The sequence below is a fragment of the Alligator mississippiensis genome, chromosome 1, assembly GCF_030867095.1.
Source record: "Alligator mississippiensis isolate rAllMis1 chromosome 1, rAllMis1, whole genome shotgun sequence".
Classification (NCBI taxonomy): Eukaryota; Metazoa; Chordata; order Crocodylia; family Alligatoridae; genus Alligator; species Alligator mississippiensis.
Genome location: NC_081824.1, coordinates 416,557,721 through 416,771,329, shown reverse-complemented (window position 1 = coordinate 416,771,329; position 213,609 = coordinate 416,557,721). Strand labels below are relative to the sequence as shown.

At 43.6% G+C, this 213,609-nt stretch overlaps 6 protein-coding genes across 21 annotated transcripts; 4 read left to right on the top strand and 2 right to left on the bottom strand.

The window, feature by feature from the left end:
• Positions 1-11,066: 11,066 nt before the first annotated feature.
• VPS36 (vacuolar protein sorting 36 homolog) lies at positions 11,067-34,725 on the bottom strand. 2 transcript variants are annotated; one of them, XM_006259873.4, is made up of 14 exons: positions 34,583-34,725; positions 34,349-34,417; positions 32,210-32,280; positions 28,975-29,089; positions 27,164-27,253; positions 22,812-22,898; positions 20,144-20,176; positions 19,956-20,033; positions 18,981-19,115; positions 17,100-17,165; positions 16,413-16,477; positions 15,291-15,375; positions 12,164-12,240; positions 11,067-12,078 (listed from the first exon to the last, which is right to left on the bottom strand). In XM_006259873.4, exons 1-14 carry the CDS (start codon positions 34,676-34,678, stop codon positions 11,982-11,984), a joined length of 1,164 nt encoding a protein of 387 aa, XP_006259935.1. In that variant the 5' UTR covers positions 34,679-34,725; the 3' UTR covers positions 11,067-11,981. The 2 variants fall into 2 exon arrangements, with proteins under 2 accessions (XP_006259935.1, XP_019346943.1); XM_019491398.2 differs by lacking the exons at positions 34,349-34,417; positions 34,583-34,725 and adding an exon at positions 30,747-30,939.
• A 165-nt stretch (positions 34,726-34,890) lies between these two features.
• On the top strand, positions 34,891-51,957 carry CKAP2 (cytoskeleton associated protein 2). Of its 2 annotated transcripts, none has more exons than XM_006259872.4 (9): positions 34,891-34,999; positions 37,519-37,606; positions 40,092-40,167; positions 43,247-44,103; positions 45,708-45,927; positions 46,521-46,688; positions 47,680-47,752; positions 49,635-50,010; positions 50,957-51,957. In XM_006259872.4, exons 1-9 carry the CDS (start codon positions 34,933-34,935, stop codon positions 51,165-51,167), a joined length of 2,136 nt encoding a protein of 711 aa, XP_006259934.1. In that variant the 5' UTR covers positions 34,891-34,932; the 3' UTR covers positions 51,168-51,957. The 2 variants fall into 2 exon arrangements, with proteins under 2 accessions (XP_006259934.1, XP_006259933.1); XM_006259871.4 differs by having other exon boundaries at positions 40,089-40,167.
• A 2,721-nt stretch (positions 51,958-54,678) lies between these two features.
• Positions 54,679-75,735, top strand: NEK3 (NIMA related kinase 3). 7 transcript variants are annotated; one of them, XM_019491392.2, is made up of 17 exons: positions 54,679-54,812; positions 55,170-55,226; positions 56,546-56,774; positions 57,586-57,679; positions 57,867-57,964; positions 61,382-61,465; positions 63,488-63,555; positions 63,669-63,755; positions 67,740-67,794; positions 68,759-68,959; positions 69,276-69,369; positions 70,257-70,294; positions 71,273-71,366; positions 71,790-71,933; positions 73,604-73,738; positions 74,340-74,466; positions 75,370-75,735. In XM_019491392.2, the coding sequence occupies exons 3-17, from the start codon at positions 56,658-56,660 to the stop codon at positions 75,434-75,436; spliced, it is 1,503 nt and encodes a 500-aa protein (XP_019346937.1). In that variant the 5' UTR covers positions 54,679-54,812; positions 55,170-55,226; positions 56,546-56,657; the 3' UTR covers positions 75,437-75,735. The 7 variants fall into 7 exon arrangements, with proteins under 7 accessions (XP_019346937.1, XP_019346939.1, XP_019346940.1 ...); XM_019491394.2 differs by lacking the exon at positions 55,170-55,226; XM_019491395.2 differs by lacking the exon at positions 54,679-54,812 and having other exon boundaries at positions 54,954-55,226; positions 70,260-70,294.
• Positions 75,736-75,824: 89 nt separating this feature from the next.
• On the top strand, positions 75,825-124,602 carry NEK5 (NIMA related kinase 5). 5 transcript variants are annotated; one of them, XM_019491387.1, is made up of 24 exons: positions 75,825-76,454; positions 78,077-78,217; positions 80,124-80,220; positions 83,200-83,297; positions 84,974-85,057; positions 85,156-85,226; positions 87,410-87,496; positions 88,608-88,662; positions 90,487-90,687; positions 90,783-90,864; positions 92,995-93,131; positions 94,628-94,824; positions 96,433-96,499; positions 96,814-96,933; positions 100,162-100,245; positions 100,350-100,454; positions 103,749-103,829; positions 105,204-105,269; positions 106,857-106,980; positions 113,769-113,900; positions 115,282-115,422; positions 119,556-119,688; positions 120,484-120,740; positions 124,515-124,602. In XM_019491387.1, exons 2-23 carry the CDS (start codon positions 78,101-78,103, stop codon positions 120,695-120,697), a joined length of 2,493 nt encoding a protein of 830 aa, XP_019346932.1. In that variant the 5' UTR covers positions 75,825-76,454; positions 78,077-78,100; the 3' UTR covers positions 120,698-120,740; positions 124,515-124,602. The 5 variants fall into 5 exon arrangements, with proteins under 5 accessions (XP_019346932.1, XP_006259931.1, XP_019346929.1 ...); XM_006259869.3 differs by having other exon boundaries at positions 94,625-94,824; positions 119,574-119,688; XM_019491384.1 differs by having other exon boundaries at positions 94,625-94,824.
• ALG11 (ALG11 alpha-1,2-mannosyltransferase) lies at positions 124,391-129,116 on the bottom strand. 2 transcript variants are annotated; one of them, XM_019491390.2, is made up of 4 exons: positions 129,031-129,116; positions 127,818-128,051; positions 126,089-127,020; positions 124,391-124,687 (listed from the first exon to the last, which is right to left on the bottom strand). In XM_019491390.2, the coding sequence occupies exons 1-4, from the start codon at positions 129,099-129,101 to the stop codon at positions 124,416-124,418; spliced, it is 1,509 nt and encodes a 502-aa protein (XP_019346935.1). In that variant the 5' UTR covers positions 129,102-129,116; the 3' UTR covers positions 124,391-124,415. The 2 variants fall into 2 exon arrangements, with proteins under 2 accessions (XP_019346935.1, XP_014460302.1); XM_014604816.3 differs by having other exon boundaries at positions 129,012-129,096.
• A 142-nt stretch (positions 129,117-129,258) lies between these two features.
• Positions 129,259-199,233, top strand: ATP7B (ATPase copper transporting beta). Of its 3 annotated transcripts, XM_019491399.2 has the most exons (22): positions 145,423-145,935; positions 157,286-158,510; positions 161,624-161,893; positions 162,798-162,961; positions 165,328-165,489; positions 168,591-168,667; positions 170,288-170,456; positions 172,287-172,520; positions 172,733-172,824; positions 172,972-173,099; positions 176,548-176,702; positions 176,900-177,034; positions 177,696-177,890; positions 177,996-178,178; positions 181,531-181,729; positions 184,515-184,661; positions 184,981-185,123; positions 185,822-186,025; positions 186,140-186,257; positions 192,498-192,600; positions 194,059-194,351; positions 198,763-199,233. In XM_019491399.2, exons 1-21 carry the CDS (start codon positions 145,693-145,695, stop codon positions 194,321-194,323), a joined length of 4,611 nt encoding a protein of 1,536 aa, XP_019346944.1. In that variant the 5' UTR covers positions 145,423-145,692; the 3' UTR covers positions 194,324-194,351; positions 198,763-199,233. The 3 variants fall into 3 exon arrangements, with proteins under 3 accessions (XP_006259943.1, XP_019346944.1, XP_059588709.1); XM_006259881.4 differs by lacking the exons at positions 145,423-145,935; positions 198,763-199,233 and adding an exon at positions 129,259-129,334 and having other exon boundaries at positions 194,059-198,638; XM_059732726.1 differs by lacking the exon at positions 198,763-199,233 and having other exon boundaries at positions 145,426-145,935; positions 157,286-157,436; positions 194,059-198,638.
• The last annotated feature ends 14,376 nt before the right edge of the window (positions 199,234-213,609 follow it).

The window sequence follows — 213,609 nt, the reverse complement described above, 5'->3', positions numbered from 1 at the left end:
AACCTCGTCCTCGAGGAAGGCTGCTGAAGATTAAAAATGCCTTTCGTCCTTAATTATGCAGTGAATGGATGACATATAGATACATATATATATGTGTGCGTGTGTGTGTGAAAGATCTACCCCACCTTCAGCTTTACACACACACCTTCCCTTTATATAAGGTGCAAATCTAACCTGCCTTCAACGCAGGTATATATCTGATGAGCTTTATCTCAGGAAAGCTGGTGATATACATAATAGACTAACCAAAATAGGTATAAGGTGCAAACCCTGCCTTTAACTTACAGATACAATGCTTCCATGTGTGCTTGAATCTATCAACGTCTGTTATTTATAAAGCATCATCTTGCTTTCAGAAATACACACACGCCTAAATCTGTCTGTCCCTACTGCTTTATTCCTGCTGATTGGCTGACAAACAGCCAATCAGAGCGTGAAGAAGCATTCTGACAGAAGGCAGCCTGTCACCCTGACGGTGGGGACACAGGAGATGGAGCCAGGGGTGAGCCTCCTCCCCCAGTAGGGCCCAGACCCACTCCTCCCTCACCCCCAATCCCCCACATCGACCCTGAGCCTGCTCCTAGCATCCCTGCACCTCTGCCTGGTAGGCCCAGGCCCATGACACAGCATCCCAGCTTCTCCCCACCCTTGGGCCCAGTCCTCCCGAACATCAGGCCCCGGCCACTCCTCCCTTCCCCCAGCTGAGGCTGCTGAGGCGGGGAGTGGGCCCAGACCCCAAGCAGCAGGTGGGAAGGGGGAGCGGGCCCGGATGGGGGCAGGGGGAGCAGCCTGGGCCCCCCCAGGTCATTCTTGACAGGCAATTGGCTAGTATATATCTATATATATTTCTAAAAGCAAGATGATGCTTTATAAATAACACATTGATAGATTTAAGCACACACTGAGGCATTGTATCTATAAATTGAAGGAAGGGTACATTTGCACCTTACAGACTTAACCAAAGTAGGTATAATACATTATCACAAGCTTTCCTTAGATGAAGCTCAGTAGATACTGTGAAAGGATGTGTTGAAAGCCTGGCATATAAGGAGAGAAAAATTAGAATACAAAAGACAAAGGAGGGGAAGAAAAGGGAAGTGGGGCTGGGAGAAGCAAGCAAACAAGCAATAAACCCATAGGAACAAAGGAGTCACAAAAGCTAATCTAGGTAATGGGATAAGAATCCTTAGTCCCTGCTTCAACCATATTTAACACATCCAGTCTGTGCATGATTTCTTGTTTGACAATTTCCCATTCAAACTAGTATTTAAACAGTTGTTGTCTAAGAACAGGCACGCTCAGGTCAGTGATGGAGTGTCCAGGGAGGTTCGTCTTCTGCCACAGACTTGCCTGCCTTTGTACAGTTGGTGTCAGAGCAGAGTTCATTCATTCTGTCATGTGATCACCCAGTCTGTCCAAGGTAGACAGTGGAGGGGCACTGTAAGCAGGTAATAGCTTATATAACATTTCTGGAGTTGCAAGTGAATGAACCTTGAATATTATAATAGTTACAATATATGTATATAAAGGCAACTGCTAAGCTACTTCCCTTATTGTAGAGTTTAGATGTAAATTAGAAGATGTAAATGTACTGCCTGCAATATGAATAAGCTATTAAGTACAGGTATATAGCACGCACACACTACTCAGGTGCCTCAACATTTATTTAAATCTATCAATGTCTGTTATATTTATAATGCATCATCTTGCTTATAATTTTAAATATGCTGGGAGGTGTGGCATAAAAAGCATTAGTGGAATTTGTTTTGCCCACCGTTCATATTGATTTTGTGGGAGTTGTGGTCTAGTGCCTTTGAAAAAAAAAACATTGCTTATTTAGGCATAGAAATACAGGCTTATGTCATCTGAGTGGACCAGGAAGATAAAGCATCTAAAAACAGTGAGTATCCCTTGCCACACCCAAATACTGAAAAAAGCAATACATTGCAGTTAGCAAACTATCCAGCAATACCTCTGGGTCCCCCACACACTGTTTTTGTAAAACCCACTCTTTTGATCAACTTGCTTTAAAAATCTTTTCCATATGCTAGTGTTGGTCCATGATGTTTTAAGCTTCAAAGGCAGACTGCCATTTGGAGTGCTGTCAAAAACATTCAGGAAAGCTAGATAAACATGTGCATTGTAACTTGGACAATTTTCTGGAAAGCAAAAAATAAAGTGTTATGATATTAGCTAAGCAAACCTAGATACATCATTCCAATTTAAATAATCCAGCATAGACATTCCTACTAACATTAATTCCTTTTTCTGTCTGAAACCAATAGGTATGCTATTTCTTTGTGTAGTCATGACCTCTCACTTTTGGGTATTTGTAAGAGATTTTTCTTTGTTTGTACTTTCTTGGTGGGGGTGGGGAGGTTGGAGAGGGCAGGAAGGGTATGTTTTGTGTGTGTGTCTAGTTCAGAACAACAGAGTTTGAACAAGACCACAGTTGGCTCAGTTTCACCACTAAAAAGGCAAAGCACATCAAGAGGCAGCTATGCAAGCTGTTCCACCCTTCTGCAGAGAACAGTCATCTCCGGTGATGTGCCTCAACCCTATCCTCAAAGGATTAGAAGATAACATAGCCTTCTATGCCAGGGCAGGCCTTGGCCTGTCTGATTAGCCTGGCAACAAAAATCCCAATTAGAGGCAACAGTGTGGGTGACTAATGTGGTCATATGTGCTGTAGGAAATGGACTCAGGCCACTTGTGGATTTCATATTAGATCACATCAAGTGTCAGAACTGATATGACATCACAGCACAGCCATTTGTGTGAAAGAGATAATAAATCACATCCCACTAACCTTTTTAATAAGGAGTTTGTAAAATAATGTTATTAAAGGACTGAGACATTCACAGGCAGTAGCATAACTAGGGGTGGATGAGACAGGCACCAGTCTCAGGTTCCAATTTAGGAGGGGCATCAAAAACGCTCTTGCAGCAACAGCAAGGTGCACGGACACTGCATTACTGCTGTAAGAGCAACAGCTAAAGCAGGCAGACAATGCTGCAGTTGTGGCAGCAGAAACAGCAGCAGCTGGGGACTGAACTTTTTGAATCCCTGGCCTAGGTAAGACTCCTGTAGCATACCCCCCTGCAACCGTATCCCTTTAGCGCAGGGCACAAACCGTGATTGTTAAGCCTCTTACAGCAGAATACTCTCCTGGGAACAAAAGTCCTGAAATCAAAGCTCTGTGGAGTTCCTAATGTTGAACTCAATCTCACTTGTGCCACCTACATTTAACATCTGAAATATTTGATATTTTACCCAGGCTTTTTACCTTCTCTGGGTAAAAGAGATAGTAAGACCTGGCTGTTTATTTTACTATTAATATAATATTTTGCACTTCTGTAGTGCCTTTGATCCAAAGCTCCAAAAGTATTTAATGAACAGTAAGAAATTTATCCCCTGAGATTAGGCTCAAGTTACAGAATCAAAGGCAGGGCCAAGAATAGGATCCAGATCACCTAACTCCCAGAGCTATTTTCACATTTCCTCCAAAACAGTCCCTCCCCTTTATCATTCACCTTCCCAAAAAGGATTCAATCCAAAAGTCTGTGGTGATGACTGTGATTACATTTGTAAGGCACTTAGATAATGGAGTAATGGCCACAAGATAAAATTCAAGGTGAGATGATAAAAAATGTTGATTAAATTAGCATATAACAAGCATGCTATTACGCTGTGAACTGTCATCTAATTTTTCTAACATGCTATCCAAATTTCCACAAGAACATTGTTTTTTCATAGGAATATTTTACCAGAGCTGATCTCTCATCTGGTTAGCAGCAGATAAATTGTCTAGTTCCTTTCCATTAAGGCTGGTTTCCTGGGAGAGTATTAAACTAATAACATAAGGGGCTGGTGAAAAGAGAGAACAAATGAGCACTCATTTAGCACAAACTCATGATGCTCAGAACAAAATGAACCAAGACATCAAAGGACGTGAGGAAAAGAAACTCTTAACCACCTATACACCAATGCTACTAGCCTGCATCATAAACAATGGATTGATGCTCAAATTGAGCAATTCTAATTTGACCTGTATAGTATTTCTGAAACCTGGTAGGATGATTCACATGACTGGAGTGTTAAAATCAATGATTCTAAGCTATTAAGGAAAAAACAAAAATCAAGAAAGGAGGGCACTCCATGTAAAACATGGCATCACTCGCTTCTGGGTCACTGCCAGCTTAAAAAAATGATCCTGAATGCTTGTAATCAGTCTGCAACAGACAAAGCACAAGAGGGGTTGCTACAGACCACGAAATCCTACTGGAGAAGAGCATGACTAGCTCCTGAATCACTTATCTATTCTGTATTGGGGAAAAAAAATGCTGCAGTATGATGGGGCACATCAGTCTTAGTGACATATGCTGGAAATCTCATGCTGGCAGCATTAAAACATCCTTAAACTTCCTATGTATTAGAGAATATAATTTCCTAATTTAAAGTGTTGTATCTAATGTAGGGGGAATCTACATTAGATCTCAGCTTGAGCAATGAAGATAAATTAATCACAGAATTAAAGTGAGTGACCATGACTATATTACATTTGTTATGTGTGGACAGAATAAAGTCCAAAACAGTGGAAATGTCTACACATGTGCTTTAATGCACAGTAGCTGATTTTACTACACATTAAAGTGTCATGTCAAAAACCATGCTAATATGCTAATACACAGTAAGAACAGGCTACTAACACATTAAGTATAATTAAAAAAGCATATGCTTTAGCTAGTGCACATTAGGGCAGCCTAACGTACATTTATTTAGTATCTCACAGTAGAGGTACCAAGTTTAATGTGCAGTAGCAAAAGTACATTAATGAATGTGTAGATACACCCAGTAATATGTATACTTGGGCCCACAACCTATTTTATCCCTAGGTATCTAATTGCTATTTAGCAGTCTACAAGTAGATGTGCAAGTGGCAATGAGTGCCACTTAACATAGATTTTAGATCCTGTTTCCAGCTGCATGACTTGACATGTACTTTTGAGCATGTTTATAATCTCCGTGGCAATCCTGTTTTGCCTGGGACACTTACATTTTGTGTACACTGCTGGGGAAGGAGGGAGAACTTTTAACCCAATAATTTAGGGATTAGGGCACTTGCCCATGAAGCGGGAAAACCAGAGGGGGTTTGAACCTGGAAATCTCACTTCCCTGTACCATACTCTTAACTGCCAGGCCATGTGTTAGGCAGGGGCGAAAGCATCTTCCACTACTTCTGTTCTAACTGGTCTACTGGACAGCCAAGAGGGGAAAATGTTGGGCCAGAAGAAGCCTGGACACGTAGTTTAGTGAGCTTGCTCAGCACTGCACTCAGTGAAGGGTGCCCTTAGGTCTGGCTCCTACCCCTTCCCCAACACTGTTTCTGTATTTTGCATTAAATAGTCACTGGATAAAATTAATAGACACTTTATAAAATGGATAGTTTCAGTGACTTGCACTTTGTTACAACCCAGCTTTGCCTGGGAAGCACAGAACTCTAAACGTCTATACTGAATCTGTTCTGACCATGTTTAGAAGGAAAGGCCTGTAGTACAGGAGGAAATAGGGTCTAAAGTGCCATTTGCAAACCTATTGTTAGCTAAATAGCAGTTAAACCCCTACAAGTCTAATGGGATTGGGCGCTGGTGCTACAGTTCCACAGACATGAAAACAATTATGAACCTCCTCAGATGAGAAAAAATATTATCAGAAATAATGTGAACGATAATTTAAAATTATTTAAAGAACATTTGAAACATCCTGAGAAAACAGGCTGCACTGGCTAAGATATCAGCATGACTAAAAGTGGAAGTGAAGCTATAGAAATGAACTATTGTATATTAATACATGATACATACAATAGAAGAAAGGTAAAAATGAGAATAATGAACAAATTAAAAACTAGGAATTTTGGAACATTAATAAGGGAAGCAAAACAACACACAAAAAAATCTATGGCTAGAAGAGTTAAAGAGTTTTAGAATTTTCTAAGAATATTTGGAACAAGAAGCATCCTAACAATAGTATTGGTCTTACTAGATGGAAGCACCACAACTACAATAATAATGCAAAAAAGGCTCATAATAAATATTTCTGTTTTGTTTTGGGGGGAAATGTCAGACATACTCATATTTCAGGATGATGATAAAACTCTTATCATTCCAATAGTAAGTCAGATAACATTAAACAGTAGCTATTGAAGTTATTAATTTTTAACTCAGTACAGTATGTCCAGATAACTTGTAACCAAGAGTTTTTAATGGTGAATTTCAATACATCTTGAAAAGCTGAAGAAGCTTCAGAAGACTGAAATAAGCTGATATTGTGCCAGTGTTTAAAAAACAGTAAAGAGCACAATGATTTGGAAGGGAGTTATATAATTATAACAAAACTGTGGGCTCATGGAAAAAAGATTCTGGCAAACTTATGTGGTAACTCGATCTTGGATGAGATTACAAGTTTCCCTGATAAAAGTAACATGTTGATGTGGTATATTTAGATTCCTATAAAACGCTTGATTTAGTGCAGCACAATATTTGGATAAAGAAGCTAGACCAATATACAATTAAAAACTGGTCTAATATGCATTTTTAAACAGGAAATCTTCATCTAGTAGGTGCATCGTAAGGATCAGCTCTTGGCCTCATGCTATTTATTTTTTCATCAACAACCTGGAAGAAACTATTCAAGTTTGCAGACAACAGAAAGATTGGAGGAAAAGATAATGATTGGAGGGGGATGGGTCACAGTGATCTTGATCACTTGGCATACAAGGCATGAACAAACCTTAAGTATTTTAATACAGTCAAATATAAAGTTACATTGTTTGAATATATTTATAATACAAGGAATTCTATCCTGGATGGCTGCGATACTTGGAAGGACTTGGGAGATCCTGGTGGGCGGTTAGTTGAACCTGAACTTCCAATGTGATCCTGTGGCCAAAAAACCTAATGCAATCCTTGTATGGATCAACAGGGAGATCAAGTCAGAAGCAGAGATATATTACCTTTGTATCTGGCACTTATTCAGCCATTACTGGAATACTGTGTCCATTCCTGATGCTCACAGTTCAGTTATACCGATTGATTGAAAAATGTCTGTAGAAAAGCCACAGGAATAACTAGAAGACTGGAAAGCACACCTTTTAGTGGGGGATCCCAGATTTCTATCCATTTAGTTTGAAAGAAAAGATTAGATGAGTCTGTTGATCTCTCGATTATGCCTATATGAGGAGCAAAAAATTAAGTGCTAGATCGATCAGTCCATTAAATTCTAACAAGATCTAATGATTTAAATTGAAGGTAGGCACATTCAGACTGCAGGTAAGGCATAACATTTTTAACAGGCAGGGTAATTAACTTCTGGAACAACTTACCAGGGTTGAAGTGATTTCCCATCACTAGCAAATTTTAAATCAAGCTCAGATGTTTTTCCTAAAAGACACACACTAATTCAAACAATTAATTCAGGGAAGTCCTGTGACCTATGTTATGCAGGAGGTCAGACTACAATGTGATCACAATAGTCCGTTTTGGTCTTGTAATCTATGATTCTATAAATAGGTTAGAGTCCCTTATGAAAGTCAGCGATTATTTTTATCTTGGGTTTTCCCAAAGAATTATGGGGGAAAAAAATTGGACTGTAGGAAGATCAAAATTAATAAGTTTGCAAGAATTGTTCCTAGCAAAATTAGGGCAAGATTCAAGAAGCCAAACTATATTTTAAAGCTATTACATCATTAATTACAACAAACAACAGGTCTGATCCTAATGCAGTCAATGGGAATTTTGCCATAAAGCTGTTAGAGAATACACCTTTGCAAATTAAGGACCTAGATCTGGAGTTCTTCTCCCTTAGGCAGAATTCCAAATTAAGCCAGCATGAGTTTTGCCTGAATGAGAATTTCAGATACTGACCCTAAAAAAAATGCATTCAATGAAGGAAAAATATCAAATTTTGTTATATTTTGTCAACAGTAAGGAGACAACTAATTGCTATACATATCAAAGTAGCGAAATAAGGTACAGCGGCATGGATATGTGTGGTGAATGGTGATTTTTTAATGTGATCATTAGAATCCATTTGGTTTCTATAGGATATATTAAATGTGACTATTTTACCACACTTTGGGTATATAACCCCTGCACACTTGCCCTCTAAAGAATATCTAGTCCAATCCCCTACAATGACACAAGATCAAACATATCTAAGTTACCGACTTTAAGAATTGTATACTATAGAAAATCATCTTGAGAGCAATAACCCCAGAATGCTGTATAATAGCATGGCTGTAGTGTAACTGAGTGGGGACCAGGGTAGCAGCCTTGGGTGCTGCCTATGTGAGGGGGTGCAAAAATAGTCACCACTGCAGCTGTGGCTGACTATTGTTGCAATGGGGGAACAATGGCCAGGCAAGAGTCTGCAGGCTGTACAACCCTTCATGGGTTGTATCTAGCCTGTGGGCTGTAAGTTAGACAGTTGTGTTCTAAATGAAACTATTCAGTTAATTCAAGTTGACAAAAATGGTAGTTTTTGGTACATAAAGTACTACTCAAATAAATATGCCCAATTTTAATTGAAAGCCTACCGGTCAACTGGAAGCAGACTGTCAATTCTTGGTATCTAATCCCATCTTCAGTGAATTCAGTAGCAAAATTTCAACTTAATTTCATAATGGGTACAGAATTAAACTTCTGGATAGAGCAGTCTTAAACATTTTTTAAAAGCTTATTGTCAGGGAATTTGTAGATGATCATTTACATCTTACCACCAACTGTTATGAAAGAGATATTTCCAAAGACACTGGAAAACATCCAAAAAACCTTTGTGCTGAATGTTAAAGTCAGTGGAAACCATGTCAACCCAGAGAATAAAAAAGTGTATAGCTCTGCAGTACCATACACTTCTCTTTGAAGGTGGAAAAAGGTTACATCACTAAGACAATAGGTCTAACAATAACAAAAAAAATGAGGTAGGTATTAGAAAGAGAGGACACCTCACAGGCAGAGATTTAGTGGGACTGTTATAAATGTGAGCCACTGGAAAAATCAGACATATTCCTGTATCAAAGTTCTAATAAGGAGATGCCACACATAGCTAAAAAGATAAAAGGACTGTATTATTGCAGAAGCCTTTTATATTAAGTTGATATGCTCTACAACAGGGGTCAGTCATATATGGTCTGTGAAGCCACTAGATCTGGCCTGAGGAGCTTTGCCCATACTGTGGCCAGGCAGCAGGAGTGGGGGTATCTTGCTAGAGGGTCTTGCTCTTCCACTCAGGGTCAGTCCAATTAGTCATATCTGGAGTCTGGAATGAATTTTACCCCATGGTCAGATTATTGTGGACTGTGGAGATTTTTGCCTCTAGTGGGGGCATGGCCCTTTTCCTGGGATCCCTCAAGTATATTTTAACAACCTTTGGAGCAGTAGGATGTTGGTTGCTGTAGTCTCCCCTGTGTTATCTGTGGCACATTAGGGTGTTAGGTCTTGTTTTGTGACTGGCTTGACTGTAGTTTTGCTACATTAGATAATAGATTTGTATAGAATGGTCTGTTTAGGGATAATCCTGCCACAGGAGGTTGGATTACATAACCTCTAGGGACTCTTACTTTGCTTCTATGGTGTTTGATAGTTTGCCCCCACCAGACTGCCAGACCTATGGCTTAAAATCCCTTCAAAGGATACTAGGGGGGAGGGGAAATCAAGTTAAGATCAATTTATTTTTTTTGCTGGCAATGATTTTCTAATACAGATATTTAAGTTCCAAAGCAGTGACATAATTTAACTCTCAGATGTTTCTCCCATTGAAAGGGAAAGGTCCTGGGGAAAGGCCAAAGAAGCACCATAAGGCCAAAGCTAATCTTTATGCTGTGTTGTTATTGCTCAACTGAAACAAATGGAGGGTTCTACCCAAGTTTCTCAGTGTAAAGGAACACAAGGCAGAAATTTACACTTGACATTACCATGTTTTTCCAGAGGGAAACTTGCTGCTTTATGGAGAAGGCTTCATCCTACCAAACTAGTGAATCCTCTTTGACATGTCTGGATACCAAGGAACACGCTAGTAAAGTATGCATTCAAAGGCCCTTTTTGTCCAACTTTCAGTCTCTCAAATCTTCTTGAAGGGACATGGTTTGGAGTAAATTGTGCTAATCTGCACTATGGGTTTTTTTGGAGAAGGTGGGCAGACCAAGAACAAAGTGGAGTTCAACTGGCTTCTTCGCTACCAATAGGTCAGGATCACCATAAAGCCCTGGTAGAGAAGGTACCAGAGAGCTGAGACGAAGGAGGAGAATTCCATGACTCTCTCCAGTATACTCCTGCCCCTGCCAGATCCATTACTTAGGACTCTACTCTACTTAAGGAAATGCAAGGGAAAACAGTGCCCAAAGGCAGCTATGAGTGAAAGCTAATTTTTGAGACGCAGAAGACAACAAATTTATATCAACTGTACATGGGGAAAACAGACAAGTAAACAGTAATAATTTATAAGTTAACCAAAAAACATGACCATGTTTATCTCCAAGTGGTGAGTTCAGTAACTTCAAACCTTTAACTCTATCCAAACAATTGTAGCATTTCTGAAAGTATTCAAACAATTACGAAAAATCTCTCCTTTCTTTTTGTAACCACCAAATAGGTCATGGGGAAATGTCAAAAGCTTACTTAAGTCCTGTGAAACTCTTCCAAGTTTTGTAACTAGTGTAGAATTCCACTAGAGCTACAGAAAGTTGGAACTGTATACATGCATAACATGAAAAACTGATATGCAAAAGTGTGTGCTTGCAGAGGCACAAATAGTAGCATCACAGCACACTCCCCTGCATGTGTGCTTTGTTGCGGGACACTATCTTGCTTTGGATAAGCTGCACATGCCCAGCTCCGGGTGTGCTGGAGCAGTTGGGGTACAAATGGAAGAGCAAACAGTGCATGTCCACATGTGGGGACACGACCCCTGACTACTGAAAACCATGAGAGAGTTTTGGTTCTGCATCAAATTCCATAACCTGAACACATGCAAGTTAACTAACTGGTTCTCCAAGACAGACACAGGATGGATGTATCTAAGGAATTACATTTTATTAAAGTGAAAAACAGTTAATGATCCCACCGAACAGGATGAAATGATGGGCAAACCAACTACCCTCAACCTGTCTAAAGGAGTGGGTGGGAAGTCACAAAAGCAGCAACATAATGAACATAATGAAATGAAGGGGGAAGGACAAAAAAAAGGGAAGGGAAGAAATCTGCCCTCACCGTGGTTCTGGGTCAGTATATTTGGCATAATTTGTAACATAGTATACACCATGTTTTCTAGATTTTCAGATCATAGGTTAGTTGTTCTTAACCCAGGTTATTTATAAGTATAAAGAACTCTGGGATTCTTAATCCCAAATTTAGGATACTCGCTAAAAATGTTTTTTTACAGTCTTCAGGACAAGGGATCATCGGTATTTGTTTTGTATAACTTAGGATGTACCAGCATCACATTCCTCGTTTCTATGGATATGTGTATCTAACATGAAATCATAGAGACACAATATGTGCTGAAGTTGGAGTGTATACGGAAGAAGCTCACTTTTTCTGAATTTTGAGAACACGTAGGCAGTAAATCAAATGTTCTCCGTGTTCTGTATCTGCCTTTGCAAACAGACCACAGAGGATATTTCCTTCCTTTTCTTGAAATGGAAAATCAAGTCACATATCAAGTAAAGTATGTATGACAGCTAGCCAATTTGAGACAGTAACATGATTCTGACTCTGGGGCTCCTGTTACCTTCTGGAGGGTCCTTCTTCATTCCTACAGGATCACTCAGCATTTGAAATACCTGAGGACTGTTCTACATCACAATATGCACCATTGTCAGTTTGATTAATAAAACAAAATCTTAAAATCAGGAATATCTGAAGAGCTTTATCCCTCTGATCTCTTGTGTTTAGCAATTACATGATAAATAGGCATGAACTACAAAATCATTCGCTTTGTGTCATAAATAGATTTGGATAGAATCGCAAGCCTTCCACTGAATCGTCTCTGCAAAGATGTCCCATCTTTTCAGCTAGAAGCAGCCTGGAGAAAAGAAAGAATGTTTGTAATATCAGTTAAGGAAAACATGATGATCAAAAAGGTATTACAAATTACCAATATTATTTACCTCTCTTTGGCCAAAAGAACAGACATTCCCACCAGCTTAGCAAATTCTTCAGCTGTGAGAGAACCCTTTTCAGATACCTATCAAGGAGAAATTTAAAGCATTAAGATTGTATTGATGTTTTCCTCTCTACTACTGAATGAAACAATTTCCCAATTCCTTTATTACTTTTAACCCTGTGAACTGGAAGTGGGCTAAATTGGTAACAAAATCCTAATGAAGACTAAGTGTATCTGCATCTTCTGTTAAAAAAATAAGCAGTTTCTTTCCGTTATATCAATTAGTGCCCTGAAAAATTGCTGAATATGAAAAAGAACAAGAGTTACTAGAACAAATGACATTACAAAGCATTTTTTTCCAGACTCTCTGAAAAGATATCTTAGGAGAAGTGGGTGGGTAAGTTAATACAGCCCAGAGACAGCAACACAGATGTGCAATCAGTATTTACATTGCACAATCATAGTAAGCAATTTTGTAAACAATGACATTTAGGAAAAGAAATAAAAGGCAGCAGAGTTGGAGGGTTCATCAATTTAGAAATTGTAGTCGCTCACAAAGAAAGTAGAAAATTGGAGCAGATTAATTTAAATAGCTCACTCCCAATACCAACTTCTGAAAACTACCATTCTTCCTTAAGTCTCAGGATTTAAGTATAAGAGAAGCCATGGTTTCTTGCTAATAAATTGTTCTGTTCTTTCTCCATTTTTGCAGATCCAAGCAGTTTTCTGTACATAAACAATGTGTCTTCTCCTGGCACCCACATAAAATTTGCAGGGTCTTCTGTAGTATCCTCAACAATTTCCAATTTTGTTGTAGCCTTCTCAGGGCAAACTGGACCTCAAATCTAGGTTTTATAAAAGCAAACTGCCAAAAGTCAGTGTTACGAGTACTTTGCATAACTTAACATGAACTATGTATTATTATGACTTTCCTTCTCTAAATGTTAGCCTAATCTGAACTGACTTAAACATCCATGTATTTTTGCCTTTCTACCTCACCTGCCACTCAAAACATTTAACTTCTCTGATACCTCAGATTGAATTCCTTTCCTTTCCCTCAAACATTCTCTGTTACTATATCTTACTGTACACTGGGAGGTTACATTAAAGCAACAGCAAGCAACATTTTTAGGCAGGGTGCCAAAAACACCTACCACCTTGACTTGTAAGATGTTGGAGTGCCAGGGGTGGATGGTGAGGAAGCCACAACGGACCACATCCTTATTGTGACAGTGCAGCCCTGGCCCCTTCCCCACCGTCCACCCCAAGGCACATGCCAAGCCAAATGCCTTCACGTGTCACATTCTACCCCTGCATTCGAGTGTGCTCCCGGCTACATGTTTTATCTCATCTTTTGCTTTCCCTCTTATTTCTAATTATTTCTCCACCCACTCCTCACGTTTGTTCCCTTGGTATCTTTCTACTTTTATTCAGATCTTCTCCAATGCTGCTACTTATGTCTGGGACATCATTTATCTGGATACACTAATATCCAGGTTTATTAATTCAAACCTCATGTGTAAAAAGATATTTGTTTATGAATCCAAAGCCTAGTTTTATGTTAAAAATATGACCAATCCATCATCTGATCAGCCTGTGTATTATATGGCTAACCTTATTTATAATGTGCCTGCTTAAAATGGAAGTTTCTGGACAAGCAGTCCATTTTGTATAACACAGAACAATTTTACTAATGCAACAAACAAACAATGAAATCAACTAAAAATCAGCTAGGAACAACAGTAAAACTGACTAGGCAATTTTCAAGAAATGAATTAAAAATAAAAAATATTTTAGTCTAAATTCTTACTTGTATTATGACATTTCTTTTAAAATTTTGCAAATTTTGACCCCCAAATCCTTTTAGTCAAGTAATGTGGTTCTGCAGGTTTGCCTTAATACATTTGGAGGAGTCCAATTCCAAGTTTCAAGTATAATTAATGCATCTGGTAGCACTAAATGTCCTTATTTGACAGAATTTCCTTCTTTTATATAGACTGACTTGTATATGCTTGCTTTGTGAAAAACAATAGTGTGAGCCATGCCCAAAACATGAAGGGAAAAAACCTCCACTACAGACGATATGGTAATTAAGTATGAAAACAGCATACGTGACAAATTACACAACTCGTACCACCACTTTCTGACTAATCCAGATTACTTCTATGAACTACCTTTTAAGATGGACAGTTTCTTCACAAACTGGATATAAAATATACATTGCACATACAGGGCACATCCAGATGAGTGTGCACATGTGGTTTGTGGTGCTGTAGACCTGTCTGCGTTGCTGCAAACCATACACATCACACATGCAGGCATTCGCAGAACTAATTTGCAGGATGGTGGGCTTTTTTGATACCAGGAGATCCTGGTGTCAAAAGAACCTGCACCAGAAAAAAGTGGGGTAGTGCACATGGTAGCAGTGTGCGTTGTCCAAAACTGAAGCCAGGCCAGCCAGAACCAGGCTCTGGCTGCTGGCCAGGCTTTGTGCATCCAGATCACTGCCACTCGAACCCCAGAATGCCCCCAGGTAAGGTGCCCAGGTGCTAGCCCCAGCCTCTCCTACCCCATCTGGAGCATTTCTCCCTGAGCTAACCGTGCAGGGGCGTGTTGTGGCAAAAAGGTGCAACATGAATTTGTGCCGCTGCTGCTCCCCACCGCCCGTGGCAACCACATGCCCCTGACTATGGAAACATGGTAACAATGGGCTGTTATCATACCAAACCAAAACAAATAATCTATACCTACATTTAAAATCTCCTTTCAAATTTTAAAACACATGGTTCACAGTCAGAAATGCAATTTTGCTAATTTATGGGAACCAATACAAATAAGATGTTCCTACTATGCAAACAGTTTGGAGAAAGATTTAAGGTAATGAAGTTTGAAAAGTCTTCTAAAAAGACTTGCTCCTTAGGCAGTGACCAGTGATGAAAATTAATATCTGCATAGCACAATGGAGATGAAAAGTGCTATAAACTATAGAAGTATTATTGTTACATGATCTTGCCAGCACACAATTCTGTACTTCAAAAGCTCAAAAGGAAATCCTGAACCTAAAGTTTTACACCTAATGTGCCTAAGTTTCCCTAGCAGACAGATTAGTGAAGGAAATGAGGGTCACATACTGTTTCTAAAGCAGAAGCAACCATTTCCTCTTCATTGTGAGACTGGAGTTCAATTACCATCACACCACTGTCAAACACACAAAGTCTGAAATCAAAACAGAAAGACAACGCAGCTAAAAATGTGTGTATTAGTGACCTGTAGTATCTTCCTAAATTAATTAAATAAAATCATAAGAATACTTGATGTAACAGGTAACTGAACAGAGTAAAGAGATATGTTAATGTTCCACCAAAGTTTATGTTTCAGTTTGCAAATATCAAATGTAGTCAATTGGTAAAAGAAAAATAGCAACTTAAAACATATTTTAAATTTGAAATGATCATATAATTTAGCTTTCATTAAATGTGAGCGGACCCTGCTCAGACTATATAATGACAGTGGAGTTATGCAAGTTTTGGTGCAATTAAACACCTCTTCAGAGAAACCCAATGAAATTACTTCTGTTAGGCTACAGGGACAGCATCTATGGAGAGGAAATACGGTCCAGTGGTGAGGATGCTAGACTGAGACAAAGGACCTACACCAGGGTTGGGCAAAATGCAGCCCGCCAGGCCATTCTATCTGGCCTTCAGGGCCCCTAAAAAATTTAGAAAATTAATATTTATCTGCCCCTGGCTGCCTGTCATACAGCCCTCGATGGCCTGCCAAAACTCAGTAAGCAGCCCTCTGCCCGAAATAATTGCCTGCCCCTGACCTACACCCAACTCCCTGATCCTCTCCTCTGCACACTCTTTGTGTAACATGTACTAATAGTTTAAACCAAGTTGCTTAAATGCACTTAAGGTTCCTGAATGCCTGAGGGCATCTGGGCCAAAGTTTTTCTGTCTCAGTTCCTCATCTGGACAACGTACGTATCTACACTTACAGTGAAAAAGGATCAATAAAAATTGAAGAGTGGAACACACTCAAAAACTAGAGCAGTGAGGACAACAGAAGTAGGGGCAATCATCACTTTCTACCTATCAAACTTAAATTATACTAAACGAAATGCAGATATAGGTATACATTTTGCATCAATATAGATTTTGAAGGACTGCCATTTAAAACTAGCTAATTTTGTTCAAAGTACTCCAGGATTCATGACCAGTTTTTTATAGAAATAGCTTGAAGACAAATCTTACCTTATGGGTAATTTCAATGACACTAACATCTTACACGCATTTACTAAATCTTCAGGTGAAAGCAACTATTTAAAAAACAAAACAAAACCACAACATATTTACTCATTTTTTATAAGGTATATACTTTTGCATGCATTAAGAAACAAAATGAACAACTCTAAATACAAAAATAGTAGCATGTGCAGGTATGTAGTGGAAGACTGTTTTTGGATTGTTTTCTTCATGTCATTCCTTATTTTTTCTAAGCCTTTTAACTCCCTTTTCCATTCTCTCATAATTTTTCTTTATATTCTCTCTCATTGTGGCTTCTGTCTTAAAATACTTTATTTGATTAATATTTTCTCATTTCTTTTAGGATTTAAAAATCTGTCCCTGTAGTGTTCTTTTGTGTGAGGACAGACTCCCCCTTTTCAGATGTTTTGTTTTCTCATGCTGGCTTTCTTTTCTTGGCATTATAACAGTGCCGCTTCAGCATGACATACGATGGAGGAGGGTAAGAGTAAACAATGGAGGGGAGGGAAAAGGGAAGGAAGAACACACCTCAATGTTTTTCATTACAAGACTGGCAAAACATTCTTCATTTTATATCATTGGGGGAGAGTCTGATTTATCTGACACTTCTTCTTTGAAGTAGTTTAGCAGGCAGAGTTTGTCAGAAAAAAAAATATCAGTGAATCAGTTCCTTACCTCCAATCCTCGAGCACGATTTACAAGACAGTAAACCTCTGTAAGTGACATGATTCCCCCTCGTTCCTGTGTAAACATGAGACTGCTAAGTGAGGTATTATTTATCTAGAACAAGAGTGTCAAAGATATGGCCTGCAGGATGGATCTGGGTCCTGGAACCCTACAATTCAGACTGAAGGTCTCAGACCGACTCTGTATACCACATACAGAGCATACCAGCCCTGGCCCCGCTCACTACATGTGGTGCATAAAGCTATTCTGGCAAATGCTACATGCAGCATGCAGGGCTGGACCCACTGCTGCAGGCACTGCATGCAGCACAGGAGGCTGGTCCAGGCTGTGCGCTGCATGCAGTGCCCAGCTGGGCTAACCCTGTATGCTAGGTTTGGAGCTGGTCCAGATCAGGTCCATAGATCAGCCCCATGCATCAGAGTCAGTACACAGGGCTGGGCTCGCATGGGTGCTACATGCAGCATGTGCCCTATGAGACCTCTAAGTGAGGTATGTATTATTTATCTAAAACAGGAGTGTCAAAGATATGGCCTGCAGGATGGGTCCATGTATGAGCTGTGAACAAACAGGGGCTGGTGCATGCTGCACACTGTGCTGGTTTGGGGCTCTCAATGCATGAGGTACCCATGCTAACTCTGGTGTGTGGGGCTGGTTGGTGGCTTGAATTGGCTTGCAGACTGGCCATGGGTTGCACCTGATTTAAAACATACAGCACGCTATCTTGCATATGCTTGAACAGTTGAAAGCACTAATTGTTATATGACAGATCAAGAAGGGAATTTATATTATATACTTGAATCAAAAAGCTCCACAGACAAGACCAAGTACTCTGAAATTATAGGTCAGTGTTCAAATTGTCTCTCTCTAATACTTTCCAAATCCCAAACATCAGCTCTAAAATTCAAGGACTGCAAATTATTTCAAGGTTTAAAAACATGTTAGGCTAAGAGAACAGTGTCATTATACTAAATCCATGAACCAATTAAATCAAGTTTTAACTTTAACGGAAGGTGAAAATCTAACAGGTGGTATGCAAGTTCTCTCTCTCACTCCCTGCCCTCCCCCCCCGAACTCCCCGAATGCATATGCCTGTTTTCAGATAGTCAAGGCAGTTTATATTTCTACAGTAAGCTCAACCCAAATTTTGTAGCAAGGACTATGGGTTCTATGTAAATGCAGCGGAAGGTCTGCAGCAGCTTTAGATAAATTAAAAGGGGAAGCTTTATTGATTATAAAAAATTATAATAAAATCTGTATAGTAGCCTGTGTTGAGACAGAGACATATTTAATACTAATAGTCTAATAGTTGTTTTTAGGGATTAGAGTCAATATCCCAAGGCTCATAACTAAGGATCCTTGTCACTAAGCACATGTAACCACAACAAGCAACAGGGCCTCTTGCCCCTCTGTATTGAAGAAGACAACCCTTAACTGATTTATATGCTCTTCACATTTTCAAAATTGGTATCACAACCATAAGTTATAAAGAAGGATTAGGGGTCCCCTCCAAAATAAGAGCTTAAATTGATGACAAAGCATGAACACTGCAACTGCAAAATATACAGGGGCCTACAAGCAGGAAACAACTGCTGAGTGCAAATTTTGAAGAAGTGCTCCACACAGTACCTCCTTTTTAGGATGAGAAATCATCATCACAAATTAACTCTTTGTAATACTTTAAGTACTCAGCCCTTTAAGAGAACCAGCATTAAGAAGAGGCAAAGAGATGCCTCCTCTAAAATAATAGTATGACCTTTCATTTTTTGAAATGTGAAACCTTAGGAGGCACATTGTCAAGGTCCACAATCACGGAAACACATTTGCATTGAATATCGTCAATATGCACAGAAAAAACAACAGGTGCTTTACCTCTAATGGTGCTTGTAGGATTCCAGCTAGTTGTTTTGCCAGTTGCATATGGTAATGTGTACCAGATCCATAGGTTTCCCTGGTGACTGGATTAGCTATACCCATGCTCAATAAATAGGATTTAAACCTGATAGTCTAAACGAAAAGAAAAACAAGTTACATCAGTAACTGGCCAGTTCTGTTTTTTTTTTTTTACTTAAACCTTTATTCCTATAATGAATTTTGGTGTGCTACTGAGAGACTAGAAAATAAACAAACAGCAATTATTAGGAACAATATATAATTTATCAAAATGGAGGCAAGCTCAAACCCTGAACTTTTTAACAATTTACAGGGGACTTATTAATCAGAAAGGAAAAGAAGAAAATGGTCACCATCCTCTACATAATGGAGTCAACCGCTCTAGCTGTTTTTAAACCAAACAAGGGAAAAAGGATAGACATCAAGGGTGCTTGCAGATGTAAAAAAAAAAAAAATATATTTTTTTAAATGGTGCTTTACTTGAAACTTGGTGCGTTCGTGCACCAAGCCCCACACATGCCCAGAAGAGGCAGCGTATTACTTCAACCTGGCTTGCCTCACATCAGTGTAGATTGGGCACTTCAGTGGGGCTTTTTTGGTGCTTTTCTCTTTTAGCTAAAGTGGCAAAAAGCCCCACTGGAGCATCTGATCTATACAGACACTGCAGAGCTGGACTGAAGTAACATGTTGCTTCTTCTGGTAAAGCACTTTTTATGGTTTGTTTTTTTAGCTTCTGCAAGCAGCCAAATCTCTGTAATCACTTCAGATGACTAGTTACATCTGAAGCAAAGGCCTCTGACTAGAGTCTTTTCTCTCTAATGCCTTGAAACCATTTCATTAAGTAAAAAGAAACAACTGCATATTAATAAAATGTTCCTTATTTGTATTACAGCTACTACCACAGTACGCCTTTAGTTGATATTTCTATTAATTCCAGAAAGAAAGCTCACTTACCTCATCTTCTGTGATGTCACCTTGTTTTTCTTTAATTTTGTTAGCTATTGACTTGGATAATTCCACCATTTCCTTGGCCTATCAAGATATACAAGCAAATATATAAACTTTTGGCAGTGTGCATTCGGAGAATCTGGTTAAAAGTTAGAAAACTCATAAATTCAGAAACATAAATAATACATCCATACCTTTTCCATTAGTTTACTGAGGTCTTCAAAAGCCTGAAATGGAACATGGACATTGTAAAGTTGTCTGTCTAAAGAAATAAAGTGCTCTAACGACTGAAGAATTTTCCCAATTCTTTTCCCAATTTTCCCAGAATGTCCAAGAGTTTTGACATACATCATATCACATAATATTTCAAACTATACATCATTAATAATAATTATTTATGTAATAATACATACAATTATGTTATACAATTATGATCCACATGACAGAGTTACTTTTCCTTCCCAGGGATCACAAGGTCAAAATTAGAAAGGAACAAAATATTCAAGAAAATATTAAGTTTCTATGATTTTCTGCAAGGAGGGAATTTACTACATTTATACTTGATACTGATGTACAAATGCATAATGGAGAAAAGCTAATTATTAGTTAAATTATGATATTACGAAAAAAGTCTCAGTTAAACCTAGGTTAAACTCAGGTCCAACAAGTGAGTTATTAGATAAAAGGCACCCTCTGATAAAATATGTAATTGCTGGACCTAATAAGACAAATGATGTAATAAAGCAAATGGAAAATTACAGTATTTCTATGAAATATCAGATTTCCACTGCAATGAGTATTTGTGGAATTTTTGATAAAAAACAAATGTTTGTATTTCTGTTTGTTGTTTTTTTAAACACTATGAATTTTTAAAAGGAAAAGTTATTTTAACCAACTTTGGAAGTCACAAATAAATACAGCATTCAAGCTCTAAAGACCACAAATCAGACATAAGAGAAAAATGAAATTATTTCATTTAAAGGAAATTATACCAATAAAAACAATAAACTACTATTACCAAGACAGAGACATTTATAGTTCCATGTCTCTTTTTTATAAGTACTTTTTCACCGATTTGCTAATTTGCCAAATTCAGTAATTTACAATACATCCCCCAGTCACTAGTTTGAATTAGGGACGTTCTAATGTATTTTAATATTGTATCAAATAAAAAGTCTTCTACTCAGGATTTTAGCAATCTCAGTAACATTCATGGAAATATCACACATCGGAAAAACCCTGGATTTAGCTAATACATGGTAAGTTGTGTATTAATTCCTCCTCTGACCAATTCAGTCAGGGTTAGCCTGAAAACAAAGGGGAATGTGCACACACCTAACAGGAACTTCCTCAGATAAACAAAAGGCTAAAGAACTGGATTCTTATCAGCAGTGAACAGCAGATGCAGGAAACCTTTTTCTGGAACCCAGGGCGCCATTTTTAAAGCAAATCATTTATAACATTTAAAGCTGGAGGAAGTCAGGATTTCACAAATCCTGCTTCTTCTGTGCTCATACCACACACACAAAAGGACTTCTTTTAATCCTTGTCGAAGTCACAGAGGAAAAAATAACCAGACAATATCTTTTGAACCACACACACACACAACTTCATTCATTACATTGTACATAAAAGAAAAAACATCTTTAATGTTTGCAATAACTGAAGGATCACACTATTCACGAAGTAGGTAAAATTTCTGGTAAATTAGATCTGAAAGATTTCTTTTTATTCTGATATACTGTGAGGATCACAGATGTTTCCTATTCAGGAATTATTCAGTAATGAGTTAATTTGTGACAAGTTTTTACGCTTAAAGAGTAAACTTTATTACTTAGACAGATCAAGTTTATTTTCTCTTTTAAGACAGTCTTCTGCTTGGGATATCCATTAGTTGTTTTATTGAAATGACTTCTGGTACAGAAAGAAGAGTGCAGAGGAGGGAAGATCAACATTCTATTGCTCATTACACATCATTCTTATCTTGGCCAAACAGTTTGCAGAGATTTCTATACAATCTTATTATTCTTGTGTGTGTTATTGTACATATTGCCGTAATCATAAAATAGATGCATTTAAAAACTGAAAAATGAATTAGACATAAATGTGCTGTACATTTACTGTACTATATTCTTTGAACGTAGAAAAAAAATCTTAGACCAAGGGATCTTCTAAATCACTGATTCTCAACCAAAGTGTTGCAGCACCCTGGAGTGCCTTAAGATCATTTCAAGGGCACCACACAATGTTAGCACTGTTAGGTGTGCAAACATAATTCACATAATAAATTCAGAGGTTAGGAATTTATAGTGTTAAAAGGACTGTGATTGGGTGTGGTCTTTGAATTATTTGCAATAGAAAAACTGCTCTTATTTTTCTGTACTCAAAAATGAGTAAAAAATAAGAGCTGACATTTTTGAGGGGTGCCTTGAGTCTAAAAAGGTTGAGAATGACTGTTCCAAATAAACATCTAATCCTCAACTGAACTTTAATTAATTAGCCCTTCTTTGAGAGAACAAATATTATTCTGGTTCCTTTCTGCAAAACACTGTTTGTTCTGGTTCTCTCAATGAAAGGCCACTGAACTCTGCCTTTCAACTCTATTGAAATTCATTTTATAAGCACCCAAAAACATTTGACTCCTAAGAATGTCTTTCTTGAAAGAGATTAAGTTAAATATTCTTAATTACCTTGGATAAGCCTGTTAAATAGAGTACATAACTGTAAAGGATGCCCCTGTAATTAGTGCAGATTTAAAAACCTCTATATAATGAAATATTCACAGCTGCATCCAGAATAAAGTATGAATGAATGAAAACAGTTCTGACAGGTGGCTGGCCTTGAAACTTGAGTAGTATTTACCTCAGAAATATTTTTGTCAGTCTCTTTTCTCTTTTCTTCTAATTTTCTTTCAATGCCTACAATTCCTACAGCTCTTATTCTTCCTGCCTGCAAAAGAAAAGTTTAAAGAATCAGAGGGGAAATATTAAATTACCCACCTCACTATGTAACTGTTTATATTTACAGTGGAGGAAAACCTCCCACAAAAGAACTAATCAAATGTAAAGATTGCCAGTGTTACACATTATACTGTTTCCCAAATGACATTCCTGGAGTCAAGGTCATAGTTTATCACTGAACAATGAAAGCATAGCGTGTATAATAGATGTACTATACGAAGGACACTATCTTAAGTTTTATTTAAATTGTTAATATAATTACAGTACATAACCTCTGTCATTCAATACAGAGGCAACTCAATGGCAGCTCAACTCTGGGATAGGGCCAGAGAGTCACAGGACAGCAACAGATGATGCAAAAGGGAAACAAAGATTGCAAACATGTTGAAGGATGTAAGCGCAATTCAGAAGGATCTCAACAAATTGGAAAGTTGGGTGAGAGCTAATAGGATGAAGTTCAGTGCGGACAGAGACAAGGTGGTGCACCTCAGGAGGAATAATTAAAAACATAAATATAAAATAGGTGACACTTGGCTGCATGGCAGCACTATGGAAAAGAAACTGGGAGTTTTGGTGGATCACAGACTCAATACGAGGCTGCTGCATGATACAGCCGCACAAAATGCATTAATAGAGACATTAGGGCTAAGGACAGAAATTATGCATAAACCGGTATAAGTGATTGGAAACTGGTGCAACTCTGTAACACACCAGAAGTTCAGCACATGTAAACCACTTTCTAAATGGCTTAAATGAATTTAAGATAAGCCTGGATGGATATAGGATCAGACTTAACTGATTCAGGTTAAATCGGTGATTGAACTTTTGTCTCAGATTACCAGATTCAAGTTAATTCACAGTCCACCAGCATCCCAGGATGCTTGGCACCTCTCCTGCATGTTAATGATTTGAGAATTGAGAGCTTCTTGAGCAAATCTGCAGAGGACACAACACTGGGAATGACTGAGAACATATTGAAGGACAAGAGGAAAATGAGAAGGATCTTGACAGACTGGAAAGCTGTGATGGAGCTATCTGGATGAAGTGCAATGGGAACAAATGCAAGGTGCTACACTTCAGGAAGAATAATCAAAAATACAAAATGGGTGACACTTGGCTGAATTGTAGTATTATGGAGAAGGATCTGGTAGTCTTGGTAGATCACAGACTCCATATGAACCTGCAGCGCAATTCAACTGCACAAAAGACAAATTAAGTTTTGGGACGTATCCACAGAAACTTTAGATTCAAGATACTGCAAGTGATAATGCATCTCTACTCTGCATTGGTTAGGCCTCACCTAGGACACGTTCCTCAACCTGTGGTTCATGACCCAAAAGTGGGTCACAAGAATATATGAAAGGGTCATAAACAAACTTTAAAAAGTATATTCTTTTAAAGGAGAAAAATGTGGGAAACCATGGGTTTCCCCTTGCACAGTGCCAGAGTTCCAGCCTGCAAGGGGCTGCTTGCGGGTGGATAAGCACAATCAGGCAGGGGGCGCCACATGCATGTGGCAGCCATGCAGCATGGAGAGCAGCTCCTACAGCTCTTTACAGGTAAGTCTATATGGGGTGGGATGGGCACAGTCAATGCAACTGGGGGTGCAGGGGGAGACACATGCGCCCCCCCAGATTTGTGCACCCACAGTGGGCACAGGGCTGCAGTCTGGCTCCAGACCAGCACAAGCAGGAGCTACCTTCGCAGCCCAGCAGGCAGGACCCTGCATGAGAACAGAGCAAAGCAGTGAGACTCACTGCTGGGACCCCTGCGCCAGCCATGCTGCCAGCAACAGAAGTAATGGACCGGGGAAAGGAGAGAGAGAGAGTGTGTGTGTGTGTGTGTGTGTGTGTGTGTGTGTGTGTGGGGGGGGGGGGGGGTGGTAGCTGTGCTACCCTCACCTCCTCCCTCTGCTCACCCTCTACCCTCTCGCCATGGCCCAGCTGTTGCCACCAGTCCCTTCAGGCCACAGCTCTACCCAGAGGGGATGTGTGGTAGCAGGCAGTGCAGGTAGTCTGAGGGGAGCAGCAGCCAGGCTATGGCAGCAGGACAGAGCAGAGCGCAGTGTGCAAGCAGCTGGCACTGGGAGAAGGTAAGGGCAATACAGCTCCCCCATCTGTTACTCCTTGTGCTACTGGCAGCAGTCTCGCTGTCCTGTTCTGCCCTCCCACACTGGGTCCTGCCTACTAGGCTGCAGAGGTGACTCCTGCCCATGCCAGTCCTGCCAGGTTGCAGCCCTATGCCTGCTGTGGGTGCACAAATATGGGAGGGCATGCACCCCACACACCCATCCCTTGCACAACATGCTGCAGGGCTGGGGCCTAGGGGTGGGGGGCACTGGGTCAGGAGTGAGGGACACCAGCACAGCTAAGGGGCTGTTTTCTACTTAAACTATTTACTGGGTAAAAACTGGCCAATGTTTACAAATGGGTCCTGGTACAAAGAAGGTTGAGAACCACTTATCTAGAATACTTAGTGCAGTTTTGTGCTCCACATTTTAAAAAGGAGGTGGAAAAGTTAGAGGGAGTTCAGAGGTGGGTGACAAAAGTGATAAAGCGTTTGGAAAGCAAGTCATACAAGGAGAGGTTGAAGGAAACAGGTATGTCTAATTTGCAAAAAAGGAGGTTAAGAAGGGGCACAAGAGCAATCTTCAAATACCTGAAGGACTGTTCAATATACAGCCTGGCAGCTTGAAAGCAGTGTCTGTCTGGTATATGTGTTGTGGTGGAAGGAGTGGGGGGGAGGGAAGAGGCATGGGGGGGGAGGCAGATCGAGGCCTGTGAGGGAGGGAGGGAGGGAGTGGGGCTGGGGCAGGTGCCACCCTGCTGGAGCAGAGTGCGGGGCACAGCCATGAGCAGCTTGTTCAGGGGGTGCAGCTTCTGACACTGCATGCACCCCAGGAGGGCATGAGGGGCATGTGCTCCCAGATCTGTACATGGGGTGAGGGCGGGCTAAGGCTGGGGTGGCACTAGGCTCTTCCCAGTGGGAGCCTGGGCCAGGCTGCACTTGGATCAGCGCTAGGAAAGGGACTATGGGTGGGGCTGCAGCCACCCCAAAGTTTGCCATAGCTCCCCCAAGTCCCTCCCAGCACTACCGCTGCCAGTCCCGAGTGCAGCCCAGTCCAGCGCCCCCCCCACCAGGAAGAGCTCAGCACAGCCTTAGCTGTCTGCTGGGGGGGGCATAACTCTCTTCCTTGGATCTCTTAAGGGTATTTTAACAACCTTTGCAGCAGAAGGATGGTGGCCACCACAGTCTGCCTCCTTTACCTGTTGCAGAATAAAGAGTCTTGTGGTCAGGTCAGGGCAACTGTGTAGTTTTGCTAATAGGTTAGTCAATGTATTTGTATAGGATGCTTTGAAAAGGGATTAACCTGCCTCAGGCAGGGGATTAATTTAAATTACTTTGGAAGTTCATTCCAGCCTATTTTTCTATGATTCTAACTGAGATGAGAAGATTCCCTGCTAGTTTAGATGAAACAGGGACAGAGGTGAAGACAACAGACAGAGAGATACAGCAACAAGGAAAGCAGCTTGGGGGTATCTCAATCTGATTACATTTAGTTTGGGGAAGATTTCAAACGTATGTAGCTGGATATGCAACCAATTTGCAAATTACATCATTTTAGCAATGCATGTGTTTATAAATACAAGCCACTCACATGTAGAGGTGATATTTATTTGGAAAATAGAAAGTTTTATATTCCCAGATAGATCAAGAATGGAGGTAAGTAATTTAACAGGAACACATCTTGAAGAAATTTCCAATAGTAGAAATATTCCACTTAACACGTAGATACCCACGCACTTGACATGTTGCAAACAACTCTACAGCAATGTTAAGAGTGTGTCTAAATGAAAGGAGTATACAGTTAAGGCTGAAACTCAATCCTTTCTTCTCAGTATGTATTTTGTACTGTTGAAGACTGTATACAGAATGGGTGATTATTTTGTTACGTGTTGGAATAATTAGGTACAATTAAGTGCTCAAAAATGGCCCAAACCAAATACTGTAGTAAGTTTTACACCATTAGGAAAGTACTTCCTTACACAGGGTAAAGAGAAGGTTCCCAGTTGTGTCTGAATATGCTTGGACACAGCGAAAGGGGCTCAGACCTGAACAAACGGGAAATGCATAAACGGTGGGGTGGAGGAAGGACAACTTGATGCAGGAGGTGGTTATGCGAGGAGCTTTGAACCAACTCGTTCAGTTAAAAGAATCAGTATGCAGAAAGAAGATCAGTAAGGTAGCAAATACCTGTGCACCCTTGTTAATTTGGAGGCTCTGAGAAACTGGCATGTTCTCCCATCTCCGTTGTGTAATTTCTTCTGATAAGCGCCTATAGAACTGCACATTTAAAAAAACAGAATAAGGTCACCCTATGCCATTTAGATTGTGTATTATTAACATCTCATTGATCAGAGAAACAAATTTCCCCAAAGACGAAACACTATTGTGCTTGCATATTCATATTGCACTTTATATTCATTTTGCAGATCAAACAAACGTATGCATTATAAAAAGAGTTATAATAGTTACCAGGTAAGCTTGCCTGACTATTATTTCTGTCTACAAGTGTCTTGAGATTTGTAACTCTTCAAGACATAACAAGATTGCAGTTTTTCAGGTTCCATCTCAGATTATAAGTATTTTTTTAAAGAAGAAACTTCTTGATACAGCTGCCACAAGATTATATCAATTCTATGCAATCTGTATAACAAAGCTTAAATTCCATTCATTTATTTTGGATTAATATTAGTTGGTAGTGATAGTGCATCGTTTTTCAATATGCATGAAACCTCTCAGGTTTTTATAAAACAGAATGATCAGCAGACCAACTCAGAGACCCGTCAGGGATAATGCAGCTGTCACTCTCCATACTTCCACATTCCCGTTGTATGGAGACTTGTTGCAGACACATTTTAGTAGAGGTAGCTTGAGTGGTGGCAGTAATAACCCCCATGACTCTCTGAGCTGCCATAGCAGCTGAGGCAGCTGTGGGGGTTAATACTGCTGCTGCTCGCTCCACTGCCAGAGGTGAGTCCAGCTCCAACCCATGAGGAGCCCCACGGTCTGGATCCAGTTCAGTGGGCCAAACAAGTTTGAGACTCCTAATCTGCAATAGTGGTGACCAAACCGTGGGTCACAGGCATGTTGCCTGCAAGACCATATACTGCTGCTCATGGTACTGGAAATTTTGCTTTCTACAGATACAGGTTTCTTCAGGTTGGCAAGGAAAGCAATGTATAAGATTGCTTGTAGTGACCTACTTGCTCAGTACTATTGACCATGAGCCAATAAGGTTGGGGACTACTTCTGTTCTGTAGGTCAGAATCTCTTAGTAAGCATCTATATTGCAGAATTCTCTTTCCATACATACTCTAGAGTTAAGCTGTGGCATTGTTTTAGTTTCCCTTTTAACACTGTGTTTGAGGAACAGATGCCAATTTTTGCATTTGTGGGGATGTTTTCCCACTGAAGCACAGTTTACCTAGGATACATTGCTCAAGTAAGAATTACGGACTTAAATTAGATTTCCTTAGAGTGTTTTGGACTATCAACCATATTACTTAATCAACATGTATGTAGGATACATTTTTTTCTAGATCTGAAACAATAAAAAGGAAATTGCTTAGAGGTTAAATGGCTGCTTAAAAAGAAGTTGCTTGCTCTTATGTTTCCTATTTATAAAACAGGAAAGTACAAAAGTCACTGACCAAAAGCTTCATTTATTTTGTTAAATAGTCCAAAGATATCTTAAAACAACCAAGCTATTTTCTAAACTACTGTAATATCTAATTAGAAATCTAAAATGAGGCCTAAGATACTTTGAAATAATAACATAAATGTTACTGTAAATTATATTTTCCAATGTTTGGGACAGTATTTCTACAGTATTCATGCGTCTATGGAAACCTGATAATAAGCCTTATTCATAACACAAGATGACAAAGTGAAAAAGCTCACAGCCCAAAAACAAATACTGGAATATGAATAGTATCAACAGTACAGGGTGAGCAGAAACATTTGTCTCCCTTTTCACTTGAGTGCTCTGTATGTAAATTTACCTCAATCTGACCATGTTCTTTGAAGGAAAGTTTGATGTAGGAATATATACTGCTCTGGAATGGACCAAGATCTTTGTTTGAAGAAGTTGGGTGCAGATGAACCACAATTTTGGCACTAAAGAAAGATATAGGGAGAAAAATGGGAGGAAGAAAAGGTTTTCACCTATATTTATAAAAGTATATTTCTTAAACATGCAAGTCAGATTTAAGAATTTAACCTAGTTCTGTATTAACTACCCCATCAAAAATTTAGGCTTTAATAGTATTTTATTAATAGATTGATAAGAACAGAATACTTTATATCTTTACATTTAAAAAGGTAACAGTAGCCCCTAAAATATGAAAGGCTTCACTAATGCTAATACATACATGCTTATCAACTTTTAGAAAGGAAATGTGACTTACAGTTTAAGAGTTATAAGAACAAGAACTTCTGAAAACGACTACAAGCTGCACACTAACTGTCAGGTGATGCATTTGATCAAGGTGCTGACCTGCAACCTAAGTCCCAAAGGCTTTGTAGCGACTCCTAACAGCTGCCAAAACACACGAACTTTGTCATGTGAAAACAAAAAGGTCTCAATGTCATATTTAACCTCTCTCACCTGTGTATGTCATTGAAGAACACTATGTGAATCCATCCAAAACCAACACTCTAAGTGAACATGGATGGAAACAACATAGTATGGTATGATACTGAACAGTAAAACAACTCCTGAAAAAACATTGTTTTTGCAAATATAACAGCTGAATCTCATTTTATTATATTAAATCTATTATTCCTGTCCTGTTTTACAAACACATACACTTTTCCATGTTAGATCTCCCAAAGCTGCTTTATGCTTGTAACAATTGGTATATAGTCTCCCAAGTGGCTGAAGGTACACAAATCTGAAATTCAGGCCACAGATGGAAGCAGAGGTAGATCAGACATACTTCTTCATAAAAGCTTTCTCTTCTCATGGTAATGTCTGTATTGTTTCATAATACTCTAATTATCTTCAAAGTGAGACAGCTTTCATGAGCCTCCTGTAAGGCCTGTTAATGGTTTCCCCAAGCAGTTAGTTGGTATTGGGGTAAGCTACATCAGTTGCCATCTAAGTATGGTTCTTACCCCCAACCAGTTTTAAACACTAAAGCTGCAAATAAAGGTTGCCTTTCTGTCACCATAAACATTTTTATGGAGGCAAATAGATGTCGATGCCCCTGGTCACGCCACAAAAGCCCAAAGTTGTGGCCATGACAATTTGTAGTAATAGCTCGTGCTACCTTTTTAAAGAGGACATATGTTTGTTTGTGGCATGAAAGTCCAGGCAGCCTGGGGCTTCATTTATTCCTCGGGCTTCAGGGGCTTGACTGCATGACAACAGCCTTGGATGCCTGGTCTCACCCTCTGACATGTCCTAGAGGCTTTCCTCTATGTGTTTGCAGGCATGCACCCTAGGAATCTCCTGCAGGATCAGGCCCATCCACTCCTGCAGACACACTCCAGAAATTCCCTTGCAGACATGGAGCAGAAACCTCAGTGGGTTCTCCCCCTTGCAGATATCAGGCACAGCAGCACAAAATGCCCTGTAGGGGATTCCCATCATGCATCAGTTTTATGCTGCCACACTCCAGATTACGGTATAGTCTGCAAGCACAGAGGGTGAGACTTATGGGAACCCCTCACTCCACATGTACAGATGTGTGCTAAGGATGTAAATATTGTTGCAAAAAATCTGTTTAACCTCCTCTACATATTTGTTAAATGGTTAACCAATAACACATACCTAGTCCTGGCTGGGGGGTGCATAGCCCTGGGCCGGCACCTGCCCTGTCCCACCCGACTGGGTGGGGACATGGCTGCTGCTGGGAGTTGCTCCCTGGTGCCTTTGACAGGGTGGGGAGCCCATGTGAAGCTGCAGATAGTAGCAGCAGGCAGGTGGCAAGGTGCTTTCCCAGGCCACTGTTGCCACTGGTGCACTGGGAGGGAAGGAGCAGGCAATTCAGGTTAGGGACAAGTTTAAAATTTAAGTAACCTGCCCTGTTATCTCCCTCCAGCCAGCTTCCTGGCACCACCTGTGAACAAGCAACTAATTTCTTAAGTGACAAGTTACTGTGCTGGCTGTTTTCCTCTAACCTCATAGGCTATAGGTACTAGTCTCCCCATAACCCATACTCATGTCCTCTCCCTCTCCTCACTCCTTCCTCTGTCCCTCTTGCTTATCTTGTTGCCTTCCTATTCCTGAGGCACCATGCTGCTTCCCTTGCCTGCCAGGCTGTGCTCCATGCAAAACGTTAACTGCTAATGCTGGTATACATATACTTATCGTTTAAACATTTTAACCTTTCACATCCCTAATGTGCGCCCTGGATTCTCTCAGCTGCCATGTGCTGCTATGTATTGCCATTCCCCAAGTCACGGTGCATCACCCAGGGCCACTGTCCTGTGGGGTTAGGCCCCTGCAGCCCCACAAGCGGAAGGGTCCCTACACTGCAGGACAACAGCCCTGGGTGACACCATGAAGTGGATCAAATGTGCCAGGCAGACAAGGTTCCTTGGGTGAACTTGGTATCTTTTATTAGACCAACCCAAACAGTTGGAGAATAGTTATTAAGCAAGCTTTTGAGTCAAAAACCCTTCGTCAGGCTAAGGAAGTTTCAGCAGTTGGTGTGTGCTCTTCCTGGATGGAACGAAAAGTAAGTTTCCTTAGCCTGACAAAGGGTTTTTGAACTCGAAAGCTTGCTTAATAACTATTCTCCAACTATTTGGGTTGGTCTAATAAAAGATAGCAAATTCACCCAAGGAACCTTGTCTGCCTATGTCCTTAGACCAACACGACTACAACCTACAACCCTGCTCAAACGTGCCAGGACACTTCACTTCGTAAACATCAGCTCATAGCCTAAGGCTAGTTTTCAAATTCACATTTGAGATCATTACAGTGGCGTCACTGATAAATCAAACACATACAAATGCTTGTTACAAAATGCCAGGCTGAAACACGCATGCATTGACTGCAGTGCTTACATAGCCACTGACTTTTATTTGTTACACACACACAAATTTAATGATTCTCCTGTCCACTTGACCCGTGTATCTTAAAAAGTGAATGGATAATCATATGGCCTTTGAATCAGGACATCTAGGTCAGATTCCTGGCTCTATCACAGACTTCTTGTGTTATTAGACACGTATGTAATATGATTTGCCTAAGACTGCTAAATGTGAGAAACATATATGACATCTTACCTTTTTCCTATTCCAGCTGCCTGCTCTTCAATGAAGATAATTTGAGAAAGAGGAATAGCAATGCAGTATTCCTAAAATAATCAACACAATATAAGAAACAGAAATTACAGCTGTTTTGGAGAAGCTTCAAACAATGTATTTTTTTCTTTCAATTAACTAACAAAGTGTTAGCACTGATCTTTTTGGGGCAGGTTCTGCCATAAGCCAGTTCATATATACATACGATTATGGTTACAATAGAAAATTAACTTCCGAAGGGAAGTTATGCAGAAAACGAAAATGAAGTTGCATGAGTTAAACAAGCAGGCAAAGATAGAACAATATTCTTAACTTAGCCACTTGGGGCTAAATTAAAAAGTCTCCAATTTTAGGCACTTAAATCCAAAGTTTGGGTCCTCAACACTGTCACTCAGCTCCAACTTACTGCTGGATTTGCCTAGAAGTCTATAGGTACCTAAGCTTTTGACTGTGAAGGGCCTTAGGTCTGTTGCTGAGCCTAAAAGAAACATCTTGATGGTCCTATGCAGTTTGGCACTTATGTCTACAATGGGGATTTAGGCACCTTTATGCCTACTGAAAGGAATGGTTTAGGTGCCTAATTCCCTTTCAAATTCTGTCCATAGCTAATGTTTAAGCCCTGTGGGGGACTAACAAATTAGATATTCCATTGTCTAGCTTCCCTTCAGGGCCCAATTACTAGGAATTCTCTATGCAGACTAATTGACAAATAGGGCCTGATTCTAATTAGATTAGGTCCTATACAGAACACACCCAATGAAGGAGGTGGTAACGCCATTAGCAGTGTCACCCTTTGTACAGGCATTTGTGGATTACAGCAAGTCTGGCCAACCTGTGGCACATGTGCCACAAATGGCATCAGCAGCCTCTGTGTTACATGCATCAGACTGGGGAGGAGACAGGCAGCATAGCAGCAGATAGGGCAGGGAGCATAAAGCAGAGCAGATCAAATGAGTGGGGAAAATCAGAGCAGCACACGGAAAGTAGGTGGGGTTAATTTGTGGCACACCTGCCAGAAAGGTGGGTTAGAGCACTTAGTCAATGTGGGAGCTTCCCTCCTTTGCTGGAGGGAATTTAAATATCTTTTCCCACAATCCTTCCTGGAACTAGAGCACGGGTGGGCGACTGTTTGGGCTGGAGGGCCGCTTAACAAATTGTGGCGAGCTGTTGAGGGCTGGGGATGGAAGATACCAATGATCTTATCTGGCCTGCCAGCTACCACTGAAAGACTGAGGGAGGGCTGCACCCCATGCCACTCCATTCTGCTGCAGCCATGGCTGAGCTAGGTGGTACAGCACACAGACTCCTCTTTCTCCTCCCTGCCCCTGCATTCATCCTTCCTCAACCTGGCTTCCTGTTGGCACCGTGCAGTCCTGGCACGGAAGGCACCAACAGCCAAGCCAGCATGGGACAGGGCGCAATGCAGTACGCTGAGCGGCTGTCCTGCCTGCCTACTATGAGGAACCATTTCCACTGCACCACACCAAGGAAGTTGGGGGAAACCACATTTGATCTAAATATGCATCATAGTGAACGATGCAAAAATAAGACAGGAGAGTGCTTGACGTCACCATAGGTGTCAGCAACTTTTATAGAGCAGAATCTGACCTTTGAATGACTATTGTGTCCCTATGTCACACTGGCATTTGTGTTTTCCCTTCACATGCTCCTTGACCAGCTTCCCTCCCCTGAGCTGTTTAATCCAGTGTCTTTGACAGCTAGTTCCAGTCTGTGCTGTCTGTGTGGGTGGCTCAGGAGGCAGCGGTTCAGGTGTCTGTTGACGCCTTGTGCAGCGTCAGGGTCGGCTGCGCTGTTCTGTTAGGAGGCCAGACACTGGTTTTGTATGGACACTGGATTTCGTATGTACCAGAGACTAGGATAGGGGTGATGCTGCCTCAGGCCGGGGGCTGGACCAGGTGACCCCAGCAGGCCCCTTTCAGCCCAGCTGGTCCGCGGTTCTTGAACAGACGAGGCCGCTTGTAACATCCAAACTGTCTCCGACAGGATGGCAGGCCCCACTTTGGTTTTTCGTCCCTGGCAGATCCACTGGGGTCCCCTCCATGCTGGCCCTGCAGAAGCGCTGGGGAACCCGAGGCAGGTGGCAACAGGCGAACTACTTACGTGGTTCTTCTGATCCCGCCAGAGCAGGCGGTGTGTGCTCAGCAGCAGCGCCCCGGCCTCCAGCTTCACCTAGACCGCAACATCAGGGGGAGGCTTACGGCACGTGCCCCGAGCCGCCGACCGCGCGAGGGCCGGTCTTGGGGGACGACCCCAGCACGACCCAGGGCGGGGGGGGGAGGGGCAGGGCCCGCGGGGCCGGGCAGGGAGCAGCGAGGCCGGGGCCCCTGCCCTCACCTTCTCGTCGCCGTCGTAGAGGCGCACGCCGCGCTGCTGGAGCACCAGGCTCTCGCCGATCTCCAGCAGCCCGCTGCTCCACGCGAACCGGTCCATGGCACCGCCTCCACTCAGCCCGCCGCCATCTTGAGCCCCGCCCCCCCGCGCAAGAGGCCAGACCCGACTCAACCCCATCCCCTCACGCCCGGCGGCGCCGCTGCAGCAAGCCTTCTTCTCTCAGCCCCGCCTCCCCCCCCGGGCGGCTCGCCCATTGGCCAGTTCAAGTCCGCGGCCGGGCCAATCAGGGAGGTGGCGGCGCGGGCGTGATTCGAACGGCAGAGCTGCCCGCTCCTCGCATAAAGCGCGTGGCCATGAGCGCGCGGGCGCCGCCGCCGGTCCCGCTCCCCGCTAGCCGCCGCCACCAGCCGGGGTACAGAGGTAACGGCCGCCCCGATCCCCCCCCACCCCTGTCCCCGTGCACCTGGCTCTGAAGGGAGTCCTCGTCTACGCTGTGTGGACAATGCTAAGCGTCGGCATTGGACCCCAACGTTAGGTATCATCTTGGAAAAATAGCCGGGTGGGGGTGAGGTGAGTTGAGGTGGGGACAACAAACGAGCCTCAAAATCTCAGAGTCCCTTCATTATTGCCTTTTAAATCATGCTTTCAATAGCGAGCCAATTCATCCCTTCCAACCAAGATGATTTTGTTCGTTTAGATTGAGTAGTGTTTTAGCCAATTCTGCAATATCTTAAGCATGTAACTTTTAGCACAGCTTCGTATTGAAATCGGTGGCACCGTGGATTCACGTGAGCGTATGTATGTATGTATCTGCTGAAATATTTGCAGGGCAAGTGCTTTCAGTTCTAGCATTTTGTTTGGTGCCTCTAGCACAGGGGTGGGGAGTTACCTTGGCTGGAGGGCTGCTTAACAGCTTTGGTGGGCTGCCGGGGCTGGGAGGGTACACCTTCTGTCAAACTGTTAAGCCCTGCCCCCTGGTTGCTGTCTTGGGATCAGGAGTCCTACCCTTGACTCCTGTCCTTTGCCAGTGGAAGTGCTTCCTCTTGACCTGTGTACCCGCTTGAACCAAAACAGTTGGTGTTGTTTTCTGCCGGTCTTCCACTGCCTGGGCACAGGTCCTCTGGGCTACTCACTCACAGGAAGTCTCCCTTAACTCCCTCACTACATCTTGATCTCAAAAAAAAAAAAGGGGGGGGGGGGTGGTAGGGAGGATCCTGTGATGGTACAGCCTACTGTGAGCAGTTCCCAGTCAATGGTGTTTCCTTGGGTTCCGCCCTCCCCTACACCCAATCCACTTGCCAACCAGATCTTGATGGCTCCAGATGTATCAGTTCTCAGCAAGGTGTAGCCAGGGTCTTTCTTTGCCTTTTTGTTTTCAGTTACCCCTCCTTTAGGATAGTGATGCTATAATAACTTATTTTGATATCCTTATTATAATTTGATTGTTCGGTCCAATACATCTATAGCATGATGTAGATCACCTGATTCCCTAAGTTCAGCCACTGGCCCAAAATATAGATATAGCAATTCATGAATAGAAAGAATAAGTAATGATTCCAAACTTAAATAATGATTAATTCATCACATTAATCTTCACTCACATCGATTGCCTAGCATCAATTAAGCAAGAAGGTTAGTAAGTGGCATGGGAGTGGGGAGGAATGGCTCCCATTTGGAGTGATCCAAGACATTTCTTCCCTCCTTTTCCTCTGTGATGCTGTTGTTCCTGGGTCCGTCTTGCCAAAAAAAAATGTTCCAGGCTTCTCCCATTCCTTAGTACTGGAGCTTGGAAGAGGAGAAAGGGGGGGATAGTGAGGGAGTTGAGGAGGGAGTGGCACCAAGACCTGTAGTAGGATTCAGGAGGAAGCAGCTTGCCCCTCCTTTCAGGGGGCTGGAGGGCATGGGGGTGGGGGCAAGTAGGCAGGGGAGGGCTCCCAGATGCAGAGCTAGTGCCCCTCAGCCCCACTGGTGGGGCAGGTGTCCCTGATCAAGGGCGGGCAGCATGGAGTAGGGCATAAACCTCCCCCTCCTCATCTCTAGGGGTGGGGGCTGTACTTGAGATGGAACCCCAGGGGACCTGCTTGCCCTGCACCCATGCACACATCTCCCTGCCCCTTCCTCCCTCCCATTGCTGCACAGAGCATCAACATTTCTTGTTCTCCCCCAGCTATGGTGAGGGGGCAGGTGCGGGATGACAGCGTGGTAGGGTGGGCATGAGGGCAGGAGCAGGAGGCTCCTCGAGGGGGGCTGGTAGGTGGTGGCACCAGGTGGTGGAGAGCAGGAAGCCTCTGTGGCAGAACAATGTAGGGGCTGGGACTGCTGCACGAGTCTACACGTGGCAGCACAGGAAACAGGAGCCCTCCTGCAGCTGTGAGTGTTTGTGCCATGGCATTGCTGGCATGGCACCAAATAAAGCCCTTTGCATGTTGCAGAACTTCATTTAAGCAAGTCATTCTCTATGCTTCTTATGTTAACTATACATCTATGCAGCTCCACCAGTGCAAAGTAGAAGTGTTAATATGGCCTTTACCATTGTATTTCAGATTTGGTGTTGTCATAACTCCCTTGTGTGCTCTCCATACAAATTCCTCAATCCCTGCTGTCAAAAGCAACTGCATCCATGCCACAGCAGCAGTAAAAGATCTGAAAAATCTCAGGCAGGTGAAGGGCACGCAATCCCGATCTCTCTTCCTTGCTAAGAAGGCCCCGGGATTTCTTTTGCTTAGTGGTTAATTTAGCAAAAGCACTTGTGGAATATTGTAAAAGCAATACTGAATGTATGCAATGCATTTCATGCAACACTAAATGGAAAATGTTCAGTGTTGATATCAAGACTCCTGTGTATATTATTAACAAGATAATTTCTTGAATTTCTAGTGTCAGAGGCATTATTATATTCATTCATCTTTTCATTTCATTTGTTTTCTTTCATCTTTTAGAGCAAAGACGACAAAAGGTTGAAGAATACCTGTCAAGAAGAAAGACTTTTTCTGGCTTGTTCACACAGCAGAAGCAAACGCACAACAGGTTAAGATGACTATTTATAATTGTATCAGGGTGGCATCCTCAGGGGTGGGAGGCCCCCCAAAAAGTCCCTTTTTTCCCTGCTTGCTCTGAGAACAGTCTCCCCTTTGCTTACCTGCCACACCATCATGTCTCTTACGATTATAAAAGGGACCTGGTCTTGTTCTAATGACCACTTGGTGGCTGTGGTCCTTTCCCTCATGGGCTAATTGCATCCTTTCGTATGTCTGCTGCACCACGTCCCATGCCTTGTAGATGGCATCATCGTTAATGTTTTGCTGCATGTCTATACTCCTCTTCTGGTCCCTCAGCCAGCCTCTCTCTGGGCTGCCAGGCTCTTTGGTCTCTTCATTTGTCACCTTGCTGGGCTACTGGACCCTTCTGGTCCCAGTACACTATTCCCAGCCCCTTGCTAGACAGCTGGACCCTCTGGTCCTTCCCATGCTTTTATTTCAGGGTGCGCTCTCCTAGCCTTTCTCCATCAAGGGGTAATTTGCAAGGCAGAGGGGGCTGGGGTTTTAGGGTGCTCCAGACTCGCCTTTCCTTGGGGTTTGGCCCTGGTGGCACTTTCTACGGGCTGCTCTGCCACAAGCAATTGCACCATCATGACCCCAAACCCCAGTAGGGTGCAGTTTTTTGTCATACCCAGGACGAGCTTTGGCCCTGATCTCACTGGCTGTCATGCAGCTCCCTTCTGCACTCAACTCTCACTTTCTTCCAGGCTACCTCTGGCCCTGGCTCTCCGGGCTCCCTGGTCTCAGTACTGTCTTGGACCCTCCTTTACCTCTGGTCCTGTCCCAGCCATCCTTATTCTGGGCCTCAGTTTCTCCAACCCCTTTCTCTCTGGCTGTGGCCACACCTGTACCTTCAGTCTCCTAGGTCTCTTCCATCTCGGGCCAGTTGAGAACTCCAGGCCCTCTCTGGCTGCAGTAGTCTCCCACTGCAGCTGCCTCTGCTCTTCGGCTTCTCTGGGCCCTGGTCCTGCCAGCAGGCCAGTGAGATTCTCTGGTTCGCTCTCTCCACCACCTTCTCTTCTGGGCCCTCCTACTCTTCAGATAGCCCTGGCTTGACCAGGGGCTGGGTGAGTGGAGACAAGTGGGGAGCCCCAGGGGGTTTGAGGTTGCAGTGCAGCCCAGCGGCTGCAGGCTGCTGGCATTGGCCATTCCTGGGGCCACTGCAGCAGGGGCTAGGGCGAGTTCGGGCAAGCTGCACTGCGCCCCATGCCCCATGGGGCTCCGCTTGTTCCCACTTACCCCAGCTCTTGCTGCAGTGGCCCTGGGAACGGCTGACAGTGGCTGTGGAGGAAACTGTCAGTGGGTGGAGGGTGTGGGGGCTGTGGCTCTTGCTGCTACGTGCACCCCGGGAAGGCTGGGGGCCTCTTCCTGGGGGGTGCCCCCAGATCTGTGTGCTGGAAGAGAGCAGGCTGCCGCCCACCCCGAGCACCAGGAGAAACCCTGTGCCCCTGCCAGCCCCAACCTACAACAGCAGCCTGTTCCCGCCTGCAGATCCGGGGGCACACAGCCCGTGGGAAGAGCCTGGCACAGTCTCCCAGCCTGCAGCCCTTCTGAGGTGTGCATAGCAGCAAGAGCGGTGGCCCACACCCACTGACAGTTCTCCCCCACTTTGCTCCTTGCTGTAGCCCTGGGAGCAGCCAACACCACTTGCCTGCAGCCCTTGGGCTGTGCTGCATCCCGTCCCTTCCCTAGCCCTAGCCTCACTCCTTCCCTCCCTCCCTCGCTGCTATAGGAACGTATTTGTTACCTTGTAAACTGGGTTCCCCTTATGCAAATTTGATTTATGCGCAGTTTTCTGGGAACGCATGTACTGCATAAATCAAGGGTAACTTGTAGTAGTGCTCATATTGAGCTTAACGGTTCTATTTGTACTTCTTCAGTTAATTTATGCCATGGTTTTTGTGGGGTTCATTTGTGGGATCTCTTGCCTATCAGTATAGGTTGAGCATATGACTGAGACCTAACACTTAGACTACAGTCATCCTTCATCCTTCATAATTGCTGTGGTAAAGTCCCATGACCTGATGTCTCACTAATGTAAAAATAGTGACAGTAACTAGTACAGTCATGACAATATTTGACGCATCAAATGCTGCTCCATCTTTTGTTTGCTAAAACCTTATTCAGATAAATGCTGGTTGAAGGAAGAGAAGGTGTGGTGGGTCAATAAGATCCTCTTCTATCTGAAAATACCATGTGTAAATGCTCTAACTTGGGAACATTCAGTTGTGTTGTCAAATGGAACCGTTGCCACTTACCTTGTACTCAGTGGCTTGAAAGATTTCTTTCTGATTTTATAATTTCAAATTGAAATGGTTTATGTTGTGGCTAAGTTTCTAGTAGTGCTGCCTTGTTAATTTAAAATTTTTAGTTTTATGATATAGGGAAGCCACCAAAATGTACCTGTAGTATATCTGATGCAATACTCCTTTGAGTAACTCTTAACCCCTTGTTTCCATCTATCTTAAAAGCAGCAACAGAACTGGGAAAGTAGCTTGTGATGAACTGCAAGAAAAAGTAAAGAGCTTAAAATCTGCAAAGCAAAAAATGGTGAGTAGTTTTGGTTTTTTTCTGTTTGTGTCCTTCCCCCACCCCCTCACCCTTTCCCTCCCCATTTTAAACTGATAATTAAATCCCAATCAAACTTGTTTGGAATTTGTAGCTGCAAAACTCAGACACTTGTTGTATTTAACAGGTAATATTTTGTTTCACAATGTCTATATTAAAAAAAAAAAAAGAAAAAAAAGCTTCCTTAGATATGAAGAAAGCGTTAACATTACTACTGCTGTCCAGTTACTTTAGTGCTTTAGGGCCTTGCAAAACTCTCTTTGAAGATGTGTGTATCCGATGCGATTAAAAAAGTGTCCTGAACTAAGAGGTGGGAAGAATGAATTAATGGAGAAAACTTAATTTTTTTTAAGCATGAGGACTGTAGTTCAAACTGTAGAATAGTTTTTATTATGAGTATGGGAAGACAGGGTGCTATAACTGGAAAATTTCGACTAACCTTTTCAACACTTGGCCTCTGACTAGTTGCTTTCTCTGTTCTTCTAAGTGTTTCTATTTCTTTAATAATTTATTAAGGAAGTTGAAAGGTCTTCAATTTGACTGACTACAGCAGGCTTGTCCAACATATGGCCTGTGGGCTGCCATGCAGGCTGCCATGCGGCCTGCCAAGCCATTTTCGCTGGCCCGAGGTCCCTCGCTTGGGACAGGTGAGGAGTCCTGGTGCCTGCTCTGTGCTCCACAGTGGTGGCGGGGCAGCAGCAAGGCGAGGCAGGCAGGGCTGGCCCGCGGGCCCCAGCCGGCAGTGAGGGGAGGGGAGCTGCTTACCCCCGCGGGGCCGGGCTCATCATGTGAGCTGGGTCCCGCCGCCGCTGCCCCGAGGGCTGCACAGTGCGGGGCTGCCCCAGCCACGCCTGATTGGACTTCTTCTCTGGCTCTGCCTCTTGCCCCCAGCGCACAGCCGGGGGAGCTGCAGCATGGCCCGCGCCCTGCCCGCACGCATGGTGGATGGAGGCACCAGGTGAGGCCCTGTGCGGGGCATGCAGTTGCCGGAGCCAGGCTGGGCGGGAGGCAGGAGGAGCCCAGCCCAGAGGCGCTCTATGTCCAGCCACCTCCTTGGCAGTTTAGGTCGTGCTAATGTAGCCTGCATGGCTGAGGATGGGGGTCTGCATGCTGCTGGAGCAGCTCGTGCAGTGAGGGGGTCCTAGGGGCCACCTCACAGCATGCAGCCTGTGCAACACATGCTGGTGTCATCTGGGGCCCACAGCCTCACCAGATCTGAACAGCCCTGGATTGGCTTATCCTTGAGATCTCTTCCACGTCTCTGCAGTATATGCCTACAATTTCTATTTAATTTTAAGACACCGCCCCCCTAATCTCAGGACTATCTGGGCCCCTGTCTCTTCCTTGGGTATTACTTGTGCTCGTTGCCTCAAGTTCCAATTATTGAAGAGGTGATGGAATTTTTTCCTTTTATCAGTTGTTTTAGTCTTAAACTGATAGGGGGATAAGCATGAGATGGGTCTTAGACAGCTACTGTGTCTAAAGGACATGGTTAATTTTAAGTTCTAAAATTTACTTTTAAAATCTCATTTTAAAACCTAATTCAGCATAAAAAGAAACATTTAAAATGCTTTAGATCCTTTGCAAACCAAAAAGGTCTTGAGCAGTAGTGTGCAATCCTATAAGGCTGCTGCTTGTGATACTTTTCTATCTCAAAAGAAGGTGTGTCAGGGTCCTAAAAACAGTGTCTCTTTAGTTGAAGTGACATTTATAGGAATTAATTTTACAAAAACCATTTTTCTAGTATTCCACACAATCTGCTCTTACTCTTAACAATCCTCCAACTAGAAATATATTAGTTAGCAGTCACCTTTTACCATTTCACTACTTCGATCTTCCAACTTTCCATAAATCATAAAGCGTGCACAGTGCTAAATTGGTTGCTGTAGGGAAGAATGCCTCGTCCATTTGGAGGAGAATGTCTGTCAGACTAAATGAAATTAAACATTCAAAGCTGCATATTCCCTAGAATGCACAGGGAATCTCCCACTAATGTCTGTAGGCTTGTATAGAGATCTAGAGGAGTATGCAGTAATGAAACTTGGTATAGAGTGAAAGTTTTTATTGCATTTGGTAAGGAAAAACTGCTCTGTGTTTCTCTCTGGTCTTCCCTCCCAGCTTCTGCCTTTTGGGGGTTTGCTTTTACAATGTTAACTGTTCTGTGACTGACTGTTTTAGCTCTTGGATTGGTGACTGTTGGCACTGAAATGGGGTGGGTTTTTTTGCACTTTAGGATTGAACTCCCCTCCCTTATCCTATGAGAACTCAAATATGAGTTATCATTTAATTAATTTCAGGTTCCTGGTAGCCTCAAGCAGAAGACATTTTATATTCATGTATGCTTAGTTCAGATTTAAAACTCCATCTGTTGCAGTCATAATGGCTAGAAATATTACCGGAAGGTTAGTTTATGCACAAGTCTGCTCTAGTAGCTCTATGCTGGCCTCTTCTAAACTGGATCCAGGGCTGCTTTAATTCTTAAGTGTTTAGGTGAGGATTTTGCATGTTTTTTTTGCATGTTCTACAAGGAGGATTTTCTTGGGTATGATTTAGGGACCTACCAAATTTATGATTCATGATTTTTGTAGAAACTGACTTGGGTCCCTACAAAAAAGCATGGGAACCATAAAAAAACAAGGAAACGGGGGAAGGGAGCTGCAAATAGAGGTGGGAAGCCCTGGCATCCTGAAGCATGGTAGGGAGGGGGTACCATTTTCATGGCAGAGCATAGCTGGGGCCCCCAGAAATCCCGTCATCTGTCAATCTCTGAGGGGGGGGTGAGATTTCCAAGGCCTCTTGGTCAATCAGTGGGGAAGGGGTGCTGTGTTCTGCTGCAGAAATGGTGCTGGATGTTGTCCCATGACCATGAAATATGAAGGTAGCCTCCCTCAATTAGGTAGGTCCCAAGGTATCTCCACTTTCTTTTTGGAGACCATTTGCAGTGTTTCTTTCTTTTTCCTTCCCACCACAGGCTCTGCATTTCCTTTTAGTGACTTGTATGATGTATGTTGCATGGCATTAGTGTATTTTTGATTTCTTCATGTAAATATTTCTATTTCAGGAAAATAAAGAAAATGCTGAGAGCTCTCCAGGGAACCAATCAAGCAGAACTTTGGAAAAAAGCACGGCATCTTTAAATGACATAGATGTGAAGGCTACTACTGTATTAACAGAATCTAGTGCAAGGGCAAACTGCAGTTCTGAAGATCTTAGTCCAGCTGTTAATACTTCCAAAAATGAAGCTGTTGAAACCCAAACCCAACTGATGTCATTTAGCCAATCCTTCCTGCACAAAAGAAGCATCAAAGAGAAGAAACTGATTGCGGAAAAGCAGATCTCTAATGCCAGCCTTCCAAAGAAACCTGTGCTTGGTTCCTATCGTGGCAAGATTATCCCATCCAAGATAAACTCCTTCTGGAAAACACAAGATGATACAGATGGAAGGAGTTCTTCAGCAAACAAAAAGCCTGTGGTTGTCTCCCAACTAAAAGTGAGACCATCACTTCCAAGCAGTAGTAGTGCAGTCATGAAAACTGTCAAAGCAACAAACTCAGCTAGTGCAGTGAAGTTGAAAGGTACTACCCCCTTCCAGACCAGGCCACCTGCAAAGGCTTCTATTAGCCATTCACAGTCCACCCAGAACAAGGAAAAACCAACATCTAGTAGTGTGGTAGGAAGTACTGTGACTGTCCAAAGAAAGCCTAGTAGAAGTGTGACACTGCCATTAAAGACAGCTTTTCCAAGTGCTAAAACTCTTTTTGTGGCTGGGGCAAAGAAAACTGAAGCTTCATCCAAAGATGTAAGATCAGGTGCTTCAGCCAAATCTGTTTCTTTGACTTGTGGTGCCAGTTCCACTCAAGATAAAAAAGCTGTTGGCAACAAACTTATTCTGCCAAAGGAGTCAGCTGAAGACAGAAGGTAATGTAATTAATAAAAGATTAAGGTTTCTCTGATTGCAATAGGCAGGTCTAAAGAGATTTGAATGGCAGTGTCTGTTGTTGTAGGTGCACTATCACACATCTTCACATTTTGATCACTTGGAATCTACTTTCTTTCAAATACTACACTGAAAGCTAAGAAGTTGATGCAGTTGATTTTGAATTCAGCTCTTTTGGCCATCAGCTTGTCCTGCTTTGGGACTATAAATGGGTAGTTCTTCCTGCAACATCACAAAGGCATGTAGTATCAGTGTGTCTTTAAGCTCTTTTGGGTGGCGGTGATCTTGCTAAGCATGGCACTGATGTGTATTTAATCAAATTACATGTGTGTGTAAAATAATAGTTTAGTGTAAGATGTATATAGAAGTGAAAGTAACATTTGTAATAAACTAAGTATTTTAAGATGGGAGTGATATGGGGTCAACAGCATGGCTAAATTCACTAGTGGAATAGTATCTTTCAGTTCTAAGTGAAAGACTTTTTTTTTTTACTTAGATAATTGGTGGTAGGCCTTACTGGATAATTGTTTGTGTGGTAGCCTACGTGCAGTGGGTTGGTATTCTTGATGCTGTATCTAGTGGACATTGCCAGTTTGGAATATAGATAGTCCCAGCATAAAAACAGTTGAAGTGGCTATCATTCAGATTTGACATGGCTCTGGAAGTTCTTTCCAGATACTGCCAATGTATCCTGCTGTAGGGAGCATCTGTTGCTGTTACCTGTACTTTGCCTGTTCTGAGGCTTGGGGGATTCAGTATTCAGACTGTCTAGTACAGGAGATGTCAACCCAGGGTATGCTTACCCCCAGGGTTACTTGGAAAGGGGCTAGGGGGTGCAGGCAGGCAGGGATGGACGGAACGCTGCCACCCACAACCCTATGCCACTGCTTCGCAGGAGCAGGGCTGCGGGGAAGGGGGAGGGCAGCAGCTCCCCTTTGCAGGTGGCACTGGCCAGCTGGATGCAGGGAGATGGGGGGTAGAACTTGTATGCAGTGGTGGCTGCTGCTGCCATCCAGCACCCTGTGCCGCTGCTGCCACTGCATGCAAATCCTCCCCCCTTGCCTCTCCTGCTCCGTGTCCAGCCACTGCCACCCCTTCCCCTAGTCCGCTAGAAATGTACCCAGAAGGGGTATGCTCCTTAAAAAGGGTTGAAAACCCCTAGTCTAATATTTATGACAAGTACTAAACACCACACTTTTTTCTCTAAACCTTCAAGGCCCCTCCAGTAATTTAGAAGTAGTTCCTTTGCACTATACAGAAAAAGAGGCTGCTTGGTGGTGTTCTTGTGTTTTTGGTTTTTTCTGTCTCTTTTCAGTCTTATGCTTCTGCTGGGACAGACAAGATGGGCATGTATTGGGTTACTCAAACTCTCTAGCAGCTGAAGTAGTGTCCAGGGATTCAAAGTTCCTATCTATGCTTATGGGGTGGTTCTAGATGTACATCTTGAGGATTAGTGAAGGTGAACAAAGGGTCCTATAAAGATTCTTTTCTTGTCTATCCCCAAAGTATTCCTTTGTGTAAACTACTTTGACTGGCCCTAATTTTTGTGTTTATTAAGTGCTACTCTAATTTTACTTCAATGCAGAATTCGTCTAGCTGAATGGAGGGCATCCAAAGGAAAAGCATTTAAGAAGCCACTTCCTACTGCTGTGCCAATTACCAAACCTGAGGACAGCACATTACACACAACCCCCCAAAAACCTGTTGAATCTTTTTGGACTACAATAGAAGAGGAGGACGAGGAAGGAATAATCAGTGAAAAAGTCACCAAGACTCTTGCAGAGTGTCTCCATTCAACAGAACAGGTACCAATTCTGTGACATGAAGTTCCTAATTCTTCAGACCATTAGAGCCTGGGGATCTGATTGATTTAAAGGGAAATCCAATACCTTGAGGATTCATGTGATCCAGTTCTACATAACCATCCACTGAATTATGAAGCAAAGCTTGCACTAAAATTTCATGACCTCTTTTTACACAAAGTTCATGTCGGGAGGAAGGAATTAAATATGTAGTCACTTCATTGCTTTGTTAGCTTACTTTTTGCTAAAAAAATGCCTATAACCTTTATGGACTGATAGTTATATTCTGCCAAAGGATTTTCCTACAGTGATTCTGTAGGAGATGGATAGGATTCAACTAATAAAGAAGAGTAACTCAATTTATATTTCGGCGTATAGACAAAAGCTTAATTTGTTGGAACTTGTTACGTGTCTTAAGATGTTAATCTTAATACACTACCAAAGTTTAACAGTATAAATATATTTATCAGCTTTATCAGGATCACTCTTGAAAAACATAAGCAAACAGGTTTTCTGGAACAAATATATTCCTGTTTTTTTGGAGAATGGGTTCATTTGAGACTAAATCTTCTTTGCTATTTTATGTTCCCTGTTAGGGGTGTCCACGGGATAAAATACATGCCACTCTGGAGAATCTAATTCAGTGTGTTCCAAAGGCAAAAAAAATTGCTAAGTATTGGGTGTGTCAGATGCGTCTTGAACAGACGGGTCCCATTGAGAAGATCATTGCTGTTTACGAGGAGGCTATTTTGGCAGGAGCGGAGGTGAGGAACATAATTTTGTGGTGTTGTAGAAATGGGTGAAAAGGAAAGATGAACTTCAAATTTACTTGGAGCAGAGCTTCCATATATTAATGCTAGTTGACTTTAGCAGAGAGGTAATCCAATCACACTGACTTGACCTGAGCTCCTGATTTTTGCATTTGCTAGTCTGCATGTGCACTGCAACTTTAGTAAATACTCAAATACTGCTCTTAAGAGGGGAGGGAAATGAATGCATGTCACTGACGTAATGTTCAGCCTAGGGGAAATTTCTGACAAACTAGTAACAAAGTCCTATTTCTTGATGCTTTTTAGTCTCCCCTCCTGCTCCCCCCTGACACAAATTGCATAGCTTTTGATGTTACTCAGAGTTGTCTATCACAAATCATTGATTTTTTTTGTTTTATATTAACAAAAAATTACCTTTTTAGAACACAACTTCAGAATGCAAAAATTTAGGTTGCAGTAGCAATAATTATGCTATTACATTGTATAGGATACATCAAAAGCAATAGAACAGTTAATGGTGGTTCAAGCCTCATTTGTAGTATACAGGAGTAAAACTTCATTTTGTGCTATTATGGGATCATCTCTATACACTACAAAACATATACATCAGGACAAAAATATTTTTTTAAATAACATTAAAATAGGCTATCGTAAATGTTTATTTTTTGTGCATAATTTGTTTTCTTCTGGTTCCAAAATGGCAAATCCCCTTCCTAAAAGGGAGTACTTCCGGAGGCAAGGGGCAGGACTTCCAATCCCAAGGTGGTGAACAGGGGACAGGGCACCTGCTAAAGGACAGGGCTACTCTTGCGGCCCTCCACAGCTCAAAAACAATTGTTAAATGGCCCTCCAGTCAAAATAATTGCCTGCCCCTCATTTACAATATATTGGGAGTCTGCAGTGTGTTTAAATGGAACTATACTAATGCATTTCTGTTCCTTGTTGGAATTTGCTCTCTGGAGTTAACAGAAGCAATTTTTCCCAGCCTAAACAGGAGTTACGGAGTACAGTAGCAGATATTATGAAGAATTCTGAGAGTCTTTCCAAGTCAGAGCCTGGTAAGTTTGGTTCCCTTACCACCCCCCAATTCATCTTAAAATACTTGTCTTAAAAAAATTACCCTGCATTATTCAAGCAAAAGTTGCATTCATCAGTCATATGTCAAGAAAACTTGTTTTGGCAATCAATTTTAATGCCTAAACCCCATCTCAACTGCTAGCATTTTACAAAGACTGACAAGTAACACCTGTCAGTTCTTCTCACCTTTTATTCTGCAGTAACTATCAGTATTGTCTGACCTCTTTAGCACCTAATGTTTTAATAAGGTTAAAGGCTAAAGTCAGTTCTTTGGGTTATAGATACTCAAGGGTGCAAAAGTAGCAGCAACCATCTTGGAGTCGCTGTTGAGAAAATACCTTTGATCTACTATACGAATTATCTACTCTTCATAAAATATTGAGTGCCTAGAATACAAGATACCACACTGAGGGCCTTGTTACACCTTATGCTGTGAGCTGAACAAATGTTGATTGGCTTTATTGCTAGTTTGGAGTAGTCATATCCTTTAGTCTAGACCTCCCTGCTCACCAGGCCTAATGGCAAGTCACAGCTATGCAGGGACAGCTGCCTGCTGGGAGCAGCCCGGGCTTCTGGCTGGCAGCAGCTACCCAGAGGCTGCAGCCAGGAGGCTCCAAACAGCTGTGCCGGGCTCTGGTGCGTGCACTCGCGTGTCGGAATGGTCAGTGGGGGAAGAACCAGAGGCAGTGCAGCTCTGGTCTCTCCCCTGCTCCTGGCACGGAGCTAGTGACTGGGTTCTGGAGCCCAGCGCAGCTGTTTGCAGCCAGCCTGGGCTCTGGGCAGCTGCAGCAAGCAGCAGGCAGGCTGCAAACAGCTGTGCCGGGCTTCACAGCTCCGGCATCAGCTCCATGCTGGTGGCGACTGCACGGGCACCTCGGGGTGGGCTGCGCTGCCCCACTGTCCACTGAGGTGCATGCATAGTCACCACCGGCATGGAGCTGATGCCGGAGCTGTGAAGCCCAGCGCAGCTGTTTGCAGCCTGCCCACTGCTTGCTGCCACTGCCCAGAGCCCAGGCTAGCTGCAAACAGCTGCACCGGGCTCTGGAACCCTGCTATAACCTCCATGCCGGGAGCAGGGGAGAGACTGGGGCTGTGCTCTCAGACCCCTTCCCCACCGTCTGCTCCGAAGCGCAGGTGCACACACTGGTACGGAGCTGATGCCGGAGCCCAGCACAGCTGTTTGGAGCCTCCTGGCTGCAGCTGGCCCCAGCTCTGGGTAGCTGCTGCCAGCCAGGAGCAAGGGCTGCTCCCAGCAGTCAGGTGGGACGCTGCAAGCCCTGCTGGGAGCAGCCCAGGCTCCATCGCTGGCAGCAGCTGCCCAGAGCCGGGGCTGGCCATGGCATGCCAAGCAAAATGGCCTCATGTGCCATGCTCGTGTGCCAGGGGTTGCTGACCCCTGGCCTAGAGGCTCCAAATTCTGCAGGTGGCCATGGCCCAAGCACCTGATAGTCCAGTGGGCCAGATAAAGATATGGCCCACACTGACATTCTGACACCCCTGTTCTACGATATATGAAATTGAGCAGTTAGAATTGTAGTCACTTTTGAAAAATGTAGGCCATCGCTGTCTGAGGAGACTTGGCATGCTTGTAGGCAAGTGCTCTTTGCGGGATGGATTACAGTGAAACTACATCAGTGAAACAATTCAATTAATTTGGTTTCCTTGGCCATGCTGTTAGAAGCTTTAGGATTTCAAAGACTAGCTTTAGAAGGGCTTATTTATGGGTCCAACTGCCATACTCTTGATTTCTAACGCCACCTCCCCACCCCTTCCCACCATACTGCACACTACTGCTGTTGTTTACTGGATCTTTAGTTGTGATTTAATCATGACCTGCATTTTTATTCTGATACACTTTTTCAGAGATGTGTGTGAAGGAGGAAGCTGATTTAAATGATGATAGAGATGAAATTAACAATGAAGCTAACTCTTCTATTGGGAAGGTAGAGGAGACCTTCCAAATGCTCAACCTGAATGATGAAGAAAAGCCAGAAATGACAAATGAAGTGAAAAAAGAAGAAAAAATTGTTTTGGTTTCAGAGATGAATGGAGAATACTCATCTAAAGAAGATAAACACAGTAATAAAGAAAAAAGAAAGAAAACAGTAAAATATAAAGATGACCAGGATAATAATGATGCAGTAACGGTGCTGCCATCAGAATCTAGGACTCCAGACAAGGAAAATGAAGCATCTTATGTAATTAAATACAGTGTGTCAACTACTCCACACTTAGAGAGGTAAGATGATTTATGGTAAGTTTGGGACATGAATGTGGCATGTTTATGCTCTCTCCAGCAACCTCAGGATCTTCATGAAACTTGCAAGCAGTTATCTGGTCTTAGCTGCTTGTACAAGGCGGTGTTACAGCATCCTTCTCCCGTGTGTTGGAGAGCATATAATAGACTGTTCTATCAATTGGCTAATGGGTAACCTGAGATGGAAATAGATGATGCACCTGTAACCAGTGTAGATTTACTGCAGACTTTTCCCAGAATTAACTTGCCCTGAACTAGAGGCATTTATACCAGTACAGCTATTAAGAAAGCTGGGGAGAACCTTGGGAAGAAGCAACATGGGTGGCTTTTTTTTCCTGGCCTAGCTACTTTTTCTCTGAGTGAGTTAGCCTAGTCTGTCCTTGGACAAAATGAATTTGGAGCATAAGTCTATGGAAGCATGTGTAAAACTGTCAGTTGGGGGAGGAAGTGGAGGAATGCTTTCTTTCCTTCTGTTGGGAGGATTGGATTATGTAAAGTGGGGAACATTGCTTTCTATTTCAGTTAGTTTGGGGACTTTCAGTTGGATAGTGCCATGCAGCAGCAGTTTTAACACTGAACAGATGTGTCTACATGTTGCCATATGACAACATGGCTACAGCACTGTGCTTTCTTTTGGAAGCTGTATAGTCCAGTGCAATAACTGCCTGTACTGCACCATGCATGCAGCGGACAGTTAGATTTTGCCACTATGTTGTCATAGCAACACGCTACAATGAGGGAGTGTGCTGCTACGGTGATGTAGCTGCTGATCACATGTAGACTCACATGACTGCTACATCACTCTAGCATGACAAAACATGTCGCTACAGAAACGTGGGGCAATGTGTAGATGTTCCCAATATGTCTCAAAACGCATCTCTGACAATGCTTGCTTTTTTGTGTGTGTGTTCTGTTTCTTAACACTTAGAGAGAAGAGAAAGATGCAGTGTGCAGCAACTGGCTCTGCGGTTAAAGATCTAAGATTCCTGACTCCTGTGCGGCGTTCTCGACGCCTTCAGGAAATGAGCAAGATAAATATGTTTAAGGATCATGATCCCATGGTTTCTTCACTTGAACAGCTGAAAGAATTGGGATCCCAAAGCAATGCCTTTATCTTCAGAAAAAACAGTGCACTATAATCTACTCCGGGAATAGTAAAAGTAGCAATAACTTTACAAAGAAGGCACTTGCCCTCTTTAAGAGAAGCTTTGACTCCTTGCTCATTTGTGTAGCTGATGTAATATGAAATTTGCAAAGCTGGTTTAATTATCTAAAGGCTGTAGTCAAGCTTTTAAACTAATAATGTGTGTATACTCTCTCAAGCTGTTGTGGTTTAAAAAAAAGGTTTGGTCTGTTTTGGTATTGTAAATTATTCAGGTCTTGTTTAAACACAGTATGGAACTACAAATTAAGGAATAGGTTAACATACTCAGTTATCTCCCTTGTTCCTATAATGAGTTGTTAGCACTACCCATTGCTTTACATTGGTGAATCCCCATAAGACAAGTGTGTTGCATGCAATTTTAGATTATTCAATTTTTTAAAAGTGTTCCTGTATAAAGATGAAATATCTGAATATCTAAAAGATGGTCAATAGGGAAGTCAAGTCAACCTGTCTGTTTTGTGTTGGGCTTTTTTGTTTTGTGGCTTTCGTGTATGTTGTGGCATTTTGTTTCTGTGTGGGTTTGTCTTTTTTGGTTTTTAGTATTTGTTTTCAAAGAAAAACAAACTTTCTACAAGTGGTACTAATGGAAGCTTTTCTATTTTAAGAAGCTGACATAGCAAGGGACTTTTAATTCCATTGTCTAGGAAACTACTTAAGGCCTCAATGTTTTGTGCTTTACACTAATTTTCTGTATTTAATGTTTTAATATAGACTTGTATTAATCTGTTCCATGGTAGAGGTTTCTATTAAACTGATCAATTTGAGTTACAGTTGCTTTATTTGTATTATTTATAGGTTAAAGTTTGGTAGTTATTAGTAGTTATGACTATCCAATTTCCAAAATTAGAAATTTGGAAAGAGTGGATTTCTCTTTTTAATAGCTGATTCCAGGAAGTTATCAGTAAATGGGGAATTATCAACATCTTTCAAGTTCCAGGCAGATTTTGTATAACATCTGTCACTTCATCATAATAGTCATAGAATAATAGAAAACCAGGGCTGGAAGGGACCTCAGGAGATCATCTAGTCCAGCGGTTGTCAATTGGGGGTATGCATACCCTTGTGGGTACTTGGGAAGGCCCTAGGGCAGGGGTGGGCAATTATTTTGGGCAGTGGGCCACTTACTGAGTTTTGGCAAGCTATTGAGGGCCGCATGACAGGCAGCCAGGGGCAGATAAATATTAATTTTCTAAATTTGTTTAGGGGCCCCTGTGGGCCGGATAGAATGGCCTGGCAGGCCACATTTTGCTCACCCCTGTAGGGGGTACACACGGGCAGGTGGGGACATAGTGCTGGCACCCCACCCTACCCCATGCCACCATCTCTGGGGCGGGGGGTGCGCAGGCCAAGGCAGTGGTGCCCTTCTGTGGACCCCACAGGCACCAGCCAGACATGGAGGTGGGAAGCGGAAGCTTGCATGTGGTGGCTGCCACCACCCCATGCTGTTGTTGCTCTGTGTGCAGCTGCTGTCTGGCTTGGTCATCTGTACAACTTTTTCATACATTAAAAAATTGCAACAAAAACGCATAAAGAAGCAGTACTCCTGTGAAAAAAAGGAAATCTAAAACTGTCCAGTCTTTCTTATACTCTAATACATCTGTCCTAAATTCAAATTTTGTCAGAATACCTGTTGGAAGGCAGAATAAGTCCTCTTTCCACCGCCACCCTAAACTTTGAGGCAAAAGGACCACTGCTGACACACTAACATATTTTGTTAGAGATCTGTAAACGTGAAGACCTTTTGCCAGTATAAGCTGTCTCCAGTAGGCTTGTCTGCCAATTTATTCTTGCTAGGATAGGTAAGGCCTAAAAGCGGGGTCTCAAGCACTTGAGTTGAGGACAGCTAGCTTTAGTTCAAAAGCTATTTGAAGCTTAGCCATAGATTTCATGACAGGAAAGGAAGTCAAGCCTTGCTGTTCCTCCACTTCATAAAGTTCTTTGCAACAGAAGAGCTCCAAGGCCACGTCCACATGAGCGTGGATGTTTGTTTCCATGGGCACAAGAAGCAGTGGTACATCTTGTGCTGCTGTTACTTTGTCCCAGGGGATCACCTGTGCCATGTGTGCTCTGGTGTGCAGCAGGTTACCCTGGGGGAGGTAGGGGAAGCTGGGGCTAGCAACTGTGCTGGCCCCAGCAGCCTATCCTGGGGGGGGGCCTAGTGGCCAGGAAAGCTGCAGCCACTGCATTCCTGCAGCTGGGAGCCTGCCAGTAGCCAGAGCATATCTCCAGCAGGCCAGGTTCCAGTTTTGGGCAGTGTGTGCTGCCCCACTTCTTTTCTGTGCAGATTTGTTTTTGACCCCCCCCAACCCCAGCTCTGCAAGATAGCAGGGAGAGGGCCTGAATGCGGTGTGTGGCATTGTAGATGCAGCTGCAGCACCATGTGCCATATAGCCATGCTCATCTGGATGTGGCCCAAGGTTGCAACAGATCAAAATACTTTTAACATTTGAAATCCCTGGGTTTATCTTGTGAATCACATTTGCACATTTAAGTGCTAATATATTGTGGCCCCCTGTTGCATCCTTCAAAGGATTTCAAGGTGCTGCGATGCCCTGGCTGCAAATCCCTGAAAGATGCGATGGGAGTCTGACAGTAACCTTGCTTTGATGAGAATTTCTTGGGAAGCCTCTCGCCTATACCATCTCATCAAAGATGATGTGAATTACTGTTGCCAAAACAGCTAGTTTTGTTCCCCTGGAGGCTTGTTCAATTACCCTCAAGGAGAGAGTCACACACACAGGCTGGGTCCATTTAGGTTTATTGTTTGCAAACAGTTTGACCGGGGAGCAGAGAGCTCAAATCAGGGCCAAGGATGAGTCCGGCCTGGAATTACATTTTTATAGCTTACATTCAACAGAGTCTTGACGTAGTATAAGTTTATTGGCTTCAGTACCAGTTCCTAATTGTGATGTCTTATCTTGTAGGCTGTACTTAACTAGTTATTGGTTAATGTGACTTATCAGGGTTAGTACATGCGCACTCAAAAGTAGAATTGCAGCATGTTCAGAAGAGAAGAGCAGTTTCAACAAAGTTAGTTAAACTTTAGTAACTTCCTATTTTAACGTAACCTTGAGGCACTGGACAGAGATGATTTCAAAATGCAAGGCAAGCAGTAAGAACCACAGGTCATAAGATGGTCATAAGACACTTCTATCATATGGTTGCTGCTCAAGCATTACTGCAAAATTATGGGGGCTAACGTCTTTTTACTACATTACCTGGAATAAGTTAAGACAGTATCTCTGGGCTTGTTGCTTCACATGTTAAATACAAACGAATGTCTACAATGGCAACAATGCCACCATGCACCTCCAGCAGCGAGACTGAGCAAAGGGCTGACTGAACCAGCCCTGTGTCCCCGCGGGGCTTTTCTCCTGCGCTGCCCGCAGCTGGAAACGGGAGACGGCGGGAGTTGCGTTCAGGTCCTTACCGCCTTCCGCTGGATGCAAGGGGAGGGCCAGGGAGGTAACTCCGCTCCGTGCAGCAGTCCAGGAAGTGGAAAGGAAACCCATATTAATACCTCCCGCAGCTTCCAGGATCCCCCTTGTCCTGACCCAGTATCTTGGGGGAAGCCCAACAGCTCTAGCTTCCTTAACAGCTACGGAGCAGCGCAACCCAGGTCTGAAGCTCACAATGCCTTGGAGCCCCCCAGGGAGCTTGAAAAACGGCGAGGGCGGGAAAGGCTTGCCTCCCGCGCAGCTTCCGCGCGCGGCCCGGGAACGCCAACCGCAGAGACTGCCGCGCCCGCCCGCCCGGCCCGGGGAGGGGCCTGGAGCGGCGCGCGGAAGCCGCGGGTGCGGGTGCGGTGCCTGTTGGGGGGCTCCCGCCGCGGCACCGGGCTGGCGGGACTGGGGGGTGTCTGAGCCGCGCTGGTTGCTGAGCCGATGCCCTGGGTCATTGACCTGGCCCCACCCCCACATCAGATGCGTTTGTAAGCTTTTCCATGCACTTAGAGAAGCAAAACCCTTGGTTTTAGTCCTCCAGGCAGTTCAAAGAAGGCTCATCGTTCTACTGAGGCTGAAGAAATATCCAGGTAATAGCAGAAAGCAAGAAGGGATCACTGAGCCAGCATCCATTCTGCTTATTGTTTTATTACTAAATGTTTTCACTGCATCGCAGGTGTGCACAGTACACAATTGTAAGAAGACGGCTTAATGTTTCAATAAAGCTGTAACAAAGGAGTAACAGCTGCAGCTGCAAAGTGAACAAATGCAAATCTTAGGGTTTTAAAACATTTTATTTTACATTGCAAAACTGTGGCTGAGTGATATAATTCCTTCTCTTCCCTCCTTTTCTTTTAAATGAGAATAACACATTATGTCTTATAACTTGGGAAGAGACACAGGTCAGTTATGTTTAACCCAGCAGTATACAAGTGTTGCAGATAAGAACCCAAAAGATTGTCTTCTGAAGTTTGCCGGGTACTATTCGGTTCTGCTCTCATGCTGACTTTATTTTCTCAAAATATGAAGAGAATTAATGAAATAGCTCCTTCAGTGCCTCTTACTGAAATTGTGGCATCAGTTGTGATGTTTTGAACTTTTCCTGCTAGATGTAAACTGGCTTGTGAAATCTGTTTTATCCCATTTTGTAATAATTTTTTTCAATATTTATCACACAGCATATGCCTTGGCTTGGGAAAGGTGTTTTTTATTTTAAAACTATTATTACAACTACTAATTATTCTTTGGGCAAGTATAAACTATATCTTTTAGGCCACTCAGTTAACTTGTCAAGCCCTTATTTTTTTTCTTCACAGGATGATATAAATACATTTTGGGAATTCAGTTGGCTGTTCTGTGTACATGTATACAAACTGATATGTACATACTCTGCAATTGAGTTAAGATTGTTCAAACTTTTACTTTGAACTACGTATCAATGAAGTATTGGGGCCATCCTAAGTGAATTCCAATACCTCTTTTGTAGCACACCACACCATCAGGTTTTTATGAAATAATTTACCAAAACACTGCTACTGTGCTTGAAAAATATGGTTGTTTTTCATATCCCTCTGCCTGTAAACCTAGCTGCTTAGGATTCAACTACAGTATTCAGCTACAGTAGAGATAGAGGAAGATGATGGTGAGTAGCAGGAAACTGTAAAATGGCACAGATCCATTACAGTGTGATGTTCGTTTTCAAAAGGATTTTGAGAGTTCTGGCTACAAGATAAGATGCTGTAAATGTACAACCACACAGTGAGTGGTAGCACTCACTGAAAATATATTCAATTAAATCATGTTAACATTGAACAAAATAAAATTTGGGATAATGCTGAACAGTTAGAGCTGCCATTATATATTTATTTATTGCCCATTTATTGTTACTTTGTCATTTCCTCTCATACAGGTAGCACTAAACAAAAGCAATGCTTCTGAAACCAAGTTCACAATAAGGTTTGGAAGAAATCCTTGTGAAATACAACATTTAAAGAAATATATGAGATCCGGGAATACAAAATATGGATGAATACACTGTGTTGAAAGTACTTGGAGAGGGATCCTTTGGGAGAGCTCTTTTAGTCTGTGATAAAACCAGCAGCCAGAAGTATGCAATGAAGGAAATAAGACTTCCCAAGGTAAGGATTATATGCTCATTCCGTTTCTGTTATCTAAAGTTATGAAAAACTCACCATACCCTCCAATGTGGGCAGGGAAAGTCTGTTCTTGAAATAGAAACATTTCAGAATTTAGAACCCACTCTTCAGTGACTCCATTGGGTGTTGAGATGTCTGAGCACTTTCAAATCTAACCCTTAATAAGTACTCTGGGATCTTACTGGTAATCAGTGAAGACTTCTCATAGTGGCTCATACATTTTCTAATGTATGACACATAGGAGGACATACCAAGTGAAATCCTGGTTCCACTAAAGTCATTACCAAAGCTCCCATTGGCTTTACTGGTGTCGGTTTCAGCCGTAGCATTGAATTTAATGTAAAAGGAGCAAGGAGTCGAGTATTCCTGGTCTGTTGCTAGAACTTAATGATTTCAGACTGTTTGCTTTCCATTTAGCAAACAGCTCAAAACACATTTTTGCTGGAGGTCTTGGTTTCACCCAGATGGAAATTAGCTTTATACTGATACGTGATAATCCTTGGACAGAAAGTCCAAAAGTCATGAAGTGATGCATCCAAAGGGCCTAAGATTTTTTTCTAGTGAAACTATTATGGGTAGGTTATATGATTTTAGCTGCTTTTCACGTATTGATTTCACACAAGCAGTAGTCGGACTGTTCAGGTTTCTAAATACTTTTTTAAAAAACATGTCAAGAAAATAAAATGAAGTCCAGCACTTCAAACAAATCTGATTCCGAAAATAACATTGTATGTATGAAGATTTATTAGGGCAGTATTTGTAAAAACTGAACTTTTTAACAATGTGTTTTTAGTCTCCATCTGATGTAGAGAACTCTAGGAAGGAAGCTATTCTCTTGGCTAAAATGAAACACCCAAATATTGTTGCCTATAAGGAATCATTTGAAGGTAATGTATGTGTTTTCAAATAATTATCTGAAGTATTGATATGTGACCTATTACTTAGCTTGTAAACTCTTGGGAACCTGGACTTTGTTTTTATATCTGTAAAATATATAGCGCATTGTTACTACACAATTAATAAAAATATTTAACATGCTAATTACTAATTAATCTTAAATTTCCTAAAATTTAGCTGACGGACATCTGTATATTGTGATGGAATATTGTGATGATGGTGATCTAATGCAAAAGATTAAACACCAAAGAGGAAAACCGTTTCCTCAAGATACGGTAAGAAAGAACACAAGTTGAAAGCAGGCATACTAATTTTTATTGTGAATTTATGATAAGTCAAATTGTACATATTTCTTAAAAAGAGATTACCTGATTGCCAGGTACTCCAAGAGTGTTTTAAATGTGTTCAACCTTACTACTCTGTCAAGTATGCGAGGATAACATCTTTCTCTGGTACTGTTGTCCAAAATAAGTGTTTAAATATGGCTCTTGTTGATGATGAATCAACAATCAGTATTATGGCAAAGTCAATATTGGAGGAAGCAGTAGTGGTGATACAGCGTGACATCAAAGCACATAGAGTAGCTACAGGGGCAACACTATGTTTTTACGTGTATCTGTAGGTGTCTATAAATTTATCTACATAAACTGCAATATTTCCAAGGTTATGGTTATACAGAAATAATTCTGGACTATAATATTACACACACACACACACACACACACACTCTCTCACACACACACACACACACACACACACACACACTTATTTTTGTAGAGCCATTCCAAGTCTGAGTGGTACCACTCCAAGGTAGAGAATGGTTCTACTGAACTAATACTAGAATTACATGTGTGTGTATACTGGAATAAAACACATGCATTATCTCTCTGTAATCATTCCGTATAACCATAACCTTTGAATTAGTGCAGTTTATACAAATATACACATAAAAGAGTGTGTGTGTGTGTGTGTGCGTGTGCGTGCGTATCTATATCTGATTCCAGCATTATTTCTGAATAACCATTACTTAATGTAGGGCAGTGGCAATAACAAAAAAATAAGTTGGCAATAATGAGAATTGCTCTACTCTATTTACCAACAACATGCAGACTGTAAAAAAAAAAAAAAAAAAAAAAAAAAGGGAGTTTTCATGTTTCTGTTGTTGAGTATCTGAACACACCAGCAAGACTATAAGTTAAAGATATGAGGTTACATAGCAAATGAAGAATAACAAGTGAAGCATTTTGTAATACAAATGGGTACCTCTACAAGGCCAAATGCTATCATATCATGAAGTAATAAAATACAATAATGCACTATGAAACCTTTCATATATTCATCATCACTATAATAAAATATATTCCATGCCTCAAAGTAACCTTTCTATGATTATAAGATTACCTTACTGTGGCATTAATTTAAAACTCTGTAGTGTCAAGTTAGAGGCATAGAATCATAAAAGTAGGGTCAGAAGGGACCTTGTAGATCTTCAAGTCTGACCCCCCTGCCTGGGCAGGAGGAAAACTGGGCTCAAATGACCCCAGCCAGGTAGGCATCGAGCCGCTTCTTAAAGACCTCCAGGGTAGGAGCCAGCACCACTTCCCTTGGAAGTTGGTTCCAGATCCTAGCCGCCCTGACTGTGAAGTAGTTCTTACGGATGTCTAATCTAAACCTACTCTCCAACAACTTGTGGCTGTTATTCCTTGTTATCCCGGGGGGCGCTAGGGGAAACAAGGTCTCCCCCAAACCCTTCTGGTCCCCCCTAGTGAGTTTATAGACGGTCACAAGGTCCCTCCTCAGCCTTCTCTTGTGAAGGCTGAACAGGTTCAGGTCCCGTAGCCTCTCATTGTAGGGTCTGCCCTGCTGTCCCCAGATCATGTGGGTGGCCCTCCTCTGGACCCTCTCAATGTTGTGCACATCCCTCTTGAAGTGGGGTGTCCAGAACTGGACACAGTACTCCAGCTGTGGCCTGACCAGTGTTGCGTAGAGGGGGAGGATCACCTCCTTGGACCTACTTGAGATGCACCTGTGGATGCACGATAGGGTCTGGTTAGCCCTGCCGACCGTGACTTCGCATCGTCGGCCCACGTTCATCTTGGAGTCAACGATGACTCCAAGATCCCTTTCTGCCTCCGTGCTCTCAAGAAGGGAGTTTCCCATCTTATAAGTGTGCTGCTGGTTACTACTGCCCAAGTGCAACACCCTGCACTTGTCCGTATTGAAACACATCCTGTTTTTGTTAGCCCACCCTTGCAACCTATACAGGTCTTTCTGCAGTCTTTCCCTCCCTACTAGCGTGCCCACCTCACCCCAAATTTTGGTATCGGCAAATTTAAACAGGTTGCTTTTCACCCCATCGTCCAAATCACTGATAAAGAGATTGAACAGTGCGGGCCCAAGGACCGAGCCCTGGGGTACTCCGCTGCCCACTTCCCCCCAGGTCGAATATGACCCGTCCACCACCACCCTCTGAGTACAACCCTTCAGCCAATTAGTAATGCATCTGACCGTGTAGGCATCGATGCCACAGTCACCTAGTTTTTTAATGAGGATGGGGGCGGGAGACAGTGTCAAAGGCCTTGCTGAAGTCCAGAAAGACTACATCCATGGCGACACCTGCATCCAATGCTTTTGTGACCTGATTGTAAAAGGCAATCAGGTTGGTCTGACATGACCTGCCCCTAATGAAATCGTGCTGGTTGCCCTTGAGCATCATCCCTGATCATCTTTTTGGTTAAAACTGGACGCCAGAATGTTTATCCACAGTTGCTAGAATACCAGACTATTTCCCAGAAGTCTATTAAGTATATTGAAAAAGAACATTTATTCTTTTAAAAATAATGTAATATCTTGTTACAGTTTAAATATTCCAATTGACTTTGAAATCATAACTTATAGTGCACATAATTCGTTGAACAAAACAGTGTTCTCCACTGGCTATACACCTCATTTTATGCTAATAATGAGCATCTTACCTGACACATTAAAATGTCACATATATTAGCAGTTAAATCTTTATGCAGTGTAGTCCACAGTCACCTTAAATTTATGACTGGTTGACTTGGGAGGCTCTAGACCAGTGGTTCTCAGCCATTTCAGAGTCAGGGCACCCCTCCACAACCTTTTTGAATATGGCAGCATCTCCAGTTGAGAACTATTTTCCTCAACTTACCTCAGTTGTCTTCAGCTGGTGCTACTGCCTTGCACCTTTTGTGTACAGCCAGACAGGGAAGGGCTGTGACCTCCTGCATTAGGGCTCTCTGATAACCCTAAAGCAGGCAGGAAAGCTAGCTTGTGTTCCCCCTTCACTCTGCATGGTATTCCACAGAAACAGAAGCGAATGGGAGAGATAAAACTGTCCTGTGCGCCTCTATTTTCAATAGGAGCATCGGAGGAGGTAGACTGGGAAGGACTGCAATACAAGCCAGCTCTCCTGCCTGGTTTAAGGTTATCAGAGAATGCTAATGCAGGAGGAGCTTACATACATGCCACAGCCCTGTGTAAGGGGCATCATGGCACCCTCGAGGGGGTCAAGCAGCACCCCGAGGTGCCATCACACCCAAATTGCAAACTACTGCTGTAGATATTGTTAATACAATATGTTTGTTATTTGCTCTCTCTCTCCACTTTTTTATTCCATCATTAAAGTGTGCATAATACATATCATTTTACTCTTGTAACACTCCTTGCAGATCCTTGGCTGGTTTGTACAGTTGTGCCTGGGGGTGAAGCACATTCATGACAAATGTGTTCTGCACAGAGATATCAAGTCCAAGGTGACTGGAACATGTTTAATGGCTGATAATACAACTTACTAACAAGTCCTCTTCTACTTTGAAATAGCTTGTTCTCTGCATGTGCTGTGTTTCAGTGTAAAATCTCTCATGTAGCATGAAAAGTGTTGGGTCCCATAATTTTTTTGAAGTAAACTAACCTTGGAACAGCTGCAGGCTTAATATCTGTCATTTTGTTTCTGTTTCCAAATCCTCGATAAGAAATGTTTTGCCTAGTAGACAGTTTAGAATGGTAAGGGAAACCAGATGTTTAGTTCAGAATTCTCTTTAACCAGACAAATGATCTGTGTTTAGAATTATAAGGGGAATCATGAAAATAGAGAAGCCACAGATCTTGTGTTTCATTTTCTCTATTCCACTGTTTCCTGGAAGAAAGGTAGCAACTTGGATGGAGGTGGTATAGTAGTTTCAGTATAAGACCGGGATTCAGGAATTCTTGAACTCTAGTTTTGTTTCTACTAAGGCAGGGGCAGGCAATTATTTTGGGCGGAGAGCTGCTTACCCAGTTTTGGCAGGCTGTCAAGGGCCTCATGGGTAGCCCCGCCCCTTGACAGGTGCCCCGCCCTCTGGTCAGCATCTTGGGACTGATGTCCCAGGGCCAGCACTGGTGGGGTCCAGAGCTGGGCACAGGCCAGCAAGGGTCTGTGGAGCCGGGCTGGGCTGCACCAGCAGGGTGGGGGGTGAGCTGGCCTGGCTCCATAAAGCCCCTACCAGCTGGGACTCCACGCTCCTGCCACCCTGCTCTGGGCCCCACCGGCACTGGCCCCGGGAAACTGGTGCGGGCCCCGTGCTCCTGCTGGCTCCCTGCCCACTCACACCCAGTGCCCCCCAGCCCTGCAGTACAGGCGGGGGGCAGCACTTGGCCCCTCCCCCCCCCACTCACCAGCAGGTAAGAAGCTGGTGCTGAGCTTGGGGAGAAATGGCCCCTTGCCCACCCCATGGCCAGGGCTCGCTGCTGCAGCCACTCGCAGCCCACGCGGGGCTGTCTGGAGCAGGCACAGGCATCCTCATGCGGGCTGCAGGTGGCTGCAGCGCAGGGTGCTGGCCATGGGGCGGGCAAGGGGCCACTTTTCCCCGTGCTCAGCACTAGCTTGTAACCTACCCCACTGCCAGCCTGGCAGCAGGGCTAGGTTACAAGGTGGTGCTGAGGGGGCGGGGAGAAAGTAGCCCCCCCGGTGCCTCATGCTGCAGCCACTGGCAGCCAGCCTGGGGCTGCCTGTGCCTGCTCTGGACAGCCTTGCGCGGGCTGCGGGCGCCTGCAGCGTGGGGCACCAGCCATGGGGCAGGGGAGGGGCTGCTTTTATCCGTGCAGGGGAAGAGCCCAGGGAAAAGATAAGTGCTGGCGGGGGGAAGCGGCCCTGCCCTGCCCTATGCCTGGCGCCCCGCGCTGCAGGTACTTACAGCCCATGTGGGGCTGTCCGGAGCAGGCACAGGCAGCCCCAGGCCAGCCAGTGCCGTCCCCCCCCGGCGCTCCTTTCCTGCCTGGGGTGTCTGTCCGTGTCGTCCGTGCCCCCCACCCAGCTTCCCATGCTGGGCAGCCACATGCTCCCAGCCCAGAAACCCCTGCTGGGGGGGGGACAGGCAGGCAGGCAGGCGGGCCCACTGTTGTGAGAGCCTGCTGGGCTTCCCCTGGGTCCTACTGACCCTGGTTCCTGTTATTTTTGACAAGAACCAAGGGCAGAGAAATATTAATATTCTACATTTTTTTTAGGGGTCCCGCGGGCCATATTTTGCCCACCCCTGTACTAAGGAGTCTCTGGCTTCAGGAGAGTGACTTAACCTTTTAGTTTCCTCTCTAAACTATGCTTAAATCTTCTCTTGTAGTGGGATTGTTAGAAGTAATTGTTGGCAAAGTGATGAGAAGTAAAAGCCTCTAATAGCACTTCTAAAATAGTAGTTACTATGTTCTCTATATAGCATAAATGCAGAAACATTTGTTAGATATTTTTAAAGTAAATAAACTTACCTTTTCTTTCTTTCTTTTTTTTTTGCTTTGCAATATAGAATATCTTTCTTACTCAAAATGGCAAAGTAAAATTGGGAGATTTTGGATCTGCACGTCTTCTTAAAAAGTATGTGGACATTTCCCCTGGATTCAGGGAACTAAATTATTTTTTTCACTGTTGCTTAACTACTACAGAACCTATTTTTTCTATATCTTTCTTTTTTTTTTTTATTTGTCAAGCGCAACAGCATATGCCTGTACTTACGTGGGAACTCCTTATTATGTGCCTCCAGAAATATGGGAGAACATGCCGTACAACAACAAAAGGTATGCATGTAATTAGTTATTGAAAGATGAGGCATATTATTTAATTGCTGATATGCAGCCCAGCAGCTAGGAGAGCAGTGTCCGGCTGTTAAGTTTGTTGGGGGGGAAGGAGTGTGTGGGGGTGTATGGTGGGGTGCATATTGAGGCCCCCACGGTAAGGTTGTCAACTCTCTTTGAATTTATTCTGGGAGGTTTCATCATATGACGTAATGACATTAGTGACTTTACAACAGGAAGGCAAATGCACATTATGATTACATTTTAAAAACCCACTGGACTACTATATAAATCAGATTCAACATTTAATATTTATTTTAATGAATGCCCTATCATTTAGCTCCTGGAGATTTATATCTAATTCCTGGAGACTCCAGGGCAATCCTGGAGGGTTGGCAACCCTACCCCATGGTGAGGGAGGGAGTGGGGCTGGGGTGGGGGGTGGTGCTGCTCAGCTGGGCTGGGGTGCAAGACAGAGCGCTGAGCAGCTCATCTGGCGGGGTATGGAGAGAGGAGGGGAGTGTCACACCCACTGAGGGAGTCATGGGGAGCGTGGGCCCCCTGATCTGTGCATGGGGCAAGGGTGGGCTGCTGCTGTGTGCTGGGGCTAGGGGCAGTGCGGGGCTCTTCCCAGTGAGGGGGGGCTGGGCTGGGGCTGCACTCGAGGTGGGCAGCAGCAACACTTGGGGGCAGGGGGCTATGGGGTGGGCAACAGCTACCCCAGAATTTGCCATAGCTCCCCCAGCCCCCCTTCCAGCGCTGCTGCTGCCTGCCCCAAGCGCAGCCCCAGCCTGGCCCCACCCCTGGCTCCGCCCTCGCCTCACACACAGATCAGGGGCACATGTCCCCCGTGCCTCTCCCAGGGGGTGTATGCAGCGGTGGGAGCCCTGCCTTCCCCCTCCACTTGGCTCCATTCCACACCCTGCCCTGCCCTGCCCCAGCTGGGCAATGCCTGCCCCTGCCCAAGCCCCCTAGCTCCACTCCCTTGCTCACCTCGGGGGTCCTCTATGACCTACCCCCCCCATGCCCCTTCCCCACAACAGACTTACCAACTGGATGCTGCTCTCCACGCTGCCGGGCTGCTGAGGCTGTGCCCATGCATGCAGCATTTATCGGTGACGTTATCAGCCACATCAGACCAAAAAAAAGCTGATTGCCATTATTGTCAATTTTCCTTTTATCGGTGCCAATACAATATGGACCAATGTATTGGTGCACCTCTAGTGCTATAGGTTGGTTGGATGGCTGATATTGGAAGGGTTGATCTTAGTTTTTAAATGAAAAGGCCTAGGTTGTATGTTTGTTCAGTAATCTAAAGTGTATTTTTGCCAGTTCTGAAAGATCAAAAATTATGAGTCAGGTCTCAAAATCATGAGGGCTTTTTGTTTTTTCCCAATTCATAGATTCATAGATGCTAGGGTCGGAAGGGACCTCAATAGATCATTGAGTCTGACCCCCTGCATAGGCAGGAAAGAGTGCTGGGTCTAGATGACCCCAGCTAGATGCCTGTCTAACCTCCTCTTGAAGACCCCCAGGGTAGGGGAGAGCACCACCTCCCTTGGGAGCCCGTTCCAGACCTTGGCCACTCGAACTGTGAAGAAGTTCTTCATAATGTCTAGTCTAAATCTGCTCTCTGCTAGCTTGTGGCCATTATTTCTTGTAACCCTCGGGGGTGCCTTGGTGAATAAAACCTCACCAATTCCCTTTTGTGCCCCTATGATGAACTTATAGGCAGCCACAAGGTCGCCTCTCAACCTTCTCTTGCGGAGGCTGAAGAGGTCCAGGTGCCCCAGTCTCTCCTCATAGGGCTTGCCCTGAAAGCCCTTAACCATACGAGTGGCCCTTCTCTGGACCCTCTCCAGGTTATCCACATCTCTTTTGAAGTGCGGTGCCCAAAATTGAACGTAGTATTCCAACTGCTGTCTGACCAGCGCCCGATAGAGGGGAAGTATCAACTCCTTGGATCTGTTCGTCATGCATCTGCTGATGCACGATAAAGTGCCATTAGCTTTTCTGATGACTTCGTCACACTGACGACTCATGTTCATCTTGGAGTCCACTAGGACTCCAAGATCCCTTTCCGCTTCCGTGCCTCCAAGAAGGTCATTTCCTAGGCAGTAGGTGTGCTGGACATTTTTCCTCCCTAGGTGCAACACTTTGCATTTCTCCTTGTTGAATTGCATTCTGTTGTTTTCTGCCCATATGTCCAACCTGTCCAGGTCTGCTTGTAGTTGTTCCCTGTCCTCCAGCGTGTCTGCTTCTCCTCACAGTTTTGTGTCATCCACAAACTTAGACAGAGTACACTTCACTCCCTTGTCCAAGTCGCTGATGAAGACATTGAAGAGTATCGGTCCTAGGACCGAGCCCTGCGGGACCCCACTGCCCACATCCTTCCAGGTCGATACCAACCCATCCACCATGACTCTCTGGGTGCGACCCTCTAGCCAATTCGCCACCCACCGGACTGTGTAGTCATCCAAATCACAGCCTCTTAACTTGTTCACCAGTATGGGGTGGGATACCGTACTGAAGGCCTTCCTGAAGTCTAAGTATATGACGTCAACCCCTACTCCTGCGTCCAGGCGTTTTGTAACCTGGTCATAAAAAGAGACTAGATTAGTCAGGCATGATCTGCCTGCTACGAACCCATGCTGGTAAAATTGTAAACTCTATTTTTGATCTATCATTGATTGATTGATTGATTTTTACCTCCCCTTAGCTTAGCTTCATTGGGTGTGTATACATGTACTAAGTCAACTTAAAATACGGTGACTTAAGTTAAGCCATGAGCCCCAGGCGCTCCTGCCTGCTGCTGCTGCCACAGGGGAGCTGCTTACCATGTTGGGAAGTGTGTGGGGGGTTGCCATATACCACCCCCACATCCCCACCCCGCCAAACACAAGCTCCCCCTACACCCTGCCATACACATACCCTCACCCCCAGCTGCCCTCCACACACAATATACCAGAGAGATACTTTATTTTTGAGTTATTATGCAGTCCCCTCTATATATAATACACAAACGCATATTACAAAAAATATTTGTCATGATAAAATTAAAATGTGTTAGAGTACGTGTTTGACTTTTAGTGTGTGATTTTGTTTTTTTCTGGTTCCAAGATGGCAACCCCCTTCCCAAAAGGAGTATTTCTGGGGGTCAAGGGAAGGGACTTCTGGTGACAAAGGTCAGGGGTTAGGGAGCAGGGCTTCAAGTCCCAATATGGTGACCAAGGGGCAGGGCAGCTGTCCAGGGGCGGGGCTACCTATGGAGCCCTCAACAGCTCACCAAAACATGTTAAGTGGTCCTCCAGCCAAAATCATTGCCCACCCCGTGCTTGAGTTTCCTACGTTGTCTTCCAGACCAGGATCAGATAAGATAAGTAGGACCTACCTAAATCGCAGCAGGAGTGTATGGTAGCAGCTCCTTTAATTTTTCTCTTCTCGCCATGCACCACATGTACACAGGCACACAATTGGCAGAGGGGTCCCAGTGGCCTTAGTGCTGATTGGCCTCAAGGGCAAAACCATGGTTTTACATATGCTGCAATATTTGCCTCTGGGCTGATCAGCAATGAGCAGCAGGGCTGCTGGGGCCCCTAGCCAATCAGCAGCAGGAGGCAAAAACTGTGACATGCTTAAAAACTGCAGGTTTTGCCTTCTGGGCAATCGGCAGCAAACAGCTAGGTGACCAGGGCCCCTCAACAAATCAGCAGCTGCAGGGGAGGTGCGCATGACAAAAAGAGCAAGATTAAAGGAGCTGCTGTGCAGTGCACTTCCATTACGAGTTAGGTAGGTCCCTAAAGATAAGCAAGAGTCTTTAGTTTCCTCACCGAAGAGGCTGAATATGTAGCGTAATATCATATAGTCTGTAATGCTTTGTCTATTTTTATCATACATAAAATTTATTTATTCCCTTCATATGCATGATTAATTGAATTGGAATCTTTGAAATGTTTCTTGTTTTGACGTGTTTGTGTATTTTTGCAGTGATATCTGGTCCCTGGGATGTGTTCTATATGAGCTTTGTACTCTTAAACATCCAGTAAGTGGGGGTTTTTTCCCTGTTAAGGTTTTCTAATTTTGTTGTGTTTATATTAACTTCCAAGTACTGAATTCTCCATAACTTCCTAATGGGGTAGGAACTATCCTTTTTCCAGTTAAAATTAAACGCAAGCTGCACAAAGGCCATTGGGGGCTTGGGCCATTTCAGTGCTATCCTCTTCCTGGCCACACACATTGTCCCCATTCCGCCCCACATCTTGTTTTTTCTGTGAAGTTTTGGAATTTATCTAGCATTATGCATGTGCCTGGCTTGATTCTGTTTCACCTGGGTGTCTGCATAACCAGAAGGCAGCAAATAGATTCCAAACTGTGCATAAGAACAAGAAATTGCAGTTACGCATACATGCTACTTAAACATGTAAAGGTGAAATAGGTTTTAGTCATACCTGTTTACTGATTAGCAGATTTTATTTTCTTGGCTTGCTGCTTCTCTGAAATGGGTGAGGAAGAACCCTTGGAGATGATAGGAAACTTTGTCCCTACTGTTTCCTCATCACTAGTGGGTACTACTAGATTTAACATCTGCATGAATTATACATGGGAAAGTGACTCTTCCTAATGTTGGATTAGGTAATCTTTCTCGAGCAGCTTCCAAGTATTGGATCAGTACTTTTCAAATCTCTGTCAGCATCTACTCTCTTGAGAGAGGAGGATTTTGCAACCAAGTTTTATTTTCCTTTTAACAATTGCCATAAACAGGTCTCTTAAAAATATTATTGAGTGCTATTTATTTTGCAAAACCCAAAAAGAAGATTATTACATTCCATTGTTGTACACTCAGGAAACCTCTCACTTAGGCTGTTTAAACTAGCTAATTCAAGCTGAAGTAGATAATTACTAGAGGTAGTAATATATATTAATATTGTTCTTGTGTTAAATCAACTTGTAGTCCTCCCTTTCCCTCAAGTTGTCAAGATTTTAAAATTCATTTTTTCTAAATGTAGTTTCAAGCCAATAGCTGGAAGCATCTCATTCTTAAGATATGTAAAGGATCCTACAAACCACTTCCATCTCATTACTCCTACAAACTTCATTATTTAATAAAACAGATGTTTAAGAGAAATCCCAAGAACCGTCCTTCGGCCAGTACTATTCTTGCAAGAGGCTGCTTAGCCAAGTTCATTGAAACTTGTTTGCCAGCAGAGGTATAGTATACTTTTTATTTTATCACCAATTAGCGGAATTTAAAAATAGGGGCTAGATTCTAGAAGCTAATTCAGATACCTGTATTGCCATGTCATTATGTTATTGAAAAATGATGCCAGTACTATTATCTAGGACCTTAATCAAAGTGTTAAAAATACTTGTAGGCTTCTCAAAAAGGTGAATTTTGAGAATGTATTTGTAATAGAAATCATTCTTCCTGTTCATTTATTTTAAGAGTTTAATTTTATTTTGTTAACTATAACGTGAATTTATTTCTGTTTCTTAATTTATTTTAACATAAAATATGCATAGTAGATTGAATCTGCGTCCAATTTCCAGGTGACGGCTGGGATTCAACAAAGATTAAAGGAACCGAAGAGGCACAAAAGGGATCGAGGAGATACAAAAGGTAATTTTTCTAAACAAGATTTTAAATACTTTTAAAAATCTCTCAAAAGTGACTCTGAAATGCATTATTGTAAATCCTAATATTAAAGATGATGTTCACATTATACTGTCAAATCAAAATAAAAACTTGTAAATATGGCATTTTGAAGGAATTAGCGAGCTACTTAGTTTAGGTTTCTGGAGCTGAGTAGGTGTTTTGATTTTGGAGGTTACAATTTTACTCTTTACCATAAAGAGAACCAATATATCAAATATTCTTTAGTACACATCCTTTACTTGTTCTTTATCTAATGTCCTTTAGTACAAAGTAAGAATCACTTATTTTATTTGCAATCGGTACTCTCCTTTCTGTGATGAATTCAATGGCGATAGTATTACTCTCTTCTCTGAGACCGGAATTAAATGAAGTCCTTTTTGCTAGTTCATAACTTTGAGTGCTTGAATTGTCCCATTGGCTTCCTATCTCAGATCCTGACTTCTGAAATTCACAAAGGAGCTGCATATTTTTCTTTAAGGGTGAGACATTTTGGTTTTGGAGAAGCTAGTTAGTTTACCAGTCTTTCACTGTGAAAGAAGTTGGTTCATATACTGTGATTTTTTTTTTTTTTTCTTCCCTGTGAGCATTCACCTATCATTTAAATCTCTGGTTTAGTCTTAGGACAATTAACAATTATTTTCTTCCAAAGAGAGATTTGGGGGAATGGAAGAGCAGAAGTGTCCTGAATTGGGATTGAGATATATTGATAGAACTGGAAAGAAGCTTTCATAGAATTTTCTTTCAGAATTTCTGTTTCAGAGATGTTAGTGGCTGGCCCTCATGACCAGCAGTTTACACCAGATATTTGTAAAACATTTGGATTTAATTCTTGAATATGTCCATTAATTTAGCAGGTGCTAGAAGCAGTGGTGGAGCAAACAGTACGCGGGTAAGTACTCAAATACAAATATACATACAATTCTTGGGTTGTTTTTTTTTTTTAAAAGCTATACAAGATTCTTTTTGCAAGTTAGTTAGTGTATTGGCTAATAGCCATAGCCTACTAGATCAGCAGTCAGATGAATTGTAATGATGTTTACATAAAGATTTCACAGCCCTACCTGCTGTAGGTAAACTTGCAAAATTATCCTATACAATCTCAATTTTACACCCACATAGCTTGCAGAAGTGCTTGGAGGCTGATATATTGCATGGCTAGTTTTGGGCAGATACTGAGTTTTACTTTAGTCTTGGTGAACATCCCTTTAATTATTTTTTAAGTATGGAATAGTGGATAAAAATGCATGTTCCATTTGCTTCAAAACTAAATATTAATTTCACCCACAACCACATAAACAGTTTGGCATAGATATGGTCCTCATTGAAAATTCATGTCCATGCTTGATTTGGCATGAAGGTAGTTTAATTGAAATAAGTCAGAAGTGGCTGAAAACAACTTCTGAGTAAATTTTAGCAGTGTGCACCTCATTCCTAGTGACTGTATTTTTCAAAGTAGAAATGATACCTCTAGCCATTTCTTCTCCCTTAACAGAGCTGTCAATCTGGGAAATTTCCTATTCAGTGCACCTGTTTTCCTCCAAGCTTAGTGACTCATTTTTTGTTAAGTTACTGCTCTTTAAAACAAAATAGGCGCAAAGCATAAGTTGCCTCAAGTCATTAAACTTAAGTTTTCTGTTAGATATCAAGACAGTCTGTCATGAAAAAGCATATGCTGTGAAATTAATATAATAAATGCAGCACAGTTGCCTGTTTTGTGTGATTGTACAGTTACACTTTTAAATTTACAAATGTTAACTCTCTAATTTTTCAGAATGTAGCAAAATGAAAATAATTAAAAGATGTATGAATTACTGTTCTGTTTTAACAGCATAGGTAATGATTAATACTGTTCTTGAAACTTTTAAAGCAAAATGAAGATCAGTGGAGCCACTCAGATCTGAAGGACACTGCAAAGATTTTGAGTGGAAGAACACTGAAGGAAAGGGGCTCCAGCAAAGAGGGTAATATATGCACTATTCCAAGGCTTGTGAGTTCTCTTCTTTATTGTGTTCTTCTGTATATGCATCTATACATAGACATGTACATATCATTAACATATATATGCAAAGTACACAATACTTTGTATCTGAAGAAAAAGGCATCAGTGGATTTGCATTCAGTTTCTTAAAAATATGATCATTTTACTGATTAGTTGAGCCTAAAACCTCACCTACAACTTTCAAAAAGCAGTCTGTTGACAATATTCGATGTATCAAATGCTTGTTTTTACTACCACGTTGGAGTTACATCCACTTGGACTTTCTTGGGTCCAAATTTATTGGTGGTGTTCAGTCTCAGTATTGATGAAGTACTTTTTTGTTCACTATAATCATTTACATGAACAAGTTTATACTCCTATTTCTTTTTCATGGTGGTTTACACAGAAAAATACGAAGTCCTCACAAGAAATACTGATTTGCCATGTCCCCAGAGAAGACAATGGGAAAGAGGTGCACCCAGTGCAGTGGTAAATGTCTTAGGAAGTGCCTCCTTGCTTTCTTCTAGTTTTACAGCTGAGGAAGAGAAAAGTAAGATCAATTAAATGTATTTACAGTTTATTTGTGTATGTTTTCACACAACTATTATGTGCATTATTTCATGGTCTTGTTTAAAAAAACCAAAACCACATTGTTATAAAATGCCCACAGTTTGCAAAGGGTACCTAACAATGATGAAAACCACCATGCCACTAAGCATTAAATGTAGTAAGTGATGAAAAACTGAAAATGTGTGAGATAAACATCTCAGGCAGGTGTCAGCTGGGTTAGAGAGAGCCAGAAGTAAAAAAGCAGCATTGATATCAACAGCAGTTCTGGAATGATCACTGTCTCCATTTGACTGGGTGATTGTACTCCTACCACAGTTAAGGTGCAAGGCTAATCAGTTTTAATATACTCTACATTGGGCCAACCTTACAAGCACTTATAAGATTCAGCTTGGGCAAAATCTAATTGTCCATCATTTGAGTAGTATAGTCTAATGGGTGTGGATCGCATATGTACTTCAGCTTCCAAATTTACCAGTTAATTTGCAGGAGTAATTGACAAAGCCCTAAATGGTGTAAACTCTGGACATGTCAGACTCTTTGGGTGCATCTAGATGTGCAATTAACACATAGCAGTAAACTCCAGTACAGTTCATGCCAGAGTTTTTATTGCTGCCTGGTGCACCTGGGACTACAACACACTGAGCCAGGGTGGAGCAGCCACAGCTAAAAAGGGGACTGGGGGTCAGGTCCCCAGCTCAACATGCTGCAGAGGGGCTGGCTGAGGCACAAGGGTGCTACAGTGTGGGGCTAGCCCTGCACTGTAGCAGCTTCTTGCCTCAGCCAGGCCAGGTCATCTGCATGTGCGTTTCAGTGCATGCAACTACTCAGCTGTAGGTTTGTACTTGTGCTGGACAGTACTCCTACAATAGAATTAATTAATTTACTGCACCCTAATATAGGCGTATGTTAATATAGGCATACGTGTAGACAATGAAGATTTACTGTGGTGCTACTTAATTAGCTCCTCAGTAAAGCACACGTGTAGATGCACCCTTTGTCTTCAAAGTAACATCCTTCAGGAAAAACACTTCAGCTGAGTGAACGTTTTAGAACAGGCCCTTTTTTGTAAGAATATTTTGATTTAAACTTGCACATGCCATGATGAGGGATGTTACATATGTAAATATGAAAACTATCATTAATATTTATATTAAGAAATCAAGATTTTAACAGACAGAAAAGACTAAAAAGATTTCAGGTAAATAATATGCCAGAGTAGAGAAAAGGAAACTCTACATATTCTGAATATTGTGACATTTTCACAGTTGTTGTTTTGACACAGGAGCAAAATTTTCTCTTGCAGAATTGGCCAGGGGTTCTGTCCCTTGAGATTCACAGAGGCACAGGATATCCATTCAGTGAGTCTGGGCCCCCACGATAGGTCATGTCTTCTGACACCCTGTCAGCATCCAGAATCTGATGGTTTTTTGTACTCTCGCTCTTCTGTATTATCTATATCATCAGTCTCAATTCTAGTATGCTTAAGAACATTTTCTTGGGAAGAAGATCCACAGTCTCCATTCTGAAACCTCCTGACTTTCCATATTTCTCTGTTAGAATCTCTGTAATTCATGTGGATAATGGTATTTAATGTAAATAGTGTGTTTCAATTTATTAATGATTTGATTGTGATTTTTTTTTTTTAACTAGGTGGTTGTGTCATAAAATACAGTGAAAATAATCCACGTAAGCAGTGGATCAAAGAAACTCCTCAAACCTTGATGAACATTCTTGAGAATGCTGATATCAGCTTAGCATTTAAAACATACACAATCTATAAAGCAGGTAGGTCCTTAGTCTGTGGGCAACCTGACTTTTGCAAAATCAGATCTGTATTATTACCAGGTTTTAGAACATGATGACATTTACGTAGTTTATTTTCAACATCACAGAAGTCTTATTTTTAAAATATTATTAACATTTAGATTATTAAAAATAAATGAGAAATTTTCCCACAAAGCTGCAAGTATGTAGACTCAAAGCTTTCACCAACAGATTGATGTGTGGGTATGTGTACAACACTCTTACTTGAACACAGGTTCCTGAAGGAAGAAGAGATAAAAGAATATATTTCAATAGAGTTGTTTTTTATTTAGCTCAAACTTTAGATTATTTGCACAGAAAACTGATTCAAGATTCTGATCTATATTGCATTCTCCCTTCAAATGGGTTTGCTAGCTTTGCCTTCTCATTTAATTAAATATGTAATAACTTGTAATAAAAGTCTGCTAACTATTTGGAGTAGCATTTAAAACTTGAGTTGTAAGAGGAAAACTGGGAAGAAGGCGCTTCATTTTGGCTTTGAAACACTTCTTTAGTTTTCTGTTTTTGCCTTTATTCCTTAAACTAAACTATTTTTTTTCTTACATTTAATATGCCTTCAAAGCCTCAGGAGACTTACTGAAAGGTCCACTTTCTGATGAATCCAAAGTATCTGATGAAATAGATGGTGACCTTGAGGCCATTATCACAGATTCTGAAAGACTTGAACCTAGATCTGATGAAGAAGACACGTATGTTCACACACAGCTTGAAAAATATATCCGACTCTTGTGGTTTTGTTTGATTCTTTAACTTTATTGTTCTAAAATAACTTTTATCACAAAAAGACCAAGAAATTATTTTAGTTTGAGAGCATTTAAGTCCCTGAATCTAATTCAGTTAAATTCTGTTAAATCATAAAATCTCTAGTACCATGTTTATACAGGAGTTACTGTTTGCTGTTGGCAAATGTGTTTATGTGCTGACTTTCCATCTCATGTCCTGATCTTCCAGTCAAATCAAGAGTGATGGATCCTTACGCATGTGCAAATCCCCGCTGATGTAAAGGATTTGTTGCTGAGGGTCTGATTTGACTTGCAATAAGATTTTGTTTTTACAGCTGCTTTTTGAAAGAGAGTTGTCATATATTTGTTGCTCAGCTGTTCATTGTATTTTTGGCATATGGCCACAGCCTTATTCTGATTGAAATGGGCACAAGCATGCATCAACTAACTCTGAACATGGATACCTACTGCATTTGACAGAAGTTTGTTTTTCTTGTCAGGGACTCAATACATTCCACTTCAGTTTTTATTGTGTATGGTTTTTCTCTTGCATAGAGAATATTGTGCAAGTAGGTATTGCTATAATACGTTTGCAGACCAATTCATAGAGTGATAGCATGTGAAATAGGTTTGTAGTCAGTCGGATATGCTCCTTGTCTTTTTTTCTCTACCTAGTGAAACTTCTCACTTAAAGTTCCTTAATCTCAAAGGTGTAAGGAAGTATCTTTTATAATTGGGTTGTTTAAAAATATGTTTTGCAGTGGTCTGTAGAATAATTGTAGAAGAGAATATATAGTAAAATAGCATTTGATTGTCGTCTTTTAGCTCTGAAAATTGATTGTTGTTTTTTTTTTAATTTTTTTCCTTTAGGGACTTTGAAGAGGAGGAGGAGCCAGATTGGGTAGCAGAACTGAAAAAAATGGCCACAATACAGTGAATGGAAGATTGTATTATTACTGTGTACTTGAAGAAGATAACACTTAATCTAATCCCACCCCCTATTCAAAGAAGGACCATCCCCAACTATATTATCCCAGCCAAGACTTTGTCTAACTAGGGTTTTCAAAATCTCTAAGGAACACTTGTTAAGCAGATCTAATCCACTGTAGGTCTCTAGTTGTTTGATGTCAAAGCAGTGAGGGGGATGCATGTGTTTTCTATACAACCAGGGGAAGAGGTGTGCGTGTAATAAAATACCAAGCTGAGCCTGTGTTGCTCAGACATCTGACTTGTGAACATGTGCTCAACCCAAGACTGCTTCTGTGGGCCTGGGGAAAAGGCGGCACCATGGGAACGATGGGCAAGGCTTTTCTTTCTGAACGCAAGTTTAGATGTTACATACAAGTGATGTGGGCCTGGCCCATGGGTTGGATGAGTGGCACAGGCCCAGCCTGGATCAGACTTGCAGACCCCGCGGGCTGCCTATGCATGCAGTACCCACTCCAGCTGTCGTTTACTGTATACGTTAATATACGTTATGACAGTCTATGCTAATGACAGTGTTAAAATATCCCTGCTGTTCTCTGGCAGCAGCACCCCCCGAAGGAGACGGGGAGGTTCACACCATGGCTATGCTTAAGCGTCTCCAGTGTTGCCTACTCCTATCCTGAGCCCCATGTTAGTGGGATGGGGCATGTTTCCTCCAGAAGGAGCCCCGCGTCCTGGGCACTTGAGCTCCTGGTGCTGGGCTTTCCACCTGCCCTGGCCCCAGTGCGAGCATGATGGTGACATCCCCCCCACAAGGCACCTAGAGTGGGGGCAGAAGCGGGCAGGTGCGAGGAAGGGCTGGACTCGTGGACGGGTGTGGAGGCAGAGGAGCGGGGCCTGGCTGAGGGCGTGCCTACACGGGACAATACGGTAACGGCTGTGGTGGGCGGGGCCGGCCCAGGATCCGCCCCGGGCCCGGGACTCCTGCAGCGGCATCGGCACCCGGTACCGCAGGTACCGGCTCGCAGGTCTGCACCGCTCCCAGTCCCATGGGCCGGGGCCGGGCTCGCCTGGCGGGGCGGGGCGGGGCGGGGCGGGGCGGGGGGGCCCGGGCCTAGCGCGTCCCGTCCCCATGGCAGCGGGGAGGGAGGAGCCCGGGGGGCGGGGCGGCAGCGCCTGCACGGGCACCCCGTCGCTGTACACACGCACCCCTTAGCCCTGGTACTGCTGCATCCGGGGCCCCTACCAGCGTCCAGGCCCCGTCAGGGAAGAGGGCCCTGGCCCACAGCAAAGGCAGCCTACTCTGCCCAACTCCTGCGGAGCCTGGTCCTGCCCACATCCAGCCTCCCAACTATAGAGAGTTTGTGTTGGAAGGGACCTCAGGAGCTCATCTAGTCCAACCTCCTGCTCAGAGCAGGACTGTCCCCAGCTACCTCCTCCCAGCTAAGGCTGGTCTTAAAACCCTCCAAGGATGGAGACTGCGCCACCTCTCTGGGTAACCTGTTCCAATGTTTTGCTACCCTCCTAGTGAGAGTTTTTCCTCATATGTAACCTAAACTTCCCTCACTGACACTTGAGACAGTTTCTCCTTGTTCTGTTTTTTGCTACTGCTGAGAACACTCAAACTCCCGCAGGGGGCATAGAATAAGCACCTTGCTCCAGTCTTTTGCCTCTGGGCGCACTTGAATCAGGGTTTCAACCTTTCCTCTGCAAGCACAGCGCCCAGAACTGTGTTTGGCAATGGCAGCTGAGATTTGCAGGTATTCAGTCACTGTGGGGGCTGGGGTTTGGAGGGGGAAGCCCTTTCCCACTAACATGGGGTTCAGGCTGTGAGCGAGCAACACTGGAGCCCCTTAAGCATAGCCATAGTGTGAACCTCCCTGTCTGCTTCAGTGGCTGCTGCTGCCAGAGAACAGCGGGGAAACTTTAAATGCCATCGTTAACTGTCCTTAACATATACTGTCCTAACGTATACAGTAGTATTCTATCATTAACTCTGTTACTGCTCAGAGCTAGTAAGAAAAGAGAGGACCTGTTGTATTATTAAGATTTTACCTAGTTCACATCTTGAGATGTCACCTTTTAATCATTTTGAGGAAGCCTCTTACAACACCTGCTAGGTCTCTGGGGTCAGGGGGGAGATGCAGTAGGTTTTATTCTCCAGAAGTGGACTCGGCTGTCTGAAGTTTGAGATAAATTGGTGTAAGTCTGATTTTCAACCATAGTGCTTTCAGGGGTGCCTTGTAATGTTAGCACTGCTGGGTATACAAGCATGATTCAGAAAATAAATCTAGAGATTTTCAACTAGGAATCCAGTGTTAAAAGGATTCTGACTTGTTGTGGTCTTTGTGAGTTCTTTGCAACAGAAGAATTGCTTTATCATTTTTGTATAGCCAAAAATCAAGCAAAAACTAAACTGGCATTTTTCCAAGGGGTGCCTTGAGTCCTAAAAGGTTGAGAACAACTGGTTGAGCTAAATACATTATCCACCAACCCATATTTCTTGATTATGACAACATCTGTGATTATAAGTGCAAATCTTTGACTTCACCAATAGATGAGAAATTTCTGGGATATTTTCCGAGCCCTGATTACCTGTAAAACACTAATGTTGAGATTTTTTTTATTTTATTTTATTTTTGTATTTTAGACCCTGCTTTAAGAGAAAAGCATCATGGATAAATATGAAATCATTAAAATGATTGGGGAAGGAGCTTTTGGCAAAGTATTTTTGGCAAAAGGAAAATTTGATAACCAGAAGTGTGTTATCAAAGTGATCAGTTTAACAAAGGTAACAACAAAAATAATTGCTACTTATTGGTTTTGATTCTGTAAGTCTGTATTTAACTACAGTGTGAGCTTGGATTATTTTTTTCTGCTTTTTTACAATAACAAGTTGCTAAATAAGCAAATTCCTGTGAGGTAAGCCAGGACTTGAATTTAGCACCTCAGTTACTCCTTAGTAACTGCCCAATTGCACACTCTGATTCTATGGTAACTGGGAGGCAATTTACCGCTTAAATTAAATGTTGACCCTGGGAGATCTGGGTCAAAAAAACCCACACCAAAAAACAGGGCAGCACATGTGAAGACAGTGTGAGCCACCCAAAACCAGAGCCTGATCAGCCAGAGCCACATTATGGCTGCCAGACAGGCTTCTTGCCACGGCTGCAGCCCCTGGAGGCCCTGAGACCCTAAGTAAGGCTGCTGGGGCCAGCATAGTCGTTGGCCCCAGCCTCCTCTACCCCACCTGGGGTAACCTGCTGTGCACCAGAGCACATGTGGCACAGGCGTTTCCCGGGGACAAGTAGCAGCACAAAACGTGCCGCTGCTGCTTGTCCCTGGGGAAACAAACATCCGCGCTCATCTGGAGGCACGCTCAGAGTATTTTGGAAAGTGTACTTTTCAAGAAGCTGCTCAATACGCATATTAGTTACGAGAGCTGGTTAACCACGTTAGGCTGAAGTCAGGCAGAAGGTCGAGCTGTTTGGCACCTTTGCAGGCTAACATGATAACATATGATGTTATCTATAACTATATGTTATCATAGCAGCTGACAAGTATGTTGTTGCTTATGAAACCTCGTGCTTTTTCTGAACCATTTAGTTGCTGGGTACCACCCGGCCCTACCTTCTGCCTATTAATTTAGTGATTTTTCAAGCATGTTCACCTGCATAACTCAAGCTTGGCAAAGTTACAGTACAAGAATACATTTTCCATAGACCAGTTCTGAAAATCTGCGTACAACTTTCAGACTCAAAACTGAAGGATTTGCAAACTGAAAAATAACTGGTTCTATTTTAATGTATGCTCACAACAATAAAACATTTTATAGACTTTTGATGAACACATTACCAAGATATTGAAATGAATAAAATAGTTTGACCATCCTCAAGTGTCCAGAAATTACAAGCTGGGTGCCAAAAAATATTAGATTGGCTTTAAAATCATTAAGGTTTTTTACATAAACAGAATTTGGATTCCTTTTATTTGCTCTCAATTTGCATGCGCTGGTTACATTTTCAAGATTTTTCAACCGCTAGGACTATAAATTAATTTTTATCTGAGATTATCATGAAATAATTTGATTCTGGGACTCTGAGCTTAAAGAAATACACCTTGGGTGCTTGAATTTTAGAAATCCTGTCCCCACCAAAGCCAATGTTAATTTTGCCAGTGACTTCAGTGAGGCAGAGATTTATCTCCAAATATTGCAAAAGTTTGTAACATCATTAAAATGACTCTTTTCTTTTATATTTTGTTCTTTTGAAGTTAACCATGCCAAGAATGTAAGTCACATAAGCCCTGATCTTACAGACACTTAATGTGGGTAGGGCCTACTCTAACTTGACTTGTGTGAGTCATGAAGTTATCCTAACAGGAATATAAATGTATAAGAAGTGTAAATTTACACACCTGCTTAACTGTTTGTCAGATCAGAGGCTAAACTGTCATTTATTGTGTTTTAAGTAAAAAGGCCAATATATTTTCAATTATTTAGACTGAGCTTGTATTTTTCACTGGCTGTGTTACAGTTTTTAATATTGGGCAATATCCTTTAAATAATCTTTGATGCATTTAAATCCATTAATATGTATTTAATTTTTCTTCAGGTGGCTTGTATGATATCTCAATCACTACATATTGAGAGTATATAATAGGAAATTACCATTTTACTCTTTCTTAACTCACTTTAGATGCCTATGAAAGAAAAAGAAGCATCTCAGAAGGAAGTCATTCTTCTGGCCAAGATGAAGCACCCAAACATAGTAACATTCTACAGTTCTCTTCAAGGTTTTATTTTAGTTTTGGTATTTTATTTATGATTTTGGTATTTAAAATGAAATATTTATAAAACTCAACCTATATTCACTTATAAATTACATAAGACTAAAATATTAAAGTACTTGACTTACCTGAGAACCACTGATAAGTGAAAAATATACACCTTACGTGTTTACTACATAAAAATATCTTTCTGGACTGGATCAAGTAATTATGTATTAATTTTGTATCACCTGGATATTATACAGGTTTCCTTTGCTTTATGCTGTACATGTGTTCCTGGAAAACGACACATAACTGAAATTCACGTAAAAGGAGCCCACTTTACAATGTAACAAATAGGGATATGTTCCAAGACGTTGACTGTACTGACCCTCAGACCCATTTCTACCACTTTTACAAGACAGTTTTGGTACTCACCACCAGCAGACAGTACACATAGGGTACTATCATAGTGGGGATGGCAGCTACAGAAACATGTGTCACAGACAATGAGTGAGGAGCACAGATCCACATGGGCTATTATATTTTGGTGCACGTCACTCTCACAATGCACCGCACAAAGCAGCTGACTGCAGGCTTCTACCACACCGATCGCATAAGGGTGATTTTACTTCGCATATAACGAATTTTTGGCATGAAAGTGGCATTGCATAACAGCAAATTTGCACATACAGATCCCACATAAAGCGAGGGAAACCTGTATAGTGCCTTATTGACAAATTGAAAAGCCAGGTCCCGTTGTAGGGGGCTGTCAACCTCACTGAACTAGTGAAACAATGTAGTGAAACAACAAAAAGAAGCTGCAGAAAATGCATGTGCCAGACATCTTTTTCTTGTTCCCCTTTTTCATTTGACATGTAGATTGAGTGTGTGTTTTGTATTTTAAACCTGGAATGTTTGCTTGTTTGTTATGGTTTAGTTTTTGCCCTTGTCTATTTTTTTGAACTGTTGCCTGTTACCTCTTGTTTCTGTTTCGCTTTGCTTTGTCTGTTCTGCTGTTTCATACTACAGAGAAGTAAGGTTTGTTTGGTGATATATTTTATTGGACTAACTGGTAATGCAACTAAACAGGGGTGAACGGAGCACTAGCCCCAGGCATTGTCTTTGAGGGGGCAGGAGAGTTGCCTCCACACCCCAGGAATCTTTGCCATGGTAGGAATAGCCCTGTTCTGCCTGGCTGTAGGAGCCAGGCAGGTACAGCCCCTCACCCAGTAGTATATCTGTGGGGAAAGAGGAAGAGCAGAATGGTGCTCCCTTGGGGAGTCTTTGCCATGGCAGTCACAGTCCTGCACCCAGTAGCATATTGAGTGGGGTGGAGAAGGGGGAGTGAATAGGGCACTAGGGGCAATTCTTACGAAGCCCAAATAGTGAGGCTGCTGCAGCGAGCCTGTCCCCCAGGGGCAGCAGTCACAGCAGTAGCACCTGCTGCTTGAGTGTAGAGAGCAGGGACAGATAAGAACCTGTCTCCTACCCCATCCCCTTAGCCCTGCTCTCCAGTGCTCAGCAGAATTCCCCTCTCCTCTACCTACCCTGGGTGCTGAAGGAGCTTGCTGCACCCCTGGGACCAAATGTATAGTTGGGAGAGATGTTAGATGAGTTGGGAAAGATATAAGATGAGCATTTGGATGTAAATCATCCACACTTGAAGAAGGGTATTTTGTGCCTGAAAGTCTCAAACATCTCTCCCAGTTATACAGACAGTCCGGGAAAAGATATCACTAAAAAATCCTTGCTTCTTCCATATTCCCTTGGACCATCATGGCTCCAATGCCCCAGCCTCTCCATTGCAGAGTACTTAACGCATACATATATAATCTTATATATGATGATGGAACCTTGCTTATAATCAATCAGATGAGTAAATATTGCAGATTGATGTAGCTGGCAGTATGTTATCTTCAGGAGGATTTTTGGGTGGGTAGATGAAGAAGAGGAATTACTGGAGAGGGGTAAGTATCTGTGGTGTGTTTCTTTTCAAAGTAATATTTCATTGATGAATCAGAAGCATGAGACAATTTACTATCTCAAATACAACTTCTTCATCAGTTTGATAATACTATGGTTGTTCTCTTTTTCATAAAATCTGTGGTTTTTATAGAGCATGTCACAAAAAAATAACATGAGATGAATACCTAAGTAGGTATTCATTAAGGAATACAATAAAAAAAATTACGCAAGGCACAGATCCAAAGAGAACAACAGACTGAAAAAGAAAACTGTGATGCAGAGGAATTTAACATCTCAGATTTTTAACGGGACTGTATTTTGTACTGGTGATATCCTGATGGGCTAGTGAGTTCCACAGTGAAGTCCATGATCTGTTGGAGAGAAGGTTGTATTACAAAACCCAGCAGTTGTCAGCACTGTCTGCAGCCTGTACTTCAACATTAACTTGGATTTTTAAGATAGAAGTTTTGTTTCATTAAAAAGTGCAACAAATAATGACTAATATGCATTTAATAAAGAGGCACATGCATTTTTTAATTTAACTAATGCATCTGTCTTAGATGTCCTGAATCAACAACCTGCATTTTAAATTCTCAGAGCTTTTTTAATGCTTGCTCAGTGTCTTGCACTTTTAAAATACCCTCCAAGAGTACATTTTTTAAACAAAATGCTAAAGGGGAAGTGGAGTCCCTCTAAAGAGAAGGTTTTGTGGCTATGGCTGTGGGTGCCCGAAGACAGAATAGTTTATTATTTGAAACCAGTATAACCTTTATCTGAAACCTTTATCTGGTTCTGAAACATTGCACATGCTAGGATGGTGGGGACACTGATACAATATGTTTTCTCCACCATTGCTGAAGGAAAAATTCATTCTGACACTATGATGGGTAAGCATGATCATCTTGAGCAAGATAGAGGATCAGAAGCTAAGGTAATTTAGTCAAAATAGCATTAGCTGTAACAAAAATAGTTAGTTGCTGAATCCATAAATAACAGAGTAATTGTGGGAAAATAAAGAACTAGCATTTTTACTTGCAGAAAGGAGCAATCTGTATATCATCATGGAATATTGTGATGGAGGTGATCTAATGAACAGGATAAATCTGCAGCGTGGAGTGCTGTTTGATGAGGACCAGGTAAAGTGGGTTGCTTTTAGAGGAAAGGATTTGTACCATAAAATAAATAGTATGAAATACTACTTAATAGGAATATGTAGTAACTTGCTTTAAGTGTTACAGTCACAAGGTCCATGTAGATAAGGCTTTGTAATTGTTTTACAGAGGTCCTTAACAATGCTTAATGGCCTAAAAGTGAAATATTAACTGTACTTTGACCACTGATTTTTATTTCTTGTCCTGTTCTGGAGATTGAGTGCTTTCATACTACTAATTTTCAGTTAAGTTTTGGAGAAAAGATCTTTAGATTAGAAGCTGCATTTGAGCTGGAAGGTGAGAAGTAAACAGGATTGTGAATTGTTAAGCCAACACACAGAAACAATCCCAGGGTGCTGATAGCCTTCAGAGCCTGTATCAGCATAGATTAATTCAGTAAAATATATCCCTATTTTAATTGACAGAAACTCTCTAATATACTGGCATCTTGGACTTAAATACAGAAAACATGTGTTAGGTATTCAGACACTGGTCTCTGTTTTCGCAGATGCATTTGGAAACGTAGATATTTTATGATCTAAACTGTTGTTGCACTTATAAAACTGTATCTGCACAAAAACAGATCAAAGCTAAACTGGCTTGAAAATGTGATTCTCAATTCATCCTGAAAGTAATATTTAAATCGACCATATAAATCTCTTAACTTTTTTCCATTTAAATGGTAGAGAAAAAAGGAACCAGCTGCATGGGAAGCAGTTAGAAGCAACTTGATGGTTTAGTAACATAGGACTTTATGACCCTCTGGTTCAGACGTTTACTAGAGACACAAGGGAGAGAGTAAGATTTATACTAGAGGACAAATTCACAAATCAGAAAAATACAAACCAATAAAAATAAAAAAGTCCTGACAGCAAAAATAAAAATAGAACCAAGCTAACAAGAAACTTGAATATCAGAAGGAAGTAAAAGAAAGCAGAGACAGAAAAAGAGAAGCAGATTTACCAATTACATTTAATCCCAATAGTACATTTACATATCTTGAAATTTATATTTGAATGTAATGTTCATAAAAAGACCAATCAGAAAATCAGTTCTATTCAGAGAAGCCCTTAACCTCTGAAGAAGAATGTCTTGTAGTCAAAAGCTCGTCTAACTCTGTCCCAACTGTGCAGTTGGTCCAATAACATACATCACTCAGAGAAATCCTTGCCTGTTGCTTAACCCTTGGTTTATTTAAATGTATGCAGGTGCTAGCCTGCTTTCCTGAAGACAGATTTCTGAATTGCAGAATTTCATGGCCACCAGCTTCTCACAAAACTTCACAATGTCAGTGGGCCTTGAACATGTGCTTAAAATTAAGCATGTGCTTTACTAAATAGAGATTAATTTAAGCACATGCTGATCTGCATCTCTAAAATAGGGCCAAAAATTCATGTCAAAGGAAGTACAGATTTGTACTTAGTGTAAGCACATGCTTAACTGTTTCCTGGATCAGGGCCAGGTTGAAGGTGTAATAGCCCTTTTTTAAGTCAGGGATAGTGTGTGCAGTTGCTATGCAGTTTCCTTTTACAATTCTGTTATTTAACCACATTTCTGATCTTGATTTGTGTATATGCAGTGTATATTTTAGGTTTGACTTTTGTTTTTGTTTTATGTTTTTAATAGGACAATGTAACTGTGCATTTTATCTCTCACCCTAGATTCTGAGTTGGTTTGTGCAGGTCTCCTTAGGATTGAAGCATATTCATGACAGAAAGGTTTTACACCGAGATGTAAAAGCACAGGTAGGAGTTACAGTTTTTCATTTTATGCTTTCAAAAATGCATGCCTGTAAAACTCTTCCATGTTTCATTATAGCATATCATTTTTTCTTTGCTTGCAGAACATTTTTCTTAGCAATAATGGAATGATAGCAAAGCTTGGGGACTTTGGTATAGCAAGAATGCTGAACAAGTAAGCATTTCCTTCTATTTCATTTGGTTTTTGTGACTAAACCAATCCTGAAAAAGTCACCATTCCTGAAGATTAGGTGCTGATTGAAACTATGTTGTATTTAGTGAGCAAGTTCAGGGTACTGAGGGTGTGGCTATATTACTTCCATGACCCTCCCAGAAAGGTATGCTTTCAATAATGCTTTGTCCGTCTACTCTTGCTCATATACAGTATACACCTAACTCAGAAATGAGGCACGGGTTTTCTCAAGACCTCTGTTTCCCATGTGTTTGGGAGTGGCTGTGGAGGACACCCTGAATCAGCCTCCTTATTTTTCTAAATTTGGTGTGAATGGCAGTAAATGGGTGGGGTGTGCTTAAGAGTAGCTTTCTTCAGGAGTGCTAGGGGCATGGTATAGCCACACCCTCGGGTTCAGCACTACCTGGGGTAGCTCAAAGAAAGTCATAGACATTTCTGTCATTGACTTTAGTTGCAGTAGAAACAAACATTAAGACTTCACGTTGTTCCGTGGTGTATTTTATTTTCTTTGAAGTTTCTGTTAAAACAGGGGTGTTGAATTAATCTGGCCAATGGGCTCACAGACCCTAGACCCTCTCTTTCCACTCTTTTATGCTGGATCTATTGCCCATGGCACCTGCTTTGGCTTCTTCAGAAGCCATACAGCCTGCAGTGCCCACACTAACCAGACTGCACTACCCACAGCATCGATTCCAGCTGCTCCAGGATATCCAGGGGTCTAATTTTCTCCCTGCGCTTCAGGTTTGCAACCTAGGGAACATATTTTCATTCCCACATGTGCCTCTTGCCCCACCTCAAAGGGGTTTGAGGCGGGACAAGAGGCATGCATACACTCATCTGGATGCGCCCCATGAGATCATCGGGTCTAGCGCCCCGCCCCCCGTAGGCGGGAAGTTAGCTGGGATCAAGTGACTCCAGCAAGAAATAAATCCACCTGTTTTTTGAAGGAATCCAGAGTAGGTGCTTGTACCACCTCTGGGGAGAGCTTGTTCCAGACCCTGGATACACGCACCCTAAAGAACTTTTTCCTTATGTCTAGTCTAAATCGTCATTCCTGGAGTTTTTGGCTGTTAGACCTTGTTATCCCTTGGGGAACTCTGGTGAACAGCTGTTCGCCCAGGTCCTGATGTACCCCTCTTATGTAATTGTAGGCTGCCACCAAGTCCCCCCTGAGCCTTCTCTTCTCCAGACTGAAGAGTCCCAAGTCCCTCAGCCTCTCCTCGTATGGCCTTCCCTCTAGGCCTTGGATCATACACATGGCTCTCCTCTGGACTCTCTCAAGCTTCTCCACGTCCTTCCTGAAGTGGGGGGGAGGGGGGGGGGCAATACTGGATGCAGTAATCCAGCTGTGGTCTCACCAGGGCAGAGTAAAGCTGGAGGATGACTTCCCTGGTTTTGCTTGAGATACATATGTGTATATATATGAGATGTGTATATATCCTCTATGCCTCAGTTCTGTATCTGTAGAATGGGTCTACAGTAGGGGTCAGCAACCCAAAGCCTGTGAGCCAAATCAAGCCCATGCAGCCTTTTGATTCAGTTTGCAGAGTAATCGCTTTGGCAGCAGGGGGCTCTGCCTGCATTGTGCCACAGCCACATGCCAAGTACTCTGGACAAAGGGGTCTCCCTGCGCCATGTCACAATTGGGTGTCAGGGAGAAGCAGTGGAAGCAGCCAGATCCTAGTGCCTGCCTTCCTCACATCCAAACTGAGTAATTTGAGATCCATGCCAGAAAACATTGTTGATCCCAGATCTATAGTACGTCCCTTACCTTGTAGTGTGTTGTGAGAATACATGCACCACAGATTGTGTGGAGCTCAGATAGTATAGTAATAGAGGCTATATCAGAACATAAAATGGATAACAGGTGAATTCTAAGCTTTGTACAAATGCAGATGTTTTCTAGGCTATTTTAATAGCCCTTGTGGAGTAAAACACCATGGAAAATTACCTGGACATTGACATTTTAATACAGAGTGAGAGAGCTTTAATTTTGTCTCTAGGGGGTTTAAATTAATGCACTGAATCAGTATTAATTTATTTTACAGCAAAAATAATAGCCTCTGTGGGATCCTTTCCTGGTTATGATCTTTTCCCTCAGAACTAGTGCTACATTAAACTCTTCTATATAATGTATTCTTCTTTTGTTCACTATTTCCCATTAGCACCATGGAGCTTGCCTGTACCTGTGTAGGGACACCCTATTACCTATCTCCTGAGATCTGTGAGAATCGACCATATAACAATAAAACGTAAGACTTAAAAGATATTTTTGGTTCAATGTCATTCACTGCCCCAGTGAAATAAAAAAAGTTCAAAGATAGTGATGACTAACTTTTTAGGCACGAGTGCCACAACATAGCCTATCACCCTCCCTATATGTCACTCTGATCCCCTTCCCTTTCCTGATATACTGTTCTACTTTCTGCTTCTTGCTTTGTGTTCCCTGGCTGATCTGCTTTGATTGAAGAATTACATATTTTGGAGATGATATACCCAGAAAGTCTGCTCCTGATGGGTTCGTATGTAGGATTGTCTCCAGCCTAGATTGTGGCTACTTTTCAGGCTGCTCAGGTCCCTTGCTCCCAGTCACTTAAAAGCAGGCTGTCCTTCCATTATTCAGGGATATAAGGGAGACATTCCCTACTCATAGCATCATACTCTGGCAACATGACTGCCAGAAATGGCAAGGAGAGGCAGAAGTATAAGGTAATTGATATGTACAGGGATAGTTTTGGTGTGGAAAAGTACACTGAATAATGGGCTCAAGCTCTAGAATTGGACTATAACTCAGTCACCTTCTCCATATGGATCAGATTCAGTTAATTCTCTGCTGGTAAACCTGAGTCATTCAACTCTGACCAGAGTCTGCCTTCAGTGAAGAAAAAGGTCAGGAATGGATTTTACCATTACAAGCACAATTGAAACTGGAGGCAGTTATTTACATTTATGCATTCAGGCAGCATGTATGATAGGTGAAAAGATCCACTACAAAGTAATGGTATTTATTACACCTCTAAAATAACAATTTTCAAAACCTATTTTACTTTGAATTGTGAACTGTTTAGCTAGTTCATATTCTACTCATCTGGCACACTTGAAAGTTGTTAATACAATTTTGGCATGATTATAATTGTATAGTAATAATACAACTTAAACACCAAGAATGAGGGGCCTTGTTACATACCAGAAAACAGAAAAATAAAATCCAGTAGTTATTTTTGGCACAGTTAGACAAAACCACATTATTAACCTTTTAATAGGATATTGTCAGATAGTTGGAGTGGTGAAGTGAGGACACTACTTATTTGTATGAAAACATGACATGCTTTCCTCTGAAATTTGAATTACTTTCATCTACAGGGATATTTGGTCTCTTGGCTGTGTTCTCTATGAGTTGTGCACTTTAAAGCATCCTGTAAGTACATAATTAGTTAGACCATTAACTTGTTATTGAAAAAAGTATTAAACCAGGCAGAAAATAATTGCAATGCGAATATTTCCTAGATAGCTGTTGGAAACAGATATTTTGCAAGTTAAATGAGTATGCATTAGGTCCTAATGATTAGGATATACTCATCAGTTCTCTCACTTTAATTTCTCACACTTTGCCTGTTTCCTGCATGTTGAAATGAAGTCAAATACACTATATACACACATAATGTATTGTTCTTCCATGGAGCACTGCTACTTCAAATCCATATGTGGCTGTCACCTCTCCTCTCAAGTCAGATCTGTTCCAGAGCATTACATTTTAAAATTAATCTTTTAATTAAACCTCCTTCAGTTATAGGAATCAGCCATCAAACTAATGGAAGAACTGAAGCCAAGTTTCAAACTTAGGCGCTTAAGTGTGGATTTAGGTACTTCATTTTACTTACCCAGGTTTGAAAATCTTGACCTAAATTTACTGAAGATTTTGACGTTCAAAATTAGGTAGAGTCCTTGGAAACATTCAAGTAAATGTTGATTTAATTTGGAAGCAATTCAATGCCAGTAGAGTCTTAACCCAGTACATTTCAGAAAGGAACATTCCTGCGATTGGTTCTCAGCACAAAAGCTTTCTGTTGAATAGCGAGCAAAGCACAGGCTGGTCAGTGTGTCTATAAGTGGACCACTTAAACTCCCCCTCTGACTTAGCAAGGAGAAGAAAAAGATTGATGGAGGCTGACTTGAGGACACAGGAGTGCTACCAGAAAAAGTGCCAAATTTCCTGGACTGAGAAAGTACCTAATTAATATTGATAAAAAATAAATATGCGTGTGCTTCTGTTTCCCTGTTCAGTTTTCTTTCACTGCCTGTATGAACTCAAAGATTGGAATCAGTCGGGAGCCAGTGAGTAGCCTAGACAGGGGATAAAACAAGAACTAAGAGATAGGACAGTCTCAGATACACCTTCAAAGCAGCTAAGAAAACAGTGGTGTCTTTACAACAAAATGTTACTTTCAGGTTTGTTTTTTCTAGACTTAGTCTCTAAAAAATGAAAAGACTATACAAAGAGGAGAGGAAATGGTCATTTGTGGGAGGCTAACCCAAAAACTGAGCAAGGGGGCTGCAGCCAGCAGGCTATAATTTGGTTCCCAAGAGAGCAGCGGACACTAAGGCTAAGTAATCTCAACTAAGGGCTTGGGCAGAATGCCAAGTACAAGAATGTGTGTATATGTCATCTTGTTTTTTAAATCTACTGTGTAGAGGTGGTACATCTTTTAACAAAATGAATCACGAGTTGCTTTGAAGAGACTTATTCTGGGATACTGTACATCATTACTGATCATGGGATCTCTAACGATTTCTTGCCCAGTGGGCCTGTTGAAAAACATGGTTGATAACCAGGGGAATGTAAATCTATAAACAGACATTTCATTTGAGGTTTTGACTCGGATCAAAATAGGAGTGGCACAACCCTTACACACAGCCTTCCACCTTGCATTGCTGCTCCTCTGCTGGTAGATGGCTTGATAGACTTTGCCTTGGAAGGAAATACAATTAAGTTAAATAAGCCACACCCAGACTCAGCTCAAGAGTGGCTGGGTCACCTCTCCTTACCCTGTCCTAAAAATGAACCAAATGGATACATGACAGGAATGAGAGAAAGGACAGTTAAACCAGATACTTAGCTGTCTTTCTGCATCCCCATGTCATTCATCGTTGTTCTCAGCCATTTTAAATAGTCACAGTCCATTACTTCCCATACCAACTGCAGTAACTGTTATTGATTGATTGTTATATTTTGCTGCGTCAGTTTGAAGGCAACAACATACATCAGCTGGTGCTGAAGATCTGCCAAGGACGTTTTATTCCTGTCTCTCCAAAGTATTCGTATGACCTGAGGATCTTAATTTCTCAGCTCTTTAAAATATCTCCAATAGATCGACCATCTGTCAATTCAATATTAAAGAAGCCCTTCTTGGGGAAGCTCATTGTCAGATATTTACCCCCTGAGGTGAGATTCTGACTTGGTTCCATGTACTTTAGCATAATCTTATTAAATAAGATACAATAGAGGCAGTTACATCAGAAACCTTTTTTTGTTGATAGATAATACAAGAAGAATTCAGCCACACTGTTATACACAGAAAAAGACCTTTGGTAGCACAGCCGGTATCCAAGCTGGTACAGGGTAAGACTTGTTTAATGACAGTAATATACCCAGTCTTAGTCCTATCCTAAGATCCTTATGGGCAATATATACTAGATGGATTTAACTTTTCCAGGGGATGAGAACTCTACCAACAGAAGCATTCATCCTAATGAGGAAGACAGGCACTGAATGCACCACTGCTCTATTCATATATTCCACCAGGAAAGGCAACTTTCATTTAAGTCTGGGTCACCAAAGAAGTTTACTGCTGGAAGCAGCTGTAGGAATGTTCTAACCAGTCATTTATAGCTCAACCTGATAGAATTTACTAAGGAGCTAATATGATTGCCAGATAGAAGTAATTCAAGGTCATTAGTTTTCAAACATCCTTCTTTGACTCTGCTAAAGTACCCTTCATCTTAGCCTGCAAAATACGTGCAGTTGCAGCCTTCCGCCTTTCTGGAGTACAAACTGTTATTTGTCTTAAATTGCATCATGATTTCGGTATGTCAACTAATTAATTAGGGAGTACCAAACTTACCCCTTCCACCCTGCCCGCAAGAGAGTTGTTGTTGTTGTTAATAATAATAATAATAATAATAATTAGAATAAACTCCAGACCTTTAAATCAAGACATTAAGTGCACATGCCTGAACAGAGTTAGCAAAAAATCTTTGTTGCTGTAAAACTTGCCTTTTCTGATTTTATCTATTCCTGTTGCTATATCTAATATAAAAGAGTAAGATTGTCAGGGCAGGGATGGAGTAACGCTGTGTCAGATCAAGCTAACGTTCCTGCTCCCTGTACACTCAAAACAAAAATATAACTTAGCTGCTTTGGGGCCATGTCCATGGTTTGCCCAGTGCAGCTATATTACAGTTTTTGGCACTCAGTGCACACAAAGTACAAGCAGGCAAGGGTGCATTTTGATGGTAGTGCTTCCTAGGATGGTCCAGTGCAGTGTAGATGTGCCAATTGGTTCTTAGAGTACTGAGTATACTTTTGTGCCCTTAAAAATGCGCAGATAATAATCTCGTGTGTAATATAGGTCCAGGTTGGTCACAGATATTTTAGTAGTCTGTTATTTTAATAACCCACCCCACATGGAAACACATGTATGAGCTATGGTAGAGTCTGTCGATCCTGGATAGGCTTCATCAGCCATGTTCAAACACACAGATAAGGCAATCTTAGAAGACAATCATCCTCAACTGCAAGGGATTGCTAAGATTTTAATAATTAAATGTCACAGACATTTTAATAGTTAATTATTGAGGACTTTAATAGCCAACTACGTTGTGCAAATTAATATGGATTATTGGACTTGGTTTTGACACTCATAAATCAGCTGATGCACACACAGTCTTCAAAATTGAGATGTCAGTCTGCCATAACATCTGTGATACTGCTGAAACTGTTGAACAAGAGGAACTTGATCTCTTTCTGCTCTGTTGTTCTGTATATTTGAATTACTCCCCAAAGTTACGTATCGAAACACAGAAGCAATTTAAGCATTCTTGTGGAGGCAGATCTGGTTAGCTGTGATTTTTATGATTTTTTATGGGTAAAATTTTCAAAAGCTTCTAATTGAGTTAGGAGCCCAAGTTTCATTTTCAAATGGTGTATTATCCTTCATGTCTAAATCAGTTTTTCAGCTTTTTTTCTTAGAATTCAGAAAGAACTATTGTGAAATGCTGTTTAGTGCCTGAAGTACAAGACTGAGGGTCAGGTTTATAAAGGTATTTTCACAGCTAAAGGTACAGATAGGTACTGGGTGGGATGTATAACTTCCATTGAAATTTGGCATGAGACTCAGAACTTTTGAATTCTCTTCTTTGCTCTAACCCTGAATCACTGTGTGACCTTGGAAACACTTCTCTGTGCCACACTGCTTGTTTATGAATTGTGCCCAATAATAGCTTCCTCACACAGACATGATGAATCTGACATTAATTAATGTGTTCAAACAGCTTGTCATTAGAAAGGCACAATACTTTGGAAGTAGTGATGATTATTAAAGAGGAATGATATAAATGGGCATTATTAGCCTGTCTAGCCTGTGTCAGATATATGCACTTTAATGTAGTTTACAGTGATCACATAGTAAGCATTGTGGTAGTAACTGCCATAAAAATGAGAAGATCCACATATTTTTTATCATTAAATAAGCTCCTAAACTTCAAAAAGTGAGAGTTGAGGAGCACCTTTCTCCAAGATCCAAGGTGGCGGCACTTGCCAAGAAACAAGAATTATCACATCGAAATGAATGGAAACCTCCTTTGCGAGTTCAGCAGCCTCTTATCCAGGTACTGTGTCAATAAGATTCAGATCTCCACAACTTTTTGAGATCTTTATCACCATAGGAAGTCAGAATCTTCCTTTTAAAGACAGAGTTCTGGGTAACTAGTTTGGTATTTGGGAAGAGAGGCAAACAAATGTAGTCTGATCCCATTTAAAAGATGTTAGGCTTATTTCCACACAGCTATGTTGTTGTAAATCTAGAGCAAGTCCACTAATGCTAGTGCAATTGTTTCAGATTTACTTTGGCATAACTGAGATTAGAATTTGGTCCAAAGTATTTTAATGTACTAGCTTGGTGGTGTAACTTTAGCTTCCCAGTTCTCTAGGTAACCAAATGAGAAAATCAGCCTGAAAGGATTGAGGATACATCCACAATATCACACCAATTTCTTTGACAAATGAGATCTATGGGATTGCACGCTGAGGGACTTGTTTTTCACAATTCACAATCCTACTTTGAATTTGTTTTTTAGTTTTTTTTGACCCAATAAGCTTCTCTTTGTGTGGGTGATTTCACTTTTTAAATAATTTTTTGATCTATGTTCTCTATAACTCTTCTATCAGTGAGTGATAAAATGTACGATTTCTAGTGCTAACAGTTCCTGTGCAGCATTGCAGTGCCGTGTGTAGAAGAAATTAGCACTTTAAAATATTTATATGCTGTGACCTGGAATGTACAAGATGGAGATGAGTGGAGCTTTTTTCAGTGTTCCTAATTAGAAATACAAGGAGGTAAAACTTAGCACATTAACATTTAAGAGAATGATAACATACTCATTTTTCAATTAGTGTGGAGAATAAGTTTAAATATAGCATAGTTCTAGTATAGCATAGTGCAGTCTTCACTTCACCTACTTCCTAGCATACAGTAGTTACTTTAGACTATAGTAGATAGATGTTCCTTATTCTTCTGTTCTTTTCATGAGAAACAGAAAAGGCATATATGGTATAAAGCAGAAATAAAGAAATGTTTCTGCACAAAGTTAAATTTGAAGAATGAGAGACAATTTACTGCAGGCAGGAAATCAAAGAGATGGTGGTTTGAAATAGCAATGTTCACCAGAGAGCAGCAGCAAGAAGATGTGTGTTGCTCGAGTCTCTCTGATCCCTTTGCTCACACCTGTCTTAATAAGCCACCCCTGGAATTCCTTCAAGGCTCAAGCCTTCAGTGATGTGACTGGAATTTATCACAGTGGTTCTAGTGGATTTTGTTTGTTGCTTTCACACAAAGCAGTGTGAATTGCCTCTTAATTAAAAGAGGTGAAGTAATTGGAAGTGCTGCAATAGGCAGCATGAGCCTCTGGAAGCCAGAAAGCCTCTGACTTAGGTGATAAAACATTTGGGGAAATTGTTTTTAACAGCTATCATGGGACTTAGAATGAAGGGTAGGATGGGAACTTGCCTTATAAAATGTAACTAATATCCAGTTTATGATATGTTGGTTTAAGAATGAATCATTCATTACCTTTATAATTCATGCTGTTGTATATATTTTCAGCAGTGGAGCCCCAGATTTAAGATGGCTGAAAGGCCAGAAGGTGCCAGAGTACATGGACGTTATGGTCACTATTATGATAAACTTGACAACTTGCAGCAGGAAGCTTACGTACAAGATGACTTTTCTCACTTCAGCCAGAGAGTTGAAGCATATTATAAAGTAAAAGGACAAATTCCACCCCCTCTGCCCCCTCCTGAGTGGTAATTGTTTTTCTCTATTTAAATATGAAAGTATCACAAATAGCTTGATCCATCATCCTTTTCCATCATGTAGCAAGATTCATATGTAGAAGCACAGTCCCTCATACAATTTGATCACTTTCCTAGTCAGCTTATGATGTGGTTGTCATGTTATATGTGGCTCAACAAGAAAGAAAATGAAATGCCTATACTGAATACAGCCCTAGAGATACACTTTTGAATCTAATTTTATTAATGTTGAGATTTGTTCATTATAGGAACTTCTCCTAGACCTCTGTATAGCTCCTAGTCAAAATTCTGGGACTCAGTAAAACTCATTCTATCTTCACACATGCTCTAGAATGGCCAAGTGCTGTCTGTGTTCCTCTCCTAGCTCAGAAGGAACTACTACTGCAGTTTTCTAACCTGGAGAATGATGTAGGTAGGTTATAGAGAAATTTTCTCCTGCAGAGTTTATGCACTGGATTCAACATAAAGGACCCTTTCTCCTGCTCATTTATAAGCTTCAGAGTCTTTCTCCTGTGGTGATTATAAGCTCCACAATGGAGAGCTCTTCTCCTTTTTTCTGAAACTTTCAATACATTAGTTAAGGATGGAGGGGCTTTTATAAAATAGGCCAGGTTAAGAATGCTTTGGAGCACCAGGTTTACATAGTGCCTTGCTGGGAAGCTTCAGTTAAAGTAGGGTGGGTCAAAGTGTTTTGTGCAAGGATGGCATGGCTCAGGATGTCTTAATTAAGAGTGATGGATGGCTGAATCTAGAATTATTCAGTTAAGGCCAGACTCAATGTATGTCTGCACTGTAGATTGCAGTGTAGGGGGAATCCCCTAGCTAGATTTAAAATTAGCTATTGTAGGTTTTGGTGGCTGTGTGGCTGCAGATAGATGTCAGAGCAGCCTCCAAAGCCCGTGTAAAAATCAAGGTATAATATCCCTCATGGAGGTCCATGCTGTCGTGGCTGGGCTGCTTTTAGTTCCCAAACTAGTTCATTTAAAGTTGGCTTGAGTGTCTCCATATGACCGTGAAGTTTGCATTTTAGACTATCGTGAGTGTAGTTTCACTTACTGACCAACAGCAATAGATCAGATTTTTGAAGTCAAATAGTTATAGATCAGGGAACTTTGCTAACTGTTTTGCACTTAAAGAAAACTTCCAGGCTAATGCACAGTTAAGTTGGATATATAAAAAGTCAGGAAGCTAGGGGTTGAACATACAACCCTAATTCTGGCAATTCTTTCCCCCCCTGTGTGAAAGCATTACAAAATAATGTTATTTTAGTAACATTGCTCACAGGCTATTTCTCAAATGAAAAATGAAACTATGGCAGATTTTACAGACCCAGCAGAAGATTAGTATAATCAGAGAAGTGGAAAGGGTAGAGGAAAAATATAAACTATAAAGTATCTTTATACTTAATTGCTGCAGTGTTATTGTTCTAGAAATACATTCTTTTTATATTTCACATAATGTAGTGAGTTTAGTTAATAACGTCTGATAAAAGAAGAAAGATGTAGGTGAGTGGGTGGCTATAGGGGACTTCCATGTAAATTATTTTGTTGAAAGTTGTTAACACAGATACCAGAGATGAATGGCATGGTTTTTTGTCAGGGTTGGAGAATATCTTCAAAGACGGCTTGAAGCCCAACAGTACAAGATGAAAGTGGAAAAACAATTGGTAAGTAAATACTGGATCAGAGAATAACATTCATGTAATGGGAGTTGATGAAGCCCAAGAAAGTGAACCCAACCCTTTCTCATAGCAGAGTATAACCTTGGCAAGTAGAAAATCTGTTTCTGATGTTTTTGTTGATTTACTTTTTCCAAAGTTGCTCAGAAGGTTTTATTTTTTTATTGTTAAAAAAATCTGACAGCGTAGAATGTTTCTACTTATTTTTTAATTTTTTTTCAAGGTGAAAGAGTGAGGATGAATTGGGTGAACTTGCCAAATGGAAATTATTTTGCTCTGTGAATAATCTTGTACATTAATAGGGGCTGCAACCATCCTCTGCTGACATACATTACAACCAGATTCAGAAGCAGGAAAGGAAACAAGAATGCCTCAAAGACCATCAGCAGGACCTTGCTAGAAAAAACAAATTAAAGGAACAGGTAAAAGACATGCTGATCTTGGTTGGCCAGAGCTGTGTTGTTATACCAATTTGTAGTGGTATTTCTTTGTAAAAAGCCACATACATTCACATGCCCATAAGTATTAGCTAGATTTGTCTGCAGGTTATGTAGTACTGCTGCCAGGTTTGATAGGCTAGCAAGACAGAAAGATATGTAGGAGCTTGATCCTAATTCTCATGTCACTTCTATTGAACTAAGTGATGTCCAGGGATCCTGGTTTTCTCTGATTTAAAAAAATCCCCAATTTTCAGTTTAAAAAAAGTGGTTATTCACTACTAATATATGGTGTTTCATTTTAATCATAGAAAAATGTGGATTTGGGGTTACTTTTTTAAACCAAAAATTAGGGATGTTTTTAAGTCAGAAAAAACCAGGATCCCAGGTGATGTCACATCATTGTAAGAATAGTGGAAGAGAGAGTAGGTCCCCACTTTTACAAACCAAACTAGGTATTATTTTCTTATCTCTTAACTCAATTTTGCCCTGCCATGCAACATAGAGGCATGTCTACATGAGATGCTTCATCGCAAGTACTAAATAACTGCCTCCAAGGAGCTGTACTGCTCCCTTACATATAGTGCTTTATGTGAGGGAGCAGTACACCTCCTTGGAGGCCAGCATTGACTCCAAAGAAGAGCGACTTGAAACCCTCTGGGTTAAACTACAGCGGAAGGTGGGGCCTGGTGAGAGAGACTGTAGGTGTATATTACAAACCACCAAACCAGGGGGAGGAACTCGATCTGGTGTTTTCTCTAGAACTGGCAGAGGCTGTGCACGCACGGGACACGGTCATCATGAGTGACTTCAATTACCCAGACATCTCTTAGGAGAAACACTTGACTAAGTCGGATCGGTTGCATTGCTTCCTGACCTGTATCGAAGAGTTTTACCTGACTCGGGAAGTGCACAGGCCAACCATGCATGGGCCAACCACTAGACCAAGTGCTTGGTCCAGTGCTTTTTCAACATTTTTATCAGTGATTTGGACATGGGGGTGAAGAGCTCACTGCCAAGTTTGTGGAAGAGCTCATTGGCCTGCGTGCTACATTGCGGCTGTGCGTATGCACGGCATTTATCAGGCAAATTATTGGCCGCATCAGGCCAAGTTTCTTTATATTGGTGCTGATCTGATATCAGACCTCTAATTTTCCTCCTTTCTCCAGTTTCTAGTCCTCTGCCTCTGTTTCTCCCAATCTATTACCTCCCAGTCCAAGCCCCTAAATTCTTTCTTCTATCTTAGTCTCATTCCTTTCTTCTTCAGCTCCTTGTCCAAGTCTCCCCACAACCCCTCATGTCCTCATCTATTCTCAGTATTTCCCTCTTTGGTTTCGAGTCCTAGTTTCTTTCGGCTCTTATTCCACTTCCTTGCCCTACCAGTCAGAGCTGCCCCTAGAGTTTTCAGTGTCATTTGCCTTGTCCAATCAATTCCAGCATTCCATGATGAATCTCCACCCAACCTCTAGTCACAACTTCTTTCCTCCCCCAACTCCAGTCCCAGTCAACCAGATTCCTTGTCATACTTTATTTCTTTCTTTCTCCCAAGTCTGGCTCTTGTTCCTTCTGCCTTTGAATCATGTGCTTCCTCTTCCACACTGCCAGGGGAGCCATTGAGAGTCTAATAGTAGAGCCTGACCCACAGCTTTTAGTTCTAATCCTGGAGTATATCCAGCCTCATTTAGCTATGAGTAGCAGTTACAGAAAAAAATCTTGTTTTGCCTGTGTAACCCCATTGTATGTGGAGCACGCTTAATACGAATGGCATGTGTGCAGTCTGGTCAGCACAAGACCTGTGAAGGGCTGGGGCATGCTTCCTGTGCTCAGAAGCTTTGGAGCCTTTAGCTGTTAAACTCCACAAAGTCAACTGTCCAGGTGCAAAGTTAGACTTTGTGAAGCCAAACTTAAGTAGATTTCCATGATCAAAGCAAAGGGTATGTCTCTCACACAAGGGTTATTCCTTTTTCAGATTACAAGTCCTTACTCTGAAATGTTAATGTGGATTACCCTACTGTCTCTACCCTGTTACCATGCTCCTGCCTAATAGCCAGCCTGTTTCTACCCTTGGTTCTCCCATCCCAGCTTGAGCCTTTACATTATAAAGTTCTGGTGGCAGAGCCCTGTTGGCTAGATGTGAAAAGATGAATGCAGCTTTGCCAGTAGACGGCAGCTCTTGCTAACAGAGTTTCTGCCATGTGGGAAAGCTGGTGTGGCTCTGGTACCAGAAAAACTGTCAGCAAAGGACTCTTTACACAAGGGTTCTCCGTGGCTTTGGCTCTGTGACTGCAGTTAAAGCAGCGGCAGTCCCTGTAGAGCAGGTGTAGTCCTACAGCCAATGCCCAGCCAGTCCCTAGCTGTATTTTTGGATATGGCTGAACATGTTGTCTAAAACCTTGTAAACATTCTGCTGCAAACATCTGGCATGGAAAATTTCAGCCAAAATTTGATTAAGGCGGGTAGCATGCAACCTGTGGGTTCCCACCTGCCCATCATTTCCCCTTCCCATTTGCTCCTGTTGCAGTAGCTGGGAGGAGGCTGGAGTGCCAGAGCTGCACACTTGTCAAAGAAGGGAGATGGTTTGCACTACAGGTGGGTGGAGGGAGTGGGGCACATTGCTGCCTGTGCTGGGGCAGCCTGTGTGGGGCACACTGCTGGGAAAGGGGGAGCTGGGCTCTGTGCAGTCCGGGGTGGGGGTGTTGGGCAGCCCAGCTCCCTCTGTCTGCCTGCTGCGTGTGCAGCAGCCCTCTCCCTTGTGGCTGTGCATGGGAAGCTGGGCCGCTTGCACTGGGGGGAAGGTGGGGAGCCTGCCCACATGGCACACATGGCTGGGAGATGGGGTGGCGCTGTGTGCACAATGGGGTGGGATTGGTCCGTCCCCATGGTGCATGTGGTTGGAAGGGGGTTGAAGCCAGACTGCTTGCACTGTGTGGGGGTAATGCTGGACAGCCCACATGGTGGAGGAGTAGGAGGGGGTACCCACAGTGTGTGGCTCCTGGGTCTGTGGCATGTTGCCTCTGGCTGCCCAGAAGTTGGACTGCCTTGAAATAAGTTATAAGCAACTGAAAATAGGGTCTTGTAATGGAAAGTATCAGATAATCTTAATAATAGCTGGGGCTACCAGTCTGTTTATTAGTAGGCATATATTTGCATGTAATTAAAATTGTTTTGTCTAATAACAGAAATTCATATTCTAATTGAGGTGCTGTTTAACAGGAATACCTTCAGCAGTTGCAGAAAATTAGGCAACAATACCACAACGATGTAAAGGAACTTCAGTGTAGAGCAGGAGCCCCACAGGTAAGAAAACCCAGACACAGACAAAGTACTAGAAATGATCATTTGACATTAACATTCAATTTATGCAGTAACTAAAATGACTATTTTGCAAACATAACCATTAGGAGTATCAAAAAATACAAGACAAAACCTACCTTGTGAAAGAAGGTAAAGCTGGGAGCCAGTCTGATTCCAAAGAGACTCCTGCAAGAAGAGAAGAACCAGTCCAGGTACTAACAGTGAAGATGAACAGTGAATAAGGCATGTGTAAATAACTTAGATCTGATATTGATGCTTGTGCTATAGGTGAGAAACTCCCTGTGCTCTATTTATTTCAAAGGCTCCCTTTGTTTGGTCCTGGTTTGTTCCTATGATGTTGTCCTTCATGTATCTATGTTATGACATGATTTTGCTTTAGTCTGTTTAATTTTCTTGATTTACTGGTTAAACACAACAGATTGACTTTTATTAGTACATGTTTAGGATTGTGAATCCACAAAAGATGACAAAGCTGGTAGGGAAATACAAATCGCCCGAGCAAGGGACTAACATTAGAGGGATGGGGGTGAGGAGGGGAACGCAACTAGGTTACAGAAAATACAATGTTAGCCAACTAAGCCTGGGGTGAGGGAAGGGGGAGGGATGGGGTTTGCAACGCTGAGAGAGAAAGAAGATAGATACATACAAATCCGTTACAATGGTGCGCAACGGTGGAGGAAGTAGTTCGAAGAAAGTGTCTCAGTCCATGTAGAGTCTCATCGTGGGGGTCCTCTTCGGGTGCAGCGGGATTGTCCATTGCTGAAGAATCCTCTCGAAGTGAAGGTCCATCTGGTGCAGAGGGGGGGTTCAGGCGGTCCCCTCTGGGTCCGGTCTGGCGGTGGTTCATTTGGTGGGGTTGGAGTACTGGTGGTGGCCCGTGATGTGTTCCACATAGATGTCATGGGATCAACGGATGGTGTCAGACAACATGAGGCAGCGCATCAGCTTGGCGTAGCGGCGGGAGACGCGGCAGGCAGGCAGGATGCTCTAGTTGCTGGGGTCCCAGGCTCCGAACGTTCCCACGAGCATGTCAACCATCACGTCATAGCCACAGCCCCTCAGGATGTCAGCCAGCGGGGCATACTTCCTGCTTGTGAGCCCGGGCATCAGTGAAGGCTTGGTGCCAGTTCTCAAAGGGGATGGTTATGTCCACGATCACGACCTTCTTGGTCTCTTTGTTCATGATGATGATGTCGGGTCGTATCTGGCTCTCGCAGCCCGGGACAGTGCGGTTCATGGAGATCTCCCCCGCTGCGGCCGGGATGGCCCTCACCAGGCAGTCCTGGACAGCGTTGTGGCAGAGCTGCCAGGCTCTGATGTGCGGCTTGTAGCTGCACAGCATGTGGGGGAGGGTCTCTGTCGCGTAGCTGCACCATTGGCACCTCTTGTCCCGGTGGCCGAAGCGGACGACCCTGTTCAGAGGCAGGCAGTTTGAGGTGGGCGCGGTGGAGGAAACACCGGTCTGCGAAACACGTGAAGCTCCCACTGGGCATGCAGTGGTTGCTGGAGTCCCACTTCGAGGTGACGTTGAAGACCTTGCCCTGGTCGGGTTTGGTCCTCGGGTCACCAGCGTACTTGTTTCAGATGGCGTCCTTCAGGAACCTCTCCAGGAAGGTCCTTGTGGGGGGCGTCACGGTGACGTGGTCAGCATGCAGGGCTGGTTGCAGGGAAACTCCCAGCTTCCAGCTCTCCTTGGTCCAGGTCCAGGCGCAGCCGATGTGTTTCCCAAGGCGGCACGTGGCATTGTGGGCTTGGCTCCACAGCGAGGCAAAGTCCCCCCCGTCTGCTGAATTCGCTCTCCAGTGACCCAAATCTTTCACTTCACAGCTCCAGTGCTGTGGGGAACAAGATGTTTCATCCTTTTTGCCAGTGGTGTTCTACAGCAGCTAGCTTTTTTCCTGGAGATGAGGGTTGGGAAAAGGATTTGGACCACAGCAAAGATCCATGCATTGAAACAATGTTCAGAGTGAAACAGAATTAAAGTCAATTTGTTTAGCAGCATTTTAGCTTGCAAAGTGCAGCTCCAGTCATACAAAGCCTCCAATTTTAGGTGATTTGCTCTCTGAACAATCTATTTTAGTGTGTGTGTGTGTGTGTGTGTGTGTGTGTGTGTGTGTGAATGTATATGTTACACCCCAGGGAATTACGCAATTATGCGCTCATGTAGTTTTGCGCATAAAATGCATAACTGCACCTAATTTTGCATAATTTAACTCAGGTGAGCGTTAGCTTCCACCTTTGTGGGGCTTATGGCACTCCAGCTGGGAGGAGGCACTGGCAGTCATCCCACAAAAAGATATACAGGCTAACTCTTTTTTTAAATCAATCTCAATCTTTCTTGCTCTCGCTCTCTCTTTCTCTCTCAAGCAACCTGCTTGTCAGAGCTGTTGTTACCTAATAGGACATGGGTGGGCAAAATATAGCCCATGGGGCTATCCAATTCCAAGCCATGATTTTGTTCTAAGAGGTTTCCTCATTACGTTAGAGACAATGATGTATGTTGAAATACTGAAACCACATTGCAGCTGAGACCTGATTGAGTGCCTATTGGTATCAGTGGCAGACATTCCATTGACTTCAGCAGACTGTAGATCAGACCTGTGCTAAACAGCTGGAGGAAGGGGACCTGCATACCTCTTGACTGGATAGACTGCAGGATGGGAATATCATAGGCTCAGCCAGTTTAGTGGAAGGCAAGGTTAAAACAGCATGGAAACTTACTTTCTTATGACATTTAATAGGAAAGGCCTGATAACACAGTGCTTGACCTCAGTTGAGTTCACGAACATCCTCCATCCACCTGAGAAATTGTTCCCACTTTTAATATTTAAAAATATTAAACTGTTTAAATTGTAATGACCTTTCATTAGGGAGATGATGATGTGCCTTCATGCATGGGACTCCTTAAAATATTGCATTGTTTTCATTTTCTTTGTTTGTTTGGCAGTTATCTAATAAAGACCTATGTCCTGGTTCCTGACCCAGGTGTAATTGAATAACTGTGAAGTGCTTCCAAGAGACAAGCTATTATGGGGAGTGATTAGTCTTTCATCAGTTAAGAGGGTTACTAACTTCCAATTTTGTATCATCTTCTAATATTGGAGGTAAACACCCTGAAATCTGTTGCACGTGATTCTCTTGGAGACAAGTGGGGGTTTTTTTTGGTTTGTTGTGAGTAATCTAGCAAAATATTGTTAAAGCTTGGCAGTTTGAAATATCAGCCTTTTGCACTCTTTGGAAAGACTCCTAATTCATTTTGCCAAGTTAGCCAGCATTGTCACTTACTTTGCTGTTCAGTTCTAATTACTAGCGAAGCAATGAGTGGAATATTTCCACAGTGATGTGCTTGTAGGAAGTTAATGACCGTATTTTCTCTATAAGCCAGACATTTTATAGATACGTTATATCTAGTCTGGTTCTAAGGAGTGGTTGTATACTTATGCTTCTTGAATTTAGTATACAGTGTGTTGTTTTTTCTCATAAAGGACCTTGAACAGAACTTGAAACAAATCAGACTACAGAACTGGCAAGAGAGAAGAGTCCTGGAAAAGAAGCATAAAACAAAGGTAATTGAGGTCATTCCCTAACATTCTTTCCCTTGATCATTTTCCCCTGTTTGCTTCAAATGGTTCTATTACAAGGGTGGGCAATTATTTGGGCTGGAGGGCCACTTAGGGAGTGTTGGTGAGCTGTTGCAGGCTGAATCAGTACCCCTCTGCCTCCCCGGCCTGCAACAACTCATAAAAACTCCCTTAATGGCTCTCCATGGAGATGACCCAGGGTCTGGGTGAGCAGGGCACACACTGCTGGGCATATAGGATAGGGCTGTGGGCAGGTGGGGAGCAGTGTCTGGGAGTGGGATGGGCAGGGCTGGGGCTGGGATCACAGGACACTGACAGCATGGGGTGAAGTCCTGGGGCAGAGCCACAGTCTGTTCCCAGCATGCCCCTTCCTGCAGAACCGATGTCCATTATATGGACATGTGGGTAGTGGATCATGGCTCTACCCTAGCTCTGGCCCCACACTATCACTGCCCTGTGATCCTGCTCTGTGACCCTGGCCCTAGCTTCAGCCCCACCCACCTGCCCTGCTCCTGGATGCCACTCCCTGCCTATCTGTGGCCCCATCCCATCTGCCTGGCCAAGCGCATCATGCCCATGTGGGCTCAGGCCAGTCTCCGTAGAGACCCTGCCCACTCGCTCCACCCAATGCCCCTGGCAGTGGGTGCAGGATGGATGGGCCGGGGTGCCTGGGCAATGGGGCTGGATCCAGTGGCGACAGCAACACTGGCAGTGGTGGCTGGAAAGAAGTGGAGTCCAGCTGCTGTGCTACACCCAGGGGAAGCAGGACCAGCCACACATGCCACAGCCCAGGCTGCCCCCCATGTCTGGGCCAGATGGGGCTGAGGGACCCATTGTGGGCCAGATAAAATCACTTGGAGGGTCAAATCTGGCCTGTGGGCCACGTTTTGGCCACCCCCATCTTATTATGTCACAATAGCTCTGACAAGCAGGTTGCTTGATAGTGAACACCAAAGGTACTTTTATGGATTACTGGATAAGAGTTTCTTTGGGGTCATCAAGGAAAGGAACAGACTTACTCACAGGTTGAGAATACTCCTAAACTAGTGGTTCCCGAAGCGTGATCCAAATGCAGTCTGCAAGCCCCTTTTTGATGTGGTCAACTACTCAGGGTTGCACCTTGGAAATGTTCCTTGTGTGGTGAAACTTTGGAAACCACTGTCCTAAACAGTGATAACATCTGCTCTTAGGCCTTGTCTATACTAGGCTACTTCTGCTGTCAGTATTTCTGGTGACAGGCAGCAGCTGCTATAGGGAAGCAGCCAAAGTTTGTTTATGTTCACATACTTGCAGTCCCTTTTAAGGTACATATATTTTGATAAAGTATTTTAATGGAGTCTGTGAATATTCTTTTCTTAGGGAGGAGTAAAGTTTGAAATTAATTTAGATGCATGTGTTCCTGAGGAAGACACCATGCAAGAAGAGGTATGTTGTAGTTACTTTAAAATACTTTTGCTTCAGTAGACTGAAGACATGATAGCAGCTCCACGATTTAAGTTGTAGTTAGGCTTCTATTCCAGTCTCATTTCTTCTGTTGTTAGAATAAGTCCATTCTACCCGATACTGTATAATCTTTTACCAGAGTAAGATTCTTAGTGAGAAGTTTGATGGTAATGTACGATGCTTCCATGAGATAAGAAACAGTGAAAGTGGAAGTTATATCACTTCTGTAAAAGTTTTTTAGGAACATATCTAAACAGTGGATTTGTTTACAAACTACATATTTGTCTTGTAAATGACTTTAATAAAGGTATGTTTTAGAGTTAGTGGAAAATATTAATGGCTATTCCTGGAGTTATTACAATAGATATGAATCTGTGGTTGTTCCATGGACTTCAAAAGTGCACTGCATTTCTGAAAAATATTATATAAAAACTTTTCAGAAAAATTCCTGTCAGTTTACAAACTCAGTCCCTTTCATATTTATAAGCTCTGTAGAGAGAGACCCCCCCACAGGGTGTCAGTTATGTTCAGAGATTATAACTTCTGCAGAATCAAGGGGGAGCAGTGGGACCAAGAGCCCATCTAGTTAGACTGAATTTATAGAAGTGAACTGCACAAGCTCCAGGACTGTTCCTGATTGGTCTGTCATGATTCATTTTATTTTCACACTATGCACTGCCATGGCCCAGACTCCTGCAGGCTTTGTGAGCTTAACTGGAACAGAGAATCATTAGACCTGGTAAAAGAATGAAGCCTGTACAGCCTTGCAGAATTAGGGATGCACTCAGGACCATCTTACATAGCTTTGGTGGGGTCTCTACCAGAGCTACCATACATTTTGTGGTTCAGACAGCTCATGTTCACCAACCTAGGAGTTAAGCAATTTGGACAAGACATCCTACTGTTCCCTAGTTCAGCTACTTGCTACTTTTTTTCTAAAACTCTGGTATAAAAATGATCAGAATGCAAAAAAATGTTATATCCTTTTTTGTGGAGGGTTGAGCTGGCCTGTGAACAAATGTAGAGGAGGACAATAATCATTCTTCATCCTTTTCATGAAATACATTCAAGAAAAATAATAACTAAAAGATGGGCCCAATTAATTAATTACTGCATTACTCCAGTTTTCTACCTGAGTGGCTCCATTTTTATTACAATGAAAGCTCACCAGCACAAAAAAGGAATAAATCAGGTGCACTATGTTTGGAAGAAATTAGATGATCCTTTAGACAGCATAGGATTTTCATTTGTTAAAACCTGAACTTTTATAGCCATAAAGTCAAGATGTAGTTATGATCAATATCTATTAATTTAGGAGGTTACAGATATCTGTACTTTAAAAATCCTCAAATCTCAAAGGAAAACTCCTGTCCAAAACATTTCTCTTTATTTATTAGGGAGCCATCTACCAACTAGTCTTTTTACATGTCTGCAAAGCTTTATGAAAACCAATAACAAAGCTTGTTCTGCAACTCCTGCTGTAACATTTGTTACATTCTGAATGAGAAAAAAAATGGAAGTGATTAAATGTTGTTGTTCTGTTTCTTAGTAAATTCCATTTTGTTTTAGGAACCAGATAAACTTAATGAGACTCTAACTTTTGACGACAGTGAGAATCTTAAGGAGAAACTGGTGAATGTGTATGAAGATCACACAGACAGAGCTTTGGAAGAACTATGTTGTCAGGAAACAGGTATTTTATAGTGAAGGTTGGGTCAAGTGAATATCTTAATTTGAACATACAGGTTTCCCTTGCTTTATGCGGGTTCTGTATGTGCGAATTCACTCTTATGCAATGACCCTTTTATACCAATTTTTGTATATGCGAGGTAAATTCACTCTTATGCAATCTATGTGATGGAAGCCTGCAGTCAGTTGTGAGGTGCATTGTATGAGTGATGCACACCAAAATACAGTCTCCTGTGTGGATCTCACTCATTGCCCGAGACACATGTTTCTATCGTTGCCATCCTCATTATGATAGTGCCCTATGCTTGTGTGTACTGTCTGCTGCAGGTGAGTACCAAATTTGGCTTGTAAAAGTGGTAGAAATGGGCCTGGGGGTCAGTACAGTCAAGGTCTTGGAATGTATCCCTATTCATTACGTTGTAAAGTGGGTTCCCTTTCTGCAAATTCGAGTTATGCACCTTTTTCTAGGAACACATGTACAGCATAAAGTGAGGGAAACCTGTACTATGTTCAGTCAGTGACTGCTACCATTTCATAGATTTCATAGATATTAGGGCTGGAAGGGACCTTGGAAGATCATCGAGTCCAGCCCCCTGCCCAAGGGGCGGGAAGTCAGCTGGGGTCATAAGATCCCAGCAAGATAAGCATCCAAATTTCTCTTGAAGGTGTTCAATGGAGGTGCTTGAACCACCTCCGATGGCAGGCTATTTCAGACCTGGAGGGCTCAGACAGTAAAGAAATTCTTCCTTATGTCCAGCCTGAAATGGTCTTGCAGGAGTTTATAACTATTCGACCTTGTCATCCCTTGGGGCGCTCTGGTGAAAAATTGTTCCTCCAGATCCTGGTGAACATCCCTGATAAACTTACAGGTGGCCATCAGATCATCCTCGAGCCTGCACTTTTCCAGGCTAAAGAGCCCCATAGCTCTCAGCCTTTCGTCATAAGATCTGTTTTCCTGACCTTTGATCATGCGCGTGGCTCTTCTCTGGACTCTTTCAAGCTCCTCCACATCATTTTTGAATTGTGGAGCCCAAAACTGGATGCAGTACTCCAGTTGCAGCCTCACCAAGGCCGAGTACAATGAGAGAATGACATCCTGGGATGGGAGAATGATGTCCCGGGATTTGCTTGAGAAGCATCTGTGGATGCAAACCAGCGTTTTGCTCGATTTACTAGCTGCAGCATCACATTGAAGGCTCATGTTCATCTTGTGGTCAACCATGATCTCCCAAGTCCCTTTCATCCGTAGTGCAGTGTAGCACTGCCGAGCCTATAAGGATGCTTCAGGTTTTTCCTCCCAAGGTGGAGAACCTTGCATTTTACGGTGTTAAGCACCATCAGGTTCTCGGCCACCCGTTACCTGAGGCTGTCAAGGTTAGCCTGGATCGCTCTTCTGTCCTCAGATATGGATGCTTTACCCCAGAGTTTGGTATCGTTGGCGAACTTGGTCAGTCTGCTTCTGACTCCAGTGTCCATATCATTAATGAAGATGTTGAACAATATAGGTCCAAGGACGAGCCTTGGGGGACCCCACTGGTCACAAGGCACCATGATGATTGACTTCTGTCAACCATCGCTCTCTGGGTCCAGTCACGGACCCAATTCCCCAGCCAGTGGATTGTGGTGGACCCAAGGCCGCAGTTGGCCAGTTTTGCCAAGAGGTGATCATGGGATACTATGATCTTGGCAGATTGAAGGCTTTTTTAAAGTCAAGGTATATGACATCAATCTCCTCTCCCTTATCCAGGTGATAGGTTACCTGGTTGTAAAAGGAAATAAGATTGGTCAAGCAAGACCTACCTGCAACAAACCTGTGCTGGCTAGCCCTCAGGATGTTGCCGTTGGACAGTCTGTTAAGAATGGCCTCTTTAATAATTTTTTCTAAGACCTTGCCCAGGATAGAGGTCAGGCTGATGGGCTTGTAGTTTGCCGGATCCACTTTCCTCCCTTTCTTGAACCAGTTTATTTGATAGGATCCTGTTTTACAAGTTCTTGCTTCTGATTTCTGATACATCATAATTAACATTAGAATTGCACTAAAATCTATTTAGAAGGCAATTCAATTATTATTAATCTTTTTTTTTACTTTGTGTAGCAAGGGCCTAAGGTAACCCCTGTTACTTATATGGTGATATAAGCAACTAAGGGAGAGCTAAGAGCAGGTTCTGCAAAGTTGGAGAGAGCAGTTGCGGGGTTGTAGCAGAATTCCAGGATCCTGATAGTGATGATCAGGGATCCGGGTTTTCTGTTTCCCATGGAAAAGCAGAGAAAACCACGAATTTCCTATTTTTATCAGAGAAAACGCGGATTTTCCCTTTTAGAAGAGAAACCTGCGGATTTCCCCTGTTTGCAAAAAGCTCTGCAGGCTGGCAGAGTTCCAGCCTACAAGAGCTGTTTGTAAAAGGGGCGGGAAACCCTCAACCCTGCCTGGAGGGGAAGGGAGAGGGGAAAGGGCGGGGCCTGATGCTTGCATTTACCGAAAGCTGCTTCAGGCTCACACTTCTTGCTGGAGTTAAGTGGAGCTTGGGGGTTGCAGGGCATGGCTAGGGGGGAAGCTGGCTAGGGGCTGAGGGAGAGGGGAGGTTTGCAGCCAGCAGGGGGAGGGCGGTTGCAGCCTCCCTGGCTTCCTCAGCCAGCTTGGGCACTCTCTGGCAGAGAGGTGGGGTTTACAGCTGGCCAGGCACTCGGGCCGGGAGTGGGGAGACTGCAAGCCCCCCATCCCCCGGCTGGAGTGCCCAGCCAGCTGCAAACCCTGGGTCGCAAATGCTGCTCTCCCCACCCTGCTGCCCTCCTCCAGGCCCTTCGGAGAGCAGCGTGTGCAACTGGTGCGGCAGGGTTATGCATGAAAGCTGCCAGCCGCTGCAAGCTCCGCACTGCCCTGGCCATGCTTCCTCTGTGTGCATGGGGGCAGTGCAGGGTTGTAGTCCTCACTGCTGCCCCCGCCTGCAGAGGAAAGCAGCAGGGGAGGAGCCAGCTCCTGCTCTGGCTGTAGCAGCCGCTGCCTTCCACTGGGGGCAGGGGGCTGCGGACCTGGGTCCCTGGCCCCATAGCCATGGCAGCTGAGGGCCCCCTCCAGCAGGGTTGGGACGTAGGGGCAGTGGGTGGAGGGCAAGTGGCACAAGCAGGGCTGTGGGGGGCATTTAATCTTAATCATGGATTTGGGGATTTTTATCAGAGAATTTGTGATTTTTTTTTTATCATGGAAAACCAGGATCCCTGGTGATGACTACTTCTGTGCCTGGTATGAGAATTAAAAATGCTTGTGATGGGAAGGGAGCAGAGCCTAGAGCTCTTTGAGCTTCATTCCTGGGCTGGGGACACATTTTAGCCCTGGACACGGAAGGGAAACGAGTTCCCTGGGGAATGACCTAAAACTCTGCAGCTTAAGGTACCCAGGGGTTATAGTTTATATTAAATTGGTGGGATTTTGTTTGCATTTGTCACAAGGCATGGGAGTGGCTTATAGAGAGCATGGAGGCCACTTAGGGAGCCTGGCAGGGTGCTGGGTTTTATGGTGATACTAGCCAAATGCCTGTCAAGAATGACAGAGTGGGGGAGTGGGTGGGGATGGAGCCCCTTTGCCCCCCACATCTGGGCCCACTCCCCCCTTTCCTCCTGCCGCTTGGGGTCTGAGCCCATTCCCCCACTTCCCGCCACACAGGTGGAGGGAGGGGAGGAGCAGGCCCAGGCCCAATGTGGGGGAGGACTGGGCCTGAAGGTGGAGAGAAGCCAGGCCACAGCTGCAGGTGGTGGGGAGCAGCAGGCCCGGGCCAAAATCGGCAGTGGCAGGGGAACAGGAGGAGTGGGGGAGGGGGGATGGCGGAGCATTGGGCCTGGGCCCGATGTGGGGGAGGAGGCCTGCTCCTCAACTCCTCCAGTCGCTGCTGTGTTGGGCCACATCAGGCCAGGCCTGCTCCCCCCCACGGTGGCGGCAGTGGGGGAAGGGGAGGAGTAGGTCCAGTACCAATGTGGGGATGGACTGGGCCCAAGGCTGGGGAGAAGCCAGGCCGCTGTGACTGGGGGAGCAGTGGGCCCAGGCCGACTTGGTGGCAGTGGGGGGGAATGGGAGGAGTGGGCTTGGAGCTGATGCGAGGGAGGGGAGATGGGGAAGGAGTGGGACTGGGCCCAAGGGGGGAAGGAGGCTCGCTCCTCCCCTCCTCCAGATGCTGCTACATCAGGCCGGGCCTGCGGCTCCCTCCCACCACTGTGGCGGGCCTGCTTCTCCCCCGGCTTGGGCTCAGTTCCCCTCCTCTCCCGCCTTCTCTCCCCCACATAGACTCCCGCCACCGCTGGTTTGGCCTGGGCCTGCTGCTCTCCCTGCCACTGTGGCCCAGCTTCTCCCCACCCTCAGGCCCAGTCCTCCCTAGCACGGGGCCTGAGCCCACTCTCCCCTCCCCGCACCGCCGCTGCGGTGTGCCTGCTCCAGGCCATGCAGCTGGTGACAGTGGAAGGGAGGAGGGGCTAGTGACCTCACCCCCCTGACCCTGCTCCCCCCTATGCCACCACCACCACCTCCAAGAAACAAGGGGTGTGCTTCCACTCTTCCATCTGCTCTGTTGCCCCTGCCTCCAGGGAGCAGGGCGGGGGGGCGTTAAGGCCATTGGCCCCAACCCCTCCATCCTCTGTATCCTTGCCATCGTGGTGGCGCTCTACCATGCTGCCAGCTCCTGTTGGAATGCTTGTTCACACTCTGATTGGCTGTTTGTCAGCCAAATAAAGCATTACAGACAGACAGACTTAGGCTTTTATACTATTAGAATTAGCTCTGTAAAATCACAGGGTACCTAGCAAAGGGGCACTGAAGAGTTATGGACACTAGAGCTACCTAGAGAGGGCATTGTGTGCACTGTGTGAAATAGAGTGGACCTTGGGCAATTACACTTAAGGAAAGAGCTAGAACTGCTCCAGAGGGCACTCAGTAGGCGTGTCTACATGTGCAGTTAATTTGACCAAATGAATTCCAGAGCAGTTCATGAATTTATTGCTCCTGGGTGCTGCATTTACACATGCCCTAGCCAGCCCTATCAGTGTCTACACATGCGTTGCAGTGCACTAAATAACACTGCTGTAGAATAGTACTTGTGTGGACAAGTACTACCCTATGGCTGCATTTATTCATTTATTGTGGCTTAATAGGGCTGAATGTGTAGATGCTAAGACGTTACTGAGAAGGAAATTGGTCAGTAAACAGCTCGTGTAGATGTGCTCAATGAGTGATGGGCAGGGATCCTGGTTTTCTCTGATTTAAAAAAAAATCCCCAATTTTTTCAGTTTAAAAAAAGTAACCCCAAATCCACATTTTTCCATGATCAAAATGAAACACCACTATCTATATGGATATCTATATATAGTGGTGTTTCATTTTAATGAAATGAAACACTACTAATGATGTTATCCGACACCTTACAAACTGGCATGGCTCTATTAACCAGCATGCCAGTTTGTAAGGTAAAAGTGAAACCGGAAGCACCCACTGTGGCACTTCCAGTTTTGCAGAGCCTCCGCGGCCTGGGGCAAAGCAGCCTGCATGGGGCCCTCCTCCCTGGCCCCTGGCACACTGATGCAGTGGGTGGGGTGGCGGCGCACCGGATGTGGTGTTTTATTTTAATCAAGGAAAATGTGGATTTTGGGTTACTTTTTTTAAGCCGAAAATTGGGGATTTTTTTTATCAGAGAAAACCAGGATCCCTGGCGATGGGGTAGCCTGCCTGGGATAGGCAGAGTGTGAGCAAGCACATCTGCTGTATAGAGCAGGGGGTAGGCAAGCATACCCAGGGGAAAGGCCAGTCTGAGCCACACTTACTGTAGAGAGGAGCGGAAAGCCAAGACTGAGCTAAGCACATTACAGATTAAGTTTCCAAGAGAGGCAGCTGAAGGCTTGAAAGGGGGAAGACTGCCAGAGAGAGTCCTGATTAGGCCTTAAGAGAGAGTGGATCTGGGAGGCCAGCATGCGGCTGTTGATGGGGTTTGCTAGGACAAATGTGTATTGGGCCAGAATGGCAGCCCTATGATGAGAGGAATGGAAATAAACACCTAGGTGTTACTCCAGTGATGGAGCACAGCCTCTCAAATTGTGATAAAACTTTGTATCAAAGGCATGGCAGCCAGCATAAAGGGAGAGGTAGCAGAAAGGCCAGAGTGCACAACAGGTAAACTTGACTGCCCATGGCCACCAAGCTCAGGGGGTCCTAGCTCCGCACCTGGTACAGCCATGGTTCTAACCTTCTTAACTTCAAAGCAGCCCTCCATGTTTCTAAGATGCTGGTTGAAATTCACTGAGCTAGCTAGCATTTGACTTCAGAAGTTATGAAGAGCAGCCTTGAGGCGAAACACGTTACAAAACTGATCTAGCTGGTGCCATAGGAGGGTGGTGGGGTAAGAGCTCACCTTGCTGTGCCCTGCTCCTTCCAACTTCTGCCACCACTTCCCACTCTAGGCCCATTCATGAGGGGGCAAGGGTGACCCCTGTGACTCAGGGGAAGTGGGGGGTTGAGATGAGTTCAGCTGAAAAGCATGGTCTGCCTGCAGCAGAGCATGCTGGTCAGAATGTGACAGCTGGCAGTGCAGCTGTGCTGCAGGTTGGGGGAGGGCAGTAGCAGCAGCAGTTCTCAGAGGAGCAGCTAGAAACACCACTGGTTTGCAGCACACTGGAGCAGGGATGGGGAGCTAATGGTGCAGGGAGGCGAGTGCTTTAGTCCTTATACACTAGCTAGGTGCTGCAGCACCCCTCAAGGGATCTCGCAATGTGCCATAGAACCCCAGTTGAGAATCACTGTGCTACATTTTCCCTTAGATGCTGATGTGGTAGATAATTTCCTGGAAAACAGAAAACAATGGCAAGCTGAAGTCCCACAGACTCTTCTGAATTTTTTAGCTGACGCCGATGTCACATCTGTCTGCCCTACCATGGATGGAGATGAACTTGGTATGAACTTGTTCTTATTGCTTACTACATGAATACAAACACCAATTACATTCTGTCAGTGGGTTATGAGCACTTAGGATGGTGCTTGATTTGGGAGTTTCCCCAATGTGCCTTGAATCTGACATGTTTGATTGGAATAACGGCAGTTATCACATCTTAAATCAAAGGATGCAATAATCTTCCATTCATGCTAACGTGTCAAGCATTTTGTGCCTCTCACAAAGAAACCCAAAAGCATTTCACATCTCTCATCAATATTTAACTAATGCTGCAATCATGAAATAGATTGGGGCTTGCTCTACATACGTGTACAAAGCTGGGAAAGGGGACCAGAAGCTGTCTCCTCCTCCTTTGAATATGTGCTCAAAAGAGCTTGAATTTTTGCAGTGCCCCCATTAGTTCAGGCACAACTGAAAGCAGTTTCTAGGTGAATGAAGTTCTGGGCTTCAGTTGCTTGTACTTACTTGTGAGTGAAAACTCTGTGGGCACCATTGGCTGTTGAGATCAGTCCCAGCTGAAAAAAAAAAGGTCTACATGTTTTCCTGGAAGGACTGCTTCTATCATAGCCTTAACGATTTTCCTCTTCCTTTACCTCCAAGCTCCACATTTAAAAGATTTACCTCATACCTACCATTCCTTCAACCAAGGCAAATTTGTACCAGATTTCCATTACAGCCTGTTAATCTGTAGTTGTTTAGAGCAGTGGCCCTGCAGGCCAGATCAGTCCCAGGGGCCTGGAACTGCCATCTCCAACTTCTTGCATGCTGGGATTGGTTCCTGGCAGCTCAGTGCTACCACCTATCACCAGGATTGGGTCCAGGGTGCCCAGCACCACCCCTCCTGCTGGAATCGGGTCCCAGCACTGTCCTTCCCCACCCAGATTGGTTTCTGGGGGCCTGGAGCCACCCCTTCCCATGCCAGGATTGAGGCTTGGTGGGCTACCACTGCCCCTTCCTGCTGCTAGGATTGACTGCCCCCTCCCCTCCCACCTGCCAGGTTTGGGTCCAGAGGGGACAGCACTGCTTTTAAACTGGGCATTGCTACCTCTAGGTAAAACTGCTCCATGTGCATGCTACACAACTTTCCTGGCAATGGCTTTGGCATGCATGCACTCTTGCTTCATTAGAGCTTTGTGAAAACCCTAAAGCAGAAAAGTAGGCATTCCTTACAGTATCAGTCTGATCAAATACTTCAGAGAAACAAACAATCCTTAAAAAGGAAAAATCTCAGAAGGAAAATGGCTTGAAGTTACTGAGAGCCAAGGAAATGATATACTCCCATATAAAAATGAAAGACGTGTTGAGACTGGCAGACAGAATGATGATGCCAGATCAGTCATGGCTTACTGCATACAATGACCTTCAGTATCTCCTATTTCAAGCTGGACAGATTATTGTCATGCCTGAAGAAACCCCAGAAAGCAGGAAGCAATGGAATCAAGAAGCACCAGGGACTCTACTGAATATATTAGCAGCAGCAGAGCTGTCTGAGGACTCTTTTATCCAGACTGAAGGGGAATTTGGTAAATGTTTGCTTTGTGAATTAGAGGAATTGTCCTAAGAATTTTCTAAAAAAAAAAAAGAATGATAATTAGTGTATATTTATGTCATAATGATATGCATAAGACTTTCAGCATATCCATAAAGAATTTTTCTTTGGTACATTATCCATGTGACAGGTGACTTGTGAACTGAACACAAACGTTTAATCAGCTGGAATGATACAAGAGGCAATCAAAAATACCCCCCCCCCCCCCCCCCCCAAAATTGGTGTCATGTTGAAATATATTTCAGTGTAGCCTGTTGTCACCGATCACTGGATCTACATAGTCTTCCTGCTTGTTGATTAACATCTGTCCACATTTCATTAAGTCTTTCATTCTAGGTCTAGGTCACAGAATCCTTAGATGCAGGGGTAGCAGTGGATGTAGTCTTTCTGGAATTTAGGAAGGCCTTCGACACTGTCTCTCACCCCATTCTCATTAAAAAACTAGGGGACTGTAGCGTTGACACCTACACAGTCAAATGGGTCACTAACTACTGGAGGGCCACACCCAGAGAGTGGTGGTGGACGGGTCTTATTTGACCTGGAGGGATGTGGACAGTGGGGTTCCCCAGGGCTTGGTCCTCGGGCCTGCACTGTTCAACATCTTCATCAGTGACTTGGACAAGGGGGTGAAAAGCACCCTGTTCAAATTTGCAGCCGACACTAAGATGTGGGGGGAAGTGGACATGCTAGAAGGGAGGAATAGGCTGCAATCGGACCTAGACAGGTTACAGGGGTGGGCGGATGAGAACAGGATGGGTTTTCAACACTGACAAGTGCAAGGTGCTGCACCTGGGGAGGAAGAACCAGCAGCAGACCTACAGGCTGGGGAACTTCCTTCTCGTCAGTGCAGAGGCAGAAACGGATCTTGGAGTTGTTACTGATGCCAAAATGAACATGGGCCGACAGTGTGGGGATGCGGTCAGGAAGGTCAACCGTACCTTGTCGTGCATCTCAAGCAGGTCCAAGGAGGTGATCCTCCCCCTCTATGCAACACTGGTCAGGCCGCAGTTGGAGTACTGTGTCCAGTTCTGGGTGATGCACTTCAGGAGGGAGGTGGACAACATGGAGAGGGTCCAGAGGAGGTCCACTCACATGATCAGAGGTCAGCATGGCAGGCCCTACGAGGAGAGGTTCAGGGACCTGAACCTGTTCAGCCTCCACAAGAGAAGGCTGAGAGGGGATATACTGGCTGTTTACAAACTAGTCAGAGGGGACCAGCAAGCATTGGGGGAGTCCCTGTTCCCCCGAGCACTACTAGGAGTGACTAGAAATAACGGCTGCAAGCTGGCAGAGGGTAGATTCAGGCTAGACATCAAGAGGCACTACTTCACTGTCAGGGCGGCTAGGATCTGGAACCAACTTCCAAGAGAAGTGGTGCTGGCTCCTACCCTGGGGGTCTTTATAAGGAGGCTGGATGAACACCTTGCTGGGGTCGTTTGACCCCAGTACTCTTTCCTGCCATGGCAGGGGATTGAACTTGATCTGCTTGGGTCCCTTCCGACCCTACCAACTATGAAACTAGGTGAAAAGGTGACTTGGGCTGTTCATGAAGCCATGATAGTTCTACATCTCCCACCTCATCTTTGAACATGAATCTTCCTCTTACGACTTCCTTTAGAGGATGTAGCAGGTCACTTAGAGCCCTATGTTTTCTGCAAGGCAATGAGAAAAGACCTCAAATTTAAGGTTTCTGATGGTTACTTAGGGTCATGCAAGCAGAATGTGGAGGAGCTTTGCAATGGAGGGGCAGTTAAAATGGTTGGCTTCATATTCTTGCTGAGCAAATTGCAATTGGTCTCAAGTTCTAGGCAAAGCAGAAGTGCTCACAGCACAATTCTGACAGATTCCAATGAATCTGCTAAGTACTTTGTCACAACAAAGACACAAGAAAGGAAAGGAAAGGAAGTGGACCCCTTGCTTAAGAAGTCAGCCACACAGTTGCCTTTGATACCTCAGAAAACCAATAGAAAGATTTCATTGCATTCAGTCCCTCTGCCAACCACAAAAATAGAATAGAACTGTTCCTTGATGCAATCAAGATTCTAGCTGCCATTTTCGTAACTGCTGGAGCCAACTGAGATAGGAGTAAAGCTCATAATCAGTCTTCCTGGTACTAACATTCAAGCTAGAGATGGCATATATATCTAGCTAAATTATTGCTATATATTGCTAGCTAAATTGCAGCCACAGATAACCTTTTTTTGACCAGTGTATTATAATTGACCTTTCTTTCAACTTTTAATAGATGAATTGTATTTTAGAGATGAAACTTTAGATAGGACACCAGGTGAAAACATTCAATGGCAGATGAAATACTGTCTCTTCACAAAACCAATATAGCTGAATGGAAAGGAATTGATTTGATACACTTGGCAGATTTTCTTAATTATGGGATAAAGACTGGTCAAGCTGGGAAATGCAGCCACTAGTATTGAAAATAATGATCTCTGGCAATCGATGTTTTATCAAAGTATTTTCCAAAGTTTTGAGAAAATTTGATCTACATTACAAACAGAAACCTGTTTTTTCCATATGCTAATATAAATTGCTGTATATTTTTTGTAGCATAACAGCAGCTGACTTTAGGCCCCTACCATGCTGTATCACAGATTTCTGACATCAGATTTAAACCCTTAATAATTCATATAGCAGCATTGTGATGCACTACTTAAAAAAATCATAACATTTAAAAATATCTAAATTTTGACAACATGCATTTTAAAGGGTGACTAAAATACAAACTCCTATTCAAAATAATGATTTGTAAAAATACTTTAGGGCAGTTGAAAATAAATAAGTTTTGCGTGCACAACTGTAAATGTCAAAACCCAGCAATTTAAATAGATTATAAGAAAAATTTATTCAGTTAAATAACCAAAGAACTTTGATTGTACATCTTTTAATGTGAATATTCATTCTTGGCCTGTCAAGCTATTTTGGAGCAACCCTGTCCTACAAGAATGTGACTCCCTCAGCATAGTTTGGTTTAAATGTCTGAGAAGTATAAGACCTCACTACTGAAACTAGGCAGGCCGTGAAACTAATGCTCATAGGGTAACAACCGTACCCAATTTATCAATTTAAATCAGCTAAAACAATATTTTGAGCACACACTTACAACTTTTTTCTTCCAGCCTGCTTACACATGAGTTACTCAAATGATCAGATTAACTTCCATCAAATCATTTGGAGTCAGGTCTCTAAATCAGTGGTTTTTAACCTTTTTTTTTAACAAATATACCCCTTCTGGTGGCGGCTGGACGCAGGGTGGTCCTTGCATGTGGCGGCTACCACTGCCACCTACTGCTGCGCCCTGTTTTCCCACAGCTGGTCGCATGTGCGGCTCTGCGGGCTGCTGATGGGCCTCGTGCATGGCCAATTGTGCACTGCCTGTCAGCAACCCGCAGAGCTGCTGGCTGAGCAGCGCCTTTGTGGTTGGCAGAGGGATACCGCTGCCCTCACCCCCCTGGCCCTGCTCCTGGGAGGTGGCAATGCGGGGTGGTGGGTGGCAATTGCCACGTGTGAGTGCTCCTGCCCCACATCTGTTTGTGGAGGGGCACTGCTGCCCTCGCGCCCCCACCCTCCTGCTCCATCCCCATCTGCCTGCGTGTACCCTGTCACCTTTCCAAATACCCCTAGGGGTATGAGTACCCCCAGTTGACAACCCCTGCTCTAAATAACACTAGAGCAAGCAGCTTTTTCATATTTCAGTATCCACTTAGCTTTCAGATTTCTCTTCCCTTCTACTTTCAAACACAGTTTGGTAAAGAAGAATATACATAGTGAGTTACTGGGCATGTCTACATGTTCAATAAACGTGCTTTTGATAATGCTTATTAAAGCTAGTACCTCCATTGTGAGGTACTAGAAAAATGTGCATTAATTTATTTTGATGTGCTATAGCTAAAGAGCACCATTTTTGTGATGCTTTAATGCGTATTAAAATAGCCTACTGCACGTTAAAGCTCATGTGTAGATGTGCCCACTGATATTTAAATTTTTCTGTGAACAAGAGCAGTGGCAATCAATGAAGTACATTATGTTTTAAAGAAATTATTTTCAAGATTTTCTGTACTGGCTATAATTCACCTACATATAAAGGTACAGTTTCTCCTCCCTCTGTAGAAAGACCATTAACATCTTGGTTGCCAAAAGAGGATAAGGAAGATGACTCAGAAACAGGCTCTTCTATTGATGTTGACGAAGACAGACTGCAGCCAAGATCAGATGACGATGACACGTAAGTTAGTGACATTGATAAGGTGCCTTAAGTCATGTTATTCCAGCATAGAAAATAATTGTATCAAATGTAGTTTCCTTCTTTTATGAGAATCTGTCTCACAGGCAGCTTTTGCCCTTGTCCCTTATAACATGAAAGTAAACAGAGACTCTTCTTAGCTAGCACCCTGTATTTTTAAAATTATCAATATTGCTTTTTAATTCTCTAGTTTAATTTATTCATGAAAACCTGCCACTCCTGCTGTCTTTTACACTATTAGTAAACAAAAATACTGATACAAAAGTGATACAATACAGGCTGATTGACTCCCAGGGCATTGACAGATATGAACCCCCCTTCCCCTAGCATTTTATTAAAAGAGGCAGCATGTTAGCTGACCTGTCTCCCCAGTATCTGTATAGATCTAAAGCTGATTCAATTATCTATTAGACAGAAATGCAAAAAAGCCCCACTTAAGTGTGTGATATATATAGATGTTGAGTGATCCAGGTCAAACGAATATGATGCCTCTTCTGGGCATGTGCTGCACTCTGTGTGGAGGTACACTGAGCTGCAGGTAAAACACTGGAGTTTTTTTTTTCTACATCTGTAAGCAGCCCCAATGCTTTACAAGTAAGAGTAGTGGGGCTTAATCTAACAGTGGCACAAAGACAGGGAAACACTTAAATCTCAGACCCAGCTTTTATCCTTCTCACAAAACAATTTAAATGAAAACCATGTGGCCTCAGAAACTAGAACAGCATGCAGCAAGGATACAGGTAACTGATATTGGTGTCTCTGTTCCTATAAATGTAGTAACTTTGAAGAATCAGAGGATGAATTAAGGGAAGAGCTGGTGGAATCCCTGGAAAAAGTAGTAACTTCACCAGCAGAGGAAGTTAAAGAAGTTCCAGTACATTCAACAAATGAAGACAAACCAGAAGAAAAAGAAAGCCTAGCAAGTGAAACACCTGGAAGCTCTGATGAAGTTTTAGACAATTACCCTGATCCATCTACTGCTACTGTATAACAAAGAAGATGGAGACAAGGCAGGAATCAGCTAAAACAGATGGGTAATTGCTGCTTTAGGACTTCAGTTAAGTTACTGGGCACTACACGTACCAAGATTTCAACAAGTGCCTAATGTTAAACTCCCAAATAAGTTGTCTACTCAACAACTGCTGAACACCCATTGGAAGCAAATGAAATCTAGGAGGTGTTCTGCACTTTTGAAAAAGTCGGGCCATTTGTTCAAGAAACTCAACTCATTCTTTTAAAATCTTGGCCTAGACTGATAGGCAATTCCTGCTTAGCTCTTCTAGGTTGCCTCTCTGGCATCTCTGCCAAGCCTTCTAGAACATTTCTGAATATGTGCCTTCTTCTTTTGAACTTTCATGAAAGAATAGTGTCCTTGTTAGGACACTCCTATTTCCTTATCTTAAAACCCATCTGTTGAGAGGTTTCTGAGTCATCATCAGGAATCCTAGTTTTTGCTGATAAATCCTCCTTCCCACCCCAATTTTCAGATTAAAAAAAAGTAACTCCAAATCCATATTTTTCTTTGATCAAAATGGAATATTTATGTAAGTGGCGCTTTATTTTAATCATGAAAAAATGTGGATTTAGGTTACTTTTTTAAATCTGAAAATTGGGGATTTAAAAAAAAATCAGAGAAAACCAGGATCCCTGCTTATCATGCTCATCCAATATAGCTTGCAACTCATGTCCTTAAGTCCTTATCTAGGCAGAAATTTATATTTTGACATGCCCTGCTCTCAGTCCATGTAGATTTACTATGACTAAAGTGTAGGGGTGCACTGATAGAGATTTTTAGGCCGATACCAATGGCTGATTTTTAACGAGCCATATTGGCCAATACCAATCCAATTGTCGATATGCAGCTGGGCAGTGTTGAGAGCAGCCGGGTCCAGCCGGTAAGTCTGTTGTGGGGAAAGGGAAGGGGAGGGAAGGGACGTGGGGATGGCAGATAGGTCCTGGTGGTGAGGGAGGGAGTAGGGCTGGGGCAGGGTCTACCCAGCCAGTGTGGGGCATAGGATGAAGCTGCAAGTGGCTTGTCCAGGGGGCGCGGGGTGGGAGGGATGGCCCCTGCTGCTGCACACACCATGGGGGGGTGTGTGCCCCTAGATTTGTGTGCAGGGCAAGGGGGCCTCTATCTGTTCTCCCCACATCCCTTCCTCCACAACACGCTTACCAATTGGACCTGGTTGCTGTTCTGGCTATGCTCCTGGCTGCCTGTATGCTGTGCTGTGGTGCAGCTGCAGGCACACATGCAGCATTTATCAGCTACGTCAGGCAAAAAAAGCCGATTGCCAATACAGTCAATTTTCCTTATGTTGGTGCTGATTCGATATGGGACCAATGTATCAGTGCACCTCTACTAATGTATATGAATTTCTAATTATAAAAAAAATATGCAGGAATGAAACACATAACAGGACAAAGCACAAATGAATGATTTCCTGCAGACGTAAGGGCTTTTTTTTTTTTTTTTAATTTTTCTCCTTTTTTGTTTGGATATAATACTTAGAAGCCCAGAATAAAAAGCACCATGCCACCACCAAATTGACTTCATTGGTTTTTTGCCCTTCTCCAACAGTTTCTCTGTTAAAATATAAGGGGAAAGCTTATATGAAGTCATAAGAGCCTGGGTCTTTGTTACTATCTTTAACATTAAAAAATGAAATTTGTTATTACAGTATTTTAATTAGTAAATTAACTAGTTTCACTGTAGTATTAGCAAATATTTTACAGTAGACAAGTTCAAGTCTGTTCCCTATTTAAACATGCTCTTTCAGCTGAAGATTTGAACTTTCCTGAAAACTTCAGTAGGGGACAGGAAGAAGACAGTGAACTGTTTATACTGCCAGGGAGAGGAAGAAATAGTTAATACAAAGGACAGCTACAGTAATTCCTACCTTTTGTTTAAAGCACTGTAAGTTGATCCTATAGTGAGTACTAAGAACAAAATACTTCCCATTTAAACCTATATAACAGTTTCCTGAGAAACCTTGTATTAGAAAATGTATGCGAGAGACCCCGACATAGATCAAATTACAATCCTTTGCAACGTAAGAGTAAATAATTGTACCATACCAATAAGTCAATATAGAAAATATATCTATGACAGTGTTTCTTTTTGTGTCAAAGATGATTCTGCCATTCATTAGAAAATTAAGGTTTTGGTACCAGAAAGGGAGCATATACATCTTGCCTTACAAGAGACAGCCATCATTGGAAAGTAGAGAATAATGTTTTGCCATCCAGCCTATAGATATCAAATAAACAGTTGAAGCATGGGAACATTCCCTGTTTAGATGTTATCAAAGAAAGAAATCAAATCACTACAAGAGAGCATTTATCTTTGAAAACAGGATCCAATGATAAGGGGTGCCATAACAGATAATCTAGGTTTGCCTTAACTTAATGCAAAGTTGTCTTCAAAATGCTGAATGATTTACAAGAGACAAGTTTAGGCATACAGCTCTACTGCTCGCAATAAAATATTAGGAATTTGAAAGGTTGGTAGCATACTGTATGCCAGGGAGTCCTCAGGTAAAAAAGTCTGTTAATTTTCACAAAATTGGAATTACCTCCCTCCCCTACTGAAGTTCTCTAATGCATACATCTGATGGACCAAGAGAAGGATAAAATCTCTTAATTTATAGCATCATGGTGTAATAAGAACAGGGGTGTCTAACTTCTCAGTTGGCAGGGGCTGCATAAACCACACACCAGAGCTGCACTAGTGTAAACTATGGGGCTCCAAGGAAGCCCCCTCTCTGCTCCCATTGCATTTTTATGCAGGCTCCCCCCCCCCACCCCCAACTGCAAAGGCTGGCAGGCCCCCCTGTGATGAAAGAGGCTACACAGGCTAAGATCTAGCCTGCAGTTCTGGTATGAAACACTTTGGGGGTGCTAAGTGTGAACATAAGTTGATGTAAAGAGTTACTGTAAATAGTTTCACAAGCAGGACATCTAGATGCCCTTTTCATCCGATGGCAGTTCTGGCCTGGAAGTACCTAGTTCAAGGATGGGCAATTATTTCAGGTGGAGGGCGGCTTATGGAGTTTTGGCAAGCCATTGAGGGCCACATGACAGGCAGCCAGGGGCAGATAAATATTAATTTTCTAAATTTTTTAAGGGCCCCGTGGGCCAGATAGAATGACCTGGCAGGCTGCATCTGACCTGCGGGCCACTTTTTGCCCACCCCTGACCTAATTAATACTAGCTTTGTAACTGTTTTGTTGTGAGGGCAGCTGACAGAGGGTGGATTGGAGAGAGAAAGGAACAGTTTCAGAGAGGACAGACTATTCCAGTTGTCGCTAACATTAGCGTTTCAACATTAACATTCCAACTAAGGACAGAGGGAACTAAGGTGGCACAATAAAGACTTTGTTTAGAGCAGAGTAGTCTGCCATGCTTTTTGGAACATCACTTGCCCCCTTTGAAGAAAATGTCCTCCCTAGTGCAAATGCGGCACCAAGAGCCTGTCCCTAGGAGCCCGTCTTGCTGCCTGTCCCTAGACAGCAGCTGCACCAGGTGCAGAAAGAACTTGCTGTGCCTCTGGGGTGAGCAGTGGCTAGGTGAAAGCCCAGGGGCTGCAGTATAACCTTTCACAGGCCACTTGTGGCCCGCAGGCTGCCAGCTGGCTAGCCCTAATTTAGAAAAATATTATTAGTTGATAAAGTCATATACAGAATACTTTTTTATATACATACACATACAATTTATTTAAATAATTGCTCCACAGATGATAGGAATGTAACTTCAAATTCTTGGTCAGAAAATCTGCTTACAGAATGACGAGCATTTTTTCTTATTTCCAGACTCTTTTCAGCAGACAAAGACAAGATATGAGCCATGGTCTCTGCATAAGTGTCCTCGTTGTCTGCCAGGAATCCTGTAATATTTCCTTCATAGGGTACCACGATATCTAGTTTGGGACCACCAGAATCGTGAGCCAGGATAACTGTTCCAGCTGCCATACATTCAACTATTCCTGGAAAGATACAGAATGTGTCATTATTAATGTTGTCCTTATATACTCTAGAAGTATGGATGGAGATGGTTTTCATTGGAAATGTTTTTAAGATAAAAAAAAAAAAGAACAGAACTTGTCATATATAATTTGTTTCAATTAAGTATTTCCATTTTCTGTTGGGGGGGAAAAAAACTCTTGATAAAAAAACTAAGCTAAAATTGTCAGTTTTCGACAACTGTTGATTGGATGGGCAAGAAATTAGAATGAAACCAAAAGTAAATGTTTTTCTGATATGCCATTTTTCCTTTTTTTTTTAAACTGCCAAGGTTTTTTGTTTTCACTGTTGTTTTTTTCTTCTAAACTCTGGAAGATTTTCTAGAACAACTGACAAAATTAGTTGTTTTCATTTAAACTTGAGGGGAAATAGGTCTACTGAATACAAACATTTAAAACTGTAGAGGAGAGACTTAACAGACTATTTAGAGTTAGCATCTGATATTTGATGTGTTGAGTTGAAACTCAAATTTGACACAGCAGGTGACATAATAAAAAGAAAAACTGGAGTTGAGATTTTTTTTAAGGTTTAAAAGTTAATTCTATCTTCCATGAAACTTGAAAATAAGAACCTAGAATTCCAAGATTACTGGACAAGCTGGAATGAATTCATTCTAGCTGAATAAGTTAGAATTAATATATTAGTCTGATTTGTACAAAGTGCATATTTTTTTTTTTTATAGAAGTCCTATCATTAAGAAACATAAGGAAGATTATACTTTTATTTATAGTATTGCCAATAACTATTTTTTAAAATTTGCAATAGGGTTGCTGTAGCTAGGCAGTTATGGAAAAATAAATCTTGGGTCAAAGTGTTACATTCAACCCAAAAGGAATTTTTTTTAAAGGAAACAGGCAAATTTTGAAGGAAGAGCCATTTTTACTCAAAACCTAATTTAAAAAACCAAATATTTAGATAAGCAGCTCAGTGAAACAGATACCAAAGAAAGGCTTCGGTCACCAAATCAGCATTTTGTTTTAAGAAAGAAAAAATTGGCAAGATAGAATAAAGTTCAGTTTTACACAAATTTTCCTCCATTAGTTAAAGAGAGCATGTGTCAGGCAGTCAGGTCAGAATACGTTTTGTTTATATTTCAGTGACAATTTAGTGAACTTTATTTACCCTGACATCAATATTAGCTTATGGAAGCCAAAGCCAAGTGAACAATCCATCCATTAGAATGCAATTGTATTGCATTTAGCACCCCTTATAGATGAGACTGACCACTGTACAGTTGGGGAAACTAAGCAAGTTATAATTGCTGTAACCTTACTCATCAATTCCCTACCAGCACTAGATTTGAAACCCAAAGCGAGATCCTAATCCTATTCTGATCACTGGGCCAGACTGCTTCAAGTACTCACCAATCCCGAAGTGCTCATTCCACATGGTGTGCAGACCAATCGTTGCATCTGCCAGGTACTTCTTTAACTCCTCAAATGGAATATTGACTTTGAACTCCACATTTCTATTGATACCTAGCTCTTCACAAAGCTTTTGAAGTCCATTCACACGCTGCTCGTCTTCCTGGTTACGACAGCCCCCAATCAGCATGAGTTTCAGCAAAGGCTGTTGCCCCAGAGTTTTCTTTTCCAACAACTTTGCAAAAGCTCTGATTTGCAAGGGATGGTCTTTTTCAGGTCTAAACTGGCCCACAGACACAATGGAATGTCCTGCTGTGCTCTTTTCCTTGTCTAATGGAATATCCAGGAATGTCTGGACATCACAAGGTGGATACACAATACTAGTGTAAGCCCCAGATTTCCAAAAGGAAAGGATGTGATTTAGGGTCCATGAAGAATTAACCATAACAACATCACTGCAAGAACCAAACCATCCATACAGGAAAGCAAAAAAGTAGTAATAGGTAAGTTTAAGTTTGCTGAGAAAAGGATTCTTTGTAATGAAGGCGGTATTGTTGTAGCTGGTATTCTGGTTCCTAACTACAGAAAGCATGTCAGTGCTGATAGTGGGATAATGCACATAACACCCCACATGACAGCCTCCTAAGTACTTAAATAGAGGAAATGTGAAGGCATAGCCCATTGAGTCAATGTAAATGTCAGGAACACATTTTAGTAGAGCTTCCCAGCCAAGAAACATGGATCCTAAACTCTGACCCAGCAAAGTGAAATGTGGGTAAAGAGAAGCTTCCACAAGATAGCGTTTTTCTAGAAATACAAACTTCACAGGATGAGTTAATCTGATGCAGAATCTTCTGAAAGCACCATTAACAATTTCTTCTTCAGTGACCTCTTTGTCACCAGTATAAACAACATAAGTTGCATCTTTGTATCTGAAATGGTAAAATAAAGAATTTCACACATTTTTCTATAAAAGTGTCTTATGTCACTGTGAAACTTGTATTCTTTGGGTAATTTTGAAAATATTTAAAGCATACTTTTAACCTGAATTTTAGATATGTTAGTCCTCTTAAAAAAAATGTATAGCTTTAGTTTAACTGAACCTATTAAGGTTCTTTCTGATATGCAGAAAATGCAGAGTGGTTGTTTTTATTTGAATTAAATGGATTTCAGTGTTACTCTATGCAAGTCAATTTGTAAGGTACAACATTCCTGTTGAAAAGAAATGTAGGACCCCAGAACTATGCTACAAAGTCTTTCAAAGGCAAATCACAAGTATGTAAGAGGAAGACTGTAGGACAGACCAGGGGATGTCCCACTCAGTTTAGATTGATACTGGGTAGGATGTCTTTTACAATGAGAAGCAAGTGTTTGGATTAGATGGTGCCACCTTAAGTACATGAAATGCCATAGCAGTGGTTCAACCATTTTAGATTTGAGGCACCCCTCAGAAAATGCCAGCTCTTATTTTTCTGTAGTCAAAAAAACCTAATACAGCAATTCTTTTGTTGCAAAGATCTCAGAAAGACTACAACAGGTCACCAAGCTTTTTACACTATTAATTTCTATTTGAAGTCTCTGGGTTTATTTTGTAGGCTATGTTTGCTCAAGGCACCCCAGGGCACTGCAGCACCCTGGTTCAGAATCACTGCCATAAGGAGTTACACAGCAACATTCAAGCACTAAGCTGCAAAGTAATTATGTGTACTTTGACTGGGTGTGCACTCACTTTTTCTGCAGCGTCCTTAGGGCACACCACAGCACTCTCTCCCCTCCACCGCCTGCATTGCAATATGGATGAAAAAAGGCAACCACCAGCTGACGCTTCCCATCCTTCCCTGTAGAGGCTGACTGATCTTTCCTGTGCTGCAGCCACAGCCGCACTCCCCACAGCAACACGACTAAACAGAGGCACAGGGCTCCGCCGAGAAACAACCCGGGGATAAGCAAAGACCACAACAGTCTGAAAGAAGTAGGGAAAAATGAAAACTCCAATATAAAAATCATTTGAAAGAAATGGTATCTATCCAGACACACCTAGTAGGAAAGCCCCCACAACTAGAACTAGTGCATGTCCCTGCTGTCTGCTAGGAAAGCTGGTAAGCCCAAACCTTGCCCTTGCTAGTCTCCAAGGAAAGCCCCCAAGACTAGAACTAGTGCCTATCCATGCACATTTGCTAGGATTGTCCCTAAACCCAGGACGCATCCATGAAGAAAGCTCGCAAGCAGCAGGCCATGTTTCCATGGTCACTCCCTGGATACCTGGGTGGAGTGGGGGAGTGCCCTTTCCCCCGGGGACCCAGTGTTGCCAGGTGTACGATAACTATTGTATTTGTATAATAATTCCAACCCTTGAACAACATATGATCAATAACAGTAAAGATGTTCAAAACTGTACGATCATTTTTAAGGCAACAGGTGCAAAACCCAAGTCATTCTCTGGGAGAATTAACTGACTTATGGCCTTGCTGTCAGCCCTTTCTTACCACGGCTTGCCTCACAATAGAGAAGTGCTTCAAATTTGATGAGCCAGTTCTGACTCGCTCATTGGCGACTTACAGGGAGCACAAAGTAAATAAGAAAAAGAGTACTTCAATATTTTTTCAGCAAACAGGATAATCTTGAGCTTCCAATGCGATAATTTCCTATTTAAAACCTGGCAACGCTGCGGAGCCCCTCCCCGTGACCGCCTCGGGCAGAAGGTGACCTCCCCCCGGCTCTACCCTGCAATGCAGCCGCGGGCGCTGCCGGGGCTGAGGCCGGGTCAGCGCCCCCCGGCGCCGCCAGCCACGGAGACCCCACCCCCCGCGGGCCAGGCCCAAGCCCAGGCGCAGCCGGAGCGGGCGGTCAGTTGCGGATGAAGGAGGGTCACCGCCGCGGCTGGAGGCGAGGGGAGGGGAGCGGTCGCCTGGGGGAGCCGCACCGGATCAGCCTGCACACACATAGTCCCGCCGCCACCATGTCGGACAAGCGCCGCGTCACCTCCCACCCGGAAGCGATCGCTCGTATCCATCCCGGAAGCAGCCGACGACACTGCTTCTCCCCCATTGGCTGCCGAGGCCAGATTGAGTCTCGGCTACGGGGAGTGGGAGGGGCCAAAACGCGAGAGCGACGGGGAGGGCGGGCGGGCTGCGCCGGGGGCGGGGCGTCTCAATAGGGGGCGCGGCTACGAGGGGGCGTGGCTGTGGTTAGCCGCCGGTGGCTCAGTGCCGGCTGCCGCGTGGGACAGCTTCTGGGCACGGGCAGGTAAGGACGGGCAGGCGCGCGCGGGGGCTGCGCCTCCAAGCCTGTAGCCCGGCATCCCAGCGCAGCCACGGACGGGCGTGGGGCGCACGGCTGCCCGCAGGGAGAGCAGGGGGCCGGGGCAGGGGCAGGATCGGGAGCTGCCTGCCCCTGCCCTTTCTTCGGCCCTGCCCCAGGCTTGGGCTGTCGCCTCACGGCTCGCTCACGAGAGTCACTTTCCTGCTTCTGTCCCTGGGGCTGGGGCTGTGAAGGCTTCTGCAGGGCCGGTGCGGTTCAGGTGGAAGGGTCTAGCAAGCAGTGTTGTGTTTTTAGGGAAAATCTTCCCCCCCTCCTCCCCAATGATTTTCTGTTGCAGTCTAAAACGTAGAGCGTAAGCGCGGCGGCGTACGAGGAGCTCTGACCACAGACCCGTCCTGGCCAGCATCCTGTGTCGTGCCCTGGGGGACCCTGGGGACTGTCCTGGCCATGGTGGGCAGCATTTCACTGGCTCCTTGGGATTGTCCGAGTGCCAGTGGGCACTGTCCAGTGTGTTCTGCTTGGTGGAGTCTGTGTCCCCCTGCTTTTGTTATTTAATAATCTTCCTTTCTTGCAGTCATTATTTCCCTGCTTGTCTTTGCAGCAAAGAGACATGTCTTTGCTTTCCTTGCTTCAAAGCATGCTTTTAATCTTTGACTACCAGATAAAACTCTCTAAGCCAACAAACAGGGGTATAGTCTGCTCTCAAAGTACACATGTAACTCATGAATGCTATGGCTTTTAAATGCATAGGTATGCTAGACAGACAAGGTTCTTTGGGTAAATCTGATCTATCTTATTAGACTAGCTCAGATAATTGGAAAAAATCTTCTTTGCAATCTTTTGGGTACAGATATCCTTCGCCAGGCTGAGGAAGCACCTGCAGCTGGTGTGTGCTTTTCCTGGATAGAACGAATAGTAAAGAAGCCAGAGGCTCGTAGGCAAGCAAGACAGGCAGCCAGTGAAGATGTAAATTGGGTGAGAGGCAGTGGGTGAGAGGCAGGCTGGGGGGCAAAAGGGGGATGAATGTAGCTGGTAAATAGTGGAGAGGTACATGGGAAGTCAGATGTCAGGCAGGTTATAATGTGTCATAAATCCAATGTCTAGATATGCTAAAATATTTTTGTTTCTGGTCCCCCCACTAAATAGATGCACACACATCTCCAGTGGTGATTTCCATGAAGGGTGTTTTTAGGCTGTCTCATTGCTTGCTGTAGGGTTGGAGTGTGTTTCTTTTATCTTCTCTCCCATTTTGTCTGCATTTAGAGACAATATACACAGATCAAAGGTCAGAAATGAATTGGATGTGAAAGGGCGGTTGTGCCATTTACTGCAGCAAACTTCAGCTTACAGAGGAGGAGAGCACTGAGGTCACGTAGCTGTAGATAAGGTGATTTATTTTACTAAGTGCAATCACAGTTTGGGTTTATAGTAGTCAATCACAAGCAAAACAATTTAAAAAATCCCCACCTATTTTTTTTTTTTTTTTTTTTTTAAAGCACATCTTGAGAAAACTTAGGAAGAGGTAGATTTCTCTCTCTCATAGCTGTGACTGCATGTGTTTGGAAAGGGACCCTGAAAAGGTACAGTACCAGAGCAGGATACACATTTGTAGCAAAGTTTGTGGCTTGAAAAGACAAAAAGGATGCAACTGCAAAGCTGTAACTTCATTCTTATTGCTAGCACATGTACCACATGTGACTGGGCAGGAGTGTTAGCAGTTAACTTCACTACTGTTCACAGTGTTGTGACTTTCTGCCCTGGTTGTCCCTTCCTCCTTAATCACCCTTTGAGGTCCGAGGTCTTCAGCATCTAATTCCATAAAAGCGTCCCATCCCTCGAGTTCCTGGCACTCCTGTAGGAGATTTACGTGATAAATTTGCCCCTCTCGCAGGTGACCTGGCTGGTGGACCTCGTAGTCTACAGGTCTGACCCTGCAAGTTACTTCAAATGGTCCCTGCCACTGAGTCAGTAGCTTACTTGTGGATGTGGGCAGAAGCACCAACACCCTCTGTCCAGGTTCGAATTCTCTCCCCTTGGTGTGACTGTCATATCTTTCCTTTTGGTGAAGTTGTGCCTTTTGTATGTTGTTTTTGGCCAGGTCCTGGGCCATTTAGACCCTCTGTTGGAACTTTTGCTGGTAGGCTGCTGGCTCTCTCGAGTTTCCCCAAGTCCTGTTCCCAATCTTCCTTTAGGGCTTGGAGGAGGCCCCTTGGGTGATGTCCTAGTACCAGTTCGAAGGGAGACTATTACATTGAATCCTGGGGAGTGTCCTAGATTGCGAACAATACTAGTGGGAGAAGCAAGTCCCACTTTCATGGATTCCCTTGTATGAATCGATGTAGCATCTGCTTTGTAGTTCTGTTGAGGCGCTCCATGAGACCATTGGTCTGGGGGTGGTATACTGAGGTGCGGAGGTTTTTTATCTGGAGAGTATGGCATACCACGCGTAGTACTCTGGACATAAAATTCTGTCCTTGATCCGTTAGTATTTCCTTTGGGATCCCCATCCTGGCTATCCATTTAACGAGTTCTTTTGCTATTTGTGGGGCGGGCACTACCCATAGTGGCACCGCCTCAGGGTACCAAGTGGCATAGTCCACGAATACCAAGATATATTGCTGCCCTGCACTGCTGCGGGAAAGGGGTCCCACCACGTCCATAGCTATCCTCAAAAAGGGAATGTCAATGACGGGCATTGGTTGGAGTGGTGCCCATGCCAGGTGATCCTCCCTTGTCTTTTGGCACTCGGGGCAGGCTGAGCATCGGTGAGCGATGTCCTCCCCCAACCCAGGCCAAAAAAACTCCCGGGTCACTTTTGTGATGGTCTTGTCTCGACCCAGATATCCCCCTGTGGGGTTGGAATGAGCCAATTGCCATATAGCTTGGCGGAATCATGTGGGAACTACCAACTGTGTGCCCTGAGATTTGCCCGGTCTATCCCGTTGCATGCGACACAAAAGTTGATTTCTTACCTCAAACCGTGGGGTCTCGATCGGCGTTGGTGTCAGGCTGTCACTGGCGCTGCGAGCCTGCATTCTGAGCATCCAAAGTTCCTGATCTTCTTCTTGGGCTTCCTGAAACTGTAGGCCGCTGGCAATATCACGGAGGTCTACCTCGTCCAGTTTGTTGGCCGACTCCCCACTTTCCTCAAGCTCTCCTAACCATCCTTCATGGCTCTGGATCTTTCTACGCTCTGCTTCAGGATCACGGACTCTATCCAGGGTATCATAGATTAGTGCCCAGTCGTGTCCCAACAGCATATCGCAGGCCAGCTGGGGTACCACGCCTACCAGTAGTTCCCCCTGGTGCTCCATCACCCAGAGTTGTATCCACTGGTGGTTAATTAGCTTAGTCTCCCCATGGAGTCATGTCACCTTCACCAAGTTGGCTCTCCGATCCCTTCGAGGCCTCACCAGATCAGCCCTCACTAGTGACTGGGCGCATCTTGAATCCATTGTGGCCTGTATAGGGTGGCCGTCTACCCAGGCTTTCACAATGGGCCGTCCCCAAGTTGCTCCGTCTCCCCTGGCCGCATAGCTGCAATCCATGGGCTTGCTTGTTTCTTGCTCTCTCCATCCTTCAACTTGCATCCTCGGGCTACTGTCTGGGTGCCATCGCTCTGTGGAACTACTAGGGCAATCCCTTGAAGTGCCCATTTCTTCCACACCAGAAACATATTATTTCCTTAGTTGCTCCTTGATTGCATGGCCATCTCTGCTCTGGTTCCCTCGGTAGTGGAGCTGGAGGTCCCGGATTCTGCCTTTCCCAAGGGTAACCCGCTTCTGATACTGCAAAAGCCTCGGCCAGCTTCAAGGCCTCATTGCACGTGCGTGGGGAGTGCTGACGGACCCATGGTTGCATTCGTTCTTCTAAGTCATTTTGGAATTGTTCCAGGAGGATCTGATCTGCTAGAGCATCCCTGTTATGCACCGTGGGATTCACCCATTTATTCAAGAGGTCCTGCAGCAGCTGTAATAATATCCGGGGTCGCCTTTTCTTCCAGCCCTTTCTTTGCCTGGAACAGTTTGTGGTAATGCTCTGGTTTGATTTCCAGCCTATACAAAATAGCTGTCTTCACTTACTCGTAATCACGGGCTTCGTCCCTCGGAAGAGTCTGGTATGCCACCTGGGCTTTGCCCACCACAAGTGCGCCTAGTTGACTGGCCCACTCCCCTTTATTGAGCCTGGTCATTATGGCGTGGCATTCGAAAGCCTCGATGTAAGCCTCTGGGTCATTGTCACGGGTCATCTTCGGCATTTTGAAGGATGCCAGGCTGTGCCATAGCCAATCTTGCTGTTGCATCACTTTATGCCCATCTCAATTTGATTATCTGCTCCCGTGCTGCTTTGGCGCGTGCGCCTAGTCTTGGATGTGATGGGACTTTGTGCGATTCCTGGGGAGACCCTCAGTCACTTCAGAGAGAACCCCAAAACTTTCCTGCCACGACTTTGGGTGGGGTCTTCAATGGTGGGGGCTCCTGTTGAGGGTACCTCCTGAGTTGTTGCATCCCCTGGTGGATGAACGTGGGGCTCCACCTCCCCTACACCCTGTCCATATGCTGGCTCTCAAGATGAGCCTCAAGATCTGCAATATTTCTTTTTGTCTTGCTGCCTTTCTTCTGATATCAGGTGGTGCAAAGCCAGCCAGTAAGTCCAGGCTGTCCTTTTGGTGTTGGCTTTAGACCTCCTGTTATTTGATGACAGCTGTCATTTAGAACTATGTCTGTTTTCTTAACATGAACCGATCGTTCCCATGCTGGACAGGCATTCTCTGCAATAGGGTAACACAAGGCCATAGCAGTGGTTTGTAATGTAGCTGGGTTCACTTCCCACTTTTAGGTGGCCAACATCTGCAGCATCTTCATGCAAGTGTAATGGAAGAGGCCATACAGAATTTTGCCATTAGGATAAAGGAGGACAGATTTTGGACCCATGTAATTGTTGCTTTATTGTTAACGTGACAATAGGCCTTTAAAAGGTTTGGCAGTGGAAACAAAAATAGTTGAAATGTCAAAGGTGTTGTTCTGACTTCTCACCCCCTCCCACAGAAATAGTTTTTGGCCTAGTTTGAACACATGATAATCTAATGCCATCTGACAAGATATAACTGATCTTTTTATAAGCTTTACCTCCCTAAAGCTCTCACGCTGAAATGAACTCCCTGCTAGCAGAGTGATCCTTTTGAAGCCAGTGGACTTTCATGTGGGTATAGGGATCTGACCCACATAAAACTGTTTTGCAGCAAAGCTATTTCCTAGAGAAAATGACTATTTTTCCTTAGTAACTTCTATAATCCCTGAGTGCAGCTCATGCAAATAGCTTGGGAAGAGAGGACCACTAGCTAATAGTAAAACACAAGGAAATTGGATTAATTATACACAAGTATATTCATATGACAGTCATTTGGCCTTTTAATTCTTGGTTGTACAGTGGAGTGCTCTTCTTTCCTCACTGTGTGCCTTATATGACTATGAACTTGGACATTTATTCAAGGGTGTGCTTTCACCCTTCTAAAATGCATGGGACTATACTGAACTGAAGGAATTTTAGATAATTTTAAAACTGTTTCCCCCCCTTTTTCTGCACGTTTTGACTAGGCATTAAATCCACTTGTAGAATTGTTAAGAGTTGCACGGCACTGGGGACATTCACATCATGGTGCAGAAGGAACATCACTGTGCTAAGTATGAGGTCCATTGCTCCAAAGGACTCCAGTTTAAGGTGTCGTGGTGGTGGCAGGCAGAACTGTACAAAGTACAGGACAAAGAAGTGGGAGTATAAAATGTAACATGAGACTTGCGTAATTAGGATGAAATGCAGTATGGAGTGCAGGGGTTCTTTTCACTAGTGTGTTGAAGTAATCATCTGCAGTTGGTCCAATAAAAGATACTGTGCCCAAAAATCATCCTTGCCTCTCATAATAATATTAAATTACTGAATAAAATGTTGGTGAAAAGATTTCTTTAGTCAAGTCTACTTGAAGCCAGCCTGGGCTGGGTCTAGATCATGGGGCTCCTTGTGGCTCAGATCCAACCTGGGGCATGAGGGCTGCTGTAGCAGCCACCGCAGCAGTAGTGGCAGTATGGGGTCCCATGGTGGTGGCAGCCATATGGGGTCTGGTGGGGTGATGCAGGGATCCAATAGTGGCAGTGGCACACAGGACCTGGTAGTAGCAGTGCAGATAGAAGGTCTAGGGCGGGGACAGGGACACAGGGTCCAGCAGGGGCCATGTAGGGTGTGGCAGAAGCGGTGTAGTTGCAGGGTCCAGTGTTGGCTGGAGCATAGGTTCAGGCAGCAGTGAGCCAACCTTGCTGCTGATGTTCATGCCTAGTGGGATGAGAGGCCCAACTTGTAGTGCGCTTTCATAGTTCCATGGGCCAGTTAGAGTGGCTCCACAGGTCAAATCCAGACTGTGGACTGAATGTTTGACACCCCTGTACTAGAGGATTTAGGACTTGCAATGTATGCTTGAGGTCAGAAGCTGGCTTTTATGGAGGATCAGAAGTGATGAAGAGTTCAGGCATGTGCTTCTGTGTAGAATATCCTAATATTATAAAAGCCTTTGTCTGTCTGTCTATAATGCTTTATTCGTGCTCTGATTGGCTGTCTCGGGCACCCTGGAGTGGGGAGGGAGACTGGGGGGAGGAAATGGCTGAAGTGGCAGGGATGAAGGGTGGGGAGCAGCTCTGACCCCAAAGTTGGGGCAGGGCTGCAGCAGGAGAGGGCAACAGGGTCAAACCCATGGCGGGGGGGTGGGGGAGAGGAGGAGGAGCGGCCCTTGCCCTGAACCCAAACTGCTCGGGGGGGATGACAGGGTCAGGCCTGAAGGGGGTGGAGCTGGACTAGCAGGTGGGGGGGAATGGAAGTGCAGGGCCAAACGCTGGGCTTCCCTCCCCCCCCCCCCGGTTATTTTTTGTGGACAATTTGCTAGTTATAATATTATAAAAGCCTTTGTCTGTCTGTCTGTCCATAATGCTTTATTTGTGCTCTGATCGGCTGACTGAAACAGGAGGTGGCAGCATGGCGGAGCATTGCCATGATGGCAGGGACACAGGGGACGGAGCAGGCCCTGTTTCCTAGAGGGCAGCAGCAATGGAGTGAATGGAACAGGAGGCCGCCCTGCTCCCTGCAGTGGTGATGAAGGAGCTGGGCGGGGTGGTGAGGCCACCAGAGCTGGCCTCGTCCCCCTTCCCCTTTACTCCTTGGAGGTTGTAGTGACAGCATGGTGGGGAGCAGGGTCGGGATGCCACGGGGTGGTGGGGGCTGCGGTGACTGGCGCTGGCCTCAGCCATCCCCTCCCCCCTTCTGTCGTTAGTATCATAGTAGGTAGGGTTGGAAGAGGCCTAAACAGATCATCAAGTCCGACCCCCTGCCCCAGGTAGGAACGGATGCTGGGTTCATGTGACCCCAGTCAGGTGTCTATCCAGCCTCCTTTTGAAGACCCCCAAGGTAGGAGCGAGCACCGCTTCCCTTGGAAGTTAGTTCGAGGTCCTAGCTGCCCTAACCGTAAAGTAATGCCTCTTGATATCTAGCCTGAACCTGCTCTCTATTAACTTGTGGCCATTATTCCGAGTTACCCCATGTGGGGCCCAGGGGAACAGGGCATCTCCTATTCCCTGCTGATCCCCCCTGGTGAATTTGTAGATGGCCACCAGATCCCCCTCAGCCTTCTCTTGTGGAGGCTGAATAGGTTCAGGCCCTCTAGTTTTTCCTCATAGGGCCTGCCTTGCTGCCCCCGATCATGCGAATGGCCTTCCTCTGGACCCTGTCAATGCTGGCCACATCTCTCTTGAAGTGTGGTGCCTAAAACTGAACGCAGTACTCCAACTGTGGCCTGACCAATTCTGCATAGAGAGGGAGGATCACCTCCCTGGACCTGCTTGTGATGAATCTGTGGATGCATGACCAGGTGCGGTTAGCCTTACTGACAGCTTCCTCACATTGGTGGCTCATTTTCAACCTGGAGTCAACAATGAGTCCAAGATCCCTTTCTGCCTCTTTGCTGATGAGATTGTTGTTCTGCAGCCTGTAGGTATGAAGGCTGGCTGCCTACAGGGCCAACATTGCTGCCTATAGGGCCAACATGGGCTGACGCAGTGGCAGTGGGGGGAGGAGCGGGCCTGATGTGGGGGAGGGGGGCACGGGGAAGAGTGGGCCCAACGCTGGGTGGGTGGGAAAAAGTGGACTCGGGCTAATGCGACGCTGGCAGTGGGGGAAGGGGAGGAGTGAGCCCGGGCCTGACGCGGGATGGACAGTCCACCTTGTGTTTAGGTTTAGTTAAGGACTCTGCATTCATGGGGGGGTAAACTAGAGCAGCTGGGAATGAGCTTCCCTGATATGTACAGATTATCATGCTTTTCTTGGCCGAAACAAAGCATTAATCAAGCCCAGAGATTTAGTTAACCTTGGAATCTCAATGAATATAGACCTTAGTTTTTGCAGGAAGTGAGTGCAGTTAGCAAATATTGGGAGACGGAAATGAGTGAAAATCCTGGTAAGGAAGAAATGGCAATAGACCCTTTTCTGTAGACTAGACCGGGGTTGTCAACCAGGGGTATGTGGGACGGCCCCAGGGGGTATGTATGGCGCAACAGGTAAGCGGTGCGCGGTAGTGGCGCAGAGTGGGGGATGGGGTGCTTGCACACAGCAGCAGGTGCCACCATATGGTGGCAGCTGCTGCCGCGTGCAAGCTCCCCATCCCCCACCGCCACCATTCACCACTCTGTCCTGATGGCTTTGCATCTGTCCGGGCATCAGCATGCCCCTTCCTCCGCCCCCATCTGGAAAGGTGCCGGTGCTGTCCGGGCCTGTCCAGCTCCTGCAGTCTTGGCCGTGCAGCTGGGATGTGGTGCTGAAGCAGCAAGCTCGTGGGGGGGATCAGAGAAGTGGCAGAAGGGCAGTGGTGGCAGACAGGGGGAAGTGATTGTGAGTGTGAGCATGGGGCTGCGCCAGTGCCTGAGGGCCAGGAGCAGCAGGAGCACAAAGCAGGAGTGCTGTGGGGGGCTTTGCCTGCTGTGGGGAGCTGTCGGCAAATCCTCTCCCTCCACGCAAGCCACAACCCTCCTCAGCCACCCTCCCCCTACCCCGCCCTCTTCGAACCCCATACCCACCCACACCACATATGCACACACACCCCCACACTCTCCCCCACATCCCACATACACACCCACAAACCTATGTCCACTCCCATGCCCACACCCTCCCACAATTCATAGATTCATAGATTCATAGATTGTAGAGTCAGAAGGGATCATTATTGTGTCCAACCCCCTGCCCCTGGCAGAAAAGAGGACCAAGGTCAGATGACCCCAGCCAGGTGACTCTCTAGCCTCCTCTTGAAGACCTCCAAGCTAGGTGATAGCACCACCTCTCTTGGAAGCCCATTCCAGATCCTGCCCACCCTTACTGTGAAACATTTCTTCCTAATATCTAACCTAAATCCACTCTCAACTAGTTTACACCCGTTATTCCTAGTCACTCCCTGGGGCGCCTTAGTAAACAGCGCGTCACCTATTCCCCGTTGACCTCCCCTTATAGGTGGCCACAAGATCTCCCCTCAGCCGTCTCTTGTGAAGGCTGAAGAGATTCAGCTCTCTCAACCTCCCCCTGTAGGGTCTATCACAAAGGCCACTAATCATGTGAGTGGCCCTCCTCTGGGCCCTCTCCAGATTCCCCACGTCCCTCTTGAAGTGTGGTGCCCAGAACTGGATGCAGTACTCCAACTATGGCCTGACCAATGCCGCATAGAGGGGGAGCATCACCTCCTTTAATCTATTAGTCATGCACCTGCTAATGCATGACAAGGTGCAATTGGCCTTGATGGCCTCGTTACACTGCCGGCTCACGTTCATCTTGGAGTTAGTTATGACTCCAAGATCCCTCTCTGCCTCCGAGCTACTGAGAAGGACACTTCCTAACCTATAGGTGTGCTGGGGGTTCCTCCTTCCCAGGTGGAGTACCTTACATTTATCTTTATTAAATTGCATCCTATTTCTCTCTGCCCATTGATCCAACCTGTCCAGGTCAGCCTGAATCTGCTCCCTGTCCTCTGGTGTACTAACTTTGCCCCATAACTTGGTATCATCAGCGAACTTGGAGAGGGTGCTCTACACGCCCTCGTCCAAATCACTGATGAAGATATTGAATAATATCGGTCCGAAGACCGAACCCTGTGGGACCCCACTGCCCACCTCCCTCCAGGCCGAGAAGGAACTATCCACCACCACTCTCTGGGTGCAGTCCCTAAACCAGTTGGCCACCCACCTGACTGTGTAGGCGTCCACTCCACAGTCTGCTAGCTTCCCAATGAGGATAGGGTGCAAAACTGTGTCGAAGGCCTTCCTAAAGTCCAGAAAGATGACATCAGCCTCGGCTCCCACGTCCAGGCAGTGTGTGACCTGATCATAAAAGGCTACAAGGTTTGTTAGGCAGGATCTACCTGTGACAAACCCGTGCTGGTTTCCCCTCAGCATCGTTTCCCCTGCTGGGCCTGCACAAATGTGTTCTTTGATTATTTTCTCTAGCATTTTCCCAGGAATAGAGGTAAGACTGACTGGTCTAAAGTTACGCGGCTCATCCCTTCTCCCTTTCTTGAAAATGGGCACCACACTGGCCCTTCTCCAGTCCTCAGGGACCTAGCCAGAGCACCACAAGTGCTCAAACAGCCGTGCCAGTGGCTCAGCTATGACACTGTTCAATTCTTTCAGCAGCTGTGGATGGAGGTCATCCGGGCCTGCTGACTTGTACCCATCCAGCTCCTCCAGGAGCTCTTTAACTACTTCAGAACTAACCGTAGGCGGACTGGTGCCATGTGGACATCTGTCAATGATTGAGGTGGGGGAATTGGCTTGGTCGGTACATAGAAATACTGAAGCGAAGAACTCATTGAAGAGCTCTGCTTTTTTCCCCACGTCAACCCCCAACTGTCCTGATTTGTCCTGCAGGGGCCCTATGTTGCTCTGAGCTTTCCTTTTGACTGCTATATACCTGAAGAAGGATATAAACTCTTTTTATTGCAAGAGTAAGACTTCATTTTAAGCTATTGTGCAATCACTTCTGCGTACACTACACAAACGCATGTAAATCAGGATAAAAATATTTTTTGAAATCAAATTAATGAATGTTGTAGTAGGTTTGATTTTTTTTTTTATATATTCTTAAAAAAAAAAAAAAAAAAATTTGGTATTTTTCTGGTTCCAAGATGGCGAACCCTTGCTGAAAGGAGTACTTCTGGGGGGGCAAGAGGGGAGGGACTTCCAGTGGCAAAAGTGAGGGGCTGGGGTGGGACTTCCGGTCCCAAGATGGCAACCAGTGGGGCGGGGCATCTGTCGACGGGTGGAGCTTGTACGACTTGGGCCCTCTACGACTTGCCAAAACTTGGTAAGCAGCCCTCTGCCAGAAATAATTGCCCAGTCCTGCCTGAGCTATGCTGTCCTTTTCTGTCGATATTGCTAAAGGAGCCCATTTTGATGATTCGGTGGGGCTGTGTTAGAATTAAAGACAGCTTTTACAAAAGTTAATTAGCTATGTGGGAGGTGTTCATCTCTGTCCATGTAACTGCAACTATGACAGCAGCAATCTGACAACCCCACCCAAGTACCTCTGAGTTACTAGGAATACACTGTCACTTGCTGTGTCACAGTGCAGGTCTTTATACAGGTCGTTCTACCATCTGAAATAAGTATGTGCTGGCATTTTTTTTTGTCCTTGTTTTTTATTTTCCATTCAGCTTTTACAAACCTTTTACAAAAAACCAGCCATAATGTATTAATAAGCAGAAGGATTTGAGTGGCTGTGAAATATTTGGCATCTTAAGGACATTTGGATCATTGATACCTGGGCAAAGGAGGCCCAGTTTGTGTTTCCATCAAGGACTGTGCCATTGAACCAGACAGTATGTTGTTCAATTCTGTAGCCAACTAATAGGTTGTAATAGTTCTAGCCCAGAGAATAAAACAGCTGATTATTTACCAGCAGATTTTTTGGTGGAAAGATTCTGTATAGCTTGGTGGTTTAACAGGAAATGTCAGGGGGGCAGCTTGTGCTCTCTGTATAACATTTGCATCCAGGGACTAGAGTTCCTAGGGAAAGGGGCTCCTTCCTCCTCTCCCGCCTGTTCTCGCAGAATTGGCAGTGGGTTGGGGTTAAAGAGCTTGCAGATCCTCTGAGACCAATGCAGCTCTTGGGGTGGAATGTGGGAGGAGAAATGTGCCTTGGGCCAGAGTTACCCTTTCCCTTTCAAAGGAACAGCTGGTATGTCAGCACTGCAGCACAGGACTCAGAGGATCTAGTTCTAAATTAGTGAGCTTGCGGTACCAGTAACAATTTAAGCAAACAGCACGGAGCTCTGTATATGTGCTGTAAAGCCCACCTGGGGGAGCTGTAGCCTTTGCTGAACCTCATGCTGTCACAGCTAGACAGCCAGTTTGTAAAGTAGTTAATCTGAGGCTAGTGATCTGCCCAATTCTGCAGTCACAGCAGGGACTGGAGTGCAGATGTACCTACTGCCAACTACTGATTTTAACCGACTTCGGGAGGTTGCATAACCAAGGAGGCCTTTCCACCACTTATCATTTGCCTTTTTGATTGAATAATCTAATGCGGGGGTTGGCAACCTTTTGCCACTGGGGTTTGGAGCTGCAAATCCTTACTTTTGCTGCGGATACCCTGGCTCCTGTGCAGCAAAGGTAAGTGCAGGCAGGAGGGCAGCAGGGAATGCTGCTGCAGAGGAGACGGGCAACTGCATTCTGCCTGATTTATCCTCCACCCCTACCACAACCCAGGCCAAGTCGGAGTTTTCTGAGCCGAATTTGATGACTTTGTGAGCCGGATCTAGCCCAAAGGCTGTAGGCTGTCAACCCCTGAGGGTGAACCAGTCATCCCATTTATTAAAAATAGAAAGGTTAAAGTTAAGTAACGGCAGTATAGGAGAACAATATATCACTCAAATGAGCTTTTAAAGACATAGAAGTTATTTGTCTCTGTATTTCGCAAGCATCTTTCAAGATGAAATCTGCAACTGTGGCTCGTGGTAACATTACTAATTTTCAAGTGTTATATTTGAATAAAAATGTATTCAAAGTGGAAAAAATGTGAGGGAGGTATTACTCTTCCTTTGCATTTATGTAGCACAAAACCAGCTCTCACTCAAAAACCCAGAAAAAAATCGGATCTGATCAAAGGCCAAACACTGAAAACTTTAACTGGTGGAAGGGTCGTCCTTGGGTTAAGAGCAACTGCAAAAGGGGCAATTATAATGCAAGTTATGGCAGTGATCCTAACTAGTGTGGGCTGTCAGATGCTTGTTCTAAATGTGGTGCATCAGAATTAAAGAGGTTGGAAAATATTGAATTGTATGACGAGTGTAAATTTGTCATATGCAGAAGGGAACTGTTTTTTCTACTTAAACTCTGACCAAAAGGAGTGCCTTTTCCTATGGTAATATAATTGTCAGAGATTCTGGAGTTGTAGGATTCAGATAACAGAAATAATTATTAATAGACTGGCATTACAAAAAGCGAAGTACGAAGTCCAGGTAATATACAGCCATTTTGGGAACAGTAGGACTTCCAGTCACTTTTTTTTTTTTTTTTTCCAGCAGTGTCAGAAAAAAAATAAGATTCCAGCCATTGTAGTTGTGGAGAAACATCTTGTAAGTGTGACCCTACTACCCCAAAAGAAAATAACAACAAAAAAACCTCTGGATGTGTCTCATGTCTTGACTTGGTGCTGTGATTTGAGTGGAAGGAGGGGTGGGGAACACTGATTCATGATTGTTTGCATATACTGATATATTTCAGTGATGTCTCTGCATCAGAAGAATGAGTGAACTACAAACTTGGCAGTCAAGGCCCATGTGGTTATATGGCACGTTAGATCAGGTAAAACTTCTCAGCTTCCTATTTCAGCTGGAACCTGACATACAAGCATCTGAGTCTGTTCCTTTTGCCTGTCAGATTAAGGAAACCTAACTCTCCAGTTTGTCCTTGAACCCAGGCTTCTAATGTTTCACTGCTATTGTTCAGGATGTTTTCAGATGCTTTCCATGTGAGAGCAGCCTAGAGAGATTAGAAATTAGACGGAACCATCTTTTTTTCAAAAACAGAGAGTAGTACACCTGGAAACATAATCCACAAGGACTGTGCATCTCCTGCTGTGTTTAGAAAACACAGCATATAGTGAGTGTCTCAATTAAATATTTGTTTGAGGCATTTAAGAAAATTCTGTGAATGTTCCTTTAATTTTCAGGTATAGGTTTTTTGTCCTCATAACACTCTTAAATTCCTGCAGAGGGTATCCAGATCTTCCATTTGTCTTCTGAACAGCATACTTCCAAAGCCAAATGATCCATCACTATTTCTAATCCAATCCATGCATGCATGCAAAAAGATGGAAGTTTTGAACAAATGCATTGACCCGAAGCCTGCTTCTGTGTAGCCTCAACAATGCATGCCTTGCAGATATTAACCCCTTATTCCTGGTGACTTTTTCATGCACACGTAACACTCGACAATATATGTGGCAACTTCACGTCCAGATTAGCATTCCCTATCTACCCTAAGGGAAAGAAAGAGGCAGACAGTATTAAAATTGCTTGATTTCACTGCCTTAAAGAACAAATAAACAAAAAGCTTTAAAAAACTCTAGTTTTTTCCTTATATAAGTAATATACAGGGCTTGCTGAGCTCTAGAGGAGGTGGAAGAACAAGTTGGATAGTGTGTGATTAACACTTAATAAAACTTTAAGTGTCTTCTCCCCCACCGTACGTGTGCAAGGGCAGATTGATGGGGGGCAGAATACACCAGTGTGGATGCAGCCCCCTCTTCTGCCATTGCCCCTGGCTGGTCGCAGGGCGAGCTGCAGAGCTGCTCAAGCCATAGGCTGCGACTCTGCAGGGTGCCAGGCTCAGCAGGGGACAGTGGCAGCAGAACTCAAGTTCCTCCTTCCAGTGCTCGCTTCCTGCTTGCCCCTTCTCTACAGTTGTCCTCTGTTGGCCAGGAGGCACTGGAGGGAGAAATATGTGAGCTGCTGCCAGTGTTCCTGGCTGAAACAGGCATGGGGGGAAGCCCAGAACCATTCCTGCCCCAGGCTGAAGGGAGCAGCTCTGTGGGGAACTGGACAGTTGGGGACAGCAGTGACAGAATGCAGGTTCCTCCCTCCAGTGCCTGCTCCTGGCCAGCAGAGAACACCAGGGAGGGAGCAGGGACTGTAAGTAGGCAACTGCATTTATAAGAGAAATACTGTGCTATGCTGTGCCTTTTTGCATTATTTTTTTTCTATCAAGTAAGTGTACTGCTTTCTTTTAACATCAAAGGACACACTAGAACAGTATAATGCTCTAAATGTAAAGAGTACAGTATGCACAGTTTTCTCTGCTACACCAGCTGTTTTAAACTGACTTCCAGGGAAATGACTTGCAGATGGACTACAGTGGTGTCTTTGTTCAAAGGGTATAGATAAAAATCAAATTAATAAGGAAACGCCTTGCAGTTACAAAATTATTGGCACCCTCCCCTTGAATACACCATTCAACAATACTGTTATTATTTGGGCCTGAAAAAAATGTTTGATTTGTATTCCGAAAACTCCATGTCTAGTTGCTGTGACATATAGACATGAACATTTTTTGACCAGATCAGCTGACACCAAAGTTGTATAGTTTCAGTAGCCAAAAAGTTTATATTTCTAAATGTCCAGGCAAGCTTCTTTGGGTAGATGTGATATATCTTTTATTAGACCAACTGAGTAGTTGGAAAAAAGTTGTTTGCAAGCTTTTGGGCACGAGCACCCTTCTTAAGTATTTATAAATGTCAGTCATATGGGCTAGGAAATACAGAGGGGACTGCGTTTCATCTAGGAAATTGTTGGTAATTTAATAATAAAAGGAAGTGGATTACATAGTATTGCCAAAAAACTACTTTCTAGCTATGATTATGCACATGGCCACAAAGAAGCTGATGGTTGGCTGTTTAAGTTAATTATGCACTGGGTTGCTGCACACAGGTCATGTTTGACAAGCTTGTGAAAAGCAGACTTGGCTGAGCCAGCTGAAATGCCGTGTGCAAAGATCAGTAGCGCTGAATGCAGTTTAGTGAGTGCAAGGGATGGCAGTTGGTGGGAAGTATTTAAACTGGGTGTAAGTGTAAAGAGCTGAGTGTAGTGTGCAGCTACACATAAAGCACACGGATTAAAATTGGGACCTCGGCATGGCATAGGGAGGGCACACTGATTTAAGTGACAGCAATTTTCAAGCTGTCTTACGATCGTGCTTTTTTTAATACTTGGAACAACGTCTCTTGGTAAGGTCTGTTTGGCGTTACAACACTTGAAGCCGGGAAAGAAGATGGAGAGAGTATCAGACGGTAATTTGAAAAGGGAGAAGTCCTCCCTGGCTACTTTAAACAGCAACAGCATAACCCTGGTGGCTGTTCGTAAGCAGCAGCCAGCTACCGATGTGCCTGAACTACTGATTGTCAGTGAGAAGTCCAAGCCAGGATCTCCTGTAAAGGTGCACAGCAGTTTTCAGAAAGAAGAGAGAGTTTCACAGGGTTGCTCCATGGGGGTATCAGAAGTCAAGGCTGAGCAGGTCAGTGTACTATAAAATGTAGTTTGAGCTTGAAGAAAATGTGCTGAACACCAAATATAAATCAATAGGCTTCACGTTTTTATGCTCAAAGTTTGATCTCCCAGGCATGTTGTGGGTCATAAATGCCATACAAACAAGATCCTCTAAAAAGTAATCGGTAAAAAAAGGGTTGTTTTTAAATATAAGTAGTATTATGCAACTTTAATAGGTGTCCTTACTAGCCAGCTCTGCCTATAATAATGTCGTATGTGGGTTTCTAGTTGCTAATAACAAATAAAACGTTAATCTTTCCTTCTTTTAAATTGTACCGTTTCAATCAAGTCATCAGATTGTGGTTAGGTTATTCTCTGGAATGAGAGAAACTGTCTGAATAATGAAAAAGAACATAATTATAGGTAAGTAGCTTATCTATCATTATTTGGTTGATACTGGCAAATATTCTCAATGCTACAGCTGTGGTAGCAGCCTTCTCCCTCCTATCTGGTCCCTAACTGTACCTTAGTTTTGTAGATTAACTAGTGTTAAGAGAAAGTTATTATATTTTGAAAGATGTGATCTTGTAAAACATGATGGAGCTTACTTCTAGTAAGGATTTTTTACTGGAAAAAGATGCAGAAAAATGGTAGGTACATATGAACTGATCATTGGACAAGGTTTAAAAAAAAAACCTGTTATGTTCAATCAGTGATTCTCAACCAGGGTGCTGTGGCACCCCAGGGTACCTTTAAGATCCTTTCAAGGTGCCTTACGGTGCCAATCATTGTTAGCACTGTTCAGTGTGCAAACACGATTCACAAGATAAAATCATAAATTTTAAATAAAAATCCATAGTGTTAAAATGATTTTGACCAGCTGTGGTCTTTCTGAGTTTTTTTGCTGCAGAAGAATTGCTCTATTATTTTTCTGTAGTCAAAAAAATGAGTGAAAAGTAAGATCATCTGAGGAGCATCTCAAGCTTCAGTCTAAAAAGGCTGAGAACCACTGCTTTACATACCTAAAAGGCCGAGAACCACTTTACCACTGTAACTAAAGTGACTTGAACTATTAACACTGCAGTAGAACACAATGACCAAGTAAACATAGAGCCTTTTACTATTTTATGGCAAACATCTGTAATATGAGAAACAAATATAACATCAGTAGATTTGTTCTGAGAACTGATTTCTTTGATGTATAGAGTTCAGGTATTTAACATGTAAAATGTATTGTATTACCTTTTGTATCTGAGCTGTGAAAATTGTGTATAACAAAGCTATTATTTTGAATAAGAAATTAAAAAAATTGATGCAGAGGCCTTCTTCCCTAAACAAAGCTACTTAAAGTAGTCCATATTTAACTACACTGAAAGGCACTGAATTGAGTCTGTGAGATGCATTAAACGTGCAGTATGGGGTTTGTCCTTTCAGTAAGACTTGTTATATAGCTACTTAAACGTTTGTCATCTTTCCCATTGTTACACTGAGGATGAGAAAAGTCACCTCCCAAAGCTGTTTTGTGGCTTAATTAGTAAAGCCTAGTTAAGTTTCTCCTTAAGTATGAATTCCATTGAACAAGAAATTCCTGGTTTTGTTTTTAAAAGGACCAAGGGTTGTAAAACTATGTATTGTTATTAATAGCTACCAATAATAAAACCTACTATTATTTGCTAGTTATGTTTGGCTGTGTGTTTTAACTGGGGAATAAATGTCTATTGTGACACTCAGATCTGGCAGATTCTGAAATTATTGTTGTTCCTACAAAGGATCTTTTTTACTTTTAAAAGGCTCCTCTATTAGAGGTGGTGCAGCCTATTGAGAGGTGTTGGTGTATAAAGAGAGAGTAATTATTGCAGTTTGCATGGGAAAATTTGAAGATCCCACATACTTGATTGGGTGAAAAACAGTAGCAGAAAAGAAGAGTGTAGCGGTTGCACTGAGATCTGTTATGAGTGTTGAGAATGGCAACCTTCCTGCCTACTAGAGAGTCCCTTTCCCTGGCTGCTCACGGACATAGTGAGCAGCTATGCTAGCAGGGGGGAATAGAAGAGGCACTGATGTAGGGCCAGTATATTGGAAATCCCGTGGCCTCTGTCCTGGTTTTGTTGCTAATGAGTCACCAGGCTGCCTGTGATGAACAGGGGAAATGTCTGTGGTATTTTTAGTTAATATTAATGAGTGACTGTTTAGTCTTGTCATGTTGCCTATCAAAGGAGGCTGTAAAGGGGTTGTTAAAGGACTGTGGGGGAAAGATAAAATAATGATGCAAATAAGAGAGCCCCATGTACACAACTTCAAAGGAATTAGGAGGACAAGGACTAGCTTCATCCAGACTAGGATGTTGAGCCCCTTGGCTCAAAGCTTTTGAAAGTAGTGAGCTTGCTCTTGACACCTATTAGTGAGCAGGGAGAGGAGCAGCTCAGAGCTGCTCGAGGTTTCCAGGTGGAGAGAGGCTGTACAGGGAAGGACGCTTTATGCTGGCATTTGCTGGTGAGCAAGAGGAACTGACTGGGCCAGGCCTTAGTTGTATTTTTTTGATATGATAGCTTGGAGCATTTTATTTAAGATGTATATTTTTAGTTTGGGGGGATAAAAAGGCAGTTACCCCTGTCTACTAACAAAAAGATAAGATGACCATATAACACAGCGGTGCCCAATCTTTTCACCCTGCAGGCTGGATTGGTGGTGCCAGGTCCATCTGTGGGCTTGATCTAGCCAGTGGGCTTGTTCTGGTACCTGGGGCCAACACAGCAGGGGCCTGATCCAGCCACAGAGAAGCTGCCCTGGCAGGCTGGGAATGGCTTCCCTTTGGCCTGGGGGGAAGGAGGGGGTGGAGAGAGCCCAGTCCCAATCCTGATGCCTGGTGGTAGAGTAGAGCATGTGACAGAGTGGCTCCAATCCAGACATGCTGGGGAGAGGGGAGCAAGGAGAAGCACAGCCCAATCCTGATGTTTGAGGAATAAGCCTGGCCCTGATCCTGCTGTGTGGAAATGGCCCAGGTGAGGCTGGATCCAGTTGTGCAGAGCTTCCATCGCTCCCCCGCTGCCAAGTTTCCCAACCTGTGGAGATCCCTGCAGGCCAGATGGCTTGGCTCCATAGGCTGGATTTGGCCTGTGTGCAGGGGGTTTGGGTATCCGTGGTATAAAGCATGGAGAGATAGTTAGCCGTGTTCATCTGAAGCTAGGCAGAAGGCAAGGCAGTATGGTACCTTATGGATCAACTCATTCAGAGTTGGTTTATCACAGTTGTTCTTGACCGTTTTGGACTTAGGGCACCCCCTCCATAATTTTTCTGAAAGTAATGGTATCCTGTTTAAAAAACAGAAAATTTTGCAGTGAGTAAAAAATAATACAGCTAGAAACACATTTTTCAATAAAAAGGAGAAAAAAACTCATGAATAACCACAATATTATAATCAGTGATCTAGAAAGTGGATTGTTTTAATGTGAAATTAGATCTCTTATAGGAACAAGGGCATTGTGGAAAACCCATGTATGCTGGAACCCACTCAATCCACCCAGCTTGGTGGAACCCACTCATTTTCAGATCGTTGCCTAAAGTGTGGGGGTGAGGAAGAAAATTAAAAAGGGGGACAGCCCTATAAAATGGGGAGAAGGGAGGCTCTCCCTTCAGGATGGCTGGACAGTGAACAGGGGTCTGTGGATGGAGATGCCTTTACAGGGCAGCCAGTCCACACCATGGGAAGGGGCTGGCTGGTGCAGCATGGGGGGCATGTATAGGGTGGTAGGACCAGTGGCTTCTGTTGCCAGCTTGCCCTAGGCCCCAGCCACAGATTGCTTTTGGGAAGGATGTCCTGGAGTGAGGGCTGTCACCTTGCCCTAGCCAAGAGCTCCTGCCTGACTTACCTTTGCAATCATGGTTGGAGCCTGTTACAAGAAAGGGAAGAAAGGTGTATGCCACCCCTGTGTCTTAAAGCAGGTCTGAAGCCTGTCTCCAGAATTGCACTGGTTGAAAATCACTGGTGTATAAGGTACCACCCTGTCTTCCATACTGTATAACAAATGCTTGGGGCAAGGTGCTGCTCTGACCTAAACAGTAACCTGGCAAAGCTGGATCAGTAAGGAATTACTACTGGGAGTGCCTGTCTCCTGGCAAGGAGTTTTAAGGCTTCTATATCCCCCTGATTCTTCCCCAGCCCTATACTAGGACTGTGCTGGGGCAGAGGGCAGCACTGATAGAATCCAGTGGCTTGGTTGGGACACTCCAGGGAGGGTGGTCTCCTTCATCACCAGAGCTGCAGTTACATCAGCTGTGATAGATGGTAGAGCCCCCAGGGCAGCCCACCAGCTGGTAGTGAGTGAGGTCTGACCTGCCTGAACTTTGGACTCTTGTCAGTCCTGTGAATGAGCAATGCATTGTGATTGGATAGGAACAGAGGAGGGAAGTGGCCTATCCTGGAGCATGTGGTGACATCAGCCTTTCTCAGTCACGAGAAAGTCTATTGCCATGACACCCAAAGTATGTCTGTAGTTGTTCTGCATTGTCCTGATGGCATCACCAAAATGCCACCCTGCTGCCACTTCCACTCTGTAGGTGCCAAGCCTGGAAAGGAGGCAGCAAAGAGTCCTTGAGAGTATCCCTTCCTGCTTAATCTTCTGTCCACCATCCCACCTATCCCTCTGCTGTGCTGCTGTCAGGCATCGAGAGCAGTGGAGGGGATGCTCTGCTTCATTCCCAGGTTTGGCTCATGTGAAGCAGGAGCTGGGTGGCCAGGATTTGGCTCTGGGCAGTGCCCTTTGTGATGCCACAAAAGGGGGGCAGATGCTGCATCGAAGTGTGTGCATCAGTGGGGGTGGGGGAAGTCTTAGCAAATAGGTGCTGTGGATTTATTAAGTACTGGCTTTCACAAGTTTTATTCTGTACTCTCCTCCACCCATAAGTTGTCTGTTCAAACCTTTGGATTTATTTGGTGCTTTCTAGTGGGGGAAGTATTATGTGTGAAGGGCACCAGATAAAATAACTTCCTGGTGTTTTTTGGGTTGGGGCTTGAGCCAAGTGGTAATTTTAAGTTTTCAGGAGGGCTCCTTAAACAGCTGGACATTATCCTTTGTGCTGTTGACAAGCCCTGGTAGCAGGGCTACCTCCTTTCTGTAGACTCACCTGCTTAAGGGAGGCAGCTGAATGAGTGGCTATTGAAGGCTGTCTGGTGACTGCAGACAGAAGTAGTGTTAGCCATGTTAATCTGAAATCAGGCAGATTCATTGCATCTGAAGAAGCAGACTGTCACCCAGAAAAGCTCATGCCTCTCTGAATGAGTTAGTCTCTCAGGTACCCCCCTGCCCTGCCTCCTGCCTGGTGAGTTCTGCATAACAAGTAAAAGGCTGGGAGAGGAGGTGGTGCTGTGAGCAGAGCAGGTGGTTGGGAAATAAGCCAGACCTGACTGTGCCCTGGATCAAGAGGGTAAATTTCAGGCAGGGAATCATGCATAAGACTCTGTCTTGTTCTTATATTTGGCCCAGCTTTGTACCTGAGTGAAAGAATACATAGTGCTTTGCTTTGTTTGGAGAGCTTGTTATTTTTTTTTAGTTCTTTTAATGAGTTGCTGTCCCATGCTGCCAAAAGGAACCCCTTGCTGCTGTAGGCCTAGCTGAGACCCATGGGGCTGTTGCTCAGCATCTGATCTAAGAATAGACAAGCTGGAGTTTTGCCCTAGGAGATGTAAACACCCGAACCCTGGTGCCTGGGGGATGCTGTTGTAAGAGCCAAGAACGGGACATTTGTACAGCTAAGCACCCTGTGACACCCCCACCACCTCCACAGCCAACATACTTTCTGTCTTTTTTTCCTCCATATCCTCCAAGACCTGAGCCTTATTCATGATGCTGGTCACCAATATTTCACGATGCCTTAGCCTTCTATTACCTAATATATGCGTTGTGGTAGGGCCCAAGGGCTTCAACACAGAACCAATGCTTTGGGATGATTCAAACTCACACCACGAGTTTCTCATATGAATATGAGTATAAGCCTAAACAGCTTAGTATTTACGCCAGTGGTGCTCCACATTCTGGCCCCATGCCCTAGATGGGTGGCAAACAGTCAGTCTGGGCTGGATTGGGCCCCGCGAGCAAGAATCAGGCTTCACAGTGCCTCCTCCCAACCTGCCCACCGGGATTGGGCCCTGCATGGCCTCAGACAGCTCCTGTATGCCTGGATTGGGTCCTGTGCCACCCTTACCTGGCCCTGAGTGCCAAAATTGGGCCCTGTGAGCTTGGATCAGGCCCTGGTGCCCTGTGCTGCCTCTGTCCAGCTCTGTGCACCAGAATTGGACCCTGTGCCAGTCTCACATGCCAAGATTGAGCCCTGGCACCTTGTGCCACCTCCTCCTGGCCCCACATGTGAGGTATAGGCCCCACTGCCCTGCACTAGCTCCTCATGCTGGGATTGGGCTCTACGCTACCCCACATACCCAATGTAGCATGCAGGGCCATGGCCAGCCCATGAGTCTAGAGATTTTAGCTGCTGGGTAGCAGCAATTAATGCTGCCGCCAATCCCCCACACCTTACCTCTCCCCCTTTCCCTCCCCCTCACCCCGGATCCCAATGGGCAGGATCATTTCCTGGGGCTGGATCTAGCCCATGGGCCAGGGGTTGAGCAGACCTGATTTAAACTAAGGCAAGACTCCCATTTCCTTATGCAGAATTTCCTCAGTGTGCTAGTTGTTAGAGCTGTGCCTCTCCTCTTTACCAGCCTTCAGCTTGGGGATCGTGGCCTCCTTTACCTTTGGCATAAGGTAGCCTTGCATTACTTTGGAGTCAAAGGACCTAGAAAACCTAATACTTTGTGGTGGAGTGGCTGTAGAGGGGGAAAATTAAAGTATTGGTCTAAAATCTGGGGAGTCCTTCTTTTGTTTCAGGTTTCTTGTATACTCAGGGCAAGTAGTTACTGTCAAATGAAATAATAGTTTCTTCACAAGCAATTAGGAGGTGGCACAGTACCAGCTGGAAGCACTTCCAGATTTTGGCTGAGCATCAACCACCAAAACTCCAGGCTACTCCTGTGCAGTACATTAGATTCTACATTTGTGGCACAACAAAGGTGATGTCTGTTTGTAACCTAAGGTCAACAGTGACTTGTGACAACAGCATTGAAGGTACATTTGGGAAAATATGGGGTGTGACAAAAATTAGTCTCCCTGAGTAAAGCAGTCGGTCTTTACTAGCCTTTCTTTGTTCTATCTGAAGACCTCAAGAAACATAAATAATGTGGGTTATGAAAGTACTATCAAGCAAATTAGCCCCATTAGCTTGGTATGATTGATGTAGACAATTGGTCTCTAAGGTGCCACCCTGGCCAGCCTTCTGCTTGATTTCAGACTTGCACAACTAACTATCTCTCTCTCCTTTTGGAGCATTGGAAGCTACCAAGCAACAAACTATCGGCTTATTAAATATCTTATAATAAATACATATAAAGTCCAGAGAGAGAAATCCATTCTAGAAGTTGTTGGCTTATAACCGCTTTTCAACACTGGATACTGAGACCTCTGTTTTTTTCCTCCCATTCTCCTAACTTTATTTGAATGGCTTTTTATTTCACTGGGTGTCTCAAAGGAGAGAGAGAGAGGGGAAAAAAAGGTGAAATGGCTAACAGGAGTTTGAGAGGTGGGGAGGACCTATCTTTTGCTTGCAGATTGTTCACAATCATGTGGGGGGTTTTTTCTTCATGTAAACACTACAAACTGGAGCAGGGGATAAACAGTGTACGTCCCCACCTATTCTTTCATGCCCACTGCTTGGAGGATGTAGCAAATAGTACGTCTGTGCAAGACAAACGTTGTCTTCTAAGTACATTTCAATGTGCAAAGTGAGATTTATACCTCTGATTAGGACTTGCTTAGGCAAGTGAGGGAATCCTTTTTTAACACTTGTTTGCTTGACTTTATTGGAGTAGATCTTTGTAAAGTGGAGGAAATCACAGGAGCATGTAAGCAACCACGTGCATATATTTTGTCCTTGTTTAACATGACTCCTCAAGATTAAGCTTAAAAATACCTGCCAGTTTGATCCTGAATCTTGGTAACAGTACTGCACATTAGTGACTCACTTCATTGTCATATAGAGTTTGATGCCTTATACTTATGGTTGATTTAAGTAACGTGGTAGGGAATCTTGGGAAGCACAACCAGTTGAACTTGGCTTCAATGTTTGAATTGTATTTTTCAAAATGGTATTGGCAGCATACAGGTTTCTGAAACTCCAAATCATGTATTGTTATTAGAAAAGTTAGGAATGATGTCATAGACGATTCTTGTTGATCAGTAGTGGGGTTGGGAGAATAGGGTAGGGGTTTTCTATTCAAAATGGCATACTTGGATCATTCTTGCGACGTATGGATGTGAACACTTGCCAAATGGACTGGAAGAAGTGGTGTACACTTGTGTGAAAAGCAGAAGACAACAACATACAATATAAAGAGCAAAACAAGTACAGTAAGATCTAGCTGTGTTTTCTAAAATATGTAATATGAAAGGCTATGTATGTACAATTAGCTTCTGAGGCATAGACAGCAATACTAGAGGGGCTTATCAAATATTTGAATGAATGGCAGCCAGTTCTTATCTGCTACACTACTCTGCTCAATATAATAAACCTGGATTCTGTTAGTGAAAGATAATTTGCAGGATTAATAGGAACTAAACCAGAAGCCTCTATTTATTTCTGGATTCTTTCGTGTCACTTCTAGGCAAAGATTTAGATAGGTCTAGAACTTGCTGTATTGAAGCCTCCTTCTACCTTTGATACCTGAAGCCTGGTGATGTTTGGTTCAAGACTTGGGATCTATTGTGAATTTCATATAATAGATTGTGATAAACTCCTCTGGATTTAAGGAGTGTGGAGCGAGGACTGAAGTGAAAGTGAATTGCCTGTGTTGCATTTTTTTCCATGTTGGTCCTTGCCCAGACATCATTATTCCCAAGCTGTTTGCCCACGAAACAGTTCATTAACATCTAATGAGCTGGATTCACTCTTGTGCAAGTAAGTGGCCTAAATGATTCCAATACAAGTATTCATGGTATGAAGAAAGTTTATTTTCCCATGTACTAGAAATGTGGGAATTGGCATGCTGGAAGGCGTGATCTCCCCAACGCAGTTAAAGGGGGTTAATAGTCCTGCAAAAATTGTTGTTAGCTGTGACAACTTTGGAAATTGTTCTCCATATCCCTTACATCCACAGCTGCCTGCGACAGTGTTTCACAGTGGAATTATGCAGTGGGTGAAAAAGTTTTTTTGGTTTTGTTTTTTTTTTTCCTTTAGTTTCGAATCTGTCACTCTTCAGTTTAATTGGATGCACTAAACTACAGATCCTGGCACTTTGAGGTCACAAGATCCCATTCATGGTATTAAGGAGAGAATTAAAAAAAAAAAATTAGATATAGCAGCCTGAAAATTAGTATGGCTTTGATCTGTGGAGCTGTCTAATCTGATATTTGGCCTTTAATAAATGCTTTGGAGGGAGCTGAAAGAAACCATGTAGCAGACATCCATGGAATAACTTGCACTTTGTGGGAGTTTCTCCATAATTCCCATCAGTTAATAGCTTATTTATCTTCTGAAGCACAGATTTATACCCCTTCTTAAAAAGTGACCCTGCTAATAAGAATGTAAAAAAGAGCTCTTGAACCTATACAGTTTGCTCAGGCTATGGACAGGTGTTACATTTATGCCAGGAGAGAAGCCTTTCTTTTGGCATAAAGAGAGAGCGAGCAGCCGTTCAAAGGTTTTTTCCTGGAAGAGTACTGTTTCCTCCTGTGAAAAAATGACTGCATCTAATGAGGAAGATCTCTCCTTCTGTGCCAGATGCAGCACCTGTGCACTTCTGATAGTGGAATATTCCCAGTATCCCATATCTTCCCCTCTCACTCTTCCTCCCTTCAGGAGGGAGGAAATGTGGGAGAGCATAGGCTTCTTGCTAGCCTGCCCAGTGTGAGCTAGCAGGGAGCTCTATGGGGATATTGGTGCCACTGAACAGATTGGGGGGGGGGCCTTCCCCTGTGGCTCCATGGGTCAAGCCTTGTGGCAATGCCTCGTCCATCCAATCAGCTGAGTGGCAGAAAGGGACCAGGAGGCTTTTTCCTACAGCTAGCCATGTCCTGCAGCTCCAGGATTGTTCTAGCTGTGGGATGTCTACCTCCTACCCCTTGCAGTTCAGGTAACTCTGAGCTGTACTCTGGCTGGGAGTATTCTCCTGCAGATGGGTCCTGGTGCAGGATGGGTCCAGCTGTCCTGTCTCTGTCTCACACACCTTGCGCAGATGGGGTTGGCCCCGGTCTATGCAAGGCACAGGAGGCAGATGCCCATATGGCATCAGCTGGGGACAGGCTGTCTGCCTTGGGAATGGGGAGTTGAAGGAGCAGCTCCCTATCGCCTCCTGACTGGAGAGCTTGCCTTAGGCTCCCTTGCCAGAGGACTGTAACATTTGTATGCTTCCCCCGCTTCATGTTTTTCAGCACCAGAATTGAACACCTGTCCATAACCTCAGGTTTCACAAGATTGGGCCTCTCTGCTCCCCTATATTTCCAGGCTGTAGAAGTAATTCTAATAATTGTAACTGACTCTTGGTGAGCAGTAGTAAATGGTGCAGGCCGGGGGTGCCAAAGATACAGCCTACCTGCCAGATCTGGCCTACAGGCCCCATTATCTGGCCGCTAGTGCTGTTTCTGTATCTGAATTGACCCACGTGCTGCACATGGCATGCACTAGACTGGTTCCATGGGCAGGGCCCAGGATGCATACTGCATATCGTGCCTGTTCCGGCTGCTCTGAGATCCACACAGTATCCTTTGGCTGGGTTTCAGAGTGGCTGCAGCAGGCACCAACTTTGGGGGATGGAGTGGAGTGGATCAGCATCACAGATCCTGGAACAGGTGCTGTATATAGTGCAGCACCCGCTCTAGCATGCTGGGATGGAGGGGGAGCCATGGGTCTGATCCAGCCTGTGGATCGGCCCCTTACTATTCATCTAGTTTGCAGGGTTAGATGAGTTTGACACCCCTGGCATAGGCTAACTGGAGCTTACCAGTATTGGCAGAGGCCTAATCATTTTTCAGAATGCTCTGTGGTGTAAACCACTGAGAAGGTGAAGAAATACTGCAAAGAGCAAAGCTGTAGCTCCAGGGGAGTGTGCTGAGGGCTTTAATTTTAAATAATCATGTTGAGGATTTCTAGGTACTAAAGTCAGCATGTTCAGGAGAAATAGGTGAGGGTTAGATACTCAGCTCCAGTTATTGATAGTGTTTGATGTTACGTATTTTGATGGCATCCCTTATCTTTGAAATGCTTTGAGCTCCAGAATACTGTTGTGTGAGAACTCAAAAGGTACATCATTTGTATGTGTTTGTCTTGCATTTCAGGCTTTGTCTAAGACTAATACCCCTGCAAGCTGTGTACGGAAGCCAACAATGAAGCAGAATCTTGTCTTTGACAACATTGGCTATGAAGGGAACTCTGAAAACCTGCCCTCTGGGTCGTCTCAAATGGACATGGTTACAGTCAATATTTTGGGTATGACGTGCCAATCTTGTGTGCATTCTGTAGAGGGCAGAATTTCCAAGGTGAAGGGCATTGTGAGTATTAAGGTCTCCCTTGAGCACAGCAATGCTGTGCTTAAATATATACGGTCTGAAATAAGTCCCAAACAGATTTGCCAGGAAATTGAGGACGTGGGTTTTGATGCCTGCATAGCAGAAGGAAAATCTATCCCATCATCTTTAAGATCAACAACGTCTATAGCAGAAGCTGTAGTTAAGTTTCGGGTAGAAGGCATGACCTGCCAGTCTTGTGTCAATACAATTGAAGGTACAGTTGGGAAACTACATGGTGTGACAAGAATAAAAGTCTCCCTGAGTAACCAAGAAGCAGTCATTCTTTACCAGCCTTTCATTGTTCAACCTGAAGACCTTAAGAAGCACATAAATAACCTGGGGTATGAATGCACTATTAAGACCAAATTAGCCCCACTAAAGCTTGGTAGGATTAATTTAGAAAGCTTACAGAAGGTTGCAGCTGGCCTCAACAGTGGTTATGTGGATCCATTGGTGGACAAGATGAATAATACAGCAACTGTGACTCTAGGGATAGAAGGCATCCATTGCACATCTTGCATCAAAAATATTGAAGGAAATATATCTGAGTTCCCAGGCATACAATGTATTAAAGTGTCATTGGAGCATAAAAATGCTGTTGTACAGTTTAACCCTAACTTAATTACCTTATCATCTTTACAACAATCCATTGAAACCCTTCCGCCTGGTAACTTTAGAGTATCCTTCCCTAATGGAGCAGAAGCAAACAATGGAGAGCTTTTATCAAAGGCAGCATCTTCATCCCATTGTTTTCTCAGCAAGTCCCCTGGAGATCAACTGCCTATCACAACTGTAATTGGCATTGGTGGAATGAGCTGCAGTTCCTGTGTACAGTCTATTGAAGGCACAATATCCCAAAGGAAAGGGGTACAACACATATCAGTTTCTTTAGCTGAAAGGACGGGGACCATACAGTATGATTCAACTGTAACTAATTCAGAAGAGCTAAGAACTGCTATAGAAGACATGGGATTTGATGCTTCTATTCTAACAGGTACTGTGCAAGTTTTCTTTTAGTAATTTAAGCTAGGTCAGGTGGCATCCTATTAGCATCTCAAGAGAGAGTAAAAAATAGGACTTTTTTTTAAGGCCAGAAAAAAAAAAGTTATGGTCTAGTACAGCTTACATATTGCAGACCATAAATTTCACATGGAATGTGGCTGCTGTTGGGAAAAGAGTTGGGAAAAGTTACGATATGCAGTGAAAAGCCTGACAAGTACTATAAGTGATTTTTTTTTTTTTAAATAGCAGACAATCTCTGAACACATGTGAACTGTAACTTCATCAATTAAGTTTTCTTCTCTTATTCCTATAGCCTGGTACAGATATAAATCTAAACCGAACTTACTTGTTTTTCCCTAGGAATTTTAAAATGTAAAATATTAATAAAATATCTTTAAATGAAAAGCAAACATTTCCCTAACGGAATATCCTGCTATATCTCTGGTCCCTCAACTTTTAACCAGTTGTACAAAGGGTCTGTATCCTGCTGCTGGTGAGTTTAGTGCCAAAATGCCTATTGATTTCAGTTGGGGTAGGAACATTCTCTGCATTTGTATAAGTCAAATGCAGTGCTGTCAGTACACTTTGTTCATGGGTTTAATGGTTTAGATGTTGCTATGGGGCTGATCCCATTTATTTTGGGGGTGGGGGTTTAAGAGCACGGCTAGTTATCCACTTAAGTTCAAAACAGTTTTGTTTTGAACTACTGATACTAGGCTTCAATTCACCTGTAGTTGAGCAGCTTTAATACATGAGGCCAAATCCTGGTAATCTTTCTCACGTGAGTAAACCTGCTGAAGCCACTAGGACTACTTATAGATGAAGATGACTTGATCTCTTGTGCTTAATGATGTATTTTAAAAAATACTACTTGTTTTACAGCTAGCAGCTGTAATTGCCTTGTGGCATTTTGACATTGGAAAAGTTGATCTCCACCAATATTGTCTGCCTGCATAAGTATGGAATTGTATACTACCTAGGGTATTTTTTAAACAAATCCTACTTGCATTACTTTTAAAACATATGGTTATTTAAGATTGAATTCTAGTGTAATGGCACTGTATATTACCTTATTTAATTCTTTTCCATTATAATTGTAAATATAGCCAGAGGTGGTGCCTCCCTGAAGTCAGCGTATAATTCTAGTTTTCATCACGGTCACTGCATATTACAGTGGTACCATAAAAACATAAAGAAACTTGTCAATCAGACACATTGGGGAAAATTGTATAAAGCATTACTGAAGCTGAGCTCTGCATAATACTTTGGGATACATCATTTTAGATCAAATAAAGGGTGAGACCCTGGCCACTTAATCTTAATAGGAGTTTTGCCACTGTCAGGGCTTCTCGAAATAGATTTTCCCTTCTCCGCTCTCCAGAGGGCTCCCTTCTCTATATTGCTCCCTGTATAAAGCCATTTCCACCTTTGTAAAACAAATCAGAATAACAGATTTTCAGAGCCACTTTGCACAAGTGAAAATGATTGTGCATAAGGCACATGCTATGGAGAATTAGGAGCAGTGGTGAGAACTGTGGTGGGGTATTGTGCAAAGGCTGGCACTTCAGATTGTGCAGAGTAACAAAAGTCCAACTTAGCTTGTTATGCAAAGTCAAGTGAGTCAGCAAAACTCAAGGGCAAATATCTGGTACAAATGAGGCTATTTGTTAAAAGAACTGTGCTGAGGGGACTGGTGAAGACCCAGGTTGGCCTGCAAGTACAGTAAACTGAATGATTCTGCGAATGGCAGGAAATGTTTATAGCTGAAACTGCTGAAAAGCATTTCAGCTTAAAGTTAATGGGAGGAGGCTTCTGATCTCTTAGGATGCTGTTTTTTGGTGGTGGTGGGTTGGGACAAAGTAGGGAGTAGGGATGAGTGAACAGTAAGAAACACCACAGTTTTTAAGCTACCTGCACCCACTCTCTTCTGGAACCTCAGAATCCCATATGACACCATTGGACATTTCTCATCCTGATCCTAATGGGCATCTTGATCTGACCAGGCCACAATGAAAGAAGTGTTGATTTCTGAACCTCCACCAGCTTTGGCTAAGTCCCCCAAAATACTTTGAACATAAAACTTCTAAATGCTGATGCCAGCATATAGAATAGCTGGATTTGTAAAGAGGAGCATAGCTCTTTAAGCAATTGAGAGCGAGCAAGCCAATAAATACTACAGCAACTACATTTTTAAATCTCTGGAGTGGAATCTGAAACCCCATGCTGGGTACTGAGATTCCTTATACAGTGCATAGGCATACTTAGCACCTGAGAGAGGAAATGCTGCTTCAGTGTGCAAGGGATCTGTAGTCATGAATCCTCTTCAGAGGGTGGGTACGTACAATCCTTTTATAAACTGAGCAAAGCCCCTTTTCGAGTGTTGTTCAATAAAACAGAAGAAGGAAGAGATGAGGCGTCACTTGCTCCTTACATCAGAGCCTAGTGGTTAGATCACTCCTAGAAAGTGGGGGAGGAAGAACGGTTTGTGAAAAAGAGGTTGTTTGTGGATCTGCCTGGGGCTAGGGTTTCTTTGTTGGGTGACCAACTAGTCTACTGCACAGTGCCCGACAAGAGGAACAACTGATTGGACTGTGCCTCATCTTGAGAGATCTATAAATACTACCATGTGGACTGAAGTGAGTTCTCTGTGCCTATATCCTTCTACATCATTGTTTGCTTCACAGTTTATGGAGAGATGTATCACTTGCTCTCGTCATAGTGATCAGTTGCTGAGATGAAGCCTTTCAAGGAAGGAGATCAGGACAACTAATTAGGCTGCATTCTCCTTAGTGGTTTAATTGCTGTGAAGTCCCCCTCAAATAGTCTTGTTTTTAAGAGGACCTAGCTACAAATAATAGTATGTATACAGTTAGGAGGGAATTTTGATCTTTAAAGCTGGAATGCTGAATAAAGCAAAATATTCATTGCAGACATAACACAAGGTAAGTCTGGATTACTTGTGCTAAAAGCCAAGACCACAGTGTATTCCTCCTGACTCGTAGAAAGCTATGCACAGTTCGGTCACTGACCATGTTTTGTTGCTTTGAAACAGTTTATCATGCCATAAACCATGTTCATTCTGTTCATGGGGTGTTTTTTCTCAAGATACCGCTACAAGAAAGCACAATGATCCACCTATTTACGAGCCTGCTGAAATACAACATAAAGCTCTGGAGTCAACTTGCCAAAGAGTTGGAAATATTCCTGAACCCGCTGATCGAAGTTATGTCTCAAATACTCCACCAAAGATCTCTTTCCTAGAGGCTCCAAAACGGCACAGTATACTGACAACTGAGAAGTGCTTTATGCAGATCACGGGTATGACTTGTGCATCATGTGTATCAGCCATTGAAAGACATCTACAAAAGGAAGATGGTGAGATGTTTGGCATTCCTACAGAGAGCCTGTAAGGGATTTTTGGCCCCTTCTGAATGTGAAGGGTCCACTATGTTGTAAACGTAAGGCACAATTAATATACAAAGTGTGTTCTTGAGGTTAAATGTAATTAATATTTTTCTTACATATTTAAGTAGTTCCTAATTAGGATGAACTGCTATACTAAATCTACTGGTGAGCTTGCCAGTTGACAAGTATACCTGATGTCTGTACAAATTCCTGGAATTTGATATTACTTTAATATGGTCACAGTTGTAATAAAGCTTTCATTCAGCCTACCTTAGAGCTACTTGTGCTCTTATGTCCTTTTAAATTCTTATGAATACATGCATCAATTCTACCCCAATACTGTGAGAGCGCTAAAACAGACTTTTGAGAGGCCTTTAACCTTTTAGAGGCCTTTGCTTACTGATTTTTCAGCTCCCAACTCTAACACTGGAGAAAAAGTTATAATATTTCTATTAATAATTCACATGTATCAAATATTCTATCTTTGCTTTGTTACTCTACACTGAATTGCAGATTCTCTTCTTTCTCATGCTAGAAGCTTTCCAGGCTTACAGGGCCTGATTCAAAACCTATTGACATCTCACCCACTGGGATCCCAGTCTGATTCTTCTGTTCAAGTCATTCTAATGGGAATTAAACAAATCTCTGTAAAAGAAAACTACTTGTTAAGTGAAATAGAAACATAAGTTTTTGTTCCTTCTTGACAATTATGCTCAAGGAATAACCCTGAAGGGAAGGAGTGAGGGAAATTTTAAAACCATTAAAGGTTCTCTGATTTCTCCACTGTGGCACATGTTGATTATCTCTTGTATTATATATTCTTCAAAGGAAAGGAAAGACAGTTTCTAATATAATGGCACTATTGCCATTGCAGGTATTGTTTCAGTGCTTGTAGCTTTGATGGCAGGTAAAGCAGAGATAAAATACAAGCCAGACAGCATACAGCCTCTTGAAATAGCACAGCTGATCCAGAATTTGGGCTTCGATGCTACAGTCATAGAAGATCAGGCTGATGAAGAAGGGAGAATGGAGCTTGTTGTGAGTAATGTGGATATGACATTATTTTTTGTGGCTTGTTTTGTATATTTAACAGAAGCAATTTTCTTGCAGCTATATCTGTTTTAAGGGAGGGGGGGAAGTTGAACAGTGTTGACTCCAGGTAATGATGTTGCTTCTTTCGTTACTCTTCAGACCAAATTAATTACATTAAAAGGACAGGCATGTGCTTGGTGCAGTCAGTTCACCAATCATCTAAAGATTTTTTTTTGCATACCTCTGAGGAGCCCTTAGGCTGTAAAACATCACTAAAACACATCTTCAGACTTGCTTATATTTTATGGGCAAAATACTGTTAATTAAATGCATAATAATAGTGTCTGACATTTTTATCCAAAAATCCAAGTTTCTATACAGCTTTAGCCAGCAGAACTCTTTCCAGTCTCTGAAATATAGCTACTTCCTTGAGAGAAAGTGGTTTCCATTTAGTAGTAGCAGCTAGAACAGAAAATGGAAGTGTACCTTATTGAAAGTACAAGAGGGTACTTCCCAGGTAGGGTTTGGCTACAGCATTGTTAACATTAGGGGTGCACTGATAAAGATTTTTTTGGCCAATAGTGATTATTAACCAACCATATTGGCCAATGCTGACCTGCTAACCGATATTTAGTAAAAATGCAAGGCATTTTAAACTACTGACATAAACTTTTTTTTTTGCTTGTTTTACATTTATCACACACACACACACACACACACACACGCACTCGAATGAGCTTTAGTTCAAGTGCCCCCACCACCAGTGGGGATGGAGACGCGGCAGCACTTTAATTAGAGCAGGACTTGGAGCTGCTCTAAATAAAGCACTGCCCCCCACTCCTGGAGCACATATAAAAGTACCCGTGCCAGTTGCAGCAGACAGGGTTTTCCTAGCAGTGCCTGTGACTGGCTGTTAAGGTTGCCAACTCTGACTGAAGCTATTCTGGGAGATTTTTTTTTTCCAACATGACATAATGTCATTAATTGTACTGTTCAACTCATTCACAATATCAATCTTCTGGATTTCTTTCAATAGTCACCGGGAGATGGATGCCCATTCCAGTAGACTCCCAGCCAATCCAGGAGGGCTAGCAACCCTACTGGCTGTGCACAGCCCTTCAGCCCCTGCTCTTCCACGTAATGCCTTTGAACCCCAGCCCAGGAGTAGCTGCCTGAGCCTGTCCAGCAGGGCTGATGGGGAAGTGTGAGTCTTCCTGGCTCCCCAGGGCTGGATGGTCTCTGAGCCAAGCTCCCTGCTTTCCTCCCTCTGCCCAGGGCATGGCCACGGGACCATTCTAGGCCTGGACAAACCAGGCTACTCCTTTCCTGCAGCTGGACCCCAGGTCCTAGGAGGTGGACTTCAGCTGGGGAAGGGACCTTTCCCCTCCTGCTGCTGCTGCTGCCAAGGGCAGGACAAGCCCCTATGCCCCACTTGGGCAACTGAATAGACTCGGACCCCCTTGGCACTGTGGGTTGACTTACGCTGGGCTGGGCAACTCTGCCTGCTGCTCCCCACCCCAGTCATATTTGGGGCATTCAGCGCCTTTTACAGTGCCTGCCCCAATCCGCAGCCCGTGCTGCGCCAGCACATGCAACACTGTCGCAGCTGTTCCACTCCACTCTGCTCCAGCCTGACCCAGCCCGTTGGTTTGGGGATGGGTGTGCATCTGGGGTCACCCTGGCTTGTGGGAGGGAACCCAGGTGTCCAGGGGCCCTGGCCACGTGGGCGAGAGGGAACCCAGGCATCCAGGGCCCTGGCCAGAAGACATAATTATCGGAAAACATTATTGCTACAATGGCCAAAAAAGCCAATAGCTGATAATGTTATTTCCCTTTTTAATGGTGCCAATCCAAAATACACCTCTAGGTAACCTAGTTGCTCCATGAAAAGTGTTATGAGATCTTAAGTAATAACAATGCCTCCATTTTACACACCATTTATAAGATGGTCCCTCCAACTGCACAGTACTTGGTAGCATCTTCGTGCTGAGGCTTTTGTTCAAAACTAACAGAGTTAATCTCTTAAAACCCAAACACCTTTTGCTGTAGAACCTGTGATTTTTCTTCTGGTTTCTCTCAAGTGGGCCAATTTAATTTGCATTTGTACATTTTGACAGTAAAGGCTCAGGGGAAATGCCCATAAATTGTATAAGCTTTATGCTTTCTGGGTGTTCATTGAATTAGTATAAATGATAAATCTCTACAACCACTGGTGCCTGCACTTGTGTGTTTCATCTTTTTAATCTTGTTAGTGTCAACCAACAGCAGCACTGCTGGCAAGAAAACTACTTACCAGTTCCATCTCAGCATGAGTGTTGAGAGTGGAGCCTGCTCTTTGCTCCACAGACCACTAACTGCAGTCTGCTCTTTAGATTACAGGGATGACTTGTGCTTCCTGTGTCCACAACATTGAATCCAAACTAACTAAAACTAATGGCATTTTATATGCATCAGTGGCACTTGCAACTTGCAAAGCTCATGTCCAGTTTGATCCTGAAATTATCGGACCTCGAGATATTATAAAAATTATACAGGTAAGTTTTAACTTTTTTTTTTTTAAACTTTTTTTAACTTTTCAATGAAAGGATAAGATGATGTTAAAGCAAATTAAAATGATTGTTTTCTAAAAGGCTTCCTTACTTTGCAGCTAATGTGCAACTTACCAGTACAGGTCAAAATTAATGTTGTGTTGTAGCTGTGATGGTCCAGATAATATGTAAGAAGTAGGATTTATTTGGTGATATCAGGTGACCTCAGGCAACCTGAGGGAAGGGTGTTTTGTGTCTGAAAACTTGCCTAATGTCTCTCTCTACTATACAGTTAGTCCAATAAAAGATTTGACCAAATAAATCCTGTTTCTTGCAAAATCAATAATGTATGGTCAGTAAAAGTTTCAAACTTCAAAGGGCTGTGTGTCCTCTAGGGATATTAACTGTTCAGTGTTTCTATAAAGTACCAGTATGTGGTAAAAGTGCGATATATCGTAGAATCATAGACAGTTAACGTTCATAGATTCATAGATGTTAGGACCGGAAGGGACCTCAATAGGTCATCAAGTCTGACCCCTTGCATAGGCAGGAAAGAGTGCTGGGTTCAGAAGACCCCAGCCAGATGCCTATCTAACCTCCTCTTGAAGACCCCCAGGATAGGGGAGAGCACCACCTCCCTTGGGAGCCCATTCCAGATTTTGGCCACTCTAACTGTGAAGAAGTTCTTCCTAATGTCCAGTCTAAATCTGCTCTCTGCTAGCTTATGGCCATTATTTCTTGTAACCCCCAGGGGCGCCTTGGTGAGTAGAGCCTCACCAATTCCCTTCTGCCACTCCCATGTTGAATTTATAGGCAGCCACAAGGTCGCCTCTCAACCTTCTCTTGCGGAGGCTGAAGAGGTCCACGTGCCCCAGTCTCTCCTCGTAGGGCTTGGCCTGCAAGCCCTTAACCATACGAGTGGCCCTTCTCTGGACCCTCTCCAGGTTATCCACATCCCTCTTGAAGTGTGGCGCCCAAAACTGGACGCAGTATTCCAACTGCGGTCTGACCAGCGCCTGATAGAGGGGAAGTATCACCTCCTTGGTTCTGTTTGTCATGCATCTGCTGATGCATGATAAAGTGCAGTTAGCTTTTGCTGATGACTTTGTCACACTGATGACTCATGTTCATCTTGGAGTCCACTAGGTTGGAAGGGACCTCAGGAGGTCATCTTGTTCAACCCTCTGCTCAAAGCAGGACCATCCTCAACTAGATCATCTCAGCCAGGGCTTTGTCAAGCCAGGCCTTAAAAACCTCCAAGGATGGAGATTCTACCACCTCTCTAAGTAACTTGATCCAGTGCTTCACCACTCTCCTAGTGAGAGAGTTTTTCCTAATATCCAACCTAAACCTCCCTTGCTGCAACTTGAGACCATTGCTTCTTTTTTTGTCATCTGCCACCACTGAGAACAGTCTAGCTCCATCCTCTTTGGAACCCCCTTCAGGTAGGTAAAGGCTGCTATAAGCTCCCTTCTCTGTCTTCTCCAAACTAAATAAACCCAGTTCCCTCAGTGTCTCCTTATAAGTCATATGCCCCAGCCCCCTTAGCATTTTCGTTGGTCTCCGCTATACTCTCTCCAACTTGTCCGCTTCTTTTCTGTAGCGGGGGACCCAAAACTGGACACTGTACTACAGATGTGGCTTCACTAGTGTAGAATAAGGTGAAATAATTACCTCCTTCAATCTGCTGGCAACACTCCTAATCCAGCCCAGTATGCCGTTAACCTTCTTGGCAGCAAAGGCACACTGCTGACTTGTATCCGTTTTATTGTCCACTGTAACCCCCAGGTCCTTGTCTGAAGAGCTGCTGCTTAGCCAGTCAGTCCCCAGGCAGTACACTTGCCCTTGTTGAACCTCATGAGATTTCTTTTGGCCCAAACCTCCAATTTGTCTAGGTCACCCCAAATCCTATCACTACCTTCGAGTGCATCTACTACACCCTCCAGCTTGGTGTCGTATATCCTTACATTGCTGCTTCATGTATATAGCCAGTTAAGCCTTTGCACTGCAGTTGTTCAATAAAACTTGGTTGGCTCTGAAAAAAAATGGATTCTCCTGCCACCTAGAGACTCTTGAAAGAAGCTTTGAAATGAGAGGGAGAGAAACACAGGGAAAACACCATTTCAGAATGTCTTCCACTTACTGCTGTGGCTGTTCAAGCCAGATTTTTTTTTTTTTAAAGAAAAGCAGTTTGTCATACTGTTTCAAAAGAAAATAAAGCTAGCTGGGTAGTAACCACTGTGTTGATGCCCTTAGTGCTAATGTTGCTTTTATTTTTTAATCCTAGCAGGGAGGCGAGGTAACTTTTCCATGTGAACAGTGTGGCAGAAGGTAGTAATCCAGAAGAACAAAAGCCATGCTAAACACTATCACTTGCATTTCAGGCTTCTGAGTGTTCTTTCAGAGTTGCTCTGAGTGGCAGAATTGGTAGAGTTTCAGTAACTTGCTCTGTTAATGGCAAGGGGCAGTGACTCTAACCACTGTCCAGTTACTAAGAGTAAATGTGCTGTGCTTGCACTGTTTATATTACAGTAGCACTCTGAAGTTCCAAGCAGAATTGCACAGATTTAATATCTTTTGTTGCTTTCCCTCCGTGCTGCTGTCCATTGTTTTATGTTCTCAAGCTGTTTCTTGTTGCTTTCCATTGTGGCTTGATAGATATCTGCAGTGCTGTAGTGACATGGAGAAGTTTATTCAGCTTGACAAAGCCACTATACACCTTCTAAACCTCTGTATGACCTTTTAAGGGTTCTGATTTTCTTCATTAAGTTTATTAACGAGGTATATTACTATGAGGACTGGAAATCCAGCTGCCATTGAGAAACACTCACCACCATCAAACTCAGGATGTCTTCCTTGTTATGACTGTGCATGTGCTTAAGCATAGGAGTTGTTTATGATCAACATTTGACTTCTCCAAAATGTTGTTGGAAGTCCTATAAGTCTGGCAGAACCATAAATTAACAAAATAATCTGGGACAAGTCTCCTGTTCTTACATTTCTCTTGGCTTCAGTTGCATTCACTTTTAGATAAAATTTTCATCCATTATATGTTGTATATCTCAATTAATCAAATACTTTTTGTTTGTTTCATTTTTAATTAAAAGAACCTCGGCTTTCAGGCTTCCTTGGCCAAGAGGGATCCAAATTATCATAACTTGGATCATAAAAAGGAAATAAGACAGTAAGTATGGCTGTATTGGAGAGGGCCTGTACATGTCCAACAGTACGCTGCTTCCATGATTCAGTTTTTGGCATACTTTTATGCAGCTTATATTGAATTTATACCTCTGCTGATTCTGTTTTAATATACACTTAGTTTAGGGATTTGAATTGCTTCAAGATTTGAACTGAATAAATTTATGGATGGGGTAGTGGAATTGGACAGGGAGTCCTGGTTTAACTCAGTGAGTGTAATGTGGCATGTGTTTCTGGTCCCCAGGCTGGGGAGATAAGGTAGCACTTCTGGTATGGAAGGTATTTGGTGACTCCATGCCTGAGGGCTTTTGCTCGTCATCAGGTGGGGAATTCCACCCTTTTGTCCCAAATGCTACTTGCTTCTGTTTTGTTTTGTTTTGTTTTATTTTTTTCACCGCCTTAGAATACAGGCAGTCCTTGGACTTACAACACATTTGATTCCTGAAAACAGCGTCTTAAGTTGAAATGTTGTAACTCAGAACCAATTTTCCCATAGGAAACAATGTTATAAATGGAGGAATGGTTCCTGAACCAAGGCCTGATACCCTGTTTTCCCCCAAAATAATCCAGAATTTTGTACTCAGTCAATTATAGATGAGTAATATAGCTACGTTAATGTATTTGTATTGTAAATAGCAATCAGATTGATTTGGAAGGACTTCTTTGAAGTGACTTTGCTGGACTTTTTGAAGGGCTCTTGTTTGGACTTTTTGAAGGGTTTTTGGCTGGAGTCTTCTCAGGAGTCTTGGCTGCAGGTTTTTCTGGAGTCTCATCTGCTTTCTTAAAGAAAATACCCAAGGATGTTCTCCAGGGAGATGGGTGAAGCAGCAAACTTGTTTGCTGGCGTGGCTTGGCATTGGATCAAGCGTTGTAACGTTGAAACTGACGTCATAAAGTTGAAACAAGGTGTCGATTTATAAATGTTGTAAGTGCAAAACATTGTAACTCGAAATGTAAGCCAAGGACTGCCTGTACATTGATTCATTGGCCACGGCTAAGGTGGGGACAAAGGCTGATTGAAATATATTTATGTTCCTTTCAGTACTTAAACCAATTCAGACATTCCTGCCTAGAGTTCTGCTGTTCTCATAGTCATGCTAATGGCCACATTTGGGGTCAGGAAGTAATTTTTTCCCCAGCAGTTTGATATAGACTGTGTATGTGGAGGGTGAAGTGAAGGAGTTGCTTTCCTCTGTAGGCGCGGTTCTTTTCTTATGATCTTCTTTGCACATGCTAATGAACTACTCCCTCATCGTTTCAGCATTAGGCATTGCTAGTGCCCTTGTCTCCACTGCTTTTCCCTGTAACACGTTTATGGGTGTTTTTGGTGTTTCATGTGTTGTGCCTTGTTGTTGTGTGTAAGTTTTGGGGATGCCTTGGGTTAAAAATGGCCTGTAAATGCAGGGGAATGGACCCAATAGTCCAGGAGGCCCCTTCCAGTCCTATGTTCCTACTCATAAGCAGTAGGATGCAGACCTGGGTCTTGGCCAGTTTCTGCTCAGGGATGAGTGCCCTCACTACAATGAGAGCTGTGTGATTGCAGTGTATGGCCTCCAGATTCCCAGAGCAAGCTAACACCATGGATTTCACATCTTCTGCATTTCAGATGGAGAAAGTCTTTCTTGTGGAGCCTAATATTTGGCATTCCTGGTTTAATTTTAATGATTTATATGTTAATACCAGCTGGCCAAGGATCTGGGGTCCTGGAACAGAATCTCATTCCTGGATTGTCTCTCTTAAATCTTCTCTTCTTTGTCTTGTGCACTTTTGTTCAAGTAGGTACACATTTTTTGAATATGTTCTCTTTAATTTTCCTTGATGTAATCTCATTTAATAAAAAGTTGGGAGACAGTAAAGCCTGGCTGGACTGAATCCATCCCACTGTACGTATATCTGATAAAATGGTACTAATAAGCAAGCCTTGATTATTGATTAATCAATCAAACAAACTCTCCCCACAGGATTTGGTCTAAACCAGTGATGCTCCAGCCTTTGGTTCTGCAAGCCAGATGAGTCGTATAGGGCTGATCCATGGGCTGGATCAGACTTTGTGTGCAGTATTGGGCCTGCATGTACAGATTGGGCCCCATGTGGCCTTGGCTGGCCCTGCACACCAGGATAAGTCTCCAAGGCCCTGTGCCACCACTTCAACTTAGTCCCATGTCTCAGCCCCTCACACTGTCTCTGTCTGGCCCCATGTACTGAGATCAGGTCCTGGGGTCCCACATCACCTCTACCTGGCCTTGCAAGCCAGGACTGGGCCTTGGAGGCCTTTGCTGCCTCAACTCAGTCCCACATGCTGGCATCCCACCCTCCACACCCAATATCATTGGCAGGGCTACAGCCCATGTGGCTCCCCAAGGGCTGGATGATATGGCGTTGGAGGTAGATCTGGTGGGCTGGGCTGCGGCACCCTTGGTCTAAACAGATGTCAGATGGCAAGAGAGGATAAAAAAGTAACTGTGAGGGATGAACATCATGTTAGAAGACACATGAGGATCTGATTTTTGAATTCAGACTTAGTCACTGCCTTGCTGAGTGGTCATGTAGAAGTCCCATCACCTTTCATAATTTGGTTTCCACTTCACTGTAGTAAAGAGAAAGTAATAATCCTTATCTCAAAGGAATGTTTTGATAATTAAATACTTGAAGTGAGAGGTTAAAGGTGGGGTATGGGTGCAACATGGAGTAATGAGAGGGTGAAGGAAACCAGAGTAAGATAGTGGGACAGAGAAGGGAGATGGAGGAAAGATGCAACTGGTAGAAGAGGTGAGTGTTGTGGGGAAGCAAGTTGGCTCAACGGTGGAGTTGTTACTTTCTCTTATCATATTCTTACTCAGTTTTTAATAACTTTAATAAAAAGTTAGGAGACAGTAAAACCTTATTAGACTGAATCCATCTCACTGCGTATATCTGATAACATGTATATCTGATAAAATAGCACTGTTAAACTGGCATTAATCAAGCAATCTATCAGGCTTATGTGAGTGCATTTTTTTTGTTATGCTGTGCGATGCTATGTTATGCCATATATGCTATGCTAATCAGTTTTAGTGAGGTTTTTAAAAACATTCCTCTTAGTCCTTCCACAGCATAGCTACCATTATGTATTTAGAGCATTTTCCACTTAATTTGATTTAATAAAGTCTCCCATACACTGTAAATCAAATCGCCCCACAATTTGTAGTTTGTACTGTGGTAGCACATAAGGTCTCCAGTCATAGAATAGATACCATCTACTATGCTGACAAATACAAAACAAAATGACGTCATGCTACTTCATGGATAAATACTAGTACGTCAACATTTCAAGCCCTAATTGAGAAGATTTACTTTAATTAAAAAAAAAAAAATGTCCAGTGCGGTCCTTTAGTTATCTATGCCACATTCCAGGGGGGAAAAATTCATGTTCCATTTCATAGCAGGAGCCCAAGCTCTTCTCAAAGAGTTTACTATGTAAGTATAAAACAGCTCCATGGGAGACGCACCACTGTTAAAACACAGAAGAATCAGGCTTATTATCTTTTTCTGTTTGCAGACTGTACTAAATATGTCCTACTTCTTACTACTGATTAACTTGTATTTGTACATCCTCTTGTCAACAGTTTCTTGGTGGATGGTATTTCTATGTGCAAGCCTACAAATCACTGAAGCACAGAACAGCTAATATGGATGTACTCATAGTGCTGGCCACAACAATTGCTTATATATACTCTTGTGTGATCTTAATAGTAGCTATGGTTGAAAAGGCAGAGCAAAGCCCCATCACGTTCTTTGACACACCACCCATGCTATTTGTCTTCATTGCTCTTGGGAGATGGCTGGAACACATAGCAAAGGTAACTGGCTTCCTTGTTAAACACTTGAGTGCATTTAACAGTGAAACTGATATGACATTCCTGTGACCAGAAGCTGCCTGAGATGTATTTTGTTCAAGCTATGTCAGGAATGCATTGTAGAAGATACCACAAATGTTTAAAGAATCATGGGTGGTTAAGTTAAATGTACAAATGTCCAGTTAACATCTTAAGCATTTATCTCTGTCTCACAGAGTAAAACATCGGAAGCACTTGCTAAACTAATATCTCTTCAAGCTACAGAAGCTACTGTGGTGACTCTTGGACCTGACCACTCTGTTATCAGGTATATGCTATTCACAAAAAGCCCTTCAGCTTGCTGGGATATACTGAGTAGACCTGATGCCTTTAATGGTAGAAGCATCTTTAGTTCTATGAACTGGCTCTGGATTAAATGATTGAACTCTTCTATTTGTGTGTGTGCGTTTTACAGGGAGGAGCAGGTGCCTGTTGAGTTGGTTCAGCGGGGTGACATTGTAAAGGTTGTTCCTGGTGGAAAGTTCCCAGTTGATGGAAAAGTTATTGAAGGCACCTCTATGGCAGATGAATCTCTTATTACTGGTAATTCCCTTCATGTATGACAGAGCTAGCTGCTGGCTGGTATACTTCATAAACAATTTAAGCTTTCTTCTTCAATTTTTTCCTGACTGGAGAGGGGGCCTGAACCAAAACCAAGTCTAGCTTTTAGGAGACCTCTGATCCAGGAGCAGACTTTGTGACTGATCTTTACATCTCCACCAGGTTGAGTCAAAACCCTGTGTCTGAATACCCCTGAGCTTTGAGAAAGCTCAGATTGTATGCCTCTGGATTATTTGCCTCTATGTCAGGGATGGGCAAAGTCTGGCTAGTGGGCTGGATTGGCCCCATGGCGGACTCCATTTCCCAGCAGCCCCTATCCGTCTCGCTGTGGTCAGTTTCCATGGAGATCCTAGGAGTGGTGGCACCGTTACATTGCATTGTGGGGCCGCATTTTCCATGGATACTGTCCCCAGGCAGGGGCATGCAGGCAGCAGATCGTGGCATTGCTCTGGCTCCAGACCATGCTGTCACCACTGCAAGATCCTAGCCCTGGCCCTGGAGCAGCTCCCCACCCAGCCATGTGCCCTGCTAGTGCTCCTGGGGCTGGTCTCCACCTGTGGAAACCCTGGCCCCCTGCTGTCATAGTGCCACTGCTCCTGGGGTCTCCATGGAAACTGGCTGCAGTGACATGGGCAGGGATGCTGGGAAATGGAGTACTGGCCACTAGCTGGACCTGCTTTTTTGCCTACCTGTACACTAGATCAAACTTGTCCGTCAGCTACTTTTGTAAATCCTCTAGCTTTGCTAAAACTTCAGGTTTGGTGAGGTCTAGATACCATCATCTTGGCTCTAGAGGGTGATGGGGGGACATGGGGGAAGTTTTCTGTGGAACATGTTTTGCAAAAATAGTGCAGTTTTAGAACTACTTCACTGGTGAATAGGACAATTTCATAAGTCTGTCAGGAGGCACGTGGTGTGGGAATTGTTAAGGACAATCTCAGGCAGTTAGTAAAGGACCAGGGCAGAAGGGAGAGTCTTGGTTCTTGATGCTGGCTAGTTCCACTGGAATTGCTTCCACTTTGGGGAAATTTTCTAAAGGAAAGCTGTGATTTTTATTTACTTTCAGTCTGGATCCTGTTATAAGTGCGCTAAAAGAAATAAAACCTGGAAGTTTATTGGCTTGTCTGTTTTTTATTTGATTTGGGGGGGGTGCAGTTTTCCATGTTGAGTGAACAGAACACCATTTTGCATGGGCAGATATTTTAAAAAATGAAAATTGTGGTACGCTGCAGTAAATTGAGAGCCAGTGTGAGCATGGAAGCTTTCCAAATTTTTGCAGTTTCTCTAGTTTCTGTTGTAAGACAAAATTAACCAGCTTGCTCTTAAATACAGAAATGATGGCATTTTGAGGTTCTTTGTCTTCCTAGCAGCTTTAAGGGAAGCAGTTTGTTCTTGGCTCTTCTGAGGTTTTGTGCTGGAAAGTAGATAAGGAGTCAAGGAGCCCTTCCTGTTCCCCGTGTGCCGTGCACAAGGGCCAGGGGAGCTTGCAGTTTTGGTGCTTGGAGGGGAGTGGCTAATGGGAATTTTCCTTTAACTTATGGAGCAGGGGCCTGCAGCGCTGGAGCAGGAATATCTGAATTCCCTCCCCACTAATCTGTTGAGGATCAGAATAGTCCTGCTGCATAGTGGTGTCCAGTGTAGTCATGGACTTGTTACAGCATAATCACACATAATATCAGCTAGTATGAACATACTAGCTTGACGGAACAAGGAGCAATGGTCTCAAGTTTTGCGTCAAGGGAAGTTTAGGTTGGATATTGAAAGGAATTTTCTCACCAGGAGGATAGTAAGATACTGGAAGAGGTTACCCAGAGAAGTGGTGGAAGCTCCATCCTTGGAGGTTTTTAACGCTTGGCTAGACAAAACCTTGGCTGGGGTGATTTAGTTGGGGATGGCCCTGAGTTGAACAGAGGGTTGGACTAGATGACTTCCTGAGGTCCCTTCCAAGCCTAATTTTCTGTGCTTCTAACATAAAGTGAGCCTCGCCGTGCTGAATAGGAATGTGTGGAGTGAGTGATTCATTAGTTGAGGCACATAATTAAAAAGAACATTTAGGAAAGAACACTTTATGTGCCCCAGTGGCAGTTATCACTCTGTTTTTGCTGCCCTTTTTGGCATTTGCACACTCAATGATCCTGTTCCACCTGCAGTGGGGAGACACAAATATCTATATGGTAACTGAAGATGCCCAGTAGGCTGCACCCTGGCCAGGCAGCTACACAGCTCTGCACATACATGTCGGGGCGTAAGTCCCCAAGCTGTAGCCAGGCAGAAACCTTGAGATCTGGGAGGAAGAGGCGTATATGGTGCAAACTTGAGCCTGGTCTTTAATAATCGTTAGATAAAATGCATGGAAAGGAATGGGAAAGTGTCTACCCTGTTGGTAGCAAGGAGCCCCAGACCCTCTCCCCTTCAGGGGAGCAGCCCCTTTCCCCTTCAGGGAAGCACTAGGGCATGCAACCTCTAGCTTGTTTTCTTACTCCTTGTCCCAATGTGTCTCTGTTGGCTTCCTAAAGGGCTAGATTCAAAGGAGGGCTGGAAAGAGGTCAGGATAATGGTTAGAGTACTGTAGTGAGAAGTTGGAAAACTATAGGTTGAAACACTACGGGAAGGTTGAAGGGCCTAGAATCTGGGTCTCCTGCTTCTTGGGTGAGTGCACTAACCACAAGACTGTTGGGGTGAAAAGGTGGGAGGGTCCTCCTTTTCTTTCGCCGTACAATTTTGGGACTTAAGCTCACTGAGGGATGTGGGTATGTGACTCTGTGTAGCCTATTGAACATGCTAGGTAGTTGTGTGGAAGCTTGTGGATCTACGCTGTGCACAGAGTACGATCATAAACTGTGTAGGTACCAAAAAGGGAAGTTGTGCAGCTGGGTAAGTACCACTTGGGTGTATTAAGTGAAATAGGATTCTGCCTAAAAGCTCTCCTTTGTCTCTAGGCAAACAGTTCACGTTAAACATCTGCTGATTCTGATCTCTGGCAGGTTGAGAACAGAGACTTTTCAGGTATACAGAGATTTATTCCAGGCTCTAAAACAAAATGATAGGTTGCAGTTTATGGATTCTACCAAAGTCTGCTGGAATCAAAGGGATGGACCTCCAAACAGCTTTGTATCAGGCCTTCAGAGAGGAGAGAATGAGACTCTTGAACCTGGAACAAGGTGGAAGAAAGAGACACGGGGCAGTTGTCTGGGTGGCTGCTGTAAAATAGAACATGCAGAACATTTCCCTGAAATGTAATGCAACTTACAGAAGGTTTCTATTGGAAACAGCATTTAATTTTTCATTTTTTTTATTTTCAAATTGTAATTCAAAATGTTGACTAGTTAGCCAGCATGTAGTCTGCTAGCTCTTCTTACACAGCTGTTCCCACACATGGTTTATTTAGATAGTTTCTTCACCCCGTTGTTTATATTTCTTTTCACCTTAGGGGAGGCCATGCCCGTCACTAAAAAACCTGGCAGCACAGTGATTGCAGGATCTATAAATGCACATGGCTCTGTTCTTGTTAAGGCAACTCATGTTGGCCCTGACACTACCCTGGCACAAATTGTAAAATTGGTGGAAGAAGCTCAGATGTCCAAGGTAAAAATTAAAATCTTACATTTTTGACTGAGGAGAAATCAAGGTTTCACTTTTGTGACATTGTATGTTATTGATTCTACAATAGGCTTAAGAAGAAAAATGAAAAGGGTTAAATGATAAGGTTTTTCTTTACATCCTGCCTGTGCTTACCTTTCGTACCTCATTCCTAAAACAATTTTAAATCTCTTTTGTTATAGGCACCAATTCAGCAACTGGCTGATAAGTTTAGTGGCTATTTTGTTCCATTTATCATCATTATTTCAACAGTAACATTGATTGTGTGGATTGCAATAGGCTTTAACAATTTCGATGTTGTTCAGAAATTCTTCCCAGTAAGTAGCTTTATTAGTACCAATATATGTTTTTTACTTATGTAATTAATGTGTCTTATGTGCTTTCCCAGACAGCCTGGTACTGAGGGTTGTAAGCACCCTTGTCCCGGAAACATAAGGGTTCTCAACCATGTAGATAATTTCCGCGGGCCCAAATTGCCATGCTAGCTCTGCAAGGGGTTCTAACAAAACTGAAATCAGTGGCTTTTCACTGAGAATGAATATGGTCCAGTGACTGGATTTCAGGGAGCAGAGGAAGTACTGACCAAAAGCACATGTGCATATCCCTGTTTCTGTTGCCAAGTGTTTGTTTGGCTTTAGAAAGATGACTAGCAGCTTAATCATGTTTGGAAAGTGTAAAGTGTCAAGTGTATCTGCCAGGCTCCTAGCTTGTGGGAAACTGTGCATCCCAAAGACAGCATACTCACTCAGAAGTGGGGAGGGCAAAACATGGAAGGTAATGCGAACGTGTGGGAGCTAGTCTGCAAGGCAGTGGTTTTCCATTTACATTACTTATTCATTTTGAAGGTGGATTTGTGGTTCAGAAGTAAGTCAGAGAAGTGTGAAAGTGATGGATTTGCTATTATGGGGACTTGTCATCTGTGCCTTTCTGTCCTTTATTAGCTTTTTCAGCAGACACTTTTTTTTTTACTTTTTGCAGCATCGGAGCAAAAACATCTCTAAAGCTGAAATAATCATCAGGTTTGCATTCCAAACTTCTATCACTGTGTTGTGCATTGCGTGCCCCTGTTCCTTGGGCCTGGCCACTCCAACAGCAGTCATGGTGGGCACAGGAGTGGCTGCTCAAAATGGTATTCTTATCAAAGGTGGAAAACCTCTGGAGATGGCCCACAAGGTTAATATCTCCTTCCTGAAACATTGCTTTTATTTCTGTCTTCAAGTTGGCTGTGCATGGCTTTCATATTATATGTATTAATCAAGCACAATACATTTCTTTCAGATAAAGACTGTGATGTTTGATAAAACGGGGACCATCACCCATGGAGTTCCTAAAGTCATGAGAGTGCTTCTGCTAGGGGACACGGCTACCCTGTCTCTCAAGGTGGTTCTTGCAGTTGTGGGCACTGCAGAGGCCAACAGTGAGCATCCCTTGGGAATGGCTATTACTAAATACTGCAAAGAGGTACTGCTTAAAAAAAGTTGTTGTAGGTACTACTCAAGGGTGTACTGCACTGAATTAGTTAGTGCAGTCCAATAGGCCCACTTTTACAAGACCTGCCTAATTGCCCAACCTGATCTAGGTTAATTACTAGATTCCAGAGAAGTGGTTCCAATTGCGACTCTACACAACATGTCACAGAATTAACGTTTGTCACTTAGATCAAGCAAAGTGCTGCTTTCATTGCTGGCATTCAGACCCACTCCACAATCAGGATTGAGAAGTGAGAATCCAAAGTCTGAATTTTTAGACTTTTTAATCTAAATCTTTTAGGAGAGGCTCTCTTGTGGCTTTCAGAACACCATCAGGCTGGAAGCTTGATAAACCTTGCTCTTCTAAGTGAACAGGCTTCCAGCCTAATGATGTTTTTCACTTTTCAATCCTGGCTGTGGAGTGGTTGTGTGTGCCAGTAATAAAAACAGCTCTTTGTTTGATCCAAGTGACAAACAGTAGCTCTGTGACATCTTGTGTAGAGTCTCAGTTGGAACCACTTCTCTGGAATCTTGTAATTAACCTAGAACAGTGGTTCTCAACCATCTTAAACTTGAGGGATGCCTTGAAAATTGCTAGCTTTTAATTTTCACTTGTTTTGTTGGCTATGGAAAATACTAGAGTAATTTTTCTGTTGCAAAAAACTTGTGAATCATGTTTGCACATCTATTAATGCTAACATTACGTGGCACCCTTGAAACAGGATGCTGCAGTAACCAGGTTGAGAATCACTGACCTAGAGATTAACATGCTGTGTTCTTGTTGTAATGCAAGTTAAGAGATGCTTGATTATTCTTACTCACTTTCATATTTTAAACTGTTCATGGGTCAAATTCATCCACTTTCCCCTTTTGCTTTGTCAGAGCCTGATTTTGGTGAGCTGTGGGGAAGAATGAAACACTTATTTGTTTTGGCTGGGCTTTTGATAACATTTACAGTAGTGAGTATTTGAGTTGGTAGACTGTGTGAGGTTCATGATTGATAATATTGTGAGATTGCATAGTCCAGCATACAGGACATTGAGCTGGAATTCTGGGTTCTGATTCAAACTATGCCACTGACCTAAGATGTGACACTGGTAAAGTCATGCCACAACCCTGTCCCTTTGACCTTTGTCTGTCTTTCCTACCTCGTTCATAAGCCCTTCAGGAGACAGACTGCCTCTGTATGGTGCAGTGGGATTTACAGTCTCAGCTGGTACCTCAAGGAACTGTAATAATAATTCAGGTGTCTTGACAATCAGCCCCTAACATGATTTTCTAAATAGATGTTTCCCTAAGGTAAAGCAGAAAATGGAACTTGCTTACATATATATAGAATAAAGTAACCGTGAAGAAGCCTGCATAGTGTCTTCCCACACACTGTCTAACTGTAGCCAGCTTGATTAATCAGTCATTTATCACTAAATTTAGACAGAAAGTTTTAAAGAAGCGTAAATATTAAAATGTGAGCTCTCGGGTTTGAGAAATTAATTAATAGCCTGTGAAATTAGTAATCTGTATGCAGATCCACAGAGGTCATTGATGGCATGTGTTCCTCAAATGCTTCAGGAAGGATGAATCATAGAATCATAGGTTGGAAGGGACCTCTGGAGTCGTCTACTTCAACCCCCTGAAAGTGCAATCGGAAATAAAAAAGAGGAAGGCGGTTGTAAATAACAGCTGATTTTTATGCTTACATAAATGTGACTGGGTTTCTGGCCAACATTGGTTGAAATGATTATAAAATGATAAATTGGCAACAAAATGAGTATTCAACACATCTATTAGAAATCTTTAGAGGTAAAATTTAGAAAATTAAAATGTGTATTTAGAAAGGAAGGATTTCTGTCTGGGTAATGATTCTGTCTGCCTGCCTTATTTTAAACTCACTTTCCTCTGATGGTTGGTGGTGGTCAAATCATCTACTTCTTGTGCCCAAGCTGTTTCAGCAAGATCACATGCCTCAATCTTCACCTGACCACAGCTTGTATGAAATGCTGATTCTTTATCTTTTTACAGGTATTACTGGTACATCCACTTGCTTTTAAGCTATCACAAGACTACTCGATAAGCCAAGGGTAGCTCTGACTTCAACATAACTCCTCAGAGATTAATTTTGTTCATTAGTCTTATAATTTTCCTGTTTTCCCCTCCTTTATATCTCTTTAAATTTAGAGTTCTAAAAAATGTTCTCGGTAACCCCATTCTTAAACGTTGTGCCTGTGCATCCACTTCTCTCTCACTTAATGGCAGTGGTTACTGTCAGAAGATTTTTTGTTTAAAATAATCTTGAAAACCATCAATTTTTAGCTCATTCCTAGTCCCATGGTCAAACCAAGCCACTCCAAGAACTCTGTGTGTGTGTGTGTGTGTGTGTGTTTATGGTAGTAATATGAAACCTGAAGTAATATGAAAGTCCAGCAGCATCTATGGCCAGCTATCTTTATCCTCTGAAGAACTGTCTATTTCCATTATCAGAGAGCAGATGCCAGAATAGGTGGACCTGGGATCTGACCTAGTACAGCAATCTCTGTTTCTCATAGTCTAATCGTAAAATTAATAATAAGGTTCCTGACAGATATTAAAACAATGGCACAATTGAGATTTGAGGAATTTTATGCCCCATCCCAAACATCACACATCCTGCCCTACCAAATATGCATGATTGTCAGTGCTGGCCATGGACAGCCTTCTAGACCTGAAGCTGTCTGAGGCAGGGCTTGACAATAAGCTCTGAAGGGCCTGGTGGTGGTGAGTCTTCTGGGATTCACCTTAAAGACCCTGTCCTGTAGCTCCTACAGGGCAAAGCAGCCAAATGTTGGGTTCTGACAAATTCGCGTCCTGATGCTGACAGTCAGCAATTGTCAGCATCAGAACCAGGGCAGCTAGGTTTTAGACTGGAGGCCGCCCAGGTCCCAATACTGACAATCAGCTGATTGTTGGCATTGGGATGATAAGGCATGCCACACATTCAATTTATGGCACCATGCAAACCAGCCATAAACATGTTCCACATTTTATGTGGCATCTCTGTGTCTGGTTTGTCATTTCATGGCACCACTAATTCAATGAACATGTGGCATGGTGCTATTTATGGCCTAAATGACATACAAATCATGCTATAAAAATAATGTGCTTGAGCCTAAGTAGTTTCTGATCTCCAGCTCTTGTTCTGACATTGTTCCATGTACATGTAAGTAAATCTCAGAACATTTCTGCTTGTTTCTTCCTCTGTAAAAAGGGGAGAAGACCCACTTTTTTGTAGTGTTGTGGGTACAAATAGTCAACATGTGTAGCACTTTGAAGATTTAAATTGTTATATGTTGTAATTGTTATGTTTACAGGAACTTGGTACAGAGAGCCTGGGGTATTGCATGGATTTTCAGGCAGTACCAGGCTGTGGAATCAGCTGTAAAGTCAGTGGTGTTGAATCTGTCTTAGGCCAGAAGGAGCACAGTCTAAATGAGCGGAATGCTAACCTGAATGGGGACAGCACTGTTTCCCTGAAACACAGTTCATTGATCATGACATCTGAACCTGATGGTAGGTCTGTCCTGTTGGCTCATAGTCGATCACAAGTACAAGTGGGCTAAATCAAAGATACAGGGAACTGCAAAATAGCCATTGTATCTGGAAACTTAGCAGAGAACTTGGACACCACAGTGATGGGGGCTGTAGAAGCACCTACAACAAATGGATAATGAGATGTTCCTTACTCAGCCACATATTTAATTTAGCAGAGCAAGCCTCCGTGGAAAAGAATGAAGGGGAAAGAGAAAGCAAAACTGGCCAATTAGCATTGTAGTTCCTTTGGGAACTGGAAACACTTTGCCCAATCATCTTGCTTTGTCATCCTTATCGTGCTAGTTTCTTAGTTGTATATCAACTTGGATGCTTTGGATGAAGTTTTATGTTGTTGTCTATTCAAATATCCTCTGCAGGTGCTTATTAAAAATATGTATTTAATGGTTGAACAAATATATTGGGAATTAATATATTAGAGCTCCTATAGATGTGCAGGGAGCCAGCTCCGACGCACAGGAAATACATCATGTCGGAGAAGACTTGATTAATTGAGTCTGCTGGAGCACAGAAATTACCACGCTCCATCAGATTCTAGCATCATGTGTATCAGCATCCCTGTGCTAACGCATGGTAGCAGGGCACTTTGAACTAAAGCTCATTTGATAAGCTTTGGTTCAAAGTGCCCCACCACCATTTTTCAGCGTGGGGATGCTGATACACATGACAATCAGGTGCTTTTAATTATCACAGCTCACGCTTTCCTGTGCCTCCTGGAGCATGTGTAAAAATGCCCTTAGAGATGCAAAATTTACTTAAGTGGCTTAAATTTGGATGTTGACAAATCTGTGTGATTTCAATGTGGGATGATACACAACATTCAAAGATACTCTGGGTTTTTTTCAGGCCATGGGAGTTACCTTGTTCCGTTTTATAAAGGCTTTCAACATTTTCCACTAACATGTCACCTTCTCTCCAATGCGCAGTCTTCACTTCCAAGATTGCCTGTGCTAGGACTTTGTAGAGAAACCACTGGAATCATTGAATTAATTTAATCTTTGCATTCTGATCATTACCCTATCATAAAAGGGATTGACATAGCATTTCCCTACCTATCACGTAGGATTCTTGAGCAGTTCAAACTTAAATTACACTTTATTAATTGCTGCTGTCTGGTGTTTGTTGGAACATTATTACTGTATATGTGGGAGGAAAAATATGGTTTTACACTAAAGGAATAAAATATACACCCCTTAAAAATATTAGAAATTACAGAAAAATTTAAGATGACATTTTATGAAGCACATGTATGCAGTGGGTGGTCACTACTAAATGTGAAACTTGTAAGGTGCATTGTTGTCCATGTGCATGCATGAGATCATAGGACTGCTTATCTATCTAATGCGATGAGTCAGTCTCCAAGATACCACCTTGCCCCACCTTGTATATGACTTTCATGAATAAGTACTTGCAGAATTGCAGTCTAAGGTCAAAAAGTGCTTTCTATTGTATACAGGTTATGTTGTAGGAGGCCTAATAGAATGAGTGTGTGACACATTTTAGTTTTTGTTGCTAAATAAATAAAACCAAGGCAAGTCTCAGTCCACTAGAAGAGCTTCAGGAGATGACTGTTGCCTAACAGTCCGGCTTTAGCATCCCAAACAACTTCACATCTGTTTTTAACTAATACAGGTTTATGATCATTTCCACCCTAATCTGGCTTTGCCTCCTGTCACAAACCTGTCTGGGGGGGTCCCCTGAGACCTGAATTTCTCCCCACTGTAATGCCTCTTGCCCCAAGGAACAGACTGAGGCTGTCCTGAAATGGGTCTCTTTCCCAGCACCTCAGTTCTTCTGTCCTTGAAACAGACTCTGCAGCTAAAGTGAGGGAACTCTGTCAGCCCCAAGTGTCCCCCACTTTTGGATTATGGAAGAAATTATAGGTCCCTCTCTCCATGGAGAGAGTCACCTAGAATATCACTTGCTCAGAAATTGCTCTTTCTACTGGCAATCAGTAAGGAGTCAAACAGCAAAAGGATTTATTTAGATAGGATGAAAGAATTATGCAAACAAAATGGACCATAGATTAGGAGACAGGACAGTAAAACAAGTACTGGTTCTTTAGTCATCTGGCTACCCCTAGTCTTCCATGGGAGTCCTTGCAGAGTTCTAGAGATCAGCCTTCCTTCCAGCTTTCCTGTTCTGGGACCTGGGGCCAGTGAACCTGCAAAGCTTGAGATTCAAAGACAAACATTCTAGCCTAGCTAGGCTCTAAAGAGCCTGCAAGCCAGCCCCACAGTTAGCATTATTCTACTTTTTATGAGTCATCAGAATCTTTCAGAAAGTTATAATAGCCTTCACGGGCTATTATTCCCAGATGCCTTTGCTGCTATAGAGTCAGTTGTCCCCATCATAGGTGGATAGTGTGCAGGAATGTCCATCCAACCTGTGGCCCCTTCTCTGTGCTAGTGTAAGTAACAATTGTCCCGGCCCTAGAGCACAATGGCAAGGGATAATTAGCAGTTCTGCCCATTCCCTGTGTTCCCTGGCTAGACCATATCCAAAATCATAAAGATATAAATAGCTAGCATAACATAATCCATACAGTGATGAGTATAAATAGATACAGCACAACATGGGCTTCCCAATGAGACCACACATGCCATATATATCAGCACAATAAAATACAAGAAAACAATACTCCAAACCCAAAACATAACAGGATTGGCTCCTCTTCAACAGTTTCTCCTCAGGCTGTTGTGGATGCTAATGAAGTTCCTTATCATTCTTACTTTTGTTCACTAAGGTGCAGCAGCCCCTCACACCTACTTAGTGGTGATTGGAAATCGTGAATGGATGAGACGTAACGGTTTGCATATTTCAAATGATGTTAATGATGCAATGACTGGCCATGAAATGAAAGGACAGACAGCTGTACTGGTAGCTATAGACGGTAAATAATTATTCTTTGAAATGACTTAGTGGGAATGCAAATACCATTTCATGGTGCCTTGATACTGACCTTGCAAATACCCTGTTTAGAAAGTCACCTTTCCTCCCAGGGTAATAAATATTTGATGTACAACTCAAAGGGACAAAATACAAATTACCTTTTTTAGATAAGTTATTTGTGAATGTGAACTAAAAAGAAAAAAACCTGTCACTGTACAAGTCAGAGGAGTGGAATGGGAATGAAATCATCTTAGCTTCTGTAGGCCACTTTGCTTCCTATGTCTATCTTCAAGTTTTTAACTGTTGGTGTTTCTTTGAAGGTGCATTGTGTGGGATGATTGCAATAGCAGATACCGTCAAACAGGAGGCAGCACTGGCTGTGCACACCCTAAAAACCATGGGAATTGATGTGGTTCTTATAACAGGGGACAACAGAAAAACTGCGAAAGCCATTGCTACACAGGTAGTCTGGTCTCTATTAAAATATATTATAGGTTGTAACACCGCTTAGCCTGATGACCTGGAAAGCTGATTATTTTAGCTTTTGCCTAGATGTTCATGATGCTTTGAGCAAAGGAAGGACAAGCTCTGTCCCGATGAGTTTCCACATTGTGTAGGATTATGTAGATTAGTTTATGTAAAACTGGATTAATAAAGCTGGCTAAAATGCCACTGAAGAGGTAAGTGAGCACTCAGTGTACACTCTGTTCCTTGTGGTAGTTCATCCATCCCTGTACTTTTTTTTTTTACTTAGGTATGTGCCCCGAAGAGCGTGGTAATTTTGGAAAACAATTCCATTAACCCTTAGAGCATTGACATTTTACCTTCTGCCAAAGAAGTCCTACCACAGCATATCCAGAGCAATGCCTGAATCAGTGAATCATGATTTACTGGTGTCTGCATTTTCTGCAAGCATCCTCTCTGCATTGAAAATGGGGCATAGCTCCAGTTAGTCCATTGTGCAGTACATTAGCAACTTGAATGGAACATGAAAAGGTTCATAAAATGTTACCAGCAGTGTTGATGACCTTAATGCTCTTCTTTCTATTCCCCAACAACTTTTAACCAGCACAATTATCCCCTTTTAAAGCTTTTTCTTCCATGATAAAGGAACACCAACCAGCTTGTGCCTTATTTTCTCTTTTTTCCCCTTCCATGTAGGTTGGCATAAAAAAAGTGTTTGCTGAGGTTCTTCCTTCTCACAAAGTCGCAAAGGTCCAGGAACTCCAGAATGAAGGGAAGAAGGTAGCCATGGTTGGAGATGGAGTCAATGATTCCCCTGCACTGGCCCAGGCTGACATCGGTGTTGCTATTGGAACAGGCACTGACGTTGCCATTGAAGCAGCAGATGTTGTTCTTATTCGAGTGAGCTGAGTTGTTCAATGCATTTTTTTTCTATTTGGGTTGGTTTGGGCTACTGAGAAGTGTATAATTGCAAGGGTCTGAAGAATTTTGTCTCACTGTTCTTGTGTCTTTCAGAATGATTTACTGGACGTGGTGGCCAGCATTCATCTATCAAAGAGAACTGTACGAAGAATACGAATAAATCTGGTCCTTGCCTTAATTTATAATCTGCTTGGGATACCCATAGCAGCAGGTACTTGACTGCTAAAGCTCAGCTTGTAAGGGAAAGAGCTGTTCTGTACTGTATCTCTCTCCCAGTTTTGCTCAAGAAGCAAAATGAGGAAGGATATGGAGCTCCCTAAGAGTCTGTTAGTAACAATTTGACAAAGAAAAACAATCCCCATTAGCTTCTGTGAGCATTTAAAATCATTGCCCTTTCCCAATTTTTTAAACTTGTGAGAATCATGAATAATTCTATAAGATGTTTACATCAAAGCCCATTCACTTTTACTTGGGGAGACAGCAATGTAGTTGGATTTGTCTTCCTGTTTTCAAAACCATTCTAATCACAGAACACAGAGATAGGGCAAGTTTATTACCATTTTTTTTTTTTTTTTTACCTGATCTATCCATATTCTGAAGTAATACTGTTTTTTTACTGTAGGCTTCTATGTACTTTGTACACACTAGTTTTAATTGTATCAAGTGACAGGGCTACATTCTTACTGGCTTAATAGTAGCCTGCAGAGCTTTTAACATGAACTATTACAGTAGTATGGAAATAAGCTGCCATGTAGCTTTAACTTCAGTACAGCCATACACCGTGATCACTACAGACTAGGAGAGGGCTTGCTATCTAGTGGATGATGTAGGGGCCAGGGACTCCTGAGCCTTGCTCTCAGTTCTGATTCTAGTGTACTGTGGGGCCTTGGAAAGTCGCAAGCACCACGTACTGCATGACAGTAATCACAATCTGGCCCCCTGACAACTTAGCAATAAGGGGCCCTTTGGGAATCGGAGCTGGGGGGCAAAAAAGGCACCAGTCACAGGGCTCAAGTGCCTATATACTAATGCTAGGAGCATGGGGAACAAGCAGGATGAACTAGCACTCCTGCTTGCAGAAAACACCTACGACTTAGTAGGGCTAACTGAAACCTGGTGGGATTCTTCCCACGACTGGGTGGTACATATTGAGGGTTATAGGCTGTACAGAAAGGACAGGGTGGGGAAGAAAGGGGGAGGGGTTGCGCTCTATGTCAATGAGCAATATACATCAACCCTCATCAAGACGGAATCGAAGGAGGAGAAAGTAGAAGGATTGTGGGTTAAGTTACATGGGGGGCAAGGAGAAAGGGATTTGCTGGTAAGGGTCTGCTACAGACCCCCACACCAAGGGGAAGAACTAGATTCGGGGCTCCTGAGGCAACTCTCAGAGACCATAAAAACTAAGGAGGTGGTAGTCATGGGGGACCTAAACTACCCAGACACCTGCTGGGAGTCACAGACAGCAAAGTCCCACCGTTCACGCACGTTCCTATCCTGCGTACAGGACCTCCACCTGATGCAGGAGGTACACGGTCCCACTAGGGGGAATGCCTTACTGTACCTGGTATTGGCAACGGGGGATGATATGGTAGGGGACCTACAGATTGGTAGTTGCCTGGGGGACAGTGATCACCAAATAATAGAATTCATCATAAGACATTGAGTGGGTAAGGTAACCAGTAAGGTAAAAGTGCTAGACTTTAGGAAAGCTGATCTCAATGAACTCAGGCGATTAGTCAAGGACGCACTGCAGAGTAGGAGTTTTGAAGAGATGGGAGCCCAGGAAGGGTGGCTGTGCCTCAAGGAAATGATCCTTTGGGCACAGAGAGAGACGATCCCGATGCGAGAAAAAAGAGGGAAAGGGGCCAGGAGGCTTCCTTGGCTGACCAGAGAAATCCAGGGCAGCCTGTGGACTAAAAGGGGAGCATATAAAAAGTGGAAACGGGGAGAGATTACCAAAGACGAATATACCTCCTCTGCTCACACGTGTAGGGAGGCAGTTAGACAGGCCAAAGCTACCATGGAGCTGAGGATGGCATCCCAAGTAAAGGATAACAAAAAATTGTTTTTTAGATATATAGGGAGCAAAAGGAAGGCCCAGGGTGGAATAGGACCCCTACTAAATGGGCAGAAGCAATTGGTGACGGACAGGGGGGACAAGGCTGAACTCCTCAACGAATTCTTTGCCTCAGTGTTCCTAAGCGAGGGGCAAGACAAGGCTCTCACTGGGATTGTAGAGAGGCAGCAGCAGGGTGCCAGACTGCCATGCATAGACCCTGAGATGGTGCAGAGGCACTTGGAGGAACTGGATGCCTTTAAGTCAGCAGGCCCAGATGAGCTCCATCCGAGGGTACTGAAGGCACTGGCTGATGTCATTGCGAAGCCACTGGCGGTAATATTTGAGCAGTCATGGCACACAGGCCAGGTCCCGGAGGACTGGAAAAGGGCCGTTGTGGTCCCCATTTTCAAGAAGGGGAGGGAGGAGGACCCAGGCAACTATAGGCCAGTCAGTCTCACCTCCATCCTAGGCAAAGTCTTTGAAAAAATTATCAAGGCTCACATTTACGAGAGCCCGGCAGGAAAAATTATGCTGAGGGGAAACCAGCATGGGTTCATAGCAGGTAGATCATGCCTGACTAATCTAGTCTGTTTTTATGACCAGGTTACAAAATGCCTGAACGCAGGAGTAGGAGTTGATGTCGTATACTTAGACTTCAGGAAGGCCTTCGATACGGTATCCCACCCCATACTGGTGAACAAGTTAAGAGGCGGTGACTTGGATGACTACACAGTCCGGTGGGTGGCGAATTGGCTAGAGGGTCGCACCCAGAGAGTCGTAGTGGATGGGTCGGTATCAACCTGGAAGGTTGTGGGTTGCGGGGTCCCGCAGGCCTCGGTCCTTGGACCAATACTCTTCAATATCTTCATCAGCGACTTGGGCGAGGGAGTGAAGTGTACTCTGTCCAAGTTTGCAGATGACACAAAACTGTGGGGAGAAGTGGACATGCCGGGGGGCAGGGAACAACTACAAGCAGACCTGGACAGGTTGGACATATGGGCAGAAAACAACAGAATGCAATTCAACAAGGAGAAATGCAAAGTGCCGCACCTAGGGAGGAAAAATATCCAGCATACCTACTGCCTAGGGAATGACCTGCTTGGTGGAACGGAAGCGGAAAGGGATCTTGGAGTCCTAGTGGACTCCAAGATGAACATGAGTCAGCAGTGTGACGAAGCCATCAGAAAAGCTAACGGCACTTTATCGTGCATCAGCAGATGCATGACAAATAGATCCAAGGAGGTGATACTTCCCCTCTATCGGGTGCTGGTCAGACTGCAGTTGGAATACTGTGTGCAGTTTTAGGCGCCACACTTCAAGAGGGATGTGGATAACCTGGAGAGGGTCTAGAGAAGGGCCACTCATATGGTTAAGGACTTGCAGGCCAAGCCCTATGAGGAGAGACTGGGGCACCTGGACCTCTTCAGCCTCCTCAAGAGAAAGTTGAGAGGCGACCTTGTGGCTGCCTATAAGTTCATCACGGGGGCACAGAAGGGAATTAGTGAGGTTTTATTCACCAAGGCGCCCCCGGGGGTTACAAGAAATAATGGCCACAAGCTAGCAGAGAGCAGATTTAGACTAGACATTAGGAAGAACTTCTTCACAGTTCGAGTGGCCAGGGTCTGGAACGGGCTCCCAAGGGAGGTGGTGCTCTCCCCTACCCTGGGGGTCTTCAAGAGGAGGTTGGATATGCATCTAGCTGGGGTCATCTAGACCCAGCACTCTTTCCTGCCTATGCAGGGGGTTGGACTCGATAATCTATTGAGGTCCCTTCTGACCCTAGCATCTATGAATCTATGAACTTGAGTATTACAGCACTTTGAAAATACAAAGACTTGATGCGCTTAGGTTGACACTTCTGGCTGCTTTTACATACGTTGTAAGCTTGTGCGTGTGTGGCAGTAACTGGGCCCAACTTTTACGCTTCCCTCTAACACGAAGACAGATGGAAACAATCCTTGCCTCAAACAATTTTCATTTGAAATCAAATTGTAGGTGGGGCTGCTACCAAAGACATTCATTTGCATTTATTTTTGAGGGATTATTATAAATAGTGTCCCATCTATATCCATCAACCCAACTATCATTAACTGGCTGAATGTCAAGTACTGAGTAAAGCACATGTAAACATTCCACTCGTTATACATTCCCACCTTTTTTTTTTTTTCCTCCTCATCAGCCCTTATAGTGGTGTGAATACTTCACACTGACCCACACAGGGTTAACAAATTACCTGGACTCACTGAGCTCTGCCAAGGTTTCCCTGCTAACAACAAACTTGTGGGAGAAAAGTTTTTTTTCTGTTCCTCCTTAAAAAATCTTCAAGCTGTCCTCTCTTTCCATAGCCACCTGTCATATGGATTGTCACCCCAGAGTGGCAGGGAGGGAAAAGTAGTTTTATGTTTGGTCACAGTTCTGAAGTTGAATCTATGCAGGAACAGTTCTTTACTTCTGAAGGCTTGTGTTTAGAAGGCACTGTATGCACATAGTTGATATATCTGTGTTTATAGAGATTCATAGATTATAGAGTCGGAAGGGACCCAATGAATCATAGTGTCCGACCCCCTGCCCCTGGCAGGAAAGAGGACTGAGGTCAGATGACCCCAGCCAGGTGCCTGTCAAGTCTTCTTTTGATGACCTCCAAGTTAGGTGATAGCACCACCTCTCTTGGAAGCCCATTCCAGACTCTGGCCACCCTTACTGTAAAAAAAAAAACAACCCAAAAAACAAATGTCTTCCTCATGTCTAACCTAAATCTACTCTCCACTAATTTGCACCCATTATTCCTAGTTACTCCCTGGGGCGCTCTGGTAAACACTGCATCCCCAATTCCCTGTTGTCCTCCCCTGATAAACTTATAGGCGGCTACAAGGTCACCACTCAGCCGTCTTTTGTAAAGGCTGAAGAGATCCAGATCTCTCAACCTCTCCTTGTAGGGTCTTTCATGGAGACCACTAATCATGTGAGTGGCCCTCCTCTGAACCCTTTCAATATCCTCCATGTCCCTCTTGAAGTGTGGCACCCAAAACTGGACACAATACTCCAACTGCAGCCTGACTAATACCGCATAGAGGGGGAGCATCACCTCCCTTGATCTGTTGGTCATGCATCTGTTAATACATGACAAGGTGCGATTTGCTTTGTTGATGGCCTCGTTACACTGCTAGCTCATGTTCATCTTGGAGTCAACTATGACTCCAAGATCTCTCTCAGCCTCTGAGCTGCTGAGGAGGTCATCCCCTAACCCGTAGGTGTGCTGAGGATTTCTCCTTCCTAGCTGGAGTACCGTGCATTTATCTTTCTTGAATTTCATCCTATTTTGTTCCGTCCATTGATTTAACCTGTCCAGGTCGGCCTGTATCTGCTCCCTGCCCTCCTGTGTATTAACTTTGCCCCATAACTTGGTATCATCTGCGAACTTGGAGAGCATGCTCTCCACACCCTCGTCCAAATCGCTGATGAAGATATTAAATAACACCGGTCCAAGGACCGAGCCCTGTGGGACCCTACTGCCCACCTCCTTCCAGGCCGAGAATGACCCGTCCACCACCATTCTCTGGGTGCAGTCCCTAAGCCAGTTAGCTACCCACCTGACTATGTAGGCGTCCACTCCACAACCTGTTAGCTTCCCTATGAGAATAGGATGCGAAACTGTATTGAAGACCTTCCTAAAATCCAAGTAGATGACATCGGCCTTAGCTCCTGTGTCAAGGCAGTGTGTGACCTGGTCATAAAAGGCTATAAGGTTTGTCAGGCAGGACCTTTGACAAACCCATGCTGGTTTCCTTTTAGCATCGTTTCCCCTGCTGGGCCTTCACAAATGCGCTCTTTGATTTTTTTTTTATTTTTTTTTTCCACTATTTTCCCAGGGATAGAAGTAAGACTGGCTGGCCTAAAGTTACCCAGCTCATCCCTTCTCCCTGTCTTAAAAATGAGCACCACGTTGGCCTTTTTCCAGTCCTCAGGCACCTGGCCGGAGCACCATGAGAGCTCAAACAGCCGTGCCAGCGGCTCAGCAATGACACTGGCCAATTCCTTCAGCACCCGTGGATGGAGGTCATCCGGGCTGGCTGACTTGTACCCATTCAGCCCCTCCAAGTGCTCTTTAACTAAGTCAGCACTAACCTTAGGCGGCGGTCTGGTGCCTTTTGGATATCTGTCTGTGCTCAAGGTGGGGGAATTGTCTTGGTCAGTATTAAGGAATACTGAAGCAAAGAACTCATTGAAGAACTCTGCCTTTTTCTCTGCTTCAACCACCAACTCACCTGAGGGCTCCACAAATCATGCTTTGGACTGTCTGGCCATTTTAATGTTACAGGGATAAATCACTCAATATTAAGACTGAATTTGGTAGTAATGTGTATATGTGTGTGTTCATTCTCCTTCTAGGAGTGTTTATGCCCATTGGTATCGTGCTTCAGCCATGGATGGGTTCTGCAGCCATGGCAGCTTCATCAGTGTCTGTGGTGCTATCTTCCTTGCAACTAAAGTGGTAAGTTTTACACCCACAAGTCAGTAAGTGTTGACTATATTTCATTTGGGACTCTTAAGGTACTGTTTTAGGCTATCACACACTTAAAATAACCAAGCAATGCTATCTTTTGTGAGTGCTTGGTTCCAAAAAGGTATGCCCATCATTATAATGAGCAGCCTTGATATCTATTCCCATTCCAATTATCCTTTAACTAGAGGCTACAGTTTTGACTGGAACAGCTGTGTCTGAGATCCACTTAAATACCAAATGAGATGATGATCAGAGTTTTTTCCAGGGAATACCTCATGATGTCAGATCATTCAAATGTGCGTTCCATCATAATTCATCATTAATTGAAGCTTTTCAAAAAAGAGTTACCAATGGCCTCACACTAGCAATTCTGTCTTTAATTAAATGTTAAGTTAGTAGAGAGAAAAGGGGAAGCAAAGAAGTGGGTTTATTATACTTCACTTGGTAGCTGACAATATATTGCACTACATTTTGATGGAATTGATTCAATTGCTGAACCATAAGCAGATTGTCGGAAGTGACTAATGGCGGGGAGGGGGAGAGTGGTGCACCAGAGGGAGGTGGGTGCCCAGCTGAGATTCTTTTGGAGTGGCTTGAGTTTCAGAAGGTGCTAAATACCCACTTTTTGAAAAATCAGGCTCCTTTATGATGCCTGCAGTTGCCTTTAGTAAAGCTTTGCATCAGATAATGGTTAAAGAACATGTCAACCGCAGCTGCATTCTGGAAAGCTTTATTATTATTATTATTATTATAATAGCTTCTAATATGGGAAATCTGTTCTGGCATTATGACCCTGATGCTGCAAATGCTTCAGTATTTACCCAACTTAGCTCAGGTAAACAGGCCTATTGGCTATTCAAACGAGTCAAGTTCTATGTAAGCTTGAATCATTGCAGAATCAGGATGTGTACTTATAGGATTCCTCCCAAAAATTTATTTGGAAAGTTATCTAAAACCTCTGGAGTTTCTGTAAGGCATTTTCATTGTTTTCTGTTTTTATTTATTCTTATGGTTTTATATGATATGCTAAGAAATTATTAAGGTCAAATGTTGGGGAGCCATCTAAGTCCTGTTTGATTCTGGGCTCAAGGGTACAGTATTGGCTTTTACTGTGCAGGGTTATGATCTTTGTAACTAGAGGGGCTAGGACTTAATCTTTTTAAAATAAAAGCTTAGATTCATGAAAACACAGCCACATCTGGGGAGACTTCAAAGTCTAGCATGTCTAGGCTTTTCTTTTCCCAGGGCATCATGGTGGAACTATACTGTCAAATAAACTGCGAATGATAATGCCTGTGTTGTCGTCAAATGTTTTAGTGTTTCTTCTGCAGTGCAAGTAGTAGATAAGCATTAGAAATGTCTTCATATTTTCTAATACTGACATAGCTCTCTGCTAATGCTTCACACAGCGGTTGTTTATAAACTCTTCTATTTTTCTTTTCTCAGTTACAAGAAACCAGATGCAGAAAGTTATGAAGCCCAAGCTCAGGGCCGTATGAAGCCACTGACTCCTTCTCAAATCAGTGTTCACATTGGGATGGATGATAGGAGACGGGATTTGCTCAGACCAAGTGCCTGGGATCAGATTAGTCAAGTATCCTTCTCTTCTCTGACTTCAGACAAGCTGCCTAGACACAGTGGCTTTACAGAGGAAGAAGGGGACAAGTGGTCACTGCTCATTAATGACAGAGATGAAGAACAATATATTTAACATGCATTTCCTGGAGCCAAATAGTAAGGTGAGAGAGTTCTTTGCCAGTGACAGCAATGCCTAAACCACCAAGAGTTTCATAATTACAAATGGATTCTTTTATGTTTCATCTTGCAAAGCAGCTGGAGTTCAATAATTCAGCTTCCTATTGTGTGAATGTTGATTTGTCAGGCTACAAATCACTTTCAGTCACTAAAATGTCTTGAGGCCCCCTAATGAATTAAGCCCTTAACTGCACACATTATTCACTATGCACAGTATGGCATTGGAACTTTCGAAGTCTAACATAACTGCTACCTCCTGGGTTGTTTGTGGGGAACCAAAATCCCATTCTTCTCCATCTCGCTCGTGCATCTTACAGTGATTCCTATAAGAAGCGCAGACACTTTCCTCATATGCCATATTTTATTACTATGTCAAAGTGAAAACAAATGTGCCCTGTGTTTAGGGATCTTGTTCTTGGTTAAAATAAAAAATCAGAACAAGCTGTGTCAACACGGGGGCAATTTTACGGTTTGGACTGTCCTTTTCCTTAGAGTCAAAATATGTATTTGAAGATTTTCCAGGGCATAAATGTTTTGAAATTTTGTTTTAAAGGTTATCATTTACCTCCATGCATCGCTGATTCTTTTGACATTGATCTCCATTTACTAAATTTCATGTCAGTACCTAACTGCTCTAATTAGATGTTCTACTTGAATCCTGGAGCCCTTTTCTTCCAGTAGAGATCGACTTATCCACATTTCTTACATGTTCCATTTTCCCCTGTGGGACCAGATCTTACAAGCCACTAGAGACCCCTATGTCCTTTTTGAAATTTGTGAAGTCTGAGCTCCCCTCAATTGTCTGAACTAGGAAAACACTTTATCTGCAAGCACTTTGCAGAATCCTTTGATTTTTCTGAAAAATGTGGTGCTCAGCTGTTTGTCTGTGTGGCAGGGCGCTGTAAATACATAATTGTGAACCATCCCAGCTGTTTAGCTATTGACATATTCATGCTGCTGCACTCAGAGAGGCTTTCCATCGTGAGTGCTTGTTCTGTCCTCCGATTTGAGCACAGAATGATGCTCTCTCACTGAAAAGACAGGTTAATGAGCATGGCTGTTTAGGAACTTTACAGAAGTGATTGTGCAATAGAAGTGGAGATTCAGTGAGCATGGTGGATCTGGAGACTGGCAAGCAAAAAGCAGCAGTTTAAAGTGCATCTATAAATCCACTTAATCCCTCTTAATACCTTGTGCCAGAGCTGAGTGGTTAAAAGAAACCCTTTGCCTGAATATTAATCCCATCTCAGGCAAAAAAAAAAAGGTTTCATTCTTATACACATCACACCAGGCTAAATCTATCAGTCTTACTTCAAATTTCAGTTTAGCAGTGGACCTAATGACTAAATATGTCCACAAGGAGGAGACAGTAACTTGGCTGGTATAATGTGCAACAGAGCTAGGCCAGCTATTCCTGGGATTCCAAAATGACAGGTGGGAATCATGGGGAAAAGGCACTGAGCTTAATTGTACTTTGTATGTGTGCTTGACTGGGTGTTTGGGGTTTTTGAATCATGCAAGATGATAATGTAATTTGTGGGTCAGTTGCATGAAAAAGCAGTAAAAATGAAGAGTAAAGAATTGGTACAGGGCACCCATTCACTATGGCAGCAAAAGTATTCAATTATTCTTCAAAGCTATTCTTAACCATTTAAACACAGGTTTCAGGTACTTCTTTGAAAGAAAGAAGAGGGAATCAAATTAAGAACATTAGCAATGGACTTGGATTTATATGACAATAGGCTCTAAGTAATTCTACTGCTTGGTCAAGCGTAGTGATCAATCAAGATGGAAGAGAGAAAAATCTTCCACTTCAATGCATGAGGTTAATTCCAGGGACTTCATCTCCTTTTCAATGCCAAATTAATTCTCTAGCATTAGTCTCCCAGGGCATTTGGATTTGGTTGCTTCAGTGAGCGGAGTTTGGAACTGAAATCTTGATCTCAGTAAAGTTAATAGTAATAGGATTTAAAAGATGAGGAAACCAGAATTTAGTGCACTGCAGTGGTGACAGAACTATTTAGTTTATTTTTAAAGTCTAATACTTTCTTCCTAAATCTTGTCCCTTCCAAACTGAGAGTCTAGACAGATTTCAGTGGGAAGAGGACTGTATCCAAATGGTAGACGTTGTTTCCTATTATAACGTTCTCACCTTTTCTTGTCTTTTTCATAATACATTTTTTAGTTAGGTTCTCACTAATTAACATTCATTTGTGACACTTTGGAACATTTGATACAATGTCATGATGCTGATTTAGTTTAATGACTCGGTTTTAAAGCTAAAAAATATTTTTGCCTAACTTCAAAATTATTTGTGCTACTATAAAAATACACTTTGAAACATTTAGTGGCTGACTTGGTCCCAGCAAAAGGGGTCTAGTGGTTTGACTATTTTATAGGTTTGTGTCATTACAGTTAAAAAAATATATATTTTATTTTCTGCCTCTTTCTTTTGGGCAAGTGGAAGTTGAGATTTGACAGTAGCTGCTGCATTGTGAGATACAGGCAGAAAACAACAGTATGGCCCTGCTTCTGGAGCTTGTTCACTCTCATTCAATGTCTGTTAACTTCAGTGAGACTGCATGAGGTTGCAGAGACTATGGGTTTTATTCTCTTAAGGTAGATGGGAGGAATCAAATCTGAATCTAACTTTTTTGGGAAATTTTCTAATTGCTAGACTATTAGGCATATAAGGAAGAGCAGAGAGAGGAACCCTGCTTCTTTTAGCATTTTAAGAAGAATGCATATTATAGTCCTGTTGGTGAATGTTAGTTGTGCGCTGGGAATGCTTGCCAGGTTCACTTCTCAGGGGACTTAAGCAGAGGAATACCAGGGTTGTAGAACCCAATTTGGCTTACACATGAGCTAGTGCTGAGCTCGTCAGCCATGTCTGAGATGCTTCTGTGCAGGTAAAGAAAGTAGACCTTTGAAGTAAGTAAGTACTTTTTGAAAATAAAAGGTATCGTGCCTGTCGAGTTCAGGAGTTCCCAGCATTAGGTGACTGCTGAGATGGGTTTCTCAGGATCTTAACTTTGAATCTGGAATTTAGGAAATAATTTCCATTTCGGGTGCCAGGCGTTGTATGCATCTTCAGATCTGGCCACATCTCAATACCAATATTACTACAGATAAAGACCCTAACAGATTGGCTTTACTCTGCTGTAATCAGCTTTTGTACAGGTATAAACAAAGTGTGTGTGCATCTATCTATCTACACACACACACACACACACACACACACACACACACACACACACACACCCCAATTGCCTGTCAAGAATGACTGGGGGAGGAGGGCTGGAATAGAGTCCTACCACCTAATGCCCCATGCTGCTGCTCTTCTGCCTCTTGCAGTGAGTGGAGTGGGGGAGCCGAGGGCGGTGCTGCTGTCTTGGCTCCTCCACCCCCTGTCCAGTCCTCTGCACGGCTTCAGAATGATGGTGGCACTCCCCCACGCTTGGAGCACTCTGATTGGCTGTTTCTGTCAGCCAGTCAGAGTGCGAATAAAGTGTTATGAACAGACAGACAGACAGACTTAGGCTTTTATAATATTAGATAGAATATCTATTATAGAATCTATAGAATGTCTATTAGATCTCTCTCTACCTAATATTATAAAAGCCTAAGTCTGTCTGTCTTCATAACACTTTTTATATACATATATATAGAGAGAGCGAGATAACGTATCTCTATTAGATATATATCTATGCATAACTGTATCAATATATGGATGGATGGATAGACAGATACAGATCAATCTATCTATCTCTCTATCTATAAAACCACTATGCTGGTGTAACTTGGAAGCTCATGGGACAAACTGTGCCATTTTAAGATGGACCAATGTAAGTGCTGCATATACTTCCATCCTGGGAGAGTCATTTGCTACTGGCAAACAGGTTATTTATTCCAAGTCTATGGCCAGGTACTATAATGGCACCAGCTGTGAACAGCTAGGCTGGAATAGCTGCTTGTCTGTTCACTCTAATTCCTGGTTTAATTTACATGAGTGTATACAAGTGATGTAAATTACATTGATGTAAATGTGTTATGTGTCCTGACTCTAAGAGGCCTCCTAGAAACATGCAAGCTTGTACATCTCAATAAATTAGACTCAGATATTCAAAGGAGGCTGGTGCTAAGCTTTCATTTGGACTTTTTCTGATGTTTGGATATTTTATATTGGGACAACTGGAGGAAGTTTGTATTTTAAAATGTATATTAGAGAGTATACTTCTTTTGTAGTGTAATAAAGAAATAATTATAAAGTCTGTTTCTTGTGAGACTTTGACAAAACTATTTCCTTGCCCATGATATTGCTATGAAACATTTTTGGCACATTTAATGTTATTGTAAGATGTTATCCTGTTCATTCTGTGTTTTCCCCTTTTACAGGAAACGTAGGCAGAGATTCCATTTGAATTCTGCCCAAACTAACTCTGACTTTTATATGGCTAAGCAATCTTCCCAGGACCTGTATTTTCTTTTAAAGCATTTGTGTGAAGAAAATGATACAAAAGAGTGCAAGTATCTTGCATCAAATAATTTTTTAAAAGAGGAAATTAAATTGGACATTTCAGTGATGGCAGCAAAAGAGACTTTCCTCATTGGGAGATTATTGAAAAACACAAGAAAACAAGGAGTTGTGAGGGATAAACACCCTGCTTTTTGCTGTGGATCAGATAAACAAACACAACAAGAGGCGGACTAATGTCTGTCCTTGTCTCTTCTGGAGATGTAGCTGTTGCATAGATTCTTCTGCAAGCAACTGCCCAAGCCTTTGTATATCTTTATGCATGAGCAGTATCTTGGGACCCCCCTTTTGGGGCTGCAGGAAAAGTAAAAAAAACCGCAAAAAACAAAAAAGTGTGTGTGTGTGTATGTGTGTGTTTTCCCCTTCGGAATTCATCAGCCCATGGCGTAGCTGAAACGGAAATCTAAGGAGCAAATATTTGAGCTATTTTGTACCATGACTCAGATTCATCCTTTTCTGGATGTTGATTGAGGAGAGGAGCCTTACTAGGCTCCTCAGAGTGAACACCATTTAAATATAAGGAAGGGTAGATTTCCATAACAGGTGAAATAATAGCAACAGGGGGTCCCAGCAAAGCCCTAGGATGCTACTTATCTACTAATTTACAAACACGAGAGTTCACAAAATATAAGGCATGCCATCATGCCACTTACAGCTCAGGAACCCCAAAGATAAATTTAATCCTAAGGGGAAACCCCAATGCCTCAATGCCCTTGGGCTTTTCCCAAGTCCTACAAGGAAGTTGGTAACTTTAGGGGAGCCCTACCAGTGGGACCTCCACTTTCAGGAGCCCTTAATTAACCAGGAGGGACTCCCCTCTCCCGTGGGAATCCTCTTCCCTGCAACTCACAGCTCCCAGGCCTGGAAGGTGGCCCTCGTCCTCTGTGCCAAGCTGCTCTCTCGTTTGTAGTGGGCTTCGGGGGTGGGGGGCAGTTGCTGTCCCCTGGAACAGGGTTCCTCTATGCAGGGCTTCTGGGGCCTCTGGCTTGGCCCTGTCTGCTGGCTCAGGAGCCGAAGCACCGTCTGGCTCCCTGGACTCAACCTTTTGCTTTGGGTTGAAGGCCTAGGCTGCCTTGTGCACTGCCTCCTGCACTGAGCTCCCAGCCTCGTTCCGGGGGTTGAGGATCTGAGCTGCCCAAGCGCCCCAAAGGCCCTACTCTGTGCACTGCATCTCTGGCTGCACACCAGAGGTTGCAGACCCGAACCCCCTCATGCAGCTACCAGGGTCTGGGTGTTGTGTGCTGTGCTGCACAGTGAGAGCCTAGCTGCTGGAGCCGTTCCCCGCTGATAGAAGTCTTCAGGGGCACTTCTGGGCTACTGCTTCACCCTGCTGAGCAGCTCTCCTAATCTCTAAGCCCCGCTCTTCTCACTCCCAAATGTGTTCCCCTTGTGCTGGGCAGCAGCTCCTCTTATACTCTCCAGGGCTCCACCCCTGAAGTCTTCCATACCTCACAGTGTTGCAGTCTTCAATCAGGTCCACAAGGCGGGGGGGGAAGGGACTCCTTTCCCCCTCCCCTCAGGAAAGGGGCATGACTTCACTCCTCTTGCTGCCTCCTGATTGGTGGATGGGCTCCACCAATCAAAACAGCAAGATTTCAAGCCTGGGACTCAACCCAAGCTCCAAAAGGCAAGCCTGCTACAGAAGGAAGGGTGTTAAGCTATCTGTTGATTAGCTGCAAAAAGCCTGTCTGCCTGTCATCTCCCACAGCACGGACCATAGCCAGTGTGTGGTCTGTTAGCTAATGCTGAGGTGTCTGTGCAAAGCAGAGGGGAGGGGGAATAATCCCTGCTTGGCAGGGAGAAGGCAGGCAGATACTCTCTGCCTGCAAATCTGTGCTGAGCTGCAGCCAGGGAGCAGAGGGGAGGGACCAGCCCTGCAGTGGAGCAGAGAGCCCCACCCAGCCCAGAGAGCATTCTGGGATGCTGGGAGTGTCTGGTTTATCTTAAACCAGAAGGGGTCTGGGACAAACATTGCATAAACCAGTTTGATCCAAACCAGTTAAATCTGATGCTACATTCAACCAGGTTTATGTCAAACCAGTTTCAACCATTTTCAAACTGGTTTATGTACACTGAACATCTGTTCTGTTACAGGTTTAAGCAAGTTTCTGATCACTTAAACTGGTGTATGTGTAATGTCCGTCTCTAGCCTTGTAGTCTAGAGCTCATTGCCCAGAATAACCACCAGATGTCACTACAGGTACAAACACACAGCAACCTACCAAGCAGAGGTTTGCTTAATTTCTCTATATATTTTCTGAGCATCTGAAAAACTAAAACATCTTAATTCCTGGGGAGGGAGTAGTGCAAGGGGGCAGCTTACGTCAAAGAATGTAGTGGATCTAAAATGCCAAGTTGATCTGAAGTTATATAACCTTGGAATAGAAGCTTTTCACGCTCTTTATTTACCTAGAGCTAAGCATTGCTACCTTGTTTGTGTTATTTGACAGACAGATGTCTCTTGAGCTGCATGTGCAGTCTATTGAAATTATCATCTTTTCTTGACAAGCTGAGATTTAGAAAGAAAAGCACAGGAGTAGGCAAATTTGAAATTCAAGTAGTGTAGAATGCTATTGTACGCTAAGAAGAGAATCCTGACCTTACATTCTAGTTTTAAATATTTTTTTAACACTAAAACAATCCAAGATTATTTTAGAATCTAAAATTTCAAAGGAGAATCTTTTAGCAGCACCCAACTTGAAACTTAAGTTCTAAATCAGGAAAATATCCCTATTCAGGAAAATACTTAAATACAAGATTAAGTCCTGTTGGACTCAATGGCAAATCAGCACATGTGGAAAACAATATTTTAAGTGCCCTTTTGAGTGAAGGCCTTAGGCATATCAAGTTGGGTATGAAAAATTAATGGACATGTATTTTAAAAATTAGACTATCCGAGACTCCTAAAACTCCCCTAAGGTAGAAGGATTTTCTTTTTGAATCACTTATCTTTTATTAAGAGAGAAGAATTATGACCAGACAAATAGTATTAAATGTTATTGGCAACATAGGATGGAAGTTAAGGGAGTTTAGGATTATAGGATGCAGTTGAACATGACTGTATTGCTAGTCTATTGCTGCTAAACACCACAGTCCTTTGTTAATAGTTAAAATATTTTTCTGAATCTATGTACTGCAATCCAGGACCATCCAGGATGATCCAGGAAACCAGGACCATCTCTAAGAGGTAACTTCATCGTCTACTTCTCACCATCTTAGCCTTTTGTAGATATTCTAATGCTCTGACAGGTGGTGTTTCTATGAACCCCTAAATTATTGTGACACTGGATGCAAATTCAGACATAAAATGGTGAAGCCTTTTCAAATAGGCTTTATGGATTGTGACATAATTAAAGGTTACTTAATGAAGGCCAAAATACTATCTTCCCCTTCCCCTAGTCACTTCTAAAGTAAAAACCTGCTCTCAGTGCTGTCTATCCAGTGACTATTTCATGCAAAATGCATAATCAATTTTGGCAGAAAAGCACAGGGCAGGGTCCATTTCCTCCCAGGACGGTGACCATGTCGCTTGGCCACAGTGTCAGATTCCTGCTTGAATGTTCTCTTCCTGGCCTCATGATTCTTGCTTTCCTTTCTGCTTGCTGGCCTAGCTTCAACAGGAGAAGGATACAGAGAGCTCAACCCTGCCTAGCTCAGAGCTTGATGGTGCTTTAACCATCATGGGAAGTGAACACTGTGCATTTTAAACCCCATCTGGCTGTGGCAGATCTGCAGACCAGGTATCCACTTTCTAGTCAAGTACTCTAACTCCTAGGCTTCTGGGCAGAAGGTGTGTGACTGTCATCTTGTTCTCCCTTCCCTTTGGTGGCTGGGTTGGAGGAGCAATAAAGGTTTCCTAGGAACTTGAGGAGGGTGGAATAGTCCTGGACACACCAAGAGACCTGGACATCTAACAGCCACCTGTGTACCATATAGGCTATGTCTGAGTCTATATTTAGGGGTGATTCTAAGGGTTGACTTCTGCTACCCTGAGGCACCCAAGCTGCTCTTTCCCACCTAGGTGACCTTGCTGCTCTTCACAGGCACAAGCACAGGAGAGAGAAGCAGTGGGCAGGTTGATTCATATCAGGTCTCTGCTGGACAGGAACAGGAAATGCAAGTTGGGTGCAACTCATAGAAAGGCTCCATATTTACCTCTGCCTGTAATTAGAATAAGGTATAGTAGCTATGGGCAGTAGGCTGCTGATGGACTTCATGTGCACCGGTGAGCACCCAGTGTGGTGCGGGGGGAGAGAAGGACTGGAGAGATGCTCAGCCTAGGCAAGGGAAGCTAATGAGCTGTGTGGATGCACACTGAGATATCTCAGGGCTCTTCTGCATCATACTGGTAGTGGTGTGTCCTGGACAGGATAGGCCCAAGCAGCTTCCACTCGCACCTGTGGGAGACCCTCTAAATGGCTACTTGTTAGTGATGCCACTCTGGGTTTACCCTCAGTAACTGCTCCCTCTCTTCCTCTCCTCTCCTCTCCTCTGTCCCCGCTAACTGGTGAGCTTCCAGGTTCAAAGTGTGTGGGTGGCCAGGGGGTGCTTGAGCCAATCCTGGGTTGTCTATACACAGCTGCTGCATGTAAACCTGTTCTGAGAGGGGGAGTGGAATCTGAGTCTGTATCGTTATAGTGGGTGACCATTTAAACACTTCTTCACTGAGGTCTCATAGGCTTGGCCTTGTTTGGTAATCCCAGTCTTGCATGTGGAGCCTATGCCCGTAAGTGTTGTCAGAGAAGGCCACTAGGATCAGACCGCTTTTGCCCTACAGCCTAGTGATAAGAGCACATTACCAAGACGTGGGATAGCTGTGTTCAAATCCTTTCCATGTGTGAGAAGATGTGCACTTGGATCTCCCTCATGGACTAACCTTCAGGTTGTATGGTAGTCTGCAGTGGACATAGCATCTATAATTTATGTCCAAGTTGTTCCATTTTGCATGTAAATAGTCACTGAGAGAGAGGCAGACAGTAACTTATGTCATTGGAACAAGGACTGGAACTCTCATCTCCCCATCCTAAGTATCCCTACTGCTAGGCTACAGAATTGTGCTCCTTCCCTCTCCTTGGCCTAGTCATTAGGGCTGTGCGAAATTTTGCTGGGTGTTTTATTTCGAAGCTGTTTCGATTAGTTTTGAGCTTGAAACAATGAAATCAAAATGAAACAAAAGCCTTCGAAACAGCTTCAGAATGAAACAAGGGCACTCAAAATGTTTTGAAACTTTTGAAATGTTTCAAGTTTCTAAGCCGAGCTAACGTGGCTTCAGCGCTGGTCCCAACTGGCAGCAGCAGCCACCTGTCATCCGGCGCAGATCTGGGCCACGCCCCTCCCCCCCCCCGGAGGATTCTGGCACAGCCCCCAGCCCTCCCGGGGGTGTGGGTCTCCGGATCTGTGTGCCAGATGACAGCATGCTGTTGCTGCTGGCTGGGGTCAGGAGCAGCACCAAACTCCCTGGCGCTTGGCATGCGCTGTGCCCAGTGCCAGTCCCAGCCAGCAGCAGCAGGCTCCTGTGATTCAGCAGACAGATCAAGGGCCCACCTTCATGCCCAGGAGGGCTTCAGGGGCTGTACCGGACTCCTCCCAGGGGTACGAGCCCCCGATCTGTTTGCCAGATGACAGGAGGCTGCTGCTGCCAGCTGGGGCCGGTGCTGGGTGCAGACTGCACCCAGCGCCGGGAAGATTGGTGTTGCCGCTGGCCCCAGCTGGCAGCAGCAGCCTCCTGTCATCTGGCAGGCAGATTGGGAGCCTGCCCACACCCCCGGGAGGAGTCCAGCACAGCCCCACAGCGCCCCCCCCAGGGTGTGAGCCTCCTATCTGCCTGGCAGAGAACAGGAGGCTGCCACTGCCGGCAAGTGACAGGAGTTTTGCTTGTTAACAACTTGAGGTGCAGTTTCCCAGAAACCTTTGCACCTATATCCTTGAAACTTGGCAGGTGTCATGCCCTCAGAAGGGGCTGCCATCCCTGCAAGTTTCATCTGAATCAAGCAAGAAATGACAAAGTTTTAGGTATTTTCATGATTCCCCATTATAGCCCATGGGCAAAACGTTGAAATAGTGAAACAGTTTCAACAAAGCGAAACAGAACAGTGCTTTCGAAATGAAACTCAAAACAAAACACGGTTCCTTCTCAACGTTGAAACGGAAGTTGAAGCAGAATGGTGCTGTTTCACACCACCCTACTAGTTATTACAGAATGTCTGGCAGAAGGCCAGAAGAAGGCCTGACTTTGGAGAGACTAACTCTGGGAGAGGATATCGTTGGTGCAAATCTCAAGAGGAGGAGGGCATCACGTTTCCTACTCTTAAATCTCCATGCATTGTTTAGGGAACCCAGGCATATAACTTGGGGTTGTGGCATAAGTAGAGCATAAAGTAAGAATTTCAAGTATTGAGGTACAGAAGTCTTTTTGTGAATGTAGCTCTTGGTTCCATGAAGCAGACTCTGCCTCCCCTGCATGCTGACACAATACCCCTTCCAATAGAGCTCTGATCCATTTTGGACAGTGCTGCAATAGGAAGAATAATGACTTAATTTTCTGACAATGTTGCATGAAAAGATGTTTCAGCCTTAACATCACAGGTTATTCTGCTTATTCTGCCTTATGCAGCAACCTCAATGGCTGTATTTCTTAGTAACCAAAAAATGCCTTAAAATAGCTAAGCTGTTTTTTGGGGTTTTTTATTATTAACAAAATTCAACTGACAGGTAAAGGTAGTGATGCTTATTTAGATTTCTTTATATGCTGATCTTTAAAACTTCTCATTGGGAAGCATTACATTGAACTAATTCTTTTTAATCATTACAAGAGAGCTATAAATATTCCAGTCACGCACAGTGTGCAAATTGTTAAGCATTCGTAATTCTCCTCCCTTAGCATGAATGGTATTAATTACTTGCCATACTGCATAAGGTTTCATTGAACCATCAGCCCAAACAGTGGATTAGTTAAAAATGGCGGCTGTTGCAAATGTATTACCTGTTGAATATTAGGGCCGCATCCAGATGTGCTGGGGCATGCACCTGCAGAAGCACAAATAATAGCAGCACAAATTTGTGCCACTACTTTGTGCTGCAGCACACATCCCTGCATGAGCACTTTGTTGCGGGACACTGTGTTCCACTGTGGGCAAACTGCTCTTGCCCAGCTCCTGGAGCAGCCAGGAGGACCAAGCCTCTGCTTGTTCTGGTGCATGCTATTGTACTGTGCACTGCACCATCCCCCCCACCCCTTTTTCCCCCCCTACTGGGCAATCCTGGTAGCAAATGTTGCCCCTGCACTGCAAATTTGCATGGCAGGGCACGTTTTAACATTTCATGTGTGTGGTTAAACGAACTGCACATGCATGCATGTGGGGACACGGCCTAAGAGTCTTATTCTACAAATACTTGATAAAACAATTAACTGTGGCAAATATCCCTTTTGCCATTGCTGGACTGAACTGGGAACCTCTAAAGCTAAAGCCATGAGGCCCCACAACCTGAACCAAGAGGAAAAGGTTCTAATATAAGAAGGGATTTTAAGCACATGCTTACCTATTTAAGCATGGAGGCCCAGATTCAGCAAAACACTTAGATACTTTCATTGACTAAAGATTGAACCTATTTAGTATCACATGCTTAAAGTTTGGGACATGCTAAACTTTGTCCCACGTTTAGCTGAGTTCAGGCATCTCTTTTAAAGTTAAGAATATGCCTCAGGGCTTTGCTGAGCCGGGGCTGTGACTAGTTTTACTGAAATGTCAAATGCTTAACATTACACTGAGGGTTAAAGATAAAGTGTTTAATATGAGCTGGAAGCTATAACAGCTTACAGCTTTGGAGTATCAACTACAGAAACGAATGTATATAATACACGCTGCAGGGTGGAATATAGAGCATTTACTTGCCTGTTTAGAAGCTTGTTCCAGATCCTCAGAACAGGTCAAAATTTACTCAGTGAAATTCCTAATATGAAGAAGAATTAGTCAAGAGACTGACCAAAGGCCATTAGTCAACAGGAACCTTTTCAATTATTTCAGTGGGCTTTGGATTAGGTTTCAAATGAGAAAATTTTCAGAATCCAGCCCTATATTTTGCTACACAGTTCCAGTTTCTTGGCCAAAGGAATATGCCTTTCAAAGGGTTAATATGATTTTAAGATACTTCTTCAACCATCTGCAAATCTGAAACTTGGAGGGAGGGGAAGGGGGTGGGGGGAATGGACCTGCTCAACAGGAAACAGTTCATTAAATATATACTGTCACTGATTTATAAGAAAGTACAGAGACAATATAATTACTGTAATTATGTGAGATACATGCTGCAGAATTGCCATTTGTGTTGGGGATTTTTTTCTTCTTTGCATAGCAGTTGAATGAAGAACTACAACTGCCAATTTATTATTGGTACAAGTAGAAGTAAATCACTTTTTATCCATTGCTCAGTTGTCTAGTTCGAAGTAAATGCAGCTCATTAGGTACATGGTCCTGAGGACAAGAGGAATAATTTTTAATCGTGCTGTTTTCTTCATCTGTGATGCATATTTTGTGCTTTTTCTCCATGCATGTGAGCTGATCAACCAACTACTAACTGTGAGGCCACGTCGGCCCTAGAGAGCTTTACTGTTGACATTTGTGCTGTCACACTGCTGCTATTTCACTAAAGCACATGCCCACTTGTCTGCTTTTGCTAAAGCCATGTGTCTTCTCCGTAAGAGACTAAATTGGCAAAAGACATGCTGCACTGAACACAGGCATCCCAGTGTTTTCAGTGCCACTGACTAGAATGTCGCCTCAAGGCAGAGCTGGCCTTAGGGGTGGGCAATGTGGGTGACCACCTACGGCACTGCGGTGAGGGTAGGGCGCCGCACACAGACGCTGTGAGTGGCAGGTAGCGATGCCGGCCTGGGGCGTGGGGCCTTGGTGGGGTGGGCTGCCCAGGTTTCTGTGCATGGGAGTGGCAGCGGCACCAGTGCCACCTAGGGGGAGGCACAGCAGTGCGTGCAGGAATCCTCAGGCTGGCAGCCCATGGAGGGGAGCAGGGGAGGACTCTGGTCAAGTCTCACTTGCACGCAGCCAGTTGCATTTTAGGCCCTGGAGGAGCCCTGCGGTGGCCACAGAGCACCAGAGTCCCTGTGCCAGGAATTTCTGGCTGCTCATCACAGACTCCTGCTCCCTTCACTTCAGCTCCACAGGGCTGCAGCCAGTGGTCCCTGGCATAGGCAGATGCCCTGCCCAGCTTCCCAACCCATCAGACGGAGCCCCCCCTGTGGCAGGGCAGCAGCGCTGGTGACTTGGGGGAGGGGGCAGGGGGGTCAGTGCCAAAATACAAGTTTGCCCAGGATACCATTTTCCCTAAGGCCAGCTCTGCCTCAAGGGACTTATTTGCAATGCATTGTAGGATACTGGCACTCTGCTCTCAGGACTGTGGAAGCTTGGGTTCAAGTTCTCACAGTTCTGTGGCTCATCCTATAATTTACTTTTTCAGACCCTCTAAACAATCTCTGCAATCTTGTGGTCAGATGTGGATGCTTAACAGACTGAGAGAGCACTTGAGTGCCTGTGTTAGAATCAGAGCCTCTGAGTCTCTTTTGTCTTCAGAATCTAGCCGCTGCCAGGGATGCTAATTATGCAGCTGGGGAAGTGGAAAAAATGAGAGGGTGCAGTCACCAAATACTGTTTGACAAGTACTGCAGACCTTCCCAGCCCAGTTGCACACAGCAGAGCAGTGCTTCAGGAGCTCTTAAGTGAGCTTCTGGTGGTGGAATTGCTGTGGGATGCCCAGCTAAATAGATGGCACCATGTGAAGTGGATCACCTGTGCCAGGATGTGTCCCAGCACAGATGATCTGCTTCATTGAGCAAAATATACATCAGCCCTTGTGATGGGCCATGGCCCTGGACCTGGGGCTTCAGCCTGTCTAGTATAGCTGCTCATCCCACTCTGCCACCTCTTTGGTTAAGCCCAAGGCTGGATGTAGGTGGTCAGAACCTGATAACTGGGCCTAGCCACCCACCCCTTTCCTGCAACTGGAGTGGCCAACCACGGTCAGATGACTCTTCATCCTTTTCTATAAAAACCCCTGAACTGGAAGGTGAAGTGTCTGGGCAATGAGGCTTAATTGTGTATTTGACTTGCTTCACCCTTGGCTTGTGCCTCTACTGGCTCTCTGAAGGACTCTCTGCCTACCTGCCTTAGCATGCCCGTGGACCTTGAGTTTAGCCTTATTCTTTGGCTTCCTAACTTGAGTCTGATTTAATCTCCTGGGTACCCAGCCTGGCTGCCTCCTGACCCTGTGCTCTGCTTGACCCTCTGGATCTCTAACTTGGTTTCCCTGACCGATCTCCTGGGTCCCGACTTTCTAGCTCCCCTACACATGGACTTGGCACACTTCCCTTGGATCTTCGTTGCTTGTTCTGACCCTGGGTCCCAGACCTGGTTGTCCATTGCCTGCTTCCAGAGATCTGCTCCAGCAATCTCTGGGATTCCTTGAGATTGCTGGGGCACCTCAGCAAATGGTAAACCCCAGCTCTCCCTGCCTCCAGAGATGCATCCCCAGCAATCTCCAGGGTGCATCTCCAGAAGTAGGGAAAGCTGTGCAGGTGCTCCTGGGCCTGAGGGGCCCAATCCTGGTCAGGAATTCCTGGGACATGCAGGGCTGAGCCCTGGAAGACCACCCTGGGGTGGTGGGAGACTGCAGGCAGCTCTGGCTGTCCAAGATCTCCTGCCATGAAGCAAATAGACATTGCCATAATAAAGTGGCACAATTTATTATTACCTTTTGCTGTAGCCATATTGTGGCAGGACAAAAGGTATGGATGTCTACCTACTATTGCTTTGTGTCTCCATAAAAATGTTTACGGCAGCACAAAGGCAAAGAAAGATGATGTCTGTTTCCAACCTGAAGACCTTCCTGCAGAAAGGCATGTTCCCTGGTTTGTGCATCAACTGCATGCCAGCTGTCCAGTGCAGAGACAGCTGCAATGCTGAAATGGGGGCAATGTTGTTCTGGGAGCTTGCTTTCAGCTAGTAAGTCGGCAGTCAGCCAGCTGCTGGAAAATCTGTGCTAGAAGGGGCTGCTACCATGCAGGTATGTGAAAGGTTAAGTGTGCCCTGCTGCACAGGATTGTGACTCTGGTGGACATTCAGAGAATAGCATGCTAGGCTGACTATTGGAATACATACCTGATTCTGGACTGTCTCTCCATTCCTTCCTCCCTCCATACCATGGTTACGCAAGCTTAGGCAGATGCCTCAGGATCACGGAGGAGCCACGGGGGAGTGCAGTGGTATGACTGCGCTGCACGTGTAGACATTACTGTGTGCTGGAGCCTTTGGGGACTTGCAAAGTCCCCAGAGCAAAAGAGAATCCCCCTTCCTCCTCCATGCTTAGAGGCACACTTCCTCCCCTGCCCTCTTGTCCCTGTGCAACCCAGCTAGAGCAGGCAGGAGCAGCTCTGAAGCTTCCCTATCCCTTGGACAGCAGGAAAGCAGCAGCAGCTGGAGGAGGAGGGGAGGGGATGTGCCTCTGACCATGGAGGGGAAGGCAGTGATGCTTACCTGCTTTGGGAACTTTAAAAAGTCCCCAGAGGTTCCCACAGTGCAGTCAGTACAATCTGAAGATCTGATTTAAATTGAAGTGACACTAGGGCCACGTCCAGATGAGTGCGGCCGTGCAGTATGTGGGTCTGCAAGACCTGTCTGTGACACCACACATTCAGGTGTTCTCCGCACTGCAAGGCAGCAGCAGGGGTGGGGTGACCCTGGGAGATCCTGGGGTCAAAAAAAACCCATGGGGAAAAAAAAAAGTGGGGTAGCGCACATGGTGTTTTAGTTCAAACACCTTCAAGGTGTTTTAGTTCAAAAGCACTCTGCTGCCATTTTTTGTGTGCTGACCCACATTTCACCACTTATACAACTACATACAATGCAGCATGGTGCACATCAGTTCGTGTGCGGAGCAGACTCAATTAACTGAGTCTGCTCTGATCCACTGGATCTCCAACGCATCACAGGATGAAAAGTTATGTGTATAAATGCCTGGAGGTACTAAATGTAATATGCATTAGAAAAGGCACATTAATGCACATGTAGGTGCGCCCACTGACAAGCTTTAAACCAGCTTTTACTACTCAGGAAAGAGAATATAGACTCAGTTGAAAGTGCTTCCAGCTCCACTTTTCTGAGGCCATCTTTCCTGCCCAAAAGCGGGATTACCCCTGTTGAAACATTCTAGACAGATGCTAGTCTAACCATCTGAGGATGCAGATGCCACAACTTCTCTTGGAGCCATTTTTCATAATTCTTTTAAATATCATGTCAATGTGCAGCCATAGTTAAAAAAAAAAAAAAAAAAAGCGCAAATAGAATTATTTTGTTCTGACATGATATAAATCCAGGGTGATGCTTTGGTTCCCCCATCCTATTTTTAAGTTATAGTAAAATGTAAAAAAGGTACAGAGAAGAGCAACAAATATAATCAGGGGAATGTAATAGCTTCTGCATAAGGAAAAACTGAAAGGCTAGGTGACCAGGGTAAGTAAGGGTGCAGATTACCACTTCTCAGCCTCTTGAAGGCTCAGATCAAGTGGAGTATCAGGTCACAGTCTGGGAATATATTCAGCCGTATGGAATCTGCGCCTATGGCAAAAGGTTGATGGGGCAATCATAGGGCAGTGCAGGGGAAGTTGGTCTGTTTCTTTTTTTGTTGACTACTTCAACTTCAGCCAAATCCCAGTGTTTGGCAGGGAGAGATGGGTCAGGGTCAGTGGGATACATACTTTCTGCTGAATCTTCTATGGTTGGTGCAAGTAACTTGGTATCTTCAGCTCTGCTTCCAGCTTGGGTACTGGCCAGAGAGGTCCCCTCTAAACGTGAGTGCCAGCAGTAAGGTGAGTTGAAAATGAGCTCCCTTAGTCCTCACACAATGTCGGGATTATGGAGGGCTAGGCAAGGGATTATATTAAAACAAAGAGACTCTTGGTGATCAGATCACAGATTGAGACTCCTAGAGAACTGTCTTGCTGGTGATGGGGCCCAAGGAGAGAGTTTCTGATAATTTGGGATTCTATTTCGGCCTGACTGGTATCTGATGTCAAATCCATGAAATTAGTGGAGGATCCTGTGTGTAAGAGGGCTAGAACAAAGATGTCCACCTCGGATGGATGCTGTAGGTGAAGGGTGATGAGCAAGGGTGTCTCTCAGGGCTTGGTAGCACTTGAGAGTTTACTGAGAATTGGAGAGGCTGGTTGAATGGTCAGTGGGGGTCCAGACAATGCCCCTCTACTGAAGCCAGACCAGAATTTCCTGAAGAGGAGGTGGATATTCTTTCCTCAGGCAGATCTGGGCAAAATGCCCGGGACTCCCCACAATATAGGCAGAGGCCTTGGATGTGTTGATGCAACTTCTCCATAGGGGAATCTTCCTAGCCACATCTATCACCAGGCCTCCACAGGGGGCAATGTCGACTTTTGCCTAGACAGCCCCAGGGGTTTAGTTCAGCCCAGCACTCCTGTTGTTGCTCAGGCAGATGGGCATCAATATAGATACTAAGATCAATGAGGCTGTTCAAAGTAGCAGAGAGCTTCACCCAGGCCAACTCATCTTTAATGGGGCCCTAAAGCTCTTGGCAAAACTGGAAATGTTAAGTCACCTTCTTCCACTCTGTGTCAGCAACCAACTGTCTAAATTTGGTGGCATAACTCGACACTGAGCAGTGCCCTTGTCTGAAGGTCTGGAGAGCTCACTCTGCAGTGTGGATCCAGTGCAGGTTTCCCAAAAATTTTGACCATGGCCTGAATAAAGTCTTCAAGGTTGTCAAGGAGAGGGTTTGCTGATTCCAAAAGTGGTAAATCCCAGGCCAGAATATCACCACTCAAAAGACAGATGATCAGACCTATCTTGGCCATATCTGAAGGGTAAGGTCTGGGGCAGAGACAAAAAGCAAGGCAGCACTGATTAATGAACCCCAGGAAGCAGTAAGGGTTTCCCTTGAATTTTTCAGGCAGCAGGATCTGGGATTTGGGTGAGCCAAGCAGGCTGGCTACTCTGGTGGGCACAAAAGCATGGTTCATTTGGGCTGGCAGGGCTGTTAACTGGGCTTGTAGCCCCTGCCAAGCGGCCATCGGCTCATCTCCAGAAATCTGCCCTAGTGGTAGATCCAACTAGGGATGTAAATATCATTAAAAAAAATGTTTAACCCCTCTAATTATATCAGTTAAACCAGTGGTTGTCAACTGGGGGTACGCATACCTCTAGGAGTACTTAAGTTTGTTAAGGGTATGCAGAATGAATGAGAAAAAAATACTGTTTTAAAATTATTAACTTTATTGTATTTAATTTGATCTTATAAGTGTACATTATCAGTTATTTTTTATTATATGTCATGCGGTATATTTTTTAATTGATTACTGTACGTATGCATAATATGTGGTGTGTGTGTTGCATAGATACTGTAGCGATTTGGCCCTGCTGGCTCAGATGGGGACTGTGTTGGTCGTGAACTCACAGGTGAACTGAGGTTAATTAATGTAAAGCCATAGCTGCGCACTTCGAGGAATACACATATACACCATATGCAGTGGAAGGCTGGAGCTAAGGTGCTCAGCCCCCCAAACATGGGGCAGTGGGTAGGGCTGCAAGGCAGCTTGACCACAGGCTCTCAGTGGCTGCAGCAGGGGTGGGGAGAGGCACACATGCAGCCAGGATTGCAGCCTCCATGTGGAT

Bases quoted from the DNA above. Each gene is read 5' to 3' on its own strand.
- NEK5 (XM_019491384.1), top strand. From the start codon at position 78,101: ATGGATAAATATGAAATCATTAAAATGATTGGGGAAGGAGCTTTTGGC. The intron at 96,934-100,161 runs GTAAAAGACATG...GCTGTTTAACAG, and splicing joins AAAACAAATTAAAGGAACAG to GAATACCTTCAGCAGTTGCA. The intron at 105,270-106,856 runs GTATGTTGTAGT...ATTTTGTTTTAG, and splicing joins AAGACACCATGCAAGAAGAG to GAACCAGATAAACTTAATGA.
- CKAP2 (XM_006259871.4), top strand. From the start codon at position 34,933: ATGAGCGCGCGGGCGCCGCCGCCGGTCCCGCTCCCCGCTAGCCGCCGC. The intron at 35,000-37,518 runs GTAACGGCCGCC...TTCATCTTTTAG, and splicing joins CCACCAGCCGGGGTACAGAG to AGCAAAGACGACAAAAGGTT. The intron at 37,607-40,088 runs GTTAAGATGACT...CTATCTTAAAAG, and splicing joins CAGAAGCAAACGCACAACAG to CAGCAACAGAACTGGGAAAG.
- ATP7B (XM_019491399.2), top strand. From the start codon at position 145,693: ATGGAGAGAGTATCAGACGGTAATTTGAAAAGGGAGAAGTCCTCCCTG. The intron at 172,825-172,971 runs GTATATGCTATT...TGCGTTTTACAG, and splicing joins CCTGACCACTCTGTTATCAG to GGAGGAGCAGGTGCCTGTTG. The intron at 178,179-181,530 runs GTACTGCTTAAA...TTATGTTTACAG, and splicing joins TTACTAAATACTGCAAAGAG to GAACTTGGTACAGAGAGCCT.
- NEK3 (XM_019491394.2), top strand. From the start codon at position 56,658: ATGGATGAATACACTGTGTTGAAAGTACTTGGAGAGGGATCCTTTGGG. The intron at 63,556-63,668 runs GTATGTGGACAT...TTATTTGTCAAG, and splicing joins TCTGCACGTCTTCTTAAAAA to CGCAACAGCATATGCCTGTA. The intron at 69,370-70,256 runs GTAATTTTTCTA...CCATTAATTTAG, and splicing joins GGATCGAGGAGATACAAAAG to CAGGTGCTAGAAGCAGTGGT.
- VPS36 (XM_006259873.4), bottom strand. From the start codon at position 34,678: ATGGACCGGTTCGCGTGGAGCAGCGGGCTGCTGGAGATCGGCGAGAGC. The intron at 32,281-34,348 runs GTAAGTAGTTCG...TGATTATTTTAG, and splicing joins GGCGGGATCAGAAGAACCAC to GAATACTGCATTGCTATTCC. The intron at 22,899-27,163 runs GTATTTGCTACC...TTTCTTTTGCAG, and splicing joins AAATTAACAAGGGTGCACAG to GCAGGAAGAATAAGAGCTGT.
- ALG11 (XM_019491390.2), bottom strand. From the start codon at position 129,101: ATGGATACGAGCGATCGCTTCCGGGTGGGAGGTGACGCGGCGCTTGTC. The intron at 128,052-129,030 runs GTGTGTGCAGGC...TACTTCTTTCAG, and splicing joins CATGGTGGCGGCGGGACTAT to ACTGTTGTGGTCTTTGCTTA. The intron at 127,021-127,817 runs GTGAGTGCACAC...TTACCATTTCAG, and splicing joins CTAAGGACGCTGCAGAAAAA to ATACAAAGATGCAACTTATG.